Source organism: Fundulus heteroclitus, chromosome 12 (assembly GCF_011125445.2).
Source record: "Fundulus heteroclitus isolate FHET01 chromosome 12, MU-UCD_Fhet_4.1, whole genome shotgun sequence".
NCBI lineage: Eukaryota > Metazoa > Chordata > Actinopteri > Cyprinodontiformes > Fundulidae > Fundulus > Fundulus heteroclitus.
The window spans coordinates 32185007-32428371 of record NC_046372.1 but is presented as its reverse complement, the minus strand read 5'-3'; the positions used below and the strand labels follow the sequence as shown (position 1 = coordinate 32428371).

At 41.2% G+C, this 243365-nt stretch overlaps 9 protein-coding genes across 16 annotated transcripts; 2 read left to right on the top strand and 7 right to left on the bottom strand.

Annotated features, from left to right (window-relative positions):
* Positions 1 to 3462: 3462 nt before the first annotated feature.
* disp3 (dispatched RND transporter family member 3) lies at positions 3463 to 29937 on the bottom strand. 2 transcript variants are annotated; one of them, XM_012863280.3, is made up of 22 exons: positions 29420 to 29937; positions 29074 to 29184; positions 18098 to 19075; positions 16576 to 16795; positions 16314 to 16450; positions 16068 to 16202; positions 13126 to 13286; positions 12820 to 12959; positions 12614 to 12705; positions 12324 to 12488; positions 10431 to 10592; positions 8855 to 9001; positions 8646 to 8782; positions 8396 to 8565; positions 8176 to 8306; positions 7674 to 7858; positions 7299 to 7425; positions 6469 to 6614; positions 6226 to 6385; positions 6015 to 6128; positions 5754 to 5926; positions 3463 to 4742 (listed from the first exon to the last, which is right to left on the bottom strand). In XM_012863280.3, exons 3-22 carry the CDS (start codon positions 19065 to 19067, stop codon positions 4386 to 4388), a joined length of 4029 nt encoding a protein of 1342 aa, XP_012718734.2. In that variant the 5' UTR covers positions 19068 to 19075; positions 29074 to 29184; positions 29420 to 29937; the 3' UTR covers positions 3463 to 4385. The 2 variants fall into 2 exon arrangements, with proteins under 2 accessions (XP_012718734.2, XP_036000357.1); XM_036144464.1 differs by lacking the exon at positions 29420 to 29937 and adding an exon at positions 29279 to 29412.
* Positions 29938 to 30090: 153 nt separating this feature from the next.
* Positions 30091 to 41860, bottom strand: si:dkey-32e23.4 (dynamin-1-like protein). Of its 2 annotated transcripts, XM_012863356.3 has the most exons (18): positions 41702 to 41860; positions 41139 to 41265; positions 40393 to 40534; positions 40134 to 40172; positions 39897 to 39943; positions 39728 to 39799; positions 39541 to 39627; positions 39283 to 39445; positions 38870 to 38990; positions 38443 to 38781; positions 35165 to 35285; positions 34902 to 35057; positions 34710 to 34799; positions 34125 to 34223; positions 33849 to 33965; positions 32473 to 32582; positions 32202 to 32361; positions 30091 to 32109 (listed from the first exon to the last, which is right to left on the bottom strand). In XM_012863356.3, exons 2-18 carry the CDS (start codon positions 41238 to 41240, stop codon positions 32053 to 32055), a joined length of 2022 nt encoding a protein of 673 aa, XP_012718810.2. In that variant the 5' UTR covers positions 41241 to 41265; positions 41702 to 41860; the 3' UTR covers positions 30091 to 32052. The 2 variants fall into 2 exon arrangements, with proteins under 2 accessions (XP_012718810.2, XP_012718811.2); XM_012863357.3 differs by lacking the exon at positions 40134 to 40172.
* A 1873-nt stretch (positions 41861 to 43733) lies between these two features.
* ubl4a (ubiquitin like 4A) lies at positions 43734 to 52529 on the bottom strand. The gene is made up of 4 exons (XM_012863363.3): positions 52315 to 52529; positions 47752 to 47857; positions 47453 to 47658; positions 43734 to 44399 (listed from the first exon to the last, which is right to left on the bottom strand). The coding sequence occupies exons 1-4, from the start codon at positions 52360 to 52362 to the stop codon at positions 44292 to 44294; spliced, it is 468 nt and encodes a 155-aa protein (XP_012718817.1). The 5' UTR covers positions 52363 to 52529; the 3' UTR covers positions 43734 to 44291.
* Positions 52530 to 53882: 1353 nt separating this feature from the next.
* prkg1l (protein kinase cGMP-dependent 1, like) lies at positions 53883 to 67188 on the top strand. 3 transcript variants are annotated; one of them, XM_012863270.3, is made up of 20 exons: positions 53886 to 54120; positions 54350 to 54542; positions 54665 to 54788; positions 54965 to 55131; positions 56390 to 56503; positions 60330 to 60435; positions 60609 to 60672; positions 60830 to 60907; positions 61069 to 61163; positions 61634 to 61699; positions 61831 to 61908; positions 61997 to 62093; positions 62216 to 62355; positions 63797 to 63886; positions 64179 to 64320; positions 64395 to 64558; positions 66324 to 66446; positions 66610 to 66672; positions 66758 to 66824; positions 66911 to 67188. In XM_012863270.3, the coding sequence occupies exons 2-20, from the start codon at positions 54353 to 54355 to the stop codon at positions 66992 to 66994; spliced, it is 2052 nt and encodes a 683-aa protein (XP_012718724.2). In that variant the 5' UTR covers positions 53886 to 54120; positions 54350 to 54352; the 3' UTR covers positions 66995 to 67188. The 3 variants fall into 3 exon arrangements, 2 of the variants coding, with proteins under 2 accessions (XP_012718724.2, XP_021172607.2); XM_021316932.2 differs by having other exon boundaries at positions 53888 to 54137; XR_002428217.2 differs by lacking the exons at positions 66758 to 66824; positions 66911 to 67188 and having other exon boundaries at positions 53883 to 54137; positions 64395 to 64554.
* An 825-nt stretch (positions 67189 to 68013) lies between these two features.
* acsl2 (acyl-CoA synthetase long chain family member 2) lies at positions 68014 to 91163 on the top strand. Its single transcript, XM_012863290.3, has 20 exons — positions 68014 to 68135; positions 78896 to 79125; positions 79216 to 79330; positions 80470 to 80534; positions 80620 to 80709; positions 82150 to 82249; positions 83293 to 83471; positions 83570 to 83602; positions 83802 to 83853; positions 84011 to 84084; positions 84423 to 84500; positions 84599 to 84733; positions 84826 to 84960; positions 87245 to 87413; positions 87497 to 87585; positions 87679 to 87795; positions 88497 to 88640; positions 88715 to 88816; positions 88901 to 88972; positions 89050 to 91163. Exons 2-20 carry the CDS (start codon positions 78898 to 78900, stop codon positions 89185 to 89187), a joined length of 2115 nt encoding a protein of 704 aa, XP_012718744.2. The 5' UTR covers positions 68014 to 68135; positions 78896 to 78897; the 3' UTR covers positions 89188 to 91163.
* Positions 91164 to 91309: 146 nt separating this feature from the next.
* On the bottom strand, positions 91310 to 131094 carry bin3 (bridging integrator 3). Its single transcript, XM_012863291.3, has 9 exons — positions 130976 to 131094; positions 123796 to 123844; positions 121838 to 121878; positions 115374 to 115435; positions 110986 to 111122; positions 102426 to 102466; positions 97231 to 97372; positions 95931 to 96065; positions 91310 to 92472 (listed from the first exon to the last, which is right to left on the bottom strand). The coding sequence occupies exons 1-9, from the start codon at positions 130981 to 130983 to the stop codon at positions 92326 to 92328; spliced, it is 762 nt and encodes a 253-aa protein (XP_012718745.2). The 5' UTR covers positions 130984 to 131094; the 3' UTR covers positions 91310 to 92325.
* Positions 131095 to 134938: 3844 nt separating this feature from the next.
* Positions 134939 to 139637, bottom strand: egr3 (early growth response 3). 3 transcript variants are annotated; one of them, XM_012863242.3, is made up of 2 exons: positions 139143 to 139637; positions 134939 to 136576 (listed from the first exon to the last, which is right to left on the bottom strand). In XM_012863242.3, exons 1-2 carry the CDS (start codon positions 139294 to 139296, stop codon positions 135498 to 135500), a joined length of 1233 nt encoding a protein of 410 aa, XP_012718696.1. In that variant the 5' UTR covers positions 139297 to 139637; the 3' UTR covers positions 134939 to 135497. The 3 variants fall into 3 exon arrangements, with proteins under 3 accessions (XP_012718696.1, XP_021172610.1, XP_021172609.2); XM_021316935.2 differs by lacking the exon at positions 139143 to 139637 and adding an exon at positions 138622 to 138711; XM_021316934.2 differs by lacking the exon at positions 139143 to 139637 and adding an exon at positions 136716 to 136814.
* Positions 139638 to 147607: 7970 nt separating this feature from the next.
* LOC105926800 (phosphatidylethanolamine-binding protein 4) lies at positions 147608 to 226308 on the bottom strand. Its single transcript, XM_036144463.1, has 7 exons — positions 226203 to 226308; positions 223042 to 223145; positions 222689 to 222821; positions 192964 to 193059; positions 162942 to 162987; positions 161203 to 161316; positions 147608 to 147826 (listed from the first exon to the last, which is right to left on the bottom strand). The coding sequence occupies exons 1-7, from the start codon at positions 226284 to 226286 to the stop codon at positions 147735 to 147737; spliced, it is 669 nt and encodes a 222-aa protein (XP_036000356.1). The 5' UTR covers positions 226287 to 226308; the 3' UTR covers positions 147608 to 147734.
* A 739-nt stretch (positions 226309 to 227047) lies between these two features.
* Positions 227048 to 241514, bottom strand: LOC105926867 (rho-related BTB domain-containing protein 2). 2 transcript variants are annotated; one of them, XM_012863354.3, is made up of 10 exons: positions 240783 to 241514; positions 239266 to 239467; positions 239061 to 239164; positions 238783 to 238968; positions 236183 to 237123; positions 235973 to 236091; positions 232115 to 232265; positions 231923 to 232011; positions 231152 to 231257; positions 227048 to 230163 (listed from the first exon to the last, which is right to left on the bottom strand). In XM_012863354.3, exons 2-10 carry the CDS (start codon positions 239443 to 239445, stop codon positions 229961 to 229963), a joined length of 2079 nt encoding a protein of 692 aa, XP_012718808.2. In that variant the 5' UTR covers positions 239446 to 239467; positions 240783 to 241514; the 3' UTR covers positions 227048 to 229960. The 2 variants fall into 2 exon arrangements, with proteins under 2 accessions (XP_012718808.2, XP_012718806.2); XM_012863352.3 differs by having other exon boundaries at positions 240986 to 241514.
* Positions 241515 to 243365: the final 1851 nt, after the last annotated feature.

Here is a 243365-nt window from a genome sequence, read left to right as displayed (position 1 = left end):
AATGTAGTCAATCAAGGATGTGTTTAGAAGGCAGCAGAACTTAAACGTGAACCTAGCCCCCAGCAAACGCACAACATGACTGAAGTAAAAATATCTCTTTTATCATTTAGGATTTGTTTTTCAGTTGGAGCTTGTCACTTCGCAGAAAAAAGAGAAGTACTTTTTCTTTACTCTATTATCCCTTGTCACACTATTGTGCATCTGCCTTTCATCTCAATGGCATACAACGATCAAAACCGCCATTTTGATTCAAATTATTTCATGTTTTAACAAACTCTTTTCTCACCTACCACTTCAACAAAATGTCCATAAATTCTAAACAAATGTATATAGCAATTCTCTGATGGTCTAATGCCATGTTATGCAGATGCTCTGTCTGCCCTAATGAAGATTCACGCTAACCGAAACGCTTGAAGTGGTTCCAAGAGATGGACTGGCTGACCTGTTTGTAGATTATTTTGGCTAGCAAATTATTTGAACTCTTAGAAACACTTGGAGTGTGTATTGAATACCCAAAGCATTAACCTTTAAGCTCAGTATGTTCAGGCAATCATTAAGTAGGGCCAAAGAAAATAAAGACAATTACGTCTGAAGTAATATCCCCTTCACGCTATTGTGTATTTCCGTTCTGCAATAGGAAATGCAGTTTAAAGTAAATAATGTTTGAGCCTCACATATCTGACACATACCTTGTGATCTCCTGCTAAACCAGATTTTCACAGAATAGTTTTTGGTTGAACATTGTAATTTACGCTGCACTTGGAAGCCACCGTTACAACATTTATATGAGTTTCATAAAGACCCAATGATGTAATAGTTACTTGATCTCATCATGTTACGTTATGCAGTGGCTCAGTCTGCACTGAATAGAATTCAGTCATCTCTGTGTGATTTGAGTGATTTTGGCTCTGTCTTATAATTAATCAAATAATCGAGTTTTTGGTGGCACCCAGACTGAATAGAGCAGTGAACTTACTGCTCCAGATAGTCAGACGATCAAAGTATTAAATGAGTAAATAACTTACTGTATCCAAATGCAGTTGCACAAAGTCTCAGCCCCTTTAACGCAATACACATGCACTATATACATCATCGATGTAACAAGACTTGAAGTTTTACAAAACTTGCTTAATTTCCCCATGTTTGCAAAAAAAAAAGTCTTTCTCCAAACATGGTGCAGCAGTGAAGTATTGCACGATGAGTGTGCAGCAGTGAAGTGTTGCACGATGAGTGTGCAGAAAGGTCATGGCGGTTGAGAGCATTGCTTGCTTTCATGGGAATAGCCTTACAAATGAGTAAGTGCTCTGTGGGTGTTGGTTTTCTTTTGACTCCTCTGTCAGAAATCTTATGGTCCCCCTGGGCATGGCTGGTTTATGGTAAAACTGTTCTTTCTACTTCAAGCTTATAGCTCCAGTGGTGCTCACTGGAAAATTCAGGAGTTTAGAAATGCAGCTGCAACCATTTTAATCAGCACATTTTACAACTGTAACTGTTTGTGAAGGACTCTTTGATTTCATCCATTATACCACTCTGTGCAAGACTTCGATAATGAAGACAGTAGTTAATATTCAACCTGCTGATTTTAATCTTTACATAACAGCAGGAATGCTTTCTAAATACAGATTTAGGCTTTTTTTCTTCTTCCTGCAATTCCTTCTCACCACGTTTCTAACATGTATTCCGCATCATTTTGATTTTATACCCATAGCTTAATTTGTTGACTAAGGTGCTTGTATTTCTTTGTATGTATGGATTACTTAAATTGTTGCCAAAATCTGGTACAAATTTTAGGTTTCTGGCCCCATTAGAAATTACTTGAATTGAGTAAACCTTTTGACATGTTCAATACTTATTTACCTTTGTGCTACAAGTATGTATGGAGAAACACCAGCTGCACTCACTATAGTGCAGAAAAAGGTCTTTAAGAATCAATTCTGTAACCAAAAACTCATTCAGTCTTACAAATGGACCACTGATAGCGTACTACATGACTCTTTCTACTGCAAACCAACTCATTTGATTTGTTTCAAGATATTTCGTAATACACCAAGGATTTCTGACTGACTATCATCAAAAACAACCAAACCTATTTCTGTTTTTACTATGAGAATACACCGGTCCCCAGTTTATGGTGTCTGAGTTGTTTCGTGTAGATGAATAACGGTGTGCTAGAGATGTGACCGTGCCTCTCTCGCTGTAATTATGTGACTGTAAGCAGTCAGCGACGCCTCTCCTCCTACTCCGCCATACAAAAAAATACAAAAAAAAACCCAGAAGGACACAACACTGACCTTTGACTAGCAAGAAGACAAAAGGCTTTCTGCACCTGCTTTATTTGACATTCACAAGTGTAAAGCACACACACACACATACATACAAAAACAACACAAAATAAAAAAAAAAAAGGAAAAAGCACCACTCTTGGCATGACTGAGTGGGTCCCTCTCCCTCGCCATTATCCCGTTATGTGGTTTGACGAATGGTCCTCACCTTCGCTGCAGGGCAGAGTGTAGCTGCAGCTGATGGGTGTTTGAGTGTTGCTCTTTGCTGTGACAGCGCGAGAGGGTTACACCGAGTGCTTTTAAAGTGTGATGGAGCGTACACCTGAGGACCGGAAGAGAGGATTCTTTCCATTTGTTACAAAAAAACCTTAAAGCAGTTAAAGATCTGATCACGTAAAAACAACCCAACAGTATTCACAAGCACGGGCGTGTGTGTGTGCTGGCAGCATCAAAAAAGGTCAGTTCAGAACGACATTTACATCAAACGATACATTTAACCAAACTGTGTAAATTCTGTTGTCACGGGTGTTCATCCAGCAGCGGATGGACATGTGATAAAAAGCTTTCAAGGTAAACACAAAGTACCGAACAAAAGAGCATGAAGTCTGGTGGACCGCCGACACTACAGTCAGATCGCAGCTCCTGGTGGGTTAATGACTCTTTACAGGTCAATAACTTAGAATGATGTAAACCAAGAAAGTTGCCCAGGAAATTACTCAAAGCTGAAGGTGAAACAGAACAAAACACTGTGTCTTGCAAAAGTATTTAACCTCTTGAGTTTCCCACATTTTATGTTACAATCACAAACCACTCCAGTGTGTTTTGTTGGGGGGGTTTTATGAACTGGATCAATACACAGCAGTGGATGTGTTTTTTTTTTTAACATTTTTATAACTACAAATCTTAAAAGCGTGGCCTACATACGGGCTTTGCCCCATTTTTGTCCGACACCTCCAAATAGAAGCCAGAGCCGCCGAATGCAGCAGGCAACTACATAGTAAGAGTCTGACTATGTGTAATCTACACCAGACAGGTTGTGGAGAACCAGGGTTCGGTTATAAAACAACATCCCACGCTTTGAACAAAAATTTAATCCATTGCGCATATATATATATATATATATATATATATATATATATATATATATATATATATATATATATATATATATATGAGTATGGCCCAACTGGAAGCCAACATAGACATGGCCGCCCATAAGAGCTGCACAGGTTGGGCAAGAATCAGCAATGGGAGATGCAGCCTAGGAGCCCATGGTGACTCTGGAGAAGCTGCTGAGGTTCACGCCTCAGGTGGGAGACTCGGTTAAGAGGACACCTAACAGCAGTGAGCGCTGTAGCTTTGTTAGTTTAATTAACAACCGATGTTCACAGACAACTCTCCATCTGTCCTGACTAAACTGAGCTAAGGATGGACATAAAGTCCAGTCACTAGATGTGCAAAGTTAGAGGAATTAACCACGATTAGATTTTTATTTATAAAAGACTTTGAAACTGTAGAGTTTTGCTTCCACTACACAATTATACAGGTGCTGGTCATATAATTAGAATATCATGAAAAAGGTAGATTTTTCTGATATACTGAATTTGGGGTTTTGAAAAGACATAAACACTTGAAATATATCCGTCCGTCTGTAATGAACAAATAGAATATACAAGTTTCACTTTTTGAACGGAATTACTGAAAAAAAAGAAGCCTTTTTCATGATATTCTAATTATGTGACCAGCACCTGTATGCTACTCGGTATTGGTCTGTGATATAAAAACCCCATCAGGATACACTGACGTATGTGATTGTAAAATAAGAAACTGTGAAAAAGTTCAAGCAGGATGAAAACTCAGGGCAAGACACTGAACTTCAGAAGATATTCAGCAGGTGAAGGTTTGCTCCCCCAAAATGTCAAATTTACCAATTATCACAAGTAAAAGAAATCTGTTCTTGGATATCAAATAGCTTTGAATTACTGAGACAGTGTTGACATCTTTGTGCTTTAAAGATCACTTACTGATCTGATATTCCTCCTGACGATAAAGGAAAATACATTACTCATGTCTGACATCAGTGAGAGCCGAGGACAGCAGGGTTTATGTGCCGAGCGACCGCCAGGCCGACGCCCCCAGCCGTCGGCCCGTCCAGCACAGCGCCCCTCCCACGGCCGCGGCCGCCGTCACGGCCAGGCTGGCCTTCAGCACAGCACCGGCGTGTCTGCTGAAGTGGGCCGGGGCCATGCAGGACAACAAGGCGGAGGTCACAGACAAGGTGAACAAAATGGAGACGGCTGTGTTGATGGCCACGATCTGACCGAACTTGGCGAAAGGCACAATGACGCAGAAGAAAAGGGGGACGGTGGAGATTGCTGTGGTGACGGCGCTGGACACTATGGCAACGCCCACATGGTTCACTGCCTCCAAAGTTCGCCTCTGCCTCTCAGCTGAAGGCTCCTGTAAACAAACCACATGGAATAAAGGGTTGATTTAAAAGCATGTTCTTTCACCGCCGTCGGTCTCAACAAATCTCTTTTGTTCATCAGGCCCAAAGGTACTTTTTTTGTCTTTTTAAATCAAAAAGCTTAGAGAAAGCATTAGGAAGCCTACAGTGCCTTCCAAGAGACTTCACACCCATTGAACCTTTTCACACTGGGTCACATTTACAACCCTAAACTTCAGTGTATTCAACCGGCTGATAGACCAACAGGAGCTAGCGCATAATCGTGAATTGGAAGGAAAATTAAATTTATTACAAAAATAAATCTTTTATTGTCGGCTACATATGTAGTTTTAGTAAACGTAACCCATCTGTAATTAAATCTCAGGATAAATCTGTTCTGTGAAGGCCTCAGAGATTTGTTGGAGAACATTCGTGAACGAACCAAGGGACACAGCAGACGTGTCAGGGAGAAAGTTGTAAAATTTAACGTTTAAAGTGAGGTTAGGTTGCAAAAAACTATGTCACTCTTTGAATTTATCACGAAACACAGTTCAACGCATCACCTGACAGTGGAAAGATTTCGGCACAGCTGCAAACCCCATCAGTACGGTAGACAGTACGCTGAATAATTGATAAATAATTTGGTTGAAATGGCACGGCCAAATGTATTTAATAATAACGACACTAACAGTAAGCAGAGGTTCACCTTCCAGCAGGACAATAATAGTAAAAAAAATAGAGCCAGAGCTACAGCGGGACAGTTTTGATCGAAGCATACTTGTGTGTTTTAATTGGCCGTTTAAATACCAGGCCTAGTGAAATTGCGAATATGTGGGAACACTTGAAAATCGGTATTGCCGTTGACACCACTGCTCTCCATCTAATCTGAGTCTGAGCTCTTATGCAGAAAATAATGGGCAGAAATGTCCATCTCTAGATCTGTAACGCTTAGATGTGGAGCTTTTAAAAAAAAAAAAATGGATGGGTTAGGACTGTTACTGGGAGTGAAATTCACTCTCCCTTACAGAGATCTGTCCAGACATCGAGGAAACCGTCTCCCCGGCCAGCAGGTATCCCTCCACCAGGTGCAGACAGTAATCCACTGAAGATCCGACAAGTATTGACAGAGAAATTGCCTCCACTGCTCCCATCTCCCAACCTAGCCAATACATGACAGCCACGACCAGACAGATCACCCCTGTTAAAAACAAAAAGAACCCAGACTTTAATGCAGAAAAACACAAGGTTTCAAACGTGTAAAAAACAGAAAAAGCTTCATGTCTAACCTATAATTGTTATGAGCACCGGCAGCAGCAGCAGATGATGGGCTGTGAACACAGACACAGCAGCCACGCAGATCGCCAGAGAGAGCAGGAGACTCGAGAGGGCACTCTCCACACCTAACAAGATCAGACTTCATTACGTTCACACACGCCCCCTCACCAATCAGTTGTGCAGAAGTAATAAGAATAACACTTAGCCGGATAAAACACACACCTATAATTTCCATGAAGATCTGCTTCCAGTGCTCGCAGGTCTGGAAACCTCGCTGGAGAGCCGACGTCTGTGGGAGGCTGGCAAGCTGCTCCTGGATGAAGTTCTCCCACTGAAGGAAGTCTGAATAGGTCTGAAAGGAGGATTTCCCCTTGTATGTGGTCTTTGGAGAGCAGAGGTCAGGGGCGGCTGGTCAGACGGCTTTTCATACACGCAGAGGGAAGGCTGAACGATAAAAGGACTCACCGATTCAAAGGCCATGGACAACCAGCGGACCTTGCCTCCATGCATTCCCACTGCTCCGTGGGAGAGCTGGCCGGGGAGAAGGTTGGGTTCAGGCAGAGAGTGGCACTCAGGATGGAGCAGAGGAAGAACAGAGGAGAGCTTGTTGCCTGACGGGAACAAAAGAAACGCCGTTATCCTCCTCCACACCTTTTATCCTTCACACTTCATTGACAAAATATTCACACCCTTTGAACCCTTTCCACATTTTGTCACTTCATTGAAGTTGTTTTTTTTTTTTTTTTTTGGAAGCAGGTGCTCTGGTCAGATGAGACCGGGACTGAATATTTTCAGTCAACTTGTAAAATGCTGCGTGGGGCAGAAAACCAACACTGCCCCATCACCCTGAACACACCATCCCCATGATGAAACATGGATGGTGCTGGTGGTGGCAGCATCATCGTCACACCACAGTTTTATTTTCCTTCATCTCCACAATTATGCTCTACTTTGCGTGGGTCTGGGATATAAAATATGTAAAAAATGCCGTTTAAAATCAAAATGTGGAACAGAAAACACTGTTTTAAAGTGCCCTATACTCCGTTGGATAACGTTTTTGTTCTGTCACGCTTTCTATGTTTCTCTTTCTGTTAATTTGATTTTAACAATGCACACAATTAAAACCTTCAGATAATTTATACATTCAGCTATCCAAAATATTTCATTAGTCGCTACGAGGCTTGCAACGATTTACCTCATTTCACATTTCGCCAGTGAATATATTTGGGAATAATAATAAAATAAATAAATAAATAAAAAAGAGTCTGTCAGCATTACCGCTGGGAGAGTTTTACCTGAGGGCAAACACTGAGCTCCTCCTGGCTTCACAAGCTTTCGGTTTGCACCAACAACCTTGCAGATTTTGCACAGATGGCCCATCTCCTTGAAAATATCAAAGTCTGGATCCAGTATGACGCTGCCCTATAGAGTAATAATAATAATAATAATAATAATAATAATAATAATAATAATAATAATAATAATAATAATAAAACAACATAAGAGAACAATTTCAAAAATAAAAACCCTGGATCCCTTTATTTCCCCATTCTCTGGCTGTTCCTATTCTGTGTTTTAAGGAAATATTTTGCAATAATATGCAATAATGTGCAAAAATGCTATTTAAGCTATATAGACTTAAACATGCAATTTAGACTATTAACCCTCACCATGTCCCCAATCACGTGGTTCTCCCTGTTCTCGCTTCGGTTCACTCCCAGGATCCCGAACACGACGAAAACCATGGCCCCAGTGTCGACCAGAGGACGCACAGCTGGGCGACCACAAGCACCGCCGCTGCACGGGTTGAAGCCGGACGTTTTGGATGCCTTTGTCTTGGCGGCAGATGAGGGAGCTTTGAAAATAGAACGAGGGGAGAATCTCTGAACTGTGCTTGTTTATTCAGTGTAAAAATAGCTGCACAACTGGAGTGGAAATAAAAAAAAAAAAAGAAGAAGGAAAAAAAAAAAAAAGAATCCTCCAGTGGGTTTACAGAGTGCCACTTTAAGAAGCTGCATTTGAAGAAGCCGTCATATCACAACACTTTCTCTATTCACAACCCTCCGACGGGTGGGAGTGAATGACAAAGGGAAGACAAGTTAGAGAGACACATGCAGTGTTTTCCTAATGAGCTGAAGAATCATCTTCATACTAATAAAGACGCTTGCTCACCGCTGGGGAGGGGGCTATAAAAATATCCCTTCAAGGGTCCATCAGGCCCAGAACTGAAGCCACAGCCAGGCGTTTTGACACACAGTCTGCTGGGATGAGGTCTCTGACGGCACTGAGCAAAATACAGCCTCCTGAAAGCAGAAAGCAGATTTCATTTGACAGACCTGCTGCTAAAACCACCGGAGAGTCCTTTCCTAGAGCGCCGAAGTTGTCATCCCACCTGCTGTTCTGCTGCGGGGATGACGCGACGTAAAAGGAGAACTCTTCGGTCCAGCCGTGGCGGTGATCGCACGAGCCGGATGTGATCATCCAGCTCGGGTACGGGCGGTACTCTCGGGAAACGCACACCATCATTCTGCTGGTGTAGTTGTCGCAGGGATGACTGAACGCCTGCTCGGAGAAAACGACAGAGTGTTTTGCCAGCGTGAGTCACAAATCGACTTTAAAGGCGGCTTCGTTCGCTCCCATACCTGGAATGATGACACCTCGTCGTGCTCCGCGCTGCACACTTTCCACGGGGACGGGACGCTGGTGTTGAGCGAGAATCTGTAGATGGTCGTGGAGCCTCCTTGAACCAGCTTTGACATGTACACAGTCAGCATGGAGTCTAAAACCCAGAACCATGAAGGCATCAGGCCCGGCACGTTTGCATAGGGAGGCTCATTTTTACACTACTCACCTGTTTGGTTGGTGCTCAGGTTTGTTTTCATTGGGTTTTGGGAGGCAGTCGAAGGTGTTGTGCTTGGACTTTGCTGATGTGTGGAAAACCTCAAACCTGACGAGGAAGCATGCGTGTACAACTGGTGGGGTTTTTCCATGAACACACCTACAGGATAAAACATGTTTGTGAAAAACTACCACAGCTATACATATACGTTTTCCAAATAGCAATTGGAAAGTTTGAAAAGTGTTTAAAAGCACAAACAGCAAATAAATATCGGTCGGTCGAGGCAGATGACCGTTCATACTGAGCCTGGTTCAGCTGGAGGATTTTCTTTCCACTGTCGCTTCATGCTTGCTCAGTATGAGGGATTGCTGCAAAGCCATGGACAATGCAGATGACTCTCCCTGTAGCTCTACGTTTCTCCAGGAGTGAATGCTGCTTGTTGGGACTTTGATGCAATCAACTGGGTTCCCTTATATAGGAATTTTTTGACCAATCTGTGTTATCTGACCCAATCTGTATAACATGATTGAATTTGACTTTGTAAAGTGCCTTGAGATGACATGCTTCATGAATTGGCACTATATAAATAAAATTGTGATATGTGATTAGCTTGTATTGCTAATAGTAATCAGCATGGTCCAAGTTGGATCTGGGATTTGACGTTTTGCTAGGTTTGATTCTATAACACCGGATAACTAGCTACCAGCGCTTGTTCCTGGTTCATTGTTGTCCGCTCGTCTTCTTACCGTTAGGTTTCATTCCCACTGAACCTCTCTTCTGAGAAGCTTTAGGCTTCTGGGGTTCATTAGCTCAACATGGGAGTTCATTTGTTTGTATTTCCCGTGCTGCCAAACGTTTGTCCGCGTACAACTAAGGGCAGCATGAGTACAGCCACTGATACTCAAAACCATTTCTTGAGACCAGTGGTTCTTAAACTTTTGCAAATGCACTTTTGCTATGCAAAGTACATCATCAGTAAATACAGTTTTTTTAAATTGTAAAACACTAGCATAACAGGAGGTTGGGTTTTTTCAGTCTGTTCTGTAATGTCACAAAAACAAAAAAAAAGAGAAACCTCTCAAACCCATGGGTACTGTATTATTGTTTTTAAAAAGGGCAGTTTATTTATACTTTGTTTATACTCTGACTTTTTAATTTAAAAGTGAACAAAATGAACAGAAAGGTCCCTAGAAGACTATTTTTCAAACAGGATAGTGAAAGTAGGAATTTTTTTTTCACCAACCCCAGCTTTAAAAAATCCAATTTGCCTGAGAAATGAAACTGTTATTTCATCCATTTATCAAAAATGGAGGGAGGCGACAGTCCGTTACCAATAGTCTTCCTGTACATGTTCCATAAGCGTACTTTTTTGGTTCCTAAAGCAAAAATGTTTTAAAAGTGGTAGAAGTCCATTTGGCTCTTGGCCCCTCATAGAAAACTGTTAAACCTGAACTACAAAAGGCTTCCAGGACTTAATCTGGATTCTAATCTGAAGACAGCGGGACAAATAAGCAGGGCATCGCCTGCTTTAAAACCATTCGACAGAACCTCTCTTTAAGAAGAGCCTCTTTCACTGCTGTGGACTCACCTGAACACATGGGGCAGGAGATGCCCTGACCGCTGAGGTTGCTGCGCAGCGCCAGCAGTGTCTGAAGGTTTGTGTCCTGCCGGAAGAGGAGGGGAGCGTGGGTGGCCGGCTTCAGAAGACAGCAGCAGCCCGCAGAGAAGACCAGAACCAGGAGAAAGACGCCTGCATGGGCACCGAGAGAGTCATAAACAACGGCGGCCAGAGACTCTGAGCAGATGGAGAAGCTCGTCAGGAGCAACAATCAGTAATCCTTGAAGAGTTTCTGCCGTGCTCATTGAGAGGATCCTTTCATTTCACAGCATCAGTCTCATCGGTACAAACTCCACAGACGCAGATGTGGACAGATTTACTGGTTGCTTTAGTAAAGATGTGTTAAAAACAGTCAATATTTTAGGGCCACTTAGTAGTAAGATACCCCAAGGAGGAAGGGGAATTAAATTTTCAGTTCTCTCTGATTTCCGCGACGTGAACAAATCCCTCAATACAAAATAATGTTTATGTATGTGCTGCCCAGTCGTCAACAGATGTCCACCTTACTTTTAAGGTTTGTTAAAAGGGAGCTAAAATCAAACAACAAATGTAACTTAATGAAAAGGTTCAACCTGGTTTAATGCATTTTACATGAATTAAGATTTTTATTATTTAGTAAATGTAGCTCATATATTAAAGAAAAAGTACAGCATACATATCATATCACGTTGTTCCCAAATAGCAATTTAAAAACACACCGAGCATACCTGAAGTGCACTGATGATTAGTCTGGCTCAAGTATACTTGGGTACAAATTTTATTTACTTATATTCTAGTTGGGTAATATGAACATTGCTGTGTTTTTTATTTTCATTTTAAACATAAAAATACTATGCTACTTTACCTCTTGGTGAAAAGAGCTGAAAATGATATGAAACGAAATACATTAGTATGTTGTTAACCTGAAGATATAATGACTATTAGAATGGTAAAAACACATTTGATTAAAAATAATAATTTTTACCCATTTATATGGTGCTTGGCAATAACTAACAGTGATACAACAATGTGATACGTTGGAGCACTTCACACTAAACATCACAGGGATTATTCTAGCATTAAAATGACATAACCTTACATTTCTCAGGTGCTTCAAAGCATATTTTCCTTCCCACTGTTTCCAATTGTGCCCGTGATAAAATCTAAATCCTTAAGGCCTGGAAAACCATTCCCCTCGGCATTCCTCCTACCTCACCGAAACAACAAGGATGCCCGAGTCTTTATAAACTCACTGTTGAAGGTCAGGAATTAGGGGAAAGAGGTGAAACTGGATTTGGCCTGAGACCCTCATGCTAACCCTGTGATTCTTTTCCAAAGGTCCTAGAACAATGTTAGAGTGCAGGCCATCAAAGGCTCTTTGAAAACCAGCAAATAAAAATCTGCTGAATGGCCAAATGAACTCATAGCTTGTTCGCAAGACTAACTCTAAACTAGACCTGGGTCCAGTAGAAAATAAGATCCAGCACTCTGGACCGCCCTCTGTCTCTATTGCGTCCTCCAACCTTGAGAAAGGTTATAGAAGATTCATGCCTGTCCCGTTGGCAGCAGGGGGCGCTGTACAAAAGCCTTAACAGCAGCAATAATATCACTCGTAAAGTAAAAACAACCAATCACCACCACGACTATATAAGTGTTTTCAATTTAAAAATAGTTTTTACCATACTAGAAATTTGATGGCGAGATTAAGCGACTGCAGTAAACTGTTAGATCATCTTTTAAATATCATTAAAATACATTTAAGGCTTTTAACACATCTTTGCCAGGGGTGCAGACCAACGTGTCTGTGTTTCTGTGAGCAGCATTTTATTTTCAACAAGAGAGACACTCATGTCCAAAGCTGAATGAATTCATGTCGTGTCTGACCTAAAACCGCTTTGCGATGCTTCACAGCCGGCTCAGCCACTAAGTGCTTCAGGCCCCACTGGAGTTTTGTGCTCACCACGCCCATACGCTGCTGTCCTGTGGGGGATAATGGTGTCTCCACTGTCAGGGAAAGAATGGCTGCGTCGCTGTCTGTGTCACAGGAGCCTGACAAAAGGAGAATGACCTCAGTGACGCCTCAGCAGATGCGTTTTTATAGCCTGGAATCGTTCCCTTCCCCATTCCTTCCCGCTCCTGCCGGCCATTCTCTGTAAAGGAGATAACAATCTCACCTGGCTCCATGTCCACCGACAGAAGTGCCACATCATCATCCTCATCTGACAAAGGGCTGTAGCTCGCTGACAAGCCCAAGAGCAGCTTCACGCTTCAGAGAGAGAGGACAGTTTAGGGTCAGAGGCAGCTGAGCGGATTACATCTAAACTGTGCGCCGCCACCACAAATAACACCTCACAACAAAGTAAGGAACACGAGAGCTCACCAATTCCACCAGTCGTGTTCGTGAGGCTCCACATGCTGGGTCCAGATGCACAGGGCTGCTGGCATCAGGACAGACACCCAAAGCCAGGCGCAGCTGACAATGAGGGCCATGAATAGGCCGAAGTCATGCACGGCCGGGATCTGAGTGTCAGTTAAACGCAGCGCAGTGTGAAAGACCTTCAAACGTTCAATTTGTGCTTATGGAGCGAAAACGGCCGTCTGCTGAGAGCAGCACATCTATTCATCCTCTGCAGAGGAGTCCTGCGGACGTTCTAATAAAGGCGGCGGGTTCCTCTCGCACGATTACCTGAGAGAAGGTGTTGGCGGCATAGGCGGCCGCCGTGGTGAAGGAGGTGAGGAACGTGGCGCGGCCGGCTGTTTTTATCGTGTAGATCATTCGCTCCCGGGGCTGACGCAGATGGGAGGCCTGTCTGAAGGTGCTGATGAACACAAACACATCATCCACCCCTGGGAGGTGAAGAGCAGAAATAAAGGAATCAATCTGCGCCAAGGTGCACTTTGTTTTGTTAACAGTCTGAAACGCTGTAATGTTTTTATGCTAAACCGCAGTGTAAAAAAAAAACCTAATAAAACTACACCTATGAATACATTTAAATTGCGTTGAATTGGTTTGGTTGGTTAAGCATAGAGACCAGAAACCCTGTAGCGCAGGGGTGTCAAACATACGGCCCGCGGGCCGGATCCGGCCCGCCGAACAATTTAGTCCGGCCCTGTGGCTAAATGCATTATCATTATAAAAAAATAAAAAATTATTATTTTTATTTATTTATTTATTTATTTTTCCAGTGTCCTGTCTGGCAATGTGGCAATAAGATGCCACAAAGAGCTCATCAGATTTGACTTTCACAAGTGGACAAGATAAAAGGAAGGGAATGATAAAACAATTATTGCAAAAAAACATGTACTTAATTGAAAATATGCAGTTCCTATATTGTCCACGAGGGGCGCTGTGTTTTAATTAGCAGATTAAGCTTCAGGTGTGGAAAAATGTAAATCATTTCTTAATTTTTATCTGTTTGATGTATTTTGTCATGCAGGACAGTGTTTTTAGGTTCCAAAAAATGTGAATAAATGTTTTTCAACATTGTATAATCACTGTGATCAGTTCTTATGCACAATGCACAAGTAAATGTTTAACTGAGTAAAAGTATTGTTGAAATTGCACATACTTTTCTTAAAAACGCTGAGGTTATTCATAATATATTGTGTAAAAGTGAAATTAACTTAATATAAAAATCAACAACAAGTCCACATTTATTAGTTCTATTTAATCTTGCAATTAGTTAACTCGTGTGGCCCTCTTGAGATCAGATTAAGCTGTATGCAGCCCCTCAACCAAAATGAGTTTGACACCCCTGCTGTAGCGTGTTACTGACAAAAACGGAGAGGAGGGGATGACAACGTTTTAAAAGATAAGAGCTGGTTTAATAAGGGATTAAGGGTTGCACGTCTTGGCTCGGTATAACAATTTCCTGTAGCCTCAAACGGTTGACTCAGCCATGATTGGTTGTTGGGATGACACAAGATCCAAGCAGAAATAGTAAGCGTTGGGAAGACATGGTTACACAAATACATTTTTACTACTGTGGTAAAAGAACGTAAACCCTTTGATAACTTTGCAGTTCTAATGTGAATATGTGCCGGTCATTAACAGGTACTGAATTTATTTAAAAGTAGGCCAAAGTGTGCTAAACCAAACGTGACCCAGTCCACCCTGGTCATGTTAATTAAACAATGGTAAAGGCAGAAAGTTACAAGTTTGCAAAAAAAATAAAATACACACCAAAAGACCAGATAAGTTAAAAATGTGTAAAGCTTCAAAAGAATCTGATGTATTTACAGTCAACGTCTGGCAAGTCTTCTCAAATTCTGTCATTAAAAACGCAATCTTTAAGTTTAACCTCATTTTATCCGGTTTTGTCGCAATAGACCAATATCACTCAGTGTGAATTAGTATAGTGGAGTGGAAAGGACACATGTTTTGAAAATCTTTTGCAAACCAAAATCATAAAAGTGTGGCAGGCATTTGTATTCAGCTTTTTGTAGACCCAGCTGAGACTGAAATTACAGCTCCAAGTCTTTTGGACTGTGTATTTTTCAGCTTTGCACATTCAAGACTTTTTCTACCATTCTTCATGACTGGATTTTGTTCTGGTCAGTCCAGTCCCAGAGATATATTCAGCGTCATCCATCTTTTCATCAACTAAACCAGTCTCAGCTGAAAAATGCATCACCAAAGCATGCCGCCGCCATCACCATGTTTCACTGTAGGGATAGTGTATTCAGGATAATATGCAGAGATAGATTTTGTCTCACTTATGCACTACTTTGTGTTGGTTGATCGCATAAATTCTCAATAAACCACATCAAAGCTTGTTATTGTAATGTAAAATAGTCAAAGGCATAATCATCAGAGTAAACATACTCATACAAGCCACTGTACTAAACATTAGGAATCGGATGAGGAAATTCACTCTGACCTTTGATACCTTTTTTCTGACAGCTCTGTTCATTAAATTAAACTGATTAATAAATGCAATTTATAAATGAGACTTTTATGACACTCAAAACAAAAACTTACTCTCAAATCCTTTGAGAACAGCTGACACAATTTGCTGACCCTACAATCTTTAAATGCGGTCAGTTGTTGAAAAAACAGTTTTCAAGGCATTTATTGCCACTTTCAGGAGCTCAAAAACACGGTTACACAGAGTAAATTGGAAACAGATTAGTCGATATAAAACCCTTCATTCGTTACAGTTTGCACAAAACACATCAATAGCAGCTTCAGCTCAAACCGCTTCCACAAAACCCACGATTCAAACCTATCTGATCAGGTCATTACTTGATCAAGTGAGCTTTTGGAGTATTATTTTTCACTCCCAAGAGAAAATCTTTAATCTCTTGTGTGTTTTGGCTGTGACTGTGACTTCTTGAAAAGAAACCCAGTACCAAACAAATGAACACTTTTCTTTACATTTCAGGCAATTTCAAACCTCGACGCCCTGACTGACTTAACTTGTGCTTTGAATACATTTCCATTATGATTCCGAGCGCTGCTTTAATAAAGAATACAACTTTGTTTTTTCCTCCTATACTTTTAAGTAGCTATTAGGCAGAAAAAAAAGTTTGGAAAAGATTGAACTGGTTATTATATTCAGTGTTTGCAGAATGTTTTCTCATCAAGAAAAACAAATACGCACTTTCAACCAGACTTTAATAGCTCACCAATCCCAATGATAACAAACGCCGCCACTCCGTTGAGAATGCCGAGGTACCTGACGCCGAACACAACGTGGTATAGAAAAAGAGCCATCAAGCAGCTCAGCCCGATGGCGGCGAGTCCGAAGAACGTCAGAAAGACTTCAAATGGAACAAAAAAACAAAAAAAAAAAAGATGGAGCCTGTTAATATTCGAAGCAACTCTGTCAGTTCAAACAAAAAAAGTAAAATGGAAAACAGGCGGTACTGTACCAGAAAACGAGGTGAGAATGTAGACGAGGGCAGTGATGCAGGCTCCGCTGATGACAGCCAGCATCATGTCGTTGTAAAAGGTGTGTCTCACTTCATCGTCGAACAGCTCCGTCCCCCCATACAGCACCTTCACCTCACTGCAAACAAGGAATGCGGAGAAATCCATCCGTGCACCATTGTGCAGCGTTTGCTGTTAGTGGTCCAAAGACCTGGAGCAACACATTACTCAGCCCTGAATAAAGTAGTGGCAATGGTGTCTGACCTGGTGGACTGCTTGGCCAGCATGCCAGCATACTGAACCACAAAGGTTTTGAAGCGAGCTCTCTGCTCATCTGCACGGTCCTGCAGGGAGTAGTAGGACGGCAGGGGAGCCCCGAAGTGGATCTCGCTGCGCAGGAGAGCCGAGGAGAGGTGCTCAGGGGACAGACTTTCATCCACGTACCAGTAGAACTGTGGGTGGGTGATGGCCAGGCTTAAGGAACCTGCAGCAGAGAAGAGCAGGAGTTAGGGTGGCTTCAATCAGCCAGTCGTTGATGCTACGAAAGGTTTTCTAAACCTTGAACTCTATCGCATTTTGTCTGGCAATGACCACGGACTTCAGTGCATTTTATTGGGATTTAGTGAGACCAACACAAAATAGCACATAATTCTGAAGGAAAAGAAGAACCCTCGGAGTTTATAATATAAAGATAGATAGATAGATAGATAGATAGATAGATAGATAGATAGATAGATAGATAGATAGATAGATAGATAGATAGATAGATAGATAGATAGATAGATAGATAGATAGATAGACAAGATATTTTTTAAATAATAGGATTTTTAAAAGTGTGCCATCCAGTTGTGCTCTGCCTGCTGAATCAATACATTTTAGGACAATATTTCTCTGCGATTACAGCTTTAAGTCTTTTGTCTCGACCATTGTCACATCTAAAGACTAAAATGGTTGCTCATTTATTCTTTTTTGCAATATCTCTATATCAGTCAGATTGGACAGCTATTCAAGAGTTTGCACTGATACAGATCCTTCCATTGTGCCCTTTGCTCTATGTTTAAGGTTGTGGTTCTGCAGGGAGTAGGTGAGGTGAACCTCGCCCTGCATTCAAATATTCTTTCCATCAACTCCGACCTGTTTCCCCGTTCCTGGTGAGGCAAAACATCCCAAAGCATGATGCAGCTTCTACCATGTTTGATTGTGTTTTGAAGAGTCCCCTTTGCATCACACAGTGTTTTGCATGTTGGCAAAAACAGAATTTTGGTTAAAACCCAACCAGAGCACCTTTCACCACAGCCAACCTGTGGTGAAAGGTGTCCCCTACTGCAGACATGACTTTTTTCTTGACTCTCTTCCATGAAGACCAGATCTGCAAAGCACCTGAACCTTAAATCTCTGCAGCTCCTCCAGAGTGACCATTGGTCTCCTGGCTGCATCTCTGATTAACGTCCTCCCTGCCTGGTTTAGGTGGGACTTGCAGTTGTGATCTACACGTGACTTGATGAGACGCCTAAAACCTGGGATATTGTTTATAATGTAACGCTGTTTCGGACTTTGCCAAAGCCTTATCCCTGACCTGTTGTGTTGCTGTTTGTTCATTTGTTCAGTAATCATCCCAAACACACCCAGGTACACTTTTCCTTGCACTTAGAATGTATGCCCTTTTTGCATTGGTCTGTCACATAAAATCCTAATACGAGACATTGAACTTTGTGGTTTCAACACATGTGCAAACACTCACTACTTCGTAAGGTAGTGTAAATGGAGGACTTTAACGGCGAGTTACCTTGGATATCAGCCAGATCTGGGCCCATGCCATCGTAGTATATCTTGCCCGCCCTCTCACTGGGGTAGAGGTAAGACAGAAGGGAGCTGGGTGGGGAGCAATAAGACGGCCCCAGAGGCAGATCCCTTAATATCTCCATCGGTTTCCAACAGAACTGATGAAACTGCGGATGCTGCATGAGGAGACGCTCCACGCGGTGAACTGTCTCCAGGCGCTCAGGAGTGAAGATGTTGCGCTCCCCTTTCCCCTGAGCCACAAACACCAGCTCGATCCGCCACAGAGCCTGGCTCTGCATGTAGTAATTAGGGGCAAATCTGCGCCTCCTATTAAGTGAAAACGAGCTATTTCCATCCCACAATCCCCGCTCCTCTTCAGCTCTAGGATTTCGTCTCTCGTCCCTCCTAATTCCTTCCTGACTTGAGTCAGACTCACGGCTTGTTTCTCCTCTCCGATCATCTCCTGTTCTCAAAGTGCTGTCTGCTGGAGAGGAGGACTTCACCCTCTTCCCCGCCGTCCCGTTGTACGCTTCATTTTCACCCAGCTTCTCCAGGAGAAGCTCCTTGAGGGCCTCCGACTCGACATCATCTACGTCCCGCCGGCGTCTGTCCCAGGACCCCAGCTGAGTCTTCACGGCGATGGTGAGAGCATCAAAGCGCTCAGCTGAGAAGTGACTGTGAACCTCGAAGGCACTGTAGGAGAGGTCTATGTCCAGAGGAGGGCAGTAGAGCAGCATGTAGGCAAACAGGGCACAGGGCATGAGGAAGGCCACCCCTAAAACCACCCCACTGGCCCAGGGCTGTGTGTAAACCCACCCCACTCCCCTCCACAGCCCACAAAGCCCTGCACCCCCAGACAAGCAGCTCTGCCCCGTCGCTCGCGTCCCCCCATCCTCCTCCTCCTCCTCCTCTTCCTCCTCCTCATCATCACCCCAGTTGGTGCGAAACAGCAGCGCCTCATCCTCCACATCCATGCTGGCACCTGTGAGCGACACATTACACCGCTTTCATTATTACTCACTCACAGCTCCGGCGTGTTTCTCTCCTCGGGTGAGTGAACACGAGCATGAAATAGATGTTTGAACTGGGAAACAGTTGACATGAGCATTAGACTAAAATGAAGGACAGGGGAACTTCCAACTCTGCACTGAGCAAAGCAGGGGGTGTGTGTGTGGGGGGGGGGGGGGGGGATCGAGTGTGTCCTCATGCCGCTGTGGACCAGGAGGGGGTGAGGTGGGGAGGGGTTCAAGGGCTTCTAAAAAAGAAAGGTTGGCAGCTTTCTGTTTTAAGATGCTGCTCACAGGAGCGCAGGGGGTGAGACGGGGTAAAAGCTGTGATTTCATTCCTCTCCCTGTCAGCCCTTATCATCTTGAGAGTCCACTGGTGGCTGTTAAGGTGTCTGTGTGTGTGTGTGTACAATTAAATATTCTCAGCTGTCTAATTACTGACAGAAAGAGCGAGTGGGGTATTAGAAACTGTTGCTGGCTTTATCTCCGGTGATAGACAGCTCCTGCCTAATGGTGTCAATGGGCGCCTCTTATTTAGACCCTCATGCTGATGATCCGCCGCTGCAGACGGTTTGCATTCTGATGGCAGCGAGCGCTCCAGCTGCAGCAATTCATCTGGACTCCTTAGGACTGAGCGTTAAGGTCAGCCAGGTGAGGCACTGAATCATGATTAAGTGGGAACAATAGCTGCGCTCCGCCCCGTGGCTAAAAGTGAAATCCATCACAGGGAAAAAAAAATTGCTGTTTGTTGTGTTTGATCAATACCATAAATGATGAAGAATTCTTTGTTTGGACAGAACATAATTTTTTTTTCTTCAGAGGCAAACCTTGAATCCAAAATGAAAATCTGGTTTGTTGCCCTTTGTTTTGAGCTTATTTCTCACCTGCTTGGGTCGGTTATTGTAATCATCTTGGACCACGATTTTACAGAGACCAAGATATCCAAACTACTAACACTTTCTTTACCAATGACGAGCCAGAGTAAGAGCCAGAGAGACATCGGTGTGCTTTACACAGCTAAAGGTTGCAAAGTGCATGTTGCTGCACACTGCCTGTCAGCTCGCAGAAAGAAGGCTACTGCACTTTTCTCTCCCTAACAAGAACGAGGACCTTGACTGTCTTGCACTCATGAAAAACAGTGACAGTCATGGTGTGGAAACTAATAGAGAATGAGAAATGATTCTGCAAAATGTATCACGCTAAAGCCACAACTAAAATTAGCATGTGTTTATTCTCGATCTTCGCTCAATGCTTTCAAGATCACAACAAAATAACTGTGAAAAATGTGAAATGCGAATAAAAATAAATGTGACAGACAGGGATGTGCTCTGATGGCGCAGGGTTTGCGCGCACGGCCCATGTACGGAGGCCTTAGTCCTTGATGTGGCTGACCCGGGTTTGATTTACCGCTTGTCTCTCGCCCTCTCTCACACCCCCTTTTCCTGTCAGCCTACTTTGGAAAAACAAGCTGAAAAAAAACCTGAAAAAATAATATCAATTTTTTTTTCTTATAGACAACGGTATTATTATGAATACAATATGGTGCCGAGCCACTACTGCAACGTCTGAGACATTTAGCAGAAATTCAGTCAGAGGCCTAAACGAATAAATAAAGTCAACCTGCCTCTTTAATGCCACTAATGCCCCTCTTTCATCATTTTTGACTTCCCTATGAACACAACTTCCTCTTTACAGTGTATTACCATAGATATAAACATGAGTAACTTGTGGAGTAAAAGATACCATTACTTATTGTGTTTTTATTCTATCAGCCATGGTTTGGTAACCTCACTGCGCAGCTAAAATCTAAACTTAATCATCTGGTCCAGACTGTAACGAGGGCCACAGGGAGGACGGATTATTCCTCCCTGCGGTCAATTCACGAGGAGTAGCAATATGAATATCTACCTTCTGGTAAACAGTATAGAGTCACCTTTTGCAAACCTGATAGATATAAATATTAATTCATGCCAACCTCCATCAGGTTAATAAGGTAAGCATGTAGTAGGTGGATGTATGAAGGCTCTTTTGATGATTTGGTTTGACGACATAAGTGGTCTGGTGTATTTTATGTTTTTATTGAACAATGTGTGTTTTTGTTTCTGCATATACTGTGATGTAACGTGAAATATGTGTATTTAATGTTCATTTATTGTTTTTGTTTTTTTATGGTGTCAGTTTTATCTCTTTTTTTAGCACATGTAGTCTAGGACAAATGTCCCCTACGGGGACAATAAAGTATACTCTAAACTAAAAAAAGAATTCCCCTTCATGTCATAATTTTCTCAGAGAAATGGTACAATCAACATTTACGCTGGTAAAATAGGTAAAAAAAAAAAACATCTAGCACAAATAATAAGAAAATTGATGCATGGACAATATTTTATGTACTAACTTTTGCAAATAAAACATTGGGAATAAATCTGCTGGCGTAGGAAAGGCTGTTTCTTTCTTCCTGGATCTCACATTGAGCACCACATTTGTAAGTTAAATGTATGTGTGGGTTGAACAGCAAATTTAAGGTGGTGGGCTACACCCATGAAAAACTTACCAAATCCTCTCTACTAAACTTTATTTTACTCTCTCTCTGCCAATCTTAAAGAGCTTCTAGTGGAGGCGGTGTCACCGTCTGGGGCCGCTCGGCATCGTTGGAGGCGATCCATAATGCAGAGAGCTATCCTGCATCCGGTGGCAGCCCAAAAAATCTTCACTCTGAGGAAACAAGCTCTAGCCTCCAAGACGTTCACCCTCGCCTGCACAGATTAAAGGTTTTCCAGAGAAAACCTTCAGATTTTGGGGAGTGGATGGAACAGCCAGCCTGCAGTCCTGACCTCAATCCCACTGAACACTTGTTGGGTCAGCCTGGGCGTCCGGTTCATTCCAGAGCGGCCTGCACAACCCAGTTGACCGTATGGTCCTCCTACATACTGGACCCTATTTGTTAAAGGAATAAATGATTAAATTGTCGATATGTCTTGTTTCTTCAAATTTCAACCATCCCATCCAACAAAGGGTGAGTCGTAGAATAAGCTGCTTCACAGTGGCGGAGGGAGGATTTAGCAAATTTCCATTGGCCCGACCGACATCCTGCCCTCGAATTTGCCGCTCAACCCACACATTCATTTTACTTACTGAAAAATCTGGCACCGTGCAAAGGGAAATAAACAAAGACATGATTATTTAATGCCAAAAAGCGTTGTTGCAGCAAATGAATAACCAACCATGCATAAAGATTGTTTATAGGTGGGTCCATTATAATATGACTTACTCGAACTTCCACATTTGCTCTTTGACAGTAATTTATTGTACACAGGGAGTAGACATCAGTAGACCCAGAAGGGCCTAGATTAATGCTGTATTCATAAGCAGCCATGGAGGAAGACTATTGGTCGATGTATCTGCAAAAACTTGTGCTGTGTAAGAAGTGTTTTACAAGCTCAGGCACAAAAAGTAGGCATCATCTTTAAATTACAAATCTGTTATAGTTCCATTTAAACTAGAAAAGGCTTTCCTCAGTGTGTGTGTGTAAAGCTGGTGTATTTGTGAACTGGCTCAGATTTATTTGAACTTTTCTTGAGGGGGGTCCAAAGCCAGCAGGAGGCGCTGTGGAGCTGCAAAGTCTGCTTTTACCTTGGGCCGGCTCAGATATCATTCATTCTGTACATGAATATATTATAATATGTTCTAGTCTTTCAGCTTCCCTCTCTCAAATAAAAATAATTTTATCCCGTTTAAGTATATTTTTGTATAAATACGGTGATACCATGAAACCGTTATTCAAGGTAGGCATCGCCATGAGACTCAAAGCAACCCGTGGATATTTCACACTGGGGTTAAAGCAGAGAGTGTGTTCTTGTTCCCAGTGGGAAAGGTCCCCCACAGTGGAGCCAAGTCACACTGCTGCTCGCTGATAACAGGGCAGCTCATGGATGTGTGTAATGAGTCCATGATTAAAAGTTTTTTTTTCTCTCCACTTTCAGAAAGCTCTCACTATCAAATGTCCGCACGCCTCAGATGAGCTAATGCTGTTTTATGCCAAATTTTCTCCTTTTATGTAAAAGATAATAAAGCCTTTGGAAATGAAAAGCGAGAGCTCCACGTTGGATCTAATATTCTATAAAGGGCACCAATTTCCAGCTATTTTATTCATCTTAACTACAGTTGGGTGTTTTTTAATTAAGAGAAAGTGCACTTTTAATGGGAGAGCGACAGTGTGAGCCTGAACTTCCTGAACTCCAAGAGGACAAATTTATTTATGACTAAGGTGCAACTGCAATTATTCACTTATCCAGCTAATTTCTTTCAGCTGCCACTTGATTAAACCAGCTTCTATTTCTTAAATAACAAGGATAAAAGGGCTTGTACCCGTTGAACCTTTGCACTGAGCCAGTACTCTGTGAAAACACCTTTCATTGAAAATTACAGCTGCAGGTTTTCTGGGCAATGGTTCTACCAGCGTTGCACATCTGGAGACTGAACCCATCCCAGCCGGGGCTCGGTCAGGTTGGATGGAGAACACCTGCGAACATCAATTTTAAAGTTTCGCTACAAATTCTCAGTTGGATTTGGGTCTTTACTTTGACTGGGCCATTCTGACACGTTAAATTTAAAAAATTTAAACCATTCTACTGTAGCTCTGGCTGTATATTTGGGTTAGTTTTCCTGCTAGAGGGGGAACCTCCTCCCTTTGAAGTTTTTTTGCGGCCTCTAACAAGTTTTTCTTCCCAGAGTTTCCCTGTTTTGGGGCTTATCTATTTTCCCATCAGCTCTGACCAACTTTTCTGCCAGTGCTGTGGAAACGCTTTTTTCACAGAGGTCAAAAAGTTCACCTCTGGTCTCGTCTGATCAGGGCGTCACCCTCCACACCTTTGCTGTGTCCCCTGTACGGCTTTATCTGATCTACCAGGGGGACTTCTAAGGACTTTTCTCAACAATGAAGTGCATAAATATTTTTTTCTCTTATTGTCTCCATCACATTTCTCAGGCCTCCACAGATTTAGTTACTTATGCTGAGATTAAGTTACACACAGCTTGACTCCATTTATCAATTTGGGGACTTTATTTAAGCTTTATTTAGGGGTGTCGCTGTGAAAAACTAACTACAATGGCACATTATCACACTTTCAGATTTTCACATAAGATAAAAAAAAAAGGTGTGAAAGTGGCACATTCTGTAACATTTCAGGAGGTATAACAAGTTTTACAACAAACTGTATAATTCATTTTGCTTGGCTGCAGTCTGGAGGTAGAGTTATTGGTTATCTGCGATCACAATGAACCGTTGCTGCCAAATTTAAATGCCACCGTAACGTTTTACGCACTGTAATATGTGTCCATGAGATAGGAAAGACCAATTATGCAATATTTCCTAGAGAAATGTGCGGCATATAAGTTTTTTATTGCCTGCCAATGGAACTGATTAAAGCTTGTGGATTTTGATAATTAGATTCTCCAAATCGTGTTACGTTTTGTCTCCGTCTCCCCGCCTTGTTGTAATAATGGCACTTCTACGCATCGACAGGAGAGAAGCGAAGGCTCACAGAAGAGTGCAGCAATATAATGAGAGGAGTGGAACGAAAAGTGGAGACGAGAGAACGGCTCGGGTAATGACAACTGATACACACAACCATGCACTTGTCAGCTGTTCGATACTAATAATGCAGAATAAACCAAATTAGAAGTGCCCGGTGACTTCCCCTCCCCAGCTGGATTTCTGTCCACATTTGCATCCTTAGATGGGATGATTCCTGGCGCTAATGCTGAGTTTTATAGAGTCTCTGTGCATCCTAAGTACATGTCAGCCATTAAGTAAAGCTTTGCGCCACCCTTCATCTGTCTCCATGCTCCTTCCAACACCTGCCGGTGCGAGAGGAGCCGAGCTAATGAGAGCGCCGCGTGGCCTGAGGGACACATCCTTTCCCCTTCTCCGAGTCTGACGCTTCTTCGGCTTCAGGAAAATTACACTTGGTGCACAATAATCATGTGCAATGTACAGCTGTAAATCACTGCGGGGCTGCGGTATAACTAATGTGTTTACAGACCGGCGGATTTGTTCAACATTGCTGTTTTTCCTGCAAAGATTAAGAGAACATGGTTGATTTAAATCCCATGCAGGTGAAGATTAACACTAGACTGCAATTTGGCTCACTGCGTCGTGTGTTTGCTGGGATAAAAAAAGAAAAAAGAAAAGAAAAGCAAGCTTCCAGCCACATAAAGCCTGGATTATTAAAGTCATCTTGTTGAAACAGAGTCAATGTTTTGTCTTTTCCCTTAAAATGCAGCACCTTGCTCTAAAATAGGACTGATAAATGCATGAAGCAGCCTGAACTGAATCTGTTTGCATGTTCTGAGAAGAGTGAACCTCCTCTTGTATAATGTATGATGTGCTGCTGGATAACCTTGCCTACCCCTATATTAGACTCACTTGGAAACTTTCTCTAGAGCTTTTTATATTTATTACATTTTCTTTCAGTCTTTTTTTTTTTTCAGCTCAGGTGTCTATGCTGGATCCGGCTGCCTGTGGGAGGAACATGAGCTGCGTGTGAGGAGGCTCTGCGTGCAGCATGGGGATGCAGTTGGCCGTCTCAGATCTGATGCTCGGCGAGCAAACAAGAAAATCGTAAATCTTGAATAACTCATCTTTTAGGCATGTAGGTGTTTAAACATTTGATCATAAACATAAAGGTAACACAGCTGTAACTCCCTGTTAGCTAGGGCAGGACAAACTGTACAGCACGCCTTTAAAAGATTCGGTGAAAATTTTTTCTTTTCGTGGGTTTGCTGAAAATAACCCGGTATCTAAATCACAGATGCATCTCAATGAATAAGGACATTATTAAAGAGTTCATTCATTTCAGTAATTCAATTCGAAAAACTGAAACATGTTGATTCATTACATGAAGAGCAAGATGTTCCAAACATTTATTTGTTGTGATTTTGATGATTTTAAATGTGCAGCTGATGAAAACCCAAAATTCAGAACATTTAAAAAGAGAACAAAAAAAGGATTTTTAATATAGAAATGCGGGCCTTCTGAAGGTTTGTGTGTTTTTCTGTTATACGCTTGGTTGGGGCTCCTTTTGCATGAATTACTGCATGGAGGCAGCAGTGTGGCACGGAGGGGATCAGTCTGTGGCTTTGCTGATAAGGAAGCTCAGGTCGCTTTAGTAGCATCCTTCAGCTTGTCTGCATTGTTGGGTCTGGTGTCTCTCATCTCCCTCTTCACAATGCTCCTTAGACTTTTTTTTTTTTTTAGGCAGGGTCGGAAGCTGAGCCTCCAGACCAAAACACTTCATCAGGTCAGTTTCCTGGCCGATCAAGCACTGAGATATCACGGTCATTAAAGCAGGCGTTGAGACTTGAGGCAGTATGGGTAGGTGCCAAGTCCTGCTGGAGATCAGCGTCTGCATAAAGCTCGACAGAAGATGGAAGCAGGGATTGCTCTAAAATGTCCTGGTAGACGGCCGTGTTGACTCTGGATTTACAAGCACACAGTCAACACCAGCAGCTGATAAGGCTCCCTAAAACATCGCTGACTCGGTAAGTTTGACCTTGATCACCGACTGGGACTTTGGTTCTCAAATGAAACACAAAACATTCTTTCATCTGAAAAGAAGACTTTAGTTAACTGAGCAACAGTGCAGTATTTTTTCTCCTCGGAGGAGGTCAGAAACCTGCGGCATTGTCTCTCGTTGAGCAGAGGCTTACCACAAGGAATGAAAGACTTGAAGCCCATGTTCTGGATACACATGTGTGGCTCTTGAAGCTCAGACTGCGGCCCCAGCTCATGTCTCCTGACGGTTCCTGTTGCCTGTGCTTTTTTTTTAAACACTTCTTCCTTCCACACAGCTTCCCATTAATATTCTTTGATAAGGTACTCTGAACAGCCAGCCTCTTTAGCAATGCAGTTGTGCTGATTAATCTGTAAAACTGTCCAGTCAGTCATCCCTGTGATTGGCCCATAACATTTCTGTGTTAAAGATTTTTCTTTTTGTATTGTCCTGATGTAACATTTCAATTATCTGAGCGACAGAATGTTGGGTTTGCATTAGCAGCTAAACATAATCAATGGAACAAGATGCTTATAATATATAAACTGGTAGCTTCCCTGTGCACAATTTAGTTTTTTTAGTTTGCCTTTAAAACAATCTGAAGATCCTGGCGCTGATCAAGGAGCCGTACAATGAGAAAATAGTTAAGCAGCCCAGTGGAATCTGGTGGAACAACTTAAGTTACTGAATGTAAGTACAAACTATTGCCTGTAACCCCTTTGGAGACATTTTAAATATAACCTAAAGTCTCTCCTGCATCTGACCTGATTTTGGTCAGCAAGGTCAACAACGACCCAGGAAACCTTGAGGCTGCCAACGCCGTCGTTCTCAGTCGAGAACGTTTACTGCTAATGTAGAACGCGAAGCGGCTGATCGATAAACTAGTCTGAGCCCGACAATCGACACCATCAAGCTCGATTAATGCTGGTGGCTGTGAACAGGGTAGAAGGCCATCTGTAGGAAAGGGATGCGGTGGGATTAGACCAGGTCACCGTGTGCGTCCAGATGTGTGCTGGGAGAAGCAAAGGTGGAACATCAAACCCACAGGAATGAGCTGCCATGTTTAAGGCATGCTGACAGCAGAAACCAGGATGCAGGGTTTGACGAGATTAAAAAGTGACAGAGATTGACAATCTCCAAATCTGCTACAAATTAGGTCTTCCAAGAGAAGCGTTCAGTGTTGGGGACAAAGCACATCGTGTTTCTGCTTCCTACCAGAGCTTGGACATCGATGTTAACAAAACAAATGAACAAACAAATGAAACGTGAGTCATTAAGTAGAGTAAACAACGAATCTAAATTACATAAAGCATGATCAATGAGGTGCAATTAACCAGTTAGGTGGTGTGATGCTTTCTGAACACAAACGATATCTTGTTTGTTTTTTATAAATAAAATCCATTTATTGTCATTACGGAAAACCCGTCCGTTTCGAGTCCCCTTTGACCGGAAGTTTTATTGAGGCAGAAAACCAAAAGAAAAAACGGCAAACTAAACACGGTAAAGTAGACTGTGTTATTGCCTCTGTTTAAATCTTAAGTAGGAGCTCGTTGCAGTAGCAGCCTCTTCTGAGCCTGAACGTTTCACCCATCATTAATTTCCTTGGCTTCGCAGAGCACTGGATTCACTTTCTATCTCTCACCCCGGTGCCCTTTTCCACCCTTCAATCTTCCTGCCTCTTTCCTCAGAGGTGCGAGATTTTTAACCTTCCCTCTGATGACAGCTTATCCCCCCCAACCCCCACAACCCCCTTAACTCCCCCCTCATCAGTTTATCTCCTCTCTGTCTCATCTGATATGGACACCACATGCTACACCCCCCCCCCCCCCACACACACACACACACACACTCAGCCTGATGTAAAGTCAGCTGGAATAGCACCCAATTTAGAGGAGCATTGATTTCCCCCACCGGTGCTCTATGAATACATTTCTTATGCATGAGCACCCAGAATGATGTTTATATTCACCGTGCCTTCTATTCTCCTCCACGGCCTGAGTGTTATGCTTCGACTCAAACTCCCCAGATCCAATTTAGGCGAACAGAGGTGCTCATTTCTCTCATTGTTGATGAATTGCCGTTTACACCGGTGGAGAGGCAGAGGCAGCGTGTGCGAGGTGAGTAAAGCACGCTGGCGATGGAAGGGAAGAAGAAAAAAAAAATGTTTCCCCCGCATTCTGCTAAAAAAAAAAATGGATTAAGTAACCCCCTAAATGGGTTTTGTTTTCTTACTGGCTGCATCATTTCCAAATTAAACACATAACGAGACTAATTAACCCACGCTCTGACTGGTTTCTAAAACTAATTAGATGAACATATATATGTTTTGCAGACGAGTGCGTCTGGTATTCAGCTTGTTTGCACTCCCTAACTGGGTAAAAAAAAAAAAAAAGGCAAATATCTTGAGCAGTGAGTTGACTTACCTTTAGGCTGAACACACAGGAATCACAGGTGGGAGCGTTCAGGCCTGCCTGGTCCACTTTTCTACAGCTGAACTTGCCCTCTGCACTTTCATCTGCTCCACGCACCGATATCTAAGAAGAGAAATAAAATAATCAAACTGCTTTACTGGCATAGTCAACTCAAACCCAGGGAATCCTTACATGACACACACACACACACATACACAAAAAAAAAATCCTTCTCTCCCTCAATCGACTGGAATCTCCTCATTCAAACAGCAGCTCATATTGTGTTGTTTCTCCTCTCCTTTAATGCTCCTAAGTCCTTTCCCTCCTCTTCTGGTGCTTCCCTCCCCTCCTTTCTTACCCGGTTGTCGAGGCGACAGAGTCAGAGACATTTCTTTCCCAGAAGCTCCCCTCTCTCTTTCTCTCTTTTTCTCTCCCTCTCCTTTCTCGTGGCTTTGTTCAGCACGCTCTGCTGACTGGTCCAATGGTGGAAGAAGCACAAGGAGGGAGAGGCAGCTCCGACACCCCCACCAGCGCACGATGATGCTGATAGGCAAAGAAAGCCGAGCGGGGCGTTTGGACTCGATGGAAGCATCCCTTTCAGGGAATCGGTCCTCGCTGGGTGGGTTGTAAGGGGATCCTGTTAGAAGAGCTGCCTTGATGCCGCAGCGGAGCCCCCTCTCATCACGCTGGAGTTGGTATGGTCTGGTCCAGACTCAGTTGGTGGGGTGTGCTGGAAGAAGGGGTGATGGGAATAACCGGCCACAGCGAGGGGCAGCTTAAAAATACCCGCCTGATCAGGGTTTATTAGCTTACAGGCTCATTTCCATTTAGATCAGATAAATCTATCACATCAGGGGTTCAGCACCTGAAGCATGCGCAGCAGAGCTCTGAGCTTGAGTTGGCATGTTTACTTCGCCATGTGAAGAAATGTCACCTTTCTGACTGTGGAGTCCTCGCATCACCTGCTCTCATCTAACATTAATATTTGTAGAGCATCGTGTCCGATGCAGAAAAACACACTCTCGCCCGTACCGTCTCCATGGTTGAAGTTTAATCAGTCTTTCTGGGACCAAACCCGTATCACAAATATTGGCAGGCATGAACTCAAGAGGCAGCAGCCGACACGACGGAATACATTTAAATAATACAAAACGCACGTTCATCCACACTTTCTGCACATGCATGCACACATGCGAGGGTAAACAGGGGTGTCCGTAAGGTCTGACTGGAGGACGGGTCGATGGCGCTGCTGTTCGAAGGTCCCACAGAAGCAGGTTTTCAGCTTGATTCAGGGCTCAGTTCATTTTCCTCAACTCACATTTCCAGTGGCACTCGGCCCTTTTTAGATGGATGGATGGATGGATGGAGGGAACATTTAGAATCGATATTTTCCCCATGCGGTCCCAGACCGAGTAGGCCCCCATGTTACATTTTTAAGACGCCTACAAACCGAGGGAGGATTGCACTACTACCTGAAAACTTGAGAACAAGTAACAGATGAGACGTCTTACACAATATTCAGAGAAAAGTCGGCATGGAAGCAAAAGGATCTGGGTCATTTTGGATCCACGTTTCTAACAGTGAAAGGCAAAACAAAAAAACAAAAAAACAGCTGCATGCAGGATGTAGCTGCATCCTGAGTTATTGGTTTGAAGGACAGTTTGAAAGAACGTCAGCAGCGGGGAATTGGACGGGGAAAACGTAACAAAGCTGCATAGAAAGCCAGAAGACAAGTCTACTTCTGTAACTGCGTCGTTTCAAAGAGATTTCAGTGATGGGAACTAACTTGACGCTCGGTTTTCACATACTCAGCCTTCTCAATATCTGAAGCAATGAGGGAAATAGATGGCTGGGAACACTTTCCTTAATGACAACACATAAAAGCTGGAATGTTAGGAGACGACACAAATGGGCTGACATGGGAATGAGACTCAGTCATAGCGGCTGATATTTCTCAGAACTATGGAGGCTGAAAAAGCAATCTCTGCTCTTGGAAAATTAATCTCAATGTCGTCACTGTTGCGTTGCAGACAACGATGCCAGACATATTTGTTTTGTAACGTACTTCCACCCCAGCTGAGATGAAGACATAACGTTTGGTTTCCTGGTATCAGTTTAAAACCAGCATGAGCGGCATACGGTCCAGCTGCCTTTACAATAGTTTTATGTCTTACCGCCACTCACGGCTTGTTTACTTTAGCTTTAAAGTTACATTAATGAACGTGATGGTTGGAGCTGCTTTCGTTAACACAACATGACGGGCTGCATTTAGCATAACCGGAAACATTTCCAACCATCAAAACTCTTTTTTTTTTTCTTTTCAAGTGTGGGAAAAGTTTAATTTCCTTCGTTCAGCCAGCTGATGGCAGTGCACAACTATGGTTGGGGGAGGGGCAGTCCTAGAAAAAGCATTTTCTCTTTCTTCTCTATAAGAAGGACTACGAAGGGAATGATATGATATGATAAGGTCACAGGTTTTGAAACTGTAACTATTAAAAAAAAACCTTCATAGCGGTAACCAGCCAGTCTCTGGTTAAGAGAAGCGGATCCAACGCGACCTTAGAGCCTGCTTAAGGAGAACTGCACAGCGTCAACACCGTTCGATAATAAATAAAAAAGAAACATAAATAACACACACGTCGTTTACAATAATTTCACAATTATAGCAGAATCCTTTGAATCAACAAATACTTGTCTCACGAAGCAAAAACAAATAAAAAATAAAAGATTTTGTTCTTGGCTGTTTCTTTCCACATTTTTTTTGTTTTTTTTGTTGCTTTTACAAGACTTTTGGCCTGAGTGTATGAATAATGGTCCTCTGTACCCAACATTCACAGTAAAAACCTGCCTCAGGGTGGTCAACAACAAAGCCGATGAGGAAGGAGCCGATGCCTGTGTGCTCTGTGTGCTGCTGCTACAGACTCTCTCTCTACAGTAAACTCTCATATCACTCAAAGCCATCCTCTGATGAAGCAGCCCACTTTCTTCTGGCTACCACAGATGGGTCTCACGGATCTCGGAGATAATGGTATTGGCTTTTTTAAGAGCCTAAAGGAGGGGGAAAAAAACAGGCAAAGAAGTTGGTTAAATTGCTGACCTTGAAAAACCAAGAGTTGCTGTTCAGCAGCGTTCGGTTTTACCTCCAGCATCTGAGCGACCTCGATCCGCTGCTGCGCGGTTTCCTGCGACTCGATGAGCAGCTCCTGGAGCAGCGGCTGCTTGTAGAGCTGACCCACCAGCTCGCTCTGCAGATGCTCCTTCACGTGGTTCACCAGGAAATGCATCACCGTCTTGGGCACGCTGCGCACACATCCAAGAACGTTTCAGAAAAAAAATGACAACCGGCCGCAGCGGAGAGAGGAGCGGCTGCCCTCGCGGTGTTCTGGATTCGTTTCCAGGCAAAAATCAAACCTGTCTTGGATGCTTTTGCGAACGATGAGGAAGTAGCACTTGATGAGACGCTGGATGACCTCGCAGTCCCTCTGCTCCTTGCCGCTCAGCTTGCGGGACGCGGGCATCGCCTGGCAGAGAGGACGCGAAGGGAAACTTTAAGCGGCCGCATCATTTGGACCCCCAAATGTTTCGCGCTAGGGCTGGACGATAATTCAATAATAATATACAGGACTGTCTCAGAAAATTTGAATATTGTGATAAAGGTCTTTATTTTCTGTAATGCAATTAAAAAACATGAAATGTCATACATTCTGGATTCATTACAAATCAACTGAAATATCGCAAGCCTTTTATTGTTTTAATATCGCTGATTATGGCGTACAGCTTAAGAAACCCAAATATCCTATCTCAAAATATTAGAATATCGTGAAAAAGTATACTAGTAGGCTATTCAACTAATCACTTGAATCGTCTAATTAACTCGAAACACTGCAGGGTTTCCTGAGCCTTGAAAAACACTCAGCTTGGTTCAGTAAACTAAATCACAAGTATGGTAGTGGTTAAGAGACGACATAAGATTCTCACAGTAACTGGTGTACTGACCATGGCATTACTGTCCTTGATTGGCCTGCCAATTCCCCTGACCTGAACCCCATAGAGAATTTGTGGGGTATTGTGAAGAAGAAGCTGAAAGACACCAGACCCAACAATGCAAATGAGCTAAAGGCCGCTATTGAAGCATCCTGGGCATCCATAACACCTCAGCAATGCCACAGGCTGATTGCCTCCATGCCACGCCGCATTGATGCAGTAATCTGTGCAAAAGGATTCCCAACCAAGTACTGAGTGCATTAATGGACATTTTCAAATGTTTGATTTTGTTTTGCTGTTATATATATATATTTTTTTTTTACTTGGTCTGAGGAAATATTCGAATATTTTGAGATAGGATTTTTGAGTTTTCTTCAGCCGTACGCCATAATCAGCGATATTAAAACAATAAAATGCTTGCGATATTTCAGTTGATTTGTAATGAATCCAGAATGTATGACATTTCATGTTTTTTAATTGCATTACAGAAAATAAAGAACTTTATCACTTTAGTTTATTCTTTGTCATTATTTAATAACATAACTCAGGTCTCTTAAGTTATTTTTCTTTAAAAGAAATTCTGTTATGGTTAAAAAAGTTGGTTAAATAAAGATTAAAACGATTACAATTAAATCATTCAGCAATATCATAAAATGTCCAGGCAGAGCTGCACATAAAATATGGTTTTAAATATTTTCAATAATTATCGATATCGATCAATATGCATTTTTTTTTTTTATCGATAAGCTTTTTTTCTATATCGTCCAGCCCTATTTCGCGCTTCTAACGATCCCATCGCTCACCGAGTCAAGGAGGTTAATGGCCTGGCCTTTACTCGGGCTGCCAAACTCTGCGGCGGGAGTTCTCTCCTCCGTAACCTTCTCGCTCTTCCACCGCCTCCCTCCATCGGCGGCCTCTGCCTGAGAGCAAGAATCCGACAAACTCAAAGGGGGTGAAACGTCTGGGTGAGAAACATACAGATTCGGGGCTCCACGGAGCGCAGCTCCGGCTGTTTTACTGCGGCAGGAAGAACGGGATGTGTGGATGTGGGCTGAAGGACGCAAGCAAACAAAACGTACCTGCTGACTGTTGACGGACGCCGAGACCTGCGCCGCGTCCGTAAAGTCCGGGTGTTTTGTGTTGATATAAGCAAGCTCGATGGCCACTAAATTGTGCACCTGATATTTAAAGAGAAAGCAGAACCAAATGCCTCAGATTGTCAGTGAGACCTCGCTGTTTCCTATGATTGATAGAGATGCAGCAATCAATCGGGCCGAGATCAGAGTCAGACAATTTCCCCTTGATTAGGAGGTCAAATACTCAAAATTCAGAATTTATTTTCTCACTGAGAACTTCCGCCTTTTTCTGCCTGTAATCACACCTACAGGCGTTTCAATTAAATGTGTATATTGAATAAAAATCGGATAAAGGTTTGGGGCTTTGATCCATAAACTGGGGCGATCTTGTATTTCTTTCATTTTAAATGCAAAACTACAACCTCTGTCGAGCGACCGGCAGTGTCTTGATTTCTCTTCCTGCTTTATGGTTCTTACGAGAGAGAGAAAATAAATAAGTGGAAGCGTTTAATCAGACTTTTAAAGGAAACTCGATCTCAGCCAGGAAACGCCTGATTGGTGCAACTCTAGCAATTAGCTGTGGATTACCATTTCGTTCGTGATTGGCAAGCGCTTCCTCAATAATCCAGTCACAACCTCCACAATGGAATCGTGCAGTTTGGGGAATCGCAGAAGCTCCTTAAATGCACACAGAGGCACACGCTTTAAGTCTCTCTCGGCTGTAATTAAATAAAGCGCTGATGCATGCAAGTTAAAGTGGATAACGTTCTCTTGACTAACCTGAGTGCTGAAGGAGGAGCAGTGCTGGATGATCCTCTGCAGCTCTTCGTGAACGAGCTCGACGCAGCGCAGGCTGGGCTCCTCCAGGCGCTTAATCTGCCTCTTCACCAGCAACTCGAAGGACACCTCGGGCACGAAGAGGGCCGGCCTGGGACCCTGCAGGGTAAAGCGGGCACACACTAGTACAATCGTTTATCTGCTAGCCCACCAAACGGAGAGGAATACACAGTCGAGGACACGCTGGGAGCGAGGCGGCAGCTGACCGTGGCGTTGCGGATGGCGGTGAGGATGTCCAGGTCGGTCAGTCCTGCCAACGGGTCGATGGACTGCAGCGTGCGGCCGAACGTCTCATGGAATATGTAACAGATCCGAGCCCCCCCGCAGCTGCAGGAAAGAAGGAGCGGTGAGTGTGTGTCCGGCGGGATGACTGAGCCCAAATGAAATGCAGGCAACCGATAACGGGGAAAGAAAAAGGTCAATATTTGCTCTGGACGCCTTCAAGAGAAATAATGGCCTGCTGATGAGAGAGCTGGAGAGGTGAGAGTCTCACACCAAGACGCTTTGAGTCGCACCGGTAATACTCTGAGGACATTACGGCACAAACCAGGGAGCAACGTTTGCTGATTTATGCACAGACTGCCAAACTACATTTACAACTTCTCTGCTAAGACGTTAGAATTGATTAGAAGTCATGTTCGTCCATTTGTGGCATAATCTTTCCTGAAACCAACACTTAAAACTGCTTAAACCTTTAATCATATTCAACATGAGGGGAGAAACTCCTGTTGTTTGGATGTTAAGGAGAGGTTTTCAGGCCTGTATTTTTTTTTTTACATTTCTCATTTCTACTGTCTCATAATGCGGTGATTTTTGAGGAGTGTAGTTTGACGCCACTCTTAAAAACAAAAGCCTTCTGGGAAAAAGTTAAGCAGCTTATGTTACACATGCAGGACCTGCTCTTCTAAAACCTGTGAACCATTCAGCATCAAAGGTGTCAGTATGATGACAGCATGTACACCCATAGCGGGGCTCATGATTATTACAGCTATTTGACTTTATTTGTCAAATAGATGGAGCATCTTTATATTTTCATTACATTTGTAACTGGTTATGGTCATCTGAGTGTGAAGAAACAGGCAGGTTTTTTATAACCTGACTCCAGCCAGATTGATATCGCTCCGCCTAGCTCCACTTACATTCATCTGGGACCTCTCCCATAGAGAGTGATTTCTCCAACCAATTTTATTGTCTAGCCAATCAGGACGCAGGGCTGGAGTTTCATGGATGTGACGTAGTGGAGAAGCGACCGTGACGTGAGACTGTTTTGATTTAGATAGCAATGGTGGCTCGCATCGAGGAAGCAAGCGTTAACATTGATGCTGCTATTTCTTCTGTGTTGTCCAATCTACCTAATATTGTTTCATTAAAAGAACATCAGAGAACGCCTCTGAAGGCTTTTGTTGGTGGAAACCATGTTTTCGCCCTTCTCCCAACCGGATTTGGCAAGTTTTGTTTTCCGGGGCGCGCCCGTGGCGGAGCGGTTAACGCAAACCATGTTAGGAGGCCTTTAGTCCTCGACGCGGTCGGCCCTGGATCGACTTGGACCCGCCTGTCTTCCCCCCTCTTCCTGTCAGCTCACTGTCAATAAAATGTGTGCCACTAGAGCCACAAACACATAAAAAAAAAAGAAAAGTTTTTGTCTGTGAGAGCGACGCAGTTTCCTGCGTCGCTCTCACAGCGTCACGGGTTAGCTTCGGTGTGAGTGGTTGAAATAGCACATCGATAAAGATGACAGACAAGTGGCTTATCCATTCATATGCAAGGATTTTTGATAAGGCCCAGCCTTCAATAAAGGCAATTCCTATGGGAGAGGTCCCAGATGGATGTGAGTGGAGCTAGGCGGAGCGAAATCCATATGGCTAGAGTCAGGTTAGGTTTTTTTTTTACACACCCAAGTCCTCTTTGTGGGACTGCTCACCGTCCGAATCCATGTTTCCCCCCCTGGCGTTTTTAAATGTACCTCTGAAAACTGATGGCTCCTTTATTAAAGTAAAATGTCTGCGTGGGCACCACTATCCTGACTGTTTCCTGACTCTATTCTTTCTGTTCCTTATATCGCAATCATCTCACTACTCTTTGCAAGCTTTAGCGTCTCCATCACCTTAAATATATACACATCTATCCAAAAGGCCAGAATCATTATCAGCATGTGGAATTTGCATGCGTTTTATATATTATAATCTCCTACCAAATGTTGCATTCAAGGAGTCCCTTATGATTACGACGCTGACGTCTGCAGTTAAAACGCACTGAGCAGCTCTAAGAGGCAGCTTTATAGTCTTTTTTTTTTTTATATATGGTCTGTTTCGGCACAAGATGTCCGCTCCGGAGTGCTGAAGATCGGAGCAGACCGGCAGAGACTGATGAGCTGGTGGACTGCCATCATCCTTACCTTGAATGGGAACCACAATGAGACATGTCGGTCAGTGTTCAAAGCAGCAGGAACACGCCTGTTCGCCTACTGGAATTATGTAAGGAGACGCAGAGGTGGTGGAGGAGGAGCTGCTTTAGGGCCGGTGACTTTAAAGAAGAGCGGCTCTGTTCTGCCGCCGCTAGAGCTCATGCCGCGAAGAAGGCGGCTTAATAAAATAAAAACAATCATGAGATCCCAAAGCGTCTCAATTCACAACAGAATATCTTCAGTCAGAGGCTTTCCTCTGAGCCGCTGCAACACAGGCCGCTACAGAGATCCTTCAGAGTCACTGAATGATCAAAGATGAACGCTCGTGTCAAGATGAGCCAGTAAGCCTCACAGGAGAGAACAGGCACCGAGTTACTAAAAGGCTGCTGTCCTTTCAACCGCTCAAAGAAATCCCATTTCATTGGAGCGGTGTCTAAATGAAAATGACCGTAAACGCAGATTCAAAGATGGACTTTTTTGCCTTCTCACCAAACAGGAAAAAAAAGGAAATGATAATATCTTCTTTGATGTGACGGTTCATTAAAGCAGACGCAAAGAGGCAGAAAAATGTGAAGGCCAGAACTACACGATTAGACACTGGATATGCTAACTACTGTGTCATTTTTTTTTTTACTCATTTTTGCTGGACCTCATCATTTCTAAAACTGGCCCCATAAACTAGAAATACTGAAAATTTAGTTTGGATTTTAAATGCTGAACCACGAAGATAAGACAATGCATAGTAACTTGTGAACTTTCAAGAAGGTTTTAGGAAGTTTGAAGTTTTTTTATAACGCTACTGCCATGTGCCAATAAAAGATAACATTTTTGTCCCATTTACATAAAATAGCCACATCTATTATTAAAAAAAACTTTAAAAAGATCTGCTAAATACAAGGAATGAAAGGGTTTAGAAGAAATAAGTCTTCTCAAACGTCAGGTTTGATGTTGTTTTTTTAAACCAGACTGTAAGAAGAGCTTGAGAAATAACGCCGGCTTTATAAAAATAACGCGCACCGCGTCCGTCTGATCAAAACACTTCTGTGGGTAAAGAAGCTGAAAGAGTGAGGAGATGCTCACAGCTCGGATGTCTGGATGTGTCTGGCCGTTCCCTCGATGGTGTTGCAGTAATCGCTGGCAAACTTGGTGACGATCTGCAGCAGGGTGGCGCTGTGATCCTCCACCGGCTGGCCGTAGCTGTTGAGCTGCGCCTGGTACTGGGCGCTCAGCACCGTCACTCGGGTCTTGAGGTCTGGCAGGCAGTCCCGGATGTGGTGCATGAGCAGCCTGCTGAGAGTTTTGGCCAGATAGCGCATACCGGCACGGGAGGCGAGCGAGGGGTAGTGGCGTTGCAGAAAAGCCTGCTCGTCTTTGATCGAGTCCTGCAGGGACTTCTGAGTGTTGATGTCATGCTGGCTCCTAGGAGGAACCGAGGGGGTGCGAGTTTAGCTCAAAGGATAACAGGACAACGCTGATTTAAAAAACGGGATAAGTCGTTATTCCAAACCTGTTAACCACGCCGATGATCCCGAGCCGGATGGGAATGACTCGACCCAGGAGGACCTCTAGAGCATCTGTCCCTGCATCCATCAGGTCCAGTTTGCTGACCACCAGCAACGTCCGACGACCTGACAGATAACAAATATACAGAACTTAACGTTAGCCAATAGGAATCAGGTAATTTAGGACAGAAAAAGACCCGCAACGTTCATAGTGAGAAAAAACATTGAAGATGAGATCCTGATACAGATTCCAGCAACAACATGAGAGCCACCCACCATTTAAAAGTCACTGATACAAGCCCAGGTGCTGCTGACTGTAAACACTCACCGTCTTAATAAAGTGCAATCTCCCAGCATAGTTAATAATTTACAATGCACTCAATCCTGATACTTGTGGACAACCTGCGCTAAGACTTACCATCAGGATCAACCTCGCGAGCCAGTTTGAGGGCGTCAGCGGTGGCCAGGTCTGAATTGGCCGGGGACACCGCGAGGATGAGGGAGTTTGGATTGGAGATGAAGGACAGGATCATCTCTTGCACTTGAGCCTCAATGTCTTCAGGCTGGTCCCCAACAGGAACCTGGAGGGACCACAACAGGCAGCCGCAATGTTAAAGCATATTGGCCACTTGAAGCCACTATATGTGTATTTACTGTATTTATTTTAGGAGAATACCTTTGTGATTCCTGGTAAATCAACCAGTGTAAGATTAAGAACGTTGGGGGAGAAAATCTTCAGATGTATCGGCTCAGGACTGATTCCCTGGAAAACAAAGATTGCATATTAAATTGTAACGACATTGAACAAGCAAAGGTTAACAGTTTGGTTAAATTTACATAAAAAAAAAAAAACCTCTTTATACCTTGTTGTCGCCTGAACCTCGCGCCGTCTCCGCTTCAATCTCCTTACGGATTTCCTGAAAATCTGTGAAGATCTGTGAAAAGCATGCCCAAAACAATGCGTTGTGAGTTAAACTCAACTCAGTAGACAGAACCAGGTGTACCTGACTGAGATCTCAGAGGAAAACATACCTGACTCTTGCAGTGCAAGAAAGTTCCCCACTCTTCGGCTTTGATCCCTGAATATAAAACAAGTTACTTTTAAAAGAATGCAAGCAAAATAAATCGTAGGTAATAATGTACCGTACACTAAACACAACACAGATGCGGCATTTGATTTGAATACTGCACAAAACGAGTGAAAGGCGTCACAGAAACCATTAAGAAGCTGAATGCAGACATGGCCATGCAGTTAAAATGTACAGAGACCTGGGTAGCTGTTTTGAGCGTTTTGCTTAATCCCATTTCCTAAAACGTGGCGAAGAAGAAGAGGGAAAAGAGACTGTGTGTTATAAAAGAGAAACAGCAGATCTACAAGACATAAGCAGCGGTTTACCAGCAAGTAAAATAAGCACACATCAGCAAGTTTAAGCAGGCAGGAATGTCAGCTTTGTTTCTTCACTACGAACTCGGTTCAAACTAAAACTTCCCTATTGGCAGAAAAAGGAGAAGATTTATGTTTAGGTACCATTCTCAGGTTTTAGTCTCTCCTTCAGAGGGGCAACGTTAATAAGCTGCAAAACGAGCGGACGCCTTGTGACTATTCCTGATCCCCGGGGCAAGAAATCTCGTCCGACCAGGCTCTCCAACACGGAGCTTTTCCCACTGCTCTGTTGTAGGGGGAAAAAAATAGAGTAAATAAACAAAACAAAAAGTATGGATACGCTTAACTTTTTCACATTTCACAACTATATATAAAATGGCTTGCATTTGTATCCAGCTCCCTGCACTCTGATACCACCAGATAAAATCTAGTGTCGCAAATTGCTTTTAGAAGAAACCTAAATAGTAAAGTGTAATTTCATCTCAGGATAAAAACATCAGTTTTTTTTGTTTTTGTTTTAGAGAACTTTAGTGAAACAAAACACGACCGCAAGGACCAAGGGACACACCAGAAAGGCCGGGGATTAGATGCCGGACAGGTGTGCAGCAGCAGGGTTAGGTTATAAAACTATATTCAAAAGCTTTTAATTAGGGCCGGGCAATATGGCTTAAAGGTACACATTTTCAAAACCATACATCATCCGTGGTCCTTTTACTTTACAATAATGGGCAATTTACTAGCCTATCACATAAAATCCCAAAGTGTGTAAAGTTCAAGGTGTATAACAACTCCTCAATACACATGAACAAGGTTGCTTTTCCTTCAGCTACATGCCCTGAAGAACACACTGAGGAAACTTTAGCTTCTGATTGCCAACTTTACAGACTAACCTGAGATCCAACCACAACTATTTGAGGGAGCTGAATGATCTCTGTCCCCACGGTGAGAAAGACCTCCTGCAGCCGGTTGATGGTGGGAATCAGAGTCTCCATCCTCCCAAAGGATCAGAGACTCCTCCTGAATTAGGAAAACCGTGTTAGATGATAGAAAGCACACCAATTAGGTGAGATTATAGTGTCTTGCAAAGGTAAGATATTTTATCACGTGTATGTACAGAAAAGGCTGTATTTTGCCCCTATGATCCGTAAATACATTAAATGAACGGTTTGGGTTGCTTCGCTCCAGGGAGAAGTGGTCCTGATGAGAGAAGAGAGAAACGCCCCAGACCGACAGCAATCCCCCCACATAACCTGGTTTTAAAATATAAAAACGGACTACATGCTGTCAGTGGTAGAGGTGGTAAAAATAAGGATTTTGTCACACAGCAAGAAATGGTCCTAGAACTGGCCGAATGAGTCGATATTGGGCGCTAACCGCCAGCTGGCTAAAAGCAGGAAGTGGTTGAGTTGCTAATGCTAGTTTAGCATCCAAAACAGCCGATGTTACTACATACCTTCCTGCGGTGCAGCAACAACTCTTCCTTATCCGACTCGTCGGCTCTTCATACTTTATTACAAAGTGTCAAAAAAATAAAAAAAATTAACCGAACCGCTATCCACAATTAGCGAAATGAACAACCCGTTCCTCAACCACAGGGGCGGGACCAAGTTGCTCTTCGTGAACAGGATTGGTCAGCAAATTGAAATCACGAGTTTTTCTGTCGTCTGATTGGTTGGTGCGTAGACGGGTCAATAAGTGCCGCCGTTTGAAAGCCTTCCCAAACATCTTTCAATATATATATATATATATATATATATATATATATATATATATATATATATATATATATATATATATATATATATATATAAAAAACTAAAATATTGTACAAAATAGTTTTATTTTTCCTGCTCAACTATGAACTAAGCATGTATTATTTTGATAAAACAAAAAAGAAACAAACAATTGTAGTCCATTTTGTTGTAGCAAACTGGGGTCCATTCTTCGTACGTTGCTTAAAACATCCAAGATCAAATGACACATCCAAGATGATTTCATCCGGCTAATCATGATCCGGCTAATTGGGTTCTTCAAACACACCTGTTGTTTACGATTAGTATGGCTGGATTGAGTTATCTGAGACAACTGCGCGTTCATGCGTTTGTTTAAAAGGGGAAATGTATCGATAGTAGAAACAATGATCAGCAGCACTGCTATTGGCTGTTCAGCATGGCCAAAGAACGCCCACAGTTTTTCTCCCAAGCAGAACACGAGCTTTTAATGGAAGGTTATGCTGAATTTGAGTCATTAATTAAAACGACAGGGAACACCTCAAAGTCTGCTAAAGCCAGGAGAGAGGGCTGGCAAAAAGTAGCAGACAAATTAATGCGTAAATACTGTCCATGGTAGATGTTTCTATCACTTTCTACAGTATGTATTTTTGCATTTTAATAATTTCATATTTACTTTGTTGTTTTATATCAGAGCCTCCACGGGACCCATTAGAACATAGGGACAAGTAAAAGTAAAATACAAGAATATTCTACAAAATGGTAGCCTTTAATTATTCTACTTTATTTTAAAAAGCCACTTGTTATGGCAACAGATCCAATATCAGTGTCATTCCTTAGATACTGGAAGTAAAGGACGCATGCAAACTGGGAATTTTAACAAAAAAAATCTTTATCCATAAAAAATAAAAATTTTCCTTTTCCAAGTCATCCACAGTTTACACGGTAAAACTGTATTGCTCCGTGTCTAGATAATCCAACCACAGTTTTTTCTAATACAATATACGGCTCGACAGGAAGCAAGCCAAAGTAAACTAAACTTCACAATAAAATGGCCTGAACAAATCTTCTAGGATAAAAATAAAAAGCAAACCATCATACAAATAACTTAAATATTTTAGATTTATGGCTCCAACATCACGTTTTCCTCTTTAAAAGCCACTGTTAAATGACGTGTTTGTCTGTTTAAAACAGCCACCAAGAAAATCTCTCTACAGTTACACTGTCGCGCTGCGCTAAAGGATCCTGTCTATTGCGCAATACGCGATTAATTAAAAAAATTCTGCAAATTATTCTTGCACCTTCAGCAACAGGTTGCTGTCGTAAAAATGGACACGGCTACGACAGACTTCCCTGTCTCCTCCGCTTATACAGCCGTGATCTAATCTTGTTTACATGAAATAAGCCTGCTCTGGAGCAGGCTTAAGCTGGCGCACATGTTGCTATGACAACAACTGCAGGAAGTCTTTCGAAGAACCAAACGATCCAAGATCATTCCAAATCGTCAACAATGAAATCCAGCTAACTGAGTTAGCGACGTACGAAGAACGGACCCCTGATGTTTAATTCATTGTAGACTGAAAACTTAAAAAAAAGGTTTGCATGTTACTCTTATCAAAAGAAAGGCTTCCAGTTTGCAAACTGTTTTGGGCTTAACTAAAAAAAAATTATAATTACAGCAATAAGAACAGGATTTTGTTCTTCCTCATTTGAACCCCTTTCAGGATTCTTGAAATAAAGGAAACGAAGACTTTGGATGGAAGAAGTAATTTTTTTTTTCTGTTTTAATGTCTGCAAACATATATATAAACAAACATATTTACAAATCATACATTGGTCACCATTGTATTACGGGATAAGACGTGCATGTTGCCCACACGTCTTGGGAAAAATAAAAGTTAGCACTCAACACAGACAACAATAAATATCCTCCAGAATTTAGTACCCCCTAAGAAACATAGCAGCCAGAAATCGTGTGAAAATAACAGCATAAATTATTCCTTTGTATTCAGATACTGTGTGGTCAGGCTGCGAGTTATTAAACCCAGCGAGGATGAAGGCCACAGAGCAGAGGCCATATTTCCTCATCAAAGTCCTTTCTATGAGGGTGGCTAAAATGCAGAGATAATAAGTTTTCCATGGTCTCCATGTGATCATTCAGCTAGAGATCACAAACACACACAGAACAAGGAATCTCTGAAATACAACTGATATTTCCCTTCCCCAGCCTCCCCCTTTAAACACTGTCTACATCCTTCAAGCACTGAGTGTAACTCAAAATGAAACCAGTCAGAAGAATCAAGTTCTGAACGATTAGTCCATGTACGAGGTGTCCATGCCCTCGCCTTCTGGGTGAAGCAGTCTTCCTGCCAAGCGCTCAATGTCGTCAAGGCTGAGCTGTCGAAGTGAACGCTCGTAATCCTTCAAAGAGAAAAGAGTGGAGGGAAGAAAAAAAAGCACCAGTGAGAAAAAGAAAACAGCAAAATAACATACAGTATCTGAAGATACTTGAATCTTGGGACAGGAACAAGTGCAGATCTTAGTGATCAAAGCTGCAGGAGATCAGTGAGAAGATTGTGCTGACAAAAAACAAAGTGTGGGGAAAATGTAGGGTAATCATAATCAAGATCGCAATGTTTGGAAATAATTAGGGCTGGGTATCATGTAGGACGAGCCGATTCGATACGATTCTCCATATAGCTCAGCTTGATTTGACTCCAATATCGATATTTATTACTTTCAAATTAATGCTCAAAGTCATTCAATCAACAAAACCAGCCAATTATTATATTCATGTTCAATTTATTGAACACTGATATATTAACATGAAAATAAAGTGCATTTGGCTCAATGCATTTAACGTATCATAGAAACCAAAAAAGTGCCCAAACGTCTGATTTTAGGGACGAAGGCGCTTCTAAAATCATGTTGGCCATTCTGCACATTTTTCCTCACTTGCACTTCCTCGCTGTGAACAGTAATGGCGCGCTGTAATAACGCCCCCTAGGGGTTGGGAGGTATATCGATTTTGAAAGCCAGAATATCGATATTAAATAATTTTTAAAAACATTGTTATTAATCTTTGTATCGATTACTATGCACAGCCCTAGAAATAATGATGCAATTTCATGGATTCCTTATAACATGCAAACTTCAATGGGGGATTTTATGCCACAGCCAAACATGGCACCTGAATATAAAGAAAAATGCTTTTCCAAATATCTCAAATCTGACCAGCTTCCTGGTGCCTGCTTGAACAACTTACCCACAGCATGATGCTGCCACTACCAGGTTACGCAATGGGGACGGTGTTTTGGAAGGGGAGTGCGGTTTTGGTTACTGCCATATATTAATCAACGTTGCGGCTAAACGGCTAAACTTGGATCCAATGGACCATTTCGCCTCCCTTCATGCGGTTGCTGTGTCATCTACATATTGCAGCAAACTGTTCACCAGCTTATCTTTAGCTCCTTTCAGCGATATTTTTCATCATCACTCCTCCATTAAAAAAAAGGCCAGATTTTTGGACTGCATGACAAATGCTGACCGTGACGACAGATTCAACCGAGCAGAGCTGCGGATCTCTGCAACTCTGATTGGTTGTCAATGCTCTCCTTTCCTGGCCTGTCAGTTCAGATCATCTGTCATATCTTGGTATGTGTGCAGCTTTATTTTATCCCTGACCTGTCTGCAGTGTTCCTTGAGCTTCAGGATGAGGATTATGTTCACTAATCTTCTCCAACAGTCCTTCACAGAACAGCTGTATTCATAATGAAATTAAACCACACACACAGATGGACCACACTCATTATGTGACTCCAGAAAGCAAGTGGCTGCACTTGACATCAGGGGCATTACAATGATATAATCCTGAGTTGGTTGGTCACATATGGTGAAAGTGGCCATCTGCCACTCTCGCTCTGAGAGGGTCAACTAGAGTACGTGTTGGTGGTACTCTGCCCAAAATATAGTCCAAACTCTTCTCCTTACCCTGCATGGTAATTTCCTGCTAACAGCAAGAAGGTGAACTGATAAGTTGGCCGCACAGTTACAGAAACATAAAATGCAGCACGTTGTTTTAGTATCAGGATGAGGATTGACGCAACGTGCTCCATTAGGAGCAACTAAACATAATTATTATCTCAAAGCAACTTAGGTGTTTGAAGCAGAAATTGGCTACATGCCTCAACGATGACAAAAGAGGAAATTAAATGTCAGACTCAAAAGCTCCTTCGGGCAGTACAGGAGGACAGAAACCCTCATCATAGAAAACATCACACAGAATGAAACCATCATCACAGAACCAAGTGCTGCTGAATGTGAGAGGGTCATCCAGGACAGCGGTTCTCAAACCTTTGTGACCAGGAACCCTTTAGCAGCATAATTTTTTTCCAAGGACCACTTTAGATTCCTCAGGCTGATAGTACTTTTAACCAGCCTTCTGTATTGTTAAATACATTAGGAATTATGTATGTTTTTAAACATATCTCCCTCCCTCCCTAATATTAGAGACTTGGTAGAGATTAGATCCTCATTCTCCATAAAGCCAAACTCAATGCAACTGTTGTCATACTTCCTAATTTCAGCTAATTTGGCTTTTACTTTACTTGATGAAGTGGACAGAGTTAAATCACTTAAAATCAGCTCTCTTTGTGTGAACAGGAGAAGCACATTTTCACTAAAACTAAATCTCAAACTGAACATAAAACAAATGCACGTCTGAAAGTCATTACTTTAGTCTAATCTAAAATTCCAGGTGATGGCATTGAGAGCTTCCAAACTAACACACTTAAGATTCTTCACAAAAACATATAAATGGTTAAAATATTAGTGGAGACATGGAGAAAAAAAAGCATTGTCAATATTCATGAAAAAATATTTGAATAATTATTATGGGTAAAATTTTCAACATGCCAGTTTATTACATTTGAATATCCAAACATACCACCTGTACAGAGTTTGCTCATCTTTTACAAAGTTTATGACATCTCCACATCAGGAGCAATCTGCACAAAACTAATTGGAAATCTAAATCTGACCAGGGTATGAATAATTCTGTGCCACAATCTAGATGCCTAATTTCATTTTTATAGATACATTTAAATAAATATACTTGAAACGGATGTTTAAAAGGGTAAAAAAAAAAAATCAAAAAATGAATATTGATAAATGAATTCAATTTAAAATAGATATATTTTCTCAGCCTGCACTGAATGCTGCCAAAAGCAACCTTAAATGATCTGTCCTCCATAAAAAAAATCTATTACACTTTACCACATTAGGTGAAACCATAATGAGGGGCAGCTTTATTATTCAACAGGATCATTTAAGGTTTGAAAAAAATATGTATTTTCTTTATATTCTGCAAATGGAGCCATGACCAACTAAAATCTGTCATCCTTTTCTGTTACTTGCTCAGTAGGCGCAGAGCCACAGACTTTAGGGCTGGATTTTTACGTGATGCATATTAATACCTTTATAAGCTGCTCGTGGACTTTTGCTGCGTCTGCTGGACAGAAGTGTCTGGCAAGTATAGTCGATACAATCTGCCACACTCCTCCTTGAGGGTTGCTGCTGCTGCCCGCCATCCCTGGGGCTGCAGCCCTCTCCCCCACAGGACGGATAACCAGATTCAATTTAGCCTCTGGTCCAATGGCGTAATCGCTCAGTCTGTGCTCGTCTGAGGGGAAGAAACGGCACGATCCATTACTAGAACCACAAACAAAAGGACGATGGGCTAGATCAGTCCTGAGACACGAGTTAGTGAACCTACCTGCAAGAGCTTTCCCTTTGTAGAGCAACCGCTGCTGGTTTGCAGGAATATTCAGTCGCTCAGACACGAGTTCCTTCACCGTGGAGACTTTCTCGTCTTCAGTGACCTGCGACGACGACACAATGATTTAGTCGGTTATCGTGCAGACGGTTGCCCAGATACTGATCTAGAGCGACGTCTAAATAGCTCATTTTCATCTGAATCACAGATGAGCGAAGAAATATGACAGCGGGGCTCTGAGCAGCGATACGCAGGCGTTTCATGTATCTGTGCATGCGGGATGTGAACAGGACGATCAGCTGATAGAAGCTCAGATATGATGAAAAACAAACAAGGCTGAGTCACCGTTCACAAAATACGGGATTAGGAAAACTATAATGTTAGATTTCATGTTTAATGATTGATGTAGATGATTTGTATCTTATTCTAATCAATGCTTATTATTACTATATAGTTTTTTCATCCCTCTGGTTATGTTGTTACATCTTTAACTTAAATTTCCATGAGAGAAAGACTGAGGGCTTCCATCCACCTAAAAATCACCTGACAACTGTAATTTTCCAAAACACGATGATCAAGTCCTTAAAAGACGCATACATGATATTGAAATCTAAACTTGTTCCACTTTCCATCTCACAGAGAAATGCATCAGAGTGATGTTCTCATGTTCAGACAATAATCCTCCATTTCAGGAGATGGAGGCCATCTTTGCCGCGTGTTCACAAGCAATTTTGATCCTCTGAGAAGATGGAAAAGGCTTTCACTGCGGCTGACTCTTAACACCAATTTGGTGTGGTGGCGCCTTAAAAGAAAATCCAAGTAGGCGAGGGGAAGAATAAAAGCGTAGAAAGATGAGAAGTGTTGCGGGGTAAAATAAACAAAAATCAAAGAAATTGGCCAGGCAGCTAACTTAACTTATAAAGGCTGTAAATGAGGTGATTTTCAGCGCTTTATTGTATTTGTTCATGCAAAACACTTGGCTGCGTGCAAATGAACTGATTTTCTGGCTCTGAATCTTTGAATCATTAATTTAGAAAACGGCACAGTTTGTGATGAGAGAGAAACGAAAAACCTCGTTAAAGAGATCGTAGACAAAACTCTATATGTGAACAGCCGAGAGGTAAAAACAAGGCTGAAAGTCATGAAACTGAAAGAAACTTCTTCAATAAAATTCTTCATATTTTGCTAATTTTTGATGACTTGATCATTAATTAAGCATCAAAACGTTGTTTTGCAGAACAGAGTCCTAATGAAAGTTTGTGAAAATGTAAAGTTGACTTCGTTATCTGCTTTTGGCACCGATTGTTTCTCTGATCTCTTTACTCAAAATATCCGTGGCACAATTAGAACGTTACATTCAGTGGATCTAAAAACAATGTTCAGCAGGCTGATTTACAACCTTTCACATTTTTCTGAAATAACTGCTGCTGTGAAAACAAGACAAATGTGACAGCTGGGACAGATTCTGGCTGCAGTCACAAAGTTAGCTTGGCGCACGCCCAATACAGGAAATAAATTCGTTTGCAAAAGACAGCATATGGCAACATAGTAAAGTTGGTAATTAGAAGGCCTGATTTTATGCACTAATCCGTTGTCAAGTGTTTATGAAGGAACATTTGAGTGCATACTAGCAACTTTGAAACGTGTCGATTTGTTCACATGTGAAAGTTGATGAGAATCTTGAGATATTCACGACTTGCACCAATCTGGGTTTTCTGGGTCAATGCAGATTTGTGGTTTTATTTGATGTGTGACCTGCAATTTGTAATTATTCTTAAAGAAAAAGGATTTCTGCAGGTCTGATCTTTGACAGTTAATAGTTTTAAATAAAATATAAAATGAAGGAATTATAAGACTAATCCCAATTTTGAATTAAAGCATATCCCGTTTAGCAGATAACAAAAACTGTGTTAAGTACATGTTCTGTGTTGATGCATTTATAGACAGAAAATGGAGGACATTTTTTGTTCAGTAAAATAATTCTCAGAACAAAACCAACCAAGAGAAACTGGACGATGATCCCGAGGTGGATTGACTGGTACGTCTCTACTCTACAGTTTCAAGTGTTGCCGTCTCCGTATGGGAGCTGAAACTACCAAATAAATTAGCATGCACTGGTTTATAAAAGCTAGTTACACATTTCTGACAATAAAAAATTGGAGAAAGGTAAAGATAACAAGAAATAAAGAAAGAAACCAAAACACTGCATCCATGTCAAACTGTTGGGAGATGCTAAAAATGGTAATTTGCGCTCCTATCTCTGATCACGCCACTGTCTGTTCAATACAGGGAGAAAAAACTAATATGTTGTGCAGGAGGTTTATACACTACCTGATCACATTAATATTTTGTTGGATCACCTTTAGCTTTGACTACGGCACACATTCACGGTGACATTGTTTCAATAAGCTTCTGCAATGTCACACAAGATTTGTTTCCACCCAGTGTTGCATTTATTTTTCTCCAAGATCTTGCATTGATGATGGTAGAGTCTGCCCACTGCTCAAAGCCTTTTTAGTACATCCCAAATATTCTCAAAGGGGTTATGGTCTGGACTCTGTGGTGACCGATCCATGTGTGAAAACGACGTCTCATGCTCCCTGAACAACTCTTTAACAATTAGAGCCTGATAAATCCTGGCCTTATCATCTTGGAGTATGTCTGTGCCATCAGGGAAGAAAACAATCCATTGCTGGAATAACCTGGTCATTGAGTTCATTCAGGTAGTCAGCTGACCTCATTCTTTGAGCTCATACTGTTGCTGAACATCGACCTGACCAACTGCAGCAACCCCAGATCACAGAACCGCCCCCACAGGCTCGTACAGTAGGCGCTAAGCATGATGGGTGCACCGCTTGACCTGATCTCTTCTTACTCTGATGCACCATCACTCTGGAACAGGGTAAGTCTGGACTAATCAGACCAGATGACCTTCTTCCAGTCCTCCAGAGTCCAATCTTTATGCTTCCTAGCAAATTGAAGCCCCTTTTCCCGGTTAACCTCATTGATTAGTGATTTTCTTAAGGTTACACAGCTGTTCAGTCCCAATCCCCTGAGTTCCCTTCGCATTGGGTGTGTGGAAATGCTCTTGCGTTCACAATTAAACAGAGCCTAGAGTTCTACTGTTATTTTTCTTTAATTTGATTTTCCCAAACCTTTAAGTGATCACCAATCACGATCATTCAGGATTTTTTTTCTTGAAGACGATGGTCTCCACTATCCTTCCAGTTTTTAATAATGCGTTTGACAGTTCTTCACCCTAATTTTGGTAGTTTCTGCAATCTCCTTAGATGATTTCTCTTGATGCGTGCCAATGATCGTATCCTTCTGAAACAGAGTAACATCTCGTGACTGTTTAGGAGATGAGAAGCAAGCCGTTGCACCAGTTGGGGTTAAATAACTTGTTGCCAGCTGAGACATGTTTGATTTGCCAGAAGATGAGTAGCAATTTTTAAACAAACAATATAGTCTGCTGGGTAAACCCTTCAAATGCCTATAAGCAAAAAAGGAGAAATCCAAGTGAGCGCATGCGTTGTTAGCCTGTGCATTGTCACAAATGCATTTCAATGTTGGATATAATTTAGAGTTCCCTTTCAGTTTTAACTAATTTTTTTTTTAAATTTGGATTAAAATCAATAAAAGCTGAATCGCTTTGGTTTGACGCAGAATTTTCTCTGTAGCAGTGTTTAAAGTGGTGAAAATATGTCGTACCCTGAGCTTTGGGCTGAATAAAGGGACACTTATTCTTACTGCTAGAAATGAAAAACACTTCAAGCTAGTGATCGTTTCACGGGTTTTAAGTAAATTCAAGAACACAAATCATCCCAGAAATCCAGCTTTTAAATGTCGTTGCAGTCCTGAGTTTATCCTAATAAAAGCATCTTCGTATTATTTGTGATTAACTACACCAGTGTGATTAAATGGAGCTTGGCGCTCCCTTCCCTCCTGCACACATGGTCTACCTGTGAGACCTCTCCACGCAGCTTTGCTCTGGTGATGCTGAAAACAGCAGCAGTCCTCTACATCTTCGACCCCACGAAGGACATCACGCGTGACTTCTGTGAAATTGTATCAGTCTGTCTTCTCTTGTTTCGGCATCCATTTCCAACAATGTCCGCTTAAAAATATGAGACCCACAGACTACAGCACGGCGCCAGCGTGTTCAAAGTAAAATGAACAAAAACGAGCCAACAAAGAAAGCACCCAGTTTAAACATTTAAACTCAGGCCTCATATTTATATCCTCTGAGATGTACCTTTGTAGGAAACGTAAGGAATAAAGACAGCAGTGTGCCTCCTTGACTCCCGTAGTGGCCTCTAAAGAAAGCCTTCTTTGGGTTGGAAAAGTATGTTTGACTGCTAGCGGTGTAGCTAGCATGCTAACTATAAGCGACTTTTTAATTTATCAACCACCGGAGTTGACCTACAACAAGTGGAGCATCTTAGGCCATTTTATCACCGAAAAAGTGTCTGTGGTTTGCGTCAGCAGGAGTAACAACAGTGAACCACCGCTGTTAGCTCACCTGGTTAGCCAGCTGTGTGAACTAGCTTGTGTTTAAGTTACCTGAACACTGCACTCCTTCCCTTGAAGCGGTTTCACGGTGAGGATCATTTTCTAACACCTCGAACAAACTAGAATCCGTAGATAAATGTAAAAAGTTTAAATATCTAAACCTGCTCAACAAGGTTACTTTGATAGTTCGTAACAAAACTGCTTCGCCCCGTTAGCTGCGATCCATCTTCTTCTTCTGCTGCTGCTGCAGCAGCCCTCTCCGCTCTGTCAACACTACCGCCACCTTCTGGTTGGACTTGTCATAGACCTGTATGATAAATGTTCTGAGGTAGGCTACTCACAGCTGCTGTTTTAAACCTGCCGGTTTTGTTCGGATGAGATCTCGATGCCGCATTTATTATGCTGTTGTTTTTTTGTTTTTTGTTTTTTGTTTATCTCCCAGACACATAAAAACTAACAATATTCTAAATGAATGGATATAGTACAGTTTATTTTGTTGGCAGGGGGTTACGACCATTAACATCGACTGTGCGTGAGAATAAACAACATTAATCTACAGGGAAAAACAGATAAGAATGATAGAACAAAATGTGATTGAAGAAGAATTAATGTCTATAGGATTGGATCTGATTTTATTATGGATGTTGTAGATATCAACTGGACCAGTTTGTCTCGTATTGGCTTCAAAAATGTTTTGAATGATTTGACCTGCACTGAACGGATTTTTTCTTTTTAACATTGGTGCATCTGTTGTATGGCCACCAATCTTACACACACGCATACATATACTTGTTTTAGATACAAAGTGAGGACCATTCCTCGTCCTCTATTGACTTCCATTAGTTTTAAACCCATCCTGTGGCCTAACCCTAACCCTAACCCTAATGTTTACTAGTATATTTGTATCCCTATCCTAATTGACACATTAGTCCTAAATATAATTCCTAAAATGAAGTGTAAAGTGAGGAACAAAAAAATTTCCTCACTTTACCTTTTTTCCTTAATTTACTAGTGAAATGAAATGCTCTTCCTCAGCTGCAAGTACAAGAACACACACACACAAGCATATGTAACATCTATCTATCTATGCATCTATGCATCTATGCATGCATGTATGTATGTATGTACATGTATGTATGTATGTATGTTGGTATGTATGTATGTATGTATGTATGTATGTATGTATGTATGTATCTATCTATCTATCTATCTATCTATCTATCTATCTATCTATCTATCTATCTATCTATCTATCTATCTATCTATCTATCTATCTATCTATCTATCTATCTATCTAATCCAACTGGGACCAGTGTGTAGCAATGCTTTTATTATCAGTTATATTACTGTTATATCATCAAGCACAAATGGCAATTTCACAGAAAATTAAGAGATCATTAAAAAAAAACCTTCAGAATAAACAGTCATAGAAGAGAGAGAGAGAGAGAGAGAGAAAGGTCTAAATCGGTCAGTGCACACAGCTCAGCCTTTTATTTCTCCCAGCGACGGAAATGATTAATGTTCTCCGCTCAGTTTGGCGGATCCTCCCCAGGGGCTCTTCAAACACTCTCTAAGGACCCGTTGACCCAGTTCGGATCCAGTCCATGCATTTGTCATTACACCCCTCGCTCCCACTCCCCACCTACCTCCCTTTTTTCTCGGACAGTGTGGGTCATGTGATTGGCTGCCTGCTCTGTCTGTGCAGCCTTGGCCAGCGGGAGAGAGGAGCATCCTTCAGTTGGGCGCTTACAGAAGGGATGCACACCTGTTTCGGGGGCTGCACGCTGTCAGACATGCACAGACCTGCTGGAGACAAGTGAGGAACCCCCCCCCTGCAACGATATTCAGGCTGCACCGGTGAGAGATCGGATTATGTGAGTGGTCTGTCAGAAATCCTGTATGTGGATTAATTTCGTTGCATATTGTTGTTTGTTCAAGTATCTGTATTCTGGGCATAGCAATTCCATTTCCTGCTGCATTTAGTGTATTTTACTGTTGGGTGAAATATGAGAATGGGAAAGCGTAAATGCATAAACAGCTATATCTGGATGTCTGTCTGTCTGTCTGTCTGTCTGGATATATGCAGGTGATGGGTACACTCCGGGACCTGCAGTTTGCACTACAGCTAAAGATTGAGGAGCTCCGTCAGAGGGACACACTAATAGACGAGTTAGAGTTGGAGTTGGACACAAAAGACGAACTCATCCGCCGACTGCAAGAAGAACTGGATCGTTACAGAACCGCCCTGTCCCTCCCTGGACCCTCTACGGCCGTCGCAGGTCTGCAAAGCTCGATGCTTTTAACGCCTGATAACTTGGGAGGATCAACAAGTGCTTAAATCCTGACCTAGAATCCTGACGTGTTGGGTGTTACTTTTTTTTTTCTCTCTCTTCTCCTGTAGCTTCCGCAGCTCAAATTGAGGACAACAGGAGGGCAAAAAGGCAGACAGTCATTTCAGAGCCCTTCAGTCCGGATCCCATGACTTTTGCGTCGGTTTCTTACAGAAGCTGTGACAAAAGCCAGGAGTAAGAGCACGCACTGTTCCCTCAGTTCACACCAGCTCTCAGTGAAAACTCTCACTCTCATTGACTGCCAGTCAGCAAGTATCGGTTTCAGACTTCCTCCAAGCCTCCACCAGTCTGCATCCAAGGTGATTAATGAGCAACAGAGTGACATCTGTGTCATTTCTTCGTGTCCTCAGATCTCAAAGGCTGATCCGGTCAGCGTTTTGGAAAAACGACTTGTTGAAGAACCTTGACGAAGAAGAAATGAGGGCAGTCACCGCCTGCATGCACCGAGCCTCCATCAATCAGGGCTGCTTTGTCGTCCAGGAGGGGACCTCTGGGGATCAGGCTTTTGTTTTAGAAGGCAAGTCGTTTTCTTCTTACGATCAACAACATTCATCACACTTCAGGTTATTTGTCAGGTCTTTTCAGATATTACAGATGCTCTAGTTCGCTCAGATATGATCAAGTCCTTGTTATTTTAAATTTGAACTGATTCTGGCTCAGGCTCTTTGGACTAGATCAGATGTCGCCCCAAAGCACAATTACGAGACGGACGCAGAACTGGGCTAAAATTCTCTGGATCCGTATTGCTGTTCTGAGTTGAAATCTTCACAAGAATTATTTAAGGCGGCAGCAGAACAAAGTTTCATTGGAGTTTCTTGAAGAACAGCCTGGAATTGTAAGGTGCCAGCTCCCTGCTCTGCTCTGATCTAATCGAGTCATTTACTCCTTGTGTGTCTACCTTGCACCTCTCACGCACACCAGATTGTTCGACGCGAAAGCAAAGGGCAAGTATTTATACTACTGTGCCTTGAAAACTGCTCATAGCATAGCCTTTAAACGTTTTTACGTTTTCCCACATCACAGCCTCAAGCTTAGATGGATTTACGTGTGACAGACCGACACAAAGTGGTGCACAACTGGAAAACTGTACAAAAGGGTACACGCTTCGTCTAAAGAAGAAATGTACACATCAAAATCATGAAACGTGCGGGTTGCATTGATTTGCCTAAAACCTAGCAGAATACCCTAGTTAATCATTTGTGAGTTCATCTGTAGGCTATTTAATCTGAGTCATTGGAAACTATTGTCTTTTTTGCAGTTTGCCGCAAGCCATGTGGGGAACACGGCAGGCAGGGAGAAAGAGTTAAATTCAGGACAGTCCTGGAGGGCAAATTTGTTAGAGGCTGCAAAAGATCAAAGTATACTGATGGGTAGGAATGGTCCAGTCAACGTCCAGATCTAAAACATTAAAATCGATGAAAATCGATGTCCACCGGGGATCCCCATCCAATGAGGTGGAGCTTGCGCAGTTCTGCAAATATTTCAGAATCCAGATGCACAACGCTGGTCCAGACGTACCCCAAAAGACTTGCTCACTGCCATAATTGCAGCAAATAGTGGTTCTACAACATGCTGACTGAGGCAGGCTGAATATAAATGCACACTTTTAAGATTTTTGTTTGTAAAACATTTCCGAAATCCACATCGTTTCTCTTCCACTTCACAATTATGCACCGCTTTACGTTGCTCTGTCGTGTAAAACCTTTTGTAGCGGGACAAAATGTGGAAAGGTTCAAATGGTGCAAACACTTTTAATTTGTTTATTTTTTTGGTAGAAGGAAGACTGGACGTGACAAAAGATGGACAGAAGGTGCTCACTTTGGAGCCAGGGGCCACGTTTGGAGAGGTGGCGCTCCTCTACGGTTGCCCCCACAGCATCTCTGTCTCAGGTAAGCATTGTGTCGGCGTCTCACTTTCACCACAAAATACGTCTTTCACTTGACAGACGTTGTACGGAGACCTGACGGTGTCTCGTTTTGGATTGGGTGGAGTAGTTCTTGTTTGGTGTGGTGTGAGACAGAGGATGTCTGTGGAAATTGAAATCAAAAATCCGTCTTGCAATCGACGACAGCGCTGCAGATTCACGTTTTGCTTTTCCTCAGGGAAAGGGGGGAGGATATCAAACATGCTCTGCTTTACAGAATAAGCCAGCAGTCTGTTCTTAGCAGGCACGTATTGGTCCTAACATTTACAAATAATGCCCTCTGAAAACATCCCCAGCACCCATGTTCCCAAAAAAATTGTGTGCAATTCCCTTTAACACAGACGTTGCTCTTTCATTTCTCCGTCTCATCCGATCCCAGAGGCCGGTGGGACAACTTTCTCAGCTGTCACCACGGATATCTGGCCTGGTTTCACAAATAAATACACATTAGCTGTGGGTAAACAGGCTGTAAAAGTGGCCAGGATCAGTGTAAATGGGAAAAAAAAAATATCACTTTAGTTGGCATCACGGAGCTTCTACTTCTCTCTTTCAGCCGCTTCCTTTATCTTGAGAGCAGCCAGCCTTTCCAATTTACCACTCTCCGCTATCTGTCTGCTCTCTGGTAACAATGCTCGGCTCACGGTGACAGCCTGTCCTCCTTTGTTCCGTGCCCATTATTGTCATCCCTTCCCTTTGGATTCGCTCAGGGCCCGCCGTGCTTATCTCCTTCCCGACCTGAAAATAGTTTCTCTTTGCATTTGAGGCCGTCGGCGAGGCTTTGGTCTGGTGATACGGGAGCAGGTGACCCCAAGAAGTCATAGAAGCACAAAATGAGATGCCAAAGTATTCAAATACCTCGCATTTTGTTGCATCACCACCACAGACCTGACAGTGTTTTGGTCGGACGTTCTGTAATAAATTCAAAGTAGTGAAGGAATTGTGAAAAACACTCATGGGCTAGAGGCATCGTACGCCCTGCTGGTCCATCATGGAGACACACAGGACAAACAGCCATGCAATTTCCAGAGACCAATTACCTCACATGTTTTTGGACTGTGTGTAGAAACTGCAGTCCTCAGAGAGAACCCATGGAGGCACAGGGAGAGCATGCAAAGTCCAAGCAAAAGGCCACGGCTGGGATTTGAAACCAAGACTTACTCGCTGTAAGTCGACAGTTCTAACAACTGGGCCGCAACTGGTTTTAAATTTGATTTACGTTTTGTCGCGGCCTTCCATGTTCCAAAAAAACAAAATTCCAACATAGGCCGTGGGTGGTAACAGGTGGTTTGATTTGCACGCACTTCTTACTTCATTGGTTTGTAAAAATATGGGATTTATTTCTTGAAAAAATATTGACAAAATAAAGACTAAAAAATGTCCTACAACTTGTTGAAAACAAAAAATAATCTCAATTTGCCGTTTGAAGTTCTAAAAGTGGTCAAAAAATCATTTACAAAACCTCCCGTCCACACCAGACATTTACCAAACGATAGATCTGCACCAAGCACCCGGTGTGTTCTTAATTACTCAAATTAATGGGAGGGTCTAACAATTAACAACGTAATCTAAACATTTCAAATCTAAAAATTAATTACAAATTTTGGTTCTAAACTAACTTAAATATATTCCAACTACCCAAAAGAAGAAAACTAAATTGTTAGAAAATACAATCCAAAAAATATATCATAAATGGCCACAACACGTTTAATGATGCTTGTACCGGTATTCGTATTCAACCTGACCGGGTCAACGCTTTGTAGAACCCAACCTTTCTCTGCAAATTGTAGCGACATGTGGTTTTGGGCCGAGTCTCCGCCTGCTTTGCTCATCCAGGGACTTGGATTTCTTTTTCTGACTAGCGCCGGTCTCTTTCAGTATATAAACATCACTTTTCCACTCTTGACTCACACATCCCATTTGACGGCATGTTTGAGGTGTTTGCGCTGGTGGACGGCGACTCTGCCCCCCAATCAGAACGGGACTGGGATTAAAAAATGGCCCCAGCTTTTTTTAATCATGGTTAGCCGTGATTAGTTATACGATATGCACTTAAAAAACTAGATGATATGTGGACAAAAAAATAAATTAATTAAAGCACAGCAACCTACATGGAGAGTAGGCTGCTGAGGAGGGTTGAGCGATTTCAAGAAAAAAAACAAAAATAACAATGGGCCATGTTTGGGGTCTCATAAACCGTTGGGGTCAGTAACATCTATTTATAAATCATTTTATTCATGCATTAATTAAACTGATTAATAAACGTTTTAAATTCATAAATTAATTAAAATAAATACATTTATTAATGTGTTTTTGGATTAAATTAGGACTGCCTTAGACCCAACGGGCATCACCCGATACGTCAGATTTCCAGGCCTAACTCTTCAGCAGACTCAAACAGCTTTTCTCTTTGAGTCTGCTGGGATTGTTGTTTATTTAGCGCCATCTATCAACCTTTCCTGTCCCACTGCATGATGCTGCCACCGCCGTGCTTCATGGTGAGCACGGTTTGTTCAGGGTGATGTGCATACATAGTGTTGGCCATCTTTTTTTTTCAGGTCTTTTCGCTGCATTTCAGGCATACTGTATGGAGGCGGTTGCCTAACATGTTTCAGGACAACAAGCTTTGGTCTCATCTGACCAGAGCACCTTCGTCCCATTGTGTTCTCTCTACAGGGTTTGAGGCAAACTGGACTTCTTATGTCTTTCTGTCCTTGTTTTTAAGAAAGCCTTTGAACGCAGCTGCTTTATTTTATAGGTCAGATTTTTAGTGGTACACGCCTGGAGATTATTCATCTGTCAACGTATTCTCCTGCCTGAGCTACATAGATCTGCAGCGCCGATGCAGGTTTATGTAGCGCAGGATGCTATTTGTTCATTAATGTTCTCTAACAGACCTCTAATGCCTTCATAGAGCACCTGGATCTACACTGAGATTAAATTCGACAGAGGCTGACTCTATATATTTAGGAGTATCAGAGTAAAGGAAGATGTATAGAACATCCTCTCTCTCTTTTCGGATTTTTACCTTCAAACATTTTTGAACTGCATGTGTCTTTTACCTTTCCACCCGCAGAGTTCAGTGCCAATTTGTGTTTGTCTGTACAGACGCAAAATAAGATACGTTGTTGTGTGTAGGTGACAAAATTTACAACAGGTAAAGATGTATGAACATCTTTACCTGTAAGTAAAGGTTAGTATGGGAGAAAACAGCAGGAAAACGTGCTTTGAGAAAGGCCCATAGTATTTAAATCTGAACATATGAACCAAATAGATTTTAAATAAAAAGCAGTAGCCGTAAGTGAGACATCATGGGGGGATAAATTAGGAGCACCCACAGAGAATCTTTGAATGGGGAAATGAAGCTATCAGGGCTGTACCATCTTATTAGAGACTGGATGTAATTAAAGCGTCTCGAGGACATCTACTTCCGTTTGCAGGAAGCTTCTGTGAACCAATCAATATGGGTCATTATTAATTTACACCACTTTCAAACTCTATTATAAAGAAAGAGGGTATTTATGGTGGAGGGAATTAGATTAGATTTATCTTCAGTGTCCTCTGTGTGTGTGTGTGTGTGTGTGTGTGGGGGGGGGGGGGGGGGGGCAGACATTTTTAATGCTGCCCTGACCTAAAGTGTCTGTTTTAGTGCACAGATGAGTCTTAGCTCTCCAGCCACCGCCGCTGCAGGCAGTGTGTGTCTTTTATTTTCTCTGCTGTGTCCATAGCTGAGCTCCTGTGTCACTGACATAGCCTTTATCATTTCCTCTTGCCTTTGTCTTTTTGAACTGCAGCGCAAACAGACAGCAAGCTGTGGGCCATCGACCGCAAGAGCTTCCAGTGTGTGCTCACACAATGTGGCCTCAGCCGGCTTTCTCATTCAGTGGAGCTGCTGAGGAGGTGAGCGTCAGACCGCCACACTAAACGTCATCCGCTCCCTCTCATTCCTCCTGGATCTCTTTTGTTGTTTTGTTTGGGAGACGTTTTTTTTTTTTTTGGATATAGTGTGAGATTTTTTTTTTTTTTTCCTGAGAGCTCCCTTTTATTGTTGTGTTCTTTGTGTCTGCGTGCAGCATCCCCTTTCTGCAGCTGTTACCAGACGATGTCATCAGGAAATTGTTTGATCATGTGGAAGAGGTAGAGATTGGTTTCCAGAATCCGTTTTCAATTTTCAGCTTTCTTTGTGTCACATCTGTGAAAAAGCGTCGAGAAAGGGGGTCTCTGCTTGACAGTGTCCTCAAAGACAATTATTGTTCCTTTCTTGTCTTGCTTTTTACCTTTTTTTCCTCTACAGACAAACTTCGCAGACGGGGACTACATCTTTCGGCAGGGAGCCATTGGAGACACCTTTTATATCATTAGCAAAGGCCAGGTAAAGTTAAATCCATCCAACAGCAGCTCAGACAGAGACTTTTTAGAGAAATAGATTTAGACGGAGTCCAAATGTCAGCGCAGCGACAGTAATTGTTTTATAACGAGGATAATATAGACTGTGCCCCTTTTCTGCCGTGTTCATCGCCGTTTTCTCTTCAGGTGAGTGTGACAGAAAAGAAGCCAGGCCGTCAGGACCAGGTGGTTGTGGCCGAGCTCTCTGAGAGACAGTGGTTTGGAGAAAAAGCTCTTTGGGGGTAAGAACAACACACAGATATCTTATTGAACATGACAGAGGTCAGTAGCAGTAGGTACCCATACATCCATTGTCCTTCGGTTATCCGAGATCGGGTCACGGGGGGCAACAGGTCCAGGAGGGAACCCCAGACATCCTTAACCCCAGTGATGTCCTTTAGTTCATTGGTATATTTGCATATTGGTCATTTCAGGACATGTTGTATTACATAACAGGAAGATAAAAAGCCCCGGCCTTATCAAGTTAAAAGACATTCTGGAACCTTCAGTACCTCCTGGTTATAGATCGTGTGTTTATATTTCAGGTTCTTTGTGTCATTTTTAGCCAAAATAAATTCTAATCAGTGCAACCAAGCCTTGTTTTTTAAAAATCATTGCAAAACCCTAAAGGTTCCACAGACATTCGCAAATATAATTTTTTTTTGTAATGATATTCTTAGGATTTTCTTTCATTCTTTCTTTCTGCCCCCAGGGAAACCATTCGGCCTGCTAATGTGATGGCTATTGGAGAAGTGACATGCTTGGTAATAGACAGAAGGTAAGCTGACCAGCTGGGCTTGCAAGTTTCATTTTGCCTCAGCTTTTATGCTCTTGCGGGCTGTACATATGTTGCAGAGAGGTTTTTTGTCCAGAAAATGTTGGAATATTCACTACTTGTTTGTGTTTCAGGATCTTCAGGGATGTTATTGAAGGTTCAGGATCCGACAGCCTTGCAGAGGTGCAGCACAGCAATGAACCAAAAGTCAAGTGAGGAGCATTGCAGCATCATCTTATTCTACAACCACAAACAAAACAAAAAAAAAAAAAAACATTTTATCTGTGTTTTCCTCCCCAGGCCAAAAGAGGATCCTGCCTCCCTTGCATCTTCCACCTTAAGCGATTTCCAGATTATTCGTACTCTGGGAGTTGGGGAGTTTAGTCACGTAGACCTGGTAAAGGGTTGCTCTTGCAGCAGCTCACTCATAATCACACGGACCCCAGAGCTCCTGGCTCATTGAGATTCCTTGTTCCCACACAGCTATGTATCGATTTTTTTCCCCCTCATTGCTTTCAGGTGCAACTAAAGAGCAACACCAGGTGTGTTTATGCCATGAGGGTCCTCAAGAAGAAACTGATCCTCAACAGCGGTCAGCGTGAGCACATTCTGAGGGAGCGCAGCATCCTGACGGAGGCCCGTTGTCCCTTCATTGTCAGGTATATTCAACTCAATTCCATTCAAAAATACTTTATTTATCCCAAAGGGAAATTAATGTTGATGTAACTCATTTGTATCTCGTTCAGCAACCAATTAATGTCTTATACGTATTTACACCCCTTTAACTTTTCCACACCTTTTCACTTTACAACCATGAAACTCAGTGTATGTTTTTTGGGAGAAAGAGACAAACACAAAATTGAACATAATGGCTAAGATTTACAAAAAAGGTATTTTTTAACATAAAAATCTGAATGTGGTGTTCATTTGTATTCAGATCCCTTTAGTATGATACCAGTAAACACATCCAGATTCCCCTTGCCACTCTTCAGCGGGGACAGGAAGTTAGTCAGACTTTATGAGAAGACGAATGCAGCTAAATACATAGAAATCCTGGAAGAAAAGCTGTTAGAGTCTGCAAAAAAACTTGAGACAGACTTGTTTAGCAGGACAGAACACTAAAACGTACGGCCAGAGCAGCAGTGGCATAGCTTCAATCAAAGCATAGTCATGCATCAGAATGGCCCAGTCAAAGATCTGACCCAAATGCAACTGAGAATCTGAAAACTATTAATGTTGATTCTCACAGAATCTCGTAATGCCATTAGACTGAGGTTGAACACTATTGCAAAAAAAAAGAAGAAAAGAAAAACATGGTTCAAACGTTGAGTCTCTGAATGTGCAGAGCTGGTAGGTGCATATCCCCATAAGACTGTCATAAAGTCTGGAATTGGACCCAAGCACAGACAGGAAAAAGGCAGAATCATGTTGAAGGAAATGATAATAAAGAAACAGAAGCGCAGGAAAAATAAGCACGGATGAAAGGATCTTACAAGGAGGGCATTCAACATACTGGCTTTTAAAAGCTGGGGATGTTATTCAGCGACAAGAGAACCAGGGGAGATTATTCAGGAGAATGCAGAGCCGCTGGGCAAGGGACAGAACTGAGAAGCTGGAGGAAAGTGAGTATTTAACAAAAAAATAACCACAAAGGGAACTAAACAGGAAACAAAGGGACCCAACTACACAAAAAGCGACAGACTAACACTAAAATCAGACTCTAAACCAATAAACAAAGGACAGAAGGCAGGAAGTATCTCAATGCAAACTATAGAAGAGTGTGGTTATTTACAGCATTTAATCAAAGTTCAAAGCCAAGCGAGAAACAAAACACAAAGACTCACAGATCATGGCAATAAAAGGTGTTTCTGGTAATGATTCAGGAGGCCTGAAAACAAAGGTATGCCACTTTTTTTTTTTTTTTTTTTTAGAAATCCAAGGATAATTTTCCTTCAGGTTCACAATTATGCACTACTTGTGTTTCTCTGTCGCACAAAACCCCATTTAAATACAAGGCTATTAAAGTGGTTGTAATACAAATAAATGGGAGATTGACAACTTTTGCAAGTGTTTTAACAATTTTCTATATTTTGATCACAGACTATACAAAACGTTCCGAGATGCTGAGCATCTTTACAGTTTGACAGAAGCTTGTCTGGGTGGGAATTTGTCTCGTCTGCTCAAAGAAAAGTAAGTATGTTAAAATACAGCAACCTGACACTGTCATATGTACTGAAAAAACTCAACATTTGTTTCACTGCTTTCATTCACAGTGGAACCAAAACATTTGATTTACTGCTGTCTACAGATTGGAACAATTTAAAATGTTTCAAAGGGTTTTTGATTATTGCTACATCAGGTTTTTTTTGCTGCCATTTTCCATCTACTCTGCTTTGGTAGCTCTGACCGTGTTTTATTTTTTTTTAAATAGGACTTGACCTTTATTTGCTTAGCTTGAGAACTTCTCCATAATATTTTTCAGAGGATATTTAGATGACGGCAGCGCCAAGTTCTACACAGCGTGTGTCGTCGAAGCGTTGAGTTTCCTTCACTGTCGAGGAGTCGTCTATAGAGACGTCAAGCCTGAAAACGTTGTTCTCGACGAGCAGGGTTATGGCAAACTGGTAACTACAAGCGCCGCGTTTTGTTTGCTGGATTTCATGTGTGGTAGCGCTGACGGTACTGATGTCCACCACAGATCAGCTCCAGGTGTCTGAAGAGGGTGGAGGTGGGTAAGAAGACGTGGACGTTCTGCGGCACACTGGGCTACATGGCACCGGAAATCATCCTCAGCAAAGGCCACAGTACATACGCAGATCTTTGGTCACTGGGTGTTTTTGTGTTTGAGCTTCTCAGTGGTAGGTAAGCGTTAAACGTTCGAGAAACCATGCTTTGGTAACGTGTTGTAAGGGTGTTGTTAAAGCAGAGTAAAACCAAGCAGACTTGTCAAGGGTTCTGATATCTTGAAGCTTTCCACATTTGGTCGGAATATAACCACAAACTACTGCTGTTTGGGATTTCTTTTGATAGAACAACATTATGCTGTTGATTTTTTACACAGAAACATTTTAAAGCTGTGATGTGTATTTGTATTCAGCTCCTTTGGTATGATTACTGAAAAATAAAATCCGGTGGAACCGGCTGTCTTTACAAGTCACCTAACTGGTAAATGGAGTCCAGCTCTGAGCTTTGTTAGGGAACAATTGTGACAAAAAGGCATCATTAGACCCGTGAACAGCGCAGTCAGGTCAGGGATAAGTTTGTGGAAAAGTAGAAGTTGGTTATAAAGCAACATTAAAATGTTTTAACATCTCACCAAGCCATTAATTATTAGTTACCGGAAAACAGAGAGTATGGAACAACTGTACGCCTACAAGGACATGGTTTTCCACCTACACTGCAAAAACGGATCTAAAAATAAGTAAAATGTTCTTAAAATTAGTGTTTTTGTCCTAGATCTGAGGAGGTAAATAAGATTATATGCCAATGAAATCAGTATTTTTACCCCTAAAATAAGATAATTAGATATACTGCACTTGAAATAAGATGATGGAGATGAATTGTTCCCTTTTTTAACTGCAAAAAATCTTATTCTATTGGCAGATCATCTTATTTACCTGCTTAAATCAAGGAAAAATACACAAATTTTAAGAACATTTGACTTATTTTGAGTTCAGTTTTTGCAGTGTAAACGAACACGCTGGTCAAGAAGAGCATTTATTAAAGAAGCCCCTTAGTAACTCTGGAGGAGCTGCAGACCTCCTCAGCACAGGTGGGACAACTACTAGTTGCACACTTCACAAATTTAGCCAATATGCATCGATTAAAGAGTGACAAGAAGAAAACTGTTGTTGAAAGAACTTCCCAAACAATCATGTTTGCAGCTTTGCACAATAGGACGCAGCAGACATGCAGAAGGACACACTTTAGTCAGATGGGACCAAAACTGAACCCTTCAGCATACATGTGAAACACTGCATGTAGTGAAAAACTAACCCCACCCTCACTCTGAACCAACTTTATCCACTGTGGAACATGGGTGAGCGGGGAAAGTATCTTGCTATGCGGATGCTGTTTTTGAGGAGGTGATATATGAAGTTAAATACAGGGCGGTGCTGAAAAATGCTGCTGGAGGCTGAAAAAGATTTGACAGTGCGGTGGGGGGTTGACCTTTCAGGCAGACACTAAACATTCAGCCAGAGCCACAATGGAGGGGTTTAGATAAAATAAATAAATCATGTGTATAGAATGGCCTAGTCAAAGTCCAGCCCTAAATCAAATTAGGAGTCTGTAGATTTAGATGTCTACTGACACTCTATCCAGTGTGAATGACCCTGAGCTATTTTGCAAAAAAGAAATAAATAAGCAAATAAATTTAATCACCTTTTCCAAGGTACCTTAAAGCTGTATTTACAACAAAATATAATTCAGTATTGACTAACACAAAAGTTAAAAACCATGTTTAAACTTCCTTCAGCGCTATGACTATCCACCTCTTTTTTTGGTTTATATGTAACATAAAGTCCAAATAAAATACATTGTGGTTTGTGGTTTGTGGTTGTAATGCATGCTTTTGTGAGACATGGTTGCTTGAAGGTGCCTGAGTGGATTCTGTTTCTTTCTGCAGACTCCCGTTTGATGGCTCTGATCCATTGAAGATTCTCTCTGCAACCGTCCATGGCATCGATCAGACCGAATTCCCCAAATCATTCTGCAGAGATGCCTGCGATCTCATAAAAACCCTTTGCAGGTATAAATACACACCAACAAGACTAGAAAGCCCCACCCCAGCCAGTGTATTGTAATGAGTTTTAACATTTTTTTTAGCTTTATTCCACTTCTGATGGTTCAGGATAGAAAGCAAATGATTAATTCATGGATTGTTTATTTTTGCTTTGCTTTCCATCGCCCAGGGGCAAACCTTCAGAGAGACTGGCCAGTCAGAGAAACAGGGCCAAGGCCATTCAGAAGCACAAGTGAGAGCATGGATTAATTTCATTACATAAAGATTCTGGGCTCGGCTTGGAAACAGTGTTACAGACTGTGATACTGTGTCTTCAGGTGGTTTGATGGATTCAACTGGGACGGGCTTTGCAAAAGAAAATTGACCCCTCCACTTATTCCCAAAGTATGACATAATCTGCTTGGCTCATTTAATTTCCTTATATATAGGTATAACTTGTAATGTTTTTACTCTGCTGTATTGCCTTGCAGGTCAACCTTCCTCTGCAAAGCGCTACATGTGCTCTTTATTCTGCAGAGGCAGTGGAGCTGTGCACAAGCTGGGAGGATTTCTGATCATAGTTTTTCCCGACAAAGACCCCTTTCCAGAGTCCATACCGGCAGATGTTGCTTGAGACATTAACCGCTTTACTTCACCCAAAAAGCTTAGACTGTTTCAGACACATAAAACCTTTTATAGATTTACATGCATAAGATTTCAGTGGTTTTGCTGCAGTCCAAAGAAAAACACAATAAATCAACATGTCGTATGACGTCTTCTTTTCTTTTTCAGTCTACATGCTTGCAGAGAGATTTGTGGGGTGGTGTCTTTCTAAAATGCATAAGTGGACTCAAAGGCTGACGTTTGCTCCTGTTCTGTCTTGCAGGGGAAAAAAAGACAAGGAAGAAAAGGGGAAGTTTGTGTTTTAATTTCAAAATAAAATAACTCGTGGTGACTGCACGATCTAAGACTTTATCCTTAAAAAAATGTATTGATCATTTAGGTTACCTTATTTTCAACACACTGGTTCTTATTTAAAATGTTGAAATAAACGACAGAGAATATGTATTAAAATGATAAAAATAACACATCCAACATTTTATTGGATAGGGATGCAGTGACCATAAGATATGCAGCCATGCTTTCTAAAAGCTTGAGGAATATTCTGTCACCCTGTTCTGTGACAAGTCAAAAGCTATATGGGCCAAATACAATTTATTGTAAAGTTCCTCAGCAAGGCAGGGAAGGCAGAAAGATTAGGCAAATGTTTGGCTTTTAGTCGTAATAATAATAATAATAATAATAATAATAATAATAATAATAATAATTATTATTATTATTATTATTATTATTATTATTATTATTATTATTATTATTCATTTAGTTCTATTTAATCAATTTTGGTACATGACCTTTGTGGGTTTAAAACGCAGAAAATCCTACTTTTTTAAAGAAAAAGAAAAATTGACCTTCCATTTATTATTATTATTATTATTATTATTATTATTATTATTATTATTATTATTATTATTATTATTATTATTATTATTATTATTATTATTATTATTATTAGCTTTACTTTGAAGGTTCAACCGGAAGTACACGCTATGTGCGTCCTAACTTGACACGTGAACAAAAATCGATGGATCTCCTGCAGGAGCAGTGAAACTCGTGGCGAAATCAAAGTTCCTTTCCCCAGACCTGCTTCTTACCCAGGTATGTTTCCTCATTGGATTGTTTTCAGTTTAAAAAAAACAAACCTTTATTTTCACTTTGGAGGCTCCGTTATTTTTCCAGAGCTGAAAAGTTTTGCAGCAGCAGCAGCAGACTTCCAAGACTTTTCCAGGACTCCGGCGCTGAGAGCCTGTTGAAGCTTTGGGTCTCGGGGGAGATGAATGAACCTGTGTGCAAACTGCTGCACCAGGAGTAAATAAAGACACTTTAACGATTTTAAGTATGCTCTTCAGCACGCAGTTTAAAAAAAAAGCGAGATTGCGTGAGGTTTTTAGATTAAACAATTTGCATAATTCTAACTAGGTTCTTATATTTTAGTCGCTTGTGTTTAGCTGAGAATACGCTAAAGTTTCTGATCTTGTATAAAGATTTAATTTATGGCAGATGACTATCCTTTTAAAAAATGTATTTCCTCTTTCTTTCGTTTTTTTTGTGAATACATTGCGGATATAAACCTTTTTCAATAACTAAACACTATTTTTAAATGAGAAAAAAAAGGCTTTTATACAGGAAGCAGAATATTTTACAATGTTTGATATTTAATTGTGTTATATAATTAGCATATGTGGTATATTCTTTGCATTATTTGCAAAGCAAGATGGATGAAATAATTTTTTTTAGATCAACAGAAAAGAAACCTAACAAATATAAACAGCTAACTTAGGAATGACATACCTGCTGTAAGATTTTTTTTAATGTATTGGTCTGTCTGTCCATTTAATTTACTATAGAAAAGAAGACTCTCTAATAAATTTGAAGAAAATAAAGGAATAATATACTTAAGTCATATTTTAATCCAGCCACTGTATTTAGTAATTTATTTAATAAAGAGCATAAATGAGATAGGATTGCTTTGTTAACAAGTTGAGCATAGTAGGTTTAGGAAAATATATTAAGTTAGGCAAAAATGAAAATCATGAAAAAGTATGGATTTACTTGGAGCTCCACGGGAGATTTTGAAGTATTCACTCCCATAACCAACAACATTTGATCGTTTATCATTTTCCAACTCGCTCAATTTAGACCAGCTTGCGGCTGAAGAGTTTTTCTTCCCCCACCACTGTCATCATTGGCCGTCGTCACGATAAATCGGTTTACCATTACTGCCATCTCCCCTGATCTTTTACCTGACATCTGGTGACAAAGAAAATGTGCTGGTTTTCATTTTCATGTTCATTGAATCTGCACCAAACTAAAGTTCATTGCCATCTGTTTGCTCAAAGGTTGATTATTTATCATTGAAAATCACTTTCTTCCAATCAGACACATTTTATTTGCCCACTGAAGCGTGTAGTTTCCCCTGCAATAATTAGCTCAGTAATTTTTCCTGTTGTTTTAACTCACCGCTGTCTTGTTTGGACCAAGTTTCCTGTTAATTTGTCAGTGGTAGCTTGCCAAGGTCTATCGGCACTCTTTTGCACATTTGGACTGATGCAAGCATTTGTTTTAGAGAAAGAAATGACACATTTATTCTATTTTGTTACCTCTTCAGAAGCAACCATACCCCTTGAACTTTTCACATTTTCTTACATTACAACTACAAACTTCAGTGTATTCTACTACTTTTTTTTTGTAACGGATCAAGTGCTGCATAATTTTTTGGAGGAAGGAATTGGGGAAATTTTTAGGTAGACTCGGTTCGATTGGGGACCAAATAGCAAATTTTTATTTGGTGTGGTTTGTTTTATTGCCGCACTTTGTCAAACGAACCAAACCTTATGACCAACCTGTTTAACCCCTCGCCTGTGGTGGCGCTGTGGTGACACTGCACCAAAAAACACAGAAGAAACGAGGTTGGTCAACAACACAGCACAACTTCCTTTATCGGGAAAATGTCGAGATCTAGGTTTTCAGGCGGACCCAAGTTTGCTTTTTTTGGTTCGCATCATAGTTCGATTGCATATTCACACCTTCCCAAACGAACCAAACCTTCTGAGCAAACGAACCAAACTCCAATTAATGAGGACTAAACAGGGCTGATTTTTGGACCTAAAAGTCTGAGCAGTGTGCCATGGAATTTATTTATTCACCATGAGTAAATATTTTGGTTAAAAAAAACACATTTTAAACTTAATCTTTTTTTAATCTAAAACAATAGAAAAATATTTTAAATTAATTATGGAAAAAGGCATACAATTTGTTAAATAAGAAATAAGTAAATAGAATTATTAAATGACATATTCAAATAAATATGTAATTTAAAGAAAATATTGTTAAAAACAATATTGATAAAAAATGTATACAAATATATAAATATTAATAAGGTAAAATGAAATAATTGACAGATAAATCATGCTTACAACAATAACTGTAATATTTTTAATATTTTTACATTTAAATTGTTAATGAAAATAAAATAATTGCAATGAAAGGCGTCGCAGGGCTACTTATGTCCATATAAGTATGCCTGTCGCTGCTAACTGGTAGCATATGTGTAAAAATCCTTTTTTTAAGACATTAAATTATGGGGAAAAAATTTAAACACACAATTTTCTCCCTCTATCCACACCTCCCTTCTTGGCACAAGACTGTGACAAATCAATATTATGATTTTTATGGCTGGTGAAGTGTATATGTTGCAGGTTTTAGGACAGGATAAAGATTTTGGTCAGCCAAGCCTCTTCATTACCGACCGCACTTATCACGGTAAACGCTGACGCACTTCCCGTTTTGGCTAAAAAGTCATTTCCAATTAGACCCTTTCGGATGCAGCCTTTGTTTAGAGTTGTTGTCCTGTTTAAGAAAAGCATGCCCACAGCATGATGCTGCCACCACCATGTTTCCTCCTGGTTATGGGATGTCCATTTTGTACGTTCGTTTCTAAAACTCATGTTGTTGCTGCAGTGTTTGCTGACGACTTCCACAAAGTTGTTGCATTTTGACCACTAATAACAAAGCGATTGATGCCCCTTAAGAAAATACAAAGTAGAAGGCTTTCCTTCAACATGGAGTTTGTCTTGGTAGTGAAAGTAAGGGCATTCAGCTGTGGGACCTCTACCAAGCTGGGTACTGTCAACGATTAGGGGTCCTGTGTTTAGTCGTCATCTGTAAGTGCCTTATATTTTCACACCAGTGACCTTTTAATGCCTGCCTGCTGTTTCTGTGCAGACTAGAAAAACTTTGAAGATGCTGTGCGAGGTAGACATGTTTTTAGTTTTGTTTTTCCAAACTAACCATCTTAGCCTTCATCAATGCACGTTTTTCTCCAACCATCTAATCCCTTTAAATTGAGAAACGTAGCATTATCTGTGAGTGAATAAAGGTAGACGTCGATGGTTTATTTATTACGTGATTGAAATTCACTTCCTGGCCTCAGTGCAGCTGCGTTACTTGAATGCATGGCTGTTCAGGCTTACTGTGCGTTGGGGCGTCGGTCCTGGTTGAGGGTTTGTTTGGTGCATTTCTGCCTATCTAGTGTTACTGTAGACAAACCCTTGAGTAACATCCAGAATGTCCTGATCTGCACAGAAAGTCTGTTTTGGGTTTGAAACATTTTTTGTCACATTTACTGTGGGCTTGCCTCTGTCTCAGAGGTCTATATCTGGACTATCTGTTCCAACAATCATACTTATTGCAACTATTTTCAACTCACGGTGCACATCAGTTTTTGTTTTTAACAATAATTTACAAAGATTTTATCTATTATTCAGTCGGAAAAGCTGCTTTACAGTAGCCTTTTCTGATTAATCTGGAAAGAAGACGTATCTACATATGTATGTACTGCCAAATGTGCTTCCTCAGCTTTCTAAATATTTTTATTCAGGTGTCCCACTCTCCACAGGTGTACTAAACCCAGCACCAAGGCTTATATTAACATTTTACAATGTTTCGTGTCATAAATGTGCCACGTTTGGATTCAACTTCATGATTTAAAGAGTCCTATTTTAAATGTACTGAGGACCGGGTACTACAGTTAGCGGGTATTTAAAGTAGAGCTGAGCAACATGGACAAGTTATCGCAATATTTTTTTTTCTTTATTGAACGGATGTGGTAACTGCCACCAAAGGGATTCAAATTAAAAGTCCACTTTCTAAGAGATTATGTTTTAATACCAATTTAAAGGACAAATTACCATGACAAACTGAAAGGCTTTTTGGATTAATAATGACATTTTTCTTAACCAGGACTATATTGATCAACAAATCCCTTTTGCGGTACTCTTTAAAAGTCCAAATGGTTTTTAGTACAACCAGAAAATAATGCACAACAAGTTCATACTGCTGTTCTACATCTCTTTGAAAAGTTGCTTAAATGATTCTGGCTCCAGGTCCTGCATATTGGCCCATATGCATTGCTCCACTTCATAAACATTAAAGGGTTTATGATTGTTTCTGACATCCATAAATGACTGAAACTGTTTGGATGCCGAGCTGCACTGACTGAAAGGAGATGCACAGGAAGTTGAATGTAGCCTTATTGTACAAGATCAAGTTCAAATCTGGTTCTTCTTAGTTGCATGAAAGTGAAGATTTATAGCTTCGGAAAAGAAAAAGAGCACAAAGGTTGCATTGTTTGTGAGAGTCCTGAATGGTTTTGAGGGAATCTGAGACCCGGAAAGACCCCGTTCCGTCCTTTGGAGAGCCAGGGAGTGAGATGTAAAATGTCCCTCGTTTGATCTTCCTCTCCTTTACCCCCTACAAGAAATGGAGAGCCCAATTATGAAGTACATAAACCCAGGTTTGGTTATATCTGATCGGAGACCAGTCCACAGCAGCGCGATACGACCACATGTCTGAGGGAGTCTGTGCAGAGTCCAGCGGTGCCGGTGCCGCCTGTCCTGGGGCGCTGCTCCAGAAAGCCGTGCCGTTTCTGTCGCCCCCGTTTCAGAAAAACCTCCCCCTCCCCGTGTCGCCTCCTGTAGTTTTCTGGGTCATTCCCCCGTCGTTGCTCAGAGCGCCACCGAGGCTTACTTAGCTGCTGCACAAAGCCTTTACTCGCACTCCGTGTCAGTCGTGTCACGGCGATGACGCCGACCAAAGACATTTCTTTCATTGAAACATAATTCCCTCACTTTAAAACCATCCATCTCTGCTAGGTTCCTGTTGGCCGCTGAGCAGAAGCATTTCTTTGTGAGGCTGGGCAGTGTGTTGGAAGCAGCCTTGAGAGTTTTTTTTCTTTTTTTCCACAGTACTGTTGAGTATTTTAGACAAAGGTGTTTACAGCTGCCAGTTTTAAATAGGAGATGGAATTTAAATTAAAATTCCTCACCATTGAAAGGTTTTTACCGTTTATTATTATTTTTTTCCCCTATTTGGTTTTACAAGCTTTACAAGCTGGGTCACAGATGTTGACAGAACCCATCCCAGAGGCTGCTGACAGCAATCATGACACAAAAAAAAAACACACCTAAGGTAAAATTTGATATTAATGGGCCAAAATATTTATTTATTTTTTAGAGAAGGGGATGCATTATAAAAGTACATTCAGCCACTCGTATAAGGAGCACAATTACAGAGAAAATTGTTCCCTGAATTGGGCATCGCTGATTGGTTGGTCGTGGGCGCTGTCACCATGCAGCAATCTAAAGTGCTCTGTGGGACCTTCTTGATCGTGACATTTTTAAAGCTTTTCGGCCTGATAAGAGGTTTAAAAATAGTGAAAATTATAAAATAAAACCCCTCCGCTGTGAAACAAGCTGCCTTCTCGTGGCGGGGATGTTAAACAGGCAGGTAGAAAGCGTTGATTACATCGTCACACGGTGATGCACAAGCTTGCCTGAACACAGGGCCTTTCAGCTCAGCGTCCCACTCTCACTTGTCCAGCTTCTATTCAACCCGTTCTGAAGGCTCAGCCTAAGTAGGCCGTCTGCTGTTGTCCACGACGCGCTCCTCACCTGTGAGCCGTGATTACCAGCGGCGACGATGTGCAAAAGTCTTCACATTTTGCAGGATGTGAGCGCACAGAGAGAGAGGCGTGTTTGAAGATTCATCTTTGCAGAGTCTCCTTAGATCATCCAGGCTCCTGGGTTTCCTCTCATTGCTCGCGTCTTTTCTGCTCATGCAACAGGATTACTGTAGGGGGGGTTAAGGGGATGTTGTGTTTGTTGGACCATCTCTGTGTTGATTTGGCCAAATGGCCCGGATCATTATCCCTTTAACAGACAAAGACGACACATTTTCTTTTGTTTTTCAGAGTCTGCTACATGAAGTTTTGTCCCGGTCGTTCAAAGAGCTTTAAAAAACTGGCCCACAGCACCACAGATCCTTCACTGTGCTCAACAGGGGGACGGATTGAGGTGCCGTCCCACTTTTTCAGCTTTTGCTTTGTGCCTGATTTTGTTGCGTAACGACTCGGGTCTCTGTGCCATCCGACCAACAAAACACCCACACAGCTCCGGTTAAGCTCCTGGAATAGTTTAGCGAACACAAAATCTTCACGTTTGTGTTTTTTCTTGTCCTCCCCAATTTGTAGAGCAGCTTTGAGAAATGTCATATGTGTAAACCCCGGGTGAAACGGCGAGACCCGCGTTACAAAGCGAGAGTTCCCCGGCAGTCTGAAGCGCAGTCAGGAAATGCTAGATTGATTACATATGTGTGTGTGTGAGGATGTTAATGAGCTTGAAAACAATCGAATATGGCATTTTTACCCCGTCGGATAAATGCACTCAGACTAAAGGGTGGATTTCTGTACACATCTGTACACATTGTGGAGGGAGCTGTAAAGGTTCAGATGGAAATGCGTTTGTTAGAAGCGGTTTTGCTCTTGCTGGGTTGGAGCGGAGCTGGAAAGTTGTCTACAGCTGGGCTGCCTGTTTAATACGACTCCTCTGAGAAGCAGCTCATTGTTCTGGCTGTTGGTTCTATCTGACGCGTCAAGTGTTTTTTATGGGAACTAAAAAAAACAACAACAACAACCCAGCACCGACCGTTACTTTTCATGCCATCGCTGACTGCATTCCTAGTTTATCTCCAAACCAGTTTGTGGTTTAGTTTAGGATCCCCCCCCCCCCCCCCCCCCCTCCTTGCTTGTAACTCTCACCAGCTCTTTTCCACACGTGCCTGGACCTGCAGCCGGCCTCGGGCTTTCTGCTACATGCTTGCCTCGTCCTTGTGATCGTGCGTTCTGCTGCTTCACACCTCTCTGTGCGTGCACCGTAACAGCATAATGGCTCATTTTCAGTTTATTTACGTTAGAAACCTTGGTGTTTGTCAGCTGTGACTGTCTGAATCTCTTCTCTAATTGCATCAGAATGGTTCCCGATTCTCCAAAACTCTTCTGAGAAGAGGAAATGGCTCAGACTGACAGTGCACTTCTTTTTTTTTTCTTTTTTTTTTAAATGTGTGTCTGTCATTTCTTTTGTCTCATGTCTTTGGGGAGTTAAAGACTGCAAGTACAATGGCCCTTGTCTGAGGCTCGATGAAAGCCGGTGAGAGAGGAGGGATGGGGGTCGAGGAGAGGGGTGGGGTGGGGGGGCTGCAGGAAGCTCTCTCTGCTGCACGCTGTCATTTTTTATGTTGCATTTCTGTCAAAGTCTTTTGTCTTTCCATTTGTTTACCTCGTGAAAGCCCTCCAGGGGATCACTGGCTGCTTTGCTGCTTCAGCAGGTGTAAAGTGGAAACTAAACGGCTTTAGCTCGCACAAAATCGCTGCTTTGGAGAAGATTAAAAAATCCTCCGAGGACGAGTGCGGCTTCGCTTTACTCAAGTGTAGGAAAAGAAGCGGCACAGGAGAGGCCTGGGGAGAGAAGAGAAGAGAGGGGAGGGGAGGGAGGGGTGAGATGTCACTCGGTGCTCCCCTCCTCCTCCTCCTCCGCGCCCCCTGAGTGGGTGCTGGAGGAGAAACTGGGTCAGAGGTTAGGGGGTGTTCAGGAACGGGAGTCAAAGTGGGAAGTTGAGGGATTTCTTGGGTGAAATGAACTTGTTTTCTAGTGAAAGATGAATTTCTGCCAGACATTAGTTCCCTGTTGCGCGTGTGTGTGTGTGTGTGTGTGTGTGTGTGTGGACACTGTTGTTGAGTTTTTTTGTGTGCAACACGTCAAACTCTCAGCCCTTCATTCAGCTTAGGTCTGAGCAGCGGAGTCTGGCCATGAATCATTAGGGTTGGACCCTGCTGATCCTCATCCCTAAGCTCCTCGCTACTGTACTCACCCTCATTCTTTTTTCTTTTCTTTTTTTCTGTTTCGTTTGTTTTCTCTCTCTTTCCAGTGAAACGGTGGCACAATATGACTGAGAGTAACCTCAGCGCCTGTTTCTGTTGAGCCAATCGTTATTACTTCCTCATGTCTCTCCACCAGCCCTCCCTGTGTGTGCCCAGGCCTTTTCTTCTCCTCTCTCTCTCTTTCTCTCTCTTTCTCTCTCTGAGCAGTGCCAGGCCTGGCTACTTCAACTCTCTGACCACGCTGAACACACTGCACTCTACACTTTCACAGTTTTCTGTTTTTTTTATTTATTTATTCAAGTCAGGTGAACGAATCTGATTAAAGCTATATTAATCAGAGCTTTGCATGTTTTCTCTCTGCATATGCGGGCACTGCAAAAACGGAACTAGAAATAGGTAAAATGTTCTTAAAATGTGTGTATTTGTCCTTGAATTGAGCAGGTAAATAAGATGATTTGCCAATGGAATAAGAATTTTGCACTTAAAATAGGAACAATTCACCCCAATCATCTTATTTCAAGTGCAGGATGTCTAATTATCTTATTTTTGGGGTCAAAATACTCATTCCATTGGCAGATAATCTTGTTTACCTGCTCAAATCAAGGATAATTGCATTAACTTTAAGAACATTTTACTTATTTTTAGATTTGTTTTTGCAGTGGGCTAGGTTAACTGGCCGTTGTAATTTGTCCATAGGGGTGTGTGCGCGTGTTTCCCATGTTTCTGAACTGGTCCTGTGGTTGACAGACCTGTCCAGGGTAATTAAGCCCCAGGATGGCGTAGAACCTTGTTTAAAAATGCCATAGTTAGAAAATAAAATCTGCCACCAAAAGGACAGGACCAGACTGCAGGACAATAGAAAAAGCTCATCAGAGTCGACCTGCCCTCTAGTCAGGACCTGTACATCCAGTCAGGACCTGTACATCTCCAAAGTCAGGAGAGGGGCGAGAAACGTCACCGTAGATCCACCTCCCCCCGACCACAACTTGTTCCACCTTCTCCCCTCTAGTGGGCGCCACAGAGCACTGTACGCCACAGCCAACAGGCTCAGGAACAGTTTCTTCCCACAAGCCATCACTCTGATGACTGTTCATTTCTACTTTTCACATATTGTATCTGTTGTACAATCAATCCACTTATCTCATGTACGTAACACCGCATATGATTCTCATTTAGTCCGGCGTTCCCGTTCTCTGCACTCTTCTCACTGTGGACATGTATGATTGTATGTGTATGTGCACCTGTACATCACTTCCACCTCCAAAATGAACATAACAGAAATAATATTTACTCCTGCCTCCTTTGCTGTCTGCTCATTGCATTATTGTGTCAGTTGCCTGCTTGTTTAAAGTGTGTTCATCTGCGTTTTCTATACTGCAGGCTCTGTTGGATTTTTATTGCTGCACTATAGTGTTATTGTACACTCAACAAAAATATAAACGCAACACTTTTGGTTTTTCTCCCATTTTTTACGAGAAGAAATCAAAGATCTAAAACTTTTTCCACATACACAATATCACCATTTCCCTCACATATTGTTCACAGACCAGTCTAAATCTGTGATAGTGAGCACTTCTCCTTTGCTGAGATAATCCATTCCACCTCACAGGTGTGCCATATCAAGATGCTGATTAGACACATTAGTGCACAGGTGTGCCTTAGACTGCCACTCTAACTGAGCACATCGTGAGCATTGTACAATTCAGAGTCAAATCCCTCGTATGTGCACACATACCTGGCAAATAAAGCAGATTCTGATTTCTGACTAAAAACATTCTCCATTCTTTCTTGTAAACGAGGGATACGTGTTGCAGCCTTCTTTCAGCCAGCTGACTGGAAGTGTGCAGGTGGGGAAGGGGGGGAACAACTCAAAGATTTGTGGTTTTGAAACCTTGTACAGGTTGATGGTTGGAAACCAGCCGATACCTGGTCCTGCCCTGGGAGTGCTGGGAAAAGATGTTGCTGTTGTTTTGACAGTCGTACAATTAAGAAGACATGGATTACAATAACTGAGGGCGTGAAACTAGGAACAAGTAAATCCAAGCAATATTTGGATCTTGGGTGTCAAATGCACCAGTTTTAAACACACGTACACATGAAATGATTAATAGTCAGCTGACAAAAAAAAATATTGTAGGAACTTTAATTCATTTTAGAGGAACTATTGTTTTAGGGGTAATTTGGACATCAACGCTGTTAGATATTTGTGGATTTGAACAAATCAGCGCCTCTAATGGATTGCAGAATTCATTATTTTCATTTTTCTTTTAACTGCACCACTTAGTTGTTTGATCAGTGCTCAAATAAAGTCAACCCCAGTCACTGTTTTTTGTATTTTTTTTTTACTAAGGTTTTGTTGAACTTTTTCAAAAATCATTTGAAAGTTCTTAAATCAAATGTAATATTTTATTTAAAAAAATAACCCAAGGCCATTTTTTTTTTTACATTTCTCTCCATTCCACTTTACAAAGTGACAATCAGTTGAAAAATAAAGGCTTCGGCAGCGAAGTCAAATAAATGACGCCGGCGCTCTTCTGTTCGTTTTAGTGTCCTGCAGCAGATCTAAACACCTGATTATGCACCGTCTAATTTTCATGCTGGTCTCTGAGCATTTCTTTTTCTGCTGCCCTTCATCTCCTCGCAGCTATGCAGCTCCAGGAGTGGTGGCGTTCGTTTTGCTCCCATGCGGGACTCGGAGGGTCTGAAGCCGAGAAGCTGTGGAGCCTCCTGCCGTCCCTGCCGTCCCTCTCCCTGTCCACCTCCTCCCTGCTGGGCTTAGGAGCCCTGGCGTCCCTCACCGTGTACTGGCTGCTCACCCGTCCCCGGCCCCTCCGTCCTCCCTGTGATCTACAGGCCCAGTCTGTGGCTGTCGGGGTGAGTGGCCCAAGCCGCCGCTGCCATTTAAAACTCCGGATGGGCGTAGACGTCCCATCGGTCGCTGGTAAATATGTGATCTGTTTGCAGGGAGACCCCAGCTGCAGGAGATCTGCTCTTCTTAAAGACGACAATCTGCTGGAGTTCTACTACGAAGACACCAGGACCGTCTATGAGATGTTCCAGAGGGGTCTGAAGATCTCAGGTGATGGATGAAGGACATGCTCCCACAATGCCGTGCTGCTAAATGTCTTTTATTATGAGGTTTGTGATGATCAGCACGGAGGAGCGCATAACTGGAAAGCAGTAAGAAAAGGATGGAACAAATCTGAAAGGTTTGGCATTTGTTGAAGGCCCAGAAGTTAATATTTAGTGTCACCACCTTTCCCTGCGATTACAGCTTTGAGTCTCTAGCAGCTTCCCATGTCTACGGACGACAACTACGTTCAGGGTCATCAAACTGCTCCAGCCATCTACCCATAAGTCTGAGCAGCTTACCTGTGTCTGCTGAAGCATCCCGCAGCATGATGCTGACACCACCCTGTTTCATTGTAGGAACGGTGTGTTCAGGGTGATGTCCAGTGTTAGTTTTTCCCACCACCCATAGTCACATGTAGGCCGAACAGGCCTCGTTTTGTCACATTAACAGACGCTCCCACCTGAGCGGTGGACCTCTGCTGCTCCTCCAAAGGTGCCATGGACTGCTTCCCTGAATCGGTCCCTGGTGGTTTAGGTGGACAGCCGTGTCTGGGGCAGCTGCTCGTTCCATTTTCATGTGATTGCTTGAGCAGAACTCAGCATGGATATAGTTTTATAACCAAACCCTGCTTTAAACTTCTCCCTGGGCTGTCTGCCCTGTTCAGGATGTTTTTTGTTCATTAATGTTCCCTAACACACCTCTAAGACCTTTACTGAAAAGCTGGAGTTATACTGAGATTAAATTAGTGCCTCTGTTCACTAATTTGGTGACTTTGGACGGCAAAGTGCTCACATCGTTTTTTTTTATAGGCATCAGATTAAAGGGGGCTGAACAACAATGCCCACTATGCTTTTCAGACTTGTATTTAGTTTTTGTAGAATGTATTTATTTCAGTGTAAAACTAGCAAAAATGAATCTGTCAGGTTCCGTATGCTACACAGTTAAGCTCTACTTTGTGTTGCTCTATCACACAAAATCCCATTAATGTTATGTAAAAGAGTACAATTTGCAAGAAGTAAAAGCCATGTTTTCGTTGGATTTACCACTATGTCCTTAAACGCTTTAGTCCGACCTGCTGCGTTGAGACAGATTACTACCGCTGCAGAAGTCTAACCTTTTAATGACTACTGACTTGTGGCCTGCAGGAGACGGTCCGTGTCTGGGCTACAGGAAGCCAGGCCAGCCCTACGAGTGGATCTCCTACTCCGAGGTTTGACTCGGCCACAGCAACGCCTCTGTGTGACGTGACGTGCCGGCCTCCGCTGTGCATTGATTGAAGCTCTCCTGTCTTCCAGGTGGCTCAGCAGGCCCAGTGGATGGGGAGCGGCATGATTGTCAAAGGTTGCCAGCAGTTTGTCGGGGTTTACTCTACAAACAGACCTGAGGTAGGAATTCATGTTTTTAGCCCGAGGATTAGGAGACCCGCTGTTCAGAAGAAAACCTAAATCCTCCCCGATGATGGCTTTCAGTCAATGTTTAATCCCTGTAAACCTGCTAAAAGCGACAAAACCAGCATCATAAGCAGCCTGCATATTGGTCTCAGAGGGAAATTCATTTAACAAACCTAAGGAACCAGCCCTGGGATCAGGGAGCATTTGCATTGAACTGTTGAAGGATCATTGGGAAAAACTCTTAAAATTTGTTATCTAACCCCTCATATGTGCATCACTGCATGATAAAGAGATGTGAAATCAGTAAGTATCTCATCCGAGTCAGCGAAACTGTCAACAAACGAGAAACAGTTCAATCTGTTTCCCTCATAGCGGGTTCACCTAGAGGTCTGAGAAATAAGGAGCACCCTGAAAACTTCATTCTGGCTGATGAATTATGGAACGATTGCCAAAAAGAAATGTTTTTTTTTTCTATTTAACAAGAAAACAACATGATAAAGTAGCATCTGAATACTTCATAAGTGTTCTGGAAAGTTGTACATTGGACAGATTTGGCCAAACCTTTTAACCGTGATAAAAACTAAACACTTTATTTCAACACCTCATGAACTATAAACCACAGTGGTGGAGGTTTCATGATGTGGGCTTGTTTTACAGCCCTGCTCAAATTTTACTTGAAAAGCTTTTCCTGCGAGATTAGTGCAGAAACGGTATGTTTCACCTTCTGCTCTGTAAAAATGTTTGTCTTTTAATCAAGGTCCATCATGACAGCAAAATGCCAAACAGTTAGAGTTGCTTCTTTTGCCTTCCTCAGAGTCTTTATGAGTTTCAGCAGGACAGATTATACTTAGGTAGCTGAAAACTAATTATTTTCCACATTGGCTGGATCTCTGACGCATTCCCTCAGTGAGAAACAGATATACGTGGTCAGATCAACGCTGTATTTAATGATGATGACAGATTAATACTGATAAACCGCTTTTTCCCACAAAGGCAAGTTTATTTGTATTAAACATTTTAGTAACGAGACAACTCAAAGTGCTGTACAAGAGCAGAACATAAGAAAACATACAGAGGAAAGTACACTGCAGTGGAATAGTAGCGGCAGGTTATTTAAAAAAAACACGTTGGACTAAAAGCTTCAACATTAACGTCCAAAGGCAACTCTAAACAAACGTGTTTTAACTTTGATTTAAAGGAACTCTGGGTTTCAGATGCTGTGTCTCACCTGGTTTTATGTACGGTAATAATTTGTCAACATAAAATGCCTTTGGCTGTTGTTCACTTGAGGTTATATATTTTTTTTTTATAGCAGACTAAATCGATGTACAATAGCTTTTCTTGTGTGGCCATCTGTCTTGGATGCTCAGCAGAGTGTGAAGCCTTTGAGAGTTGGTCTGACCATGCTGCTTTGTCTCCCTCTGCTGGTGACAGTGGGTCATTGCAGAGATGGCCTGCTACACCTACTCCTTGGCTCTGGTGCCTCTGTACGACACGCTGGGGGTGGAGGCCATGGTCCACATCCTCAACCTCGGTGAGAAACTGTCCCTGAAACCTTTAAGACTGATTCACATCCCAAACTCTGAGTGTTGATTGCAGGAGTCAGAGAAAATGTCTGACATGTACAAGAACAATGAAATGATTTAATCTTTCCTCTAGGGGCACCAGCACTGAAACGTCAGCTAATGCTCGACAACAATACTCTTTCCTAACATCTTTGTGTGTCTAAAGAAGCTGTTCTCTGTTTTGTGGGACTTTAGAGTTCCTCCTAAACCTTCATCCTTTTAAAAATAGAGGAAATACTTTTAAATGTTTTTAATGTTCCTGTATTGAAAAGCGACAGAGGAGAGCAGCTACAACACAAGGCATGAATTCAGCGGAAGTAAATATGAGGTCCAAGCTGGTTTACCTGTCAAACGCAGCTAAATTTAGTACCTTTCAACCCTTGATCTTTTTTCCCCAAATGATAAAAAAAAAAAAAATCTGAAAAGTGTGGTGTGCATGTGTTTTCAACTCCCTTTGGAATGACACTCCTTAATAAAACCCAATGAACCAAACTGATGAAAACATAGAGTCTGATCCCGTGTTTGATCCAATGAGGGAATAAAAACAGGCTCAAGAAGACCAGGGAACACGGCAGACAGGTCAGAGGCAGAGGTGGCAGCATCAGGCTGTGGCAGAGACGGTCAGAGTTGATGGGCAGATAGACGGGTTGAAACAGGCGGTAATCCTGGAAGGAAACATTTTCAAGGTGGGAAAAGACTTTGGACTGGAGAGGAGGTCACAGTAAGGGCAAACCTCTAATCAGGGGACTGAATATACATGCAAACCTTTTCAGATTTCTGTTTGCAAATTGATGACAATACACGGTATGCCTTCCCTTTCACTTTGTCACGTGATATCCTACTGAAATGCATGTAGCTCTGTGGCCTTTAACTGCACAGAATGGGGAGAACGTTCAAGGGATAGCAATATTTTAGCGAGCACCACATAAATCGGTCACTTTCAATGGGTCAATGGGTTCCATTTCCCGTTCCAACATCTTTTTTTTTTTTTTTTTTATTCGCGTCTGTGCAGCCGAGATGTCCCTGCTGGTCTGTGACCGCGAGGAGAAGGCAGCGTTGTTGCTGGATTGCAAGGAGAAAGGACTGACTCCCAAGATCTCCTGCCTGGTTCTGTTCAACGACTTCAGCCCGGCCTTTGGAGAGAGGGCCAAGAAGTGCGAGGTGGACGTCCTGACCCGGCAGCAGCTCATGGTGCGTGGGTGCGGGCACTGAACGGGGGGGGGGGGGCGCGCTGTTTTTTTTTAAAACCGCTCCGTCTGTGATCGTGTGAACTGTGCCCGTTTTTACAGGAGCTGGGCAAGCAGAACCTCAGAGATCCCGTGGTGAGTTTGTCCCCTCTCAGCTGCAAACTGATTCATGGCTCTCCTAAACACCCGCCTGACGGCTCTGTCGTTGCCCCTGTCCGGCAAGATGTCATTAACACTCACTTATAACCCAGACCGAGGGCTTCCTCCTCTCTAACCCTGAGTCACGTTCTCCTGTTTTTTTTTTTTTGTGTGTTTTTTTCGCCGTCTGCTGCAGCTGCCCCGGCCTCAGGATCTGGCAGTGGTTTGCTTCACCAGTGGAACCACAGGTACGTCTGATCTCAGAGGCCTCTGCCTAATTATACCCCTCTAGCGTCATTAGAGGAGCGTCCCCCGGTGCCCACTTAGTGGCCCTTCTTTGTGGTGCCGCTGTAGGTTCCTTCGCTGTGCACGGCCACTGCAATAATTCCTTGTTTATTTATCCAGGGAAGCCCAAGGGAGCCATGATCACCCACGGGAACATCGCCTCCAATACTTCCTCTGTCATTAAGATCCTGGAGGTCTGTCTACACTTCCACCTCCTTGTCTAATTGAGAACAGCCTTGCAGCTAGCTTCCCTATCCCATCTGCTTGTATCTCGAAACCTGTCCCCCCCCCCACCCCACCCCATCCCCTCCCCTGCTGTGTCTAATGGTATGATTAATTGGATGTCTGCTCGCCCCTGTCGCTGTGAGCTACTTTAACTAATTGCCCCTGTCTAAAGATTTTGCTGTCTAACTGCTTGTTGGGGAAAAAGCGCGTTTGATTGCCTGCGGGGCTTCGCCGCTTCGCCGCCGCCGCCTGGAAGTAAATGTCTCCCCCGAGCCTCGCTCATCACGCTCCCTGTCGTCTCTCTCAGGGTTCGTTCGTGATCCGGCAGGAGGACGTGTCCATCTCCTACCTGCCTCTTGCCCACATGTTTGAGAGGATGATCCAGGTAGCTCATCCTCTTTCGCAGGCAACGTTTTCCTCTTTCAGCATTGCTCTCGTCAGCCCCCCCCCCCCCCCCTGAATAAAAGCCCCTTTCTGTCACAGCTCACCATGTACTGCTACGGAGCCCGAGTGGGATTCTTCCAGGGGGACGTTGCTCTTCTCATGGATGACATCAAAACCCTCAAACCGACCCTCTTCCCCGTTGTGCCTCGTATTCTTAATCGCATCTACGATAAGGTCAGTTCGGTCCTTCTGACTCTGCACTGAGAAGGCAGCAGAGAATGTGTTTTTTTTTTTTTCTTCATCTCTTGCATTTTTTCTCCTTGAAGATCCTGGGTTCTGTGACCTCGCCGTTCCGGCGGGCTCTGCTCCACTACGCTGTCAGGAGGAAGCAGGCCGAGCTGTGCAGGGGGATCGTTAGGAACAACAGTCTGTGGGACAAACTGGTGTTCAGCAGGATTCAGGTCAAAGTCGGACAAGCGCTCCTCTCCCATCTCTGTTTCCCAGTATCGTTTTTTTTTTTACCCGTTAGGGTTTTCACTCATTACAGGTGCAGCGATATGTCGGTCTACAGGTGTCCTGCTCAAAGGTTTTAGGTCAAATCTGATTGAAAAGCGTGCCGGATTAACATGGCAGCTAGATCAGGGTGTTCTCTTGGATTCAAGTCATGTGATAGAAACACAAAGGTCGTTATATTGTTGCTATTTAGACACAACAATTAATTTTTTATACATTTATTTAATCACATTTTACAGTAACGTTCTATGGTACTGTTAGTTTTCCACTCAAGCAGACCCATATCATGACATTACCACCTTTGTGCTTCAGTCTATTAACAACAAAACCGCCTCATTGTGTTAGTCTGGATTTAATGAAGTCATAATTTTAATATTTTATGAACTCATTCTTTTACAGCTTATAATGACTTGTCATGGTGCTGTCTGTAAAATTAGCCCTAGCATTTCCTGCACTTAGCCCGATGCAGAGCTGTTTTTACTAACATCCAGCTCTCGTTTGACCAGAGAATCCCCCGAATGTCTTTAAATCAGGCGGCCCTGTATCATGACACTGCCAGCGCTGTGCATACTGGCTGTGCACTATAGTGCAAAAAGGGACCTAAAAGTAATTAAAATTTTCTTGAAATTAAGAATATTTCTCCTTGATTTGAGCACAGAAATAAGATTGTTTGCCATTGGCCCCTAAAATAAGATAATTAGTCATGCTGCACTTCTACAAAGCTGGTGGTGATGAGCTGTTCCTATTTTAAGAGCAGAAATCTTATTCCATTGGCAAATAAACTTATTTACCTGCTCAAATCAAGGACAAATACACTCGTTTCAAGAAAATTTTACTTACTTTTAGTTCTCTTTTTTTTCAGTGTAACGGTTTTTTCAGGGTGTCCTTCTAAATGTAGGTTAAATCATACTTTTTATATGATAATGGGGACATATCATGCAAAATCCCCCTTTTTAGCCCTGAACTATGTTTTGTTGTGTACCTCGGGTCTCTAGGAATGCAGAAGATGTGAATGTAGTCTGTCCAGGTGCTGCGTAAATCATGTCATGAACTTCCAGTTTACCGATTTAGAAAATCCGCCGTTTTTATGTGTTTCGCTGCCATTTTGTAGTCAAGTTGAAGGACGCTGAAGCTACAAGTGAATAAGTCAAAATGTTCGGCTGTTCATCGCACCACACACCAGCACTCAACATAAATGGCCGACCGGGGTGGAGAGGAACGCTCTGTGACCTGGAGGAGGAGGGCGGAGTGTGAAGTGCCTCCTTTAGATTTAAAGAGACGGCACCAAAACGAGTTGCTCTCAGACGCAGCTCAGAACTAGAGCAAAAGAACAATGAGGAGGAATTCAGGCCAAACATTGCAGCTCCACTTCATACAGACCACAGCTGAACGATTTCAATGTGAAAAAGAACAAGTTAAAAGCATGATATGGCCCCTTTAAGGTAGAAACTACTTTTTTAAAAATGTATTTACACATTTTTTCCTCAATCTGTCACAGCTGCCATGATGCTGTCTGTAAAATCTGTTGTTGCATTTCTAGCAGTCAGGCTGCCCCGCATCATGACACTGCCACCTCTGTGCTTCAGTATTTAACAATACGGGCCCTTTAAGGTGCTTTGATTTGAGTCAAGCTCAGAAGGCCTTAATATTTTTCTTTAAAAACTGAAAATAGTTCCCTCTACTTTCTTTATGCATGGCTTTAGGACTCACTGTCACATTTTTTGTTGACATGCTATCTATGCCTGAATCTGTAATTATCCTCCAATCATTTCCTCTCTCGCTCTGTTTTCTGGTCTAAAACAGGCTTTCAGTCTGTAATGACATATTTTCTGGTGAGCTTTATCCGTACAGTTTTATTCATCTATCAGTCGCCTTAAATCGCACCGCGTTAGCGTTTGTTTGTATTACCTGCGAACAAGTGGCCTCACAGATCGCACCGAATCTCAATCCAAGCTTTTCAAGAGCAGCACGATTGTTCCAGCAGGCGATGCCAGAAATCCCCAGCAGCATATTGGACCTGTGGGAGTTTACTGAAGAGGCATTCACACATGCGACGCGGAACCGAAAGAGTTTGGCTCGACGCTCCCATTCAGATGGGAAACTGTGACCAGGGGTGATGAAAGTTCAGACGGAAACGAGCTCAGATCCACGACACGGCTGTCTTTTTAACCGCTTTCCTTTTTTTCTTTTCAACTCAAAAGCCACGCGCCTTTTTCCCCTCCTGTGTTTCAGGCCAGCTTAGGAGGTAATCTCCGGTTCGCCTTGACTGCCTCAGCACCCATCTCCTCCACAGTTCTGTCCTTCCTCAGAGCCACCATGGGCTGCATGATCTGCGAGGGCTACGGTCAGACGGAGTGCACCGGAGGCTGCACCTTCTCCCTGATAGGAGACAGCAGCACGGGTTCGGATACCGCTCTTATCCCAAGCGCCTCTGCGGGTTCTTCTGTTCTCCGCCGATAAACGTCTGTCCTCTCTGCACTTCAGGTCACGTCGGAGCTCCTTTACCATGCGCCATGGTGAAGGTGGTGGACATCCCTGAGATGAACTACTTTGCAAAGAATGGCGAAGGAGAGGTGAGCTTCGTGAAAAGAAGGGTTGAGTCCTGCTCGCCGTGCTCCCAGCATGCCCGGAGGCTGGTGATACCTGGCTGCCGTTTGTCTCCGTAGATCTGCATCCGTGGCCCCAGCGTGTTCAAGGGTTATCTGAAGGACCCGGAGAAGACGGCGGAGGCCCTGGACGGCGACGGCTGGCTCCACACCGGGGACGTGGGCCAGTGGCTTCCAGTAAGATTGACAGCTAATCAGACTATCTGAAGTTCCTCCTGTCTTGTCTCCTTGTTTCATTGGGATGTTATGGGATTAAAACAAAGAAGTGTCTGGTTGTGATGTGGAAGGATGTTTTTTTTTTTTTCTGGAGAACAAAAATCTGAAACGTGAGGAATGCTTAGAGCCCCCTTCTGCTACAGCTACAGCTGAAAGAGCGACTGGGTAGGTCTCCATCAAGTTGCGCCGCAACGCTTCCAGATGATGGATTGAACAGTGATGCGGGAAGTGGTTAAAAGGTTATATGGTTATAAAACCTAACCCCGCTTTAAACGTGTCCACAGCTTTCTCCCTCACCTGTCTGCTGCGTTCCTTGGTCTTCATTCATGATGCAACATTTCTCTAAGAAGCCTCCGAGGCCTTCAGAGAACAGCTGGATTTAACCAGAGATTAAATAAAACTAAGGTGAACTCCGTTTAGGTCATTCTGAGGCTAATTGGTCGGACAGCGTTTTATTTCGGGGGTTCTCGAGTAAATACTGATGCACAACTCCCTTTTTAGATAATTTATAAAAAAAAAAAAAGAAAGAAAGTTTTTCCTTCTTCCTTCCACTTCACAATCACACGTTGAGGTTTGTGGCGGTTAGCCGGCAAAGCGCGAATAAGCGGCGTGCTTTTAGCGGCGGGCGTGAAAGCTGTGTGTAACGGCGTCTCCTGCGTCAGAACGGCACGCTGCGCATCATCGACAGGAAGAAGCACATCTTCAAGCTGTCCCAGGGAGAGTACGTGGCTCCGGAGAAGATCGAGAACGTCTACGTGCGCTCCGTTCCTGTCCTCCAGGTCTTTGTGCACGGAGACAGCTTACAGGTGAGTCGCTTCGGCAAAGAAAACCCGCTGTAAAACGTTGCAGAGGTGTGACAGGTTTGACTCTCTGTCCGCAGTCCTACGTTGTCGGGATAGTCGTGCCCGACAAAGAGGTGTTTGTTGACTGGGCCAAGGAGCGGGGCTTTGTGGGGTCCTACCAGGAGCTGTGCCAGAACCCTGTAAGTCCAGTCATCTGATGCGGACGTCTCCGTCTGACAACTTAAAACAAAACCGCTGATGTTATTTATTGGCTCCTCCGACAGGATGTGAAGAAGGCAGTATTAGAAGACATGAGAGACGTGGGCAAGGAGGCGGGGCTCAAGTCCTTCGAACAGGTGAGCTGTTCGCCACGTCAGAACCGATCCCAGACAGAAAAGTAGATTACAGCCATTATTTTTGTTTTTCTCCCCAGGTGAAGGATCTGTATTTACATCCGGAGATGTTCAGCGTCGCCAACGGCCTTCTCACGCCCACCCTGAAGAGCCGGCGCACCGACATCCGCCGGGTGTTTCAAGAACAGCTGGCCAACATGTACAAGACTCCAGTTTAGCTCCAGAACGCCGTAGGGTCAGCCGGGTGTAAAAAAGGGAAATACTGTCGACGGTACCTGAAGAAAATTAGTCCCGCTGCTTTGCTTTTCAGACATTTTAACTCCACTCTGTGACGTGATTCCATTCTCCGCCGTTGTGTGGAGACTGCGTATCTGGTCAATGGTCCCGTTCTCACTGTCACCTCTAATTCCTGCCTGTAACTCACTGGAGATCGTCGTTAGGATGTCACCTTCACCAACTGTTTGACATTTTGTTCACGCTGCACTTCTTTCAAGGAGATTTTAAAGAGGCCAAGTGTACATTTTGCTCATAAAAGCTACGTTACCTGTAGGTTTGTGTTGTACAGACGTCAGGGACTCATAAGCATTTATACCCGTTGAACTTTTCCTATTTTTTTGAATGTTACAACCATAAACTGTCATGTATTAAGTTCAGATTTTATGTAGTAAAGCAACAAAGTACAGAGTTCCTCCAAAATCTCCATTTTAACATTCCATACTTTTCTATGGTCAATTTTCAAGCTATTTTGTTTAGTTTGTATGCAATAGTTGCCTTTTAAGTACAAAACACTTGAGTTTTATTATGTTTTTCAATGCAGGTATCATGAAACAGCACATTGCTGAAATTAACGAGCTACTGTTGAAATCCAGAGAAACTCAGATCAGTCAAATTCTGTTATAGCGCAAACATTTGGACCGGATTGTGTCAGATTAAATACAGATAACTTCAGTTTAGTCATTAATTTCAGGTCTTTTAACATTTCAACCAAACTCATTTTTAGGCCTGGGTCTATTTTAAAGCTCTGAGGTTAATGGATCAAAAAGTAAAAAAATAATAATAATAATGGATTTAAATGTGACATTTTTGTTTTATTGTTGAACAAATGTTGAGCAAAAGAACAGAAACTAAAGTTGTGATGGAGCAAATCACAGGTGAAGCTCAAATTCAACTGTGTGTAAACAGGCTTTTAAAAAGAAATAACATCTTTGGATTTACAGAATAAAGTTTAGAAATGTACATTTATTTCCATATTGAAATTGACTTTTCAAAATTTATATCCAGATGAACCAAATCCTATATTTTTGCCTGTTTTTCACTTTGAAGGTAGTGAATAACTGAGGTGGTTAATTACTTTGCTGAATAACTTCAAGCTGTGAGTACAGCCTCCAGTTCTGGGGTCAGATTTACACTAATCCGTTTCGCTCGCTCTTTTTTCCTAAATAATTTGACCACGGTCAGATTGTGAGTCTGAATGTTTTAATGTCTGCCTATAGATTCTTGATTGGATTAAGCTCTGGGCTTTGACTAGGCCATTCTAACAGATGAACATGCTTCCATCTAAACCATCCCATTGTAGGATGTTTGGGCTCATTGTCCTGCTGTCCTTCTAACATGTTTTTTTTCCTGGATTGCCCAGTAGTTACCTCAATTTATCATAGAAGCTAAGCAGTTTCCATATCTCTGTGTAAGAAAAAGCATCCCCATCATGGTGCTGCCATCACTTTTCCTCCTGAGGAGGGTGTTTGCGTTCCAGTTTTCCTCTACATCCAACATGCTAACAGGCCAAACCCTGAGCAGCACATCTTCTTTCACATGTTAATGTGACTTTTTTGGTTTCTTTCAACAATAGCTTCAATCATGCCGCCCTTTCTATTCACTGGATTTTATTTATTGGCATTAAAGGCTGCATATATGTGCATAACTTTGAGATTTACATAAAAAAGTGAAAAATAATCAAATTTACTTTTCAAATATGGGCCATTTCATGTTGATCTATCACAAAAATCCCAGTAGAATACGTTGACATTTATGGTTGTAATGTTGAAGTTTAAAGGGTGTGAATACTTGTTCCAAGGTTGTTTTTTTTTATTTTTTAGCTCAGTGGTCACAACTATGAAGAAGATGTTAAGCTAAACTCAGAATTAATAATTTCAATCATGACTTGTTAGAAATAAAGGACAAACTGTTCAACTTGTGTGATTTTCCCCAAGACTCTCATGTTTTTAGGAAATAAATGAGAAAGCAGCCGGTTCATTTTCAGAAAGTTAATTTACTTCATTAAGATCTCAGCATTTGACAAACAAAAGACAAAGAATCCCCTTAGTTGTAAAAAAAAAAAAAAAAAAAAAAAATCAACCATTATAAAATAACTTAATTGCTGATTAAGAAAAGCACCTTCATTTCTAAAGTTATTACAACACAAACAGCCAGCACAAACTCTAAAGGACACACAAAAAACAGAACAAATCAACTTAAGGTATAAACTGTGAGCACGTAATGATAGTTTAGCCTTCATCCCGACAGAGAGTGAAAACAAAAGCGGTGCGACTCCATCCAGAACGACGAGGGGCCAGAAACAGAAACTGGCTTCCAACCCTGGTGTTGAGGGTGAAGAGGAGAGACTTTCTAGCACGCCAACAATGTGTGAGGCTCCTCGCTAACACATACCCTCACCAACAATAGAACAAAGGACGGCCGCTGCGAACAAAAGGAGAACCGGGTGCTGTGACCGGGAGCTGCCACTAGAGGGAGCACGAGCATCTGTCTTGGTGGAGACTTCATCCCTCCAGTGTGAGGGGCCAACTTTCCAACACCTCCACGCAGGCCTGGGTTCTCTTTATGCTTGCTAAACTCGGAGCGACGTGATACAGAGGGGATGTTCACAATGTTAAAAAAGCCTAAGAGGGGGAAATCCCTCACATGATGGCACAGACGGTATTTAAATATCACAAGAACATGAGCTGCAATTTTTAACATTTAGCGCTTCGATTTTAGCTCTGCAGAGTACAAAAAAAATTTTATTTAAGACTTCCAGTAACACGAACGATCAATAAAACATTTGCTTAAATGTAACTTTATGAAAGAAAAACATCGGCAACAATGTAGTATAACCTTAGAACGAGCTCCAACGAAACCAGATCCCATTACCACAGGAGAAATCGCGATGAAAGCATATTGGCTTATAAAGTCACACTTGGCTGATGGCTTGGTTAACGTGGCGGTCGGCTGCTCCCGATTACAGTGAAACCACCAGCATGTAGTGCAAAACAAGTGTGGCTGCGACGAAAGAGAGCGCCAATCGTCTTAAGGCCGTCTGAACTCCTGAGGCGTAGAATCCGCTCGGCGACGTCTCTGCCTCAGTCGTCGGCCACGATGGACAGAGAGCGCAGCTCGCTGAGCTTGGCCTCCGTCTCCCTCTGCCTCTGCTCGTCGGACAGCCCGCCCGGGTCGATCTGCTCCGTCAGCTGGTTGAAGACGTTGGACATTTCGGTGAAGTAGACCACCTGACGGGCAGAAAACGCGTGAGAGAAGAACCCCACTGTTGGGCTGAAACATTTATTATCATTCAGGGATCAGGCCACAGATCTAACCACGCTTTAACTCACATCTGACGCTGCTGGTCTTCTACGTCTCCTAACGAGGAGAGGTTTTAAAAAAAAAGGTGGGGGAGGCTCTCACAAAGCCCCCCAAAAGTCAGATAGTGACCCTGCTTCTCCCTCCCAATCTGAACAAGAGATAGAGTGTTCACTGAAAGCTTTCTTGACACTTCCCACCCCTGCTTCTTCCCCTTAGTGCATGAGTCAGGCTCCCTAGAGAGTTGCTTTGATGATTAATAGACTTTAATCACATTACAGGACTCCAAGAGGAGTAGGCAGAGAATAGAGGGACTGGGAAACGAAACCCCCTTGAAACCCACGAGCATATCTCAATATTTATTCAAACAGCAATGCAAACAATGCCACGCTCTTGAGGGGACGTGCGAGGCGTCGGTGAAGCAGCATATATTTTCCGCTGCAGAAGGAAATAACAGGACCGACCAAGATAACAGACGGGCAAAAGATTTACTTACCAAATTGAATTATTTGTTGACTCAGAAGCATAATAAGGATTTTCAGCCAAAAGGAATAATGTCAGGTCTCTAAACCACTTTACACGGGGCCCTTTTAAGTGCTCAGTCTGAAAGACATGGCCTGTTTACACCAATATGTGCCACCTAAACCACATGAGTGGGCTCTAAGTATTGGGTTACTGCTGTTTGTAGGGGGAAAACGGATACACTTTTTTTTCCCCCCCAAAAGCGACTTGTTGAAAGGCCCGTCGGAAATGTCCATAAGAACGGTGATGATAATGTGCACCAGATCGTGTCCTCTGAGCCCAAAGCCACCATTACAATCAGCCAGGCCCCTGCCGGGAGGACGCAGCGCCACACACAACTCTGGCTGCTCTGGACACCGACACTTGACCCTGCTTGGAGGAAAGAAGACGAGAGAAACTGACCCGTAGTTAAAGTCTGCGAGAGGATCCACCAAAGCAACGCCACAGCTTATGGTTACTGAGGAAAAGTTAAATATTGGGCCAGGAATGAGTCCTCCTGCCGTCATGAAGGATTGGTAACCTTATTTCTACTGTTGGTTCCCTGGTGGCTTCACAGAAATGTTAAGTTTATGTTTAAATTGCTGAATAAGGATCATGTGGCAGTGCCGCCGCCCCGCCTAACACCAGAGTTTTGATAACTGCAGGTATGTTGTCCTACCGCTGTATTCGTCTTTGTGGGACCCCCCCAATGTGCACGGCTGCATAATTTGTAGCCAGGAAGGCCTCCATGAATTACCAAATGCCTTTTACTGTCCTTTTTATAATAATCGCAGTAATTACCACAACATATTGGGATCACATTTTCCATATCTAATCTGGAAGTAGCTTTTTTCTGTCAGCAACAACAATTAGTAAATGTGGTAGAAGTGGACGGGTGTGGCAGTAGCTCCTCCTCAGCTCTTTATGCGCCAGCTTCTGTTACTGAACATTTGAAAAGGTTGCAAAACCACAAAAAAAAACCAAATAAATAATAATAATTTCCTATGGTTTCTAGTCCTTTTGGTGAACAAATGTCAGTTTTCCCATTTTTTTATTCCCCCACAACGGTGTGGATCACAGAAGTGCTCCTGTTGCTGTGCACTTCCGGTCAGCTGGCTGCATGAAGGATACTACACTCTTCTTCTGCTCACAGTAAAGACGTTCTGTTGTAAAAGAAGAAGAAAAAAAAGCAGAGCAAAAAGCCTGTGTGGGAGCTAAAGGAGCAGCAGGTAGGCAGGGTGCGCCGTTTGAAAGCTGAGCTGGTGATCCATGAGCTTCATCAGTTTGGTAAACTCTCTTATTTTATAGAGAGCAGAACGACGAACAGGTCTAATCTTCTGCAACAACGAGGCTCATTTCAAAAGGAACTACCTACATTACTTTTAATGGCTGAATATAATATTATAGATAAGTTAACTGGAAAAGTGACAATTATGATCAGTAGGAATAATTCATTTTGTTTTTGTATTTCTGTGTAATTATCACACTGTGGTAACAATCTCTAAAAGCATCAACCAGCATCATGTAGTTCCTAATTTTGAGTTTATTAATAATTTAACTAAAGTTTGGGATATTTGCTTCGTTGTATAAATGAAGGTGATTCTGTAATTCCTTCAGATTTCTTTAGTGTTGCACCGATACCGATACCAGTATCGGCCGGGGCCCCGATACCGCGCTAAAATGTTGGTATCGGTATCGGCAAGTACCAACAAATAGGTCACAGATACCATTTTGATGTTTGTATGTCACTTGAACGCAGCCTTCTCTCTCCCGACACTCACTTAGTAGAACTACTGGATTCACTTTGTATTAGTCTTTTTTCCTGCTTTAATAAGGTAGCAGCTTGACAAAGCCATCATAGTAATTATTTTACATCCAAGTAGTATGCTGTTCTTCATACACACACACATAAATTTCAAAGTAACGGTATCGGTATCGGCCGATACTGCACAGCCAGGTATCGGGTATCGGTATCGGGGCCAAAAAATGGCATCGGTGCAACACTAGTTTCGGTGGAGTCTAAATGAACTCTATTAACACAGTTCTCCTCTCAGGTGCCGCAGTCCTCAGGGAAAACTCAAGAATCAGAACTAGATGTAATGGAAACTCTGAGATCAACCCATGAAACAGCCCAGAAATCTGCAGCAGACAAAAAAAAAACACCTTTAAACTGAATCTCCTGTGGGCCTGCGCCTCCTCTGGACGTTCCAGGATGAAACTACAGCGAAGGCGACTCACAACAAAAGCAGCTTCTGTGTCTTCATCACACAGCGAGGAAGACGAGAAGCTCTTCGCTCAGGATCAGCTCCACTTATCATCCTCATGTCTAAATGTTACGGTGAAAATACCTCATATCCAGTCTCACAAAGAACATTACTGAACAGATTTAAACTACGTAAATATATTTCAATTTAATCCCACAAAAAAGTCCTCAGTGTATTTTGTTGCTGACCGGTTTGATGTAACATTTGCAAGTTCAAAGGGCATCAGCGCACTCCTTAATTGTCAATAAGTCTCAGATAATCGGGTTTACTAATTAGGAGCGTGCCAGTGACTGTCCCAAAGAGGAAATGACATGGACTGAGCAGGTCTGTGCTGTGGGGGGGGGGGGGTGGCGGCGCTGACTTCAGACGCTCAGCTGCTTAAAGAGCAGCTCCAGGTTGGAGGGAGGCCTGCAGGACGGCAGCGGTGCCAGACAGATGAGGCCTTCCTCGCAGCAGTGTGGGCCGCTCGCTGGCGCTTAATCACATTAGGAGCGCAGAGAGGGAGACAGACTGCCTGACTTAAACACACCCTTCATCAGACACTTTATCCACTGTTAACAGCGCACGGCTGGGAGGGCGTGTCTGCAGCTGCGAGCGTTTATCCGGGGGGGGAGTCCACTGACCTGCGCCCGGATGAGAGCCTCAAAGCTGGGCTGGAAGTAGTCGATGCGGCTCTGGTAGAATTTGGGCATCTCGTCCAGCAGCTGCTGGTTCTTGGCCTCGAAGTCGTCCTTGACGGGTCGCAGCTCATCCTTCGCCTGGAGTGTGGGGGGGGGGAGAGAGAGACGAAGAGGAAGAGCAAAAGCTTGGTTTTAATCTAAATATGAATGAATGGCACAGATTTCTACAGGTTTCATACATCTGGAACTTTGTGAGCTGGATGAATGAACGATGCCCTTAAAACGCTTAATATCAGGGAATGTTACCGTTTACTCTTTCAGGAACGTGCGTATAGTTCCAGATTATGAAAAATAACACACACACACACGTTAGTCCTGAGTAAATCCACCACCAGGGATGCTTTTCTTATTGTTATGAAATATATTTGCCTAATTCCCACGGAGATGCAGTGCAAAAAAGGCTGTAATCACGACCAGAGTGAGGAGGAGTGGGTAATGTGGGCAGACTTGGCTGTGAGTGGACTCCAGCACCACTGATCTCTGTGTGAATGTATTAGTGGGTAGTCTGCTGTAGGCACCGAGTTACGGAGCGCACAAGGAATAATTGTGAGATGGTGAGAGTCTTCGTTAAAAGGGGGGGGGACAGGAGGAGCTGCAATAATCATACAGCGACATATTGTTTTACGCGCCGCGTTGTGACAAGCACCTCTCGGCCGCTTCTATTTGGCCACACACACACACACACACACACACACACGTCTGCTGAAATGGCCAACAAACGTGGAGCGGGGAGCGTTTCTTTAAGTGCGCGGGGATTCAAAAAGGGCAGGGATGTTGGTCCTCTTCGAGGCTTTGTTCCCCTGACAGCGCTTTTCTCAGCGTGCGTGGGCGGCCCACCGTGTGAGGATGTGTTAGAGGCAATACCATAGGCAGCGCTGCAACATTATCTGTGAATGTGCACGCTTCTGTAGTGGCCTCGCATGTCTCTGTGTGTGTGTGTGTGTGTACAATTCTCAATTATGCCTGTAGAAGTGCAGCAGGGAGCTTTTTTTTTTTTTTTTTTTAAAGGCACAACTTGAGAGAGCCTGGCAGCTTGCGTGGGTGAAGGAGTGCACATGTACCGTATGCATGTGTTAAACTACTTTATTCACATCCAGTCAGCGTTTGTGTCCTTTTTGCACTCCTGATGCTCCATTCTCAGGACAAATAAGAGCAGGTGAACCTTCCTCCTCCTCCTCCTCCTCCTCCTCCGGAGTTAGAGCGACACTTTCAGCGGACCAACTCGTGCAAAACCCGACCGTACCTGACATAGCTTGACGATAACCGGGCCGGTTTTCTCCTTCTCTTCGTACTTCTCCACTTTGGATTGCAAGCGCTTGTAGTCCTGCAGAGCCTGCTCCCGCCGCTTCACGGCCATGTTGAGGCTCGGGAACACGCCGCTGTACCTGAAACGAAATCGGCACACAGAGGCAGGCGACGCTGGTAAGAAACAAGCTTCCCAAGACGGAGACGGAGGAAAAAGGTAACCGAAGTTACTGGAAAAACGGAGAGCGTGCGTCGCATCGTAAAAGCGGCCGTGATTTAATAAAACAGCTCTCCTGAAACATCTTGTGGAGGTGCTCTCCATCCCCCCAGAGGACGGCTCTGCATTAAGCTTCCTCTCATCTATTATCTAATTACTATAGTTCAGGATGCCATGAAACAATTCATTTAGCGACAATTATCATATTTCAAATGAAAATACATTCTTGCAACAAGAATCCTGGTCTCGTGCACTAAAAATAGGAAAACATTCATCTGTAACTTAGCAACAGGAGTCTGAGCTTCATCCTGGGACTTGTTGCACCAGTTTTGTGGCTGCTTTTAATGGGAAACAGGAATACTATACACACACACACATAATATATATATATATATATATATATATATATATATATATATATATATATATATATATATATATATATATATATATATATTAATCGAGCCTTACAAAATGTTTAATTGTCTTGACTTGGGTAGGTATCATTTAACCAGATCTAGTTCTAAATGTCAACAAAGTGAAATGGAAAAAAGTGTAAGATAAGGAAAGATTCCCAAACATTTCCGATGCTTTGCTCAAACAAAAACCAGTGAAAACTGTTTAGCAGAGCAGCGTGGAGGATTACTCTTGCAGGTGCTGACTACACATGAGTCAGAAGTAAAAGCCGTCGTAATGAAAAACGTAGACGAACCTATTCTGAACGAGTCATTTGAAGCGTTTCATCAGCTGTGTAGGCACACGACTACAAACGCTTTTTTTTTTTTTTTTTAACGGCAGCCATTAGGTGCAGCGTTATTAGCTCTAAAACGTGTGGGCTAGATAATTCACACTGCTCTCCATGCCAACCTTTGCCCTGCTATGTGCAGCAGACGAGGGAGCCGCTGAGACCCTGCAAACGGATTGTGAAATCCTAGATTAGACCTCTGTCTGGCGCTGCGCCTTAACGGAGGCTGCCTGGCTAAAGGGGGGGGGGGAGAGAGGCGCTGAGGATCTCTTTCAGACAAGCAGGGATTGTTTCCGACAGGAAGTTAAGCAAGGAGTGGTCTAGTAGTGTTTGAGTGACATCACACAGCTCGGCCCAGCCCCACGGCCCACGCTCTACCGCTATTTATAAAATCCCACTTTAGCCCAGTTTACGGCAGGGGTGGATGCCGATCCTCAAGTCTACTATCCGCTCCAGCGTACACACACACTTCAAGTGCCAGGGGATTATGTAACTGGCCTCAGGGCAGGAGCGCTTTCCAGCACGGTCCTTCTGGCTGATGACAGCGCAGCAGCGAACCAGCTTCTCCGTCACACAGAGGCCAAGAGGCCGTTGTGCCGCCGCGGCTCACCTGGTGCCGCTTTCTCCTGGCCGACAGCAGCAGACTGGCTGCAGTCTGTGACGGGACACGGCTGCTGCCCCGGTCACCAGGAAGCAGAACAAGCAGAGTCGCATTAACCCGTTCCTGTTCTTCCCATCCCGCTGGCTGATTCTGCCTCTCTGTGGCGTCTAAGCCCAGCGGTGCTCAACCTGCGGCGCGAGGGCCAGCGACGGCTCATAGGGCCAGCGCACTGGCTCCTAGCCTCCTACAGACGACCCTCAATAAACTAGAGCACAGCTGAAAAGCCATTTCAGTAACTCAATATAAAAACTGACACTCATACATTTTATATTTATATATATATATATATATATATATATATATATATATATATATATATATATATATATATATATATATATATATATATATATATATACACATATATATATATATACACACACACACACACACGTATAACAATTCCATGGGTTTATTTCTGGTAATATTGATAATTACGGCTCGCGGCTAATTAAAACTCCTAACTCTGTTACTCAGAATGATATAAAAACAAGAATAAGTGAGACCGGTGGAAAAGGACCCGCGGGCTGATCCCCTCCACGGTGAGGCTGAGACACCAGCGGTCACGGCTGGAGAAGCTGGCTGGCTGCTTTCATGGGTAACAATAGAAAGTTGAGGGGATAGAAAACATCCAGTAGATAATTAGGAGCCTTGAGAAGATCGTGAAGCAAGGAAACAGAGAAATAAAACAGAAAAAAAAAACACCTGACACACATGACTCTATATGTGATGAAATATCTTTTTTTTTTTTTTTTTTATTTCATGATTAAGCAACGGTTGATATAAATGGAATACTTTATTCTCTTTTGTTAAAGGTTTCATGATTTTAACTTTGGTACGGCCTGAAAAACTGTGATTCTTTAACTATAAAAGAAGCCGATTTGACATAAGAGAGCGTTTCCCTCGATGTCCTGGTCTGCGCTGCATTCCTGCTCCAGGGCTGTCTGGATGGACGGATGGATGCTGCAACACGGGCCAAGGGGACGCCACAATGCATGCGACAGCTCCGGCTGTGGTGAACAGGCTGAATGGAAATAGCTTATAGACCAGAGTGTGTTTATGAGCAGCTGCCAATCCACAGGCAGGCCGGTCTGAAGCGACAGCCAAGCCTCATCTGGTCTAGACTCGCTTCAGTCTGGGCTGCTGGGTGTCCCTGCTGACGTTCACCATCGCATAACTCTACCTTACCCCGGCACAGAGGAGGCAGCGATCCGCTCAGAGCGTTTCTGTGGACGCTGGTCCGAATACGACAACTATTAAAATCAATCAACCATTAAAAGAATCAAGAGAGGTGTTTATGCTTTTGTCCCTTCAATTCAGTAAAAAATCTAAATAACTGAGGTTTTATACACACTACTATGAGGGTTTCTCAAACTTTCTCAAAGGAAGAGAACAAATTGAAATGTGTTTTTTTGAGAAGAAAGTTCCTTATGCTGAACTAACTAAAAAAAAAAGGACTGAATTAAAAAAAAGCATTGCTTGAACCAGCGATAAAAATTCAACAAGTCCAGCCAGAATCTAATCCCTGCCCTGGAAACGTCAGGCTGGGGCCATCCAGTCCCGCCGGCTTTAGCCCTTAGACCTGCACCAGGAGAGCGCTCTCCCCTCTGATGCAGAGGGCTGACGGAGGATTTTCTGCTCGGTCCAAGCTCGGCTCAGGCCAAAGGTCTCCAAACAGGCCTGACTTCTGTCTCGCCCAAAACAACAACAGAGCAGAAGGGCTACGTTAGGGAGGCCCAGATAACACAAATGCCTCCATGCCCACGCACTCCCCCCACCCCCCCCCCCCACCCCCCACCCCCCACCCCACATAAACACAGTGATGTCACTCAGTGACCCTAGTGAGTGGATGAAACTCACAAGCGGCTCTGAAGGAAAGAAAAGAGACGCCGAGGGTGGAGGAGGGCTGTTTTTAAATTTGTTTTCAGTGCACTTCACCAGACTAAAGGAGAAAGGATGGATGCCAAGAGCTAAAATAGCAGTTACACAAGGACAATGTTAAGATAGATTAGATAAAGCAAACACACTCGTTTTACACACTTACTGAGGACCTTGGAGGGACTTCCATTCATTTTCAAGCCTTTCTACGGCTTGACCCTAAACCTGATTGATTGAACCTGAGACCTAGCCCAGGAAAGGTGAGGACTAGAAAAAAGGTCCTCACTTTGGTGGTAAAACACGATAATATGTTCTCACTCAGCCGTAATCACACACACATACGCACACACAAACACACACCTCTAAGTGAGAGTCCTCCATTAATATTACAGTCTTCCTTTCAAATTGTATTCAGAATGCCACAAGATCACCAGCAAGAATATTCAGAGACAAGTAAACAAAAAAATTAATGAAGCACTAATGGAATCCTAATGGAGGCTTTAACGCACACCAGGGTTTGTGTTTTAGCTTTTCTGTGGACAGCGCCATTATAAATTAATGATTAGAAACGCTGTCTTTTTTAGGGAGGGGTACAAATTAAAAACGGGGAGGTCAGCTCGGCTTGGCCCTGGAATTAAAACTTGCCTCCGCCGCTCTATTTTAGACTCGTGCTGAGCCCCCCACCCCCCCACCCTCTGAAATCTGGGCTGCTGTCTGCGTGCCTGTGTGAGAACGCGAGCCGTCCTGAGACAGCTCTCTTCCACCACCGATCCACGGCTCTGGGCCCAGGAAGCTGGGCCCGTGCCATATTGTGAGCCTACCCACACGTCCGCCTGCCGCCCACCAGGAAGAGGAAATTAGAACCATTCCATCCTGTCATTGCTCCGCCACCGGAGCACGAGGGAGAGAGAGGGATAAACGCACGCTGACTCCGACCTAACCCCGTCATGTTTTCACAGCACAGTCACTTCACATCGGTTACCCCCTCCCCTTAAAAATGACAGCTTTATGGGGGAGAAAGGTCAACAAAAATTTGCTGTAGAAAGAGTCTGCTTACATCCTCTTGGCACATGTTTAGTATCAAGGGAGGAGCTAGCAGGAGGAAGCAATGCCTTAACTAGCAGTCCGGAAGTTGGGTGGGACAGCCCGGCCACTCCCCTCAGTAACTCTGCGCTGCATTCATGTGTGCGTGTGCGTGCGCGCACATGTGTAAAAGTAAGCAGAGGGAGGTTTAAGAAACTGAATAGCACTTAGGGCAGCTCAAATGGGGGCGAATATTAGCAACGGGAACCAAATAAACCTTCTTCCAGACGCGTGCTAACCACAGCAGCTCCACTCATTCTCCCTTTCATTTTTACAGTCTGTGTTGTCAGACTGGAGAGCGTAGGATCCGGCTGCGTAACATTGTTACTTTCTATCCTGGACCAATGAGGCAGCATTAAGCAGCAAAAATGTTTAGGGTGCGTGTCCTAAATGCATCAGAATGCTGAATCAGCTTTTAACCTATAAGAAATAAGGCCACAAAACGAAACCTGACATCCCTAATAAAACTTTAAAAAGAAAAAACAATATTGTAAAACAAGCCTTTTGTTCAGCAGATTCACAACACTTATTTGTTCCCGAGTTAGAAAAAGAACACCTGACAGCACTTACACAAGAAAAACTATAAGAAAAATGAAAAGTAACCCTTACTTTTTTAGAGGGTCTATGACGGTCTTCTGAATCTGGTTCACCTGCAATAAAAAGGACATTGTTAACATAATCATTATCAACTTGTATTTATTACATTAGAACCTTCCCCTTTATGTGAAAAATATGGACTCATATTCCCTCAGTTGACACCGTTTTTAGCTTATTTTAAAGAAGACTTATGGATAGGGATGGATGGATGGATGGATGGTCTAGTGAATGATTGATGAATGGATGGGCGGATGGATGGACAAGTGGGTGGATGGATGGATGGATGGATGGATGGATGGATGGATGAATAGATCAGTGGATGGATGGATGGATGGATGGATGGATGGATGGATAGATGGATGAATAGATTAGTGGATGGATGGTCAAATAGGTGGATGGATGGACGGATGGATGGATGGATGGATGGATGAATAGATCAGTGGATGGATGGATGGATGAATAGATCAGTGGATGGATGGATGGATGGATGGATGGATGGATGGATAGATGGATGAATAGATTAGTGGATGGATGGATGGATGAATAGATCAGTGGATGGATGGATGGATGGATGGATGGATGGATGGATAGATGGATGAATAGATTAGTGGATGGATGGATGGATGGATGGATGGATGAATAGATCAGTGGATGGATGGTCAAATAGGTGGATGGATGGACGGATGGATGGATGGATGGATGGATGGATGGATGAATAGATCAGTGGATGAATGGATGGTCAAATAGGTGGATGGATGGATGGATGGATCAGTGGATGGATGGATGGATCAGTGAATGGATGGATGGATGGATGGATGGTCAAATGGATGGATGGATGGATGGATGGATGGATGGTCAAATGGATGGATGGATGGACAAGTGAGTGGATGACCAAATAAATCCCAGATCACTATATCCGGATCTAGAAAAGGCTTCAATTCAAAGCCAGACTTTTCCAGACTGCATCAGGAACCTGAACTAAAGTCAGACCCCAACAGCTTCTACATCTTTTCCTAATTAGCAGCAAAGTAACAGTATAACAAAAAACACCAATAATTGTGCATCGCTCAAAATGAGCAAACAAAAAAAACCGGGAAAAAAAAACGGGAAAAAAAGGGGAGGAGGGCTGGCAAAGAAACTTTCATGACGTTGACTCTTTTATTGTACGCAAGCCCTGAGGAGAAATCCCTGAATATTCATGGAGTCTGCGATACAAAAGGATGCAACCGTCAGGGGACGGACATGAAAGCAAAGCCCGACCGATCTGAAATCCTGAGCAGGGTGGGCTGCCTTACAAGATGAAAGTTCTTAACAAACAAACATTTTAACAATAACAGTTTATATTTTCAAGCATTCTCCTTCTGGTTGTCAGAACCAGACGGGGGGAGGGGGAGAATGAGGGGTCGGGGGTGTTAAATGGAAGTAAGCGAACAACACATTATGAGGCCTCCGAGCTGCAAAACCAAGTCGCGGCAACAGAAGTTGGCGCACAATTAACGAAGTTTCAGCAGCACTGCAGATTCACAGCGGCTAGAGGAGAAGCAGGGCGGCCAAGGCGAGGGGCATGCCAGTGAGGACTGAGGAGGGATCTAAAGGGAGAAAGGGTTGCCGCGGTGATATCAGACGCTCCCCGTCTACTGGAAGGACCGTCAATCACACGGCAGCAAAGGAAGCGAGATCAGAGCTGCGTTTGTGAAAAGGGCCCCGACCGTGTCTGAGAAAAACCCCGACGCTCGCCGCTTCACACCGCCGCAGCTACAAAATGGTTGATGGTGGTTTTGAGGGAAAACAGAGAGCCAATAACAAATAGGAACATGGGAATTCACGTTGCCTTTGTTTTACATATTCACACCGGCGCCCCTCCCCTCCTCAACTTGAGCTACGCTGCTGCTTTTAAGCTGAGAACATGCAGTGAGGAGGGAGAACAACAGTAGCGCATTTGCTTAAGTATGCTGATGCCCTCTACCCTCTGCCCCTTCCCACAGTAAAAGGGGGGGGGGGGGGGCAAAGCAATTCCTTGGAGGCCCCACAAAGCCCGAGGCCTGATGCTCAAGCAGCAGTCTCCATCAGTGAGTCACGGGGCAGAGGCCATCCCGGCACACAGGCCTCCCAAAAATACACACAGATCGCTGAGGAAATCAATATCCCTCCAAACGGAGCATCCTCCACCGCGCTGCCGCCATCCATGCCGGGGCTCGGCTCGGGTAGCAGTGCGCCGCCGGGGCTGCGCGCCCTCCTCAGCCCCAGAAATAAACACACAGACCTGGGCCACTGCTGCCTTCATTATCGCTGCACGTTTTATCTGCTGGCTTCCTCGCTCGCAGGGCCCCGCGGCGCACCAGCTCGTCTCAACGCGGAGGAGAGCAAAGGGTTGGGATGCTTTTGTGTCTGTTTTGCTCGAGCAGCGAGGTTTGCTGTTTGTGCCGTCAGAACCGGGCGGCAGCTTGAAGGGAGAAGTCAGCGCGGTGTGCTGGAGAGAGAGAGAGCCGAACTGGATTCGAAACACCTTGGAAACCTAGAGGTGATGCACACCGACTGACCAGAAAAAAAGTTCTCACAATCGCTATTTTGCCTTCGGGCCTTCAGCTCTCGCCGCCGTTCAAACGAGGAGACGAGCAGCTCGGGTCCAAATCTGGAACAGAACAAGATGCGCGGTATGGATTTGCAGTTGTTGAGAATCAACGAGCAGCAGAGACAACAGCACCACCGTGCCATAAAAAAAAAAAAAAAAAAAAAAACTCCTAGATGCTGAGAATGCTTTCAGCTGAGCGTGTAAATAACATGAAGAGACTTTGGTAAGCATCACTCATCCCTTCAGCTACCAGTTTGTATGTTTATGTCACAAATAAAAGAATGGAGAAAGAAAATGACAGCGTAGCATATCTTATATAACAACAAGTAGCGCTTATTGTTAGATAAGCCTCCAAAATTCTCTCTACCAAGTCGAGGCCCTGGACATGTGCGCCACAACGACACCCTCAGTCCAACCCTTTTAAGACAATTAAGATCCAAGTTAACCAAGTCATGATTAGTAAATTGTTACCCTAATGCCCACATAGCAGTCACTATTTAACTTACTTAAGGTACACTGCAAAAACAGAGCTAGAAATAAGTAAAATGTTCTTAAAATTAGTGTATTTGTCCTTGATTTGAGCAGGTAAATAAGATGATTTGCCAGTGGAATAAGAGTTTTGCACTTACAACAGGAACAATTCATCTCAATCATCTTATTTTAAGTACAGGGTGTCTAATTATCTTATTTTAGGGGTCAGAATACTCATTCCATTGGCAGATAATCTTATTTACCTGCTCAAATCAAGGATAAATACACTAATTTTAAGAACATTTTACTTATTTTTAGATCCGTTTTTGCAGTGTATTTATGACGACTATGAAGGCTGCTATCGGACAACATGACAAGGGAAGCTCCGGCATCTGGCCATAAGTCCCTTCCTGCATTGCTGTGGTTATAGAGAACACCTGAAGGCCTCTGCCAGAACTACAACACCCTGCGCTCAAAAAACTCCAGACAGCACCGTTCCCACAATGACATTAACAACAGCAGCAACAAACACAGAAGAAGAAGAAGTAATGAGAGAGTAAACGTCCACGTTTAAGGGCTGGCATGGAAGCTGGACGTGTTTAAGGCTTCTCCAGATCCCTCCGGTGTTGGCCTCACTCCACCGGCTTCCCATCTGGTGCAGGACTGACTTCAACGCGTTTTGAAGGTTTTAAATGCTCTGGCGCCGGTTCATCTGCAGGATTTCGTTTTATTTTCTTACACAAACAAGTTTCGTTTAGACGAGTGAGGTCAGAAAATAAGATGCTTTGGGTGTTCCAGGATCCAAACCGAGGTGATGGAGCCGCTGCTGCTGTGGATCGTCTTGCTTTCCTACTCGACAGCCGCTCACAACACTTTAGGCGTCTCTGGCTTTCAAATAGGGTGAAGCTTGGCATTTTGATTCATTTTAGTATTTCTTAAATTAATGTTTCCCCCTCCTCTATCTAGACTGCTGTATTTCATTGAGTTTTATGAAGCATCTTGACTCGTAGTTTTATCTACCCTTTGGTTTTGTCCAGTCATTGCTGGACAGCAACTGTTTGTGCATCTATAGATTGTTTAAAATGCCACACAATATAAATGAAGTTGACGTTCACATTTTTAAGGCCTAAAATACATTATTTTTAATTTATACCTTTTTTTAAGGCTTTTGAGATAATGCAGAGACCCTGAATTACAGACGGAAATCTAAAATCAAAGTGTTAGTTTTGATAGTACTGATGTTATCTTTGAAAACTAATTAAATGGAAAAAAAAAACACCCTTTAAAAGCAAGTCTATTTCCAGGTGACATATGGGTCTGTTGTAGGGCTGGACGATAATTCAGTAACAATATATATCGATCGATAGATGTATATTGATGATAGAAAATAAAAGGTCAATAAAAAGTTCAATAAAATAACAGTTTTCCTACCTTATGCATTCTAGCCTGTCATGTAGGTTAATATTACGGTCATTACATCCTCCCAACCAATCACAACGCAGACCCAGGAACCAAGCTCCGCCCCCTTCAAAGAGTTCAGAGAGCACACGTTCTTTTTTTTATTTTTTAAATACTTGCAGCTTTTGGTAAAAAGTTGGTTGAATAAAGGTTTGAGTTTGAATTCAGTGTTTGTGTGTCTGTATCTAAACATATATTGTTTATATATGTTTTGTCCTAAATCGTCCAGCCCTAGTCTGTGGTTCTTGTAATATTACATGATGTATTTTTACTGAGGATTAACTTAGCCTTGATTTGCAAAGATATTCCTCTTCTCCCTGTGGTTTACCATTGCAGTATGAAATCATTCTGGCTGACAGTAAAATATGGAAGCAAAAAAGGAAATATTTTAAGATAACAAATATGAAAAGCCCTGAACACATTCTGGCTGGGCAATGAGTCAAGAAACGACGCTTTAAAACAAAAAAGTCAGTCAGTATATACCTTTCCCTCATCTCCCCCTTTCTCCCCTGCATTGTTTGCTGTTTAAGTTCCCATCCTTCAGAGAGAACTGCCTTAAGGGTGCTCACAGTGCTACAGTGATTCACATGATAACTACCTGTGGCGATGATTGTAATCACACAACTGGAGAGGAGCAAATATACTGAAGAGGAACTGAGGGAGGGCAACCAGGAGTACGCTATACGGCGGAAAGTTATTTATCCATCTCTGATTAGCCAGGAGAAAACTAGAGAAAACAGCGAGAAGTAAAGAAATTGAAAAATATATTTCCCAGATCTGCAACGCTGTAAATGTACATAACTTTATAAAAGATAATGATTCAATTATTTTTGTAACTCTGTTTCTTTAAATTGTAATGAATACGACTTAGAGCAAAGGTGTCCAAACGTTTGGGAACATGGGCCAAAATTGTCAAATCAAAGGAACTCCAGGGCAAAAAAGTATTTTTTTTTTTAAACCAAAACAATTGTGTTAATTTTTTTTACCTGCTCTACAAAATATGATAATTTTAAAAGATGATCATTTTGACTTAATTGTCAAAAAATCAGACAAATAAGTCAGATTTTTGTTGGAAAGTAATGTGTAAATTATCGTAGATCCAAAATTGAAAAAAAAAAAGGGTTTTGCTCATTTGTTGTATTCATCCAGTTTGCAAATTATTCTGAATAATTTAAGTTGACTCTTTAACAATAATAAACTGAAGTCTTTTTGGTCCATCAATATAAGAACAGAATTTGGGTCGGCTGTTCTTTGAAAACACTTGCTGTAAGTAGGTAATTTTAATTATTAAATTCAAAGCAGATTTTAATGCACCAAAGTCTGCATTTGAGTAATTAAATATCAATGGATAGATGTTACTATCAAATTAAAGAGAACGTCAAAAGTGTGTTTATTAAAAGATGAATACTTGTGTTGTGCTTAACATTTTCAATTGTAGGATTTTAACTTTTCTGTTATAATTTTGCCCTAATTAAAAACTAAAATCTTTAAATGTAGTTGTGGGGGGGGGGGGGGGGCCCCCAAAATCAGTACAGGGGCCACAAATGGCCCCCGGGCTGCACTTTGGGCATGCCTGACTTAGAGCTAATGAAGACGCTGTGTCTCTGAAATTATAATATTAAATATATAATACAGTATAGGGGCAATAACATTGGTAATACAGTTGTTGTGTTATGGCCTTAACTATTTTGGGGAAGACTGCTGACCGGACAGGTTGTAAAGCAGACCGTCAATGCCACTCTCCTGAAGGAGGGAACGCCACAAAAGGTCAGCGCTACTGAAGCGAGCTGCTCAGTGCCATTGAGAAACATACTATTGGAAAGTGGAGTGGAAGAAAAAAGGCCAGTAGATAAAGTGATAACTGCAGAGTTAAAAATATTGCAAAGTACAGCGATTTATGAGTTTAGAGGAGATCCACATGGTGTGGACTACAGCTGGAGTCAAGTCTTCCATAGCGGCCACAACCATTTCATGGAGACAAACTGTTGTATTCCCTCGTTTAAGCTAGCCCAGAACCAGAGACAACACTAGGGTTGGGAATTGAAAAGATTTTCATGATTCCGATTCCTTTATCGATTCTGTGAAGCGATTCGATTCTTTTTCGATTCCAATTTGGGGGAAAAAGGAGAACAAACAGTTTGATGATGAGCATCAACTTTGTTTACTCAACTATCACGCAACCTTACAAACAAACAAGGTCAATATGTCCACAGCAAATGTGCAACTGGAGTAACATTTATATTTGTTTAAATAAAAAAAGGAATATAAGAACAAACTTAAATACAGTAGATGAGTTGTTTAGAATACAAGAAAATGTAAGTTTGTTGTGACAGTTGCTTATTAATCTCTCTTTAGATAACCTCAGTCATCTAAATCTAAAGGAGAAGCCATCCGTTTAATGAAAAAGCATTACTGTACAATTTTGGGAAATAAACTCATCTCCCCCTGATTTAAATAAACGAGCGTCACCTTTCTCTCGCTCCCTGAAGTGTGGAGCAACTTCGTAGCACGTTTCGTTACATCCATTGCAATGCCTAGAATCATGTAAGAATTCCAGCTACCAGTAGTTCAAATTAAACATGCTACCAATGAAGGACTCCCTTAATAACCCCAAAGAGAGGTAGGAAACTGGTTTATTTCCAGAAATGGCATATGATTTACTAGAACTACATTAAGCACAGCCAGTGATGTAAAACTAGCTACTTACCACCAGAGTAACTTTAGCTTCTGTCCGGTAAGAATCAAAAACACGGCATTCATTAAATTGTATGCCATGTTGTGTGCGCAGGTGTTTCTGCCTGTTGGATCTATTTCCTCCCGCGGATGTAAATGCCACTTCTGCAATGATTGCAAAGCGCCTCGTTGCCATCTTTCTCTTCCTTAAAATGAAGCTAAATTTCCCCGTTTACCCGATGGGGCGGCAATATTTTTTTGTTTTGCTTTAATCCTGGTCACGTCGTGCGCAAGTTACGCACACGTGCTTACTGAACGCCATGTGCGTAACTTGCGTATAAAACGTGACGTAACTTGCGTAAAAAACCGTTGTGCTAACGTTGTGTTGCTATGATCCTCTGCACGACGGAATCGAAAAGAGAATCGTTTAGCGAGCTGCCAAACGGTGCCACGGAATTGGAAAACACGGAACCGGTTCTGAACAGGAACCGGTTTTCGATTCCCATCCCTAGACAACACAATGCATTACCTGAGCTCACCTTAACTTTATGTAAATAAACACATTTCTAAGGCTTTTTATTTTTTATTTTTTAGATATTTTGGATGCAGCTGACTTGGGGGCCACCTGGTGTCTGCCTGGTCTGCGGACAGAGAATTCAAGTTGCTAGAAATCACGTGGGAAGGTTCTAGTCAGTGATGCTTTGTGGAACCATGTGGTAAAACCCAGTGGACCAGAAACCTTAGAGCACTCCCTCTGCCAACAATCTTTACAGAGAATGAAAATATGAAAGATAAACACTGCGTGTAATTAATCTATGACTGTCGCTCTTTTTATTGAATTACTGAAGTAAATTAACTTTTTTGATTACATTTCCTGAGAGCCACCTCCATGTTAACAGAAGCAACAAATATTTACAACACTAAGTTAAAAAAAAACAAATAAAATAGGTTCAAATGGAAACCTGGAAACAGGGTTTAGCTTAACCCTGTCAGCAAAATGTGAGTAAAATGTGTGTTCAGCTGCTTTATGCTTTATTCTTAACTTTGGATGGATACTAAATACAAAAACGAGATATCAGTAAAATACGCAGAAACAACATTTACTAGTTTACTTTATCAGCGGTGGATAACTCGTACGGCTTTGGTAGATGGTAGCGTTCTCCTCTAAACAAGGCCCCTCCGCTGTAGTCGAGTTATTCTGGACACCAGTGAGTCACAAACACACCAGTTTCACAGCTGATAGCCGGCACCTTGAGCTAACGGAGCACAACACCACAGATGCTTTTCAAAACACACAAAAGGAGGAAACAGAAAAATTGTTTTTGGTCAGTTTAATGGTGAGATCCAAGAAAAAGCAGAGAGGACAGGGAGACAAACCAACGTCGGAATAATTCTGACCTTCTCCTGGTTGAACGCGTCCATCCTTTTCATGGCTGTATCCAAAGCGCTCATGGACTCGAGGAAGGCCTGGTCCTGCTCGCACAGCGGGTTGCTCAGCAGATCCGCAGAGATCTTCACGGCTGCTTTAGACATGGCTGACGGCCACAAGCACACAAGACAGAGAAGGCTGTTAAAACATCGTCAAATAACGGCGTTAAAAGGCTTTTCAGTGTATGAATCTCCCGTGTGGGAGGGTAGGGGTTAGGATGCCCGCCTTTTGAATATTCACCAGTACATCAGGAATCTCTGCCATGTTTCTTCACAGCAGCATTTACTGTTAATCTGCACACATGGCACTTTGTTCAGACTCTGAACACATCTCAGATCAGGACTTCCTCTAGGGTTTTCCTACTAAAGAGGCTGCGGTGCTAAAACCAAGACTGGTTCTTTACCGCTTATACAAAAAGAGCCGGTTTGATCTTTGTGAGCCAAAGAGAACCAGCATGGAGCCAGATTACTGCTTTGCCCAAAAATGTCTCTTGGACTAAACGCCTGATTCTCCCACTGCTATGTTTTCAGTTTTTGAAGAAAATCAAAAGTGCAGGGAGACAGTTTAGCCAAACATATCCCATTTTATTACATCATCAAACAGATGTCCTAATATCAGCCTTTTATATTGATTGCTGCTGCGTTAAACAGCGTACGGTGTTTGTGATTGCTTCTTTAATCCCAGCTGTCTGATCTGTGTTATAATCTGCATTTTCGACTGGATTTGTTGATCCTTTCCGGTGATATTAAAAGACCAACAGTGTTTAACTATGGAGTGAAAGTTCTGAGCGCGGATTCAGTGGAAAACAGCGACTGTGAGCGAGGCTCTACGCGACACATTGACCTAGATGACAGGAGATATGACAGTGCTATACAGGCCTAATTAAACTTTTTAGAAAGCTTCGCAGAGCTTTCTGTTTTGGTTTTTATCCTTATTTTGGTAGATCAACAGCAATCTTAAGAGGTAAACATGGCGCTTGCTACATTTTCATTGCTCGTCGGTCTCCATGAGCCCGCCTACAGCTCCTGATAAAAGCCTTTCCTCCCTCTGGCTCAAACGTAGATAGCACCATTTGTTTGGTGGCAGGGATGGTGCTGATGGAGGTGGAAATACGAAGTACTGCTACAGCCAGCCTGGCACTAGACCCAGTTTGGTGGCAAACCCACACTGTTACGATAGACGTGCTCTGCAGAGGACCGACAAGGTGAAAGGACGAGCGTCACTGAAACTAGCTTTTTGCAAATCTGGGACAGTGAATGATCTTTTCTGCTCAATCGAGATTCTTTTTCTAACATTTTATTTCCAGAGATAATTAGAAAAACTGTCCTGTTTCTGTATAGCTTACCAATTAAAACACCAAATAATCTCTTACTCGGCTGTTACAGGGTTCCTACAGCATAATGGAAGTCAAATTCAAGACATTTTAAGACTTTTTAATGCCACTTGAAATAAAAAGTTAAGACCAACTTCACGATAAACAAGATAAACCTCGTTGCGACAACTTCACCCAAATGTTTATTTTAACATAAACCATTACTTTGTGGCCCAGTAGACATGTTTAAAATTTTGAAAAACATTCCATATAGGAATAAAGCTAAAAAACACACAAATTACAGATATATTTTTAACAACTACTGAACTCAATGCACAAACGTTGTTTTGTTCCCTACTAAAATAAACTATAAATCAGTATTAAAAACCACAACATAACCAGTGCCAACTCTTTTTCGCAGCTATGGTCCGGCCGCAACAGTTTTTATTGGTTCCGCTATCGGGACGGAACCAATAATGGTTACATTGAGCCGTTCGGTAAATTAAAAATATATATACTTGTGTCAATTATTTTACTGTTTGGTAAGGATTACAAAAACTAAATCCTATTTATGGCCTGGTAACAATTTTAAGACCTAAGAAAGACTGATTTAAGACATTTTAATGCCAATTAAGGCCTTAGTTTTATATTACAGAATTCAATGCCTTTTAAGACTTTTTAAGGATCCGCGGGAACCCTGTGTTAAGACTGAAATGTTCTATTAAAAAAAAGGGTTAAATCAAAATGTGACCTGAGGATAACCTGAGCCAATTATTAATTTCCTTTATAAAAAGAAACATTAGAATTGAAAAAGTTAAACAAATTTAGAACAACATTTGACACAAGGTGCTAGATGTAAACATGTTACTGTTAAAGCTCCGTCACGGCTAACCAGCTGTCACTGCCCTGTTATTTTCCCTTCTAGCTGGGTGGCCAGGTCTCCATTTTGGCAATCCTCCATGTTTATTTACCCGTCTCTCTACTGAGTCACTTGCTCCATGGGCAGACACACACACAACTGCCTCAGACTGCAGCTGGCAACGGCAGTCTGGGTTCACGGAGTCAGCGGAGTACGACAGGAAATACCGGTCACAGACCAGGTCAACAGAGTTCGAGTCTGTCTGTGAAAAACTGAGCAGAGGCATCAGACGGTAGGTAACCTGTTTCAATTGCAGGTTGCCTTTCTGCAGGTAGGGAATGAACAGGATATTTACTGTGCCTGGGGGAAGGTATCGATACCATGTCAAACTTTGCTAGGTCACAGCCACAAACTTGAATGTATTTTACCGGAACTGGGCGTGTTAGACCAACACAAAACAGCACAGAACCTTAAGTGGAAAGAAAAGACTACATGTTTTTTTTCAAAATCTTAAATTCTTACAAACAAAAAAACGGTGGCAGGCACATATATTTAAGTCCCTTTACTCTGATACCCCTAAATAAAATCAAATGCACTCAAATGCCTAAAGAAGTACCTTTTGGTTAGTAAATAGCATCCACCTGTGTGTGATTTTATGTTAGTATAAATCCAGCTGTTCCGGGAAGGCCTCCTGTTTTTGCCAGAGAACATTAGTGAAGACCGGGGGAACCAGCAGACATATCAGGGATTAAGCTGCAGAGAACAGGGGTTTGGTTCTAAAACACTACTGTAAGCACCATTTAACCCATAAATGGCACAACTAAAAACCGGCAAACACATGGCGGCCACGCAAGGAGGGCAATAGTCAGAGAAGCTGCCAAGAAGCCAGTAGTAACTCTGGAGGAGCTTCAGGGATGTACAGCTAAGATGGGAGAATCTTTCAATGGGACAACGTTTGGCCGTGTCGTTAACAAATCTAGCCTTTATGTCAAGTAGCCATTAGAAGTCTTCATTTAAACAGGCCAACAAAAGAGGAAAAAGTCCACTTTGAAGAAGACTGGCTTGGTCAGATGAGTAAGAGCTGACCTCTTTAGCCTACATGTAAAATGATATGTGCAGAGGTAAACCGTCACTGCACATCATCTTGAAGGCATCAGCCCTCAGTAAACATGGTGGAGTGCAAGCTTGCAAGAAAAAACGGATAAAAGCAGCAGAAGCCTATAGACTGGATTCACTCAATGGGACTGAATACAAAAGTACGGCACACTTTTTACATTTCTATTTGGAATAAAAATGATCAAAACCAGATCTAATTCTTCGTTGATTTCAAACATGTGCACCAGTTTGTGTTGGTCTATCACGTACAATTAAAAGAACGCAAATCTGCGGCTGTAATGTGACTAAATGTGAAAACAAGGAGCGCTTTCGAAACTCTAGTCGCTATAGCAGCTTCACTAGCCCTTTAAAAATGCAACCGTGACAAACCATAGAAATCCCCCTGATTATACATGCGTGAACACAGAATATCGCTACCTCCGACAGCACAAATGATGGCTAACACAACCAGCAGCCATCAGCGCATTACCACGGTGCTGACACTCAGAGCGGGTCCAGTTGTTTGCTGGGTTAACGGTTGGTTGGTGGAGATGGGACCCGAGCAACACATGGAATCCATTAACAATAATGAGGCCCTGACAGCTATGACACTTTGATGATGCAAACATCCATATTCCAGAGCACAAAGGAGAGGAAATGAAGGAGGTTCTTGCTTCTCTATCCGTTCCCCGCTCCTCCGCCCCCACAGCCGACTTCTTACCACAGGCCATTGCTGTTGCTACTTCACAAACACGCGGATCCAAAACCAACAAAATAAAGAGAATACACGTTGGGTAAACATGGTTTCTGTTGCAGACAAGTGCAAAAAACAAATGACTGCAGAGACAATATACAGATCAAGCCATAACTGAGCAGAGCACAAAAAAGGAAGCTGCAACGGCGACCGGAGTCCAGAGGAGCCTGGATGGGGGGGGGGGGTTTAGACGGAGGACGCTTTTGTTTTATTTGTCATTTCATTAACAGCGGAACAGAAAAACCTCCAGTGGACTCTTACGACCTCGGTAAAACCTGTTAAGCAGCATCAAGTGTGTTGGAGAATCTAATAAGACAGGTTTTCTAGATGAACACACCTAAATCAGCTTCTGTGCTTTTCTTCATGTCTTTGTGAAGCTTCTTTGTCTGTTCCTCGAGCCTGTTGGACAAGAAGAACAATATCAGATAACTCTTCAGATAACATTTTTACCTGGAACCGTGCATGCAGCAAAAGAAAAAAAAAAAACATGTAGAAAATAAATTATTTTTCTATTTAGATTGCATACATGTATAAATCAAGACAGGCCAATATGGAAAAAAGGAGATAAAACAAGGAAGGTGAAACTAATTTAAAACAAAACATAGTTCAGGAGGAAAAAAAAAAAATGAAACATTTCATTGCCTCCACATAAAATCTGCTGGCTAATTACCAGTACAGGAAATCTTTTTTAGCAGTGTAAACTACATTTCTGCTCTAAAATATTAACATCTCCAATCATTCCACTCCACATATTACACTGATGCTGTTAAAAAAGGCAATTACCCGACTCACGAGTATGAAAACACATGCCATTCATTATATCAATTAAGGCAAAAAGGGGGTTTAGGAACTCCCAAGAGACCGCTATCGTATCACTTCTCTTGATTTGAAAAAAAAAAAATCCAATGATATAGGGGCTTATTTCCATCAGTCCTTCCATCTTTTTAAAGAATATATCATAAAACTGCAGAGCGATGTAACTGTTTTCCTGGAACACTGGATTCCTGGTGCAAGAACTAGAAAAAAGATGTAAAGACTTTGGGAAATCGTATTATATTACTGTAGAAATGCAAAGACTTCAAGGTTTAGCACTTATTTTAATCATATCCAGCGGCTGAGAAATATAAAACCATAGAAAGTGAAATCAAGACATCCACAGGTGCATAATCAGAAAAGACAGAAGTGCTTAAGCAAATTGTTGTTAATAGTTGCTTTATTTATTAGAAGTATATTAGCTCTTACAGATTTCTTCTATGTGTATATTTTTTGTCACAGAATGTTTTCAGATCATCAAACAAGTTTTCATTTCAAATAAACCACGAGTATTCACCAAAAAAACAACTGTTTTCAAAAGATGATTTCAGAAAAGAAAAGCTGACCAAAACAATCTAGTCCTACGTAAAAACATAATTGCTCCCCGAGTTAAATGATGACCTTTTTAGTGGGATTAACTATAGTTTTTAACTGTGACAACATGAAGTAGGCTAAAATATATTAAAAACCAGCACATCATGATGAGAAATATAATTCGGTTCCAGGATTTCCTCTAGGATCTTTATAAACTGTGGTGGTGGGTCGTCCGTGGAATTTTACAAAAATACAAATAAAATTTATGAAATCATGTAGGAATTTTTATACCTTGCCTGAATTCATCACAACATACATAAAATTTAATGAAAAAGACAGTCATCAGAGGCACACAGTGAACGGCGTGAATAGGTGCATGAAGCTGCGTGAATTAAATTTAAAGGAGTATGTTAGAGCAACAGTTTCAGAGAAAAAAAAAAAAAGAGTCTCGATTTAAAACTATATTTACATTATATGTATATGCCACTTTGTAATACAGGGCAGAAACATTGGCAGCATTGCGCAGATGTTATACATTTGCACTGTGAAAATGGAGTGGAGCAGGTCTTCTCTCTGCTCTCTTTGCTCTGACTGCATGCAGGGCTTTTAGGACGAGGCAGCTACAGCTTCCTGTGCCTGTGAGACAGCGCTGAGGGAAGCAGGGAGGGACTCCTGGCAGCACTCGCTGCTGCTTCAGACACTAAAGCCCCTGTTCCACTGGCTCGTATTGGCTGCGCACCGCACAGCTTCGCCCACTTTCAAGTGTTTCAGGAGCAGCTTTTTTCAGGGCCGAGTATTTGCCGAGAGTTTTGAGTGAACGCCCCTCTTTTCAGTGATTGGCCGTGGAGTGACAAGAAATGAGAAGGTTTTCTCAGAGGAAGTCCAGAAAAACTGAAGAGCGACAACATTAATATTAAGGACCACTATGAACAGAGTGGATCAATCCGAAATATAATTTTATTATTGTCAATCCATGAATCACATCTGAAGGGTAAAAAAAAAAAAAAGGGAATAAAGAAAAGGTACACTTCAGCTTTGCCAGAGGCGTCGTATCAGAGCCGTAGATGTACGGCTTTCTCTCATTTCACACTGAAAGCTGTTTCTGAAGTGTCTATCCATCCACCTCATGCGGTACAAGGCGGCGCTGCCTGCCTTTGCCTGCTGCCGGTCTGTCTTTCTGTATAAAGACTCTAGCTTCACAGTTCTCCGCGCCATGGTTGGGGTAAGAAAAACTATAAAGCATGAAATAGTGTCTATAATCCTCCGGGCGAGGCAGCGGTCTCATTCGAGAGTCTTGGCTCCGCTGGCAGGCTCGGTCCGGGGAAGCGAGCTGGCACCGCTCCCCACCTTCAGACGGGGATTAAGCCGAAAAATCAAACCGATATAAATATATTCATTGTGGCAAAAAATCTTTTAATTAACATGTTCTCCTGGCCGCGTAATGGCTGAGGATCTCAGATTTTAACTTAGTGCATGAAAACAGCCGGAGAGAGCAGCGGTCTGCTCTAGCTTTTGTGGCCGCCAGTCGGGGTTTGGACCGCGGGAAAACTCTAGAAACTTCCTCGGCAGGAGACGCCTCACCGCTTCTGTCTGTGTCTCAACACACAGTTAAGCAGACAGAGAGGAACTGTGTCTTAAGTCAGAGAATAGAAAAAAATTGCACTGCAGGACAATCGTGCATTTGCAGGTATAGAGACATTATTTATACTTTTCTTCTATTTATGTCTCATTTATAATGATGTAGAAAATCGGAGTTCAAAACGCAGCATGGTGGGTAAAGCCATCTTGCTGTGTAAATAGTTTAAGACCAGTGTCCATGCATTCACAATGGGCTCAGATTAGGGAGGTCATGATGCTAAAATTTCAGTCGCGATACCGATACTAAGAAAAATACTTGATTCTCGATTCCATTGTTGATACTTTCTTAATTAGGGCAAAACTAAAACGTACAGGGACAATACTGTACAGGACCAAACCTGACAAAACTAAAAATAAAAGCAGAAACATAAATGACTTACATGTATCACAAAACGGAGCGTTGTGCGGTGCAGAACTGCACACCTAGACAGAACCCTGTAACCAGGCTGCCCATGTCCGTCAAGCTAATAACAGCTAGCGTTAGCTTATGTTGTCTGGGAGGTTCACCACTTCCCTGTTGCAGACACAGTAGGTCTTCTGACCTTTTTACGTTGCTCTAAAACTCAAACATCATAGCGTTAGCTTAGCATGCTAGCACCGTTCTGTTTTTTCTTGTCCGTCTGCCTCATAGGGAAAGTTTCTCTGAACAACGGTTTTGTGTTTGTCTTGTTGAAAAAGAGGATTGACATTTTTTTCCTGCCAGTACTCAACATGTTAGCAGACTTAAAAAACGTCCAGCACCAGATAATTATTATGGTCAGGTGAAGCTGTAGGGATCGGACAGACTTGGCTTCTGTTATTGCAACGCTACTGCTGGAAGAAGTGCAACGGTTTGGGCGAATGTAAAGAGATCAGTTTATCAATTTTGACACAAATGAGTATCTTTAAATAATGTTATTGGTACTGATTATATCGTAGTATGGATTATTTTGACAACTCTAGCTCATGTACTATCGGTATACGTATGTGATATTCCAGACAATATCCCGTCCACTGCAATGTATCGCACAATACTGTTGTGTTTGTTCTACTCTGTCCGCACAGTGACGGAGCCTTTCTAGACAAGTACCAGCTGAAGGCCTTGACTCTTTCCAGAAGGTGCTAATAGGGTGACTGACTGGTACAGCTGCTACTCCTTGCACCGATGCGGCCATGTTGGACCTGTGCAGCTACAATCTTTATGAAACAGCAGGTATTAAAGACCGGAATCGCGCATTTCTAAGGAATTTTACAGCACAAAAGCCCATAGGTGACATTTAATGTAGAGATGTTTTAGCACATTGGGAAATTCACATTAGATTTATTTCAGGCCATTATCCTTCACAAAACAAGCGGCTCATCCAATGTACGTAGTTCTAAGTCAAGGTTGGCTAAAAACAATCAGTATAATTCATATACAAAGCTTATGAAACAGGTTGATCTGGCTTCGACTTATTACTCTGCTCAAGTTGGGAAGTTATTGCAGCATTTGTGGGTAAAAAAACAACTCATGATAATAATTGGGATTAATTGTGAAAACAAATCCCAATTAACAACATAGTTTGGAATAGAGGAACCCAAGGTTTGTCCTTTCATCATCACAATCATCTTTGTGGCCCCTCATGAAGAGCATTAGCATTACGCTTAAACCCTTATTGTCAGCAACTCCTCCTGAAATGGGTTGCAACCTGCTGTTGAATAAGACTGTATGTATTTAATCCTTAACTATTTTGCAGGCTGAATCAGTGCTGTACATCATGCTAAAAAAAGACTAGATCCAAGCTCAGAATTAAAAATTAAAAGGTCAGGTTGATGCTCTATCGCATACTATAACATATTGCCCCTCCCCAATACTTCGAAGAAATCAATAAATGGATGCGTCAAAATTTTCTTCAATTGAATAAAAACAAAATAGAAGTAATAATCTTTGGACTAATAGAGGAGAGGTCAAAAGTTAGCACACAGCTTCAGCTGCTTCAGCTAGAAAGCACTGATCAGGCCCAAAATCTGGGAGTAGTGATGGACTCAGACCTGAACCTCCAAAAGCATTTAAAGACAATTACAAGGTCGGCTTTCTATCACCTGAGGAACATTTCCAGGATTAAAGGACTAATGTCTCAGCAGGATCTGGAAAAATGAATCCATGCGTTTATATTTAGTAGAATTGATTACTGCAACGGTGTTTTCACAGGACTTCCTAAAAAGTGGGTCAGACAGCTGCAGCTGATCCAGAACACTGCTGCCCGTGTCCTTACTAAGACTAAGAAAGTAGAGCACATCACCCCAGTTCTAAAGTCCTTACACTGGCTCCCTGTATCTCAGAGAATAGACTTTAAAATACTTCTGTTAGTCTATAAATCCCTAAATGGCTTAGCACCTAAATACATCACAGACTTGTTATCAGTGTATCAACCATCCAGACCGCTAAGGTCATCTGGCTGAAATCTACTCCACATACCTAGAACCAGAACTAAACAAGGAGAAGCAGCATTTAGTTCCTATGCTCCGCTTATCTGGAACAAACTTCCAGAAAACTGTAAAAGTGCTGAAAGCCTGAGTTCTTTTAAATCAAGATTAAAAACACATTTGTTAAGGATTGCCATCGACTGGCAATCTAACTTTGTAGTTCAACTATTTTTAAAATCATTAATATTTGCTTTTAGTTTCCCTTTTTTCTGTTATTTTATTTAAATTTTACTACATTTCATTCCAACTGTTTTTTTACTTGCTTTTATTCTGTTTTTGTTTTAATAATATAAAGCACTTAGCATACATAGTCTTTGTATTGAAATGTGCTATACAAATAAATTTGCCTTGCCTTCTCATCAAGTCCCTATTTCTGCATGAAAATTGTTGCTTTTTTAATTAGTTTCAAACAATATTCTAATCTTAACTGTGTTTTTACTAGCTGGAAAAAAAATAATTAACAGAAAATAAGGATCTGAAACGTCATCAGTCTGTGTTAATCTATATAATGTGTTTACTTTAGTGAAGTGAGTTACTGAAATAAATGAACTTTTCAATAATAATCTAATTTATTTAATATGTATGCTTTCGTCTGATAACCGTTCTTTACAGAAATTGCACAAGGTAGGCATGCCTTGCCAAAATGAGGAAACAAAGACAGCCCGTAATACCAGTGTGTTTGGCTCGTACAAAACAGATCCACCATGACGTGTTGATATGGACCTCTAGGGTGGGGAACCTAAATGTCTGCACATGCCCACAGCTCTGAATCATCTATAAGGTTTATTGGTACCACACCTTACTGATAAAAAGGTCCTCCTACTCAACGAAACCTCAGTGGAAAGCTGTGCTCCCACTCATTTTTCTGGGCCCCCAGGGAGTTTCTAAGTCCTGTGACCTTTACTTTTTAAGTGTTACACATCTCTGCCTCTTTAGTTAGACAGAGACACTGAAATAGCAACTAATACATTTTTTTAAAAGTATGTACACTTAGCAAACAGCACTTTGTACACACTTAAAAACAAAACTATCATAGTAATCAGGCAACAAAGTACACACAACCAAAGGGAATTTGGATAATGACAACATTGAGCCTATGCAAATCTCTTACAAAAAAAAAAAAGTGAAACCCGCATTATTAATATAAAGAAGAGAGATTTGGTGACGGAGAAATCATCCTTCACCAAAGCCACGGCACCAAACAGCTTTACAAACATGCCCACCGCAACCCTTAACATGATTAATACAAAAAACACATTTTAGTACAAAGCAAAAGTTACACTAGAATGACTCAACTCAAACAGATGCAAACGCTACATATTACATATCAGTAACATTCTCTGTTAACAGTGATTGTTTAAGAAAACTTACTTTTGGAGCTTCTCATATTCGCGCTCAAAGTCTCTTTCAACCTAAAAAAAAAAAAGACATAAAAACATTCATCTTAAAAAGGATCCACTGGTATGAAATATATTCAAACCAAAATCGACTCATAGTGATAGGTCATTGAATGGATCACCCGTTTTATATGCAAGACTTTTAATCTGGGCACAGAGCTCTGTCACACCGAGCGCGAATAAACAGAAACCAAAAAGACCGGAGGAGTTCAAATGTATTTATTTCAATCTTACGCCTTTGACTTAGTCATAGAGTTACCCTGTGAACCGAGCTCCTTTCTGTGTGTGATGTGTTAGAAAGTGGGAGCAGCGAATAACAGTGATGTTGTCTAGAAGCTGATTCTATGAGTCGGCTGTGTGTGAGCACTCACTGCTGAGGCACTGAGCTGCCTGTTTGCTCTAAAGTGCAACTGAGGTATTAAAAGACCTAAAGTAGGAGATCCGTCTGACAACTATTTTCTCTGATCCGTCCAAAGTCACGTTTGTCTGGCTTTATGCTTTATTCAAACGCCAAAAAAAAAGAGACGAGCCGATGCATCCTTCATTACTTTAACACCAGGTTTCTGATCAGGATCGTGTGAATCTATGTGGACCATCAGGTGATCTCATTTTTAAAAAGGAAACCATATAATCATTTGGACATGAAATGTTGCGACAGCTCAAATTTATGCAATATCTTTATAGAGTTTTGTAGGTAATGTGTCGAATTATTCAAGCGTAAACCTAGTGACTTTAACGTGAAACACAGTGTTATAAAGCACAGCACCTGACGGAGATTCCGGCCTATTAAGGTAATTTCAGTTTTTAATAATGGAGTCCTGTTTAATCCATTAATCATCAATATAGGCATAGCTACAAAATATCAAACAGCTCATCTTCTGACAGATTAATATAAAAAAAAAAAAAAAATCAAATAATCTGCTAATTCTAGCATCAATGGAATAGTGTAACAGTTTTTAATCGTAAATAATTTAACTGACATTTTTCTTAAAAATAAAATCAAGATTTGGTTATGTCAAGATATTATTTAATAATCAATACTGCAGTTAAATATGGTATTTAAAAGCTGATAGGTTAACTTAGTTTGGCTTAATAAGGCATTTCCAACATCTATTGCTCTTCAAGTTCTCCTTTTAGTAGCAATAGACAAGCCAGGTCAAAAAAAAACTGGCACAGTAAAAAAACTAAATCAAGCTCTTACCAGGAAATTGCTCAGACTTGCTGAGAGATTCATTTTTAAAAGTCTATACAGTCATTTGTAATTGTGACCATCTAAACTGAAATACTTTTAAATGTGAATTCAAATTCTTTAACTTTTTAACTGTAACATTTTTTTAAAAAGTCAGTTTGATACTATTGTTTTTTTTTGGTACAATATCCACCAAAATACTATTTAGAAGTCTGTCCTAAAAAATAAATCACCAGTTGCTATTGTTGGGGAGGGCGGGCGTACATGGGCTGACTTCTACAGGAAGGCAGAATGAGTCTTAATTAGGCATTAGATAACTTGTCCATCATCACTGTGAAACATGTCGAACAACTTACAGGACCATAATGGTTTCCTGTCTTGTGGTCCTGTGGGCTCCTGGATTTAAACAGAGGGGGCAAACCCGGCACAGGAAACGGTTCACACAATGTCACAAGTGGGCCATCTCACAGGGCTGCATGTAACCCACTCCAGGTTGAGTTTTCTTCCTAGGACAGCCGGGCTTACACGGACCGCCGGGCCACAGACCCATTACAGGGGGATGTGGTTTTTAGCCAGCAAGGGGGAGCGCCCACTCACTGTCACTTCAAGGTATTCACCTCTGCCTCCTGATACGGCTCACACAGACCGCTTCCCAAAAATTCCCTTAGGTCCAAAAAAAATTAAAAACTACCTAAATTCGTATTAGTGATTGAATGGAATGAATGCTTGCTGCAGTGACTTACAGTTTTAGAGACAATCTGCTTTTTTGGCGGTCCGATCTTGAAGGGCATCCTGAAATGACACGGGGAGGGGGGGAGAAAAAAAAAAGAAGCAATGAGAGGTGACAGACACACGGCAGAGGAAAATGACCACCAAAAAGGTGAGATTACTGAATGCTAAGCTTGTCATCAGCAGCGTGATGTCTGAGCAGAGGTCAGCGCTGGTCCTAGGGTCCTTTAACGCAGACAGTAGGAGGCTGTTAATCTCTGCGCCTCTCAAACACGCCGTACATTAACTCCCATGTCATCGCTGATCACATCTGGCTTCCACTGCAAACGGATATCACTCAACAGAAAAGCGGGTGAACCCTCTCCTCTCTGCGCGGTCGCTCCGTGTGACCCCCGGCTGGCGATCAAACACAGATGCTTTATTGTGCGTCAGCCTAATACGCCGTTTGCTGGATGTTCAGAAAGGAGCCCGTACTTAACAAAAGCCTTCTTGGGTAAAAACACAACCGTTAATCCACAGTTCAAGCTAAACGAGCCAGTGCTACGCATAGTCTTTCTGATTCATAAAAAAGGAAGGAAGAAAGAGAGAAAAAGGCAATTTTTTCAGTGTGTTTGCCCGCGCGCCGTCACTGACATGCGACTAATGGCCTAAGATCTAGACTAAATAATGGCCAGTAGGTGGTGACAGGCGGAGAGAGGCAGCAGCTGCGTCAAAGGAAAGGTGTGCAGCCTAATGAGATGGAGAAGTGAGGGTGTGATGCAGGGCCTCGTTGTGCAATCAGAAAGCGCTTCAGTGTGAGAAAGAGCTCTCTGAAGACAGCTTTTGTCACGCTATTAAGGTCGACTTGGTCAAACCATGGCAGGTTTTTTCTGCAGTCGGAAAAAAAAAATGGAATAAAAAACAAAAAGCGGCATTCCGATGTCATTAATGCTTAGCGTATTTATTTGTTTCATGCTCACATTTGATTTTACTTGTATTCCTCCTGTTTTTTTTTTTTGGTGACGATTTGAACTAATACATTAGTCATTACACAATAAACATGTTTTTGTTTTTTAATTGAAGGAAAGTGGGTTCACTTGCTGTTGTTGTAGCTTGGGTGAGTCAACGGGAGAGAGAGATAGAAAAAAAAAAGAAAAACCTACTAAAATCAGCCACATTTTATATCACTGCCCTTTTCAACAAAGATGTACAACGATGCCATATCAGTGCAGCTCTCTGTCAGATTTCGTGGGGAATTCCTGAATCCAGCAGCTACGCAGTTTGGCAGAGATGAGTCTTGAGTGTAAATTTTGGCCGGGGACCAAATGGAGTTCTCCTGAAACAACGGATGACTTCCCACATACTTAGTATGTTGCAATATGTTGCAGTATGAATAACAAAAAAGCTGAACTGCCGTTTAGGAATCCTACTGGCCCAGTCCGATGTTTGCTATTATTGTCATTTCTGATAACAACCCGTTTCCTTCTGGTGTTCAGACATCTACCAATGAGTTTCTCCACCTATATTAGAACTTCTGTTTTTCACATCATCAGAAATTATGAACTCTTTGTCAATATATTCTTATTTTAAACGATACCGTATTTCCCGGGGTATAATGCGCACTTAAAATCCTTAAATTTTCTCAAAAATTGATGGTGCGCCTTGTAAGCTTATATGATTACGGTTGTTTACTGACCGATTTCATGTGGTACAATGCTCTCAAAAATCTATTAAAATGTTAAAAAGGACGACTTTGGTAAGCAACAAAGCCGCTCCACTCAATGGATATTCGGAGCATTACGGTACACTGTGTAGACTGGCGCCCTGAGCTGTCTACAAGACTGCCTGACTGTAATGTCGAAACTAGAAGAGCATTCATGTAAAAGGCGCCCACATACTCAGCTGTAGCTCACTCTGCGGAGGTCCACGCGTACAGGTATGTGCTACATTTTTACAACTTCTCAGTGGCGAGAAGTCTTTACATCAAACTGTTTTATACGTGACACCGAGCCTGATACACTGAGCTGTTCCAAGCAGGCTCAGAGGCGCCACAGTCGCGGAGTTGACTTCAACTCCCCACGTGCGGTCCATTCAGAAAACCCGCACAGACTGTGAAAAAGCATCTAGTGCTTTTAAACGACGCAGACGTCCTGAAGAAAAACGCACGAGCAGCGTGAAAGTTTTCAAAGGCATCACAAAAAGTCCCAAAACTGTAACCGTTTCATCTGAATCGTCGACTGACTTTTAAAACCACACACCGTTTGAGGCTGTGGACAGGTGTCTCTCCTACAGGTAACGACTTCCAACAGGTGACCTTAATACAGGTAACGAGTGGAGCACAGAAGAGCTTCTTAAAGTAGAAGTTACAGGTCTGTGAGGGCCAGACAGCTTGCTTGTTGGTGGACGAATACTTATTTTCCAACATAATTTACAAACAAAGTCTTTAGAAATCCTACAGATTGATATCCTGGATATTTTTTCTCTTATTCTGTCTCTGATGAAAATTACAGACCTCTCATCTTTCAACACCGCAAAAAGGGTACTCAAAGTAAGTACATTTTTCTTGAAATTTGTTTGTTTTTCTTTTATTTGAGCAGGTAAATCAGACTATTTGCCAATGGAATAATATTTATTGCACTTAAAATAAGAACAATTCATCTCCATCATCTTACTTCAAGTGCAGTATATCTAATTATCTTATTTTAGGGGTAGAAATACTCATTCCATTGGCAAATTGAGTTATTTAGCCTTTCAAATCAAGTAAAAATATACTCATTTGAAGAAAATTGTACTTACTTTTAGTTCCCCTTTTGCAGTGTAAGGAGGAGAACTTACCAATCAGTGGCGGACTAAATACTTATTTGCCCCACTGTAGTTTTGGATGCTATTGGTAATATTTGGGCCACTAGTGCAGCTTTTTTTTCCCCCCTAGACAGAGAAAAAAAAATCTAGAAATGCTTCTTTGATTCCTTTACAGTCACCAACGACAAGCTAACGAACAAGCAATTAAAGAGGTATCTGATCTGCGCTGTAATAGGGTACACGTCACCGGCATCACGTAAGCAGGAACAAAGACGTGACAGTCCTCTTTATTGGGGACACATTATGTACAAGCAGGAACAACCAATGGCTTCTCACTAAAACTGCAAATGTGTACACCATTAGAGAGATACGGCATCGTTTGACCTTAGATATTCCACGGAGCACAGAGGGCTAGTTGAAGACGTTGGGAAGTGGAATTGTTTTGATGGTGACCCCAAAGTCAAACCTCTTACGTCATAAAACCTAGTGTGCAGGCCATACTGGAATGCACCAGTCAGCAGACACAATAAAGGGCTCCTTTCAGTGGCACAGCGCTCCACTCTTGACCTTCTGGTTGGCAGTACATGACGGCTAAAGACCCGCTCGCCGGCCGTTACTGCTTGGCTGAACCGGATGACGGCATCTTGCTTAAGGTCTCGCTTTAAAATGACACAGAGAATGTGTAGGACGTTTGAGAGCGAGTCGGTACGTTCGTGGCCACGTCACAGACGTATTGAAAGAGATTAGCTTCTCTTTGTTTCCTCTTGGACAGCGTTCACAAATAAGGAAAAGGGAACGACTTCACGGGAAGTGTAACACTGCCGGCTTCAACTTGTCAAAGTCACGTTCGTGTAGGGTTGTCACAGCACTGAAAAGTTCAAACTCGATTCCAACCCTAAGCGAAATACTCCATGCCATTTTTCATACTGTGCCAACATTATCTGAAGGCATGCGGTTTCTTTAAGGCTATGAGCAAAAAATATGACCAATTACGCCATATGACAAACATAACTTTAGCTTCCTTTATTATGGCAAAACCAATAAGTAGGGGACACTTTAGTCCTCGTTTAGAGAAACATATTAAAGTGTAACTTTCCTTTTTGGCAAAATAGACGAGATCATGCTTAACATAAGTGATTATATCCTTTATTGGAAGTGTGCAACTTTAAATCAGCTGTGCAATTATTTGAATTGTATTATAATTGCTTATCTTTAGTGTGGAGTCGTGTGTTTCTATTTGCTTGTTAGTTTGCTGACGATACAATGTTACCACTGAGGGACAAATAAAGAATACTTCTAAACCAAAATGAACCATTTCTAAACAAACATGTATCTGGGGAATAGAAAGCAGATTTTTACTCGTCAACGTCACAGTATTTTACATCATCCTGTAAACTCACTGCTACCTGTCTTTTTGATCTGAACACTTTACTTCAACATTTACATTTTTGCTAATGACTATTTGTGCACATTTCAACCTTTCTGGGAGTGTTCTGTCTGATGTATTCATGTAATTACACAACAACTAGCTAGCTATAAGCCTGGCGGGCCGCCATGCTTTACTCGCCTCCATACCAGACTAAGTGTTTTTTATTCTTAATGCCTCGATGTTTGACAGACACATAAACCAGTCAGTGAAGCTCTTGTCTGTGAGAAAACCTCCCAGTCGATGGAAGCTAACGCTAGAAGAAGCAGTCAACTAGACGCACACTACGTTGCCCAGTCATTGGGCTGAGCTTCTCCTTCGTCCGCAATCCCAGCAAAACAGCTACCGCCAGGATTACCGCACTTTCTGGAGGAAAACCTGCATTGTTCCGCCTTCTGTCTTTTTGACTTGAACATTTAAATCTTATCAGATGCTAAGGGCAATTTCCAAGCTATTAGCTTGTCTGGTGCAGCATTGCGCAGCTCGGAGGGGAAGTACCTGGACTCTGGGCTGTTCGTGTCCGTCAACCTGATAACAGCTAGCATTAGCTTTTGTTTTCTTTACTACGCTGTCTCAGATACTGGACCTTTACTGACCTTTCTACATTGCTCTCAACATCCATGCCGTACTGTTAGCTTAGCGCCGTGCACTGTTCAGCATTTCATTACTTTAGTCCGTCTGCCTGGGAAAGTTTCTCTGAACACCTTTGTGTTTATCTTGTCTATAAAGAGGGTCTCATGTTTCCTTCTGGCTGTTCGCCACATGTTAGCAAACTTTAAGACTTCCAGCAGCAGCTCATTGTTTGGGTCAGGTGAGCGGCTCCAGGGAGGAAACAGGTGTCTCTGTGTTGCTGCCAGACGAAGTGTGACAATTTGGGCAGATGTGAATGGGTCCGTTTATATAGATTTTGTATGTTTGAATAACTGATTTTGTTTAGTATTGATAATTCTAATCAATATTTTTGACAACCCTACTATATACACTATCTTTAATATTACTGTTACTGGTGTATTAAAAAGGTCCCCAGGCCTATAATACAGTGGGGGAAACCCTGCAGTGATCACACTTTAAAAAAAAAAAATAACAATTTGCTTTTTGTTTCAACAAATGCGTTGTATTGGTAAGTAGGGGACAATAAAAGCACCAAAGACTATCAAGGGTAAAATGCAGCTGTACTTTAGACTTTACAGCTGTGCATGAATGCTTTTTGATGTTGTTGCTACCATAGAACATGCAAGCCTCCAAGCGGATAATGAACATTTGCCTGGATGGTCTGGTTTGTCTGTTTAAATTGTTACCAGCTTCTGATATTTACTTGACTGCTCGCACTGCAACCAAGGGTCTAATTACACTTGTCTACCAAATATTATGACTATTTACGACGTTATTTAAAGCATTAATATAGCCAACCTTCACAAGAGCCTTATCCAGGTTTAAAGCAATTTGAATAAGGGCTGGGCGATATGGACGAAAAACAATATCTTGATATTTTTAGGCTGAATGTCGATATACAATATTTATCTCGGTAAGTTTTTCTTTTCATAAAGTAATTATAAAAAGTCATCTCTGAATCAAAGCTTTACCCCAAATGTCTCCCATGAACATTGTTATTAACAAAACAGCTGCAGATGAACATGAGAAACAGCTGAAAAAATAACTTACTGGAATACATAAAAGAATAATTATAATGCAACATTGATAATCTCGATATAAACAATATAGTCTCATTTTATATCTTTCTTTTTTTTAATCTCAATATTTTTTAAACCTCGATATATTGCCCAGCCCTACTTTGAACTTCAAATAACCCTAAGCTAAGAGACACCACTAATAGTATCCTCTCTGTTCATAAAATAACAGTCTGAAGGTGCGGTGCACTGTGTGGTTATAACCTGGAGATTGTGATGAATCCGTAAAAACAAGTGTGTGTTGGTAAAAGAGTGATAACGTTATGAAAAAGTTTGCAACTATTACCGTCCAGCTAGTCATGGTAACATTGACACCAAAGTTAAACTGTGGTTAAATTTCGCACAATGACCATGATATTAAACTTTTTTGTAGGCACACAAAGTGCCAAGTCTCAACTATGCCTGGGTGTTTTGAGTTTTAAGAAAATGTTTGAGATAGAATGACATAATTGGTTCAGAAAACCGATTAGAATATGGTAAGAAATGTTCTTTGCCTTAAGTTTTGGTGTTGTGTCCCCCCCCCCCCTTCCAGAGCTAAAATGTTATGTAGGGAAATCGTGATTAGGTGGCCTTAAGCTAACATAAATGTATTGAACTTAAATCAAGAGTGTGGGAGCAGGGAATCAAATACTCTGATTATCTCACCTGTTTATTATTATTCAGCACAAAGTACAACCAGGGAACCTCTAAAAGCCACAAGGCAGTGGATTCCCCAGGTCCAGACTGAAACAGCACCGCTTTGGATGAACCCAGCACCGAACCTGCTGCCCCAACAACCAGCTACAACAAATGTCCATGTTCTCTCAGAAACACTCCCCGAACCTCTTTAACCTCCCGAAACCAGCAGGAACCAGCAGACGTACCTTCAGCTACTAGCATCAAGGAGACTGTCTATATAGGTAATTAGCTGTCGAGCACAAAGTTACAAGTAGTTGAACTTGTTAGCTAATAAGTACTGTAGCGTTAGCTGGTTACACTTCTTCAAGAATCCTTCAGTTCAAGTCGACGACTCTAAATATCATCAGCAAGCATTTCAGACACAATGGTTTTATGTGATTTGTTTAAACGACCTCAAATCAAATTAACGACGGGGGGAAAAAACAACCAGAAAAGGTTATGTTTGTGAGTCACGGAGTTTAAATGCTAATGCTAACTCCGTTGCTAGTGTACAGTTGGGCTAACACTTCCAGGAACTAGCCGGAGCCCTAGGCGATTAGTCGCTCCATCATTTCTAATACATCGATTAAACTTAGAAGTTATTCGCAAGGAAAGCGTCTAGGATGTAGCAGCGATACATACCAGTTCATTTTTAGCGAACTTTTATTCCGCTGTCCCTGGATAATAATGTTATCTTCCCAGAAACATCGCTTTCTGTCACTCCGCTGGCGAGCGTTCAACAGGAAGTTGCCTCTGCCGAGCTGCTCCGGTTTCCTGTAAGGCTTGTTTTTTTTCCCTCCTTTTTTTCCTTTTTTTTTTTATTTTTTTTTTACAGAAATAAATAGAGCTAAACTAATGTCATATATGTGGAGTGATACTATTTTATTTTTTATTATTATTAATACACACAATAGTCGTGTTTTGTTTTCATATGGTGGTTTACGACGTTCTTTTAACTTCGTGTGTGTTTGCAGGGCCGTGGAGAGGCAGACGAAAAAGAAGGCAAGTTATATATTTCTTTATTCAAGTACTTACATAGAAATAACAAAACATTTGCATTACAACAAACTGAAGTGCCAGGTAAACAGGGGAGCACATCTCCCTATCACAAAGATATAGTAAAATTAATTTAAATATTCAGCTCATCATAAAATGACCTTATTATAAGGTAATAAAACATTAACTCGGCAAAAGACATCCACAACACTTAGAACAAGACCCCTTTTCTTGAACAAAAAAAAAAAAAAGCCAACAGAACAGTTATCCCAATGTGTGTTTCCAGTTATCCGTCTTGCGTTGTTGGTAGGTTTGTTCCTTTTCACCCATGTGACTTTTTTCATGCATAATTGTAAAAAAAAAAAAAAAGAAAAAAAAAAAGAGAGGGAGTACCACCACCAGAAAGTGTGGGTGGCACTTTCCGTGCACATGCAAACCTGTTAATGAAAGGAAACACAGCACAACAGAAAACAGTGAGCACTCGGCCCCAACACCAGCGTCACTGCTGGATCCCTGACGCCACCCTGTAAGTCCATAAGATGACATGAGTTGCTTATAATAATATCTACATGTTATTAAAGTAATGAGCTGCATTCCAGTCTGATAACCATTAATTCCCAAAGGACAATTTAAGGAAACGTGAATTGGGACAGTTCTGCACCAACATTGCCAAAAGGCCTCGTTCAGCTACAAGCAGACTGGGGTCACGTTTAGCATTTGTTGCTCCTGTGGAGCCCTCGTCATGTATTGTTTTTGATCAGCCAACCCTGCAACCCAGTTGAGCACGACCATGGCCGCTGACATTGGCTCGAGTCCAGCATGGCGCCGAGGATTTTTAGGCCACCTACTTTTGGCCAATAGAGCGTTGAGCCCATAAGATGGGCACTTGATTGAGGGAAGAAAATACACAAAAGGAGTTTACTTTGAGTTTGGCAGGTCATTCATGAATGCTTAAGGCATCCACATTACACGATGATTGGGATTCAGAAGGGGTTGTGTTATACAGTACTGAGGAAGTGGTAACGGAGTTACAGTCGCGGCGAGGCAGGCAAAATATTGTCTCTACACTTGTAATTACATGGCTTTGTTTGGATGTTGAAATCTTTAGCTGTTATCCCTGCCTTACTTTTCCTCATTCTTCGGCGCTGAGCGACAGAAAGATGTTGTCTTACAGGAGAGACGAGCTTTAGGTAAAATGGGGTCTATGTTGTATTCTGATCTCTATATGGCTATTGGTTATTACCAGATACAACCTGTTTCATGACTATTTTATGGGAGGGGGGGGGGGGGTATATTGCCGAACTAATTATTTGGTTTCGCAGTCTTGAGAGTAAATCTGATAGTTCAGTCTGCAAAGTCAGTTTGGGAGTCAGTCGTGTTTTGCGTTTTAGTTGCTGGAGCAGCAACTTTAATGTGTCGTTGTCCAACCAATGCAATGGAATTGATGCTTCACACCATTTCATTTACAGCTGTCTCAGTCAGAACAGTTTAACTTTTTGCACAAGTGCAAGGCGGACTGCCTGTTTAACCTTTTAGATCAGTTTTAGAAAAGACCCTCTGAGGCCAAATTAATTGGAAAATCAGTGGATACGTGCCAGGAAGCAGAGCAGCGAAAAGTGTTTCAGGAAAGAGCCCGAATGGCCTTCAGAGCTCCCAACTGCGTGCCCTGGGTTCTCTGTGGCCCTGTTTGTCTGAACCTTTCCTTTGGCCTTTGCATTAGTCCGTTCCTAAACTCCTTTAGCCCAGTGGCTGGTTGTGCTGATGGGTACAGTATTTGTTTTTTAAGCAGTTTTCATCCATCGAAACCAAGATATGATTAAAAAATATGTTAAAAGTACAGGCAAGTACCGTAGGACATGTTTTCTTTGGAAAGGTTGAAAAAAATAGTTTTAGAATCAGAATTTAGAATAAAATCAGGAAGCATTTTTCCAGATTAACAAGGTTACATGTACAATCTTTTCTTTTTTTTTTTTTTTTTTTTTTTTTGATTGAGGATTCCTTTGCTTTTCACACCAATCAGTAGAGTAAGAAAATCTTGCACAAAAATGCCCTTTTTATGTCTGGCACCAAGCCTATAACGCAAAATGCTTTTGCTCGGGAGAAAGTGAAACTGTTTCCAAGAAAAACTAACTTTTTATATCAGATGTGCCTTTGTTGTGATGATAAATAACCTATTGACAATACACTTGGAAGGACAAGGACAAGTACCTCCTTCTCCCGGTGTGAAAATGAGTAAAGAAAGCAGGGAGTCATTAGTGGGAATTATTTGCATGATCTGTAATGTGTTTTGTTGATGAATAGGTTCCATCATTTGGGAAAAAGTCTTACAAATAACCAGGGTTTTTAACACAGCTGAGAGGCTGTGGTAATTAAAATTACCAATACATCTTTAATGGAGATACACAAAATAAAAACAAAAATGCAGTTTATTCAAAGAACACATTAGTGCTGTTTTTAACTGGTGTCCACTGTAAAGCATACACATGGTGCTGTCTTTTAGTTTTTTTGTCTTTGTGAGGTTTTTTTTTCCTCCCTCCCCCTTCCCTCCCCCCAAGTTGAATATAGAACAACATATTTGGCACTACTGCAGGGATCTAAAAACATTTTGACAATAAAATATTTTTGTTTTACTGAAAGCTTTAAGTCACCTCCTGCACAAGCATTCAGTCAATTGAGAGTTCTCGTTTATGCAGATGTCTGTATTTACATGGTGTGCATGAAGGAATGCACAATTTAATACTGAACTGTGGTGCGTTTGACATTTTAGTACAAAAAAGTGAAACTTCTACTGTAGCTACCTGCATACATATTTGTATACTGTACAAAAAGAAGAAGAACACATACATTTGCAGTCCAATCTCTGAATCAGAAATCTGTAAACATGGGTCTTTTTTCTTATTTGTCTCGGACCATTTTCTGCTCATCTTTTAATCGTTTAAGCGTAGCAACATGAGAAGACATGCCAAGGACCTTATCCATTTTCTCTCTAACATACTGCATGTTGGCAACCCAGTGTTTTTTTTTCTTTTTCTTAAAGTTCATTCTGTCTATAGCGGTGCTTTTAGTTGATTTGATTTGCTTATGAGTGGCCTATGTCTGTATTTAATTGCATATTGCAGAAGTCATGAAAAATAAACTGTATCATTGAGCATTTATATAAAAAAAAGAGCAACAGAAAGTACATTTGGTAACACAACGTCAAAACGCATTTAAAAAAAAAAGGAATAAAACAACACGCAGGGTGTCTCACAGTGAGTAAAAATAAATAAGTATTGGCAAAGGCATCAGTTGCTTGCAGACACGTTTGTGCACGTAACGGGACAAGACCTTGGGTTTTGCTTTCTGCGACCTATTCTGCAGTAATCTAGCTTCAAACAACCTGTGCGGGTTCGTCTAAATCTGGTTGCGTGGAATCTGACCTTTCCCTCGTCGCCACGGTTGTGCTAAGCTGATGCCACTCTCGGGTTTGGCAAACGTCAGGAACAAATAGAAGGAAACAACGTTGGCTGCATCACTGCGATACATTTGGCACATTCTTTAGAAATAATAATTATAAAACAACAACAACAACAACAAAAAAAAGAAACATTCAAATATATATGTAAAAAAAAAAAAAAAAAAAACACACTACACCTTTACAAAAAAAAAAAAAAAAAATGAAAACAAAAAATACAGTCACGTGCCACCATTAAGAAAATTCATGACGGTACACAAACATAACCAATTGCACTTTTAAACAGCCTAAGGAAATTAATGCATACATCCCAGACAATACACCTCCTCACTGAGCCCCTTTCATCAGCCTCTGCCTTTCTCTTGGATTTTGGCTTTCTTTCAGTCAAAACAGTTTCTGTAAAAATGACCCATCCGCCTCAGAACCTAGTGATACACACAGACCTCTGTGGCAGAATGTGCTGAATTGCCCATCTCTGTGTCTACACTGTGTTCCAGTAGCCGAGGCTCTGAATTGCTTTTTAAAAAAAAAAAAACTTACTGACTTCAACTTAAACTAAAGACGTCCATCTCAAAACAGAAGGAACTGAAAGGAGCCGGAGCGTAAACAAGGAAGAGAATCACCCTAATTTTTTTCAAAGTGGACGTGATCCTTACTTCCAAAGTCTCTGTACGGTCTCTGGCTAGGGTCTAGTCCATGTGCATGTAGTGATGGTCATGATGCTCCCACCGCCGGACCCCCGCAGGAGCTGGGCGGCGAGCTGTGGCTCCCGGCCGCCCCGCTGCTCTTGTCCGCCTGCTTCTTATCCTTCTGCTTCAGGTGGACCTTTGCGTGTCTCTTTCGCTCGTCACTCCGGGCGAACTTGCGTCCACAGAACTCGCAGGAGAAGGGCTTCTCCCCCGTGTGCGTGCGGATGTGTGTGGTCAGGTGGTCGCTCCGGCTGAAGGACCTCATGCATATTCGGCACTGGAAGGGCTTGTGACCCGTGTGGATGCGGAGGTGACGCGTGAGCTCGTCCGAGCGGGAGAAGCGCCTGTCGCAGTTCTCGGCAGGGCAGGCGTGCGGCCGTTCGTGGACGGGGGTCTTGCTGGGACGGTTGGGGTACTTCCTGGGGCGGATGGGTTTGAGGGTGAGAGTCTGCGGCGGCGGGTGGTGCTGAGGCGGGTGCTGCTGCCCGCCAATGAAACCTGGGTGGATCTGTTGCTTGTCTTTGAATGCTCTGATGGTCTCCAGGGGCGTGATGGGCGGAGGGTTGACCCTGATGGGGTCCATGGACTGGAAGGGCTTGTGCTCCATGACACCGACGTCTCCCTGATGATGAAAGAGGTTGTAGTCGGGGATCATGGAAAAAAGGCTGCCATCCATGGGGGCTTTGGACGTGGAGTGGTATTCATTTCCAGGGTAGGCGAGAGCCGTGCTGGTGGCGGGGCTGTGGTGGAAGGAGACCTGATCCTGGTACAGGTCGCTGCAGGTGGAATAGGCGGGCAGCGGAGGACCGTAAACCTGCTCCATGTCTGACGTCTGTCCACCCATGCTTGGCGCAGAGGACTGCGTCTGCGTCGTCACCGTGCCGGGCGACGGCGAGACCCCCAAGATGCCCGCACTGACCAGACTGATGATGTTGTTGTCGGGGCACCAGCCGGAGCTGCCGATGCCACCCGAAGGAGGAGTGTCGAAGGCGAACTTCCCCAGGTATGTGACAGTCTGCCCGCTGCGGTTGGACTGGAAGCTGGATCCATACTGTATCTCTGAGTTGTTCTTCTCACTCCCCATGCCTAGATCCATGATGTTATCTAGACGAAAGAAGATCAAAAAAACACAGAACGTGAGCCACTTATCCTCCTGGTTTCTAAAACATGATTTTCAAAATGCAGTCATCGGAGACGAAAAAAGCCTGTGGGGAAAAAAAAAAGTTCAGATAATTAAACAAACTTTCAGTAGCAGTCCTTGCGTTGTCCCAAAATAAAGCCTTTTGCGATTTTGTTTTTTGTTTTAAAGATGACAGAAGATAAAGGAATGATAGCCAAAAAAAAAAAGAAATCCCATACAGTTCACGAAGAAACGTGAGCCCTGTCAGACCTGGAAGTTAAGTGACTTGAGCGCTGCCTCTGAGAGAGTGGTGTCTCTCTCTCTCTCCCTCAGATCCCACAAGCTCCCATAAATCAAGACCTAAACACCCCCTTTGATCCAGTCATTGTGTCCCTTAGGAGGACAGCCAAAGAGGAATGGCAAGATTTGATGTCTTAACAGCAGGGAGGATTATGAGGCAGACGCCAAATCCAGAATGCTCAGGAATTCAATACACATTTGCGGGGGAAAAAAAGGAACATCTGGAAGGAAATTTTGTTTGTGTTTCCTCCTTACGTATTTCTTCCATTTTATTATTAATATTAAATATTATTATTACATAATATTTACAGACACACACTTGCTTATGCTCTCCCTCTTTTTTTTTCTTTTCTTTTTTTTTTTCCACAAAAGATGCTATCAAAAACAATTGCAGATCTATCAATAGTCCTACATTTCTGGGACGGTCGTGCTCTAGAGGGTAAATACGTACGAGTTTAAACAGAATTCTTTCATAATAAGAAGTTAAAATTGACATTTATTTCCACCTGCAGGGATCCATGTAAGGGTGTTCATATTTGCTCTGAGCAATTACAAGCCACTGAAATTTGACTGGTAAATCACGCTGCAAAAAGGTAATAAAAAAAATCTATCTTGGAAAATATTAGCTACTCGACACGTGCAATGACAGGGATCTGTGTATTGTTTGTGGATATGAAATTAGTAAAATAAACATTAAGAGATTTTGTAGCCATCAGGTGTTATTTTTTTTCTTCTGTTTTTTTTTTCTTCAATTTTAACCTGTGAGATTTTAAATGCAAATTTCGGCACAAAAATAAAGTCACCCCTCTTTTCTGAGTAAGGACACCCCTGCTCCTCCTATTAAATCACAGCAAACGTTTAACTTCTATGCACGCCAAATAAATACCTACCAAGAAACCACTTTTACGGTGTGTTGTGTGAACTTTAACGAGATTCAAGCGAAATTTAACAGAAACACTGCTGGCTGGGACGTCTTTTTCCCCCTAAATTAAAACCAATATTAAAGCACAGAATGATAGTTCATTACCCGCAGAAATAATAATAATAAAAAAATGCGCAGTGATCTTACCCGCCTAGATTCGCTTGTATTTAATCGACATCAAAAACGATCTGCTTCGTTTAACACCCGGTTGCATGGACAATTCCTAACGCACACATCTGGGATAATTCAGGCAGAGTTCTCTCTTGGAAATTAAAACTACGTGGCTTTTCATCATTTTACGAACAGGAGAAGTGTAGATTAAAACACGCCAAGGTGAAAGATTATTGGGTAGAACATTAGAGGGATTTTTTCCTCAGCATAAACCTTTCTCTTTAACAGGTTAAGCTTTAAATGGTTGATTTTATTTCATTTTTATTAACCCACTCGCCGAATTTTCGAACGCCTCAAAAACAAGAAAATGAAGTTAAAAAAAAAAAAACAGAAAAGGGAACCAAAACATTTATGAATCATTTGGACAACGCGAACGCGGTTGATAATCCACCCGCTGTTGTAATTTCTTAAATATAAGGTGGCGCATGGGCCATGCGCTTTGAGCGTGTTTTCACATAGGAGAACGCTCCCACACACGCCTACTAAAGCGGTGTTAATAGAGTTGTGAATGAAAGTCGTTGTTTTAAGTAGCTGACCCCCCCTTTTGCAAGTGGATGTCAAATCTGAGGCGCTTTGGTCTAACCGCAGTGCCACACAGTCAGATATTATTCAGCGGATCAATCTATTTGGACTAACCTTCCTCAAACACCTTTCCATGCAAAAAAAATATTCTCCAGCTTTTGAAACGTAAAATCAAAACAGGACGATTTATCCTGATCTAGCTTTTTTGTTGTTGTTGTTTTGTTTTTATTTAAATATATATAGCTCTAATAATCAGCGGGTGTTTGGTTTTATAATGAGTTGGATGCGTTTGGGGTGTCGTGTTGTGATTCAAATTCTGACGCTCGGATAAAAAGCTCGAAACAATCAAATAAAAAGATGCATCATTCGGACTCGCGGTCACGTTGCCAACAAGACTCGCGTCTACTTTTTACTGGGCAGAATAACGGATCCACACACCTGATCTCTCTCAAGCGCAGGCTACTGTAGGAATCTGCCTTTGTGCGCAATAGAGTGGGAGCGCAAACAGGTGCTCCAAGCCCGAAGACAACTGTTGCCCGTCCCCGCTTGTCGCACTTTGAACCACTTTCACCAAGCGAGTAAATTCTTTTTTTTTTTTTTTTTTTTTTTTTTTAATTAAGAAGGGCAAAGCTTACCTGTATTCATCTGCGAGTAGTGGTTTATAGACTCCGTGCTGGTGAAAATATTCATAGAGGTGGGGATGTCCTCCTCCGGGTAGAGACTGTCGGGGATCGTGTTTATTAAACTGCTCATGGTAAGAGGGATCTTGTCCGCTAGTTTCCCTGTCATAGCAGTTCTGTTCAGTCCGACATTTACAGAGGACAGCGCGCAGGTATCCAGGTGGCGGCGCGGAGACACTCTCAGGTGCTGCTCGGGCGCGGGAGGCAGGAGGCAGGAGGCAGGAGGCAGGATGGATCCCGGTGCCGGAGCTATCCAAAGTATCCCGCGGAGGACGCGCAGCGCCGGTAGTCTCTCCTCCCCTCTGAACGCTCGCAGCCTATTGTTGTTATTAATCTGATCACTGTGGAAGCTGACGGGCTGCTTGTGAGGGGATTTGAAGTCTGTGAATCAATGAAGGAGGAGGAGGAGATGATGGTGGTGTTGCTTGAACAGGAGTAGCAGCTCCGCTCGCTCTATTGGAGCTGGATAGGGGACTCCAGTGTGCCTGTATTAAACGAGGGGATGGAACATTGGCGTGACGTAGATGCCCATATATGGACATGGGCGCCCATCAGCAGGCTCTCCGCGCGTCAGTCAGTGGAAACTACAGTGGAGGCAAAAGGCTCCGAGAGAGATATCTAAGTTTACAAAAATCGAGATAGCACACCCAGCTGTGTCCTTCTCCCGTGCGTGCCGCGTCCTTGTGAAATGAAAGGCAACACCTAATCGCGACTATTTCCCGGCCTTGGGGTAACTTCTGTAGAGTGTTGTGGCTATAAAGTCTGTCTGTCACTCACACAATATACGGAGAAAACATGTTTTGTTGACTTCACAATCAGGCCTCATCTTGTCCCAAAAAGTTCAGACAGCACTTTGGATAATGGTGCTCCCACCATTTCTCTCTCTCTCTCTCTCTCTCTCTCTCTCTCTCTCTCTCTCTCTCTCTCTCTCTCTCTCTCTCTCTCTCTCTCTCTCTCTCTCTCTCTCTCTCTCTCTCTCTCTCTCTCTCTCTCTCTCTCTGAACTTGCGCACACACTTTACGCGGCGCCGTGTTGCAGAAAGCTGCTTCCATGCGCCTCTTGGAGCGGCATCGTTGACAAAGGCGGTAATTGGCGCAGTTAATCGCTTGTAAATATTGCATAGCTTTGCACGGGCTTGCTTGCTTTGACTTGCAGCCCAAGTAGCCGGTCGAGTGGGAACTCCAAATAAGGTAGTGTCCGGCCCCGCCCCCCCCAACGTCTGTATATGGACATGTGAGTTCCGGGTGGGGCTGTCGTAGTAGGCTAGTAGTAGTAGTGGAAAAGTGATCGGAAGCCGCAGACGCTTAAAAATATGACAGTGGACGACACGTCATGGTTTGCGTTTTTGACTAGCTTGCAAACTTGTGAAAAAAAAAAAAAACATCTAAAAAAAGCATATTCTTGTTGCCTCTTACAAAAATACCTCCTATGATTTAGTTGGTAACACTAAAATAGTTTTTTTGAACAAACAACCGACATGGGGTCCATTTAAATTTACCTACTCACCTATCTTTTAGCATTGACATTCACAATAACAAATTTGATGAAACTTGTTCTGATTCTGAATAAAGTTATGGTGTTCTGCACTTGTAGCTGTAGCAATAAAGAAGTAAACAAAACAAAGGCGTTTGGAATATTTTCAGCAAATGAATGAATGGCATGTCGGTGCGTGCACACGCAGATCTGAGAAATTATTAGTACTCAGTGAAACATAAGTGTAAACAGAGCGTGTGGGAGAATTAGTCTGAATCATGCTTGGTGTTTTGGGGGGCTTACACAAACAGAGCAGGAGCTGATCCTGTGTGCCTTATTTCCAAACGCAAGTCTTTGTGCTCAAGTGTGAGTGCAGTCTGATACATTTTCGGATGTCTCTTATTTTATTTAGCGTGTTATTTTCTTTCAAATATACATTTAGTTCAAAATCTCTCTTTAGTGGGACTGGGTTGGTCACCACATCAGGGTATCCCGAGGTTTTAAAGTTACAGTCTAACTGGTAAATGTTTCTGTCACGGCGTTCATGGCGTGAAGCACGCCAGAGACGGTGCTGGAGTGGCCAGTCTTCTCTGGCATCATGGAGCACAGAGCGTTCTGTGCAACTGCCGGTCAGCTGGCTGAGAAAAGGCTCATACATTTTCCCCTGGCTTATAAAAATAACAAATTTGGGTGTCTGGAAATATTTATGGTCACAAAAAGGCACATATTTTCTTTTTAATGCGCTGAAAACTAAAGAAACACCAAATAATCTTAAGGTAACACTGTTATTATCATTTTATTACACTTTCAGTGTAACTTTGAGAAAAAAAAGCAGGATGTCAAACAGGTATAATCTTCTCCACAATGAGCATATTAAAACTACTACTAAATCTTTGGTGTGTTTAATCCATGTTTATGTGCAAATCTGTGCCAAAATCCCAATGACCTTTAATATACTGTATGTTGCTGTCATATTGTGCGGTTGATGCGGAGCCAAAGCGTGGCAGGGACGAGGCCGAGCCATAGTGAGGGGGTGAGACTCTGCTGCTGATGAACTGAAACGACTTAGAAGGAACGCAGGAGCCAGGAAAGAATCATGGCGCAACAGAACAACAGTATCAGTATGAATCCAGTAACAGAGCAGTGGACCGGGAACTTAAACACAACCGGGAAATAAAACAACACGACAAACCGAACGGGTGAGAACAATCAACTGAACACCAATCACCTGGGGCAAGAGTCAAGACGCGGAACTGGGGAAGGCACGCGCGTAAACAGGAACACAAACAGCCGTGGATCCTGACACTTACCCAATAACGTTAACCATAATCAGTATTATTTTAAACAAAAGTTGTAATATTTGTTTCCTTATTCTAGTTTTAATAAAACCAAATGAATCGTAATACTGGGACACCATGAAACCATGGTTTTGCCACCATGCTGGAAAGATCAAATCAATGGATTGTCATGAGCCTGCATAGTCTTATATGATGTTTGCATTATGTAAAGCCTGACTGCTATTACTCATTTCATACCCTTCTAATTTTAGTATTTATTTGTGTCTAAAGTTTTGACTCAGTGTATTAGGAAATAGATTGAGGTCATCCTTTTTATTAAAACTGTATTGAAAATAGTAATAAAGCAAGGAGACATTGCTTTGAAGCAGTAGAAAGAAAAGCTTGACAGCGTAATGGGACGCAGAATAATGGTCCTGCTTCTCTATTTCAGTGTGTTTTAGGCCCCTAAAGTTGTCATATCGCGCCGCCGGGACTTCCTGTGACTTTATTTTAATCAGTATGACCGCCTGATCCATACTGTGATACAGTCTTCTAAAAACAGCGGCGTCCTCTGTCATGGAGGTGGAATCCCCAGGTGTTGCCCGGCGCTCTCTGGACTGGGATGTCTTTCCTCGGGGAGGGGAAGAGCTTTTCTGTCTCTGCGGTTGGAAAGTTGGCCACCCCAGCTGGAACATTCACCTGTTGCTGGGTCTATTTCCTAGACTGTGAGATGGGTGACACAGGGGAGGGCCTGTATTGTTTGTCAATGGCTCGTGGCGTGACCCGGCCCCGGGTGCAGCGGCCAGCTCTTTTGCATATGGGAATTCCATGGAAGCAGAGGCTCATTTTAAATCATTGTGGAAAACCTCCCGGGCACTGTGGATGAATAGTCAAATTAGTTGTTGTTTTTTTTTTTCCACCTATAATCAGGGTGGTTAAAATTATCCCATGTTGTTGGTGAAGGATGTACAAAAATAAAACATTCCCAGCTGCACAAACAACAACGGAGAACATGCTGTATGGTATCATGCCTTAGAATAAGGCATGAAGTTCAAACTACCAGCTAGTTAACACTAAATACCCCAAATAAATAGTTTTAAAGAGCTGACCAGCACAGTCTGGGATTGTTCAGAACACAGAATCTGTTTCAAATATGGAAACAACGGGCGTTCAAAATCATGTACATGATTGCACACGGTGGATTTTCTCCTTCATTTTCAGGTTTGTTCATTTAGCAGACAAGAAAGGTCTCTCAGCTGATGGGCAAGAGTATGACATCAGTCCACTAAGAGATGTTGATATACAGGTTACATCACGTTACCGTCAGTATGTTTTGCCTCTCATTTCAGAAAGTGAAACCCCTATGTTTTATTGAGACTACTTATATTCAATATTTCAAGCCCCTTGTAATTTTTGAAAAATTACAAAATTGAGACTCCTAGAAATTTTGAATATTCCAAAAGAGCAATAAAAAAGTATAGTTTCAACAGTGTGTGTCTGTGTGTGTGTGTGTGTGTGTGTGTGTGTGTGTGTGTGTGTGTGGTGGGGTACTCTTGAGACACTAACACCAGCCTCAGTCCACTCCTTGTGAGGCTCTCTACATTTTCAAATACATTTTACTTGACAATCCTCTCAAGGCCGCAGTTATCCCTGCTGCTTGCGCACATTTTACTACCGCACTTTTTCCTTCCACTCAACTTTCAATGAATATGCATAGATACAGAACTCTGAAAAGTCAGCTTTGTGGTTTGCCCTCCTTGTGAAGGGTGTCAATGTCAGTCTACTGGACATCTGTCAAGTCAGCAGTTTTCCCCATCATAGTTTCGCCTACCGAGTGAGAGACCTTTAAATGATCAGGAAACCCTGTTTTGAGTTACTTAGCTGATTAGGGTGTGACACCATGAGTTTCTAATGATTAGTTTCTGAAATTTGGATTTTCATTGTCTGTAGGCCATAGTCATGCAACTTCTAAGAAAAAAAGACTTGAAATATTTCACTGCGTGTAAATAATCTGCATTAGAAAAACTGAAAATATTGAACTTCTCATGATATAATTTTTTTAGATGTACCAGTACAGTGATTTTAAAAAGCTTTTCATACCCTTTGAACATTTTCACATTATAACAAAGTAGTGCAGTTATAGAAAAATGAGAAATGGTTTTAAAAGTTTTTATATATGAAAAGCATGACATGCAATTGTGTTCTTCGCCCCCCCGGGCTATTTTCTGAAGGCCTCATGCATTAGTTGGAGAAAACTATTAAACAATCAGCATCATGAAGACCAAGGAACAGAGAAGACAAGATATTTGTAAAGATGTTAACAGCAGGGTTAGGGTATAAAACAGTATCCTGAGTTTTGAACATCTCACAGAGCACTGGTTAATATATCTTCTTAAAATGGAAAGAGTACGCCACAACTGCTAACCTACCAAGACATGGCTGGCCATCTAATCTGAGAAGCTTGGCAAAGACAGCATTAACTGGAGAAGCAGTCAAGAGGCTCGTGGTAACTCTGGATGAGCTGCAGAGATTCACCACATAGGCAGGAGAATTATTCGACAAGGTGAACAATTAACCGAAGCCAAAGCCGTTCGAAGAAAGCCAAAACAAGTCCCATTCGACGTTGTCTCACAAGAAATTCATTAAAATCTGAGGTTGTGACGTGAAAAAAAGTGGAAAACTTAATTTAGTTGGAATAACTGTGTGAATCAGGTGCCACATCAAAGCAGGTTACCCAAACGTATAAGAGCTCAGGAAGGGAGGTGTTTCTTGAAGAGGGGGGTCTTAAAAAGTGTAGAAAGACAGACCAGGTTTTATGCTGTTTAAAAGCTTGTTGAATTATTGTTGAGCACTGAGATCGTTTGTTCAGCAGCTGCAGCCTCTGCTCATCAGAGGAATGCAGGGGTTGAGAAGAAGCGTACACATAGCAGAGCAGAGCTGTGCTGGGTGGGGTTTTTATGCAGGCTCACAAACTCATGAATTAGAGCTTTACAGCCACACATGCTAGTGGGGTTTAATCAATAGAGAAGAAACTAAAATATTTAATGGACAAAGTAAAAAACAACAAACAATAAAAACAAACAGAACCTTTTAGCAGAATATTTGTCCAATAGTGTCACCAGAGGACAAGTTAAATGTCACACTGAGTTTTTTTAATGATGGGATACGAATATGTGTTCAGGTAAATCTATCGCCCCATTTACACTACCCTTGTTAAACCGATCCATGCCGAGCTCGGTCCGAGATTGGATCAGTTAACCAAGCCGAGCTTGGTTCTGACGACCGTTTACACACCACGCTATCTCGGTTCCTTGGTTCCTCGCCTCCTAGTGACGATCTACGGTACTACTGCTCTCTAGGATTGAAGGAGGAAATCAAGCAAATAAAAATGGCGGCGCTCGTAGCATTCAGGAAGTTATGTTTGGTTATTATTCGTGATATTTGCGGAGAGTCAGGCAAAGACGGCAACTTTTGGTGAATTTACTTTATAGACTCGGCTTTTGGGAAGTGGATAACACAAACGCACGTCTAATAAGGATTTACAGACGCAGGAAACAACGACAGACGCTGAGGTTCATCACACTACTAAGCAGAATCATCACTGGAAACCGTGTGTCACGGTAGGGAAGCTAGTATTTTTATGAATGTCTGAAATATCAGCTGGCTGTAAGGAGATGACGCGGTCTGCTCATGCACTCTTTGTTATTAGAGAACCGGGCCTGGGAAAAACCGAGCCGAGCCCACACATGGAACTGGTCTGCATTTAGCACGATCAAGTTGTGTCTGGCTCGGTTCAGTTCAGTTTGCGATCCATTTACACTCGATAGTTATCTCTGTTACCGAGCTCGGACTGGTCTCGGCACGGTCAAAAAGGGGTAGTGTAAATGGGGTATATGTATTCAGTTATGGCCAGAAACATGGGTATATGAACAAATTTTACCCTGAGGAAGGTCTCAAATCTCTTTAATTTCATTCTACCACAACTAATAACACGCATTAACTTCAGAAAGTGAGCTGCATCTAGTGAAATTGATCTTTAGCATTATCTTGCATACTGGATTACTGTTTGCCAGTCAGACAACTGAACTGATTATCAGCATGATATATTAAGGTAAATTTGAACTCTTAAATTTCCTCAGTGCGAGACAATAAAGGATCTTTCTATTAAAGTCAATGTTGACTGCCTTATTCATATCATCAGGGGAAGTGAGAAGTTTATATACTCAGCCGTACTGAACTATATCTGTCAATCTCTCTTAATCATAACGTTTAACTCCTGACATTTGGAGTAAAAATAAACACGTTAAAGGAAACCAAGTGGCTAAACCCAGCGGTTTAGGATGGATATCTCTAAATGTTACGAGCAAAAAAAAAAAAAAAAAAAAAGTGCACACTTGAGCATTTCAATCTTGTACTGATGGATTCAAGTAGGTGGTTTTTGGAAGAATGCTCTCCTACTTGGCATGCTTCACAATGAGTGTTGAATTATCCTCCACTTGCCAGTTGCAGGAAATGTGATTTCATGAGTCAAATAAGACGAGCAAATCAAGGTCGGGAGCAGCACTCTAACCGATGGGTACTTATCGTGTGTTCAGAAGCGGTGGACTCTCTCGCTCACATGTGCATTGTTTTGGTTGTTTTGTTTGTGAACTCGGGTGCTTTGACTGCTGAGTCTGGGAGGCAAACAAAGCTCATGCTGGACAATTGATCAATGATCTTCCAGAGTTCACGCAGGGGGCACATTGGGGGTTACCAAGGCTGGCTTATCCACCAAAGGAACAAAAACCTCTTTTACCTGCTCCTGCCTATCCCACTGATGAGACACCAAACTAGGGTCAATGAAACCACCAACTAAAGATTGATCATCAGGACATCAAAGTCACTCATGTAAATCCACCCTTTTTCAGACATCTGGGGTATTGATACAAAACCTCCCCAGAGGAGAGTTGCTGGTTAGAAACCAATATCCCTCACGGAGGGGGCACTCTGACCCACCCTCTACAAAGACCTGTAAAGTCTGTAAAGCATTTCATTGTGGATGGGTTGAAGAGTTTACCCGCATCATCCTCTGCAGACCTGCCAGGTGAGGCGCTTATGCAACTCTCCCAAGTTCAAAACGGGTTCATTGTCCTCAAGTTGTGCTGAAGGACACATCTAAACAGAGCAGCTTTTACTTCAGATAAACCAGTCAGATACCTGAAAGTAGCTCATTGTTTCCAGTTGGGGTGAGAGTGGTCAATGGAAATATGATAAACAATGACACAAACAGCAAGTTCCCTTAATTTGGTGGATGACGGGCCCGGTGGCCCCTCCCCTTTGTCCTGTCACTCTGCAGAGTATTTTGGTTCAAGTTCCACTGCGGCATCCGGCAGAGCTGCGGTCTCAGTTTCACCTCCCACTTCCTTTTTTTGGCCCTGACGTGTTTCCGGCCCCTGAATTAGAATCACTCTTTCCACACTAAGTCGCGATATCGGGGCCGTCTTCCTTCTCTTGTCGACCGTGCTCGGAAACTATTAAGAAATCCCCGCTGAAGTCGAAATCTATCTCCCAAATCCTTTGCTCCAGACCACGTGACAAGAGATACGAGGCGACATAAAAAAAAAACCCTTCAGCGAGCGCAACACAGAGAGGAAATATCTTTTGAATCGAGCGATAAGATAGAACATTGTGCAAGCTTTGAAGAATTTCTGCTGTTTAATGCACGGAAAGCAGGAAAACAATATCAATAAAGAAATATTCCATTTTGCATCACTATCCTGGCCTATTCTTCTCCTGACTGAAGCACCGGGGCATCCTTTCAGTCCTTGAAGTTCTGGGTGAGAAACTGCAAGGCAGCCACAGGTTCCCCCAGATGAAGCCTTGCGATGAAGGCGTGAAGATCCCATTTACCTGGGGGTGCAGAAAGACACAAAAACACAGCTTTTCATTAGTATTTGCATAGAAAAATAAGAGAAAAAAAAACCTTAAGGTCTGTTTTCAGTCCAGCAAAACACTCCAAAAATGAGCTGTACTCTGAGTGCACTCTCTGGTGCATTATGAGAGCATTTCTTCTGACCACTCGGTCTGTGTTTAAGGGATCTGAGGCCTAACTGAGCAACACATGGCTCTGGGATGTGAGTCACAGAGAACAGCTCTGCTGAAAATAAAACATGTTGCTGTAATGATGGAGGTGGGAACGCAAGGACGTATTGGCAAGAAGATATGATTCAATTGCCTGGCCTGTTTTTTTTTCTCTTCCCTCCCCTTTTAAACAAACACCAGACGGCCATCCGGCTGGTATGACAATATCACTTCTAAGATTTTGACAACCACTGATTCCCTGCAGTTTTCCCTCCCTTAACCAAAAAAAAAAAAAAGAGGACAAATTCACAACTATGATTCCAAGAAGAAAACCCTGTGTGCTTTAAACTCGCAAACTTCAACAGATTCCACAAAGAAAGCGTGTGTGCCTGCGTCTTCATATGTCTGCGTGCATTAGACAATGCTTTGATACTCTGTACTGTAATCCAGGGAATCAGGAACATTCTGGTATTTCCATGTGTGCAGTAATTACACTAACAGCTGTTCAAGGATTGCACTGGGAAGTTGAAAAAGCCAAGCTTCTGAAATGGTCCAAATCCATAGAGAGGATGGACTCACAGATAGGGATCAGATCTGAATATGCCTGGATTTAAAAAGTAGTCCCGTGTAACGTCTTGCTCCAGCTGATATCTACAGTGACAACTTTTTGCCATGTGAGAGCAACATGCAAAAAAGCATACAATTATCTAGCATAAGATTATGACCACAGACATCAGGTGAAATGAATATAATTGATTATCTTTAAAACCAAAAGCTTTTAGTGGGTTGGATATTCAGACAGAACCATATATTTTTTATACACTTTGTAAAAACGCACATAACCACAAGTTAGGTTTACTTACTAAAATCCACAATAATGTGAAATCATTTTTGTTTCATGTTCACTTACATTTGCTAATTTGTATTCGTAGACTTGCCTTTTGAGTTAAGTCAAAGATTTTAGCTATGCTTTCACAAACTTTTCCAGTAGTTTGCTGCAGACTTTTGCCCATTGCTCCCCAGGGAGGTGGCGTAACTGAGTTTGGTTCATAGGCCTCCTTGCTCGCATAACCCTTTCAGCTCTGCCCAAAAATGTTTCTACTGGACTGAGACCAGGATGTAGTAATAATTGTTACAAAACATCGACTTTATCATTAATCTATTTTGATTAGGTTTGTAATTCATTTTGAAGACTGTGCCCAATTGAACTGTATTTTGTGGACTTCCTGATAGTAAAGAATTACAATAGTCCAGGCTTGAAGTAACAAATGCACGGACTAGTTTTTCAGCGCCACTCTTGGACAGAATATTTCAAATTTAGGCAATATTCCGAAGGTGAGAAAAGGAAACCTGTTTAATATGAGATTTAAATGACATGTCCTTGTTAAAAATAACATCAAGTTTTTTTTTTTTACTTTATTACCAGAGGCCAATTTAATGCCATCCAAATTATGTGATTGGTAAAGAAATTTATTTATTAAGGACTCTGGCTCAAAGATGACAACTTTTGTCTAAAGTGTTGAGCTGCTCATACTGACCCCTGCTCACTATCGAAGGGAAAAGGGTTATGTGTCATTTTATTTGGTGTATGTGCATTTCTGGTTTAAACTGTGAACAGGAAGTGAGCATTTAGTCCTCAAAGTTGATGTGTTTGAAGAAAAAGGCAAGAGCAAGGATTAGAGCAAATTTGACACGGGCCACATTGCAATGGCTATATGATTGCATTATCATCTCCAAAACTACAGCTCTCCCGATTGGGAAATAGATTTACAACCTGCTCACACATAAAACACAAAATAAAAACATAAATACACAATATAAAAGAAAAGAGTCCAAGTTTGACCAATGAGTGGCAAAAAAAAGTCCCATGTCCAGTAGTCTGAGTCCCAGACCGTAAGGCTTTAATCCTGTGAAGCAGAACAGTAGCAGCAGGGACAAACAAAACTAATTTGCTTTGTATCGTATTACTTTGTCACACTCGTCTTGTGACTTCGTCGCGAGGTGGATCAGAGGTATAGTAATGGTGGTCTGGCTTCCTCACTACCTTGACTGAAATACAAATATCTCTGTTCTTGTGGAGTATTTATTGGCCTTTATACTGCAGGCCTGGGGAAGGAAGTAGGTAGATACAAACATAGCAGCAGAGGAGGTTACCTTCCTCAGCACCTGCGTATTATACAAGTTCACAAGCTAGACCTCGCTCCTCCCTCAAATCTTCTCAGATACTTTAACCAGACCACCAAGGCTGGTTCTAATGGTCAGAGACCAAAGACCAAACCAGGCAGCGACACAAAACATCAAACAAATTCAATACAACTTTTTAAAAGGGGCCACCTTCTCAGATGAGACATAAAAAAACTCTAATTAGGAGTTATAGCCATTGTTGGACCTGTTTTTGTTGTAGGAACTACAATTAAGAACCGCCAACCATCGGTGAAAGATCGGTGAAAGATCGGAATCCATCTTTAGCTTTCAAGATGCTAAAAGCCGTTCTCATCGGGATATAGACTGGCCAATAATGGGCTCATGGTGATGTTTTCCCCATAGAATGACTGTATTATCACCAAATTTAATCAAATGTATCTTTGCATGATTATTGAGACATTCATGACTTCACAGAATATACAGTGGGATGGTACAGCAACCTTGCCGTGTTTCTGGTCTGCAATACTCAGAATCTATCAAAAGTAATAGATAAACAGCTATGAGTCACTGGCTCACCAATGCAGGTTGGGAGTGAGGCCTGGCTGATTGGGTCCAACAGAATAGCTGCTATAGCTCTCACTGAAAAGGAAGTTGATGTGAGTAAGAGTGCCCGTTCTGACCCCTGTTCACCACTGGAGGAACTGGACCTTGGAGTCAGAAAATCACATGGCCTGTTCTGATGAGTCACCTGTTAAATAATATTCATTATTCAAAAGAAAAATGGAAATTAAAAAACAAAAAGGGAAAAACTGAATAAAAATTAAAAAGGAAATAAGCACATGATCCACTGGAAAAGAAGATGATAATTATTCTATCTCTACATTAACCTTTAGAAATGCAATAGTTGTAATAACATCAGAGCAAAGCACCTGTCCTTTTTCATTCTTCTTCTTGTATATAGCTACTAAAAAGTTGTCTCTAGTGTATCACTTTTAAATTGTACATATTCAGTTTGATTTTTTTCTTCAATACTGTTCCACACGAGATCACAGATTGAAAGGCACAAATTTTTAAGTTTGGCTCCATGTGACACGTGAATTTCTCCACTGTGAGATGAATAAAGCTTATCTTATCTCTTATCTTATCCAGTAAAATCATGTTTAATGTGTCAGTTATATGTTAAATGTACAGTCGGCGATCTTTCCGGAAGTTTCTCCAAGTCCCTTTTTGAATAACTGCGCATGGCAAATCAGTCTTACCCTGCTTTTGTGCTCCTCAGGGGGATTGCCTGCAAAAAATCTCCCAAATTTACTCAGGTCTTATTACTTTCTACTGAGGCCTTTCTCTTCTTTTCATAAACTTGTACGTGGTTTGCTTCTTGTGACTCTCAGCTGAGTTCAATGTATACGGTGAGAGCAGCAGAGGTACAATGAACAGCTAACACTAAATCTAAAATGTAGTATTTCCGTTTTAAGGTTTGTCATTTTAGGTAATAGCTCTTGACAGCAAACAGGCTTAAACTGGACTTTTACTCTTTCTGAAAATGTTTCGACACCTATCCAGGAGACGTTTTCAATTCTGGTGGCTCGCACTGTGTGTGTTTGTGATGACCTGGATACCTGAAAATTTGCAAAGGCACGTAAAAGCTCTTGTTTTTTTGTTTTTTACAGTTACCAACAGGATTTACTATCATTATGGCTCACTTTCGTACTGTACTTTTACATCCTGTTGAAGGCCAGGTGCTTGTGAGTTATCTGGGAACACATTACACCAGGATGCATATATGGGCAGAGCGAAAGCTGGTGGACTTAAAAGATCTGCTGCAGACATCTTGGTGCCAGACACCACAGTAGACCTTCAGGGATCTACTGGAGTTCATGCCTTTGACAGATCAGGCCACTTTTGGCAGTAAATGGTAACCTTGCCTGCAAGATGAATTCTTGCGGTATTTGTGCGTTCACAAACACATGAGAATCCATCTTGTACCGTTTGTGTCCGAAAACCAGAAACGTTTGTGCCAATCACGTTGCAGTATTATGGTTTAAGGCTGGACATACTGGTGCAACGAAAGCAAGAGCTGCCGAGTCCACAGCCGAACCAACATAAACATGGCATCGCAGGAGGACTCAGACATAGCTGTTGCTATCACATCTGTTTTGTAAGGATCTACAATTTCAAAAGAAGAACGGCAAGAAGTGCCTTGAGTAGCTTACCTTGTGATATTTCTAATAACGCCTGCTGCTTACGTTTTAATTTGAAAAAAATATTGGCTAAAACCAACTTTTAGTAGGCGGGCACTAGGTTCTGCTGAAATTCCCTCCTTTTCCCAAACGGATTCAATGGGAGCAGACTCAGACTAATAATGTGCAGAACATGGAGTGCTGCATATTATTAGTCTGGCTGGTCAGGTTAAGCAAAAGGGGAAATAACACACTCTTGTTCAGTTGGTCATAATGTTATGCCTGATAGCTGTGGCTCATGTAAAACATATAGTAAATAAGGGAACAGATTAGAAGACTTCATTTATATTTAATATTGAGACATTCATTGCTTTAAAGCAATGCCACACTCAGTGATGTAATATTTTACATTGTCATTATTATATCTATATATATATATATATATATATATATATATATATATATATATATATATATATATATATATATATATATATATATATTTCTAGAAATAAACAGGGTTTGAATTAAATTAGTTTAGCTAAACTAATTTGTTTCCTGATCTTGCCACTTTTTCATTTTCAGAAACTGACACCTTCATGTCTGCTGTGAGCTCAGGTCATGTTCTGAGCTCAGCTGGGGAAAGAGGATGAATAATAACTGGGAGATGAGCAGATGAGTACCTGAATCTCAGCAGGTCATCTCTGGGAATGAAGACGGCCAGCAGAGAGGCCACCAATAATCATGGGAAGGCAATGGAGTCAAGTGACCTGTCTGCATTATAGGGCACGGCCTCAGCAGACTTTCATGAGTCTGTGCTTCAGTCTCAGATAATGCACCGCCTCTGCAGATCCCCAAACTCCTCAGCATGCCCACCCTTGTCCAAGACCCCCCAGCTGCTCCGAAGAGGGAGGCAGCTCACAGATGAACTTTACATCAAAAACTAGGACATGCCTGACATGTCATGCAACAGATTAGACTAATATGACAATGATACAGAAATACTTTTTCATTGGTGCTTTCACTTCTTTTGCCTTACTGCAGCGTTGGGCAATATTTCTTCTTCTAAAAAAAAAAAAAAAAATTGGAGTAAAAGAAAAAACAGTGGCACTTGTAAGGCTCTGCACACATAATCCTGTCTAAAGCTGTGCAGTCATTGGGGCTCGTTCCAAAACGAAGTAAAACCTCAGTATCTGCTGCTATCGCACTAACTGGTACCCTGCAAATGTCTAGACTTATAAGTGACCTTAAAATAGGCTGGTGCTTGTTTGTAGTGCAGAGGCACGTTTCCGCCTCTCCCATCTGCACGCTCATGGAAAGGACAGATAGTGCGGGACCTGAGGGCGATGTTAAAGTCTTCCTGCCTCTCCTTTTGTTTCCACCTTGCGCTCTGCCTGGGTATGGCAGGAAGATCAGGACTGCTGCGAGGTGACAGAGAACTGCTACATTTAGTGGTGTGGGCGGTGTCCCTGTTAAACCTCTTACACTGTCTCAGATATACTCAAAATCCAGTAATCTTTTTTTCTCACAGTAAAGTCAAAGGAGCCATATCAGGGTAAGAGCTTTTCTGAGGTTTTTCATATGAACAGAGTCGCAGGAATATTGCAGTTATTTTCTCACTATGAAGAACTTTGTCGCTTTCAGGGCTCAGCCACAGACCGGTGTTTCTGGACATGTGCGCGGCTTAGCAAGGCCTCACCAGGGCAGGAAACTGCTGGAGAGGGATTCACCTGGTGTTAAACAATATAACTGTAGCTCACAGTTTATTGTAAACATAATGCTGCAGATTATTAGATCCTAGAACATCTGGACGTAGCTGTTAGCTACATTACAGGAAATAGTTCACAATTTAGCAACAAAAAAGTACACACTGATTCAGGACTTAAAAGCTAAAAAACAAACAAGTACAATTTTCCAGGTAATACTTACACCACCAAACTGTTGTATTTGTTTTTAAATGAAAAAAGAACCAAAACATCCCGCTGGATCAATAGGAGCCTGATAATGAAGGGACCTGATTTATAAAGACATGACAACACTTACACACATCTGGATGCGTAAGCATGACCTACGCATGATATGACATTGTATATTGTACAGTACTTGGAATGCTGGTACAATTATTGACAATAGTATTGAGCAAACCAATTTGCTTCAAAAGTAAGAGAATGCTGTTTTTTTAATTTGTTTTTTAGCTTGGAACAATCTTCACTTGAACACAATCTGCAAAATGTAGGACCACTGAATTCATTTAAAGATCTGGGAAAACTCTGGAGTCCAGGCTGTCTGTTTATGTGTGTTTGGTACAACTAATTGTACTCCTAACAATCTCCTTAAAATAAATGTAACTAAATCATGTTTTTAAGTTTAGACTTTACTCTGTTGAGTTGATCAAATTGGTTATCCCTCAAATGTCTGTTTCCCTGGAGAGTAAGTATGATGTGACACAAAGGCCCATTCTTAAAAAAAAAATTGGTTTTATTGTGTATAATCTTCTTTTGTCATATTTATGTCATATATATTTATATTGTTCCACCTGTGGTTGTTTTAAAGCACTTTGTAAATAAAGTTGGTATGGTATTATATGGTATTACTTTTAGCCACTAAGCTGCATGAGGGCCCAAGTTTATCTTACTACCACACACCGTGAGGAGGATCGTAAGGGAGGTAAGCAAAAATGTCCAAAGCTCACTGTTAGAGAGCTGCAGCAAACAGTGGTATCTTCGGTTCACCAAGTCCTCATAGCATCCGTAGCTGCTTGCCAAACCACTGTTTGGGAGGCAACACAGAGAGAAAAAGCCCTTTTTTTTGTTCCACCATCACAAAGATAAACATGTGGTGTTTGCTAAACTCTACTGGGACGATAACTGAAACTGTGTGCTTTGGTCAGAAAAAAAAAAGCTTTTCGGCAAAAAACACCCGAGGCGGGTTTGGGGTGAAACAAATATGGAAAAGCACATCACGCCCACTATCGAGTACGGTGGAGGATCTGTAATGCTGTGGGATGTTTGTGGTTTCTCTTCCACATTGCTAGGAACCTTTTTAGAGTGCATGTCACAACGATTCTATCACAATCTAGTGTGCCAGCCCCTCCCCCATCATTTTTGGTCTACAAAAAGGATATCTTAAGATAGTATCCTAATTGCTTGATGGACTTTATGATGGTGGGTGGTCCCCAGGGAGTTCAAAAGGATGGGACTCGCACCGGAGCCCACCTCAGTCCCTGCATCCCACACCACAAACCTCTGAACTGTCACTGGAGACAAAATGCTGTCTTTTGACAGCAGTAGTGCCAATAATTGTGTCACTGGTAATTTAGCTAAAAACACTTATTTCCTAAAATGGAATACTTTTTTTCTTAAGATGAATAAATAGTTTGGATTTTTCCAAGTTTCTCAGAGTGAAATAAAAGATGAATTTATGTGCCAACAGATTTGTCACATCTGAAGGCTTCTTTTTCAAGTAATCAACTTTTCTTTTGCATGATTTTGTGTTGTAGCTGCTGTCTGGGCGTGGTCCTGCAAAAGTGACACACCTGGTACTAAAGGTAACACAATACAGATTATGGAGACTTAAACAATAGTGAAGGGTGTCTTTGTGACATTTCCTCACTACTTTAGAGGTTGTCTGCGAATGTCATTCCCCAGCACATCACATCTCTGAGAGATGTCAGTCGGGAAATTTAAATAGATCTGTGCACAACACTGACAAGTGTCAACAAGTGTGTCTCACCAGAAATGGAACTAAGAACAGAACGTTCCTCCGAAACTGATGGGAAACGAGGAGACGATGCTGCCAGGAGGGCTATGGCAGCGCTGAAAGAGCAGCAGGACTTCCTGGCAAAGACTGGCTGCTCATAACATTTGACAACAATCTCCAACATGCATTGTGTATCAGGGCTATGGGGCAAACTTGGATGACCAAGTGTTCTTGCATGAGAAATAAAAAAAAAAAATTACCCCTCAAATCTTTCCATGTTTGTCATTTTACAACCACAGACGCTAAATGTGATAGACCAACACAAAATTGTGCGTATTAGAGCGGTGGAGGGATAAATATCAGTGTATATAAATAAACGTGCTGTTTTCAATTTGAGAAAACAAAACTTTGAACGGGTCCTCCCCTTATTAGCGCCCCAAAAATAAAATGTTTCATTTTAATTTCAGAATAAATCCAGCTGTTCTGTTTCTGGCCTCAGAGGTTGGTTAGAGAACGTTGGAGAACAAACAGCATCATGAAGACAGAGGAACACAGGGAAAAAGTAGTGGAGCATTTTGAAGCAGCGTTGGGTTATAAAACTATATCCAAAGCTTTAGGCATCTCAGGGGCACTGTTCAGTCCATCTTATAAAAACTTAAGAAGTTTTTCTTAAGGGGGGTGGCAAACAAAATCAGCACAGGGGCCACAAATGGCCCCCGGGCCGCATTTTGGACATGCCAGGTTTAGATAAAGGGACATTTTACTACGCGTTAGCACAATCTAATCAAATTCCAGATTTAAATCCATGCAAGAATTTTGGGAAAGATCTAAATATTGATATTCACAGATTCTTGCAGACATACTGAAAACACCCGCAGTCGAAACAACAGCAAAAGGAGGCGCTACACAATATTGACTCGCAGTGGCTTAAATACTCGCCACACTTTTAAAAATTTTATTTGTAAAAGAAAAAAAAATCAATGCTTCTTTTTTACCTCCACTTCAAAACTGTACACTACAATGTGCCAAACTATTGCAATAAATCCCCCCACCCCAAAATGAGATGGTGACATAAACAATGTGAAAAGAAATCGATGAGTATGACTAGCTTCCCAACAGCCTCTACATGCAAAGAATTGTTATCAAAACAAGGTTAAGTTTAAAGATAAGCAACCTTCACCCTTTTCAGTGTTATTTCCTCTTGTTTATTGCGTGGTATGTGAAAAACATGTTTAATTCTGATGTGACTTTAAACGGTCCGATTCTAACATGGACGTGTTTAAAATTATGTTAATATTTTCTTTGTCAGTAGTAATAACAGGACAAAAAAAGGCATTACACTGGAGGTTTTGTTGTACGCTTTTCTTCATGAGAAATTGACTTACATCAAAGCTATGGACACGAGCGTAAGGACCTGCAAACCTTTAAACCAAACCTGTCAATTTCAAGATGTCAAGACGTCACTTTAAAGCAGCTGACTCAAGGCTAAAACTTTGACTCGCTACAGCAACCAAATCCTGGCTCTCTTGACTCCTCGCAGCTCTGATTAATGGTAGAGCCTGTGGGTGGGTGGTAGACATGGATCTGCCCATTACCACACTACAACATTGCAAATGGCTTCAATTACTGTGGAGTGTGCTGAGCTGGCAGTACGGGCCCTGGGAAGCAAGATGAGCAACGGGTACGATTCAGCAGCGAACTCCACTCTTATCCATTCTTTTACACGATGCAATCGTCACGCGCGTTTTTACAATCCACTGGAAATAAACGGGAGAGGGACTGGCCAAAGGTTTCGGACCAATGCATTATTTTCACTTTTCCTCTTATTTGTCAAGCAAATAAACTTGAACTGGTAGTGTTTCATCTACATGTTGAGAGAGGCTGCTAAGGTCAGGAGACGCCGGACGGCTGTGGCGTCATTGCTGCACGCTCAAGTCAAAGGCACAGACATAACGGCATAGACAGCTGGATGTGTGAGCAGTGTATGTGGTAGTGTGTGGCGTAAACCGAAACAACACAAGGCCTCTCTCAGGGCCTCGGGGTTTCCCTCCCGGCATTGTAACACTGTTTCCCCCCGACAAACTGACATGTCGGCACCAAACAGTAGCAGGACATAATAAGAGCTTGCCAAGTGCCTGACAAGTATCATGAGGGCCTAAGCGCCCACGCCAGCCCACCACCACCACCACCACCCTCCCACCCCCACACTGGCACAGGGGTAGCCTCCAGTCAGGGACAGCTTTCCCCGAGCCAGAGCGATGGGGATTCCCTAGGATAACGCCCCTGTGCCCGGTGCCAAGACTGCAGCCCCCCTGTAGATCCTTATGTAACAAACCAGCTGTCTCCGTCAGTTCACTGACCCACATTCATAACCTTAACCCTGGAGGCAAAGCAGACTCCCACGGTTTCTCACAACAGCCCCTGCTCCACCTCTAATTGTTCAGCCCCCTCTGGCCATCACTTATTACTTAACTGATGGTCAGAGATGAAAAGAAGAGAGACGGCAAATCAGAAATAAAATTGAGTCAATGACTCCACTACTGGAAGTGGAAAACGATCATTAGGAGTCCTCCACCCACGACTAAATGCTCTCCTTCACAAATCACGTCAATTAATGTCATCGGTTATGAAGAATCCTCTCTGTGTCATACCACATGGAGGGAGGACAGATGCTAATAAGTGAACATACTTAACGGAGGAGGTGGGGAGACATGGGATTCCCTCCGCTCCACTTGTCTTAGTGTGCATACGGTGCACATGGCCGTCACGGCCGATGGAAATGTAGCAGGTAAAAAAAAAAAAGAGAAAAGGAAATCACCTAAAACCAAACATAGGTGCATCTCACTGGGACACGATTGAAAGGTTGATTTGTTTATTCAAAAGGTTAAATTTGTGTAATATATTAATCTATTAAATACACACACGTGTGTGTGTATGTATATATTAATATTAATATATAATTATTATATATTAGATTATATATATATATATATATAGTATATATATATGTATATATATGATACATAATTATATATATATAATATATTCTATATATCTATAAGGTATATATATATATATATATATATATACCAGATAGTGTGTGTTTTTGATGAGTTTATTAATACAGATTAAGTCATAATAGGTCACCCCGAATGAAAGCCCAAAGTTCTATTAGTCTGAAAATCTAAATAGTACAGAAGAGGAAAAGGGATTCTAATTTCAGAAATGGAAGGACACGTGCTGCACAGTAAATGTACTAAGTACCTGGTTAGGGCTGCTTTAGCATAAACTACTGCATCAATGCAGTGCACAATGGAGGAGATAGGCCTGTGGTCCTGCTGAGGTGTTGAAGCTCCTCTGCATTAGTACATTTCCTCAACCAAGGCATGATTCTCCTGATTTTGTCTCTGGTTTTAGGAGTGACTTAACCCAAGAAATACCACAGTTGTCCTAGTTATACTATAGGTGGCACTTTTAATGCAAAGACTCCAGCTGCAGTCCACACCTTGCAAAATCATCCCAAACCCTTAAATCAGCTTTGCTTTACAATTCCCTACAACCTGCAGTTATCCCTGTTGCTCTTTTTTCTACAACACTTTTTCCTTCCACTCAGCTTTCCAGTAACATTCTTCTATACAGCACTCTGTGAGCAACCGGCTTCTTTAGCAAAGGCCTCTTTGTGTGGCTTTCCCTCCTTGTTGAGCGTCTTCAGGACTGTGAGCTGGACACCTGTCATGATTGTATTGGTCATAACATTTGTTTATTAATAATCCTGCTTTTAACATTTGTGTAATGTAATATTAAAATTGTCAGGCAAATCTCAACGCTAGATTGATAAAACCTAAACCAAAACATAAAAGGCCTAGTCTTTTTTAGATGCATACACAAAACTTGATTTACCTTTGTTCCCCAGCATCTAATCCCATCACTCTCTTCATGAGGACAGTTATTCTCCCAAGAACTCACCCTTCAAATGAAACATTTGATTATCCAAGAGTGAATTTCTTAATTAAATTTCCCCTGAATAGATTTTGCAGGAGAGAGGAAGTGCTAGAGCGGGAGTTAAACTCATCCAGTAGATTAAGGATGGGTGGATCCGCTAACTTCAATTGCTCTAAGGGGGCTGTGGCTTCTTACTATATCAGTACGGCAGACGGAAGGTTTTTTTTTACTTTTTCAAATAAAATACTACGAATATTGTCTAATTCTCACTCCTTTTTTTTCTTCATTTTATTAGGCTGTGGCACTGGATACGTTCACAGTTCGATGAAATTTCCCCTCAAATTGGCCAAATGTAACTTGGATAGGAAACAAATCCAGCTCATCTCTTCTGACGTTTCTTCTCGCAGAACTTTTGACATCAAACACACCTCAGCCTAATGTGCTTGGACTGTTTGCTGACAAAGCTGTCAAAAACTTCAAACAGCAGAGACTGGCAGCTCCACTTGTTTCGCCGCCGCCGTGCTTGAAAGTCTCAAACCGCCCTGGTCTCCCCTCAAATCACCGACTGTGACCCGAGTAGAACAGACAGGGAGACACGCCTCCTGTGAGCTGTGGTGCTGCGCATCTCTGAGTGCTGCTTCGCACCTTCCCACAGACTTCAGACAGTGGAAAAGTTATAAAAAAAAGAGAGAGAAAGAAAACAAAAGCTCCGCAACACAAACAAGACTGACTTCTGAGAGACAAAACAAAAAAAAAAAAAGCAAAGATATGGTAATGATATCAACAGTAATTAATGTTCAGATTGAACCGTCTGTTCATGCGCGCTGAGATCGCTGATTGGGGATTTCAGGTTTACCAGCACACGGTCAGGCGGACTCGTGCAGGTGTGCGTGGGAGCCAGTAATACTCGTCTTGACCTGGCAGGCATTAGCACAGCCGCAGACTTTCTCACCAACATCAATAACGTCTTCCTTGTTAAGTTCAAGCACTTGGACGAAAACTGCCCACTGAAAACAACTGCAAATGATGCAATAAAAACCCGTACGGTTGTGAGAACGGAGGAAATACGTCCATCAAAGAAAAAGACTAGATTTGATGTGGTTACTGTGAGAGGAGACGAGGGGTTTGAACGTCTTGCTGGAATCTTCAGAAACAAAATATTGGCGCTCGCTGTTTCTTTCAGGATGCTATTCTAGATAATAAAAACGTGTCTGCAAACTAAAGATGCAGAGTGATTACCGCGAGAGGACTCCTGCTCAGCAAGTGATATCTCTGTGTGAGGAGGCTGCTCAAATAACATGAACTGGTAACGGTGGAAACCAGTCTTCTGCGGCGGCGTCGGTGGATGGTAATCTGCAAAACAAAGAACCAGAATATGGAGAGCGGGCAGTGGGGAGCTGCTATATTGAATATACAGTAAGTCGTTTAAAACCATGGCGTGAACTGTTTTTAATTTTATTTTATTAGACAACGTTACACTAATAGCAATTACATATCTTACCCTGAATAGTGTACACATTTCTCATACTCAGGTCATGGCTAATAGGCAGGCTGCTAGATTTATCTGTACATATCATCAATGGTTGTGTACATATTCATATATTCTGAGTGCATTTAAAAGATGTTGCACTACTAATTCACAAAATAATAAGTAGAAGCTAAATCTATTTTGAAGATCGGTAGCAGCATAAAGCTTAAACATAAAAGCAATAATTACTCATTTATTTGCCTCTCAAGCTTCATGTCACTACAACTAAAACCAAATGAATAAGCTTTATTCCAAAGCAATAGAGCAGTATTTAAAAAAACACCTAAAAAGATGTCGCCATGTCTTGCGCGACTATTTGTTAAACTCAAAAGATTGTACAGAGTAGGCTGTTCTAAGGAATGCTACAGGTGCCTCTCAATAAATACCCTTTCATATTAATTTAATTTTTTTTTTAAAATTTAACTGATAAATAGACACATTTTATACAGCGTGTTATATTTTAATTGTTTATTTCTGTTCATTTTTAATGATCATGGCTTACAACTATAATTAAACATAAAATATTGTTTCTCAAAAACTAGAATATTGAATGAGATCAATAGTCCTGCTACAAGAACTGCTCTCCAGCTTCCTGGTGGACGGCTGCACTGACTGTGGTCTTCAGAAAACCCAGTGGATCAACACCAGCAGATGACATGGCGCCCCAAACCATTACTGACTGCAGAAACTTCCCACTAAACTCAAACAACCACTCTTTCCCCAGTTTATCTAAAAACAAGTCTAGTCCTTTTGTTGCTGAGCCTTGGCAAGACGCTGCTCATCTTATCTCACTAACTTTATGAATCTCCCTCAAACTCCTAAATGGATTTTACTTTACAATCCTTTTTTTGTTGGCTTTCAATTGATTGTTGTTTTTCTTTGCTTTTTTTTTTTAACCAATTAGTAATTCTTTTTGATAATTTTGATCTGCTGTTTTTAGAGTTTCATACCTTCTCTTTCATCTTTTTCCCTTTGAATCTTCTTGTCTTATTTGTCAGGGTGCTTGTACAACACTTTGGTCAGCTTTTAAACATGGACAGATACTGTTGGACTGAATTCCAGCAAAGTTTTTCCTTCCACTTAACTTTCTATGTATGTGTTTAGATGCATAATTCTGTAAACAACAAGCTTCTTTATCAATCATGTTTTGTGGGTTACCTTCTTGTCATTTACTGTTAAGCTAGCCGTCTTCCCCATGAATGTGCAGACCATAAAATGGATATCAAATTTCCGGTATATTAAAAGAAGAAAAAACATTTTGTTTATTCATTTTATGTAATTTTAAAATTTGCAGAGAAACTGATCGAGGGTTTTTATAAGGCGTACCCCATGTTTATCAGTAGTAGGACAGTTATTGAAAATGCATACATAGAAGCTTTAAATACATCACACTGTGTCAATCTATGAGTTTCCGTCTTTTAATTGAAATAATTAATTTTCCCAGTCTTACCAGTAAGAGTTATTCCTCGCATTTCTCCTTTCTCCAGTGAGCTGCCCTGGTAACACAAACACAGAGTCAGACTGGCAAACCATAATAAATGGCATCCTATAAACTAAGGTTTAGGTGCTGACAGTTTGTGTATAATATAAAAATCAACTTACTCAAATCTCTCCTATAACTTTACAATTGTTGGTCAATGTAATTTAAGCACGTAATATGTCTTGTTATCTCAATGTCTAAAAAGAAACAAACAAAAAAACATAAAAAAAAAACTCCAGACAAAAGACAGTTCCCAAGCACATTAAACCAGTGAGAGGATTGACAATCTCCCATATTAATAAATTGTATATTAACCTCCTGTTGTGTAGAAACACATTTTATTACCAGATGTGAAGCTCAGGTAAATTGCATAAGCCTTTTAGATTGTTCCTTTATAAACTATACATTTGTCATGTTGCACTCCCTATTTCTCGGAAAGCACACAGACAGTCAGGCCATTCACACGGTGAAAATTACACACAGACACGTTTGTTTAATAAACTTGGTTATTTACTACATGATGGCTGCATCCTTGAGTGGGAGGAAAATGACTAAATATGTTGTCTGTGAAATGGCCCCAAACCCACTTGAAGCAAGAATGGAAGTCCCCATCACAAACGAGGAGTGTGTGGTCTCAGCACCTATTTGTGTCCTCGTTTCTCTGCACACAGGCTCCCCCTACAGGGGGACTAAGGTACTGTGTTACTAGACAGCAAACTGGATAAAACCTGATTTATAAAGAAATGTTTAGCTCATCTTTTTCCTTTGGATGTAAATTTCATTTTTTTGATAACTTATTTTTGATTAATTTAATGTATATTATAACAGGAAGGGGAGATTACTCAGCTTCTCTTAAAGGAGTTGGACTAAAATTACATTTTTTTTTAGGAATAATTATTTTAAATAGTTGTAAATATCCATCACACTCTAATTCAATGACTTATTTAAATACATTTCACAGGGAAAACGAATATGTTATGTCATGATTCATATTTAAAATTGCTGCAGAAGCTGATATGGTTTTGACAGAACTGAAGGTGTCAGCACAAAGTGAGACATACTATAACTTTGCATTAAGATGCAAGAAGATGTAGTAGTTCAGTTTTTAGAAAACACCTACTGTCACAAACAAATATAACCTTACAACTTTGATTAGCATCAACACAGTTTAAAGGCGCTTGCAAGTGTTTCTGAGGATTTCATCAGTGCTCGAGCATGTGCGCCTCATTGTGCCCCATCTTATCTATAATCCTATAACGGCTGTTGAGGATGTTTCACCGAAAGTATCAAGTGTTTACTCCGACTGATACAATTCAGAAGATTAGCTTCAGCTGTAAGTATCTTCATCCACAGATCAGTGCGAAAAAAAGCTTTATTTAGAAACAGCAAGAGTCCTGCAGCCTGCAGGATCCAAACCCATTGCCATAGCAACAGGTAGTCAACATTTTCCCACATCTTAATGCTCGGCTCTCGCTCGTTTTCCCTGGCACCCCTTGCCCTTTTAATTTCAGTACAGAACATGGAGTTTAAATCTCAACAAATGAATACAACACTGAATTTCTGCCAATTAATAGAAGACAGGTCTATAGCAGGCAGCAGAGATATGCCTCTCTCAATTCTGATAATCAGAAGATGTTAAGATGCTGCAGAAACTGTTGCATTTTACCAACAGCTGAGCAGAGCTTGTTTTCAGAGAGATGGACACTCATCTCCAGGACATTGTGACCCTGTGGGTGTTGGTCTCTGGGGGACTTTGCTACGGGGGCGCAGCACAGAGCAGGACGCGTTCTGTCAACGACAGGATTAAAATCTTCTTCCATGCTGGTTATTTTTGTAAAGGACCATTTTGTTTTTCATTCATAACTGAGGATTATGCTCACAACCAAAGACATCAATGACAAAAAATGGTTAAAAATGAGTTAAAACTAATCTATTACAGTTTGATTTTGCTAAACCCAACCTCTAAACTTATTTTTTTTTCACTTATTAAAGGTGATTTTCTTTCCACCTGTACGGCCAGAGTAAATCTGTTGATGTGTTTCACTGAACCTAACAGTGAGTTGGAGCGTAAGCAAATCAAGATAAATGTCCTGTGACGGATTCAGGCTGCTCCTGAAAGAGCTATGATCAATGTACCGATTAGCAAACTTTCACTTAACAACCCCAATATTTATGACTTAGCAGTGATATTAAATGAATGCAACTTGAATAGATATACTAAACTTTTTACACTAAATTATCCACCTGAATGTTTTCTACAGTGGTCCAGTGGTTGCTGCCTCCACCAACTTATATGTGCGAAGCAGGAAACTAAACTAGCTAAATATAGTTGTACTTTTCCCCAGTATCACATCGTCTACACTGCCCTTAAGCTATGGATGAGGCTTCTGCTAATACAGATGTCAGAGAAAATCATAGCTTATACAAATGCTTCACAAAGTTAGTCATACACAAAACATAAACAAAAAACATTCTTTCTTTATGCCACTGGCTATAAGGAATATTATTATTTGACAGAGCACTGAAAGGTGTCTTGTTTAAACAGACCAGTTAAAAGGCACAACATTTTTTTTTATAATTGAAAGGTTTTTCTCACTTGCAATTTATATATGTTTCTTTTACCTGGGGTGTAAATTTGAAGAATGCCTCTGACTTTTAAGCTCATAATTTAATTAGGGTCTACCAATGAAGGGCAAGGCCCTTAATTAAAATTCATACTTAAAAATAATCACGTTATCGGTTATACTGAAAGTTGGACTATCAACAATAATTAAATGTCCTGTGTTGTTGGTCATAAATGAGGCTTCTTGCTTCAGATAAAAACATTATAATAATAATAACAATACGTTTTATTTGAATAGTGCTTTTCTAAATACTTTATGCAGGCACATCATTAAAAATCAAAATATAACATAACATGAAAAGACATAAAAAGGGCAGATTTAAAACTAAAAGCAATTTTAAAAGGATGTGTTTTGAGTTCTTCTTGAATTTGAAGCGGTCGGAGTGGCAGGGGCCTGAGGGTAGGGGCGGCGATGGAGGAGGCTCTGTCTCTTGATCTACGACCTTTTATTCCTAATTTACTTTATTGATTACTAATTATTTTTAATGCTCTCAGCTCCTTTCTACATGTGCAAAAAATCCCAATTACTACAATAATAACCCAGATCACATTACGAATGAACTGAAACAAATAATGGAATAATAATTGGCCCTGAATTTACATATCAATAAAAATAATAGTAAAACTGTCTGACGTATTTTCCCTAAATTTGGTTTTCATTGGAGTCCTTTTCTGGTTCTTCCCAGCTAAACCTGGACGGGCCGAGACAGACATGAGGTTGGAGGAGTTTTCCTAAATGGATGTCAAAGCTTGTTTGCCAGCGGGAGGAGATCAGCGATAAACTTTTAAAGATAACTTTTTGAATTTATTATGTTATTAAACACCCTGAAACGAAGTAAGCAATAATGGAAAACACAAGAGAACACACAAACTTAGCCTTGTATTCATCATATTCTGCAAATTCAGTGACTTTGTTACTTTAGACAATATCTTTATCTTGGCACCCTATCCTATCCTATGCTTATATCAGATGAACACACACACAGTTAATTAGGTGTGCAAAGTATTTCCAGGCCGCTTTGTATTTTAAAACGATGTGCAAACCATGCCCTCCCAGGAAAACGAATGTTTTGCTGGGTGACAAATACGCTGATTGACCAAATAGCCCTGCGGCGATGACTGAAAAACAGATTATTTTGGGGGAAGAGTAAAAAAAGCAGTTACAAATCCTCAACAACGTTTTGCAACAGTGATTTCTGCACCTGCATCTCTTTCCAAACTCACTCCTGCCAGGCTGCTAGATTGATCCTGTTTGAAATTCAAGAATATCCATTGCTGGACAGATACCAAAAGCAAAACACTGTCTTGGAATATCTCAAAAGGGGCTGAAAACAAAAGCTGTGAAGCTGTACGTCTCAGGCCTTGCACACTTTAGGGCAGTTTCAGGTCTTCCATTAGGTCAGTGTTTTACACGTATCAGTGTGCTGCCAAAACGTGCTGTGCAGTTCTAAAGTTCACACATCATGTGTAGCTGCTTTTACGTTGACTTTACAAAGCAAACTCATTCTCATCCATAATGAGATAATGCAGAAATGACTTAGATTAAGGTTGTTTATTATGTGTTATATGTAAGTGAATTATATTTTTCATCATGTATAGGCCAAGGCATTGGAGGAGTATAAATCTAATGCTAAAAAGGTATTTACCTAAAGCAGGGTATATTCCTAAGGCAATGAAGGGCAAGGTGGTTGTGCCATAGTAATACAAAGCACACCGTGGTGTAAGCAATGAGCCTAACTGAACCTGCTTAAAGGTTATTAAAGGATTGAGAAATCCGTTTGGAGTTTGTCACAAAAACGAGCAGGAAGTGATCAGATGGACGTTGGCATGGCAAAGTGTAAGTTTGCGTCTCCACTGGAAAAACTGGGTTGCAGTTGCTCTACTTGCACCATTGACCAGACGGCTATGCTGGGCTCAACACACTACAACAGGAAGCATGTTCATTTGGAAATCGCCTTCGAGATGACAAAGCTCTTGCAAGCTGTTGTACAGCTGACCCGGACCTCTGAGCCACTTGAGATGAGCAATCATAGAAAACACCGCCATAGAGTCAGATATGAAAGCAACACAAAATATAGATTGAATCTATGCTCCGTGGGTTACTTTAAAGATTTTCTTCTCTCCAAAGATTTCTTTCTTCGTCTATCGCCTGTTCAGTGCATGTGCATCCTGTTCAGATACCGCAGTTGGGTCTCCAGCTGTGGTGTTACGCATATTTCATCCTGCCTCTGTAGCTCACCGTGGCAAAGCTTGCTCTCAGATCTTACTGACTGTTTCACCCTCTGACTTGAACAAAGGCAGAAAGATCCCAACCTACCTACACAATATGAGCAATGAACAACGCTGAAAATCCAGAAAAAGTAGCGCGGCATGTCTTTCTTGGTGGGTCACGTAACATCCTGACACACACCAAGCAACAAGATTCAGTGATCTCAGGTTCACCAGTAGTATCAAGACAAATACTTATAAAGCATTAGATATAAAGAATATATGTTTTTTAATGACAGAAGCCCATGCAGCCCATGCAGCTAGCCTTCTGGTGGCTAACAAGGTAAAGTCGCTTCCTGTATGAAAATAAACTAAACACGTTACATGACTCGGTAAAAAGCCTAAATGTGAGGCCGGAGGATGAGCTGTGTGTTTGTGTAATGTGTCAACACAACTTCCGTTAGGAATCCTCTGACACAAGCCAGTAGGTAGGAGTCCACAAAGAGGCGGTGGGTGGGTGCAGGGGTGCGATTTCAGCAGGAATACCCACTTGCCCAAGAACCCTTCTCTTTCTTTGTGTGGGTGCGTGCTTCCCTTTGTCAGCAAGAGTTACTCATGCACCTCCTTGAATATCCACCACTTCTCCCTCCCGTGCTTAGCCTGTAAACCCACACCTACGACAATCAGCACCCACGTTCTTCTAATGCAGTTCTCAGAGCATCATTCTCCCTTTTACTTGCAGTCAGGCTAACAGACGGGGAGAGAGAGCATGACAGATGGTGTTCACAGCTCTATTTCTGAGGCTGGACTTGTACTGCCACAGCCACCCCCCACCACCCACCCCCCCCCCTCGCCTATTCCGCTCAAGCCAAGTGCTTATGACTACCTCCTCTTCTTCCTCGCTGTAATCAGCCCATTCATTTGCAGGGTTATTGTGAATTAAGAGTCTGTGTACTGAAAAGAAACCTCGGGGCATGTGGGTTAAACGCCGGCGATGACAGATAGAAACGGCGTGACTTTCTTTTACCGATAAAAGGAGAACGGGGAGTTTTATCGTCACAGATTTCCAAGCACAACCTGCCAGTCGACACTGCTTAACGATATTCCAAACCTCAACTAAAAGGGTGTGATCGAATGTCATTTCTCCGTCATGTCACAACATGACAGCCAGCTGAGCCGGCTCGGAGCACATAACTTCCCAGATGGCCTCTTGTCGCTCTAGCTCCTCGCGCCGATATCTGCACACCTGCATACATTTTACCAGTGTTTCACAGAGTTTGTATGATATCCTGCTGGATGTATCTGCTCAAGCTCAGCCAGACAAACGCAGAGTGTTAACGAAACTGCACAGTTGCTATCCGGCTACAAGAGTCGTCTCCAGGTTCACGTTTTCTCGAGATTAAACTCACACATACACACGCCGACCGACGCAAGGATATAATATCAATGCAGTTATTATCAGATATGGTAATAAAAAAATTCAAAGTCAATGGCTAGTGTGTGGTTGAGTATGGATGAAATTCCTGGCAGCTTTTTGGTTTCTCACATGTGTGTGTGTCTGTATATTATGAGTTGCAGTCATAGAAACGTAATAATTATTGGCTAATGCTTCACATGAGGCACGTGTAGAGGGGGTAGGGCTGGAGCCTCTTTTTCCCTCCTTGTTCACAGGTGCCCTTTTGGTAAAAACAAATTAATAAAAATTTTATTTTTGATATCAAATGAAAGCATTAATATCATTAAATCATTAATATCATTAATAATATTATTAATGATGTTTATTCACAAAATAAATGGAATGCAATGCCCCCAGTCACCTCTTTACCTTTGACTTTTTACCTCTGTGACGCTCCCAGTAATTGCTTTCTGCGCAGTGAGACTGGAAAGTGGGCTGCAGAGCTCTGTGTCGGTATGTGGGCTCTGTGCTCCAGATTCCCACAAGGTTTTTAGTCATAAAACCGGTAAGTGAGAGGCATGACGAGATATCTGTACTTTTAAGACAACACAGCAACTTTGTGTCATTTCTGCTTCAGTTCGGAGGAGTAGACTAGCAGAGAGGGGCTTACAGCACACACGCTGGAGGAGAGAAGAGCCCTGCGCTCTTGTGACGTAGTCCTGAGCGGAAAGAGAAGACAGGTGAGGAGAAGCTATTTCTATCTGGCCATAATCACACAGACAGTAGTTCCCTGCTGTTAAATAGTGAGCTAGCTGGGAGCTAAGGACTTTGTAGGTCTCTAAAAAAGCGTCTTCCTTTTAGCGCCTTTAACAGCAGCTGACACTCACCTGTATTATTTTCTGTTAGATTTGTTTGATAGGGACAGACACACAAACATGCCTGTATCACGGTGCTTATAGCGTGAGCTAGTTTAGAGCACTTGTCCCTAGATGGGCTTGTGTTATTACTAAAATGTTGTAAGAATGACTAATTTTAAGAGATATGTGATGATGAGATGCAGTGGTGCTGCATTTTGTTTATACTTAATATTTTTGAGGGATAGTGGAGATGCAGCTATTTATCTATAAATTTATCTCATTCAACCCTCTAGCTGCTTTAGAGGGTTGAATGAGGTTGATAAGGTGTCACTGACAAATCATTATGTAGCAGAGATCATATCATATTTCTATGTATACATTTTCCCCTCAAATGATAATGTAGGTTTCTGTGTATAAATCTAATAAGACAATTTCATACACACTTTGCTTTTTCCTTCGTTTAAGATATTTATAATGAGGCACTTCTAGAAACTTAATTAAAACAGGACATCAAAAACAAAAATACTTCTACTACAGCCTGCAGAGGAACTCTGGGCCTCATTTTCCTCAAAGAAAGAATTTTTATTTAAATATAAAGTTATGTACATTACATTACATTTAAAAATAATTTTAGATGATCATGTATAATATTTTTTAAATATAAAGAACAACGTCTTAAACTAAAAAAAATAAGGAGCTGCTTGAAGCAGCCAATGTGAGCTGTTAACCAGCTGGGTTAGAAAGAGTTCAACAGGTATGTACACAAATACTAAATTTCTCTAGTAAACATACGGCTGGTTGGTAGGTAACTTGTGTAGCAAATTACAAGCAGTCAGTTGAAGAATTGTTGATTATGTTTGGATGTACTATCTTTAAATGCAGTTAAAAGTTTAAAACAACTGATAGCCAATTTCCTGCTCCTAGATGGACAGAAGAAAATGGTTGAATCAGATGAGGAGATTGATTAAGATACTAGAAAAGACACTAAGCTCCAGTTGACAACACAGAGTCAGAATTAACAAAAATACACAGAGCTACAGTCACCAGGGAGGATGAGACAGGAAAGAAGACACAATAGACTGTGAAAAAAGAAGAGGAAAAGATGAAATGCATATATGTTCTAATAAAATGCAAGCACACAAATAGAAGAGCTTTTATGTAAAGTTCGGGGATCACTTTGGCTTCATGTTTTCTCATGTTGAAAGGTAACACTAAGACCACGTGTCACTTTTTGTTTAGTTGTTTGCAGATTTCTGCCTCACCTGCTCTGTAAGTACAGAACATCTGGACTGCTTTATTTATCATTAGGGCCTTTATTACAGTACACTATAATTATATTGCGTTGTGCCCACTCTGTTTATAGTTTTAGCAGTGTAATTGTGTAAAATCAAAACATGTTTAATGGTAAAATGTGCGGGTTGGAATATCTCTATACCTCCCTATAATCAAGGCGTCCAGCAGAGTGAAATTCTGATTGTAATAAAATATTGAATACACATATGCGTGGCATTGTGTTCTATCACTTTCCCTAGATTTGAAACTATTCTGTAACTCTGTTAACTATTTTGTAATACATCATGGTACAATGAACTGTAAAAGTTATGTGAAATTTGTACTAATATTCAGCACTAGAATCCAGTCAAAGGTGCCCCTTTTTACTTTGAGCACCCGCCCCTTTAGTGGTCTAAGCACGGCCCTGCTCCACATGCCATATATTCATGCTTGGCACACCAATAATTGTGACTTGCAAAAATATTCATGTTATTTGAATTTTCTGTCACATTTTCTCACATATCTTGTCACAAATTAAAAGTACTTTATTGGAGGTTTTGTGAAAGCTAAGCATAAAATAGATTGTATTTGTAAAGTGGAGAGAAAAGGATTGTTACTATATATTTATTTCTTGCTTGTCAGATTAAAGGTACCTTTTCCAAAAGAAAAAAAAAAAACAAACAAAAAAAAAAACAACAGCAACCTTTAAGTCCGTATTAAACAAACTTTTCATTACCCTCTGTTTCTGCAATAAAATTTTTGCTTTTTTATAGGTCTGATGCAATATTCTAATCTAAAATGCTGTGTTTTATTAGCTGAAGGTTAAAGAAAAAAAACAATTAGCAGGAAAAAAGCTTTAAAACATCATCAGTCTGTGTTAATCTAAATAATGTGTTTCCTTTAGTGAAATGAGATAGTGAAATTAATTACCTTTTTCAATATTATTCTAATTTATTAAATACAAGTGTGTATTCGGCCCTTTTTTCTTCTTAAATACAATCCAATACAATACAAAGTTGTCAAATTAGTAAATACAGTCTGCCAATATGTACTTAAACCTCAGTATAATTTCAGCTGTTCTGTGAGGGCCTCAGAGGTCTGTTAGAGAACTTTAAAGAATAAATTGGCATAATGAAGACAAAGGACAGTATGGAACCACACAAGGCAGTGATAAAGCTGTGGGGAAGATTAGAGCAAAGTTAGGTTACTAAACAATACCCCGAGCTTTAGTGAAACGGTTTAGATCAATTTATACTTGTGTATCATCAGATGAATATCCAGACCTCTCATTACAAATGCACATCACACTATTATTTATAAAATAGATAAAATAAAAATCATGTGACTTTTTTTTAAATCAATTTCACAATTACATGTCAACTTCTCTTTTTTTTATCACATAAAATACCAATAAAATACATTTAAGTTTGTGGTGATTTGTCAGAATGTGAAAAAAAGTATTATAAATACCTTTGCAAGTCACTGTTAATACAGCCTGACTGATGGCTGATATAAACACCAATATTTATTAAACAAATATTGTAGTCCCATAATTTGCTAAATATGCTAATCATGGGTGTGGTCAGTTGTCTGAGCCAGTATCATCCTTATGTAGAATAGAATAGACTTTATTGTCATTATACAGTGTATAGCAAGATTGGATAGCTACTTCTTTTCAGAGCAGAGTAAATACAAAATTAAAGCAAATGTACTATTAACAGTGAAAATACTAAATATTGAAAGTACCAAAATATATATCAAAATATAACTGATGTAAAATTATTTAAACGTACATAAAAGTATGTATTAGCAGGTGAAAATAGACAGTAGGCGTGGTATAAATGCATTGCGTGATTAGCGTATGCCGGGAATTGAACCCAGTCCTCCTGTAGGACCGAGGTTCAATTCCCAGACAAGATGTTCTGTTGAATTGAGCAACCTTTTCTTTCTGTTTCTTTTCACTTTACAAAGAAGTAGTGAGACTAAAAGACTGCGATACACTTGTTCTTCAGGGATATTTTTGTCTTGATGTACTCATTGTCAGTAAAAGGGATTTTGAAATTTCCTTCAAACTGCTATCCAAACCTGGCATTGATGCATAACAAATTAGGCCTGTGCAGTACTTGCAAAACTGGTTCAGCAACGTTTGTGCAAACGAGCAACTATTCTAATCTACAAGTGTAGACTATTATGGGAAGGCCTTTCACGAAGTTTAGGTTTACGGGAATTGTTATCCATTTATCCAGAAGCACATCTGTGAGGTGAAGCAGTTATGATGGACAAGAATAGTTGACTCGACACCTCTGCTCTAATGTGCAAATATGGATATACCTGCACCTCGTAACGCTGATTGCTCTTCATCAATCCTAGACCTTGTTAAAAAAACTTAATCTATTATAAATCCCTGAGTAAACTCAAATGAACCCACAACTGACAGAGAACCCCAGGGCAGATCAGCTGGGCAGGGTCAAAGGCTCTGTGCAGGAGAGTGAAAGCAAGTTGGGGAAGTCACCCTTGATCTGCTTCAGTGAATCAACAAATTAACCCACTTAACAAAAGCCTGCTGGACTAATGGCTTCACAACAGAAACTCATTTGGCTTTGGTAATGAGCCCAAGTTGGAAACACAAACAGTCCAGTTATTAACTCTCCAGCCATCACTGACATCGCCTGACACACCAAACCCACATTCCTTTAGTCATGCTAATTAGCAGGAAGGGAAACTATCACTGCAATCACTGACTAGAGAAAGTAGCTACCCAGACTCATTATCTCAACCATCTATTCAGACTAATTTACATACATTAGCGATAAGCCTTAACAACATCGTTGTAATGGTTTGGTCATCTCATTCTCAGAGAGCAGATTGGACCCAACAGGGCAGAGAAAAGGCCAAAGTGAGAGCCACCAAGCTAATTTTCGTCTAACTTTGGTGCTGTTTCTCTTACAGCGTGTGCGTAGGGGAGTATGGGTGCTGATGAGTCTGTACTTTAGTAACGTTGAGGGAAGCCCAAGCCTGAGTTCCCAAGGTAACAGTCTGTTTGAGTGGGGGCTGGCTGACTCATTTGAAGGGAATCCTGGAACCTGAACAAGGCTGCCCACTCGCCCCACCCCCAGCTTCATCAGCACAACAAGCAAACAAGGCGCTGACATGTCCCCAAATAGGGCTTCCCACTAAACGGGGGTGGCAGTGGAAAATCCCTGCCGGAGTATACTGTCGCAACACACACGTACACGCACACACATCTTTGCCATGGCTACAGCGGTTTCTGCGTACGAGACGAGAAGTCCACAGACATCGGGAATAAGATGTCGTGTACACCAAATGCTGGCTTTCGATTAACAGGGATGGCAGAGATGTAAGGGGGCAGGAGAGGAAGTTTAAGCTTATTAAACTGTCAGTGACTCAGGATTAAGATGTGTGAACATTGACACAAAGTAAATGAGCATCAATGTCTTGTGGTTTGTGCATGATGTAAAAGGAGGAGTCGGGGAGAGGAGGATGAAGAAGGAGTAAGAGTAGGTGGACAAGAGAACGACTTCTTTGCCTACTCAATTAATCTAATTATTGAGAAATTAAAGGGGACCAACAGGCGTGTAATTGAGCACTTAACTGTTTCAAGGTGAGTCTGTTCCCTTGACTTTGAAAGGGTGGTTGGCTTTCCTGGTGGAAGATCCCGAGTTTTTCCAACAAACCAATGAAAACCGGCATCAGCTATTGTTGTTATATGCAGTGGCTCCCCAAAGTATTCAGACCCAGAGAACTTTGCTCACGTTATTACTGCAGACGTCAATGTCTTTATTAGTATTTTAAGTGGAAAATCAACACAAAGTGGCCCAGAACTGTGAAGTAAAATAAAATGATACAATGGTTTTAACTTTTTAGAAAGAAAAATCTAAAAACTGTAGAATATATATGTATTTATCCTCCTTGAATCAAACCGTGTAGAGCTACTTTCTGCTACAATCATTACAGTTATCTCTTGGCTAGCTACGTACATCTAGGGAATATTTAATTTCCTTAATCTTTACAAGGTAGCTTAAGCTCCACTCGACTGCATGGAGGGTGCACGGGAAAAGAAATTTTTAAAGAGCAACCAAACACCAAATCTTAACATTTCTGTGTAATATTGTTTAATTCTGAAATATTTGGCATAAAAGTGTCTTAGGGCTGACCTCTTACGGTTGAAACATGGCTACTGCAGTTGAATTTTCCTATTGATTAAAACAGTGTAGCTTGGTACATGTCTATGTCACAGCCCTGCATTCAGGTATAAAAGCATCTCACTCAGACACACACCCCTGTGGCGAGTCAGGAGTTAGAATTGCAAGCATTGACAGCATTGATCGATAGCATTTATTACTGATTTGAACGTTAACCCATGTTAGTAACGTTAGCACCATTTGACTCCCTTTCGCTCATCCTCGCTCTTGGCTGTGCCCCTCGGCCTCTTGGCACTGCCAACTTTGGAGGAATCTTTCCAAATTTCTCTGGGAGCGGGGTTAGGCTTTTACGTCTTGGTTAGTTACACTTTAAGTCCCAGATTCTCAATTGGACCTACTCTTCTGCTTGCTTGTTTCATCACATCAATATGCTTTAAAGTTGAACCATTGTCCCACAGCATAGTGCGGCCACCACCATGTTTGACTGAGATGATTGTTTGCTTAAAACAAGCAGCAGCGTTAGTTTTCACTGGCCATATTGTTGGTCTCAGTACGATGCTGCCACCACTATGATCAAGTTCCACTTTGGTTTCCTCTGATCAGAGCACCACATGTTTGGTTTGTTGCATTTTACTTTATGCATGGGTATCAGAATAAATGAGCTTGATTAATAATTCAACCCAAAGCTTTCAGATCGTTTATGGAAAAAATTAGTATCATGTATCATTTTGTTTCTACGTTACAATTATGTGGAACCTTATGTAAGGCCAATCACATTAAGACCCAATAGAGACCTCCCATTGCTTAAGCATGCTAAAACATTTTGACTTATTGCTCTAAACTCTGTGAGAGCTGTTTGGGGATCAGTCTTTCCTGTTCTACCATGACTACGAACCAGTACACAAAGTAAATTGCTCCAAAGCACAACAGCTCTAATGCATCCCTCAGGGATGCATCAAAGCCAGGCCTTCTCATACAGCATCACTGTCCGGCCCTTATGAGTGTGCTTCTGAAAAAAAGTGGTCAAAAATTCCCAAAAAAGCAGTCTTAAAAATTGTCCGCCATCCCAGAAGAGTCCAAGCTGATGTAGCTGCAAAGGTTGGAGCGATATATATATGAAACCCCTATGGATTAAATAGGATGTCACCTAAATCAATACAATTATGTGTGTGTGAAGGCAAGGGAGAGAATACTTGGCAGTATAATGTACATGTACGTTAGTCATACAGCACAAAAGCAACATTTCCTAAAAATAACAGAATCATTATTTTAGTCATAAAACAAAAACTGCACACATGCAGGCAGCAACCCTGCTGTTAAGTGTAGCTATTCGATTTGCTCCAGTCCAGTTACATCTGCTGATAACTCCATAGTTCATTCAGTGTCTTTAGTCATTAACAACCGAGAGCTGGTACAAAGGGATTTAAGAGGTAGAATTACTGTTTTGAATTGTTGGATGTTTAATTCTTCTATTATAATTGAGGCAGCAGGGTGACAGAGGTTATAGTAACTGCTGGAAACCTGTCCCACTTCACAGAAAGGTTAATGAACCTTACAAGTCCTATGGGAGATGGAGTATGCTGTTAATTTGACAAACGTGGGAAATAAATGCTTTTATGCTTTTATTGACGGTGACCAATAGCGGCCTTTGCTGGAATGAAAGGTTTTAGTCTTTTAGGTGCTTTGCTATGAGGCAAAACAATAACGTGGAATGCATTTGTTGGAAGAAACTAAGTACATAATTGTTTGAATAGCAATTTTAGGCCAAAAAGCATCTTCATTATTAATTCCTACTTTTAGAGAACATATACTGTGCAGCAATGCACAGTGACTTGATTTGTGTTATGAAACATATGCTTTTGTTCTGAATACGTTTGCAGAAATGCTGGATGTTTTAAAAAGCGTTATTTTAAAATCTACATATTTCAGCATCCCAATTTATGCACCATTGGTCTGGATTTCATTTCAGCAGGTCACCAAACGCATAATGTACTATCAGCTGGAGAGAATAACATGCAACTCTGTCAGCAGTTTCCACAATTACAAAGTGAGTTAAGCGAAACATGGCAGCGGCACATTCGGTGAAGGTGTCAGGGACTTGACTACCTACAGTATGTATGCATTGTGCATGCAAAATGCAAAGGGACAGAAGCAGAAATCTTGGTTTATAGACGTGCATTAACTCTGCCAAACTTTCAGGAACATAAATAAAACAAATCTTGAAATAATTTCAGAAAAACTCACCGATGCATTGCATAATTAATTAGTTGGACCAGTTGTTAGAATATGCAGTAGGGAATTATGTTATGGCACCTGTACCTAAATACTGCACCAGCAGAACTAACAAATGATGCAGATGTCTTTTGCTCTGGATAACCTGGACAGGTATGCAGTTAATGCATTCAGTTACTAATTTTTCAGAAGACATCAGCTCATCCTTTAACCCTTCGCCAGCTCAACCCTTCACTAGTAAAGTCAAAATATATTTATAGTAAATGGTTTCAATACAGCATTAGAAATTGTAGTAATATTCCTGTTATGTGGTACTTTTATAATCACACTTATGATGCTGGAAAATATGTATTTTTTATTTTATCAAATTGTATAACTTCTAATACTGGAGTACATATTGTTCTTTTTTCTAAAATGACATACAGTAGGTGTCATTTAAATAGAACAGCTAAATACATGTCTCGTCTACGTATTTGATGTAAAGGTGGGGCAAGCTGTCAGTCTGAGGACAATCTAGGCTGATATTTACCATTTTTAGATATTATCCATGCGCCTCACCAACGCGTCCTCCTCTGACTATAAAACAGGAAAACACAATCGTGGGCAGTAGCTGGTAAAAGTGTGAATCTTGTGGCACAACTTCAAGTCGATCAAGAAGCTCTAAGAGGTTTGTCAACTGGACATCAGCATCTTTGTGCTGCTCAGTCACAGAGCCTTGCAAAAAGTATCTACAAACGTTTTCACCCTTTTCCACATGACAAACACAGACTTCCACGTATCTTGGGGAGATTTTATGAACAACACTACGCTGTGCAAAATTGCAAATGGCGTAAATGATACATTGATTGTATAACTTTGTGCGTATAATAAACCTGAAAAGTGCTTTGTGCATTTACATTTAGAATCACTTTCTACTGCTGCTTTAGCTGCAAGTCTTTTGGGATAAATCTACATAAAGATTTGGAAATCGAGATGCTGAAATTGCCACCGATTCTGCTTTGCAAAGAGCTCAAGCTCAGCCAGATTGCAAGAATGGCATCTCTTAGCATCAATTTTTTTTTACTCTTGCCACAGATTCTCAAACTGATTTAGCTTGAAACTTGTATTTTGCCACTAACTCATGAACACACTCTTACTGAAACACTGCATTGTAGTTCTGGCTGGAAAATGTAATATCATCCCAGTCTCAACTCTTTTGCAGCCGCCAACAGGTTTTCTTTGAGGACCTGCTTTTAGCTCTATCCATGCTCCCATCAAAAGTGACCAGGGTCCCTGTCCCCAGAGAAGAAACCCTTGCCCAGAGGATGCTGCTACTAGCATGAAAAACATAACATTTGTTCTCATCTGACTGAATCACCTTCTTCCACATGATGGGTGTCCCACATATTGTGTCCAGCAAACTTTTAGCAAGACTTCTGGGAACTTTCTTTCAGCGATGGCTTTCTTCCTGCCCCTCTTCAATAAGGCCAGATTTGTCTATGGTTTTTTTTAACCCTGCCAGCAGCCTCTTCCACCTGAGCGATGGATCTCTGCAGCTCCTCCAGAATTACTACAGGCCTCTTAGCTGCTTCTTTTATCGATGCTCTCCTTGCCCGACCTGTAAGTTGAAGGTGAAGGTCATGTCTTGATAGGTTTGCAGCCGTGCCTCACTATTTCCATTTTTGGGATGGCAGATTGTAAAAAGCTCAGTCAGGTGTACAATATTGGAATATTGTTTCATAACCTAATCCTAATCCTGCCTACAATTCTCTACAACTTCATCCGAGACCTGTCTGTTGTGTTCTTGGGTCTTCATGAGGCCGTTTGTTCATTAATGTTCTCTAAAAAACCTCTAAGGCCTTCACAGAACAGCTGGAATTTTACTGAAATTAAATTGCGTACAGATTAACTCTATTCACAGATTGTGTGACTTCTGATGGAAGTTAGTTGCATTGGATTTTATTTAGGAGAATTAGAGGGAAAATGGTCTGAATAATTAGGCCAGCCACACTTTTCAGGTTTTGTACATCACCTTTAACTTCATAAATACGCACTACTTTATGTTGGTATACCATACAAAATCCCAATAAAACACATTGAAGTTTGTTATAGTAATGTGCTTAAACATTAAAGAGCCCAAGCAACATTAAAACAACTGGAAGGTATTGTAATAGCAAGCCTTTAATTGGCTGTGGTTCAGTGAGAAATGGAACAAGCAGCGCTGAGGTTATCTGCTGTCCTGGGGAATCGCTCCGTTTCGAGGGATGGAGGTGAGCTGGAGAAGATCAGGAAACACAGTTGCATGAGAGTCACCTGGAGTGTCTCAACAGCCTTCAGCCCATTTGTAAAATGAAAATTATTTTTGGTTGAATTTCAGCTGCTGGGATTTCTAAATGTTTGTTTGGCAGCAAAAAAAAAGAACCCGACAACATATCGTTTGACCTCTGTTTTCATGTAACTGAAACCAGCGGATCAGAAACACCATTGTTGATGTTTAGTTTGTAAAATGGTATTGATTTGGTCAAAGAAAACCGGAGCTGTATGTCTTTAGGAGGAGTGAAAAGCTAATAAATTTAAGATTTTTTTCCTTCCTAATCATTTTAGGAAACAATGCCAACCACTATCTGTGTAGCTCCTTAAGGATTTTCATGTCAGCCTCTGTTCTTGCAGGGCTCTGCAGAATAAAGACGTCAAACTAGCGCTGCTCTAACATTACAGTTTACAGAACACAAACGCATCTTCGTGTACCCAGACCTAGTCTCGTTCTTGTTGATAACCCCTTCTCCGTACCGACAACTGCGCTCTCTCTTTCTCACCCTCACTTTCTCCCAGCTACACTGTCAGGCACCGCTTCCCATGCCTTGTTTGTGCGCCGTGCTCGCCACAGGAACACACAACAATCCGCGCTCCACAATCCCTCTTAACCTCTGACCTCGGTTTATTGTTACCTGTGAGCAGCACTGTGGCAAACATGTTGTACAAGTACCGCACAGCCCTGCAAGCTGTTTGTGTTCTGCAAGTATGGAGGGCAGGGGAGGAGGGAACGAAGAGAGGGAGCTATTTAATCCCCCCCAAAGGAACTCCCCTCTCAACCCGTATCGTGAACTCGCAGGCAAATCACGTTGCTGGAAGGCACACCGCACACACACAAACACACACACATACACACATACACACACACTGCTGTCTTTTTAATTTCATCAGCTGAAAGAAATCTATACAGCGCTTTGGAATCGGACTGAGCTGTGGAGAGAAGTGAACTATACAGCACCCTGAAATGTAAACAGGTTTTTTCTCACCAAGTGTAGCATAAAAACACGGCATTGAAACAAACCTCTCGGCTATGATAATGGTCAATAGCAAGGATCAGAGGTCTTTCTTTTTGGGTTGTTAGTCCGACAGCATATCAATAAGCACAAGTTGAACAAATCCGGAGAATAATTTGGAAGAAATGCTCCAATGTTACTTAAGTAACGAAAGCCTGACATGGATATAAAACGGTTGCTTTGTGGCGAAAGATGATTTTCTGTTCTTTTTTTTTCTTTTCGTGCCATTTCAAGCGCCATCCAAGGAATATCAGGAACTTTATCACCAAATCCCTTGCAGATACGGGCTGTAATGTGCAAATAATTGCAACATCCATTGTACGGTGTGAGTTCTTGTTACACACGTGTGGCATTCAAAGAACTGGGCACGTTATTTAACAATACTAACACTCAGCCAAGCATTGTTGATTTGTATCCATATCTAAAGCCTTGGTACTCTTACAGCGATGCACACAGGACCAAATTACATTAGCGGATAAATACAACAATTGTTCCCAAAGTGAGAACGCTTTCATTTTCATTATACAACATTTGGGACCAGTTTGAGTTTCAGGCACTTTCGAAACTATGCAATTCAGCCTGGGCTGCATTTTCATACTTGCTCCACTTTAATGTTACTTTTAGACTCCAATCATAGTCTGCACATAGAGTTAGACAGGCCACCATAATATCTGCCAACTTTGCATTCATGGCTGTCACACTTAATTAGCATGCCAAAACACAGGAAAAATATGTTGGCTTCAGGAGGTCTTTTGTCAACTCTTTGTTTTGTGTACAATTAACTGGCAAGATTTGCTGTATACTTAAGTAAGGGCTATTTTAGGTGAGCATAATTGTTAGTGAGTTGTTTTTATCAGCATGACTCAATCCCCTTCGCTGCACCTTATCAGGAGACACCCCGAAGTGGAAGCGTTTTCCAAAGCCGCAGCCCTGGCAACCCCCCACTAACCCTGACATTTGTTCGTTTACCCGCCCCTTTCTGCCCCGTTCCCGTGCCTGTGCCCACACCTTCCAGCACATCTGTCAAAGTTGACCACTTCACAGGAGGAACAGGTAGGCTAACTCCGTCAGCGTCCCCCTCCTTTCCCCTCCCGACCAACTGCCCCCTCCACCTGTACCCTAGAAACGCGCACACACACAAAAATTTGCACACGGGGCCGACTGCCAAAGATCCTGTTTTCCTGACTGAAGTGGAGGGGAGGGGGGTATGACAAAGACGACAGCTTGTGTGGGGGAACATTGTCTGCGGCTGCGACTAAAAATCTTTTCAGGAAAAACAGGATTTTATACACAATGGCCGTGGGTGTGAAGAAAGGGGGCACATATTAAAAGAAGCGCCTTTATGTGTACAGCGCAAGCATTTTTTAAAAACTGCTCTTTACATGGATAAGGTCCAACACGCTCCCCCCCCCCCACCCCTCCTAGGCTTTAGTGTGACAGAATGGATCAGAGAGGGCTTTCCAGGTTGCCCTTGTTTTCTGGGAATGTAATCGTTATTCTGTATATCCAGGCTAGAAATAAATGACGCACAGTAAACCGACCTGTATTAAATAAAACAGATACGCTTCTCTTTAGGAAAAAAGTCTAAAATGGCAGGGCAGAGTCGAGAGGAATTTAGGTTCCTCGAACACACCATCAGGCTTTCAGTAAAAGCTGTAATTTATGTGGGATTTTTTTTTCTCTCTCTCTTTGCCTGCACCCTGATCAGCATTCCCTATTTTTAATTGTAAACTGCAGTGAGACCTCTTCAATCATCTCACCACAGCGAGCAAAGCGAGGAGGTCAGTATTTACAGAGATGGAAAATGCTCGGAAGGTTATCAGCTCTTGTACAGCATCGTGTGTGTGTGTGTGTGTAAAAAATGTGTGTGCATGCGTTTGTAGTATATGGACGGGGGATGGAGCTGACAACTGAGCGGAGGATTCTTATGTAATTCTCCCTTTAGGTGGCAGAGAACAGTGAGAGCAGCAGCCCACACTGAAGAAGAACCTGTTTGTTAATAAGCCGCGATAACTCGATAATGTTACAAGAAGTTTGTGCAAGGAGCCGGGGTGGGGGTGAGGGCCCAGATGCCGGGAAGTGACAACAAGTGCCAGCAAGTCCTGACACAAAACTGTCATCTCAACAGCTAAAGATACAACAACCTCTGGATGCAACGCCGCACACGTCCAAACATAGGTGGGACATGTACGACTGGAAAAAAACAAACAAATCCGGAGCAAAAAAAAAGCACAAATAAGCACATGAGCAGCTGTGAGGTAGGTCTGAGGAGGTTTAATGAGGAACGACTTCCCAAAGCTGAACTCCATGTAGCACCACCTCTGACATTTATCTGGCTGTAGTTGACGGGATGAGCACATGCTCCAAATGTTAAGCACCTCCAGCTGCGCTTTAGTGTTAAGGACCATTGTTGACTTGTAACGAGGGAGGGTTCTGATTGTTTTAAAAAAAATAAATAAAACAAAGCACTTGCATTTAAACTTTGTGACAGCAAGCCTAATTTAAGGCTACAGTAGAGAAAGTTTTACATATTAAATGTTTAACAATTTAACATTTAAGCTCCAAACAGAGGGCCTTGTTCATATTTTGCCACGTTGCCAACCACAGATTTTAATGCGTTTTATTGGGATTTTAGGTGAAAGACCAAACTCAGAGCAAAGTTAGTGACACGGGATTTTCAAAGCTTTTACAATATCTTAAAAAGAGCGACTGGTATTTGTATTCAGCCCCTTGAGTCAATACTTTGTAGAAGCACCTTTTCCTTTACCAATTCTTCTATGTAAAATAGCTCAAAATCAGTCCCACTGGATGGAGAGTTTCTGTGAACATCATTTTTTATTAATTTAATGATTCTCATTTGGATTTAGGAGTGATTTAGATCCATTTCATCGTGTCGTCTGGCTTTAAGGTGAACCTCCACCACAGTCCCAACAGCTAACGAGTTGTCTTCCTTCACTGGCCTGTTTCAGCGCTATCCGTCTTCAACTCTGACCAACTTCCATGCCCTTGCTGAAGGAAAGGCATCTCCATGCTTCATAGCCGGGGATGATGTTGCCAGGGTGATTTGCAGTCTTAGTTTCTGCTTTACACAGTCTTTTACAGCCCCCCCCCCCCCCCCAAAAAAAAGATCTCATCTGACCAAATCACCTATATCTACATGCTATTTTATGTTCTCCTCACTAAGCCTGTGCTTTGGGTGAATGGCCAAATTTTTTCAAATGACTTGATCAGCACTCCATGAGATACCTAATGTGACGCTGTTACAACCTAACCCAGCTTTGAACCTCTCCACAACTTTGTCTCTGAGCTGTTTGCCGTGTTGCTCCTTAATTTTCTCTAAGAAACCTCTACTGTGTTCACAGAACTAAGATTTGATTACACACAGCGAAACGTTTCAACACTATTTACTAATTTGGTGACTTCTGTGGGGGCTTTGTTGTGTTGGGTTTACACAAAGGCATGTCGCCATTTTCTGATTTTTTGTTTTATTTTCATCGCTTCATTCACTTCACAGCAATGAACTACTTCTTGGTTGGTCTATCACAAAACATCCTGCCAAAATACTTCGGGGAAGCGTGGGGCTGTAACGCGAAAAAAAATGCAAAGTTCAACGGGGTAAGAACAGTTCTTCAAGGTCCTCTACATCTAAACGAACATCACACTAAGTTCTAGCACCACCCATAATCAGGCAAACAGGTTTATTCAACTCGCATGCATGCTAATCACAACGATCCGTTCGCAAAAAAAAAACATTTGTTCCTTCTCTAAGTTTACATTTAAATAAAGGACGACAACAGGTGCAGTCAGCGGAGTTTGGATTTGATGAAGTTGCATCACATGATGTGAAGCAAGGAGGCAGTTTTGTGTAAAAGTTTGTGAAGCCATACTCAACCAAACTGTTAACCTGGGTTATGAGCATGTTTGGCAACTTTGGGAGGGAAAAAAAAAAAATGAAAAAAATCACATTAAAAAGAAAAATTGTTCGCTTGCTTTGCGCCCACCCCCTTGTCATAAGATATGGATGTCCCGTAAGGTTATTTGTGTTTGCTGGGGATTGAAGTGCTCAACTGGATTAAAAACATACTGCATATGTTTGGAAATCTGTTTCCCTGGGCGTATGAGTGGAGTGAGCGAGCGTGAAGCAGCAGCTTGCGTCTCCTCCAAGAGAGAGGGCAGACACTCTCATCATTAGCCGGGCTACAATGTGCTCCTCTACCTGCTCCAATCTGCACAGCCAGGCTCCACTCTGACGCCAGACAGATGTTCCCAGCACGAGGTGCAAAGTATTTAGAGGGGGAACGAGAGTGAGCAGGAGAGACGCAGAAGAATGGAAATATTCAGCAGAGCACACAATAAGAGAGTTTAATTATGAATAATACTATTGCGTCTTTGTTCTCGCAGTACAGCTAGCTATGGTTCGACTGGCCTCTGGGAGACGGTTTTTGGCTTCCATATGGGGGCAGCTGTCTGTCAAAAAAATTAACACTTAAATCGCAACATGCACGGCAGACACAGTTACAGGATAAAGAACAATGCAAATATGTACGGGTAGCTTTGCAAAAAAAAAAAAAACTCTTAGGCTTTTGCAAACATTCATATTGTAATCCTGTAATTTCATGCTTCTAAGATAGTAATGATCTGCAACTGAGGACTCTGAAAATCACCTTGAAGTGACAATTGTGATGGAGTCATCGACACGAGACTGTTTTAAATATGCAAAATGATTCTGTAAGAAAACAAAGAACATGCCATGCCAAAAAGGTCTGTGCTGGCCACATGTTAGCTATTTTATCAATTTAATGAAAAGACCCAAATCAAAACAAATCATCATATAAACAAAAAGAAAATGTACAATTCTAGAGCCACGGAATTAAATAAAGTGAGTCACATTCATATCATTATTAATCAAGCAAAGAAATGTAAGCTTAATTATTATTTTTGGGTGGATGGGAGCCTTTTTTGTGCTTAACACTGAGAGGTTTATCATAAAAATAAGAGACAAAACAACCAAAGTGTTATGATTTCGAGAGTTTAGCACCAAATTAAAAGCTGTAAAGAGGTTACACGTCTAATAGTTAGCAGTTAAAGGACATGTTGAGGTGTGGAGCAGATGATCTCTGCAGGCCGCAGAATTCACAAACACAAAGCCAGCTGGTCTAATACTGTCACAATACTCCACTGTTAGCGTTTGCTTGAGCTGCAGAAGAACACAGGCTCCTTCCTCTTTTGGGAGCTGCAACAACAGAGGAGGATGTTAAAGCATGCATATCCCCCGTGCACTATAATAATCAGATGTCCATCTGGCTTTCAATAATCATATGATTGCTTCCCATTGATAGAACCTAAAAATCCAGCATTATGCTGACTAAACGGGACCTAAAGTGACCTTATCTGGCACTGAATAGGAGATCTGAACTCTTTTAAATGGCAAGAAAAACCTTTCAACTTTAACTTTGTTTGAACGATTACTTTTGCAGTGACACACCTTTAAGAGGGAGACATCTCAGATTACACATAAGTCCACCCTAAAACTGGAAGTCAATGTTTAACAGAAATTAATATCTTCTGCTTTTATGAGTGTATTAAGGAGAAAATAAGTGCCTGTACCTGTGCTGTATTTATATAAACATGGACTCCATTCGGATCCAAATGATTTGTTTGTTACAGTAATTATTACTGCGAGTCCTCAGCAGAACATCTGTATTGATTTAGACTCCAGGAGAGCAGAGAGAAGGAGGGAGAGGCTCACAATCTGGAATTCGACTCCGAGAGCGAGACAACAATCTGTTGTACGCTTATTTTGGTAATTGTCCATAATTCATGTGAAAACACGGGTGCGTGATGAAGAAGATTCTAAATGACTGTTTTTGTAGCTCAGAGGGTCAATCACAATAGGCAGCTGCATTGAAAATGCATATCCATCATCTAATAATGTTATTCTAAAAGCAAGTGGACAGCTGGTGAGAAAAGACAAGACATCCAGCCACACAGTTTACACTTAATTGGTGGAATAAATTGTTCTTGGCAGACCAAACTAAAGATGTGATGGGAAAAAAAAAAACTTGACAGTTGATATAAACACAAAATTATGATTGTTTATAGTGTAACTTCTGCATTTCTATTCTGCAGGTTTGTAAAGATGTGCTGGTGGTTGTTTTCATGACCTAAAACGAGCAGCTGAGACAAGGCGACAAGTTGTGGTGATGGCTGCAGAATTAGGAAGCGTTGTGCAGATTTATCATTAATATCTCATTTTTCATTTCTGTTTTTGTTTAGGTGTGCTGTATTGACACCAGTTGCGGATTTTATTAGATGAGAATTAAATTTACCAGGAAAGTAATTATCAACCAAATATAATTTACACTGTAACGTCAGTATGTTGGTAAAAATGTAAACCCATGGCAGAAATGCGCTTTTATTGTGGAGACTCAATCTAGAGCTGAAATTATTTTTGAAAAAATTCAGGATTTAACTTAATCAACTGGAACATATTCCCACTTTAACATATTTTAAAAAACCCTGCTTACATACCTGTTGGCACTCTGAGGAATTCTCATAAAATAAACATAAATGAGGCAAATTTATAATTTACTGTTTGCTTGTTAAGGTTTATCTAACTGTATGGAAAATTTCAGCAGTATTCTGTTACTGCTGTTTCTAAAGTTATGATGTGACAGATTTATTTCAGCCACCCTTGCAAAAGGAAACGAAAAGAGAACAATTCAAGTGAGGCAGATGGGTTGATCTTCAGGCAACAAGGAGTAACTACAAGAAAACAGCTTCTCCTAAACCTGCTCATTTCCACAGTCAAACAAAACAATTGACGGTGGCAAACAAGGCCAGCCAGAGGCCAAAGTAGCATGCATTGCTTCCAAAGTGAGGATAATGATGAGGGAATAGAGATGCAAGGAAAAGTTGTGTGGTTAGCTAAAGGAGATTATTTCTAGCTGGACAGGCCCTGATCTGTGACTGACTGATCTTTTTCTGATCAAAGCATACACCATACATACCTAACAACTAATAGGTGGCGCTAACACTTCACTGTCAAGTGACAGAAAGCACCAGAGGCGTAGCCACTCAAATGGAAACTGTATTTTCTCTTGAGGCCTGTTGTTCATTCAGGCTGGTACAGCCTAGATTGTGGCAGATGCAGGTCATTTCCTCTCTTCACCGTTTTGTATTTTTTCATTCATGAAAATAAGATGTTTGCTGATGGCCTTCAATTTCTACCTGGCTTGGGGACATGTCATCAAATCGGTAAGGGAGTGACTTGGCAGATAGCAGGAGGATTGAGCATAATGCGGCAAAGCTGCTGTTTTATTATATTAAACTTTGGTGTTATTAAAATCTCAGAGTTAAGCTGCGGGTCTACCATATACAATGAGACTGACATTTACTGACAGTAATGCTAACCACTCAAACTGAGCTAAGTGCTAAAATGAGAGTTTCAAAACCAGTTTCAAATGTCAACACTAAAACATTTGTTTTGCGTTTTAAAGTACATTTTAGCAGCGTAGTAAATGAACAAATCCTTGTTTCACAGAGGCATTTTTCTCACACGAAGTGTGGGATGTCACCCCTGCTCCCAACGTAAATTATTAATAACTGCTCATGGCAGGAAGGCTAGAAAGAAATATTTTGAATGCTGTTAATTATATTTATTAAAAAGAAAATCTATTTCTAAAACCAAGAAGAACTTGAGAGAACTGCAACAAACAGTGGGAGTCATCTATTTCAAGAGCTTCTTTATCATATTTTGTTAATCAGCATCTTTGACCCCTAATATCCCCAAATAACAGTTTCAAATTTATTGTTTGTTCATGTGATTTAAATGTAATTGTTTTTTACTACATTAACAGCAGGTTATGTCAATGGGCTGCTTAAAGCTTTTTACTGGCACAACTTTCTATAGGATATTTTAAAAACACTAATTGTTGTGGAAGAATATAAATCAGGTTCGTATTTGGTGTAAGGAAGCCCATGAAGCCTTCCTATGTCAGGAAGCAATGTTTATCTCTTCAATCTGCCTCGCGTAAAGCTCCATACTGCTGTGGATAAACACTGTGTGAGGCACAGCACTGAACCTGGCAACAAATATTCAAATATTGCAAATCCTGCTCTCGAGAGAGTTCTGGCAAGGCTGACATAAAGCAAGGAGATCCTCAGCACATGTTTTGTTAAGTGAAGAGCCATGTGTTGTGCTGGTACTCGGAGCAGAGGCGAGCGATGCACCAACACACGAGCTACTTCAATGTGTCCTTATTGTGTTTCTTTTTCTTCTCTAAAGAGACTGTAACAGAGGAATCAGTTTAAATCTGCTGTGGCTTGCTGCTCAGTCCAGGCTGACCTCACTTCGCTTTCGGCTGAATTATGGAAATCTTCTTCTTTACAACTCCAAAGAATACACTGTAATTATGGATACATCTGCAAACCAGGGCAAGGTTGTACGACCCTGGAACCATGAATATATATGAAGAGAATATGGCTGCTGCGGCTCATATATTTGAATTGTGAAAAAGTAAACAGCAATCTATTTGACATTTGAAGCTGACCTCAGAGTTAAAATCAACAAACATGCCCAAGAATATTATTGCACAGCATGCTTTACATTTTTAAAGACAAACTATTTATTCTTCAATCAGAACCTCAGCACTCATTAGTTTGCTGAATTACAAGCGTTCATTCACAAACTCAACAGACCGAAGCTCGAAAAAAAAAAATCCAACGCATTGAGATTGACATTTGAGGCAAAATGGAGGTGGTACCGTGTCACCTAGGCACCCTGGTCAATTAAACACCTCCCACTACAGCTGCCTTCACTCAAAAGGCTCATTAACCCTGCTGACCAACCACCAGTCACAATCAGAAAAACATCCCATCATATTGGCCAATCCAACATGGGCAGAGCAGGTCAACACCCACACAAGTGACAGGAAATTGAATTGCTTGAGAGAATGTCGTCTGTCTGAAGGCTTGAAAGATATTTGTTTATTCACAGCTGGTGAATAAACCAGGCTGTCTTTACGAGCTCGAGAATAAAAAAATTAAAGGTGATGCTTAGTGAAGTTTCATGAAGTGGAAATTGCTGTGTTTCTTTCTTCCGCTGTGTACCCGCCTCTCCTTGATCTGAGGTAAATAATAAAGTTCCTGTTTAGATGTTTTTATTACCTAAATGAAACCCACTTTACAGCCATATTCAGTAAATTAGAACATGCTTTCTTATGAAGCTTGTTTGTCAGATTAAAAGTGCATTTAGAAAATAACTTTTAAGCAGGTATTAAACATACTTTACGTTAAGATCACTTTTCTGTAGCAAACCTGTTTTTATTAGTCTGATGTCATATTCTAGTTTTAACTGTCGTATTTGCATTAGCTATAAGCAGAAAAATCATTCATCTAAATAATGTGCCTCACTTGGTGAATTGAGTTACAGAAATAACTGGACTTTTCAGTAATACTTTAATTTATTGAATGGATCTGTAGTTTATCATATACAGAACAACATGTCATTGTCAGAGTTTCTGATGTTTCTTTCGCTATATTGTTGTAAAATGTTATTTAATTGCAATAAAATCTATTTTAAAAACAATCCCCTGGCTCCTGCCTGTGATGACATCACACGACAGGCATCTAATAAGAGGGCTTTTCAGAATGACCCGTCATATTTTTCCTGTTTTTTTCTTTTCATAAGAATGTTTTTAATGCTTCAGCTGCAAGGTTTTCAGGAATATTTGGATGCACTGAAACACAGAGAAATGTTTTGTGAAGGCAGACTGGAATCAAACCAGATAATTACACACACTGTTTGACAACTATTTTTTTTCACACCGTCTGACATTGAATCAGACTAAACCTTCCATGTTTTAGGTCTGTTTGGATTACAAAACTGTCTCCGCTTGCTATATGCCAAAATAATGAGGTAGAGACTTTGTTAGAAAATCTTTCTTTTCTGAAAGTCAGAAGTTATCACACTTTATCATTACTATTCCTTAAACAATGTGTATGATGTCATGACAATGGAAACTTTTGACAGGATCATTCACAACAGCTCAGCTAAAGGGAGGCCCAACTGTGGATGTATTTAAGGCAGCTCCTCAAACAAACCCTTCCCTAGTGTGGTACTTTATGAAAAAATCTATGAAATAAAACAAAATCAGGGAATGAATCATGCATCTTCCACAGCTCTGGTCTATCCTTGAGTACAGTTTTTAAATTCTTGACGGGTATCATGAGGAAATGTTGAAAAACAACAACAATCAGTCATGAAGTCAGAATTTTTTGTGACCACCCAAAAGCTCTGATCCCAGTCCCATTTGTGGGCAGAGTTGCACAGATGTGTGAGCACGAGGTTCTGCAAAGCTGACGATGTTACACCAATTCTGTCCAGAGGAATGGGCCAAAATCCCACTAAAATAATGTGAGAAGTTTGTAAAAGAAACCCAAAAAGTCTGTCAAATGCAATTCTACTAATGACTATGAAAAAGTAAGCATCAAAATTAATAAAAGCAAAAAAAAAAAGAAAAAAAAGAATCTGTTTTATTATTCTGGCATTTAGAAAATAGATATAATTTCAGTAATCCTAACTGATCTAAAATGCCTGTCTTGATTTAATGTCAGTCAATTAGGAAAATAAGTCTTCTTACACAGGATATGCAAATATGAGTGAAAATCTTTACTAATGCCAACTGATTCAAGGCATCTTGGACTCAAATACACCCAAAGCACAACTAGCAGTTTTTAAAAAAAAAAAAAAACAACTTTACATTTTGTGAAATCCTGCAGCGGTAATCCATACTTCATACCCAGCTGGCTTTATATTGTCTGTTTGTGAAAAAAAAGATGCACCACTGGATGCTATCTTTAATACTTACCAGCCAAGAAAAACATGGCCGCATAAATTATTTCCTAAGAGCAATTTTTTTTTTTTTACAGAACAAATCATGAAACGTTAAATCTATACCTGTTGAGAGTCTATCAAAAATCCAACATGTTTGGATCTTTGAATGCATGTGGTGCTCGCTTAACCAAGTCTTCAAAAAAAAAAAAAAAAAAAGAAAAACCTCTCTGAAGCGGCTTTGTGATCTTGCTTTTCAGACCACTAGTTTCTAATCTACTGGGTTGATCTCCCAGTTCTCGAGGGATTATAAAAAAAATGTCTGCAAACCTCAAAATATTTGAGGCAATCAACAACTCAACATGCATTTGGCGTTAGAATGCAAGAATGCGAAAACACACAAGCGAATGGATAAAAAGGAGTGAAATACGAAGAGAAATAAGGGGATCGGAGCCGTGCCCATTTTGGGGGTGTAAAATATGGAGAAGTGTGGATCATTGGGGGAGCTGCTCTGCCTGGGGGAACAGATGAAGGGAGGACACTCTGCCAAGATCTCTCCACTGAAGGGGGAGCTGAGGGACTGGAGCACTATGGGAGGAAAAGTGTGCGCCTCGCATGCTGCTCTCCCCAATCTCAGTCTCACACGCTCGCACTGACACGTCCCAGGCACTGCGCAGCAGAGGGAAATTGCTGCTGACAGGGCCTTGCAAACTTTCACAGCCATTTAGAAAGACTTACTCCCACACTTTTGTCACAGGCATTTATTGCACAAGATACATGATATGAAAAATTAACATTTTCAAACTTGGCACTGTTTTATTTTTTGCAACCGAGTTCGGCTTAAAAAAAAACAAACCATTCATAATTTTTCAGCTTTACGATCGGCCCTGATGCAGATGTAAACACGAGACGTGCCAAGTCAGACCATGAGATTATGAAAATGCAGACATAAAAAAAAAAAGAAAAAGCTACCAAACACGACTTTGTAAATTTTTATCATACAGTATGACTTTCTAATCCAATAAAAAAAAGCAGTGTCTGTATCACCATCGCCAAAACCAATGAGGTGAAGGAGCAGAACTTCTGGGAGTACTTACTGTACCTTTATGTTGACAACCAACCAGTGCCTCCAGTAGGAAGCGTGCTGGGAGCGTCTGGGAGCATCGGGATCCACCATCACCAGGACATACATCTTTTCCTGCCGGTTAACATAAAGAAATGATCACAGATTTTATTTTTAAACACACGGCCAGACATGTTTTTTACAGGCTTTAAAGGCAGATTTAATAGCTCCTTTACCCGATCCCTTTGGCTTGTCAAGATGAGCTGTTCGTACATGATGTTGCCAAAAGCTTAACAGCCATCTCAGCTGCATCCTTCAACACATGCTTTGATTTATTTCAACGTCTTTGTTCTTTCCATCTAATGTTGTGATAAGATTTCAGTGTAAATCAGCTATTTGTGATTTGTTTTCTTGTGTCATCAACTTTATTTAATAAGCTTGAGATGCATTGATCCATCGACCAGAGATTGAAATGACCCTTTTTTGCCCCCTTGATCGGCTCTAATTTGTCATTGGCATATGTTTCAATTGATAAAATGCATCAAGACCAAGAATTTCCACCACGTTCAGTCTATAAAAACATTAACCAACAACTTGCACTTCTATGCACATTTTGGAGTTTATCAATAAACAGTAGGGATGCATGCTTTGATGCACAAATGGGGATCATTTGTAATTGCTTCATTTTCTGTTTGATTCAAAACTACTATCTCTATCAAAGAACCTGAAGCTACTTTTTTTTTCTCCTTTATGTGTAAACAGGCATTCAAGAAAGAAAAAAATCATTTGGTTTGGATCAGAATCGATGTTGGACAGGAAATGTAAGACCGGTGTATCATGTTAGGGTGCTATTCATGGACTTCAGCTCAGCTTCACACAGGACTGCTCTGCTATCCAACCCACAAACATGGTTGTGGTGGGTCTCATCTGCAACAATGATGAGACCCACTACAGAGAGGAGGTCCACAATCTGACACAGTGGTGTTCCAGGAACAATCTGACCCTGAACACCAGCAAGACCAAGGATGTAATAGGAGACTACAGGAGGTCCAGGAAGACTGAACACGCTCCTCTCTACATACAGGGGAGGTGGTGGAGCGTTTGGATAGCATAAAGTTCCTGGACATTCATATCTACTCTGACCTCTCCTGGACTGTAAACACCTCCCATCTGGTGAAGAAGGTCCAACAACGGGTCTTCTTCCTCAGGAAACTGTAATGGACCGGACTAAGCTGTTAAAAAAACTTTTACAGAGCTACACTAGAAATTATTTTATGTCTCAGCGTAGTATTTAGCACAGGTGTTGAGGATAGCATGGGGGATTGTGCAACACCGTCTACAAGATCTATACACAGTTTATGACACAAAAGTCCAGAACAGGGCCAGACGCATTGCCACAGATCCCACCCACCTGGGCAATGCTCTGTTTGACCCACTCCCACCAGGTAAACGCTTCAGAAACATTAAATCAAAAACTAATAGACTCAAAAACAACTTATTTCCAAAAGCTGTAAGTTTGCTGAGAGGTTTGTGGTCTGTTACGTGTTACAATCACACTACTGCTATATTCTGCTAATAGTTACATATCACTATTTGCGCACTCTAATTTCTTAGGGAATGTCTGGCTGGACATCCATCCATGCAGATCGCACAGTTCTGTAAATGTAGGCTTAACATTTTTGCACAGTGTTTACTGCGGGAGTGAGTGCATCATCCTGAGAGTGTTGAGAGATTAATTTATTCAACTACACAGTAACTCATATTGTTCACAAAGGGACTGCTATCGGACTTGTTGGACCCGGATAGGAATCTTGTCAGACCCTAAAGACTATTTGCAAGCTTTAAGCGTCTCAGGGAGGTCAGTGCAATCTACTTGTCTTGTTGTGTCTGCGTGTTATATGTAATCTGCGTGCATCTTGAGCCAGTGCCTGTCTCAAAAACATTTGACTATGCTAACACACGGTGACAATAAAGATTCTCGATTCTTGTTTAAAGCCCCCAGAGTAAGATTTAGGACTTTTCTTGTCATTATAGTTCACTATGAAATTTAACTGTCAAAGCTGAAATGTTACCAGCATGAAAAAAACAAGCTATTTTAAAAGTGAGAAATATGTGAGAGCATCAACTGTAGCTGATCTTATTCTTTCCTCAAACAAGCTCCATCCCTTCTGTCATTACTTAAACTTAATATCCTTCCTGTGACATAAACAAAATGACAACATTTTGGACGCAACACCAGAATCGTCTCGTTAACATATTCACAGTAACTTTCTGCCACTTACCAAGTATCTTTATACCCCTCAATCTGTCAATGGAGAGAAAAAGCATCTTAACTAACACTTGATCACAGTTATTGGACGATGATTTGGCGGCTTAATTGCCAGGAAAAAAAAAAAAGTCTTCATTCTGTCTGTCCCTAAAAGTTAGAGAATTATGAGAGCAGATTGAATTATTGCAAGAGCACATTTGTCATCCCTGGTTTGGTGCCCAAAATCTGCCAGACCATATGATGGGCTTTTTTTATTTTGTTCACTTCCTCTACAAACAGCGACACAGTGTCCTCTTACAGTATATGCACTTTCAATTGAAGCAAATACCATAATGATATCAGCCCAAATATATATATATAAAAAACAGGTGCAGCTTTTTTTTTTTCTTTTTTTTTCCATTCTAATGCTGGCTGCCAAATAACACTTTTGGCGGTGTGGTAAAACATTTTCAAAGGATCAAATGCTTCCCTGTAAACATAAATCTCAAATTTCTGTTTGTTTTGTCCCGTGAAGACATTCTTACAGGCCTCAGAAAATTATCCTAAGCCGATGTACTTGAATGAGATAAAGAAGTAGTCATGTATTTTTCTGCAGATGCTCATTTTCAGAAGGATTCTCTGCCTACCTGACAAGCAGTAATATGCGTAAACAACTAAGCCTAATAATAGGATAATACTGTAGTCTCAGCGATAGTGCCTGCAGGTAACATCCAGACACACCAGTAACAATAGAGCCTCCTCCACAGCCTGTCAAAAGTGACTCTATATCAGTGACCCCCCCGGGCAGCTTACCAACCATGACCTGTTGCCTTCTCCAGAGTTGTAATCCTCATTTTTATGTGTTTGCTACCAGGCAGAGAAAAAGTGTGATAATGTAGTTATACTAATATCTAAGTCAAACCTCGATGCCTTCAGAAATAGCATGGTTTCAAACAACAGCGCACGCACATCCAGCCTATAAGGCAAGTTAAGCATTGAAATTACCAATGACCTCCAGCCACAATTACTATTGAACAAAATTGCACTTTCTTGGATATTTCACGAAAATTACCCTGCATGCAGATACGTGATATGGGGCAGGTTTTGATTTTTGTGAAGCTAAATTTAGTACAATATTAAGAGCGTTTCACATTAATTTCCAACTGTAACAAGAGAGAAAAAAACAACAACAACCTATTTATGGTGGTCGTTGAATTTCAATGATTTCCGCATATATTTAAAGCTTGAATTTCTACCTGTAACATTTCTCTAGCTGCTAGTCCAGCTGGCATGGACAGCGAATATAATACAAGAAGCTCCCATCAAGCTTGCACTTCACACATTGTGGCATGTACCCTTCTCTCTTATGTGGACATTTTTTTCCCTCCATCTGTCAAAATTCACATTAATTACACACAGATATGTGTGAAAGACTCCAGGGAAAAACAGATGCATACTCTGCCATCTGAAATAATTTATCAGGGCTTGAACAAGCTAAATGTACATCAAAACCCTGCATCCTGGAAGGCAATTTCCCCTAACATTTGGGACTCGTTTACTTTGCAGTATTATTATAAACTCTAAGATTTTCATTTTTGAAATTTAGTTAAAGTGGATCTATTTAAATCCATCAATAATAATTTATTTTAGCTTGGAGGGTACATATTTCTCTGTGAAGACTGTCTTGAAAAAGTATTCCTATATTCCAGAAAAAACACAAACATTAACATATTTTATTGGGATCTTACTTGATGGGTGCACAATTGTGGGATGAAAATTATTTAAAAAAAATTCTTAATACAAAAAAAAAATTATAAGTGTATTTGCTTTATGCCTCCTTGAATCCACACTTTTCCACCTATATTTGTACTTTGACTGGACCATTCTTGGGTCATGGCAAGACAAGTTGAGTTTCTTTGTATATTGCATTTCAGCAACAAGACAATTCAAATTCCCAAAAAGTTAAAAAACAAAACAATTAGAAATTTTTTCGAAGTTTGAAGACGTTTAGCTTCCTTTCCAGAAAGCTTTCTCAATTCAAAATGTCTGGAGTAGTGTGGAGTTGCAAGCTTTATAGTACTGCCCAACGAAGGCCTTGTAATGGCTTAGATAACATGCAAATTGAACCGAAACAGGTCCACCCCCTTAGTAATGGGGAGTCGTTAAGGTCGTTGTTGGCCTTCAAATTAAACAGAAACTTGTCCAGTGTTTATGTATCCGGTTAGCTTCAGTGTTAACCGTCCATTGTAGCGCCACTGCTCTCACTGTATACTTTGAAAATGTCTGTGAGTCACAAGAACCAAACTGCATATAAGTTTATGAGAAGATGAGGAAGGCCTCAGAAGAAAGAAATCAGACAAGAGACATTTGGGATATTTTTTAGACAATCCCCCTAAGTAGCAGACGAGAAGGTAAGGCGGTCTCTTTAAAAAAAAGACTTGGGTGTTTCTTCTTAAAAATTGTCAACTCTGCCTTTAACGGTGTTTCAGTTAATAGTTTAAATACATCAGTCAAAGGCTAATTAAAGACATGGGGTTTCAACCTTGCTTTAAAAGAACCCAGGGTTTCAACATATATGGAGTTTTCTGGGAATTTGCCAGGTTAGTGAATCATAAAGACTAAATGCTGTTATTTTTCTGACACCAAAGTGTCCAATGCTGGACCATCTCTCTGTAAGCTGACTCATTATTATCAGAAATTTGGTGTTGGAAGAGTGAATAGGGGATCAGTCATGAGTGAATACTGAATAGAGAATGGGGCTGAGAACACACCCCTGGGGTGTCCCTGTGCTGAGGATGAGGGTTGATGATGTGTTTTCCTATCTTGACGGTCTGTGGTCAGTTACTGAGCAAATCCACTTGCACAGTGAACTGGCAAGGCCCAGGTCGCTCAGTTTACAAACTAGTTAATGGGGAATAACAGCTTTAATGGCAGAACTGAAAATCCACAAACAACATCCTAAGGTAGGTTTCTGAAAGTGAGTTGGGTCAGGGCTTTGTGGAAAGTTTTTCTCTGTGAGCAACTAGATGTAGGTTATGGTCAGCAGGAAGATCATTTCTAATGTGTGGGAGGATGAGTCTTGCAAATAATTTTGTGATTATTGGGGTGAGAACAGGGGTGATAGTCATTCAAGTTTACACATTGTTGTTAATGTCTGGTACCCTTGCCTTTAACTGTATGACTTAGGTCAAATGTTTTGGATTTCCTTCCACAAGCTTTTTTTTTTTTTTTTTTACAAACGTTGACAAGAACTTTTCTCCAATCCTCCTGATGGAACTGGTGTAACTGAGCCAAGTTTGTAGACCACCTTGCTCACACATGCCTTTTCTGCTCAGGGCTTTATGATGGCCACTCCACAACATTGACTTTGTTATCTTTAAGGCACTTTGTACCCAATTTGACTGTACGTTTCAGGTAATTGTCCATTTGGAAGACCCATTTGCCCCCAAGATTCAACTTTCTTGCTGATGTCTTGAGAAATTGCTCAAGAATTTCCACATAATGTTCTTTTCTCATGATGCCATATATTTTATGAAGAGCACCAGTCCTGCAGCAGAACAACCCCACGACATGATGCTGCCACCCCCATATTTCACAGTGGGGATGGTGTTCTCAGGCTTGAAAGCTCCCCTATTCTCCAAATGTAAAAACGGTCATTATGGCCTGACAATTATAGTTTCATCAGACCACAGAACATGCCTCAAAAATGATTTCCTTATCCCTGTGTGCATTTACAAATGGTAGTCTTATGCGTTTCTTTTGGTGTAATGACTTCTTCCTTGCAGAGTGGCCTTTCAGCTCATGTCGGTACAGTACTCTTTTCACTGTGGATAATAACACACTCTTGCCAGATTCAGCCAGCATCTTCACATGGACTTTTGCTTTTGTTTCTGGGTTGGTTGGCATGCACATTTTGGACCAAAGCACATTCATCTCTGGGGCACAAACCCAGTCTTGTTACCGAGCGGTATGATGGCTGGATAGTCCCGTCATGTTTATACTTTCAGCCATCTTACCGCTCAGGAAGGAGACAGGTTTTGTGTCCCAATCAGGGCTGGACAGTTTCTTTGTGTTTAAATGTGTGTATAATTGTTTGAACAGACGAACGTGGCATCTTCTGGCATGCACCCAAGGATAAACCACACATGTTCAAGTCCACAATTCTCTTCCTGATAAAGACATCACATCATCATCTTGGCATTGCAAAATTGTTTAAAGGCATAGTGATTTTAGTGTATGCAAACTTCTAAACATGAAAAAAATTATTATTGTCAAAAATAATCCTTTTCTCATTATTCTGGGATTTAGCAAATAGAAATCATGCTGGTAATTCTAAAACAATCCTAAAATAAGAAATGTTTATTCAGATTTCATGTCTGAGAGTGAGAGAAAAAAAGCTTGTCTGTCATTTCATAGTGTATGTAAACTTCTGGATTCAACTGTATATTCACATATAGAGTTTATTCAGAAAGTATGTGCAGCGCATTTTTTCAGATTTTGCATATATTGATGCAGAATTATTATATTTATCACATCTTTCATGTTTTTAAATGTTCCACAACATTTTGTTGTTGTACAATGTACAATAAGAACAAAAGAATCAAATTCATGAGGCTGTCTGTTCACTAATGTTCTCTAGCAAACCTCTGAGGCCTTCACAGAACAGCTGGATTATACTGAGATTAAATTACACAGAGGTAGACTAATTACTAATTGTGTGACTTCTGAAGGAATCTGGTTGCACTGATTTTTATTTAGGTGTATCAGAGTAATAGGGCCTGAACATAAATGCATGCCACACTTTTCAGAATGTTACATGTAAAATAATTTAAATTGTAAATAATTTCACTTCATAATTACATATGACTCTGTGTTGGTCTATCACATGAAATCCCCATAACAAAACATACTAAATTCTGCGGTTGTGATATGAAAAACTATGGAAAAACTGAAGAGGGAGTGAACACTTTTACAATACATTAAACATCAAACATGTGTTCACTTTGCTCATTTTTAATTTACATGTTTACAGAAAAAAAGCCAAGAGGCCAGGACTCTAATAGCTAAATGCCATAATAATCAGAGAATCTGAAGCTGAAGTGAACTCTCTTCAGGTACCACAGAACTCGGCCAGGTCATTATGCAGCAGGGGGATGTGAGAGCCTTGGGTAAAAGCTGGAGGCGGGGGAAGATTGAGCCTGCATTCTCTTGGGATTAACCTCCCACTGCCTGCTGTGATCACAGCAAAACGGTCCTCTAAGACCACACCTCAGACGCCGCCGGCTCAAATCAACCCTGCAGTAGACTGGGAATCTCTAGTTGGTGGTAGAAATGAAAATGGACTTGCTTTCCTTAAAGATGCCTTAAGGAGTATTTTAAATATGATTGTGAGGATTTTATACTTGTTCCTCTTCATAAAAGAACACAAAATCGTATCTCTTTACTGCTATATTTACATTTCATGGCAATACCATCAAACAGATACAGCGTTAGCTAAAGAGGAGATACCAAAGAACAAAGGCATGAGGAAACCAGTGCCTCCAAGAATAAAAATCTACGTGATTACCTTTGTGTGAACTCTGCTGGGGATGAGAATGAGAGAGATGGCTAATCGCTGCTCTCGTAGAGGAGCTCTGCAAACTGATGACACCTCGAAGGGCGAGGGTGAGTCAGGGAGAGGGAAGGAGGAAGAAAAGGCCCCTCTGTGAGTTTACAAGTTCATGCTTTATCCATGACCCGCCAACAAACGGTGTCATCTGTGCAGAAGCCCGTTAATATGCTTACTGCTTTATCCGGTGTCTTCTTTAACCCCTGAACACGGAGCAAACCATTTATAATTTGATGGTCAGCCGTTCCCAGTGCTCAAACTGGAGCAAAGCAACGCATTGATCCCAAATCCCTGCCTAAGTAGCAAAAATACTTGAACTGGCTTGGTAATTAACAGGTATCTGTGTTGTAATTAAGAGACGGCCATGGCTTAACAACCATCGAATGCAGCTTAGAGTGAGGTGAAAGATCAATCTGTAAATACAGAAAAATGGGAACTGTGAAACAAAAGCTGAAGAAGGAGATTTGCCAGAGGAAGACGAATATGAGCAACAGTTGCTGTATGTTTGCAGGATAACTGCAGAGGTGCTTCTCAGTAAGTTAGAATAAATTTGGAACGCTAATTTATGCCAGTAACTCAATTCAAAAAGTGAAACTCATTCTCTACACGGATTTATTACAGCATTTTTTTTTAATGTTGTTGATTATGGCTTAGAGCTAATGAAAAACCCAAATCCAAAAATGTGATGTTATGCCTACACAATCACAGGGATGACCTCTGACCTGACAGTTGTCCAACAGGCAGTCATTTACAACCCAACCAAGGAGGGTAAGGCACAAATCATCATGGTTAAAGAACTAGCTATTCACACAGTTCTCTACTCGAGTGTTGAAGATTATGTATATGCTGAATGGATTCTATAGATCATTATGAATCCAAGACAAGGGCGGAACAAGACTGGATTTTCAAATGAGTAAATGTAGCATTTCATGAGTAAATCAAGGTGCCAGGGACTGGAGGAAGAGTGAAAAGACACAGAATCCAAGCTGATTGAGGTCCCGTGTGAAGTTCCCACAGTCATGATGATGTGTTGGTCCACAGCATTTTATCAACTATAAAGACAGTGCAGATGACTAACAGGAAATAATAGAGTGCTTCATACGTCTCTTCACTTTATGGAGATGCAGATTTTATTCTTAAACAGCACTTGGCACACGCCCATACTGCCAAACGCACCAATACCTGCTTTAATGACCATAGGCTGAAGATGCTGTGTGACCAGCAAACAAATCTGACCAAAGATGAGAGACAGCAGACCCATTAATGTGATGAAGACCCCTGTGAAGCAGCCTGAGCTTTTTTAACACCTCAGCAGAACCACAGGCTGAACACCTCCATGCTAGGCTGCATTGATGGGGTAGTTCAGTCAAAAAGGCCTGAGTAAGTATTGAATACTGTAAAGTACTTGGACAAACATTTAAATCAACTCTCATTTCTGTAAATGCTCTCTTTTTTGGTCTTAAGTAATATTTGCATCTTCTATGAAACTGGATTCGGGGAGTCATTATCTATGAGCCATAATCACCGAACGTTACAGAAATAGACACTCAAAGTCCCCGACGTCTAATGAATGCATTTAATGAGTTTCACTTTCTGAATTGGATTACTGAAATAAATTACATTTTTGTAATGTTTTAATTAAAATATACCTGTAGGCTACTAAAAAAAAAATCAGCATTTCTAAATAAACCTGGATGTGATATAAATCCAGAAGAGGCACCCGTTTTTACATTGTTGACAAAATGACAACTTGTTGGTTTAGAAGCAGGAGACAAGTGCGAGTGGAACAGCAGCAGATTGTCACAGAGGGAGTTTACCACCGTTAACACAGTCCAGGTCAGAAGATGAGGTTAAATGTGGTAAAAGGGTGGTCAGAGGTCAGCCTGGTAGCAGTAATTGAATCCAGAGAAGAGAGTAAAAGGACGATAGAACCAGAGATGGAGAATGCAGGGGGGCTTTAGCACTCACCTAGAGGTCATCCACCTTCCAGGTGTGAAGGTCGTCGTTGCCATTAATAAAAGCACATCCCCCACAACTCATCCGCAGCACCTGAGGGACCTTATTGCTCCTCAGTGCAGCCAGTATTAATAACTCCTCAATTTTCTGCATTGTAACAAGCTGGGTGAAAAGATGGAGTTGACATAAACTATAACTGTCAAAAAATATGTAAAATAATGTAATATATAGCTGTTTAATGATGTTTGACTACTTTTAGACTGTTGTAGACTATAATTAAAAAACATATATCTATATCAGAGAAAGATACACCAATCAACCACATGTTAAATCAGGGACAATGACTGGGTTGGCTGTTGTGTCAAAGTCCACAACACTTTAGAAGAAAATTGGACTTTGGGCCAATCAAAGTCCAGACAAGATTTCAACCGGTATATGTTGCAAGACTTGAAGATTGACATTTATTTATGTTAATTGGCACTCTCCGCCCAATCTGAATGAACTTGAACAAGGACTAATAGGCAAAGATTCAAGTCTTCAGACAATCGCCAAAGGTAGAGACCAACCCGCAAACACTTGCATAAAGTAATCGCCAAACAATTGACTCAGGGTGGTTAACATATAGGCATGCCACACTTTTTGGATTTGTTTTTGTAAATATATAAAATGTGTGTTTTTCTTCCACATGACAAATAGGCTCTTCTTTCCTCTGCTCTGTCACATTAAATCCCAATAAAGCACATTGAAGTTTGTGGATGTAACGTTCGTATGAAAACGTAGCAAGGTAACGGAGGTGATTTTTCAAGACCCAGCTGCAGACCCTTATTTATTGTTGATGTTGTTCAACGAGACCAAAAAAAAAAAAAAAAGACATTTAAAGAGCATACCAATAATGTAGTGTTTTGTATCAAGTGCTTTAGATAGTGTGCTGCTCACTACCTCTAAACCTGCCTATTTTTAAACGCAGCGTCCTCCCACACAGGGATGGAGTGTGAAGTGGCTTATAAATCCACACTTTGAGGAGCCACATGGTCAGAGGAAAGTCACGTGTGGATACAACTGTGTATTCTCGGGCCACACAGCTACTAGATTCCTGCTTGAAAGCCAAACAGAAGAGCGGGTGAGCTATGAAGAGGCAGCAGTTCAAGAGAAATCAGAGCAGAATACAAACACAAGTTTACATAATAGCATAATCTTGTTTTCTTTTTGATCACACAAATATGCAAATAGGCTGTATTTTAATCAAATTAACACATGACAGAAGGCAAGATGAGACAATGGAATACATTTCATGGCCTACAGTACAACTGGCTTTTTTTTTCCCCACTTAAAGTAAAATTTGATTTTGCCCTCAACCCTCAAAAGCGCAGCTCCTCGATAAACTTTGTCAACAGTCAAATGCAGTTTCTCCTGAACTTTGTTTGTTAAGTCTTGCACTTCTGATCTGCAGTTTGTTACTGCTATAAATCCACTGGTAACAGAAAGATGGTTCACAGTCTGATTGAAGCTTCAGGGGGGGAAGGAATTAGTAGCAGCCCGAGGAATCGTTTCTGCATTTCTCTCAACATTGAAGACTTCTTTCAGCGCACCATGTTTGCGAACACAGCCGTGCTCATGTTAAGCTTATTAGTCACCCTGGATGCGATCTTGCTAGCTGAGGCTTTCAACACTTTCTAGTGGTGGCTTTACACACATACACCTACTCACTACCGTGAAAGCATTTCTGCAAAATGCACATGCTCAGACACAGTAACTACCCCTAACAGGTACACCGAAGTAGCAAGTGGCCAGGTGCCGGGAAAGTGAGCCTCCGTCTGTGCTAAATGAAGCAAAAGGGAAATATTTTTGTCGTGCAGTTTGACTGCTGAGAACACAACAAAGTCAAACAGGGCAAATTACAGCTCCGGATTCATATCCATAATTAATCTGTCAGCCATGTCACACACCGGGAGTCAAAGATCCGCTATTTTTCTGTTATTTTACCACCATGACGGCTGTAAAAGTTAAAGTGTGAGCACGTTCTCACTTCCCCTGCAATATATCTGGGAATCAAGCTTCTAAGAGGGTTTTTCTTTTGTAGATCCATTCAAAGATAATAAATATCTACTCAGATGAGCAAATGCGCATTTGAAAGACGGCAAGTTTACATAGGAAACGTTCAAAACGACTTGTGTTGTGAAATGAATCTAGTTTTTGTTTGTCACATTTTATTTTGGCAGTTTCCGAAGAGTGAAAGACAGAAGAAAAAAAAACCATTATCAGTCTTATTTCGACAGACTGTCTACGATTTCACATTGTGAGGATAAAATAGATAAAGGAGTGCGACAGTTACACTTTGTGGAGCTGTCGCAGACAAGCATCAAGAAGAAGCAGACACAATTCAGAAGACGAAGGGAAACATGCTGCCATGGAGGGAGCTCAGTTGTAAGCACTCTGACACCCATTCCTATTTGGCCATCGGAGCTGTTAAAGGTGTCAGGGCTGTTCACAGGCACTGCGTGTTTCACCAGCCAAGATGGCTTCCACCTTTTTTCTATCATGATTAATTATGGTTTCTGATGGTAGTACAGTGAGAAAGTGTAAATTATTCCCACATTTTCTTGTGTGCCCTTCGTTCAGTCACTTTTGTGTAGGAAGATGCTATTGACGCCATCCATGGACGCCGACCAAAAGGCATCTACATGGGGTGGCAAACTCTTGTGCCTATTAAAGGGGTGGAAGTGGTGGCGATGGTGGTGGGTCCCTGTCGTGTGGGCTGAACCCAGTCCAGACTGCCAGTTGAACGGCCGGATTTTCCAGTATGGAAGTCTTATTTCAGTGGGCGAAGCTGGGTGTTGAGAGACTGGGAGAGAGGACAGCCCAGGGCTTGGAAGCTTGAAAAAGAATATTTCAAACAGACAAGCACCGTCTGTGTTCCAGTGTCACCAGCCCACCCGTCTGACAATTGGGGCCATGTCATCGCGGGTTCTGAGTAATTCATGAAGTGCTTAGGAAGATGTGGCGATTTCAGACGTCAGAGGTCCCAAAAGCAGAAGTCGCACTAAAGGATATACAACATGAATGATCGTGTAGCGTAAACCGACCTCTGAACTTTTCTTCTTACAAACACTCCCTGTTCTCCTGCCCAGTTCAAACAGCATTCTAATTTTTATTATGTAGTCTAAATAAACCCTTACTTGAGCCAAAACAAAACCTCTTTCTCAAGATACACGAAGCAGGTCATTAATCATAACGATGTTCTGCAGACTTCCAAGCTGTTGTTGTATCGTTCTGTTTACATGAAAGCCGACAGCAGCATTGGGTTTTCTCTTATTAGACAAAACAATAAATCATGAAGGTTTAACCACTTCATTTCCTTTTGATTAAAATAATCCATAACTAATCATTGTAAGAGACAAAGCTGAATGTTCATTAGGTCGAAATTCTGAGAGTAAAACATCTTTTATCCAGGGGAAAAATTAAATGTGCTTGAAAGACATTTCATGTAAAGAGCAACTCTTTCAGACACTGTTTTAATATAAATATCTGAAGTCGCACATCTGTAAGGCTCTCTGATGTCAGAGAGGAAGACCTCTTGTGATTGGCCAACCTCAGACTCCCTTCAACTGAGTGACTGAATAATATGATGGAACCGTCACATTGCACAAAAGTCAACTTTGGATGGGTTAAATAATCCTTGTTGAAGTGGTTCTGGCAGATGTGCAAGAGAGAGGAAGTCCTCAGACCAAATCTGTCAGACAGCTTTCTTTGTTTCTTTCTGAAGGTACAACGGGTTAAGAAAAAGAAAAAGAAAAAGGACAAAGAAGGATTTTATTCAACAAGGAAACCAGACCCCACAAGGTCAACAACCAGAGTTTTTATAGGGGAAACCAATAAAATTTGATGCAGCAAATAATAGTAATATAGATGTGAAGGATTTACTGATCCCAGGACAAAACAGGAAAAAAATGTGAAATACATGCTACTGACTGCTAACTAACAATGATTCAACAAAAAAACAAACAAGAAGCTCAAACTAAGTTAAAATAAACCACAGAAAACCTTTTTACCCAAGTGGAAAATAATAATAACAATAATTGAACTTTATTGATCTCACAATGGAGAAATTCACTTCTGCATCTTAACCCATCTCCTTGGGGAGCAGTGGGCTGCCACTGTGTGGCGCCTGGGGAGCAATTGGGGGTTAAGGGTCTTGCTCAGGGACCCACAATGGTAGCTTGCAGGAGTTGAACTCAACCAACCTGTGGGACCGAAGCTCTGTGCTCTAACCACTAGGCCACCACTCCCCTATGATGTCCTTTAACATAGAACATCATCCTGGTCCTTCCTTGGACTTCTTTTTTTTGTCTTATCAGATTTAGTATTTCAGTTACTAATACTAAATAAATGAAATGGTATCTGTGTTTTATTTTAATTTAAAATGCTTTCTTTGTTTAATTAGTTTATATAATATTACGTATTAAACATGTTGTTCAGAAAAATCAAGTACATTTGTGATCAATTGCTATGGTTAATTTCTATTACTGTTTGAAGCTAACCGCTAAGCTAACCTGAAACATAAACACTAGAAGTGCGCATGCGCAGCCAGCAACCGGAAACTAACGAGCGTGCACGCACACTATTATTACGTGAGTGCATCAGAATGATTAGCATGTGGGACAACCAGTAGATAAGGTGATTCCCCCAGAACTTGAGGGACAGAGGGGGGTGAGAGCAGGACCAGGAATCAATTTGAATACACTTTGAGTAAGGCCTCTTTAGCGTCAGCGGTCACCATGATAAGTCCGAATAGTGCAGTCAGTAAGGAAGGAGGTATGAAAAGGAGCCTGTACGCTCCCTTTCACAGTTAGTTTTGCCCAGGAATCCTGCGACATCCTTTACCAGCGCTAAGAAGCCTTAAGGCATCCCACAATCCTTTGCGTAACATTAAGTATAGGCACAGCCCCCTCACAGGAATCAACAAAAATGTCCAGAGTGAAAAGAGTGCCACTTTGTATTTCATTTTCAGGCTGTAGGCCCGGATTGGACTCACATCATCCATGTGTGTTTCCGTAACGTTTCCGTAATGACGTCTGAGTTAAAGCCTGTCCAAAATTGAGACAGCAGTCCGAAGCTTCTTTCCTCCCCACGATAGAGTTCTTATTGTTGATCCTGTGAAAGGTCAAGGGACAGGAGTTACAGGAGCTAGAAGCTATTATTAAGGGAATTCAGACGGAGCCCAGAACTCTGACAAATCTCTGCCCTTCACAGGGCAGGGATGAAGATGATGTAGATGATCAGGAAATCTGCTGAGTCCCTGGGGGGAAGATGAAACTGTTAAGCTGGCAAGCATCAGTTGAGAGCTTGTAGAAAATCAAACTCTGGAATAATGAAGCTCTTTCAGATTATCAGGTCTGTGGCAGACGAGCCAGGTCCTCCTGAGCTGGTAGAAATCTCAGAGGTCCTGGATGGCTGAGAGCTTGTGGAACAGCAAAAACTCTGAAACAGTCAGGTTTTTCATGCTGTCCAGGTCTCTTATCCAATTTACAACAACAGCGTCCAAAAAATTTCCAACGTCAATGTCTATGTGAATGCTGGCAGAGTCATCTGTGGTTTGTCATCCAAACGTTGCTGTAAAATTACGTTTGGTATTTCAAACATGAAAATCATCTTTCTGTTTAAATCTAAGAATCAAACAGACTGTTAATAACTTTTGGTTTTTATTTTTGGGGAAAAAAGGCCTGTTTTATTTCCAGTCAACAAGTAAATGGAATTAACCTATTAAATGCTTTTCTAGTTATACAGAGCAGTTGAAACCCTTTAAGGGCAATATACAGAGACCAATGTCATGTTTTTGGACTGTACGAGGAAGCCGGAGTACGCGGAGAGAACCCACATATGCACAGGGAGAACACGCAAACTCCATGCAGATAGATGGTTACGCAAAACATAGGACCTTCTTGCTGCAAGGCAACCGTGCTACCAACTGCGCCACTGCACAGCACAATTAACCATCTGTATAGTTTATGATTCTATCTGTTTGGTTATTCATTTGAGCTTGCTGCATTTTATTTTCTTTATTAGACAATAAAGTAGATATTGCATAATAAATGGTGACATTTCTCTCTATGATCCATTATAAATTGATAGATGTTCTATGCTTGTCCTTTGAATTAAAAGAATAAAGAATGTACCTTCCTTTAGGTACATCCAGGACATACTTAAGCACTTAGGATTCCCTGAAAAGGATAATAATTCACCTTTGGATAAAATACATTTTACTGTTAAGCTTTGAGGCTAATGTGATTTTTGATGAGCAGTAGAGCTGCACATTATATTGAATTGCAGTTGTCATCACAGTATCAGTGCGTGCAATACCATATTTGCAAAAGGTGGCTTGGACGCAATATTTGTCCTGTTATTTTAAGCTAAGTGTCCACACTCTGCATACCCATAGCTCACACATCACACTAAGATGTCTTTAGTGGCTGAGATGTTTAAGCTCATACAGAGCTGGACACATCGTGGAATACCTAGAATGAAAAGCGGGTTAAACGCGATCAGTTTGATCATCACAATTTATGGCTATTGAATCGCAATCGAATATTTTCTTGACGTCATGCCTTAATAACCTGTAACCAGTTTGGTTTTTGACATTCAAGTCCTCAAAGGTGGATGATAGCTTTTATATACAGCAAATGCTCTGTAAAATGATTTACCTAAAAGTCTGAACAATAGATACACGAACAGCTGAATTTGATAAAAACACACCAACAATACAGAGCTTTACTTTGAAGCCTTAACAAAATCCACAATGTGTTGCATTGCATCCAAACACAGCTCAGAAAAATCCTTAGTTTGGAGAACAGGCTGAAATAAAATCAGTCGTCTGACAGATCATTTTGTGCACACAGATATATTTAGTGCTGTCAGAGAGGACATCACAGAGAATGGCACTTAAATCACAATGCAAAAACTGTTATCAGAGGAGGTACAGGTTTATGGTTCAAGGGCTCGTCCATTCATCGAGAACAAGCTCAGCGTCTCTGCCTGACATACTGATCAAGACAGCACAAATAAAACAGCTCCACAGCTCCATCTTTGCCTCTCCCCAAGGGAATAATATAGCACCCATCTGAATGTGGCACATATTGAATCAATTCCAGCGTTGATGATTCATTTGAATAAATCACCCTCTTTTAATTTTTTTTCTTCTTTTTTTGCCAACTTGCACTGATACTGAAATAAGGAAGAAAAAAAACAACAACTGAAGCAAAATTGAGAAGAGACAGGTGACAGTAGTGTAAAGGACTGCTAATCCTAATTCCTCTTTCTAGTAGCAATTAATGGCTACAAAAATAATCTCCATATATATTTTGTTGCAATTCTTTTTTTTTTTTTTTTTTTCAGCCGACCTGCATAATTCACACAGATCAAATCCAGGGGGATATGTGGCTGTAGGCAGAGAGGATCTTATCCTGGATTTGCATAGATGAATGCACAGCGATAATTCAAGTAACTGAAAGGACAGATGCTGTTTTGACCTGCTATAAATTCTCCATCTGATCACTTACTATCGACTAAAACTGGTCAGGCGAGGTAACATTTTCAAATATGGCTCATCCATGAAAAAAAAAAATCAACTCCCCATCCAATCTGACGGAATATGAAATATTTTAAGAAGAAGAAGAAAAAAAAAAAAACTTTGAGAGTGTTCCACATAAAGATGCAGAGGATCAGCCTATTGGCAAATATGAAAAATCAGCAGCTTGTGCAATGAAAGCGTTATATCCGCATTCAAGCTAAGAGACATAGTCTAACATACACAGACACAAATCCTGTTGAGCAGAGCTGAGCACAGATACCCTACCAGCCCTCAGAGGCACAATTAGGATTTCATGGGGGGGTGGGGGGGGGGGGGGGGGGTCTACATTCCTGCACACATGAAAAAAGTCCTTTTTCCAACCTCACAATAATATCAACTTTTTACTCAAGGAGAAACCTGGAGCAGCACTCAATAGGATTTGGACAAACAAATACAAACATGAAAACAAAGGCAGGGCGCTAGAAAAAAAAAAGATCTAAATTTAAGCCGTAGTTGTTTGAGGAAACCCAGTGCTAAGCCTCCCAGTTCCAATCAATTTCTTTTATTCTGTGCGGTATAAAAACGCAGCAACCACTCGCAGTTTGTTTGAAGTGCCTGGACTGCGTGGAGCTGTGCTGGGTTCAACAGCGTTTTTCTATGGACTCCCTCAGCGTATGATTATCACACCTGTCACACATTCAGTCCCAGTGACAAGGGGTCAAGTAGCTGCCGGTTTGTGTAAAGAGAAGAGAGAGAAGAACACTTGCACATCATTTCATGATGCGAACTGACAGGAGAACGTTGTTCTTGTAAAATGTGACGCAGTACATAGAAGACAGAGACAAATGCCAAGCGTGTAGACGTTATCTATCCTTCCGTTTTGGGTGCAACGCAGGAAATTAGTAAACGCAAACGTTAAATCAATCCTGAGATGAAACAAAACCTGAGACAATTAATGACTTTGTTCAGGTCTTTGACATAAACAAAATCAGCAGCCATACATAGAAAAGCCATTTATGTAAGGATTTTTCTTCAAGAAGGTGTGAACACTCATCTATAAGCATTTCAACTGTGTTATGTTCAAACCTTGTTATATGGCCACATGTAATGTAAAAATAAAAATCAATAGATGGAGGTAAGCTATATGTAAAGCACACTGTTTCATGCTGTATTAAAAAGCTTAAAACAGAGGTAATGGAGTTTAATGGTCACATTAAGGCAGGGTTTACTGTGTCATATGAAGTGCTACCTGTACCGACCTTTGAACTACAAGAGCTCAAGCTCACCTTAACTTTACATAATATAGACATGTTTTTAATGCTTTTGTCATTCTTAAATCTATGCTAATAAAAGTATGATTAAAAAGAAGGAGAAAATGAATAAAATAGCATTTTACATGCACCTCACTGGAGGGTTGTGCTATTTTTTTGAACAGGCTTGTGGGTACCACATATGGTCCTTATGGTCCTATGGGCGCCATGTTGGTGACTTCTGCATTAAGGGGTGCATGGCTTTTGGTCATGCACCCCTTAACGCAGGGGTTTGATGTATTTAAGTGGTATAAATGAACAAAAAGACAATTGTCCTGTATTAAACAAAATAAAGTGCCTTACATTCATATGTATCCATCCCCCTTGATTTTTTTTTCTCATTTGTCATGGTCCAACCATGAGCTTCCATATATTTTAAGCAGATTTTATGTGATAATCCAAAACAAAGCACAGCAGAATTGTGAAGAGGAGATAAATGATCAATAGTTTTGGATTTAAAATTAAATAAAAACAAATCTGAACAGTGTGGCTTATTCCGAGCTTTAATCATCTCAGTAAGCAGCCAAGAGGCCTTTGGCACCTCTGCAGAGAAGCTGCAGAGACCCACAACTCAGGTGGGAGAATCTGCTGACTCGACAACTACCAACAACAGTCTGCCCTTCATAGAAGAGTGGCAAGAAGAAATTCATTGCTGAAAGAAAGCCATTAGAAGTTCCTTTTTTGCAGTTTGCAAATACTGTACATCCCCCCGAACCCCACTGTGAATCATGGTGGTGGCAGTATGATGCTGTGGGGTTCCTTTCCCTTGGCGTCAACAGGGAAGCTGTCTGATAATGTGAAGATGAAACTAAACTAAGGGCACTCCTGGCAGAAAACCTGTTTGAGGCAGCATAAGACTTGAGACCGGAGCGGAACTTCACCATCTAGCTAGATGAACCCTAAACATACAGCCACAGTTAACATTAAGCGTTTAGATTAAATCATAGTTATGTGTTGGAAATGGCAAGTTTAAGTCACCTAAACTCAATTGGGAACCCGTGTTAAACTTAAAAATGTATGTTCACATACATTATCGATCCCGTCTGGCTGAGCTTGAGCTTTTTTGTTAATACGAAGGGTGAAAAATCTCAGCCGCCATATGTGCAAAGCTGGAGGCGACAAACCCAAAAGACTGTAACTTCCGCAAGAGGTGATTTTTTTGAAGGTGGGTGAATACAAATGCACGGCATACTTTTTGGACTATTCCTGTGTTGGAAACCATGTATAGTTGTCTCCCCACTTCCTACTGTCACATTAAATCGTAATAATGTGCATCATATTTTAAGGTCGTGATGTGACAAGATGTGAAAATGGTCAAGTGCTTCTGAATGGTTTTGGAAGGTTCTGCATGCCTCTGGCACCACATAGTCCACGAAGCCATCAGCTCAGAAGTAAATTGACAGATGTTAAGCTAACTGCCATGATTATTATAAATGGCAACAAACTGTGGCTACAATGAATGTCTCCATCTGTAAATATACAGTGCTGCTGATGAAACCAGGCAAAACTAATGCCCCGAGGTGCATTTATAGAGCATAATGCCAAGTAGGGACATTTGCAGCAGCCGGCTTTGAGCAGGACCTTTTAGCTGCCCGGCTCACAAAGTGATGCTTTAAAGACAACCACATTGTAAGTGTCACTACCGATCCTCAGATTTGTCTCACGTCGCAGGAAAAGGTTAAGCACATCGTCTATCTGCAAATGCCAAATTCCGAAGTCGGGCACAAAGTTGGCACCCAGATAAATCGCGCTATCACTGCGCTTCAGTTTTCTCATTATCCATACCTTTCATGACATTCACATAAAGAAACAAAGCCTCATGCCAACACCTACTCTGTGAGAGAGCTCTTTCAGTTCAGCTCAAAAGCTGAGAGCTCCAAACCTCCACACCACAGTGTGGGCAGCGCTGGCACAGCCGCGTGCCTAAGAACCCTGACTGAGTGCAACAGTTGGACTAATAACGGAACAAAAAAAAAAAAGTAAAATGGACACACCGCGAGGACAGCAATAGCTCCACAGCTAAGGAGCATGTTGACTCCTGCCCACCTTTTTCTTATTCACGAGCCGAAGGTGTCCACAATGCCTCTCAGGTCTTAGTGCCATGAGGGGCGGTGAGCTCTCAAGTTCAGCCACTTCAGGGTGAAGCAAATCACTTTAATATGTTAAGAAGATTAAGCTGGATAAATGTCTAGATACATTTTTTGAAAGGCAACGTAAATCTCCAGTGTTTTTATTTGGGGAGGGGCGGCGTGTGAGTCAGTTGAGACGATCAACACAAACCCACCAGAACGCAATGCGATTGGCTGGGAGAAATTGGGCTTATTTGAGATTTTGCATTTTAAGCTTCTTGAATCTAAGACCATCCCACTTCTTCCTTATTATTTCAAACACCAACATTTGAGACAACAAAACTAGGAGAAAACCCCCCAGCACTGGTCACAATTTCATCTCCTCTCTCAGCTTAGACTCAGCTGTCTTATCCTCCTTTAGCTTATTTTATAGCTCTAATTGTAAAGGTCAATGCACCCAGCTGTTAATCTGCTGTTCGAAGCTTGGTAGATAATACACAAAGAAAAAAGAAACAGGTTCAAACTTTGAGTCCGCAAGAAGTCGAGACCCTGAACAACTCCATCTTCAATTCAGATTAATTTTATGTGTGTGGGGGGGGGGGGGTCTATTCAAAAATGCAGGATGAGGATTCTCTTTTTTGTTTTATCAAAAAATTTGCAATCCGAGGGTGTCCGCCCGTCAGCCTGCTGCGCAAGAAATTGAGTGTGAAACGTCAGGGCGAAATGAAGCAAATAATGTAAAGGGATTAGAAAATAATTTGCATAACATTTTTGGTGTTTCCAAACTGCAGGATCAGGAAACTAACAAAGGGAGCTTTATCTTTCCCTCGGATCAATTAACACATCAATAGAGCTGATCCTTTCCACCGTAAGATACCTCCTAATGTCAATATGAATATATTTATTAAATACAATAAACAAAAATAAGGCAAACCAATATGGAAACAAGCGTTTACATCATGGGTGAAAACATACGCCAAAGAAAACTTTAACAGGGTCTACATGTAAAATATGCTTTATGCTCACACTACCAAACATGCATTGAGCTGTTTTTTTTTCTTTCTTAAACTCTGTCTCTTCATGCAGAGTTAAGACAATAAAGATTAAGGGGGATGGTATTATGGAGAGTTAGGCATTATGAGAAGCCCTGAAGCTGTTCTTAAAGAAGGTGAATCAGAGGATTGGGACAAAACTGGAACTAAACCCTGTGCCGGACCACAAATGAGAAGCACAAAACATTTTAGGCAAAATGCCATTAAGCCAAGCATCTGGTTCTTAAGCAAACTTCACTCGATCCCTTATAACTTTGAGATTACTAAGTTTTAAGACAAAGGAAAACTGTCTAAAAGTGTGTTACCTCAGCTTCTAGCATAAATACCTCAGAAATTATGTCTGGAGACTTGAGTAGAGTTTGTTTCCCATTTAGGACAAACAAGGCCTCAACAGTCAAAGGGAACAGGAAAACAGCGTTTGTGTGGCAGGGCTTCCCGGCTTTAGAGCTGATTTTAAAACAAGGCGCTCTTTGGAAGGGATAGACATTAACTGGAGTTTCATCTCTTTAAAACTGCTAAAATGCTTTTGGGTCAATAGCATGGTCATCAAGCCCAATAGAACCAATAAATGAATCTCGACATGCAAGCTTCCTTCACAGAAACCAAAAAGTCATAATGAAAGCTATCCCACTAATACGATGGCTGAACCTGCAGTGACTCATTGATCAACTCCACGGTCAGACCTTACATGAGTGCACGAGACGCTTACTCGTTATAAAATCTCATGTAGCTCTTTAACTTACTAACTAACATATGGTGTTGTTATAACCTAATAAAATGCATTAACTGTGAAGCCTGAGGAAAAATGGTACATGGTTTTCAACAGGTTTTACAAATGAAAGCCCCCTTTACTTTGATACCCATGAATACGGTCCAGTGCAATCAGTGGCCTTCTGAAGTTGTCAAATACATTAATAGTAAACAGAGTCCACCTGGATTTAATTAAAGCTTACCATTAACATAGGAGTTCTGTGAAGGCCTTAGAGATCTGACACAGAACATTAATAGGGACGTTTTGTGGAGGGTTAAACAATATAGCTTAGGACATTTCACAGAGCACTGTTCAGTCCATTACCTGAAGAAGTAAACAGTGCGGCACAACTTTAAACATTGTCTGAGAATAGACCCAACAGGATACCATCTGTAAAACATGGCAGAGGCAGCATCATGCTGTGGGGACGCTTTGCTTCAGCGAGAGCAGGGAAGCTGCTCAGACAGGATGGAAGAAGATTGATTAAGCTAAACACAGGGCAGTCCTGCAAAAAAAACTTCTTAGAGCCTGAAATGTACTTGAGAGTGAGACAAAAATTTGCAATCTAGAACAACAGCAACTCTAAACATAGACGAAAATCCAAGTGAAAATGTAATAACTGCAAAGCTGCTGCTCACGGGTGCTGTCTGACTGTTCCTTGACAATTTTTGCAAAGAAGATTGGGCACAAATCTCCGTATAGATGTGTAAAATGCTAGAGAGATGCAGGGAAAGGTGGCTTTACAAAGTATTAATTCAGGGATTCATGAAAATGCATGAACATTTTCTAATTTTAAAATAAAATTCTAAAACAATGTATAAAAAATGTGAAGACTTTCAAGGTATATAGATACCTTTCAAAGGCTCTCTAGATAAGAAACTAAGTTTTAGCTAAACTTGTTGGATTGATTTTTGTAAAGAAAAAAAAACCTGAATGTGAATGTAAACTTTTATTTTTCTCTTCTCTCTCCAAGCTGATCTGATAACTTTAAAGAAAAGGTACAGGCTTCTTGTGGTGCCAAAGTACGACAGAGTCATCTCCAGATCTCGCAGTGATTCTCTGCCAAATCTAAGAATGCTGTGGCTCATATAAATAGAAATTTAATCTTGTGTGTTTGTCTAAGTATCCAGAGCAGCACTTCTCATGCAGATTATGAATCTCTGTTTAAACAGTTCATGCAGTCAATGTATATGAACTGATAAGAGACAGTCTGTGTGAATACTGAATAATAATCATGAAGCACAGCTTAAAGTGATATTTTCATTAAAGGAGATGTCATGTCTATAATTCCTCATGGAATAGTAGATTTAATCATATTGATGAATTTTATGATTGTCATCCATTGAATTGTTTCTTTCACAAGAATGATTGACTGCATTTTTAATAAATGGTTAATAAATGGTAGGAGAAAAATGACTTTGCATCACTGCTTTGCAACAGAGTGGTGCACCAAAACATGCAGCTTTAGTTAAATTACAGAAACACTCCATCTTTGTATGCCTCTGATATTGTAGTATTCACAATTTGATCAGTTTGAGCCCTAGAGTATTTAAACGTCAAAAAAAAATAAAAAAAAAAAAAAAATAAAGAAGCCATATCAGAATCATTTATCCACCACTAGGGGCACTGTACAGGGCATTGAACTTTCATCCCCAAAAGGTGAGGCGCTATATATATATATATTATATATATATATATATATATATATATATATATATATATATATATATATATATATATATATATATATATATATATATATATATATATGTCTGTGTGTAAAAACGGTGACATAATGGCCTATGTATCTTACTCCATTCTAATGCAGCTTTGTACCTTTTCTCTCAACGCGCTCGGCCCAGACAGATCGCACCTCATGAAGAAAACATTATAGAGATGACGGAGCTTGATGTAAAATAAAATGCATTTTAGTTCTTGATGTTTAGACCTACGATAAATGAAAGATAAAGAACAGCATGGCGGCAGCTTATTTCAAGACTTTCAATGCATCAGAGTAACCGCACAAGCATGCGGGTTTTATTTAGTGACTGCATTTTAATTCTCTGTCCTTTTTGTCAAATTGTTCCTTGCATATAAACCTAACTACTCCTCAGAGTTTCTCTAATCTGCTTTCATCCTTCCATTCACACAATATATTTTAATTGTAAATTACAATATATATTTATTGTAATTTACAATAAATTTACAAAACATATTTTGCCCCAAACTCTACAAAGAGAGTCATGTTACTGCTCACCAAATAACATATATCATTATCGTAAGACACACAGTAGGCATCAGTATGAGAAGAAAAGTGAAAACAGGAGAAAAAGGTAAGAGAAATAGGAACGTATAAAAGCGCTGGTTATAAATAGAAGCCCCTTGCACGTATCTTTTTTATAAGGTCTGTGACAGACTGAATGAGAACCTATGTGCGCCAGTTGTAGGCTTCACCAGAGCCAAATAATTGTTTTTCCTGTCTGATAATTTAGCGGTTTATTGCTTCCATTGGGATGAACGTGTTCAATCAATCCAGTGATCCTGGTAGCAGGAGGTTGCAATTCTTTCCTCTTCAGAAGCTCACATGAATCACATGCATTATATGGTAACAGGCCAGGATTGATTGGAGCAGAATGCAGGTCAGCTTAACATGGTGTTATTATGACAAAAGAGGAACATTAGCTAAGGAAAAAAAGAAAAACTCCCTGAATTCCTGCCAAACATGCCTCTTTAATTCATCAGAGCCAAAAACACCCACTTGATGACACTGAATGTGCAATTAGACAGCGATTACAGAAAATATTTTTACTTCTTGACCCGTGGCGGCACAAAAAGGTGCGAAGGGAGGCCCTTGTTTGTTCTTACAGAGATAAATTCTTGACCCTGGGCCGATTAAGGGCTATCACCTGCTGGAAACGAAATCCTTTCTTCGGAGGGCTTCGGCATCCACGACATTAAGACCTGTCAGGAATTCTGCATGGGTGGACATGTAGGCTTTCCTGGGAATGACAGGGTCTGTTAGAGAGGAACCCCACCCTCGCTTTCTCCGGCATGCCAACACAGAGGAGAGTGGGCAGCGCTGAGACGGCAGCCTGCCGTGGGCACTGCCAGGCTTAAAGCTGCCCTGTCGTCATCAGAGGCTTGCAGAGAAGAACACTAAGATTCACCAAAAAAAAAAAAGAGGAGAAAAAAAAAAGAGGAAGGGGATCGTTGCATTTAAATCCTCTCTCAACGCCCCCACATGTTTTAGCAAAGCATAAAAATCATTCACCGAAAGAGAGAGAGAGAGAGAGAGAGAGAGAGAGAGAGAGAGAGAGAGAAAGTGAAAAAGAAAAAAGATGGAAGGAAATAGAGAGGAAACAGCTATTAACAGCGGTAAGCAAGCTCAAGAGATCATAGAGAGGCAGCTCTAATCGCAGTAATGGTTTAAACCCTCATTCCATCCACCAGATGCAGAAAGTGTCTACCCAAAAACAAGGCTTTGAAATCCCCCATGTCTAAGAATGTGCCCCGTGGCTACAGTCTTTGCTAAGAAAGGGGAACAAAAATCTCATAAAATGTCTCTAATTTTGGAGTATGGGGAAAAGAGCAGCAGCACTAGGGTCTGTGTCATTTACACAAACTCCATAAATGAAAGATGACCCCTCAAAGCAGCGACTTGAAACGAGTCCTTTTAGATCCATGCAGAATCTCAGTCGGCTGTTTAAGCCAAATGAACCAATGCTGGCAGGTAGACCTCTAGACCAATTTAATCAGGTTATATATGCAACTAAACGTCAGAAAATGGTTTAAACTTGTAATTTAAATGAGTGATATGTTTCCCCTAAAGTCAATTGAATCAGGGTTTTTACAGTTTTCACAAACAACCTATTGCATCAATAATAATTTAATAACATAAAACTGAAAGTATAAGCATCTGGATGACATGAACAAACATGAATTTATTTTTTTATTTCTATACAGAGCTTTTCCTTGCATGTTTCGTTTCTTTGTTCGGCAGCCCAGCTTTATTTTTAAGATTTTTTTTTTGTCCACAAGCCAACTTTGATTGCTCTCCAAAGAGCCTCTAGTTACATGATGAACTCTCATGTCTATTTTCTCCTGTGAATCTAAATATCCAGGAAGCATTTGGGATAAAAAAAAATAAAAATATGAAACAGAAAAAAAAAAAACACCCTGCTAATACATGGAAAATTTAGATTCTAAAACAGAGAGGAAGGACATTTCTAATCACAAACAGACATTCCTTCAAAAGCACAAGCCCTGTCTAAAAGCAGACATGAACCACTTGATCGGCCCAAGATTTGTATGATTTATGATCAGTAACCTGCAGGTCAAATACAGAAAATAAGATTTTTTTTCCTTCTATTTATTAAACACGTTTAAACTGAGAACTACTACAGTTTTCAGTCTTTAAACGCATCGACTGACATTATGCTATTTGATACAGGTTTTTCGTGTTTATCAAAGACGATGATGTTGCAATCCCTTTATTTTCTGCTGGATTCAGAACCTCTATGTAGGAACATGCAGCACATGGTTTCTCTTCATGAGAACCGTCTTTAGGAAAAGATGATAGAAATCATCCCAATCTGAATCTAACCCTGGACATCGGCCGGGGAACGTATTCGAATTGCCGTGCATACGTTTCCTTCGAGTGAGATTTATAAAACCGAGTAGAAAAATCTGACCCCTAATATATTAGACACACTTTTAACAACAAATCTCAAACATGTCTCTTTTACTGCACCACTGATTAACACAATGTACCTTTGCTTATGAAACTGTAATCTAGCCATGTTCCTATGTGGTTTGGTCTCATCAGCCAATTTCTATCCCACTCACATCCAATTGTAGATCATTTTGAGACATTTGAGTATGATAAAATGTTTAAAGGAAAGCCACCTAGGCTCGCTTCTAAAGGACAGAAGTGCTTTCGCTGAGGGTCAACTGTGAAGTTTGGACGCAGGGATCTGCAGCTCCTGCGACCCTTTTGCTTTTGTTTTTGGTCGTACGTCCATATTTAGAGGCAGTTTTATGGGACCGCTGCCCACTGTGTTTTAGTACAATTACTCAGCAGGCACGCATCCCGTCCCAGTAATGAAGTGGGTGTTACAGTGGGCGGATTTAAGCGGCCACTATTCTGGATTCCTGCTATTGGGTACGAGGTCTAAGTGGCGGAGAGAAACCAACGGTGCTGGCAGCGTGGCGCGCGGACAGAGAAGCAAGAAGACCAATAACAACCCGAACCTTCAGATAGTGCGTCTTTACATAAGTGTCAGAGAAAATGGGGAATCACATTTCAAAGCCCAGTAAATAAAGTTTGTATTGATTAAATCTAACATGCAATCTGTTTTGCTGTCTGACACCGTTTCTGGCTCTAAAAAAGAATCCTGTAAGACAGCATTATAGATAATACGACCATAGATCAAATGGAGTTTGGGCAGGAGAAGGGCAATAGATCATGTTCGGACCAGACTGCTTAGCTCTGGAAATTCATAAAACTAGCTCCTAAATCGTAATGGCTTTCAATTCAAGTTTCCCACTTGAGGGATGTGGGATTTTCTGCATGTTTTCAGTTAACTGTACAAGTGTGTCTCCTTCAGTCAGCGGCTCCAAAATATAAAACAAATTTAATGTGACAAATATACTCCACCAAACTTCTAAATGAGAATCCATCTCCTGAGGACGTGTCTAACCATGTAAACCGTACCGTTAATTCATATTTGAGATCCAAGAGTGTTAAAACTCTCATCATTTGCAACCTTTTCATTTACCAACCACAATCAGCATATAATGTTCTGACATATCAGATGTCGGAAAAGTACATTTATCCTTAATCTTAATACTATAACACCTTTATGTCTTTTATTGAAGCAAGTGTTTACCTCCAACTTACATAACAGTTTTGTTAAACTTTCAAATCATCTCCTTGAGGAAATGATATCAAACAACAGTCACAAACACATGTAGCTTTATTATTATTATCTGTCCTTTGCACATCCATTTGAAAATTGCAAAATCAGTAAGAACAAGTGTTTTTATCTGTATTTTAGTTTTAGTTTGAAAATTATACATTTTAAAGTAAATTAACAAACAGTTAATTACTAACATTATACTCGATGTTACATGACATTATTCACTGGAAGAACTATAGGTGCTCATCCAATTTCACCTTTGTTCAACTCGTGAAGTGCACTGGGAGCTTGAATAAGAGTTACTAGTGCCACCTTCTGTCAACGCTGGTTACTTCAGTTCAATAATCAGTGAACAATAAGTGCAGAAGGTTGTATAACATCAGCTGTCCATACAGGAAGGCTGGTTGGAATGAAATAAAAAAAAGATAAACATATAATTTAATGTCTACAATTCAGGAGGTTGCTGGGAAACTTTTTTATTACACAGAAACCCGTAGATTTGAGGCTGAGGAAGATACTGCTTATTTGATGTATCACTGCACTCTAGTGGTTGAAATATGTAATTGCAAATGTGCTAAAACCTGTCTTGTTAAATTTCTAAGCTTCAATTCAATTCTGTTTATTTTGACAGCAACACCTGACAAAAACAAGATGTCTCAATGCACAAAAAAACAAACATCCAGTTTATGCACGGAAATACCTAGTCAATTCAATCCAATCAAACAGATAGATTCAAAGTCAAGTTTATTGTTCAAGTTAGCAAGAATGTCACTGACTAGCAGCAACAGGGGTATCAACTCCTGTCCTCAGGAGATGGTCTCCTCCAACTTTTGGATGTGCAGCAGCTTTAACCAACCACAGTCAAATAATTAGATGATTAGCAGCACCCGGCAGAACATGATGCCATGTTAAGGAAGCATTTCAGCCATATAATTTGGGCGTGTTAGACCAGGGAATGGGACCAGAGACCGAGCCTGGAGGACCAGAGTTTGATCCCCCGTTATGCTTGTGGTAAAAGTGTTTTTTCTGAAGGCATCATCTCAGATGTAAACACAATTTAGGGTAATTGTAGCTAACTTGTTAAAACAAACTCAACCAATATGCATTTATGTGTTACTCAAATAGCGTTTCAACGCACAACTCTGTGATCACAAATTAATTTAAGCATCTATGACAATTTGTATTTAATTTGCTTTTCAGCAGCTACCACTGTCCCTTGCCTTCTGGCTAAGATTTGACAGCGCTGATGCTCTTCAAACACGTTGAGAAACACACGCATACGTCTTACCTTCCGCGCTCTAGAGAAGTAGATCTGTGGAGCTTTCCAAACAGAGCTGATCTTCTCCCTGAATTTGTGATCCTTTGGAATCACGAGGCATTTATCGATGTCCAGTTCTGGATAGATTGCTTCCAGCCCGCCACTTTATTCAAGATGCATCCAAAAAAAAGGCAAGACTTAGTTAAAAAGACACTTTGTATTGATCTGGAGAGAAACCGCATATCGACAGGAACACATATTACTCATTTATAACATGTTCAAACCTGCCATGAACAAAACCAAAAATAAAACGCAGTATTTAGTAACATTTGTGAGGCAAGACTGTATGATCACAGCTCTTGGAGGGATCCAGTGCTACTTACTGGCAGAAAGAAGCATCCTGAGGGTCCAGGGTGCTTGGTGTTTTTTCTGCATTGAAGGGCTCCAAAAGGAAGGCAAATAACACCAAAAACAGGCCGAGTAAAGCCTACAGAAAAGCAGAGCTTTTTTAAAAAAACAGTAAGTAAATTATTCATTATTATCCAGTTCAGTTAAGAAATACTTTATTAACCTGGAAGTGAAATTAGATGCTGGAGGATCTCTCATATGAACGGTTATACACTGTCTCTAAGTTTTTCATCTTTTAAGGTCGATTTTCATTGGTCTCCTGTAATATTGTAAATCTCCGTAAAAAGAATGTTTGTTTTTTCTTCAATTTAGACGATTATCAATAAAATGGTCTGAAATAAACACTTAATAAATCAGTGTTAGAAGATTTTTATTTCTAAATGAAATCACAGAAAGGAAAATAGGTTTTCATTGATAAATGAGTTAGTTTAAAGGTACCTGTATGTCCTAGTAAAGACATTTTAAAAAAAATACATCATCACTTCCTCATTTCTTTTTTGTCCCCACTTTTTCAAAACTAAATTTCTGAACTTTTAAACGTTCACATTAGTTAAAATGTTGATCTTGCACAGGTTGTAATTGCAACGCCACATCATCAGTACTCAACTCACTCATCTCAAACTTTATTTATAAAGCACATTTAAAACAACTGGGGTTGACCAAAGTGCTATACAGATAAAAGATAAAAACTGAATGCTAAAATACATAAACACAATGCAAAAAGAAAAATTGAATGCAGATAAAATATAATAGGATAAATGTTTCAATTTAAATAAAATGTTAAAATAAAATAAAATCCTTAGCAGAAAAAAACTATTACAGTGACAAGACTTACAATGATGGTGGCATTTAACAACTAATACAATCCTTACCAATTAGATAATCGGCAGAATGTCATCTGATTAGGTACACCTTGTTAGTTCTGAGTTGAATCCTCAGCTGCCATCAGAACTCCTGCTCTCCATTGCATGGATTAAACAAAGTGCCTATAAACATTCCTTTGCAGGTTTGGTTTACACTGACATGACAGCAGCACACAGTTGCTTTAGAGCTGCTGACTGCACAACAGTGATTAACGTCTCATTCCAACACAACAGAAAGTTGTCCTATGTTTTTAATAAAAAAACAGCAAGAGATGATTTGAGCTTTGTGACATAGAGCATTATCCTGCAGGAAGTAGTCAGCAAGAGATGGGTACACTGTGCTCATACAGGGATGGACATGGTCAACAACAATTGAACAATGCAGTTGGTAACAGGGGGCCCAATATGATATTGCTATTAACAGTGGCGTCTCTGGCATTATTTGTTAACTGGGGCACAAAAACTCACAAATTTGTTTTGTGATGCATACAACCTGACAAATTAAACATACAATTAAACATAGAACCTGTTAAATTAAGCAGATTTTTTAGCATAAACCAACCCACTAGAAAATCCATTTTATACAAACTAAATGTAATTTAATTTTTATACTTAAAATTATAAATAAAGGCTCACTAATAATGTTTTAACATAGTTTTAACACAGTATTATTAACATTAATTTATTGAACAGAAAAGATTTACATCAATCCTTTAAAGAGCCAGCAAGGACAACCAACGCTAGATTAATATATATTTTTATTTAACATTTTCCTGTGTTTTATTTTGTTTAAATTGTACTACATTTTATTCCAGTTTTTTACTTGCTTTCATTCCGTTTTTATATTCCAATGTTTTAATCATGTAAAGCACGTTGCATTGTTCTTGTACTGAAATGTGCTACACAAATACATTTGCCTTGCCTAGATTGTCGCACACTATCCGTCAGAACGTAATTCAAGTATTTTGATTGGACGATCTGAGCTTGGGGCCAGAGGATTTGTCAGATGTTCATTATTTAAACAAACGTTGGTGAGCCGGCCCCCAATATCAAGACGCCTCAAGAGGATTTAGCCTACTGAGCTTGTTAGTATTTTATTGGTTAGGGAACCAGTCTTTTTTTTTTTTTTTTTTTTTACAATATTACTCTATAAAGAACGATCCTGTCCCACTGATTGTGAACATAGAGCTCCACAGCGACATCTGGCGGGGCCAGACCCCACTGGCCCCAAATGCAGAGACGCCACTGGCTATTACCCTGTCAGCACCAGCCTGAGCAGTTGATAGAGTTGTTTAGTGCACTAAACCATATGCAAAATTTGAACGGCAGAACAAATATATACATATTTGAATTACTATCTCAGTGTCAACGTTTTGTATCTATGTAGACTCAAAGGTGGGAGTTTTTTTTTTTTTTTTTTTTTTTGGAGGAAATTTTAAAACTGTGAAGTGAATGTAAAATCCTTGCATTCATGTCATGGTCACTAGTGTCACAATTTGCAGTGATAAAATGTAGGATGATATATGCTTTCGTGCCGTTTATGCCAATTTATGACTCCACCATCTTAATCATGCAGCTGCACGATTTTATTTCCCCTTTTCAGATGTTATAGTCCCCTTTAAAGACTGTGTGTGAACGGTAGCGTTCCTCTCTAAGCAGAATTGAGTGGGTTATCTTGTGTGATCTGCTGCTGTAGCTTGTCTGCTTTAAGGCTTTGCAGCTGGAGCTTTTACAGGCTATTTCTACATGTTGATAATGAGTGGTTTATTTAAACTGTTGCATTGTTATTCAACAATATACCTGTTCTTATCTGACATTTCATAAAACTTTAGAAACAACGCCATTAACGTGCATTAAACATTGATCAAGCTGAGGGTTTACATTTTCTACCGTCACTTCCTTTTTCTAAACTTACAAGTGCCACGCGCATTAATTACTTTAGTCGCGCGAGCTGAGAGAGAGGCGCGCACTTGGCTTTTTCTCGTCGTCGCTGTCATTATCTAACTCAAAATGGTTGAATTAAAATTTGAACTCAAGTCTCCCTCGTAGCTTGACTAGGGTCACTTAATCATACGCACTTAAGTTGGGATATGTTTAGCTTTCACTTGTCTAGCTTTTTTTTTTTTTTTTTTTACTTTTTGCCGCACTTCAAGGCTGAGCAATTTAGGAAGTGTCCACGAAGCCACACAGCAGCGACTAAGCAAGCCGAAATACACACACCTCAGTCTCCCACAGCATCGAAGCAGGTGTAATTAGTTTGCTATAATCATTACCATCAGTTTGAAGCCGTGTTGTTGCGTTTGTTCGCAGGGTTCCTCCTTCTCCGAGACGCTGTTGAGCTTCGTGCTGCTGCGCATGCGCAGGACGCCTGGCGTGGAGCCGGACAAGTTTCAGGTGTCATTATGAGAAACAAAAAACCAGAAGACTGCCGCAGTGTCCGCACTGAACATGTGCACATGTAGGTCTTTGTTTATTTAAATGTTATAGACACACTTTCAAGAACACATGCTACAGAATAGTTTTAGATTTACAGCTCCTAAGCCATAAAAAAAACAACAACACACACCTCTTGACGGCTAAAATAAACCCGGAGATCACATAAAATGTCACCCAGGCTTAAACCACTGAGGAAAACATTCATTTATATAGATATATTTTTTATTATTATTATTTTCGCTTCTTGTTTGAAATTTGTTTCTTTCTACCATTTCTGAACAAGGCATCGTGATCTATGCAGTAGTGATTGTGCAGCATATACTACATATTTCTGGTGCTGCTAAAGCTCCCTTTGGTTTGTGCTTCTCTGTAGCTGGAATATAGCACCCAAACATATAGAACAGGGCCCTGGGGACAGCCTCTCTGTTATTTGTCGGATCTGATCTTTTCATTACCTGATGTTCATATGCGTAATGATGTTGCAATTCGAAGAAAACCTGGTGCTACAAAGCAGTGCAAGTTTGCATTTCAGTATGCATAGTACAAAACAGGGACTGCGTTAAACTACACTATGCAAAATCTCAATTGCAGGACAATATTTACATATTTGAATCACTATCTCCGTGTTGTTTTCACATTTTGTATCTATGTAGACTCAAAAGTAGGAGTTTTTTTTTTTTTAAAGGAAACTCTAAAACTGTGAAATGAATGTGAAATCCCTGCATTCATTTCATGGTAAGTGTCATAATTTGGATATTTGTCCTTAGTGTAGTCTGGCCTTGGTGAGATTTGTTTTTCTGTTTTTTTTTTAATATTGCAATATTCAAACTATAGCAAACTAATCGAACTTAAAACGGGTTGCTTTAGATCCAGATTATGGTTTGTGCACGTTTACAGATCAGAGAGCGCCAGGCAGCTTAAGAGACAGCAAACAAGTTGGTGACCACAGTTACGTAACTTTACATTCGACACCATATACTACAATACACTGTACATTAAGGCATGAGGTGTTGTTGATGCAAAACATCAACAGAAGAATCACTGAGAAATGCAATGAAATGAAATATATATCTAAGAAGATCAGCTGTCTCACTATAAAGGCAAATCATATAACTTTACAGACCTTCCAGCAGTTATCCTACTAAACATAATAATTAAAATATACTTAGAACATTCAGGATAACTATACGTTTTGCTCTACAATGTTTCTAAACAAGAATCTGTGCTAAAATATCTTTTATGTTAATAAAAACAAAAGACGTATTTTAAATTAACATTAGCAAGATTTCTCTGAAAATAATTTAAAGCTGCTGCTTAGAGCAACAGCCCATCTCTTATCTAAATCTCATATTTTAAAAGCTATCAAGTATTCTATTGTGAGGATCCATTTGTGGTGTTTATTTATAAGGTCAGCCGTAAATACAAGCAAGGTTTTATTACCAATAAACATACAGTCTTTTTTTGGTTAATTGTTTTTCTTTTCTTTTTTGGGAGGGGGGGCTCCAAACATACAGAGCCTTTACAAGTATTCATACCTCTTAATTTTTTCTATATTTTTTCACATTACAACCACTAGTCTCCGGATAGTAATTTATTTTTGACAGGCAAACATAGCGTGGTGTGTAATTGTGAGGTGGAAGGAAAATCTGTACACCCAGGTACTCCAATACCCATATAACATCCGGTGCAGGGTGGTTGCTATCAGAAACCACCGACCATATTACACAACAATCTAAATATATTCAAATTTGCTGTAATGTTACAACATATGAAAAGTTTAAAGGGGTATGAATAACTTTGCAAGACCCTGCATGCCCGGTCCGTCAGAAGAACGATGGTACACAATATTTAAAAAAAAGCTTTCTATAATTTCCGCTCCATATGCAAATGCTGCAATGAGAAATCTGTTTTCCTAAAACACCGGCATGATTTAAAGATGTAACATATAGTTTTAGGATATCATTTGTATATGCATATGTCTACTTTATGTCGCAAATCTATTTTACATGTAATCCACTGTTAAATTTACCTGCCTATAATTTGCATGTACACTAAAGTATGTAACAGATATAGCTGGAAGTCAGCACAATATATATATATTTTTTTATTTTTTCAACAAGTAGCTGCACAGTAACTAAATACAATTTTGATCAGCCTATTTTCTGGAATACTGTAAGATTTTTGCTCACTGCCAGCAGTGCACAATGTCAGGTAACAGCAGCACATTAGAGTCTGATATTTAATACAATTTACAATATTACCCACCCTCCCTCAGCACCATGCCTGCAAATCTGAATCACTCTGAAGCCCATCGTACAATCAAGCGCAGCAGCAGATGACAATCTTGAATATGTTATACAGCGAGGTGTGCAAAACAAATCCAGAAAGATGCTTCAATATTCACAAAAGTAACGGACACAATTTAAAAGTCTTGGACTTGTCTTTCCTGTTCCTCGTCACGTAGCACAATACAGTCTAATGCTGCTCAGCAGTTTGCTGCCACTGGAAGTTCACGTGTGTCTCTCAGGTCCAGAAAGTGCTTGTGGCGGTGTTGAAGAGTACGGATTACATCATCCAGTTATAACCCCACCCCCCTCATATATAACCACATTCAGTCAAAGGGACTTCCTCTACTGAAGCAAGGAATATCTTCTAAAGCCAAAGAGCAACCCATTTAGAATAGTGGTGGCGCTGGCTGGCTGCATTCAGGGGCAACTTAAAGAAAAGAAACCTCTTGATCAGGGATCCTGTGCGTCAGAGGACACTGAATGCATTCGTGTGAGCTTAAGCCCTTATGTGACAAAAAGCCACAGACCAAAAGATCACGATATGTAAGTGGTTAGTGTGTCAAGAGATACTAGTTTAAGCTGTGCAAGCTTGCTGTACAAATCCTGCAAAGTTGAATAAAAATACAAAAATAACAGGAATAGAAGTGCTTTTGTTTTGCTGTTGTTATTGTTGTTGTTTTGCAGACATGATTGTAATTAAAAAAAATGACCAGAATGAATGACTGAATGACAGTTTGCTCTTTCCAGGCAGGCTATACGTTTGTAACATCCTGTTTGTGAAATCATAATCAACACACGGTTTGGCAGATTGTACAAACACTTAAGGGCAAAGTGTAATATCTCTGAGACTTAAGTTAGTGTTGAATTGCTGGTTGTCACAGCTGGTAAGCAGCACTTAGTTGTCAGCTCAGGTTACTGATAATATCTATAGCCACAAGTGGACAGTTCTGTGCCAGTAGAGTTGTGGTTTTTTTACGTTTAAAACTCTAATTTGGGAATATATAAGAATACACAAGATCTGATATTTGCTCTTTACACTGTGTCATATGTGACAAAAGGTGTATATATCGCTGAGGTTTGACTTTTACATGTACAGAGCTGAAATTGTGGGGAATAAACTTTTTTATTTTAATCACGGCTCTGAGCTGACGTTGCAGACCTGGAGCACCCACACAGGCAGAAGGAGAAACAGTCTGCCTGACTGTTTGGAGTATGCCAAGCTCTCAGCGCTTATTCTTCTATTGTATCCTTTACAACTTGCAAACACACAGATGCACTCCAGGGCGGACCCTGCCCTTACCACCCTGTCAAATGATGGCAGATGATCCGGAGGGGGAGTTTGAGTTTGGGGAGGAGGGAAGGTTCCAGAAGAGCCACTTGCGTTTACACTGCCGCCTCTGGTACAGGTAGTCTTCTTTTTCACGCTCTTTGCGCGCTCTTTGGTAGTGGTCGTCTTCCTTCAAGTACCAAACTGGTGGCCAGCGATGTTTCTCAAAGTATTCTTGATTCTCTGCATCAAGATGAATTGTGTTAAACAAATTAAAATGGCTGTCAATTTTAAATAGTTCAGTTAAAAAAAACCAAAGTAACCACATGACATAATAGTGTTTACGATCAAAGAAATATATGCAGGGATCTATAATTTTGCTTAGGGTTGCATGAAGAACAGGACTGGTAACCAAAATCAGATAATTTTACATGTGATAGGCCATTTAAAACCTAAAATCATCTACTCTCTGGTCAGTGAATGTGTCATACTAAACATTATCAGTCAAATGATAACTCTACAAGGAACAAGAAGACACAGGCTGTTGTTTACATTTAGAAATGCTAGCTGCGTTATCGCAACAGACAATTTAAAACTCCAACTTCCCTATAATTTTGTTTTTGTTATAATAAAAGTTTTTTGTGACAATAAAAGTGTTTAAATCCTGCTCTCTGACACATGGTGTGGAGTTGACTTCTGTTCATAGATAAATAATTAGAGATCAATCAGTACTTGAAGGCTGCTATGTAGTAAATAAAAGAATTAATGATTCTGGGTCAGACAGAGACAGCTCTCTAACTTTGGGCTGTTTTTAAGAAAAAAAACATTCTTGTTTTACTAGAAAGATTTGACAATAAAGACTGTTTCAATTTATTAATAAAAGAAGAAAACAGATTTTTTGTTTTAATTTATGGTCCAGAAACAGAAACTGTAATCAATTCAAATGTGGATCGTCTGTATCTTAAGGTCAAAGTAAAAAAAAAAATTAAAGATTGGAAATATCTGCCACAAAATCTCAGACTGGTGCATCTCTGAGTTTAAGACTTTGTGAGTTTCTAGATTTATTTTTTATGTGGCCAACAGCAACACCTGAGATCACCAATGAACAGACACAATCTGCAGCATTTAGTAATGTTGCACTTAAGCATCTTTGTTCTTTGCACTATTTTATGCCACAATCCACTTTGAGAAAGAGGAAAACAAAGAATAGAGTAGATTCTAAACGCGTCACCTGTGGACTCTGCCTTCATTTCACGGGGAAACTTGCGGCAGACGCTGTTGTAGTTGGTGCAGATGTGGTGCAGACACCATCCAGTCAGCTGCTGGGCTCCATGGAACTGTCAACATCCAAAGTCAGGTTGTTATTTTTGTGCAGCACCAGTGGTTTTCAACAAAGCCTTTTCAGGTGGAGCTTAAAAATGTTGATATTTTTAACCTCTGATTAGGAGGAATAACATTTGCTCAGGTTTGATGGACATGAAATTATGAAAACATACTTGAAAATGATAAAGTAGTTCTGCATTTGGTACAGCAGATAATACGATTACCTACTTGTAATCCCTGACAAGGCTTAACACTAAGACTTTCAACACTTAATTAAATGTTGCATAAATTTTAGCAGGAAAGCACCAACCATCCACATTGCTGTAAAGTAAACAGTTTGCAAAATAGCTTTTGCCTCATTTACAGACTCATAGAGGTACGGATCAGGACAAAAGAAATACAGCAAGGAGCACTGATGATTCTAAATTGTATTAATAAACAAACCACTGATCTTGACTCCTCTGTGCTAAAAGCAATAGCAAGTCCTTTATTTAGCCAAGTAGCATAAAGTAAAATAGGAAAAAAATGTTTCTTTGGCCCCACCTAAAGGTTGCCGAGATATTTCATCCTCACCTGCAGTTGTCACAGAGAACTGGCATAATATGTAAAGATCAAAGTTGCAAGAAAATAAATGTTCAAGAGTCGATCCTTATTCAGCATCATTGACAGGTGAACCCACCTGGGCCATATCCAAGTATATCAGCACATCGCCATCTATATCCGTCCCCATCATGGCCGACTCTGTCAACACTGTTACTGTGTAGAGCTCTGGAAAGAAACAAAACCTGGAGCCTCAGAATGATTTAAAAGCATACTTCTGTTTTCTGATAAGATCCTGTGACATGCTGGGAAATAGCAACAACTGCAATACCTGTGAGAGCGACCAGGTGGGGGAGGCAAAGACGATTGGCAAGCACAATGAGCTCCATTGCATCCAAGTCAGGCCGGGAGCAAAACCTACCCATGTACAGATACTCCAGCACAGCCCTCATGCAGCTTCGGGTTGTGTTGGGAAGCAACACCTTAGAAACAGGAACACAGGAGGGAAAAAATGACAGCACAAATTCAGAGGTTTTGCTGATTTGAATTCAACAAGCTCAGCTGTCATGTGAGGATTTCTTTCTCCTAAAATCTAGACAGAGTGCCAGAAGTTCATAATTACCAGTTATTTGTCTACTAAGCTATCTGAAAGCCTGGTTAGCAGGCTTATTTTCTTTTTTTTCCTATCGACATCGCCTTGCAACCCTTTGAATAAAGCTGACTGGTCCTTTCTAGGAGAAAGGCTCTAAAGAAATAAGAACTAAAACAGAAACAGTTTCAGACAGAGGAGGACAACAAAGATGCCGAGTCAAAGTCTAGGGCAAAATCCAGAAAGAGAGAAAATGCCACATTAGAACTTGCAAAGCGTTTCTAGTTTTCCCCTATATATATATATATATATATATATATATATATATATATATATATATATATATATATATATATATATATATATATGTGTGTGTGTGTGTATAGGGCACAAGAATAATATAGATTTCTTAAGAAAGTTTTAAAAAAGACATAAATATATATATTTTTTTATTTAACCAAAACATTTCTTCTGACTGGAGGTTAATGCAGGCAAACCTTAAAATGTCAGAATATCGTGAAAAAAAATCGCCACTCTTCATTAAGTGAAGCTCATATATTACATAGATTTATTACACAGAGTGAAATATTTTGAACCTATATTTCTTGTAATTTTGAGGACTATGGCTTACGGATAATCAAAACTCCAAACTCAGTGTCTCAGAAAAATAACATGTTCAAAACACCTGCAAAGGTTTCCTGAGCCTCTAAATGATCTCACAGACAGTAGGCGACACAATCATGGGGACGACTGCTGACTGAACAGATGTACACAGGACAGACATTGACACCGTCTACAAGTTATGCAAGCCAGGTAAGCAAAGGTAAAGAAGCTGGCTATTCCAGAGTGGTGTATTCAAACATACATAAAAGGTTGTGTGTCAGGAAAAGGTGTGACAGGGGGAACTGCAGACATCTACCAGGACATTCAACAGCACTTTATGCTTCCCTCTGCTGACAAGCTACATGGAGATGCTGATTTTGCTTCCCAGCAGGACTTGGCACTTGCCCACACTTAAGAGATAAGAAACACCAGACACAACAATGGAGAAGACCGGAAGGTCGCTTTTAAAGCAACCTGTGCTTCCATCACACCTCAGCAGAACCACAGGTGGATCACTTCTGTGCCACGGTGCAGTCATGCAGTAATTCATGCAAAAGGATGTCCAACCAAGTATTGAGTGATATAAATTAACATAATTTTTGGACATGTCCATTAAAAATATCCTTTTTTAATTTACCTTTTTTTTTATTGAGACACTGAATTTTGGTTTTCAATTATCAGTTGGCTACAAAAAATAAAGGCTTGAAATATTTTACTCTATGTGTAATGAATCCATTCTCTATCATAGTTGTTTCACTTTCTGAATTTAGTGACAAAAAATATTTAACCTTTTCACAATATCACATTTTTTTGAGTTGTTTCTTGATTAACATTTAATTAACTGGTCGAGCCAGAGCACAAAGTCGAATCTGATAAAGATTCTGTAGAGTGAGTGAACGATTAGAGTGATGGGGAAGGGAATTTTCCAACCCCAAATAAATCATCAAAATAGCAGTAGAAACATGCAAAGATCAGGTCAGCAATTATAAGAACAGTTTTACTGCTGTAAAGCCAACATAAATTTTTCAACTACCTATTAAGAAAACTGTAAATCATTTTTGACATGCTATTGTTTAATAAAATGTAGATGCGAAGAGGTGATTTCCCGTCAGAAACAAACTTCTTGTTTAAATGAAAATCCACTTAAATTTAAATCTGCAGGGGCGTATGAATAATTTGGGGCTTAACATTGTTTTGCTGAAGGAGCGGTGAAAGAAGCAAAAAGGAGAAACATCACATCTCTGTCCCAAAGCTGATAATTGGTCATTGCGTTTATTAAAATACCTTAAAGTAATTATATTTAATTTGAAATGTGTGTTTTTTTTTTTGTTTGTTTTTACCCTAAATCACTATTATTTGAAGTCAATGGAGAGAAAAAAAAATCACTCCAAGTAGATCTCTCCTAGATTTACAGTATGTTTGGATCACAAAGCCAGTTTAATAGCATTAAACAAGATTTGGAGTCCACTAATTGAATTACTCCTCACGTCGCCATTGGGATTCTACTAACGTCAGCATACACTGCTTTGCAAAAGTATTTATACACTTTAAACTTTTTTACCATCTTATAATCACAATCTGTAATGTATTTTATTCGATTTTATGAGCTAGACCGACACAAAGTAGAGTACAATTATGAAGTGGAAAGAAATGGTACATGGTTTAAAGCTTTTTTTTCAAATAAAAGTGTTGCATGGATTTTATATTCAGACCCAATGAGTCCATTTTCTGTAGAACCACCTTGAACTGCAGATACATCCTTAGGTTTTTCTAGATTGTGACTCAAAATTTTAGCACATTCTTGATTGGAGAATAGCTCAAGCTCAAGGCAGACTGGAGCATCTATGAACAGCGATTTTTAAGTCTTGCCACAGATTCTAAGTTGGATTTTGTTCTAGACTTTGACTAGGCCATTTTAACACATTGATATGTTTTGATCTAATCATCCCATTGCTGCTCAGCTCTATGTTTAGTGTTGTTGTCCTCCGACACGGCAAACACTCTCTCCAGCATCAAGTCTTTTGTAGGATGTCAGAGGTTTCCTTCCAGGATTGCCTCGTATTTAGGGTCCTCCATGTTCCCATTAACTCTGAGCAGCTTCAATGTTCAAGCAACTCCACAGTATGATGCTGCCTCCATTTTCTTTCATTACGAGAACAGCTTTCTGTGGCTCAATGTTAGCCTTTCACCACATATATCTTGTTACATGAAGGCCAAAAAGTTAAATTATTGTGTAATCTGAGCAGACTCCCCCTTTTTTTTTTACGTTTGCTCTGTCCTCTGCATAGTTGCTGCCAAACTGTGAACAGGATTTCTGCTTTTCTGTTACCTGCCCCTCATCCGGCCTGTCAGTGGAAAACCATTTCTGTTTGGAGCTGTGCCAAACGCTTAACATTTCCAGGTTATGGATTGACTACTGTTCCAGGTATTTATAACCTAAACCCTCTTTAAACCTCTTCACTTTATCTCTGACCTACACTGTGTTTTCCTTGGTTTTTATGATGTGTGTTTACTAATGTTCTCAAACCAAAATCAGACGGCCTGGACATGCTCCACATGAGTAGAGGAATTTGTTCTATCCAGGGCTGCAAGAGCAATGCCATCATTTTTGTCTCTGCTCTTGAAGAGTATGCACCGGCCTCGAGACCTTCACAGAAAAGTTGCATTTTATTCTGAAGGTAGCTTACACTAAGGGGAGGGGGGGTACCAGAGTAAAGGGTCTCAATACATATAAATGGCACATGTTCCAGATTTTATTTATAAAATATGTTGAAAACCACATATCCTTTTCCTTACGCTGCACAATTGTGAGTTATTTTATGTTCCTCTATCACACAAAATCCCAAATAAAAGGCATAGCTAGAGGTTTGTGACTGTTATGTACTTTAATAAGGCACTGTATTTGTTGATCTTGGCAACATTAGTGTGCTTTGATTTACCACTATTCTTTGAGCCCTCCCACAAGCTCTAAAGAACATCGGTCTGGCCTTGCCTCACCTCTTTTGTGCAGCTCTCAACAAAAGGTCCACCAAACATAGCTGCCATCCAGTCACAACTAGAGATGAGCAAAGGCTTGTGGGCCATTATCGTCCCGTCATCCAGCTTGAAAACCACGTCTGCAGCGGCATAGTGAAACACTGGTAAGACCTTAGTCATAACTGTATCAAAATGCAGAGTGGAGCCAAATATATATATTTGTTTTCTCACCAGAAAAGGTGCCTTTAGCCAAGCACTCTTTGACTCGGTTTGTGCGGCGTACATGGAAGGCTTTGGTGATTTCCTGGTTCATGAAGGCTTCATTGTTGAGTATGTTCGCCACCATCATCCGCAGATCAAAGACCTCCAGCAGCTCAGCGATGTGGGCAATCTGCATGAGCTCCTTCTCGTTCTCATCCAGCTGACCGGTGTACAGGTAGCGGAGCACAGCTCGAAAAGGGCCCAGCTGGATCGACTGGTCCATGTGTACTACAGTCATGAATCTGGGCGTGTATGTCACAGGGTCGTCCACCAGCTCCTCCTGGATGCTGACGAAGGCTCGACTCCATGAGGAGAGCACCCTGCCCCGCCGGGCCCTGTCGGAGTCCTTCAGGGTCCCGTCACTCGTGCACGCCCTCAAGTTGGCCCTGTCGCCGTCGTCACTGCTCTCGCAAACATCAAAGCTAGCGGCGCGCATCAGCAGCTCTCGACCAGAGAGAGGGCCGCGGGGGGGCCTTTCACTCTCCTCATTATGTGTGTCCATACTAAACAGGTCATAGAACTTTGAGGAGGATGTGGCCAGGTATATCTTGTGCGCAGAGATCTTCTGTCGCTCCTGCAGGACCAGGACGACATCAGCACAGTGTGGGTCCTCCAGAAGACCCGCCGGGTGCTCTTCTGTGGTGGAGGGGGGAGGTGGCACAGTGATAATAGGCGGGGGAGGTTTGGGTGGCAGGAAGGGCGCTTGGAGCAGAGGTCGCTGGACATTTCTGAGGTGAGATTTCCAAAACTGCAGATGACGGCGAGAGATGAGAGCGGCTCGGATGGCGTTGTCAAAGACGTCCTTGACGCCGAACTGAGCAACAACACTGGTTTCGTAATATGGGACACCCAACTCTTTGGCCACCTCGCGGCCTCTCTCTGGTGGTAGAATCTCATTAGATTTTATAGGTCTGAAAAGCAGAAACAATATGAAAGACAAATGGAGAAGGGGGGGAGGGAGAAAAGCTGACTGATTTGCAGGTTAAACCAGATATTTATAAACATACAATGGAAAGACATACTATGTTATATCTGTCATTACAGCAGACTAAACCTTTCCTGTTTTAGGTCAGTTAGCATTACAACAAACATTTGTGTTTGATAAATGACAGAATAATAACAGATTTTATTTTTACTTTCTTCAAAATCAGAAGCTAGAATTACCCTTTAAGCTGTATGACTTTGGCCAAACGTTTTAAATATCCTTCCACAAGCGTTTCACAATGGCTTGTGGGAATTTTGGCTCATTTCTCCGGACAGAAGTGGTCTAGCTGAATAAGATTTATAGGCTGCCTTGCCCACGCACACCCTTCAAGCTTTGCCGATGCATTCCCAATGAGACTAAATTTTAGGACTTTGTTGTGGCCACTCCAGAACTTGAGTTTTGTCTTCCCTAAGTCAGCTTGTAAGTAATTTTCAGTTGTGGTGAAGGGTCACCATCTATTCGATGGAGCCTTTTGTGCTCAATCTAACTTCTTGACTCATGTCTTTAAATGTTTCTTAAATATTTTTTTTAAAATGCTCTTTCCTCATGAGGCCATCTATTTTGTGAAGTCCATCGGTCGCTCCTGCAACACAACCCATACACAACATGATGCTGGCACTCCCTCAATTCAAATTTGGGATGGTCTTCTCAGGATTGCAAGCTTCCTCCTGTTTTTTCCAAATCTAAATATAAAGGTCACAATAGCCAAACAGCAGTTTGTTCAAAGTGTTGCCTTCAAATGCATCCACAGGAGTGCTGCTAATTAACTAAATGAAATACTTACAAAGCCATGACATCCTCATCTGGGCTTTTTAAAGGCATTGTAGTCTTACTGTTACCTGACTCCGCCAGATGGATTTGCTCTGCATATCCATCTGGAAACCTTCCGTTGAAGTAATTTTGGGAAGGGGCGAAAATACTGGTTAGTTGATTGGCCTATGTTGGTGATAGACGGGCCAAATAAACCAATCAGATCAACAAAGCATATGACGTACTCATCAACATGCTTCGTCGTCGACGACGAAAACACAACCACAAGCCAAGCTACTGTTGCTGCTGCAGGTAAAGGCTCGTTACCTGAGCAAAGAAATACTATGTAATTCCGATAAAACTTGCTCGATAGCCACGCTAACGCTAGTTTCATCGGCTGAAGCCGCCATGTTGTTTAGACTGAACTGACGCGCTTCCCGTTGCGTCACACCTCAACCCGCCTCAAAGCCAACGCTGATTGGACGTTCGTTTGGTGAACGGCTCCAAATTTTCTTTAACGGAGAGTAGCCAGACTGATCTGCGAGTGAAACATTGAAAGCTCGCGAGATCAGGATGGTCTCACGAGGCTAGTCTTACTGTACCTATAAACTAATAAACTAATAACACTGTTCTGGAAATTCTCTCATTCTGTCTGACATTTAGAAAATAGAAATAATGTTGGTAATCCTAGCTGACCAAACACATAAAGTCTGCTCTGATCTCATGTCTGACAGTGAGGGGGGAAAAAGGTTTATGTGTTCTTCTGTGAAGTGTTTCCATTGTATCCTAGTGACGGTAAAAGCTTGCACGTGAGGAAACAATTCAGTCTCAGTACCTGGCTAAAGGCCTCCGTGCCCTGTTCACTGCCTCCAGATCGGCGTAGCGCAGGTCCAGCTGACAGCCTACCAAGATGACCGGAGCGCGGGGACAGAAGTGCTTGATCTCTGGGTACCACATGGTCTTCACGTGGTACAGAGAGTTGGGGTTGGCGATGGAGAAGCATAGCACAACAACATCGGACCTGAGGGGTGCCACAAGTATTTTTTTTTGTTTAATTTTGATTGGGTAAGAGAAGCTGTTGGTACACCAGCATCTGCTTCAACGGTTTCGTACCTGCCGTATGCAAAGCGCCTGTCCTTATGATGATCTCCAAAAGTATCCCATAGCCGAAGGGACACACTTACATCATCCACTACATCTCTGGAGCGCTCTAACACCTAAGCAGGCAGAGAACATAAATATTTATCCATTTTTGGAAATTACATTGAATGCGCCTATATGATGCTATGCTGTAACAACGTTAAGCTGTCTTACTCACCTCTTGGCATACTCTGTACTGATCAATGGCCCAAACTGTGGGCACATGCGTAGCGAGTAGCTGGTACTGAGTGAGCGTGGCGTTGCAGGCCCGGGCGCAGATGAGGCGGGTCTTTCCAACGGCATTGTCTCCCACCACCACACACTTGATAGTTTCAACGTTTGGCCTCTCATAGTCCATGTCAGTATCTGTCAACTGGGACCTGAGGAAATTACAGCAGAGGAACAAAGCACTCCTATCGGATCCTGTTTGTCAAAAGGGACCTGGGTGTTCACTCTGCCTCTGTGTCTCATCTGCACTGCTCAGTCAGCTTGCAGAGCTATCAATGAATGGTCTCGTGACTCCCTGTGCTCATTCACAAGTATCCCGTCACCGGTTCTTAAAGTGACCACCAAGCAGGGGACTGTGAAAGTAACTCACAGCAAAATCTATGTTGAAAAGCTCTTTGCTACTGTGGTTCACTCTGTTACTACAGTCAGAAAAGTATTAACATTCATGCATGCACAATCATTACATGACATGAAAAGAACTGATGAGTTTGTTTTCAAAACTGCAATCTTTCTCTTTTTAGCTTATGAAAGTCCTCGACATGGTCCGTGACTTTAGAAAAGATATTTAAAAAATGGATGTCTGTCAAGGGAAAAAGTCATGTGTATTTTTATTGCAGGTTGTACTATAGAAAGAAGTCGAACATAGTTGGTTAAATCAGAGGTGCCAACTGTGGTTGACACAAATGTCTGAATTAGCTCTTCAGCTTGTTGTTGAGTTCAAGAAGATCCTGTTAAGGACCCTTTCATTTATTTCAGATAAAATTAAGCTTTTCGAGTTGCAGGATACTACTCCCAATAACAGGAGCTTATATGTATAATTCAAGAATAATTTAGCCAAACTGTGAGAATTACAGCACCAGGGGATTAGGGACTTTTTTAATGGGCACCAATATTGAAAATATTGTACAGCCATTTTCTGAATGAAGTCAGTCTGCCCTCATACTCCAGGACAGGAATAATCCTCTCCTTAAAGCATCACTCCAGGTCACCAACTCTTCAGCCAAAAGATCAATCCTTTGTATGTATCTATTTTTGGAAAAAAGTTGCATATTTCATGCATGCAATTCTCCACTTATAGGCAAGTCTGAGATTTCTTGCTGTTTTAAGTCACTTATAGCCGGTCGTCATTCATAAAAAAACAAGCCTCCATATGAGCACAACAAGCTCGGCTCGTCTCATATCCATTAACGCACACACACACAAACAAACACACACCCAATATGACCTTAAGCCGGGCCTTTATGAAGATCCACCGCCTTTAATATTACTGTCCTTCCCGTAATAGCGAGCCGTACACTGCGCAACTCTCAAATTAATTAACCATTTGTATAAGGCCGGATATTCCACACAATGCAAACAGTCTGTCAACAGAAATGTGGGGGAAAAAAACACAACAACAACAACAAGGTACGTTTGCGTCGTCCGGCATCGGATATTAGAAGGAGAATAAAATAGTTGATTTCCTACCATGAGGAGCGAACTGTCTCTCCAGCACCGAGACAAACTAGTCATGAGGCTTTGCTGCATTACACGTTATGTAACGCCCCGTCACTGACTCCTGAGCCCTGTTTATCCGGCTCCGAGCGACTCCAGCGCAAAACCAGCGATAAAGGATTAAAAAGCAGTTCGATTCCGCTGCCAGACTAAACGCTGCACGAAACCCTCCTTACCGCAACAAAGGGAAGCGCTGCATTAGGCTGGACGGGCGAGTCGCAAAGCAGGGCTCCATGGGATGCGGCTCGCACCTGACGGCTGCTCGTATTCAGCGTCATCTTCGGGGCAAAGGGAACCGAGGGCTGGGGAAAATAGCCGACCGAGAAAAGCCCGGTCCGGATCAGAGCGGGCAACGCGACTGCGCTGCCGGGAGGCTGCTGTGAAGGCTGCCGGCGGCCGGTGCTGCTTGCTGAGCTGCAGCTCCCGCCGTCATGGAGCCTCTTCCACTTATTGTAAGGCCTTCGTAGCTAATAATAGGCAGGCGCACAGAGGGAGGAAAAAAAAAAAAAAAATAGAGACGATCATTACAAAACACTGATCCCCTTTAAAGTCGCACAAATCTCATTCCTCAGTCAGCACTGAAGCAGCCAGAGTCCGAATTTCTGCATCTAAATCAGAACGGATCAACTAAAAAACGTGGAGAAGGATACAAGAATAGAGTCAGAAAGTGGGAATAACACCTGCAAGGTTGTCTTCGGTAAAGAAATAAATGCGCACGCATGGCCATATATATATATATATATATATATATATATATATATATATATATATATATATATATATATATATATATATATATTTGTATGTATGGGTCATATGGGCGGTTGCCCAGGGCAGATCATAAAGAGGGATGCACTGCTCCCCGACACAAAATGTAATTTATCTGTCAGCTGTGCTCTGAAAATTTCTTCTATTGCTTTTTTGCATGCCCAGTCAGTAGCCACGTTTACATTGACGACAGTAATCTGAATAAAGGGCCAATCTGAATAAATGTGCGTTAAGTAAGCATGCCAATCGGAATATTGTGATCGCTTTAAACTCAATCAGAATGAAATTGTAATCTGAATGGGAGGGGTGGTTTATGCCAATTGATAAATCCGATCGACATGCATGTAAACGCTTGTCATGATCAAGTTATTCTGAATGTGGCAAACTGACCCGGGTGCGCATGTGCGCCCGACGTAAACGTGACATGTTTCCGCGTTGGCGAGTGGTAGAAATATGTCCGGAAGTAAAACTATCGGGGCTCCCAGTACAACTTTTCTGTTCGAAAAAATAACAGAGCTCAAAATCGTTGTTTATTCAGTAACGTTTCAACCATAAATAGAACCTTGTGCAAGTTGAGCATGGGAGCTGGGAAGACTAACTTGTACACAACTGTTTTGTTCATTATTTTGTTTACTATTTTGTTATTGTTCAGCAAAGGCGGACGTTCTTATTTTTCTGTGTTTTTTTTAGGGAAAATTGACAACTGCAAATATCAGAGTACTGAATAAAGCCAGGTGCATATAAACGCACAATATAATTGGATTCATTGTGTGCCCATACAAATGGTACAATCCGATTATTTTTTGTTTTTTAATCCAAATACATTTCAATGCGAATGTGAAATTCTGTGCATGTAAACATAGCTATAGAGGAGTTGGCATCCCTGTGTATTGAGGAGACATTCCCTGCTTGCTGCTGCCCTTAGGAATGCACTGGCAAAACTTCCTGAGAAGCTAAAAGTGTGCAAATAGTCCCAGCATCTGATAAGATTGAAATGTTTTGGTCAAAAAGGACAAACAGCAGTCACTTTACAGAACAATATAAATTACTGTGTAACTGCATGAACGTATGAGACAAAATACTCCCTGAGAAGTTAAAAACGTGTGCATATATTAGCATAAATTTGAATCTTCAAGTTAACAAATTGTACAATTTGCATGGATGTCCAAACAAACACTCCCTGAACAACTAAAAGTGTCCAAACATACATTAGCATGTGAGAGACAGTGTAAATAATTCTCAATCGGATCAAGAACCTGTGGAAACAGCACCGTGTTTGTAAATATATAAGCAACAATGAACTGGGTTGCTGGTTTATTTGATTCTCAGCAGGGGGATGGCCCAAAACAAATTTGGTAAATAACCTGTTTCTAAGTCTATTGTTTTTTTATTTAATGTTCCTGAATCGTTTCCATGATGGAAGTGGGACAAACAGAACATTTCGGATTCAGCCTAACTGTTGACCTCATGAAAGGTAAAGGAACAGGAGCTAGGAGCTATAAATAGAACATTTCAGACGCAGCCAATGGCAGGACTGATCGGAAAGAAACACAAAGCTAACAGAACCAGAATATAGAGAATAAACAGCATCTGCAAACTAAATCACCAGGAGAAAAATAAAAGTATACAAACACAAACACCCAAGGATTATGACAAAATCGTTTGAATTTAGGATATTCTAAAACTAGTGCTTTGGGCTCTAGAGTTCAAAAGGAAATACTGGTAGTTCATAAAAAATAAATAAATAAATCAAAGTAGATAAACAATTATTTTGGAGAAGGACAATGA

Bases quoted from the DNA above. Each gene is read 5' to 3' on its own strand.
- disp3 (XM_012863280.3), bottom strand. From the start codon at position 19,067: ATGGATGTGGAGGATGAGGCGCTGCTGTTTCGCACCAACTGGGGTGAT. The intron at 16,451-16,575 runs GTCAGACACCAT...CCTTGTTTGCAG, and splicing joins CTGGCCAAGCAGTCCACCAG to TGAGGTGAAGGTGCTGTATG. The intron at 4,743-5,753 runs GTAAGGGAGAGT...GTTTGTTTACAG, and splicing joins CGATGTCTGGACAGATCTCT to GAGCCTTCAGCTGAGAGGCA.
- si:dkey-32e23.4 (XM_012863356.3), bottom strand. From the start codon at position 41,240: ATGGAGACTCTGATTCCCACCATCAACCGGCTGCAGGAGGTCTTTCTC. The intron at 39,628-39,727 runs GTATAAAGAGGT...TTTGTTTTCCAG, and splicing joins GAGGTTCAGGCGACAACAAG to GGAATCAGTCCTGAGCCGAT. The intron at 32,583-33,848 runs GTGAGCGATGGG...CCTCTCTGCCAG, and splicing joins CCATTAACCTCCTTGACTCG to GCGATGCCCGCGTCCCGCAA.
- ubl4a (XM_012863363.3), bottom strand. From the start codon at position 52,362: ATGATCCTCACCGTGAAACCGCTTCAAGGGAAGGAGTGCAGTGTTCAG. The intron at 47,858-52,314 runs GTAACTTAAACA...TCGTCGTCGCAG, and splicing joins GGAAGGAGTGCAGTGTTCAG to GTCACTGAAGACGAGAAAGT. The intron at 47,659-47,751 runs GTAGGTTCACTA...TCTTCCCCTCAG, and splicing joins CAAAGGGAAAGCTCTTGCAG to ACGAGCACAGACTGAGCGAT.
- prkg1l (XM_012863270.3), top strand. From the start codon at position 54,353: ATGGGTACACTCCGGGACCTGCAGTTTGCACTACAGCTAAAGATTGAG. The intron at 54,543-54,664 runs GTCTGCAAAGCT...CTTCTCCTGTAG, and splicing joins ACCCTCTACGGCCGTCGCAG to CTTCCGCAGCTCAAATTGAG. The intron at 60,436-60,608 runs GTGAGCGTCAGA...GTCTGCGTGCAG, and splicing joins TCAGTGGAGCTGCTGAGGAG to CATCCCCTTTCTGCAGCTGT.
- acsl2 (XM_012863290.3), top strand. From the start codon at position 78,898: ATGCAGCTCCAGGAGTGGTGGCGTTCGTTTTGCTCCCATGCGGGACTC. The intron at 82,250-83,292 runs GTGAGAAACTGT...GCGTCTGTGCAG, and splicing joins GGTCCACATCCTCAACCTCG to CCGAGATGTCCCTGCTGGTC. The intron at 84,734-84,825 runs GTCAGTTCGGTC...TTCTCCTTGAAG, and splicing joins TTAATCGCATCTACGATAAG to ATCCTGGGTTCTGTGACCTC.
- bin3 (XM_012863291.3), bottom strand. The intron at 115,436-121,837 runs GTAAGTTTTCTT...CTTGTCCAACAG, and splicing joins GAATATGAGAAGCTCCAAAA to GCTCGAGGAACAGACAAAGA. The intron at 92,473-95,930 runs GTCAGTGGACTC...TCTGCCCGTCAG, and splicing joins AGGCTCTCATCCGGGCGCAG to GTGGTCTACTTCACCGAAAT.
- egr3 (XM_012863242.3), bottom strand. From the start codon at position 139,296: ATGACAGGGAAACTAGCGGACAAGATCCCTCTTACCATGAGCAGTTTA. The intron at 136,577-139,142 runs GTAAGCTTTGCC...TCTTTCGTCTAG, and splicing joins CTACTCGCAGATGAATACAG to ATAACATCATGGATCTAGGC.
- LOC105926800 (XM_036144463.1), bottom strand. From the start codon at position 226,286: ATGCGCAGCAGCACGAAGCTCAACAGCGTCTCGGAGAAGGAGGAACCC. The intron at 222,822-223,041 runs GTAAGTAGCACT...TCTTGAATAAAG, and splicing joins CAGGATGCTTCTTTCTGCCA to TGGCGGGCTGGAAGCAATCT. The intron at 193,060-222,688 runs GTAAGACGTATG...GTTAACCGGCAG, and splicing joins ACTTCTCTAGAGCGCGGAAG to GAAAAGATGTATGTCCTGGT.
- LOC105926867 (XM_012863352.3), bottom strand. From the start codon at position 241,044: ATGGAGCCCTGCTTTGCGACTCGCCCGTCCAGCCTAATGCAGCGCTTC. The intron at 239,165-239,265 runs GTGAGTAAGACA...CTGCCTGCTTAG, and splicing joins AGTACAGAGTATGCCAAGAG to GTGTTAGAGCGCTCCAGAGA. The intron at 237,124-238,782 runs GTACTGAGACTG...TCTGCTTTTCAG, and splicing joins GCACGGAGGCCTTTAGCCAG to ACCTATAAAATCTAATGAGA.